Source organism: Loxodonta africana, chromosome 25 (genome assembly GCF_030014295.1).
Source record: "Loxodonta africana isolate mLoxAfr1 chromosome 25, mLoxAfr1.hap2, whole genome shotgun sequence".
In the NCBI taxonomy this organism is placed as follows: domain Eukaryota; kingdom Metazoa; phylum Chordata; class Mammalia; order Proboscidea; family Elephantidae; genus Loxodonta; species Loxodonta africana.
In genome coordinates, this window is record NC_087366.1 from 55,561,099 (window position 1) to 55,849,456 (window position 288,358).

General features: G+C 41.1%; 1 protein-coding gene across 3 annotated transcripts; it reads right to left on the bottom strand.

Annotated features, from left to right (window-relative positions):
• Positions 1–16,052: 16,052 nt before the first annotated feature.
• Positions 16,053–166,216, bottom strand: MARK1 (microtubule affinity regulating kinase 1). Of its 3 annotated transcripts, none has more exons than XM_023538704.2 (18): positions 166,119–166,216; positions 97,745–97,948; positions 96,495–96,548; positions 80,057–80,105; positions 78,847–78,912; positions 73,989–74,059; positions 69,087–69,143; positions 57,128–57,364; positions 56,917–57,036; positions 45,441–45,540; positions 44,280–44,392; positions 40,528–40,681; positions 40,044–40,237; positions 31,917–32,017; positions 30,471–30,635; positions 28,130–28,381; positions 20,777–20,821; positions 16,053–16,500 (listed from the first exon to the last, which is right to left on the bottom strand). In XM_023538704.2, the coding sequence occupies exons 1-18, from the start codon at positions 166,167–166,169 to the stop codon at positions 16,146–16,148; spliced, it is 2,388 nt and encodes a 795-aa protein (XP_023394472.2). In that variant the 5' UTR covers positions 166,170–166,216; the 3' UTR covers positions 16,053–16,145. The 3 variants fall into 3 exon arrangements, with proteins under 3 accessions (XP_023394472.2, XP_010597723.3, XP_023394474.2); XM_010599421.3 differs by having other exon boundaries at positions 28,130–28,384; XM_023538706.2 differs by lacking the exon at positions 20,777–20,821.
• Positions 166,217–288,358: the final 122,142 nt, after the last annotated feature.

A 288,358-nucleotide genomic window follows, 5' to 3' on the forward strand; every position in this document is an offset into this window, starting at 1 on the left:
TTAGCACACATATTGTTTTATGACATTGGTTAACAACCCCAGGACATGTCAACACTCTCCCTTCTCAGCCTTGGATTCCCTGTTGCCCACTTTACTGCCCCCTCCTGCCTTCTCATCCCTGCCCCTGGGCTGGTGCGCCCCTTTAGTCTCATTTTGTTTATGGGCCTGTCCAATCTTTGGCTGAAGGGTGAACCTCAGGAGTGGCCTCATTACTGAGCTGAAAGGGTGTCTGAGGGCCATACTTGCAGGGTTTCTCCAGCCTCTGTCAGGCCAGCAAGTCTGGTCTTTCTTTTTGAGTTAGAATTTTGTTCTGCACTTTTCTCCAGCTCTGTCCGGGACCCTCCATCGTGACCCCCGTCAGCAGCTGAACTCTTAACCTCTACGTCACCAGGGTTTCCTTCTTAGGATGCAGGCAAGTGCAAATCAATCTTGAACTTGTTTAATAGCTTTATTATTAGTATTAATACTGGTGTCACTATTTTGGACCCATTTCTCGTATTGGCAAGTAAAATTAATAAGTACTTATGTCAGCTTTAGAAACCCTGGTGGCGAAGTGGTTAAGCACTACGGCTGCTAGACAAAGGGTCGGCAGTTCAAATCCGCCAGGTGCTCCCTGGAAACTCTATGGGGCAGTTCTACTCTGTCCTATAGGGTCGCTATGAGTCGGAATTGACTCGGTGGCACTGGGTTTGGTTTTTGTTTGGTATGTCAGCTTTGTTACGAATCAAGCACTTCAGAGTGATAATTATATGACTCACGTATTAGGAAAGAAGGCACAATTGTAGTTTCAGTGTAGAGATAAGAATCTCAACATTGTGGCTGTGGAATAATGGGATTAAATTGAAAATGGCTTTGAACTCTTTATATCTATGGGTGTGTGTGTTCCCCATCTCTGCCCACTAACCCAAAAACAAAACAAAACCGATTGCTGTTGAGTCGATACCAACTCATAGCGACCCTATAGGACAGAGCAGAACTGCCCCATAGGGTTTCTAAGGAGCGGCTGGTAGATTCAAACTGCTGACCTTTTGGTTAGCAGTTGAGCTCTTAACCATTGTGCCACCTGGGCTGGCCTAGAAGTCATGTCTTCCCGTCAACACAAAGCCAGACAAGCACCCCTTGTGCTTATAGTTTGGTCTCTAGTATCCATCTCCACTGAATGGAATTGGGGCTTAGAAGCTGGCGGGCTGCATGTCTGAAACAGGAAGGTTCAGGATAGGCCTGGGACACCTCGTGCCAGAAAGTAAAGAACGTTTTAAAACTTCATGTATTTTTGTTGAAAGGCTACACAGGCCGGTTAAAGGGTTTTTTTTTTTTTTTTTTGGCTAAATTGTGGCAATTTAATCACCAAGAAGAGACTAATGACAGCAAGTAATTGAAACAAACTGAATCCATGAAAAGCCACTGGTTCATCAGAATGCTCTAAGAGATGAAAGTATATGGTATAAAAAGAATCTGGCTATAAGAGATGGGGTTAATTTTGGATGTCATTTAACATCTCTGGGTGTTTGGACCCTGCCAGACTCACACAATATGAAAAGACTGCAGAATTCTATCAAGTACTAAACATTATGAAGGCATTACACTGGCACATGCGGGATCCATGATATGGAATTAAGGTGTCTTTGTAGTCAGATGGAAAGATGTTTAAAAAACCTGAGCAAATGAAAAATCTGCAAAATCCAACCATGTCAGTGAAGGACATTAGCCTCTAATTCGTGAGCAGGCAGAAGAAACAAGACATGCTATTAGTTAAATCTAGGGAATATAGGCCATGGACAGGCCCATAGGGTTCCAACCACTGTGAATGGTAGAGACTCAATCACTGTATCCTAGACAGGGTGGTTCTCTGACACCTAGTGGTCATCGCTGGTAGTAAAGGACTAACAGTTCCAATGTGTCAAAAAATTTAAAAGAAAGGGGCATGGTGTCTGTGTGCTTTTGCCTGGGATTGTACCCATTTGGCATGGTAGCATGGATTATTTGACACTGGCCAGAATCGTTGATTGATAAATGAATTACCACTTAAATGCTGCGTGACAGAGCAAATCTTTCTAAAATTGAAATGTAGCAGGGGTCGTTGGTGATCATCATGTTGGAAAGTACCAGCAGCACGCTGACTGAGATTCCGGAAGCCAGGGTGCCAGACTTTGCTGGGCAAGGCTTTGAACCAAAACACTGACAACATCTGTGAACTCAGTTTCCTCATCAGAGAAGTGAGAGCATGGATGAGATGATTTCTCAGGCCACATCCGCCCCTGATAACCTGAGAATGCAAAGTACAGAAGAGTTAAAAAATCTGAACCATCTTCTCAAACCAGATGCATTGCCCTCCAGAGTTGAGTAGAACCACTTCGACAGGAGCATACTTTTAAGAGAAGCACGTTAAAGAAAACATCACTGCTCAAGTTGTGGGTCTCGGTTTGTATATGACGTCTGAAGCTAAATTACTTGGATTAGCCCATCTTTTCCATTCCCTTTACAAACAGTTGAGGGAAGAAAAAAAAAAAGTCTTATGCCTGATATTGGACTACTTTGAGGCCATTTAATTTTTAAATAATAATAAGAATGCATTTTTATGAGAAAAAAATCAAATTTTTTAAAACCTATATTAAATGATCATCATTTGGGGGAAACAAGGGCTGTGAGGCAGATATGGGAAAGTGAGAGCACTGTCTTTTTAAGGAGAAAACAGGCCACAGTGATTCTGGGGAAACAAAAACGCCATCGGGGAAGAATCTCGACCATCCTGTTAAACTACTTCTCCTTTCCCAACTAAAAAAACCACCCAGTGCCATCGAGTGGATTCCAACTCGTGCGACCCTAAGGACAGATTCCCAAATTAGTCCACTCTAAATGGAGGACAAGAGGAGATATTGAGACAGAAAGTCAGCAAAAAACATACAAATTTGGAGTCAGCACTCCTGAAAAGAGGACATCGGAAAAGGCCCACTAAATGAAGCTGCACGGACTGAATTGTATCTGCTAACTTGAGAAAACAACAATAACTCTTAAGAATATGTGTCTGACGAGGGTGAGGGCTGGGGCAGTGAAGGTTCAGTGGTAGGAGTCTCTCCTTCCAGGGGGGAGACCCAGGTGCAATTCCCAGGCATTGCACCTCAAGCACAGCCACCACCTGTCTGTCAGTGGAAACTTGGGGTTGCTATGATGCCGAACAGGTTTCAATGGAGATTTCAGATTAAGAGAGATTAGGAAGAAAGGCCTGGAGATCTACTTTGAAAATCAGCCAGTAAAAACCCTATGGGTCACAAGAACTTTTATTCTCAACCAATCCTGGGGATGGTGCAGGACCAGGCAGCATTTCTTCTGTTTTGCACAGGGTCACCATGAGTTGGGAGCCTGACTCCTAAGTGAGGGCATGGCTCCTAAAAGCTGGGGTTATTTCTGCCCTTCGTTTTAGCCACATGTGAAAACAACAGATTTGCTTTTGGTAAAGGCTGCTGAGGAAGCTTCTGGAGGGAACGGTAAGTAGAAAACCACAAAGAGGATCAGGCAGGCCTATGACAGTGGTTCCAAAGCCATACATGGGCAGGTTTCTGGGTGATGTTGTTTAGGATTGTTTGTATTTCGTCTGATCGAGGAGGACTCCTTCTCCACCCTCTCTCTTTCCCCGCCCCTTAAGAACCCCAGATGAGGTGGAGGCATTCTCTCCATTGGGGGACTTGCCAGGCATGGGGACATGAACAGCCTCTAGCCAGAGGGGGCTGCACTAGAAGTGCTGTACCTGGGAAGAGGCAGGTTAAAGTTGGGAAGTGGAGGAAAAGCACTGTACCAAGATGAGATGGAGGGTACTCAGCTTTGAGTGGGTTTCCAGAGCACTGGAGAAAGGACTGGAATGAGGTAGAATGTTCAGAGGATGAGTCTGCAGGACACAAGGCACAGAGCACTATTGGGCCAAAAGAAGTGCAGAGAGTGGGCCTGATGAAGATCAATGCCTGAACTGAGACATAATTTTCAAAGTGCAAGCGCCAACAAGGGAGCTTTAAGTTTACGTTCAAACTACGTTGTTGGGTGCCGTCGTGTCAGCTTTCCACTCATAGCAATCCCATGTGACAGAGCAGGCCTATCCCATCGGGTTTTCTAGGCTATAATGTTTATAGGAGCAAATCATCAGGTCTTTGTCTCACAGAGCTGCTGGGTGGGTGCAAACCACCAACATTTAACTGGGCTCCTGTTCAGACCATCAAAAACCAAAACTAAACTCATTGCCCTCAAGTCGATTCCAACTCATAGCCACCCTAAAGGACAGAGTAGAACTACCCCATAAGGTTTCTGAGGCTGTAAATCTTCATGGGAGCAGACTGCCACATCTTTATCCAGTGGAGTGGCTGGTGGTTTCAAACCGGCTACCTTTAGGTTGGTTGCAGAGTGCTTATACACTGCACCACCGGGACTCTGTGTTCAGTCCATAAAGAACAACAAAAAGATATCTGCTACGAACCAGGTTGCCTTTATGTTGTAATATGACTGTGTTCATATCAGGAGGGATCAGTCTCTGGAGAAGGACATCATGCTTGGTAGACGGGCAGTGAAACAGATGAAGACCCTCAACGAGATGGATTGACCCAGTGGCTACAACAATGGGCTCAAACATAGTGAGGGTTGTGAGGATGGCGCAGGACCAGGCGATGTCTCGTTCTGTTGTGCATGGGGTTGCTGTGAGCCAGAACTAACTATGATGGCACCTAACAACAACTGGTACTGTTTTCCTGATTGCCGTTTTGAAAGTTTCTTTGTTGGAGTATAGGAATCCAACTGATTTTTGTATGCTGATCTTGTATCCTGCTACTCTATTAGTTTTTTGCTATTAGTTCCAGTAGTTTTCTCATGGAATCTGTGGGGTTCTCTACGTATAGGATCATATCATCTGTGAATAGGGATAGTTTCACTTCCTCCTTTCCAATTTTCTTTTTTTTTGTCTTACTGCTCTAGCTAGGACTTCCAGCACAATGTTAAATAAGAGTGGTGATAAAGGGCATCCTTATCTTGTTCCCAGTCTCAGGGGGAATGCTTTCAGCCTCTCTCCATTGGGAATGATGTTGGCTGTTGGTTTTGTACAAATGCCCTTTATCATGTTGAGTAATTTCCCTTCTAGTCCTATTTTACTGAGTTTTTATCAAGAATGGGTGTTGAATTTTATGGACTGCCTTTTCTGCATTGATTGAGCTGATCATAGGATTCTTTTGTTCTGTTTTTACATGGTGGATCATGTTGATTGATTTTCCATGTTGAACCATCCTTGCATACCTGGTATTAATCCTACTTGGTTGTGTTGTATTACTTTTTTTTATATGATGCTGAATTGCATTGCCTAGAACTTTGTTTAGAATTTCTGCACCTATATTCACGAGAGAGCTTGGTCTGTAATTTTCTTTTTTTTGTGGTGTCTGCCTGGCTTTGGTATCAGGGTGATACTGGCTTCATAGAATGAATTCTGGAGTATTCCTTCCTTTTCTATGCCCTGGAATAGTTTGAGTAGTTGGGTGTAATCTTTACAGAAGCAGATTGCTAGGTCTTTTTTCCCATGGAGCCACTGGGAGGGTTTGAACCGCCAGCCTTCCTGTTAGCACCACCGGGGATTCATTTTCTTCCCTTGGCTTTTCTAAACTTCCCTTTAACAAGTGTCATTTTTATAAGAAAAAAAAAATTTAGTATTTTTTTATACAAAAGGATAGAATATAGGGTTATTTTTATTGCTATTCAGAATTATTTTAATTCTGGCTGTAAAGGTAAAGGTAAGATTCAAAGTCACTGAAAGAGATCAAAGGTGATATTTTTAAATTGCTCTCAGTGTCCTCCGAGAAAATGAAAAAACAGAAGAGGCACTAAGATATTACAAAAGCAGGTAAATGCTGTTCTTTAAAAAAATCTTCGAGTAGCTTACAAAGTGAGTGTCTATGAAGGAAAATACAAGATAATTCTTAGGATTCAGATGGCTTTACTAAAAAAAAATCATGCCAGACAACCTCTTCCTCTCCTCCTCCCTCTTCTTCCTTTTCCTTCATCCTCCTCCTTGTCATTGTCTTCTTCTTGTTAGTAATAAGAACATTATAAAATTATCATAAAAGTATTTCTAGATTTCACCTAAACATTTGCCAAATTCAAGATGTGGAAGAGTGATGCACGATAACCGTCTTAGTTACCTACTGCTGCTATAATAGAAATACCACAAGGGAATGGCTTTAACAAACAGAAGTTTATTCTCTCCCAGTTTAGGAGGCCAAAAGTCTGAACTCAAGATGCCAGCTCCAGGGAAGGCTTTCTCTCTCTGCTGGCTCTGGGGGAAGGTCCTTGTCATCAATCTTCCCCTGGTCTAGGAGCTGCTCAGTGTAGGGACCCCAGGTCCAAAGGATGTGCTCCGCTCCTGGTTCTTCATTCTTGGTGCCATGAGGTCCCTCTCCTCTCTGCTCTTTCTCTCTATACCTCAAAAGAGATTGACTCAAGATACAACCTAATCCTGTAGATTGTCCTGCCTCATTAACACAACTGCCTCTAATCCTGCCTCATTAACATCATAGAGGTTAGAATTTACAACATATAGGATAATCACATCAGATCACAAAGTGAAGGACAACCACACAATACTGGGAATCATGGCCTAGCCAAGTTGACATATATTTTGGGGAGGCACAATTCAATTCATAACTATAACAGACTCAGTAAGGCTCACAGCTGGTTAAATAAATGCAGATTAATAGACTGTACTTCAGGCCACTCCCAATGAAGGATGCAACTGGAAGGACTGCGGCTAGCCGAGAAAGGGTATGTGCTTTGGGCAAACGGCCTCCTTTGTACTCTTGCTCTGGTCTTGCTAATATTTGAGAGACAGCCTCTAGTAGATTAATCCATTTTAAAGGCCCATTCAATTGATGGTATTTTGATTCTTAGACTTAGTTTATTTTCAGCATCGCACTTCCTGGGCACACTTGAGCCATAAAATACTTTACTCAACTTTCCAGCGAGCACTTTATAAAAGATCTCAGCAGGGAGGTGACTAACGCAAGCAGGCCAAAGCAACCCCATGTTCCATGGAGCACATCACACACACGGTACATATCACTACCATGGCCCAGAAGTGTATAAAAGATGTCACTGGGAAGGTGAGCACTTTATTAAAGGTCTCAGCAGGGAGGTGACTAATGCAAGCAGGCCACATCCATGAAGCACATCACACGTGTGGCACATATCAGTACTATGGCCCAGGAAGTGCATCACAAACTGTTTTCACCCCCAGAATAACTCATTTACTTGCATATTTCTGAATGCTGGTAACCATACCTTCCCAATAACACAAAGGAAATAGTAAATATACTTGCAAGCCTTATCTTGCTTTACAGAAGCCAAGACACAAAAGTTTCACACAGTCATTCCTCTGGGAAGTGTCCCCTCATATGCACGGCTGTCAACACTCAAATGTGGTGCAGATCAACTTCTTTGTCTTTTAGGCTGTTGCACCAGTATCCGCTATGACACCAGAATGCACTAAAGTGGTCCGAATGCCTATCAATAAACCCCAGGGGCGTAAAATGTAACTGGGGTATATATTTCCCAGTGCACATGAAAGGTTCCTAGACATGAATAATAATAATCTATGGAAACCCTGGTGGGGTAATGGTTAAGCTCATGCTGCTAACCAATGGGTTGGCAGTTTGAATCCACCAGGTGCTCCTTGGAAACTCTATGGGGCAGTTCTACCCAGTTATAGGGTCGCTATAAGTCAGAATGGACGCAACGGCACTGGGTTTGGTTTTGTTTTTTGTATATAAACTACCACTGCAATTGAAACATTTTTCCAAATTTGGTATAGTGGTATTGAACTTCAGAATACCTCATGCACAGAAGGAAACAGAATGTGTGGAAAGGGAAAATGTTAATATTATATACTCCTAAAATAAATCAAGAGAATTCATTTTAAATTTTTCTAAAGCTACAGACACAGGATATACAATTTTTACATTTAAAAACATCTATACTAATGATTGAAGACCAGATGAGTTGTGGAAGGACATCATACATGAAGAAAGCAAAAGGTCATTAAAAAGACAGGAAACAAAGAGCAAAATGGATGTCAGAAAAGACTCTTAAACTTTCTTTCGAACGTAGAGTAGCTACAGTGAAAGGAAGAAATGATGAAATAAAAGAGCTGAGCAGAAGATTTCAAAGGGTGGCTCAGGAAGACAAAGTAAGGTATTATAGTGACATGTGCAAAGACTTGGAGATAGAAAACCAAAACTGAAGAACACAAGCTGAAAGAACTGAAGAAAAAATTCAAGCCTCGAGATGCAATAATGAAGGATTCTATGGGGAAAATATTGAACAACACAGGAAACATCAAAAGAAGATGGAAGGAATACACAGTCACTGTACCAAAAAGAATTGGCTGACGTTCAACCATTCCAGGAGGTAGCATATGATCAAGAAACAACGGCACTGAAGCCAGAAGCCCAAGCTGCACTGAAGGGAATGCTGGGGAAAAAAGGCCCCAGGGACTGAAGGAATATCAGCTGAGACCTTCCAACAGATGCAGCGCTGGAGGTGCTCACCCATCTATGGGAAGACATTTGGAAGACGGCTACCTGGCCAACTGACTGGAAGAGATCCATATTTGTGCCCATTCCAAAGAAAGGTGATCCAACAGAATGAGGAAATTATTGAACAGTCTCATTAATACCACACACAAGTAAAATTCTGCTGAAGATCATTCAAAAGTGGCTGCAGTAGTGCATTGACAGGGAACTGCCAGAAATTCAAGCCAGATTCAGAAGAGGACGTGGAATAAGGGATACGATTGCTGATGTCAGATGGATCTTGGCTGAAAGATGTTTACCTGTGTTTTACTGACTATGCAAAGACATTCGACTGTGCAAATAATAACAAATTTATGGATAATATTGCAAAAAATGGGAATTCCAGGACACTTAACTGTGCTCATGTGGAACCTGTACATAGACCAAGAACCAGTCACTTGAACTGAACAAGGGGATACTGCGTGGTTTAACATCGGGAAAGGTGTGTGTCAGGGTGGTATCCTTTCACCATAATTATTCAGTCTGTATGCTGAGCAAACAATCCAAGAAGCTGGACTAGATGAAGAAGAACACGGCATCAGGATTGGAGGAAGACTCGTTAACAACCTGCCTTATGCAGATGATACAACCTCGCTTGCTGAATGTGAAGAGGACTTGAAGCATTTACTGATGAAGATCAAAGGCTACGGCTTTCAGTGTGGATTGCACCTCAACAAAAAGAAAACAAAAATCCTCAGAGCTGGACCAATAAGCAACATCATGATAAACAGAGAAGATTGAGGTTGTTAAGGATTTCATTTTATTTGGATCCACAGTCAATGCCCATGGAAGCAGCAGTCAAGACATCAAACTACATATCACATTGGGCAAATCTGCTGCAAAAGACCTCTTACAAGTGTCAAAAAGGCAAAGATGTCACTTTCAGGACTAAGATGCACCTTACCCAAGCCAAGATATTTTCAGTCACCTCATATGCACATGAAAGCTGGACAATGAATAAGGAAGACCAAAGAGGAATTGATGCCTTTCAATTATGGTGTTGGCAAAGAATATTGAATATGCCACGGACTGCCAAAAGAATGGATAAATCTGTCCTGGAAGAAGTATGACCAGAATGCTCCTTAGAAGCAAGGATGGCAAGACTTTGTCTCATGTACTTTGGACATGTTATCAAGAGGGGCCAGTCCTTGGAGTAGGACATCGTGCTTGGTAAAGTAGATGGTCAGCGAAAAAGAGGAAGACCCTCAATGAGATGGACTGACACAGCGGCTGCAACAATGGGCTTGAACACAGGCACAATTGTGAGGATGGTGCAGGGCTGAGCAGTGTTTTGTTCTGTTGTACACAGGGTCACTATGACTTGGAACCAACTCAGTGGCACCTAACAACAGCAACGTACATTTACTTGTTATCCCCCAAGCCTCAATTGTTGGACCATGACTATGTATGATCTCAGTTACTGTGTCCTGCTTCTAGAATCATCGTCTTTGCTGATAAAATCCAAATCTGCCTTCGGATCCCACTTCTCTTCCAGGTTCCAGTTCATAATCTCCTGCCGACAGGGTGTCTCCATCTAGATGTCCCTTGTCACGTGCAAGTCACTGCACTGGGCTGCAATGAATTCATCTGTAGAATACAGAGGTTAAGCTTAAAGATCTTGAAGGTATGGTTTTAGATTTTAAGGGTGAAAGAAAACATTTTTTTTACCTCTAAACCAGGCAGCTCACCATTCATTCTTTTGTTTTTATTTCTAACTTATTTGTGTCTTTATATTTAAAGTGGGTTTCTTGTCCAATCTGACAATCTCAGCCTTTTAGTTGGAGCTCTTAGACTATTTACATTTAATGTGATTATTGATATGGTTGGGCTTAAAAATGCCACCTGTTTTCTATTTTCCCATCTGTTCTTTGCTCCTCTTTTTTCTGCCTTCTTTGGGTTATCTTTTAAATTCCACTGTATCTCCTTCGTTGTCTCCTTAGTGTAACTGCTGTGTATTTTGTTGTAGCCCTTTAGGGTTTTTCAGTGTATATCTCTACTATATCACGGTCTGTCTTCCAGTGATGGTATACCACTACTCAGATGGTCCAAAAGCCTTACGAGGGTACACCTGCATTCTCTACACCCGCCCTTCGTGCTAACTTGTCCTAAGGTTTATGTTATATATTCTACATTGTTATTATTTTTGCTTTAAACATAGTTATTTCTGGTGCTCTTTATTCTTTTCTGTAGATCAATTCCCACCCAGTATAGCTTTCCTTCTGCTTGAAGAACCTCCTTTAATATTGCTTGTAGTGTAGCTCTGCTGGACATAAATTTTCAGCTTTTGTCTGAAAGTCTTTGTTTCATGTTTGTTTTTGAAAGATGTTTTATCTGAGTATAGAATTCTAGGTTGACTTTTTTTTCTTCAGTACTTTTAAGATGTTGTTCCCAGGTCTTTTGGCTTGTGTTCTAACACAAAGTCTGTTGTCATTTTTATCTTTGTTCCTCTGTATATGTCTTTTGTCACTGAATGCTTTTAAGATTTTATCAGTGGCTTTAAATAATCTGTTTATTACATGCCTGGGTATAATTTTCTCAGCCTTGGGATTAAACTACTTAGATCTGTGAGTTTATGGTTTTCATCAAATTTGAAAAAGTTTTGGCCACTTTTATCTTACAATTTTCTCTTCCCTTCTTTTATTTATTGGGATTCTGATTACACGGTACACTTGAAATTGCCCCACAGCTCACTGATGCACTGTTCGTATTTTTTCGGCTGTTTTTCCTCCCTGTTTCATCTTGGATAGTTTCTTTGGTGATGTCTTCCAAGTCTTTTCTTCCCCAAGGTCTAATCTGGTAGTAATCCCATTCAGTATTTCACCTCGGAAATTTTAATTTCCAGAAGATTGAATTATGCCTTCTTTATACATTCCATGTCTCTAGTTAATATCAGCTTTCTCTTGAAAATATGGAATACGGTTATAACAACTGTTTTAATGTCATTGTCTACTAATTCTATCATCTCTGCCATATCTGGGCCATTATAATTGATTATTTTCCTCCTTGATGGGTTGTATTTTCCGGCAGGATAATTTTTTATTGTGAATTTTACCTTGTTGGGTGATACATACTTTGTAGTGCTATAAATGTTCTTGAGTTTTGTCCCATGATTTGTTAAATTACCTGGAAACAGTTGTTCTTTTGGGTTTGCTTTTTTCAGCTTTGTTACGTAGGGCCAGGGCAGTATTAGTTTAGGGCTAATTAGTTCCCACTATGGACTGCTGAGTATCCTGCCCAGTGTACCAGGTTTTCTGCTCTGGCTGGTTGGAACAGGCATCGCTCCAGTACGAGGTTCGGCGATTGTTCCTTCTAACAGTTTCAGGAGGCCTCCGGTAGTTTCCTCACATGCACGTGTTGATCACTGCAGGTCAACGGAGCTCCTTCTGTACCAGTTATCCCCTCTCCAGGACTGGGCTACAAACTCTGCCGTCTTAGCCTCGCTGGCCTCCCAGCTCTGCCTTTTCAACCAGGGGAAATACTAGCTCTACTTGGGTTCCTATTCCCTGTGCCATGACCTGCAAATTCTCTTAAGGCAGAAATCACGGGGCTCATTTCATTTGTTTTCTCTCAGAGATTACTGTCCTTCCTTGACTGACATCCAATGCCTTGTCCCTGCTACTCCATTTTAGATGGAGTCAAAGTCTTGATATGTAAGCTGGAAACTTGAATCATGACAGGAAGCTCCCCCTCTCCCTGTATGTCCTATATAGTCCATATAGTCTACTTATGAAATGATGTGGATACAGCTTTGGAAATGCCTCTCAAACATGTCCATTTTCACCTTTTCCCACCCTGTGTTAACCACCCCTAGCTGGGCTCTCTATTTCACACTTAATAGCTAAGGTTGCTAACCAAAAGGTCGGCAGTTCAAATCCACCAGCTGCTCCTTGGAAACCTTATGGGGCAGCTCTACCCTGTACTATAGGGTCACTATGAATCAGAATTAACTCTACAGCAACGGGTCTGTTGGTATTGCTAACAGGCTCTGTAAAGATCTTCCTGGCTCTAGTCTTCAATCTAGCCCATAAATTTTTATTCAATATAGATTTTCTTTCACTGCTTTTCCCTCAGCACCTAAAACCTGGTGAAGTCCCCGGTGGCACAAACAGTTAATGTGCTTGGCTGCTAATCTGAAAGGTCGGCGGTTCGAGTCCACCCAGAGGTGCCTCGGAAGAAAGGCCTGGTGATCTCCTTCTGAAAACTCAGCCACTGAACGTCCTCAGCAGACGGTCCTGCTCTCACACACACGGGGTTGCCGTGAGTCAGCAGTGACCAAACGGCAGCTGGCTTGGTTTCTGGTTTTAAAACCTGACGTACACCGGCATTCAACACATTTGTTAACGCCTAAGTGTTCCTTAGTCATGGGTACCTGGGTGGCACAAACGGCTTGTGCTTAACTACTGACCGAAAGGTTGGTGGTTCAAACGCACCCAGTAGCACTGCAGAAGACCTGGGGATCTGCTTCTGTGAACATTACTGCCAAGAAAACCCTACAGAGCTCAGTTTCACTCTGTTGACACACGCGTTGCCGTTACGTCAGGATTAACTCGATGGCCACTGGTTGTTTTTTTTTTTAAACCACAGATTTAAGTTTAACCTGACGTTGCCAGTCACTGCTCTCCACAACCCACTATCGATCCGCCTGTGCAAACCCTCACGCTTCCTAGAATAAGTGGCCTGTTTCCAACACGTGTCTCACAGCTACTACTAACTTCACCCTCTCTCGTGTTTCTCCCGTCTGGAGGGTCCCTTCCATTCCGCCTCTGAAATCGCATCTGTCCGTCAAACTCCTCAGAAGGCCTCCCCGTCTCCTGTCCGTGCCGAGCTGACCGGCTCTGAATTAGCATCTACCATCTGCGTTTATTTCAGCACTTTTACTGCTTCCTATTTTGGTGCATTTTTCTTATTTTGGTTGTATGTGTGCTGACATTTTGTCTCCCCAAATGAACAAAATCTTGGAGCAGTAACCGTCTCTGACAATCTCTTTATATGTCTTAAGACATAGTAGATGCCTTAACAGATACTTCAGAGGTGAAGGCAGAGACCACCTCCACTAATACACGCGGGCCGAGGGACTCGCTCAAACCATCAACCGGCGCCTCCCTATCACGTGCCGTTGCTGTTGTCCAGGCTGTGAAATAGCACCGCTGGTGAAAACCACTTCAGAAGGAGGCCTTCTGAGTTTTATATGAAATTCTGCTTTACAGAACATTGTTGGATAAGATTCTGGAGGATATTTCTTCTTATTTTATTTATCAAATAGAATACTGCACCCCAATCACTACAAAATAATTATTTTTAATATAAGGGATAGCATATCCAATAATATTTAAACAGAAACCAAGGAAACCTTGGCATCACATAGCCAGTCAAGATAAACTGTTATTATTTATGCAAACACACTGTAAAATTACTCTAAATCTTCAAAAAAGATTTTAGGTTGTCATGAACATATAAAATGGGAAAAACCTAAAGTGAATATCAAGATTTCATTTTTTAGTTCACAAAATTATTAAAATAAAGTTCCCTTCCATAAACACAGAAGAATTGGCCAGAGTAAGAAAATGGGAAATTAAACATCAGTTTCTACCTTCGGAAAGACATGATCGATCTTTTTTTTTTTTTAAGTATTTCAATGACAGGAATTTCTCTAAAGGGATTAAACTTTTCTTGTCTAATGACATCTTGAAAACCTATAATGGTTTATCGCTTGCCAACTAAATTTGGAACGCATGAAATAAACTCCCCGTGCAAAATACTTTTATACCAGAAAACAGGTAATGCATATTTTGATAGAGAGCAAAAGACAAGTGCTTTATTACGAGAACCGTTCAAGTCGAAGTTCAGTGTGCACCAGTGGGAGGGAGGGAAGGTTTGCATCAACTGTTTGGAATGAAGACTAGGTTAAAAGGGGGGCTACGCAGCTGCTTGTTTTTTTTCCAAACACTACCTTTTGCTAAGGCAAAAATACATTTCATTTGAGAACAGAACCGTTACAGAAGAAAGCTACATCACAGTACAGTACAGAGGGTAAAATTCATCCTAGTCTGGAAGCCATCAGGGAATGACATGTCACCTACACTCGGAACTTCCTAACGTAGGTCAGAATTACAGTATTTATCACAGCTTTATTTCCCTTGAAACTGATAAAATCTAAATACGCTTTCTATGTCTCGGGAGTGTGCGGGTGGGGCCCATATGTTGATATTACAGTAATTACAACATTAAATAACATTGCACAGTCAACCGCCACTCCAAGGCTAATTCAGTATAAAAAAACAAGTAGTAAAATGTACCTTTACTAGTGGTTTTACATTGCATATATCACTAATGACGAAAGAAAAGTAGGCAAATGCCCAGTTACACGGCCGCACATTATAGGCTAACGATGTGGAAGCAATACAAGGAATGTGGCAAAATCTTAAAAACAAACAGGTTACATGGGAACAAAGTGAACAGCCACGTAAGCGTAAATCAACAGTATCACTGTTATATAAATAGTATGTTTTGCTCAAAAGTCTCATTAAGTACTTACAGATATTACCGTGGCAGGGGGCATATGAAGACAATGGGAAGAAGAAGAGGCAAACGTTCCCAATGCCAGTTAATTCCTGAGGTGGCATTATTTCTTAACTGCTGCATTGATCAACGCTGGAAAAATGGGCATGTGCAATGAAGGAGTCCCAATATAATCATATTTCCGCAATTACGCTGTGGTATTCTGAAGGCAGCAAACCTAAGTGACAGTTTACATCGTAACAGTCCGAGGAAGTATTTATTCTTCTTAATTTTGCTGCTACAGTTAGCAGTGGGCCAGAAAACACTTAGACGTTCCAAAGAAATTTGATCTAGGTTTAACTTTTTCCCCCAGTACTTCTTAGTTAGCTCAAGGCAAAGCTATTATTTATTTTCATGTACTAAGTGCCAACACTGTAAACATTTTGTACCTTTTCAACTAAACCTTGTTAGATAACAAGGATAAGAGCAAAGAATAAGCAGGAATAATCTATGTATAATAAAAGCCGACCTATTCATCAGCTTTTGGCTTAAATTTATGTATGATTTTAAAACAATTTTTAAAAGTCCATGCTATAGGTGTAAAGACTATTTTTGGGTACTTTTAAGTCTGGACACAATTTTCAAAACTACGTGATGGAGGTAAGAATTTAAAAAACCCACCAAAATGTAAATAACAGGGAAGAACGTTTTTCCAACTCAAAGCATCAAACATACATTTGAGTGCAGAAATCTAGACGACTATACAAGGTTTTAAGCAATCATCTGTTTTATTATACAATTCTATGAACAGAAAATGAACAGAAATACACAATATACTTACCTGTACATGTGAACCTACGCTTTTTAGCTACAGATATTTATTAGAGTTCACACTGACTTTAATTTTACAGTTCATAACTATGTATAACCTTATTGCATTGAGGGCAAATTCTACAGAGGGAGTTTCACAGGCCAAGCCCATTTGGCATTACCAGTACATTCAAAAACTGTACCTCATATATGGACGCATCTTCCCTGATCCTGTACATCTGGGTTGCTTTACAGCTTAAGCTCATTTGCAATTTTGGATGCAATGTTCTTAAAGGCAATAGAGGTCCCCGATATTCGTTTGAAGCGGACCCCGTTAAGCGACAGCCGCGGCAGCTTGCAGACTTCCATCTCCCACTGCACGAGGCTATCCTGCCTGGCGTCTCCGTGGACACAGAAAAGCAAAAACCTCTCCTTTTGTTCGTAATCACAGTTATTAGCATCTAACACTTTGCGGATTTCTCGCATCATGTCATTGGGGTCCATGGAACTAGTGGTCTTCATGCTCCACGTGAACCGCAGAGAACGCGGCTTGGAGTCTTTGGCCTCTTCTTTGTCTCTTTCTTTCGGTTCCCCTGATGTGCTTCTGGGAGGAGAGGGCAAAGGGGGAGAATGAAGAAAAGTACATCCAGCAAAGACATTAAAACGCACATAAAATCTGAGTTCAGTGCCTAGTAAAACCACCCGCTTTGCAGACTACCTTCGGGCAGACAGAAAGATGCAGGTTACCCTGCTGTTTCAAAAACAGACTCCGGGAGGCCATCTGTTTTGACTTTTATTAATATCTTCACTTTAAACCAGCATACCTTCTTAAATATGTTTGTTTGTGGAAAACAAATTTGTAGCCGAAAGGGAAGAATTTTGTACTTCTTTCAGTTCCTTACATGTCTGCTTAATTGTGTAAATGCTGATTCTCTGTGTTCTATACATATGTATAAAACAAGGACCACTAACATCCCCCTGGTAAATACATATTTTTGAAATATGAAGAAAAGTATCCTTTTTCCTGCCTTTTTTGGGGGTAAAAGGAAGACTGGAGACAATGACTACAGAGGGGAAAATTATTTATAACTGATAATGTTGAGAAAGAATAAACCAGCCAACCAACCTAGTGTCATCAAGTCAATTCCGACTCATAGCAACCCTACAGGACAGAGTAGAACTGCCCCACAGTGTGTCCAAGGAGCGCCTGGTGGATTTGAACTGCCAACCTTTTGGTTAGCAGCTGTAGCTCTTAATCACTATGCCACCAGGGCTTCCTGAGAAAGAATGTTGTATGGCAACTATGTAAAAATGTCAGGTCATGGCACTCTTCTTGATATCCTCCAATGGTCTCCCATTTCACTCATTAAAAACAACAACAACAACAACAAAAACTAAACCCCTTGCTGTTGAGTTGATTCCGACTCATAGCAACCCAACAGGACAGTGTACAACTGTCCCCTAGGGTTTCCAAGGAGTGGCTGGGGGATTCAAACTGCTGACCTTTTGGTTAGCAGCCATAGCTCTTAAGCCATAGTCTACAAGGCCCCACATGACCTAGGCTCCAACTCCTACCCCCGCCCCACATCTCCTGCTATTTTCCTCCACAATGGTCTCCGTGCTGTCGCTTAAACACACCGGTGTGTGCTGGCCTTCTGAGGGCTTTCCCACAGGTTCTTCTCCCTGCCAGGAATACCTCCCCCCCAGATAGCTGCCTGGCTAATGCCTTCACTCACTTCTCTCAAATCTCTGCTCTCTCTCTCCCCGAGTCCTACCCTGTCCACCCTATCGCACCCCCCAGTCCCACCCTGGCATGGCTGACCCCCTGACCCTACTTATTTCTTGTCTATGGCACTTCGCACATTCTCGCATATGACTTAATACATCTATTTTTAGGTTTGCAATTTATTGTCTGACTCTGTCACTAGATTATAAATTCCAGGAGGGCAAAGCTCTGTTTTGTTTGCTGGTGTGTCTGAGGCATCTAGAGCTGTGCTGGGTGCCCGGTAAAATGCTCAACACATGTTTGTGATGTGAATTAGCCTCACTGAATTGTGCTTATTATATATCTTCCATAAATAATGTAAAACCAGAAAAACTGTTTCAAATAATCACAGAAAAGGTAAAATTAATAGATTATTAATCAGAAGATCCAGTAATTACATTTGTTGAGTCATTATCCAAATATGGATGGATGTTTCTATTTTAACTTGTTAACCTATCTCACTTCATGTATTTAAGAAATGATACACTGCATGATATTAAGATACATACATGTCACATCAATATATGTTAATGTATACATGGAGCCCTGGTGGCGCAGTGGTTAAGAACTTGGCTGCTAACCAAAAGGTCAGCAGTTCAAGTCCACCAGCCACTCCCTGGAAACCCTATGGGGCAGTTCTACTCTCTCCTAAAGGGTTGCTATGAGTCTGAACTGACTTGAGGGCATCTAACAACAACAACGTATACATTTATATGTGTGCATGCGTATCCCCCTTATTTCTAGGTGGTATCTCAGCTCCTAAGGCTCTGCAAATTGTGCAAGCTTCAGAAAATAAACTTCCAAAGACTGTTACATAAGTATGGAAAGTATTTACTTCAATATCTTCTGTATTATTCTTTCTTTGCTCAATGAACCTAAGTATTGCATCAGAGGTCTTTTGGGGCTTGTAAACTCAACAACAGTCATTTATCAGGACCACATATGTCACTAGATTATGGAATCAATGTGTCAGAGCTGGAAGGGACTTTAGAGATTACATGACTAAACACTCTTGAACTGAGATCCAGAAAGCTCAGATGACTTTTCTAAGGTCACAGAGCTAATGAGCTGAAAAGTGAAGACAAGAAATCAGGTCCCCTGATTCCAAGACTAGTTTTCCTTCCACTGCACCAAGGAAACCCTGTGACCTTAACAAAACAGGCATAGGCAAGATGATTTTTTCTGCGTATATCTCAATTGCACTACCATTGGGAATGTTAATTGGAGAAAGCTCCTGGAAATACGGACACTAATAGTAACCGCCAACATTTACTGAGCACTTACTAGGAGCCAGGAGCTATTCTAAGTGCCTAAGTGCATCATTTCTTTATTTACCCCTCCCGACAATGCTATGAGGCAGGTGGAATGAAGAAATGCAGGCACAGAGAGTTCAAATCCCAGAGCTAGCTGAGTGATAGGACACAGCCTGTCTCTTAACCATCCTGTCACGCCATCTATCTGAAACGAGAGATCCTCATTATAACTGGCTCCATCCCACCTATGCTCCTTACTCTTTCTTCATCTCTAAAATGGATACTTTTCATCCGGGCGTTGTGAGGATCAAATGGCCAGCACAGTACCTTATGGAGAATAAGAATTCAATAGGTCTTCGTTCAAAAGCAAAAAAGAAAACAAAACCTCAACCAAAGGGAATGCAAAAAATGCTTTGTACATATTTGTCAAAGATCAGTTATTCAATCCTTATAACGTTAATAAAATTGCCTCATCATATTAGATGGATGAAAATGTAGGTAGGCTAACTGCAACATTAGCCGCTACTCATGGTACCATGGCACTGTTGGAGGTTTAGAGGAAATACAGGGGGAGAAAGGGGCTCAAAACAAAAGTTCTCCAAGTTTATGGGATAAAAAACAAAACCCAGTGCCGTCGAGTCGGTTCCGACTCATAGTGACCCTACAGGGCAGAGTAGAACTGCCCCATAGAGTTTCCAAGGAGCGCCTGGCGGACTTGAACTGCCGACCTTTTGGTTCACAGCCATAGCGCTTAACCACTATGCCAGTTTATGAATAGGCAGAAAAAAAGTTACAAACGTTTTTCCTGCATCCCTTGGGCTTCCACCAGGTGACTCAGGTACGTTAACTCAGTAAAGAATCGTTTCAACTGTAACGACTAAACGCTAACATGGCATGGTTTTTAAAAAAGGGCTACATGGGAATGCTGACTGAAGTTTCTGCAAAGCCCACCATGTTTTACATTTCAAAAGGTGAAAAAAGGAGAAATGAAATCTGAGATACGTGTTCAGCTGCTCCAAAAGACTTCCTGAATGATAAGCAAGGGCGTCTGTCCTACTGAGGAGCTACCTGTCAAGGTCTGAGGTTTGTATTTTATCTCTTAATGCTTATGTGTGCTCAAAATAATTTAGTACATCATTTCTGAAACCTCCCATTCATAAAACAGGAACACAAGTACCAACAGGTCCCTAACGGGGCTCCCAGACCAGCAGCACCAACATCATCTGGGAGCATGCTGGAAGTACAAACCTCAGCGCTCACCACAGAGGGCTGAGTCAGAACCTCTGCGGGTGGGCCCAGCAGTCTGTTTTAGCAAGTCTTGTAGGTGACTTTGATCACGCTCAAGTTAGAGACCCATAGTCAGGGAGAATCCACAGCTAGTATTAAATGTCAGTAAGCCACAAAAGCACTGTAGGTAGAAAGTTCGAGATGTGCTCCGTGACTGCGTACTCACCTAAAATACATTACTGAAATCAAATCGTCTTACAAATTTGCTTACCTCTGTGTTAAGAAATTCTGGGCTATTCGACTTAGGGTAATTTTAGTCATATTATCTTAATGAGAAAAGGGTCGGTACATTGTAATCTATTAATTTTACTTCTGCAGGACATTATAGAACAGAATGGCTACTTCTTTACAAAGAATACAATTCATAATGTTTGGAAAACACAAAGTTAATTAACTTAAACTTAATTACATGCTAGGCAACGTTAGGAAACCTACCCCGATATAAAATTTAAAAAATACCCATCTTATCTAGCTATTATTTCTCTTCATGTTTACTAAGTGCTGTAGGTATTTCAGAAGCAGGTGTTCACACACACACAGGGACCTGCAGCGAAGGATTGATAGTGGCTCCTCACCTGGAGGGGTCGGTTCTGCCACTGGCTTCGCCTTCACTTGGATCCCTCAAAACAAAGTGAAGGTTGAGATTTAATGATAAAAGTGAAAAATATATCAAGAAAGCCTACATCTAAAATGACTTTTCACATTAACTTGCTGAGCAAACGTCTAGTTTTTCTACTACTGAGCAGCCGCCCACTCTGCCTCATGTTTGTATCAGAACTATACAGAAGGATCATTTATTGAGCGTCTACCGGGTGCGATCACAGATGAGATACTAGGTAAAAGTTCTGGATTTTTTTAAAAAACGTTATCTCCAATTTCTCAACCACGACATTTATTAAGGTCATAACTTATCTTTTGGTTTAGTTTAGTTCGACCCAAAGTTAAAACTATTTAGTAATTGTCAGCAGCAAGATTTGGCTTCATATTTGTCGTTAAATATAATTCTAGTAGTCGCTCAATTTAGGAAATAAATGAATTAAACTTGTAGTTAGAAATAAAGCTCAATACGTCTATAAGTCTTTCTAAAAGCAAATAACAGTTTGAAAATCAGCAATTACTTTATTCCAGAAGCTCTGTGAACAATTCATGCACATGATAAAATATTACAGCAAATCAACAGCTTACCAACAGACAGTTCTAAAAACACGGATTCAATCTTAAACAGAAACAGCCGTCTTACCTGGATATTCACCTGCGAAATACACAGCAAAAGCCCAGAAAAACTCTACTAATTGTCCTTGTGCTGAATGTCATTCATATTTTTGAAGTGTAACAAAATTTTAACCGTTTTTGTGATTTTTGTGTAATTAAGCATACACACAAAAAAGTTACAGTAAGTTTAAATATATTAAGAGATGGCTTGTGACAGAAAAAGAAAATCTTAAGAATCTGGGACAATCACCAACTTCAACCCTTAAGTTAACGTTTTTTAACATTTTAACCATTCCAGAAACGTTTATATTATTTCGGTAAAATAAATGCAACAGAAGCAAAATCAGAGCCACTCCTCTTCCTTCAAACCAATAAACCACATCCCCAAACCAAGCTCTAAAACCACCACTCACTGTTGCTAAAAATATGAATTCCTCACGTCTCTTGGAACCTTTATAGGTTCTTTTTGCTAAACATAATGTGTAAAAACCACTTTCCAATCTGAATTCAAAAGGATAAAATATATTCTCACATTCAAATGGGATTTCTTAAATTTCTATTTTTTTTATAACTGGCATTTTCACTGGGAAGTATAATAAAAACTCAATCCCACCTAAACCAATCTATTTTTCTTATAGCACACTGAAACAAACAACACACTTTGGAGCAGGCTCAAAGTGAAAACGCATATTCTCAGTTACATGAAGATATACGGATATATGCCGAGGGCAGCACACCAACTTGGCGGGAAAAGCAGTAATGCTGTTGACTCCGCTGCTTAGATAAGTAAATAGTTTAACAGGAAGGGGCATTAAGTCTCACGGGACTTCCCTGTGTTACTCACACTTTGCCCAATAAATCAGTGTTAGCAGACACCTATTCCACTGTCGTTGAACTTCAGCCATTAGGCATGGAATGACCCGAGACCCCACTTAACCTGCTATACTTCTTGAAATTGCATCTGACTCATCGACCTTGTTTCCCATACTCTGTTCCTCCCTTCCTGGATGCCACTAGGAAGACCGGCTGGAAGGATTTCCGCTACTTGGCAATTGCTGTTTCAACCAGCCCAGCATCTCTGCTCTAACCGGCTGCGGTGGCAGGCAGGAGGGGACGCGTACAGAAGGCACAGCTGCTGTAACACCACGTACGGTGCAGCAGGACGCGACAACGTTTAAAGCTTTTAGAAAGTCAGACACCTTATACATAAACTCACTGCTGTCGAGCTGATTCCAACTCATAGCAACCCTATAGGACAGAGTAGACCTGGCCCATAGGGTTTCCGAGAAGCGGCTGGTGGATTCAAACACCTCACTTTCTTGGGTTACCAGCCACGCTCTTAACCACCGCACCACCAGGACTCTGCCTTGTAGATATTAAAAAAAATGCCGTCGAGTCGATTCCGACTCATAGCGACTCTATAGGACAGAGTAGAACTGCCCCAATAGGGTTTCCAAGGGGTGCCTGGTGGACTCGAACTGCTGACCTTTTGGTTAGCAGCCATAGCTATTTACCACTACACCACCAGGGATACCACCTTATATACAGCAATATGTAATTGGCTGAACTGATTAGATTATTCTCCATATAACAGTGAAGCTATTGTCAGAAAATCACAAAGCTTGATGTAATCTCCACTTTATACAGCAGAGACCGTATACACTTGATACAAAACCTATCCAAAGCAAATGGTTCTAAATGTTATTGAAAACATTTTTGAGATGGTTAAGTCTATATCCTCCCTTTATAAATGTTTCCAGTGTAAACACTTCGTGACATTCTTTCCTAAACCAGAAAACAACAGTCTTCTGTAGTCATTTCGGGCACACAGTCTCTGTACTAGCCCAGGAGACTACTAACTGGTGTTCTCTTTGCAATAATGGCTTCCAAATACATACACGATTAACCTGATTTATTCTTTATCCTCCCCTTCAAAAAACTTAAAAATCCAAATTATTTTATTTTTTCCTTATAAGATCCTATTCTTTTCCTTTAGTGGCATACAACCTAGTTGGTCCCCAAAGTCTGTGAAGAGCTTTGGCTTCCAAGTGTCACAGCCAGCCCTGGCCCAGTTCTGGTGCAGGTCACACGGGTTTCGTGGTGTGGGTTCCGTCCCTGCAGGCTCTGGGGCACAGCCGAGGGAGGAAGGAAAGGCAGGATGTGAACCCAGGATGGGCGTAAGGAGGACAGACACATGGGAAGAACTGATAACCTGAGCAGTGAGTTGAGAACATTAAATAATAAGGCTGGCGTATCTCCTAAACACTGAGAAATTCTGTAGTTCATCACCAGCCCTCCCAGAATTTGAATTCGCTGCAAATGCAGAAAGATCAGCTGCAATCCCCGCCCGTAAGCTACTGAAGAACTCAGCAGGCTCATTCCCGGTGCTGAGACCAATGCTCTGCCTGCCTCCCTGCACTGCCTCATCCGTGGCACCTTACACAGCCCACCCTCAGGCTCCCGAAGGCCACGTCAGGGAATACCTTCTGCACTGTGGTAAACACGAACGTATCTGTAAAACCAGAGCTGTTCACTTGGTGACAAGTGGCTCTGGAGAACTGGGGATTTTTCTCTTCCTGGTCTAAATCCAGAATTAATCAAAACCAATCCCCACTACCATCGAGTCGATTCCAACTCACAGCGACCCCACAGGGTTTCCAAGGCTGTAATTCTCTATGGAAGCAGGCTGCACAGCTTTCTCCCTCGGAGCTGCTGGTGGTTTTGAATTGCCAACTTTTCAGTTAGCAGTCAATTGCTGTAACCACTGCGCCACCAGGACCCCTTGAATTAATTAAAATACCTATAAAACCACATTAAAAAACTCTACCAAATTGTTGACAAAGGATAGCAAACCAATCAGCCACCCCCTGCAAAAAAAAAGCCCCGTAACTACTAAATATGATTCTTGTTAAAAATTTAATAAGCACATCTTAGAACTTTAGAAACTTCTGGCTCTCCTCAAAGGTTGCCTCTGAACAATCTTATTCTCCATCTAAGGACCTGCTTCCTTCACGGAACGTACCAGAATTTGCTATGACCTTGGTGGGTTGCTCACTTTTTAAACTGCCTTCCCCGTTATTCACCTGTTCACTCAATAAATGTTCACTGAGGGTCTACTATGCATCAGGCACTGTTCGAGAACTTGGGGACCCAGCAGTAAACAAGACAAAAAAGTCCCTGCTCCCATGGAGCTTATTTGCTAGTTGGGAGACAGTCTACAAATAAGTGAAGTGTATGTAGCATGTCACTGAGTGTTAAGTGCTATGGAGAAAAATAAAGCTGGGAGAGGGGACAGAGAGTGTGTGTGTGTGTGTGGCGGTAGGGTGGGAATGTGATTTTAAACACGGTGACTGGGGAAGGAATCTCTTGAAAAAGTGGTATTTCAGCAAAGACCCGAGGAGGTGAAGAAGCAGCGATTCATGCAGACACACAGGGAGGAGCATTCCAGACAGAAGGAGGAGGAACACAAAACCCCGAAGCAGGGGTGTGCCTGGTGTGCTGGAGGAGCAGGAACACAAAACCCCAGGGCAAGGGTCTGGCTGGTGTGCTGGAGGAGCAGGAACACAAAACCCTGGAGCAGAGGTCTGCCTGGTGTGCTGCAGGAGCAGGAACACAAAACCTGGAGCAGGGGTCTGACCGGTGTGCTGGAGGAGCAGGAACACAAAACCCTGGGGCAGGGGTCTGCCTGGTGTGCTGGAGGAGGAGGAACACAAAACCCCAGGAGCAGGGGTCTGACCGGTGTGGTGGAGGAGCAGGAACACAAAACCCTGGGGCAGGGGTCTGCCTGGTGTGCTGGAGGAGCAGGAACACAAAACCCTGGGGCAGGGGTCTGCCTGGTGTGCTGGAGGAGCAGGAACACAAAACCCTGGCGTAGGGTCTGCCTGGTGTGCTGGAGGAGCAGGAACACTAAACCCTGGAGCAGAGGTCTGCCTGGTGAGCTAGAGGAGCAGGAACACAAAACCCTGGCGTAGAGGTCTGCCTGGTGTGCTGGAGGAGCAGGAACACAAAACCCTGCAGCAGAGGTCTGCCTGGTGTGCTGGAGGAGCAGGAACACAAAACCCCGGGGCAGGGGTCTGCCTGGTGTGCTGGAGGAGCATTAGTGCCCCCTCTGGCTGGGGCAGTATCACAAAGGGGAAAAGTGGTAAGAGACGGGGTCAGGGCACAAATAGATAGCGAGACCATGGAGGGTCTTGTAGGCCACAGTGAGGGCTTTGAATTGTATTCTGAACACAGTGAAAGCTATTCGAGGGTATTCAACTGAGGAGTGACAAGATTAGACTTCCACTGTTGAGAACAGCCTAGGAGGACAAGATGCAGAAGCTAGGAGACCTGTCGGGAGGTGGAAGACTGACAGTGCTTTAGGCTGTGATGGTAGCAGGGCAAGTGGGGGACGCAGGCAGATTCTAACAACACTGTGACAGTAGAGCCCACACAACGGGCTGGTGGATTTCACGTGTGGTGTGTGCAAGAATGACTCCAAGATGTATGGCCTGAGAAACTGAAAGGATGGTGTTACCTCAAGTGGTGAAGGATGAGGGAGGGACAGGTTTGGGGTAGAGGCCCGGGAGTTCGGTCTTCGAAACACGGAGAGGCTGAGTAAGCATTTGGATAACATGAGTTTTCAGTTCAGAGGAGAGACAGGGCTAAAGGTATACATTTGGGAGTTAACATAAAGAAGGAATCGAACGTCCTGAGCCTAAATGAGCTCACCAAGACAGTGAAGACAGCCAGAGAAGAAAATGTGCCTAAAATGGTGCCCTGGGGCATTCTGCTATTTAAAGGTCAGGGAGAAACTGCAAGAGAGCATGAAAAGGACCAGCAAAGTGGCCCAAGAAGGGATGGCTAGTTTGTGAGGTAGGAGGAAAACCAGGAGCCAAGTGTCGAAAGTGATTCAACTGTGTGGAGATTCCAAGTTACGCACAGAAGGCCAGGGCCACATCACGACCCCACAAAGTGCCTAGCACATAGTAGGTCTCCACATATTTGCTGAATGGCTACACAGAGATCCTTTATTCTCACCTCCCAACAGACAATCCCTAAGGGACTTTCTTGCTCTGGTATTCTGTCTCCTTCCTTGTGGCCTCGTGCTCTTTCCCTATGTTTCCTCTAGAGTCTACACTTTTATAGCCAGAGGTAAAGAAGAATTTTGCACAATGCTTAACCACAATTAGTATTCAAGCTTTAAATTTCAAATTCCCACCTCCCCTCTAGTGTTAAAATTAATCCTTCTTTAACCATGAGAAGGTACTAGCTTTTAAAAATGGCCTTACGGAGTCAATTCAATTCCACAAGCAGAAGCTAGGATAATTTGAGGAGAACCCTACGGGCAGGAACTCTGTGGCCTGAGTGACTTGGGTTAGGTCTTTCTTTCTCAAGGGGCCATATTGTATGGTAATTGTTGATACAAAATCATGGATTGATACAGTGAAAAAAAATCACACTGCATTTTAAGATTTAAAGTCTTAAATTCAGCTGTGTGATCCTGGGCAAACTGACTCATAGAACAGCTCCATGACAAGACCAGGGCCTAAAACAGCTTCTTCTCTTTTCTATATCCATGCTTTAAAATCCTAGGGACACTAAGAAAATTGAGAATTAAGTATTTAATTAATATGATTAAAGCAAATATAATAATTTCTTACCATCACTTAAGGCTCAGCTCAAATAAGCTATACGGTGTGGCGTCCTAACTTTCTCCCTTGTCAGAAACCACCATGCCTTCCTCTGGGTTCCTGGCACAGTGCTGGTGCTTCTTCTTGGTAGACATTTTTCTATTTTCTACTACAGTTAGTTGTTGACATGTCAGCTCCTTTAAAGAGTGTAAGAATCTTGAGGGCACAGGTGCTGCCTTATCCATCTTTTTAGCCTGATCTACACCTAGCACAGTGCTTTGTATATAATAGGATTTAGTAGGCATTTAATACCCACTGCTGTTGAGTCAATTCTGACTCATAGCAACCCTACAGGACAGAGTAGAACTGCCCCATAGGGTTTCCAAGGTGGTTTTGAACTGCTGACCTTTTGGTTGGCAGCCAAGCTCTTAACTACTGCACCACCAGGGCTCCAGGCATTCAGTAGGATATAATAATAGGTCAGATTTATATCAGCTTGGGCTGGGTTCAGCAACTTGTATAATCCATGTGTACTTTACATTCATGCTTGTTTTATAGAAAAGAATATGATTTTACCATTTTATTAGAAGTTACGTACTTTATTTTGCTTTAACTGTTAGGATGTTAAGATGTTATGAAGTAAAATCACGTATGTCGTCTGTGAGTGGAGTAGGTAGTGTTCTTATACAAAGAAGGAAAGGGTAAACAATGTATTAGTGATGAATTACAAAGTATTGTTAAGGGCTATTAAACAGAAGCTCATATTTGATTCTTTTTTCTAAATTGAGGGAATTTTAAATAGGATATCATCTTTTTTTTTTTTAAACACACATTTCAATGTCAATCTTTTTTTTTTTTTTAGTTCTACTTTACAGAATTTTAAAATTCTCATGCTGTCTAGTTTCTCCCTGCCCCTCCCCCTCTCTCTTAAAGAAAAAGACTTTGTACCTTCCTGTATGTTTTCTTCCTCCTGCTGAGAAGATCTATTCTAATGAAATGACATGAAACCATTTTTGAAAATCAATATAAAGATTAAAGAAAAAAGAATGCATGTCCTTCACAGGCCCCAGGGGAAGGAAAACCCGACGGCCCACTGGTACTGACCTGCGAACGAATCTGGACGTGATTTTGCTGATGATGCCAGTTGACGTCCCCCTTCTGGCGTGTGGAAAGGCGCCCGTTTCGTGGGAAGGTGAAGCAGGTGGCTCGGTGTGAGCAGCGCTGCGTCGTTCCCGGAGCTGTTCCCCGTGGAAGGTGCTTCGGCTGGAGCTCCCTCGGGGAAAGCGGGTCCGGTCTGGGGTGGTGGCGCTAATACTGTGAGCAGATGGGGAGGGGGCAGGTGCCCTCTGGGTTGCACTGCTGCGACAGATTAAGATACATTACTTGGAACACGGACGGCGAAAGCTTTCACTCATGCTATTTAAAAAAAGAAAAAAAATTGTCCACCCTATTTTCCTTGTTCACATTAAGGATGTGATGTGTGGGTTAACTACAGAAATGTTCAGAGAGGGACACCATTTCAGTTTAAAATTAAATGTCTTTTATAAAAATTTGGTAACTAAAGACTAAGAAATGACTGAACCAGAGGCAGTCTCGGGGATGCCAACCCTGGGCAGCTGTGTACAGTCTCACTATTCTCCCTCTCTTTCTCTACACATGATACTGTTTATTTGATGAGCCAGTCTGCTATTCAGCTAAAAGATGATCTCATGGAATAATTTCAGCTCAAGGTTTAAAGAGTATCTCAGGGCGATAGTCTTGGGGAGTCCTCCAGTCTCGACTGGTCCAGTAAGTCTAGGCTTTTTAAGAATTTGAGCTCTGTTCCACATTTTGCTCCCATGTATTATGTTTCTGATCAGAACTGTCAGTAGTGGTAGCCGAGCACCATCTAGTTCTTCCAGTCTCAGGGTAGATGAGGCTGTGGCTGGTGTAGACTATTAGTCTTGTAGATTAGCTTCTTCTTTGAGTCTTGGTTTCCTTCTTTCTCTTTTATTCTGGATGCATAGATACCAATGGCTGTATCTTAGATGACTGCCCACAAGCTTTTAAAACCCCAGATGCTACTCACCAAACTAGGATGCAGAACATAACTTTATGTACTATATCATGACGACTGACTGAGTTGTCCCACAAGACTATGGCCCTAAACCTTCAACTCCAGAAAACCTATCCTGTGAAGCGTTTGGTTAAGTTTAAGACGTATCTGGGTTTGTGCCCTCTATGTGCTTTATTGAGGAGCCCTGGTGTTGCAATGGTTAAATACTCAGCTGCTAACCGAAAGGTCAGTGGTTCAAACCCACCAGCCGCTCTGCAAAAGAAAAGATGTAGCAGTGTGCTTCCATAAAGATTATAGCCTTGGAAACCCTACAGGGTGGTTCTGCCCTGTCCTACAGGGTTGCTATAAGTCAGAATCGACTTGATGGCAACAGGTTTTTATGTGCTTTATTGTATATATGAATATATATGGATGCATACACTTATATATATGCCTACATACATACATCTACACATGCCCACACATACACACACCTATATGCTTGTATGCATACATACACATACGTAGCCACACTTGCTTGTTAGTTGTTGCTGCCACACGCTCTCTATTAACTTACATTGCTCAGCAATGTCCAACAGGAATTTTGTCGTTTATCAAAAAGCTTTTAACAGAATAATTTTCCATGTGTAATTTAGGGCTCAGTGACAGCATAACACATGACACTACCAGTATGAGTAACGAACCTAACTATCAAAGGATTAGAATGTTCAGATGTCCCTAAATTTGAAAAAACCTAAAAGAGATGAATAATAGAAAAGCAGTCATATAATTTTATACCTGGAAGGGCTCTCTGAGGCCATGTTTTACTGATAGACTGGCGGCCTAAAGCTCAGTTTTATTTAAAACAAGTAGCTGGTGGGAGCCAGGACGATTACGCTGGTATCTCAATTCCGGGACTAGTGTTTTTGTTTTTACTGTTTATTTTAAATCATAAAAATCTTAATTTACCTAAATGATAAATTAGGCAGCAGTACTTAACCTTTCAGATGGATTTAAAATAAGATCCTCAGAGAGAATTCCTCTAGTTTAGCCTTTAAGCAACATTTTTGATAAGAGACAAAGCATGTTGTTAGCTAATGTTGTTATTGCTAGGTGCTGTCGAGTTGGTTCCGACTCATAGTGACCTTATGTACAACAGAACGAAACACTGCCAAGTCCTGCACCATCCTCACAGTTGTTATTATGCTTGAGCTCATTGTTGCAGCCACTGTGTCAACCCTTCTTGAGGGTCCTCCTCTCAATGTTAAAATCCCGCTTTTCCCCTGCCACAAACACCCAATCTTTTAAGAAAGCGCTTCACGTGATGGTGACTATTACTGGTCTTCATACGGTGTTGTATTTTTAAAAACAATGAACAACAAACAAAATGAAATGCAGCCAGCACGTTACCTAGGTCGGTAAGCTTCGGAGCTGTCTTTAATGGTGGGCAGTGTAACTTTAACAGGGTGGCCGGAAGCGGACATGGACTTCTGGTGGCGAGGTCGTGCCGAGGGCACAGCGGAAGCCACAGCAGACCCTGCAGAGGACATGCTGCTGGCAGACATCTCAGTAAGGCTTTCAGCGTGAACCACGGAGAAGACCACAGAAACAGAGAAGAAGAAAAACGATGGTTTACTCAACTTTAAGAACCCGATTTTTAAAAATACAAACTGAGTGACACCTCTCATGACTGAAACATGTGAAAGAAATGGGCAGCTATTAACGACCAATGAAACAACTAATGTCCAAAGTGTAAACTTTTAACCTTCAACCCTGCTACCATTTATCACCACCTTCCATGGAAAACATTTCATACACATTTGCTCTAAGTACGTCAGTCTGAGAAGGTATGAGATTATTTCTGTGGCTATCTGATAGTTCTAGTGAAAACGATTATGACTGAAGGCATTTTCCACTTCCCAAAAACCACAGTTGGGAGTGAGGTATTCACTGTCCATTATTCATACAAGAGTTCATAATCATAATAATAATACTATCTCTGGAAACGCCATACGAACATTCTTAGCTCATATTGTCAATCAATAGGTTAACTAGTGTAGACGAAAGGAACTGAAGACTAGAATTTAGTATAGGAAAACTAAGTAGGAAATCAATTCCCAACTCTCTTTCCAGCCTAAGGTGTCTTATGTCCAAGAAAGACACAACGGTTACCTTCCTAGGCCTTATGGTAACACTTACCTTACACGCCTGTTACCTCTAATCAATGAAGAGAAAACAAAGTGAGAATGGTCTGTCCACTCTCCCGAAGTGACTAGGGATACAACTGAGGACAGAGTTTTATTAGACTAGGCTTCCTTTCCTTTTCTCCTATACCGATGAGTAGTCCTTACAACTCGAGATGAAAACAATTCGATTTTTTTAAATAATAAAGGTAAATATGGCTCATTATGATATAAAAGAAAACACCTTGAGAGTCGTGTGGTTCTGCATGACCAGGTGATATGGCCACACTTCTGGATGCAATGGTGACTCGCTGGGAGGGGAAGCAGGGAAGAAGGTAGCAGCAGGCTCGTGAGAGAGTTAAGATTCACACTGTGAAGATCCGGTCAGGCTGGCACGATGTGCTATGTTGCAGGGAAGCATTTACTGCCAGGCTTCATTCAGAAGCTCACAGGTTAAGAGCTTTACCTCCTGCTTTTCCTAAGTATTCTCCCATCCCTCCATGCTGGTAAAGAAGGGGCGACTGCTCAGTAAGAAGGGTTGGCTGCAATCTTACTATCTTGGACTTCTGTCCTCTTGACGCTTCAGTGGCAGGAGCTGCAGCCAGACGCTGACGTAGAACACTCACGCCCCTACTGCTCCCCGGCACTGCTCCCCAGCACTCTGGCCTTTTACCTGCTGTCTTTCCCATTCTGCATTGCTGTGTATCGATCTGTGGTCCTTTCGCAGACGTAGGTGTTCCTTCTCGCCATGCTACCTCCAGAATACACATTGTTCTTTAAGAAGGAAAAAACAAACGTTAAAATGCTAATCGTATTTATACAAAGTCAGAGAAACGTATTTATGCTGCAAATGACTTTGAAAAAAATCCATGGTGGAATTCTAATTGATCAGAATCTTAGGTTCAACAAAGTCTATCTCCCGCCTTTCTCTCTTAGATTGTAGGAGAAAATGGCAAAGCATAACAAAACAAAACAACTCATTCCAGTTGTCGCTCACTCTCCTACAGCAGCATCTGTCATTCGGATGCAGCCAGAAAGCTGGGCTTTCATTGCTGTTCGTGCCTTTCTAAGCCAATGGTGGGGGGAAGGACAGAGGGGTTGTCTAGACAGCTTCATGGGACTAGAGGCGAGGCTCAACTCCACATCAAATACCATCACAAACAGGAAACCTGTGCAAGGGAGATGGCGGGCCCACCCTGAGGCCCACAGGTTGCCTTTCTACAGCTGATTTAGAAACCCCACAGCCAATGAGGACGTTAAGGAGACGTAGGCTCCAGGGTTGAAAGCAAGCCGACTGAGGCCACCACCTGAGGTGTGCCCAGTGCTGCTCTGAGAACATCTCCTCTATACTCAGGACTTAGCCAGGAGGCAAGCCAAGGCCAAGGACTCTGGGGAAAAGAGAAGGAACCTCCAAAACAGGTAGGCGGGTGGGTAGACTCTCTTTACCATGCACACAGCCATTGATCTACAACCCCTTTGTTGTGCCAGCCAAAATCTTTACTAGCTCCTCGTCTTAAAATGTGTAGGAATGGGTTTCACGGGGGATAAAATACTCTTCTGTGTAATTCTTACTTTGCTAGAAAAAATTTCCCTATTTTAGGCTACTTAAGGTTTTGGTATTCTTTAAAATACATCATTCACCTAAACTTTGTTTAATCACGATGACTACAAAGCTAATAGGCACATGCTTGAATTAAATCTGGAGAAAATAAGAAAGTATCATATATAACTGGGAACACCTAAAAATTAAATACTTGTGCTCATCAAAAGACTTTATCAAAGAGTAAAAAGACAACCAACAGGCTGGGGAAAGAATCTTCGAGAACAACATACCTGATAAGGGTCTAATCTCTAAAATACATACAAAACTTTAACTCAATAACAAAAAAAAACCAAACCCAGCGTCACTGAGTTGATTCTGACTCATAGCGACCCTATAGGACAGAGTAGAACTGCCCCATAGAGTTTCCAAGGAGCGCCTGGCAATAACAAAAAGACAAACCAATTAAAAAATGGAGAGAGGACATTAACAGACACTTCAACAAAGAGGTCAAGCAGCCAACAAACACATGAAGAGAAGCCTGCAGTCATTAGCCATTAGAGAGACGCAAATCAAAACTACAGTGAGATATCACCTCACCACTCCAAAAATGGCACTAAAAAAAAAAAAATACAAAACAATAAATGCAGATGAGGATGTGGGGAAACTAGAATCCTTATTCACTGCTGGTGGGACTGTAAACTGGTTACAATTACTTTGAAAAATGATTTGGCGATTCCTCAAAAAACTAGAGACAGAAATACCCTATGATTCAGCAATCCCACTCCTAGTTATACACCCTAGAGATCTAATAAAAAAGAGACACGGACAGACATATGCACACCTATGTTCATTGCGGTAGTATTCACAATAGTGAAAAGATGGAAACAACCTAAATGCCCATCAATGCATGACTGGATAAACAACATGTGGTACATACATACGATGGAATACTATGCAGCCACAAAGAATAGTGATGAGTCTTCAAAACATCTTACAACATGCATGAATCTGCAGGACATTACGCTGAGTGAAGTAAGTCAATCACAAAAGGAAAAACACTGTATGATCTCACTTTTATAAGGCAAGAATAGATATATTTATATATAGAGAGACCAACATGCATTGGTTGTTACCAGGGATGGGTGTGGAGCGAGGCGGGGAAGTACTCTCGAGATAGTAGACATAATTTTTGGTGATGCAAGAGGTAGCATCAAATGTGGGTGAAATGCACACAGCTTGAGAAAGTAAATGATGTCACTAAGAAGTTCACAAGAGAAAAAGATGTTTTTGGCAAAGGATATTGGCAAACGTAACTGTGCAACAGTATCAATAACAACCAAAAAATACCTGTGTGGTTACATGAATACGCATACAGGAAATTACGTGCACGGGTATGAGTGTGCGGGTGTATATGTGTGCACAACAGATGTATCAGTAGGCATATGTACATACAGGTATGTCTGCATGTGCATGTATATCCATATATATGATAAACCACATAAGGGACACAGTTATGGATACTTCTTAGATATAACCAAACACTATGCGAGACTGGTTTTCCTCCTTTGAAGGCTTAGGACCGTCATCTTGTGGGAGAACTCAGTTAACTGGTACAAATAAAGTGTATGTTCTACATCCCAGTGTGGTGAGTAGTGTCTGGTGTCTTAAAAGCTTGCGAGCAGCCATCTAAGATACAACTATTGGTCTCTCCTCGTCCAAACGGAAGAGAAAGAAGAAAACCAAAGACTCAGAGAAGAAACTAATCTACAGGACTAATAGTCTACACAAACCACAGCCTCATCTACTCTGAGACCAGAAGAACTAGATGGTGCACAACTACCACTAGCAATCATTCTGATCAGGGCTACAACAGGTGGATTCTGACAGAACAGGAGAAAAATGTGGAAGAGAACTCAAATTCTTAAAAAGTCCAGGTTTACTGGACTGGCTGGGACTAGAGGACTCCCTGGGACTACTGCTCTGAGATACTCTTTAAACCTTAAACTATAATTACCCCTTGAGGTTACTTTTCAGCTAAATAACAGATTGGCTCATAAAATAAAGAATATGACCCAAAAGTAATGAGCTTCTTTAAAATTTTTGACTAAATGGTCAAAAATTACTCTAAAGCAAAGATGTGAAGGTAAGGGGGCAGGGAAACTAGTGTACTGGAAATGGTACAACCAGAAAGGAATGAATGAAAATGATGATACACTGTGAAAAATGTAACCGAGTGAACTGCTCCCATTAAGACCACAGCCTAGGAAACCCTACAGAGCAGTTCTACTCCGTCACATAGGGTTGCTATGAGTCAGAATCGACTTGATGGCACACAACAGCAAAAACATTTTTGGTCATTTTCTGTAAGCTTTTCCTTCTCAAAAGAGTAGAGGGTGAACTGAGTTTCTCATGCTTTCTGGATTTGTGATCCTCACACACTACCTCCCTTGCCTCTTCCCTCTGATGGCAGTGACCCTTGGGTGCCAGCAGCAGCCAGCCTAAAGTACCCAAGCTGCACTGCCCAGGGAAGCAAAGATACAATGACACAAAAGTTAAGTTATGGAAATACAGCTTCACTTCTCCCATTTGGTATAGGCTCATCCATAAAACTATTGTTTGTATTACTTACAGCTCAAATAAGCAAGCGCTGCAATTACTAAACAAGCAATGTTCTTCCTGTTTAGAATTTGAGGACCAGTTAGAAATTAGCCTTTCAGATCCCTGAACTCTAGCTTGGCAACTTCTCTGAAGTAGATATAGAAAATTTTCAGCATTTCCCGAGCAACCGACCCTGTGGACAACTCCTCTAGGCCTGTTTTACAGTAAAGTGACTATATAAATACTGCTGTTGTTAGGTACCACGGAGTCTGTTTCGACTCATAGTGACCCCACGTACAAGAGAACGCAACGCGGCCTGGCCCTGTACTATCCTCACTGTGTCACTCCATCTCATTGAGGGTCTTCCTCTTTTTCACTGACCCTCTACCAAACATGATGTCTTTCTCCAGGGACTGGTCCCTCCTGATAACATGTCTAAAGTACGTGAGATGAAGTCTAGCCATTTTCACTTCTAAGGAGCGTTCTGACTGTGCTTCTTCCAAGACAGATTTGTTCCTCGGCAGGAGTCCATGGTAGATTAAATCTTCCTTATTCGTTGCTCAGCTTTCCCATGCATATAGAGCGACTGAAAATATCATGACTTGAGTCAGGTGCACCTTAGCCCTCAAAGTGACATCTTTGCTTTCTAACAAGGTCATTGGCAGCAGATTTACCCAATGCAATACATCGTTCGATTTCTTGACTGCTGCTTCCATGGGCGTTGATTGTGGATCCAAGTAAAATGAAATCCTTGATAATTTCAATATTTTCTCCATTTATCATGATGCTGCTTATTGGTCCAATTGTATGGATTTTTGTTTTCTTTAGGTTGAGTGCAATTCATACTGAAGGCTGTAGTCTTTGATCTTCATCAGTGTTTCAAGTCCTCTTCACTTTCAGCAAGCAAGGTTGTGTCATCTGCATAATGCAGGTTGTTAACGAGTCTTCCTGCAATCCTGATGCCACACTCTTCTTCATACAGTCCAGCTTCTCAGATTATTTGCTCAACATACAGACTGAATAAGTACAGTGAAAGAATACAACCCTGATGCACACCTTTCCTGATTTTAAACCATGCAGCATCCCCTTGTTCTGTCTGAACGACTGCCTCTTGGTCTATGTACAGGTTAAGTCTTCCAGAATTGCCATCCTTTGTAAAGTTATCCAGAATTTACTATAATCTTCACAATCAAATGGACACAATCAAATGCCTCTGTATAGTCAATAAAACACAGGAAAACATCTTACTGGTATTCTCTGCTTTCGGCCATGATTCATCTGATATCAGCAATGACAGCCCTCATTCCACGTCCTCTTTTGAATCCAGCTTGAATTTCTGGCAGCTCCCTGTCAAGGTAATGCAACTGTTTTTGAACTATCTTCAGCAAAGTTTTACTTGCATGTAATATTAATGATACTGTTCAATACTTTCTGCATTCTGTTGAATCACCTTTCTTTGGAATGGGTACAAATATGGATCTCTTCCAGTCGGTTGGCCAGGTAGCTGTCTTCCAGATTTCTTGGCACAGACAAGTGAGCACTTCAGCACTGCATCCATTTGTTGAAACACCTCACGTGGTGTTCCATCAATTCCTGGAGCCTTGTTTTCTGCCGATGCCTTCGGTGTAACTTGGACCTCTTCCTTCAGTACCACTGGTTCCTGATCACGTGCCACCTCCTAAAACGGCTGAACACTGACCAATCGTCTTGGTACAGTGACTGCATATTCCTGCCGTCTTCTTTCGATGCTTCCTCTGTTGTTCACTATTTTGCCCATAGGCTCCTTCAAAAGTGCAACTTGAGGCTTGAGGTTTTTTCTTCAGTTTTTCAGCTTGAGAAAAGCCAAATGTTTTCTTCTCTTTTGGTTTTGTACTTCCAAGTTTTTGCACATTGCATTGTAATACTTTGTCTTCTTAAGCCACCCTTTGAAATCTTCTATTCAGCACTTTTACTTCATTATTTCTTCCTTTAGCTTTAGCTACTCTATGTTCATGAGCAAGTTTCAGAGTCTCTTCTGACATCATTTTAGTCTTTTCTCTCTTTCCTGTCTTTTTAATGACATTTCGCTTCCTTCATGTATGATGTCCTTGCTTGATGGCATTCCAAACCTCGCCTGGTCTTCGGTCACTGGTGTTCAATGCATCAAATCTATTTCTGAGATGGTCTCTAAATTCAGGTAGGATATACTCAAGGTCAGACTTTGGCTCTCCTGGACTTGTTTTAATTTTCTTCAGTTTCAACTTGAACTTGCATATGAGCAGGCAACCATACCATAATATTAATACCAAGTATTTCATAATCATTATAGCATTCTTAACCTTTCTGAGTCTCCCAAAAAGAAATAATTTTTCCTTTTCATTTTGCAAAGAAGCTAATTAATACTTTTCTTAGAAGACACATTTTACATTTTGTATTATTTATGTATATGATAAACAATGTAGAAAATACATTTATGAGTTTTACTGTCTTCTTGATTAAAAAATAGGATAATATATTTATATCCTCAAAACTCAGTAACACTTTGGCTTCCAAGTTTCCAGGCTAGTCCAAGGTTTACCACTGACTACCACATGTAATTACTAGATGGATATTTCTAGAAGGAAAATATTAAATTTGTTTCTCTTGCAATTTACCTTAGAAATCCTCCTATGTTTTGCTACAAATGTAACACTCATACCATTTACAGTCTGTAATGGTTGTGGGCAATGAACAATAAAATAGATAATTCAGATAACTAGCTGACAAATTCTACCAACCGTTAATCTATTTATCTACTTAAGTCAATACTCTTCCCACTGCTATCTACCAACTGGTCAATTTTCAGTCATATAATTTAGATATTATCTGCCAATATCAACCTTAAGACAATATATTAGACTAATTAATATCACAGAATGCTGTTAAGAGACTCATACTCACAAATAAAGGCTTTTACTATTGGTTACAAAAAGAAGGCTTCTGATTTTATAAACATTAAAAAACATTAAACTATCATCTACTAAATTACCTATGCATGTTATAGGTAGTATTTCTTTTTTCATCAGAAAATAAGGAGCCAGGTCACGGTGAGCGGGTTGCCAACCCTAATCCATCTGAATGGGTAAGATATTTTCCATTATGCTTCATTTTACTGATGGCTAATGGAATCACTGGTCAAAATGTGCATTTGTACAGACAGTCAATGTTTTACAATTATTACAGAGTTTGGATTGTAAACCTTCAAGTTCCTTCTACCCAGGAAATTACCTCAAAGAAAAGGTGTTAATGCTGCATATTTTCGCTTTAAAGTGGGGGTCCACAAACTTCTTCTGTAAAGAGCCAGACGGTAACCATTTTAGCCTCTGTGGGTCACATGGTCAATGCCAAGAGTAGTCAGAGAAATGCAAATTAAAAACAAAAAGTATATCTTTTTTTGCCTCTCAGTTTGGCAAAAATTTTAAAGACTGATAATATTCAGTTGTTGATGAGTTTGTGGAGAAATAGTTACTTTCCAAATTATCCCAACCATTTGGCAAACAATCTTGGTGGCATTAATTAAAAAGCAAATGTGCACATTCCAGGGTTACGCATACAGCCAAGGACATAATTAAAACACAGTGGAGCTGGTGCTTTAGGCGAGGGGCACGGATACGCGCGGAATAACGTGCGGTTATTAACAAGGCTGTGGTCGGTCTGCATGCTCTCATCTAGAAGGACTCTACACCGTTTTTTGGCAGAAAATAACTTCGTTATTGTTTATTTAGGGATATATATATATATAAATATATATATATAGGTGGCATCAAACACAAATATTCCCACAAGCTGGAGACAAACTATAAACAACAACCGTGTATATTTCTTTGCTTACCATTCTACAGCCCCCAACTTAATTTTATTTCCCCCGAACAGTCGCTCATAACCTACTCACAAGCATTTCTTTTTTGTCTCAAAAGTCTGCTCCCTCAGCTGTGCCAAAATCCCAGGCATAAAGGACCAGGCTAGTCATACTTGCCCACGTTTACCAGATCAGGACCCTTGATACATCGGCTTCACTTGGAAGCTTGTTAGAAATGAAGGCTCTTAAGGTCCATGCCTTGTAGGAGGATACCTCGGTCTATCTTGTAAGCTCCCACTGTATGATTTCTATGGTGTTCCTTTTTAAGTAATGTGAGCTAACCTAATAAATTATTAACGAAATCTGCTTTCATTTAATAAGTTATTTTCGAATTTAAGATTAAATGCACCAATATAACAGCAAGTAAGTATTACAGACAAGAAAAATGAAGTACCATTTTACAGTGAGTTTAAGTTAAGATTTTCAGAATTCGTGTTTTATTTTTCATTCTTAAATTGCATTTATGGAACACAGTAACCACAACAGGAAATAATGAGAATGTTTACGTATTGTGAAGAATGTAACCGATGTCACTGAAAAATCTGTGCAGAAATTGTTTGAACGAAAACCTAACTGCTGCGTAAACCTTCTCCGAAAACACAATACGATTATTATTTAAAACAAAATTGCATTTATGAGATGTTTGGCCCCTTTTCCACGTTCTCTACATGTATGATTCACTTCAAAATTCTGGAACATTTTAATAAATGAAAGATGAATATTTTCAAAGGTTTTACAACAAGTTCTAACAGCACATGGAGTATGACAGGGCATTTACTCACACTTGGAATAGTCGAAGATTTTTTTCTTTCTGGCCCTACCAGAGGGCTTGCAGTCATCTCACTTCTGGATCCAACTGTTGTGCTGCCAAGTTTCCGAGCCATGTCTTTGTCCCACTCCTCTTTCTGGTCACTCTCCACGCTGTTCGCCTGTGGCCTCTTGGTGTATGACACAGCAGGAGGAACAGATGGGCCCGCTACAGCAAAAACACAGCACAATGAGCTGAAAAACGACGACATACTTTCTTCTCACGTACAAAAACTGCATTAAAAGTATCTATATTTGCACATTTTACACTCTGCACTAGCAGTAAACTGTTTGATGACTAAAATTCAGTCTGTCCCTGTAAAAAGCGTTTACATCATTCACTCAGCAACATAAACCTGTGACAGCTGGCGCCGGGCACAAATACGCAAGCACAGAGAGATGGGACCCTGTAACGCCTGAAAAATCCAAGTTATTCCCGTCTTTGGATTTTCTCCGCACCGTGGTCGCTGAAACGCCGTTGCTTCTGATTCGCTGATATGCTTCGCTGGACCTTCAGGTGAGCTGGGGATTGAAGGGTGCTGTTGTTCAAGTCGCTGCTGGGCCGTGATCTCTGACACAGGCTTCCACTGGGTAAGGATTCTCCTCCTTCAAACTATTAAGACAGACCACCAGGATTTTAAAACAAAAAACGTTTACGTAAACAACGTGCATTCTTGGTTCTCTAATCTATTCCAAGCTACACAAGTAATAATCAAAACTAAAACAATACATAGCTTTGGATACAAACGTCACGCTGGCGAGCAGGAAGGGAGGGAGCTGGATATATTTCACGCTATCTTGTACAGATGGCACTGGATGCTTAGTTTAGTGGAAACGCCAGAAAAAGCTACCAATTACTGAATGATTATTATTTACTAGGCACCGGGCTAGGTTCCTGACACGTTAGTTTGCTGAATCATTATAACCAGCCTCTTACGTATTAAACTGCACTTTACAGATGGAAAACCGAGGTGGAAAGAGCCAAGTGACACTGTTGGGGCTCACGCTCAGGCACGGCTGGGATTCAAACTTAGGAAAAAATCTAAAATTTTATATTTTTAATGATAAATATTTGTTTTCTCCAGGATATTTACAAAAAAAAAAAAATTGATTTATTGGCTGACCGAGAAACTGTATTAACTTAGAATTAAGTGTGTAGAACGGGGGCCGACACACCACCCCTCCCTCTCCATAATCCTAAAGCAGTGTGCTACCAGCAAACTTTTCACTGAATCACTACCAACCCACTAGAAAATTTAAATCCATATATAAACCTGCTGCTGTCCAGCTGATTCTGACTCACAGTGACCCTGTATCACAGAGCAGAACTGCCCCATAGGGTTTCCATAAAGGCTGTAGTCTTTATGCAAGCAGATTGCCACATCTTTATCCCATGGAGTGCCTGGTGAGTTTGAATGGCCTTTCGGTTAGCAGCCGAGCGCTTAACCACCGTGCCACCAGGGCTCCTTAGAAATTCATGCATAAGTGTTACTAAAGATACATGGCAGAGTAACGCTGGTAACAATAATTCTAATAGCTAATAGCAAGCACAGAGCATGCGGTAATTACCTGTGCCAGTAATATTCTCAGGACTTTTACAAGCCCGGATTCATGTAATCCTCTCAGAGACATTCTGACAGGTAGGTACTATTATTATCCACATTTCTGAGGTGAGGAAATTGAGGTGCAGAGAAGTTATGTAAGTGCCTAAGTCACACAGTTAGTGACTGCACTGGGGTGGGGGTGCAAGGTTCCAACCAAGATAACTGGGCCCCGAAGTTCAGGCTCTAAACTATACTACAAATATACTAACACTATGAGGCTTCACTAGTTTACATTCCATACAATTCAAATTTCATTATAGTTCACACGTGGGCTGGGCTGTATAACTTGTAAAATTAGTGCTTCCTTTAGACTCTAGAAATTACCATTTGTACTATTTTACCACGTCTTAAGATTCTCTTGACTAGGCTGCTTTGACATTATTTCCTAGGCTGTTAGTGTCCCCATTGAAGATTCCTCTCCCACACTATCATCCTAGCACCCACCTCATGGGACCAATGAGAAAGTTAAACCAATCAACACACAGAAAGTCCTCAGACCAGTTCCAGGCACTTTACAACGTGCTGTGTGCTCCTCTGATGGCGATTCCCAAATCTTGTTCAAGTCCAGACCTTCGTATCCTAAGGTCTATCAGACAGCTCCACCCAGCAGGCACCTCATGTTTGACCCAAAACCAAACCAAACCCAGTGCCCTCGAGTCGATTCCAACTCATAGCGACCCTATAGGACAGAGTAGAACAGCCCCATAGAGTTTCCAAGAAGTGCCTGGTGGATTTGAACTGCTGACCTTTTGGTTAGCAGCTGTAGCACTTAACCACTACGCCACCAGGGTTTCCCATGTTTGACCCAGCCAAGTTAAAATGCCACCTTCCTGCTGAAATCCACTCCTTTCCTATCTTGGCAGATGCACATTACATGAGCCACCCTCACTAGAAATCTGAAGGTCTCTCATTTCTAATCTCATTTCTAACAGGTCAGCAGGTACTGTTCTGCCTCTTCCCTATCACCCCTGCCCTTGACCTGGTTTGTTGTAGGTGCTCCCTGTGCAACCCCTAATCAGAGCATATATCAAACTGTACCATATAGCTGGGTGCCTACCTCTCCACCAGACCGAGGGCTCCTCGAAGGCAGGATTCTCTCATCCTTCTTCTCACAGTACTTAGCATATTCCCAGTGCACAGTAAAGCCAAACCCACTGCCGCTGGGTAGACTGCGACTCATGGCAACCCCATGTGTGTCAGAGCAAAATGTGCTCCATACGGTTTTCAGTGGCTCAAGTTTTGGAAGTAGTTCACTAGGGCTTTTTTCTAAAGTGCTTCTGGGTAGACTCAAACCTCCAACCTTTTGGTTAGCAGCCAAGCACATTAACCATTTGCACACCTCAGAGACTCAAATGTCAGCTCAATGTACTACTTCACTAATTAAAAACAAACAAAAACACCAACCCTGTTCCCGTTGATCCCAACTCATAGCAACCCTACAGGACAGAGCAGAACTGTCTCACGGGATTTCCAAGGAGCGCCTGGTGGATTTGAACTGCTGAACTTTTGGTCAGCAGCCATGCTCTTAGCCACTATGCCACCAGGGCTCCGCTTAACTCATAAAAAAAAAAAAAAATTTTTTTTTTTTTTTAGTTACTTTTAATTATAGATAATCTCAGCCTAGTCTATAAAATGTCTCCTAATTATCAACAAACTGCCAATGGCTCTGTTCTTGAATCCAAAGTTAAACCCATTATCTTGCTTCCCCAAAGAACCATCTGCTCTTATGGTTCGATCACTGTTTGTATATAGTTATTCCCCGAATCCCTGTAACAGAGCCTTATTATAGAATCTTGGAGTCCCTGAGTCATGTAAACAGTTACCATTTGGCTGCTAACCAAAAGGCTGGCTGTTTTGAGTCCACTCAGAGACTCCTCAGAAGAAAGGCCCGGAGATTTGCTTCTGAAAAATCAGACACTGAAAACCCTGTGGAGCGCGGTTCTGCTCCGGCACTCCTGCGGTCCTGCTCCGGCACTCCTGCGGTTGCTGTGAGTCAGAGGCAACTCGATGGCAACTGGCTCCTTACAGGCCCTTATTATAGATCTCTCCTAGCCTCAAGAATTCCAAACCAGATGTACCAATACCACCTGACTCTGCCAGGTGAAATATCACCAAATAACCTTTTCCTGGGTTTCCACCTTGATAAGTCATTTTAAACATACTTTTTATTGCAAATGTAGTCGTTCTCCTTATTTCAGTCACTGTCTTTTCTGTGCACACAGAATAAACAGATTACCTTTGGCAGGGCTGTTGCATCTGGGTGCACAGGTTGTGTACTGCACAACTCCAGGGGATGCACTGTTGAGGATGAGAGTGTGAAAGGCAATCCTTGGCGCTAAGCAAGGCAATAGGTCTTCCACAATAAAATAAATATTATTATAAGAAATTTAAACATCTTGGGATCTAACTTCTTTTGGTACGCAGAAAATGAAATCAGTTCATAATTAACTTCGTGATTTTTGAATTCCAATAAAAAGAATGTTGGGGTCTTGACGTTATTTTTGATACTACAAAGAACAGAATATATTTGCTAACATTATATCTATACTTAGTGGTCACTCAGCACAATAAGAAATTTACATCAATTTAAAAAGAAGAAAAACTTACTTCAGGTGGTTTTCTACCGAGAAGAATATAAGTAGCCATGACTTCATCGTATTTTTGGTTTATTAAGGCATCATTTATCTCATCTCGTACAAAACCCATGGTGATCATGATGTCTAGAAAAAAAAACAAAACAAATTTTTCTGAAGATGGGTTTTATTTTAATAAACAAACCAACAAAACGGGCATGTCTGCAAACACTAGCTATGAAAACTCAGTCCTGAAAAGATAATTCTAATTCTAAAAACTTCTGGGTTATTAAGATACAGATACTGCATAGTCACCGTATGTTCACAGTTTCTCATGCAGAGATCATCTGCACTGCGTGTTCCACACTCATGGACCCATCCCATCTCTATGACCTAGCATGTCCCTGAGCTGGCTTCTTTGTCCAGCCAGAGCCACGGTACATGTTTATCAGTGACACACACAAAATCTCTCTCTTTCTTGTAATGCACCCTCAGCCACTCATTGAGTGGCTCCTTTCTTAATTCTGCTTTCTGATCTGCAGGCAAGCTGTTTCTCCTTTGGAAGGCTTAAATTCCACAGTTGTTTTTTCTGATCAGGTTTATAACACCCTAAAATATTCCTCGCCTTCCACTCTGCCCTCAAGCCAGACAGGGGAACAGTTGAGACGACTCAGAGCTGTGAGCTTCTGATGGCTTTGGGAGGGGTTAGATAAATGAAGAGAAAGGGTTGGAAGCAGAGGGCTGGCTGGACAGGGGCAGGAGCAGAACTAGCTGGGCAAGGAGGGTGGAACCTGTTAAGACAGTGGAGATAGCAAGGAAGGCCAAAGGGTTCCTCACTTTTAATTTTTAACTCAGTTCTTCTAAGTTTCCTATTAAAATCGTGCTCCTTCGCTGGTGCTTCTATCAGTGATATTCTCCTGTGAGGGATCACTGAAAGGAAAGCATACAGTCTACCCACAGAATTCTACTTTTTATATCACTGCTGCCAACAACTCAATTAGTTAGACGTTTGAGGACAAATTAAGGAACATGAAATTTGTAATGTTTAATGCATATTCTGGAAAAGATGGCAATGCAAGTATTTTTCAAATAAAAATCACTTTCTATTTATATTTCTAAAAGCTATTTTGGTAGACTAAAGGACTCTTACTTGCAGCCTAGGGACAGCCACCATTCACAGTATTTAAATACTTACCTATTCTTTTTGTGTCATTGAAATCTGGTTCAGGCTCAGAATATGGTTTTAGTTCTTCCTCTTCATGACCAACATTCATCCATCGATCTTTCATTATTTGCTAGGAAATAAACTCTACATTATGTTTGGTCAATCAGAACATTCAACCACTTACTTTTGCTCTAGTTTAGGAAATGTGAAATGTATTGGTTTGCTCAACAAGAAATCTTGTGACATTTTCAAACTGAAGTTACTGTTTCAGTTTGATTAGCAGGCCAAAAAGAGATGTTGTGCACACTTGGGTATCTTATGACAACTCCTATTGTTAGTCCACTAAAAAAAAAGCCAAACCCGTTGCCATCGAGTTGATCCCAACTCATAGCGACCCTACAGGACAGAGTAGAACTGCCCCCATAGAGTTTCCAAGGAGCGCCTGGTGGATCTGAACTGCCGACTTTTTGCTTAGCAGCCATAGCACTTAACCACTACGCACGCCACCAGGGTATCCTTATTAGTCCACATACTCCCTAAATAAAAATAGTCTGTCTCTCCCGTTCCTTTAAGCAGCATTTTCAAATTTGAAAACCTACTGATTTGAACCTCTGGTTCCATCATATCTTTAAATTTAAGATTAATGAAGAGATTATCCTTTTTTCCTGGTCTGCTACCAAATACATGCCTATTTTTTTAAAAAAAATCACCCCTTACTAAAATATCAGGAAAGGAGAACACAGGGGATGGAAAGCAGGGTTAGTGTGTCAGTAAAGTGGCTCAGAGAACACTGGGGGAGGTGTCAGAACTTAAGCTCGGGCTAGGATAGGTAGGAGGCAGGGTGGAAGTAGGGTGACAGGAATTTACCAGATGCAAGCTGAGGCTGTAGAACAGTCAATTCTGGGATGTTTACAGGCAGCCTACTGGGGGAACTTTAATACACTCATGGTCAGAAAAGCAGAGAACTGAGGACCAGGGACCTTCAGATCTAAGGATAAAATTATGTGTATGACAGAGAACCTGAACTTTTAATATTTAAAGAGAAACATATTTGAATAATGCTGTATGAATTTAGAAAGACTGCTAATTTTCCTTGAACTATGGAATCCCAGGCTTTCAGCTTAAGTACACTCTAGGTGCAGATATATTAGTTCTCTTTTTCCAGATTCTGAGTATTTTTCCATCTCTAAACTTTATTCTCCAATTCTATGAATTAGAAAAATAATTTTCCAGGTACAGATCTTTATGACGCTAACTCTCAACCATCCCGATTACCTTATCCCGATTACTTTCTCCCTCATTACCAATCACTAAAAGACAACAACTCCAGAGCAGATTTCTAACAACGTCTGTAAGAATACTGCTGAGTTGGCTGGGAGGATTTTTCCAAAGGTATCTGTCACATGATACATATTGTAGTTAAAAAAATGCTTATAAATATAATTATGTAGATATTTAGCTCTTAAAAAAAAGATTACTATTAACTGTATTTCTTATAGCCACTTTGAGCAATGGTAATTTAAGTCACATTATCCGGCTAATTTAAATAAAAGTAGACCCAGTAGAAAGAAAACATAATAATGCCACCACGAAGTCCTTAGTGATTATTCATCAATACGGAAAAAGTGCTGGGCACGGTGCACACTAGGAAAAAAAAAGGACAAAGCAGAGCTGCCCTATGATTTTCCCAAAATATTAAGTCCGTTCCTGTTCCTCACCTGACCCCCATCAAAGAGACTGTCTGACAGAAGCCAAGACAAGGATCAGAACACCAGTGTTTGTAGCAGTAAAATCTTATTGGCTGGCAAAATTTCCAAGGATAGAAGGTGAAAACATAAAAATCCTCAGAGAAGATACTGAACCTTAGAGACAGTTAGGCAGTACAGACATCGACATCGATGCCTTACCTGGCTCTAATCCAGCCCACCTGCCCCCTGACATCTTTCCTTATTCATTGCCACAGCTGGATACACAAGCATGGTCACTTAGGCTAACGTGGAGGTAGTGGCTCAGTTAATGCTTGACAAGAAGTGAAAGCCTTTAAACATATATGAAACAACTTCATATCAACCCCCCCACAACACACACCAATACAAACAAGGAATCTAATTACCCTTTTTATCATCACCTATAAACATTACCTTTAAGTGAGAGCTATTTGGATGTTTGCTGCTATTATTGTGACGAACAAGGCTAAGCAAAGAAGAAAAACAACAGATGTAAGACCGACACAAATCCAAGACCAGACAGGCTCTGCCTCTTCAAAGTAACCCAAATGGAGTCCTTAGTACTGCTTTTGAATTTAAGATTACAAGTTTATGAGTGTGAAAATAATGACTAATGGAATGAGATATATGTGCAGTGGAAACCTCAGTGAGCGAAAGGTTAGATTCAGGAAGAGTAACTAAGGGTTGACCAAGCAGAGGAACTGGGAGGATGAGCTAGCCAGGCAGATGGGGCGGCAGGTGTACAGAGCCCCAGGGGCAGAAACGGCAGGGCGTGTTCAGGGACCACAGAGCTCAGTCTGACCGGAGTGCAGGGTCTAAGATGGCAAGTGGAGCAAGGGGAGGCTGGAAAGTGACTAGGGAAAAAATCATGACGTTTCTCTGCATCATGCTACGGGCTATCTCTGAAGGCTGTGATTACGAAAAACACCTCTGAACAGTGTGTGAAGAGTGGGCTGAAGGAGCTCAAGACTGGAGGTAGAGGAACCAATCCAGAGGCTTTAGCTAGAATCTAAGAGAGAGATGATACCTGAATTAAAGCAGTGACAATGGCAATGGAAAAACGAGACACTGGCAACACGTGGCAGTTAAAAATCAACAAGACTTGGTGACTGGGTATGGGAGAAGCGGTGAAAACAGGGAGAAATTGAAGAGGGCTCCCAGGCTTCTGGTTTAGACAACTGAATGGAGGCTGGTACATTCACCAAGACACCAAACTCAGGATGAGAAGTAAGACTGGGTTGGGAAAACAGAGCTCAGCTTTTGAAAGACTGAGTCTCAGGTGCTACTGGATATCTAAAAGGACATGCTTAGTAAACCCTCTGATACCTTATTCTGAAGCTTAAGAGAAATCTGGGCTGGAGATCGAGATTTGGGAACCATCAGCCTACAGAAGATGACAGAAGATGGGAGTGGATGGGGCTCTCCAGGAAGGATGAACAGAACGAGAAGAGAAGAGGGTCCAGAGGAGAGCCTCAAGGAATGCCACTTTTAAGGGTTAGAAAGGGAAGTAATTCAAAAACGAAATGAAGGAGAAAAATCTAGATTCTATGACACGGAAGACAAGGCAAGAGTTTTCCAAAGAGGAGGAAGTGGTCTCCCGTCAAATACTGCCAAAGGCTTAAATAAGATGGCAACAAAAAAAAATAACCCACTGGGTTTAGCAAAAAAGTTGAGGTGACCCTCCTGAGGGCAGCTGCATGGAGTGGTGGTAATGGGAGCCAGAGGTCAAAGCAGGCAGTGAAATGAGAAGGTGAGGAACTGGTGATGGTAAGTCGTGACGACTGTCAAGACGCTTGGCTGGAAAGGAGGGAGTGAGAAGACAGTACCGGAAGGGGATTGTGGGGTTGAAGGATGCTTTTTTTTTTAATGGAAGATATTTAAGTATGTGTAAAGCTGAGGGAAAGGAGTCAGTAGAGAGGAGAGATGAAGACCACAACAGAGAGAAAGCTCAGCCAAGGGGTGAGGTGCTGGGAAGGTGGGCAGGTACTACATCCAGGGCAGGAATGAATGGGTAAGTTTCCTACAACAGAGAAGACACTTGTTGGCTGTGACAAGGGGAAGCAGGAAGAGAAGGGCAGGGTCCACGCAGGGATTTTACGGGTAGAGGAGTGGGAAGTAAAGAGAGTTCCTGACCATTGGTTTCTGTTTCCTCAATGTTTCCCCAGTGGAGGATCTGTCTGGAATGTTTCCCCCCATTTTTTCTACCTATAGGGTCACTATGACGTGGAATCAATGACAATGGGTTTGGTTTGTTTTTGGTTTACATTTCTTTTTATCTGATAAAGACCACAGAAATCTGTTCCCCTAGTGCTATGCTCCTTAGAAGCAAGGATGGCAAGACTACGTCTCACATACTTTGGACATGTTATCAGAAGGGACCAATCCCTGGAGGAAGGCATCATACTTGGTAGAGAGTCAGCGAAAAAGAGGAAGACCCTCAACAAGATGAACTTACACAGTGGCTGCAACAATGGGCTCAAGCGTAACAACAATTGTGAGGATGGCACAGGACCAGGCAGTCTTTCGTTCTGTGGTACGCAGGGTCACAAACAGCACCTAACAACAGTGCTATTCTCTTTCATGGCACCCTGATATTTGCTTACAATGCAACTTATTATTATGTAATTATTTCGTGTTTGCTTGCTAATTATCTATTTCCACTACTAGATCACAAACACCAACAGAGAAGATTCATGTCTGATTTTTCGACATTACATATACAGCACCCAAAGTATCCAAAACACAGGTGCTCAACACATATTTGTAGACGAATGAATACAACCTCTCGTCTGAATCACTCAGTCTGTCCTCCGTTCCCAGGGAATTCTGTTTACGTCCTATTATCACTGGTATCATGCTCTGCTTTTTTATAGCTAGTTGCATCTGGGTCTACTTCCTCCACTGTACTTAAAATCCCGAGGACAAGGACTATGCTCGCACTATCTCTCAGCACAAATGCTTATTGTTTTTGAACGCAGCAGTGTTTTAGAACAAGGCTGCTACAGGAGGCCTGGGTAAGCGAGGGTGCAGAGAACAGACTGGCAGCAAGAAGATACCTTAGGAAGTTGTTGAAAGTATCCAGGACACAGATAACACAGGGCTGAACTAAGCTAACATGGAAGAAAGAAAAACTACAGAAGCCGATTCTACAGCACCTGATGACAAAATTCACTTTCAGAGTGAAGGAAAGGATGGATCCCAAGAGAGTCCTGAGGATTTTAACTCAGAGGCCTGGCAGAGTGGGGTTTCTAAGAGTTAAGTAAGACGCATAGGAGTAATAGCAGCCCTGGTGACACAGTGGGTAAGAGCTCGGCTGCTAACCAAAAGGTCTGCAGTTTGAATCCACCAGATGCTCACTGGGGCGGTTCTCCTCTGTCCTGTAGGGTTGTTACGAGTCAGAATTGACTCGATGGCAATGGGTTTAATAGCAGATTTGATAGTTGAAAGATAAGCAAAAGTAAAATAATTCAAATTTTCTCCTGTTTCTCAATTAAATTGTGTTTATTTGGGGGTAATTTCCTATCGATGCTGTATCTATCCATATCAAGATAAAAATTAGTGTGTGCGCACACGCGTGCACATAGCAAGCCCTTAAGAGGTCAATTATTTAGGGGAAATAAGATTTACTCATGCAACCTACGAATGGAACACACAATAACGTGAACTATCCAAAACCGTGCTACTGACAGTGAGCGATGGCAAAGACAAAAAGAATAACTTGTGGTGTGTCTGGGGTTTTCAGGGAAGAAATCATAAGGAAGTAGGATCTGAACTAACCCTTGAAAGGTCAGTGCTATTTAAAAAAAAAAAAAATGTTTTTTTTTTTTTTTTTTTTTGTGTGGAAAAACCAGGGTAGATGGATGTGAGGAGGGATTCGTGAAGAAGCTCTCTTCTTTGATTTGGAACAAAGATAACATGCAATGAAGAATGGAAGGTGTCTTCATAGGGTGAACTTCATCTGCCAGGCAATGGAGAAGAGCCATATTTTATTAAACAAGAAAGATAAGCAATATTTTAAAAACAGCACTGGGAAAGAAACAATACAAGGACACATAGAAGGACACTCACTTTGCTAGTCCTTGCACGAACTTAGTTTTGAGGCAAGGCTGAGCCGGGGAGGGCGGAGAAAGGCAGCGATAAGGGAAGGCAACGGGGCTTTACCTAGAGAATGAACTCACGCTTACTTTCCCTTTCTATTATCCTCACCATTAAAAATCAGGGCTCCTTGACATTAATCTTACATCTGCCAACCACCAAGAAGTGTCTACTTAACAAAGTCTGTTTCACAACAGTTGAATTTCAAAACAGAATAAAAATACTGTGAAGAAAGTTTGACTAAAGGAAAATATTTCTTCTCAGAATGGAAGGTAAAGGTTAAAAGGAAGATGATCTGCTTAACACTGGGAATAATACACTTTATACTTAGGTGCTAGGAGTCAGAATTCACTTGATGGCAATGGGTTTGATTTGGTTTATACCCAGGTGCACATTAAAAAATCAACTTTAGGAAAGACAGATACAAAGAAACTTTTCTTACATGATTTCAACCTTTGTAAAGTATACCAAATACTCCTGAATCTGTACCTAGAAATTTCTCATTTAAAAAAAGCTATTATGACAAGAGATAAGTGGTAACTCTGGTGAAGGGTAAGACCGTACTCGATACTGGGGAACCCAGAACAACTTGTACAAGGCAAGGGCACGGAAGCTCCGCAGACACGTCCGAACTCCCTGAGGGACCAAACTGCTGGGCTGAGGGCTGTAGGGACCATGGTTTCCAGGAACATCCAGCTCAATTGGCATAACATGGTTTATAAAGAAAACGTTCTACATTCTGCTTAGGTGAGTAGCATCTGGGGTCAACTAACATACTCCACTAGTCTCATCCCTTCGGGGAGCAAGGGAGAACGAAGAAAACTAATGATACAAAGGAAAGATTACTCCAAAGGACTAATGAACCACATCTACCATGGTCTCCACCAGACTGAGTTCAGTACAACTAGATGGTGCCCGGATACCACCACTGACTGCTCTGACAGGGATCACAACAGAGGGTCCTGGACAGAGCTAGAGAAAAATGTAGAACAAAATCCTAATTCACAAGAAAAAGACCTGACTTACTGGCCTGACAGAGACTGGAGAAATCCTGAGAGTATGGCCCCCGGACACCCTTTTAGCTCAGTAATGAAGTCACTCCTGAGGTTCCCTCTTCATCCAAAGATTAGACAGGCCCATAAAACAAAACAAAACTAAAGGGGCAAACCAAACTTGCTGCCGTTGAGTGGATTCTGACTATAGCAACCGTACAGGACAGAGTAGAACTGCCCCATAGAGTTTCCAAGGAGTGCCTGGTGGATTCGACTTGAAAAGAATTATATAACTGCTTGTTTAAATCTACAAACATATGACAAGCAAGTAAACTGTGAAACTAATTTCATTAATTTTATTTTCATGAGGGAGGATAAATAAGGCATTTACCTCACAAGGCTTCAAGAAACACTTATGTACATAAAACACACAGTCCTATTTGAAAAGCAACAGGAAGGTGTAGAAGTTAAATAAAAAGTTTAGTATGACAACAAGCCCACACACGAGATTCTCAAAATCAATTTTCAGTATTAACAAATATATGGAAAAGAAAGATCAGCAATTTTTGCTGGTCCTCATCAGCAATTTTTGATTCTCAAGTAACAGTGAAAACGAATACAGAGTTCCATTTTTTTTTAAGAGGGGAAATATTTCCTATGAAAATCTACAAAGCTGATTCAAATCTATAATGTTACTAATAGACTCGTTTAAACAAGTAGTTAAACAAAGTTCATAAATGAATGACACAGTTAACCTTTAAAAATGATCAGCTTGACTGCTAATAAAAGAAACAAATTAAAACAACTGCAGTAAGTTGTATTACAACCATAAAGGTATCAGATACTAAAAATTATTAGAGCCAACACTGAATCAAGCTGCAGAGAATAGGGACATTCAAACACCTTAGGTCACACACAATCTTTTGGCAGTGAAAGAAAGAAGCTTTAAGGTTCTTAATAGCCACTGACCCAGTGATTCCACTCTGGAAAATTTATCCATGCACATATATTCCAAAGAGAAAAAAAAAAGTATGCCACGTTGTTTTCAGTAAAAATTATGGGAACAACTCAAATGTGTGATAAACATGGAATTGTTAATTATGACACATAACCTAATAGCTACGAAAAACTTTTAAGAAAAAAAAAGAATAAAAAATATGAAAACATTACTGCTGTAGAAAAATTTATGCTTACACCCTTATGGGGTAAAGAATCTAGTTTTACCCCAAGTAAGGAGACCTTTGTCTTTGGCTCTGGAGAAACCACCCTTGGGTAACTGGGGTGTCTTGGTCTGGGACTTCCAGGCCACACTAGAGGGTCTGTGCTGGCAAGTGGAGGCTGGCCAGATCGGGAAAGACTGACCTGGGATGCCAATATCACCTAGTGTCAGGAAACATGATTTAGTCTCTTATGCAGTACTGGCTGATAAAAAGCCCAGAACACGAAGGATCAGAGGGCTTCCTGGTTAGCAAGAACTTCTGCTCTTGAAAGGGCAGTGGATTCCTTGATACACGGAAGCTTCGGGTTGGAAATCTTCCAGACCACGCACTATGAGTCTCTTTGCTTCTATCCTTTCTAGCTATAATAAGTCTGTAGTCTTAACTGTGGTTTACTCTTGTGAACTCTGAGTCGTCCAAGCGAATGAGTGAACCTAAAGGGGTAGTAGGAGCCAACAGGTCAGGCCAGAAAGTAAGGGTGTCCGTGTGCACTCCTGAGCTTGCGGCTGGCATCCTGAGAAGGTGGCGGGAAACCAGCCCCTAATTTGTAGCTCGCAGGTCAAAAGGTTGGGGTGCCGTGTGGCTTCCCCCAACACTCAGCTGGTGTCTGCCTATTTGGCAGTCAAAAGGATGGTGTCCTTTTCACCTGAGACCTCTGACCTAGGTCTGGGTGGCTAAGGTCAGAAAGAGAAAGAGAGAGAGTGCCTCGGGGGCAGGTGGAGACAAGGACAGAGAGTGGGATTGTGAGGACTGGATTCGTGTTGATTCATACTGTGCAACCCTGAAGATGAGTTTTTTTGAAAATAGTAGGATACTTTGCTATAGAGCTGATAATAAAGATGAAGTTGGTATGAAAAATAAAAAAGAAGACTATGTAATATAATTTTCAAAGTCACTGCTATTTTAAGGGGAGTTTCCTAAGGTTGGAGCCCTACGGGGGCAGTGGTTAAGAGCTTCGCTGCTAACCAAAGGTGGGCAGTCTGAATCCACCAGCCACTCCTTGTACACCTTATGGGCAGCTCTACTCTGTCCTATAGAGTCGCTGTGAGTTGGAATCAACTGGACGACAATGGATTTGTTTTTTTGTTGTTTTTTTTTCTCCCCTATGGTTTAGCTTAAGAAATCTTTTTTTATGTATCAGGTTTCTCTGAAAAGTTACTTTTGGGAACTGTGAAGTAGACCAGCCTTTGTAGAATGACACCTGCAATATCAGAATATTTACAACATGAACTCATGGTTCCACAGATGACAAACTAAGTTTAGCTAATGTGAACAGGAGGTTTGAGATTATATTCAAATACATCAAGATGAGCTTCTGATGACCAAATGTCTTCATAGTAATAACCTGGGTTTTAAATTCAACTCAAAGAACTAACTCAATGCTAAGGATGAAAGACTTAAGTATCTGGTTACTATAAATTAATCACCTTTAAGACACTAAGTATGTCTTATTGATTGCCCAAAGAGATTGGTAACACTTATTCCCCAAAATAATTTTTGTTTCTTCTTTTTACTCTGCTCATTTGCTTAGCTGATGCTTCAACTCTTGGCATTTTATTAAGTGACATCACGTAAGGTGGGTTCCTATGATAAAAGTGGGTCATGAAGTAGGATTAAGAGAGACTTATGTCCCCATAAAATTTCAGAAGTGACAGGGGAGTCAACAGTTGAACTTTTTAGCTATTTCACATCATGTTCTATGAATGATGGTTGAAAGAAAGCGTAGAAAAGCCATGATGTGGAAGTAGGTTTGTCCACTGCACAAGTTCTCCATGAAAACACTAACATCCCTTCCCCACCTCCCCCGCCAAAGAAAAAACACAAAAGTCAGAGGAAGGAATTAATCACGCTTAAATTAAGTCTCTCTAACAAAAAAGTCGAATAATTGATCCACTAACATAAAGCTCGTAAAATAATTTCCCAGTGGAAGTCACCATCCCTTAACTTCCATCAAACATACTTTATCTTTTTGTGAGAAATACGTTTGTGGACATAAAACTACAAAGCCCCACCTAACCTGAGAGCTCTGCACACAGGGATGGTTCCCTATGAGGCTGTCTCCTAGCCAGCCTAGAGTCAGTGCCAGAAAGCCCCACTGCTACACTATAAAACGACAGTCTAACTGAGGTTAGTTCTCTGCATTTTCTACCCTTCTACTGAGGCAAATAAAGAAAGACAAACAAGCACTACTGAACAACACATGCTGAATTTCTGAAATTATTTTACTACGTACTAAGATACCATTCTCAAAGACAGATGAACCACATACAAGGAATAAGCTGTTCTAACTTTAGAGTCAGAAGGGAAAACGAATAGACATTTGGGCTCTGTGACCCTCTAATCAAATGTGGCTGTAAGCTACCTGGTACATCTGCGACGGTCTCTACTATTAAAAATAACCACATAAATGAAATGTCTGGAGGCAACACGACAGCGTGTGAAGAAGTGAAAGGTCTGTTTCCAACATTTTCTATTTAAATATCTGTAAATATTCTGTACTGGTGTGGAGAGGTTTCTATTTGTTTTTTAAATACTGGTTACTAATTTCAGACACAGACATTAAGTATTCATTGGATTAGAATTTTCACTCTCTTCCATTATCCTTGAAATATTTATTGAGTATCTACTAAGCACAAAGTTTCCATTTTGGGCCAAAGGATTTCTGAGAGAGGTTAAGTTTTCCTCCTTTTCCAACCAAAAGTCAATTTTATCTCTATTTTTATGTCGTTGTTTTATGTTCAATACTTCACTGCAGGACCAAGAAGAAACAATAGTCTTTAGAGGAACCTGTGGCAATTTCTGAGTAATGACTCAGGCCATTTTCCCGAGCTCTAAACAAAAGAGGAATCAGGTGATTTAATAGTTTTCCTAAAAATCACTGGGGAAAAAAATATTAGAAATGCTCTTCAGTTCCTGGAATGTTTTAATGGTTAAATATGCTGGAGTACAAAAAATTACTTACTTCCCTACCACCACCAACTGCTCTGACGTGGATCACAATAGAGGGTCCCGGACAGAGCGGGAGAAAAATGTAGAACAAAATCCAAATTCACAAAAAAAGACCAGACTTACTGGTCTGACAGAGACTGGAGGGGTCCCCAAGACTATGGCCCCCAGATACCTGCTAACTCAGAACTGTACCCCTTCCCCAAGTCCACATTTCAGCCCAAAATTAGACAGGCCTATAAAACAAACCATAACACACTTGAGGAACCTGGTTCTTAGTGCAATCAAGTATACGAGACCAAATGGGCAACACCTGCCCAAAAGTAAAGACGAGAAGGCAGGAAGGGACAAGAAAACTGGACACGGGGATCCCAGGGTGGAAAGACAGAGGGGGAGAGGGCTGACACCTTGTCAGGAATTGCAAGCAATGTTACAAAACGGTTTGTGTATAAATTTTTGAATGAAAAACTAATTTGCACTGTAAACTTTCACCTAAAGCACAATAAAATTAAAAAAAAAACAAACTTACTTCCAAGCTGCCTCTCTTTATTGGATTCAATACTAATAACTTCTTCAGAAGATTTTCGCAGTCTGTGGACATATAGAAGGGAATACGGTATTTCCCTCGTAAGACTCGCTCCCGCAGTTCCTTACAAAAGCAGAACAAAGCACTTACAACTGGCTTTTCCAATGATCACGTTTGAGGATAAAAACAAAATAACATAGAATTTAGCTGATACCTTTAAATTCTGGCCATCAAATGGCAAGGAGCCACTGACCAGTGTATAGAGAATGACTCCGAGGCTCCACACATCCACCTCAGGCCCGTCGTACTTCTTGCCTTGGAAAAGCTCCGGAGCAGCATAGGGCGGGCTTCCACAAAACGTGTCCAATTTGTTCCCAACTGTAAATTCATTACTAAAACCAAAGTCAGCAATTTTAATATTCATATCAGCATCAAGGAGAAGGTTTTCAGCCTAAGAGGAAAATCACAAAAAGGACAATGTAAAAAGCCTACGTACAATAAAAATTCTCGTTTAATTATTTCAGATCACAAACATATGTTTCTTCCCTCTCATTTAAAAACATGGTATCAAATTTCAGAAGCCCAGCACGGTACTGCACCGTGTAACTGCAAAGAATTACATCTACAAAAGACTGAATTTTAAAGCTAAAAAGGGAAGATTCTCATTTACATAAACATATGTATCTGTTTAAGTCAGGTTATTTAAAATTCTCCACCCCCCCAAGGTTATTTCAAACCCATTTCCCCCCATGGTAAGAAACACCCTGGAACGGTACTTTAATGTGACCTATTCTGAAGACTTAAGTCACCATAACACTGATCCATCTTGGACTTAAACCAAGAAGTTTACCAAAAAAGTTCTATTTTAATAAGGGATCATCGGTGAATACAAGGTTCAAGAGTATATCTATAATAACTGCCATTCAGGTGGTCTACCGCTACTGAATTCATTTCTTTGTCCTCCCTTGTAGAATGCCACCTCAACAGAGTACTGTTCTCTCAGTAAAACAAAACGATACAGGTTCCACTTGATTTACTGTCTATTTTAAATTTCCTTTTGTTATTCTAAAACTAGACTCTTTCCTAGAAGTACGATACGGTATAAAGCAGTGATTTTTTTCCCAACACATTTTCAGATGCTGGTTTTCCTAAATCTTAAGAGTCGCTCAAAGAAAAAAATTTAAATGTGCCTTTTGAAAATGTAAGTGATTCAACAAAGGATTTGTTTTTGCATGTTTTATTTCAAATTCTATGTCGTAAGCCATAGATAAAAGTTACAGGTTACTTTGTAGATGTTTTATCAGGTCCTCTAAAAATAATAAAAGTTGCCTAAAATGAAAGTCTGAGCTCTACATCATTAAAGGGTCCACAGCAGGCATCAGAGCCAGGCACTCTGCCCACATCCACTCCCTCCTCTTTTTCTTTTTAAAGATATACTAGCTTGGAATCCCCCTACATGCATGCAAAAACTGTACAATGAATAAGGAAGACGGAAGAAGAACTGACGCCTTTGAATTACAGTGTTGGCGAAGAATATTGAATATACCACGGAATGCCAGAAGAATGAACAAATCTGTCTTGGAATAAGTACAGCCGGAATGCTCCTTAGGAGCAAGGATGGCAAGGCTTCATCTCACATACTTTGGACATGTTATCAGGAGGGACCGGTCCCTGGAGAAGGACATCATGCTTGGGAAAGTAGAGGGTCAGTGAAAAAGAAGACCCTCAATAAGAGGGATGGACACAGCAGCTGAAACAATGGGCTCAAGCATAACAACGAACATGAGGATGGCACAGAGCCAGGCTGTGTTTCACTCTGTCGTATAAAGAGTCTCTATGAGTCGGAACTGACCTGATGGCAGCTAACAACAATAACAAGCTTGGAATATTTGTTTTTGTTGCATTTGGAAAATGGAGACACACCTGGCACCCAAGAATATGCAATCGAGAATGTGTTATCATTTATGACATATTCTAAAAATAAATCAATTTCAGAGATTTATTTAGATCGGAACATTTATGGACTGTCTGACAAAATCGGGTTATTCTGATGTTCTGATTTAAAGGTCCAGTCATTGTAAATTTCCAAGTCCATCTGTGGGCAAGATGAACTTTTCTCAGTCTATCTAAAGAAATCTGGATGGTTATTATAATAGCTGGCTGCCTCAGAAGAGGAGAGACAGAGGAGGTTTCGAGGTCTCCTTTCAGGGGTGTACAGAAAAACTCCCTCCTCTGGACTGGAGGAAAAACACAGGGTGGTGAACGTGATCTTCTGCCATGTTCATTTCCATGGCATTACATGATTGCTTTTCCCTGTAAGAAATGAGATGATAAACTGGGAGTCAAGCATACAGGCAAGGGAACCGCCCTCTTCTTTCTGAGTGAAAAAACTGAGAAACAGGAAATTTGGAGCAGTAGAAAATCTGTAAACTCAGAAAGAGACAAAATATAAGACTAGACTTCTGACAACACCACTGGCAAGGTTTCCCCAGGTAAGCCAGGGTGGTCTAACACCAGAAAACCTGTTGCTGAAGGTCAGCAAGTCAACAAATTAAAAGAGAAAAACCATTATGATAATTTCAGGAAATGCAGAAAAGAATCTGATGAAGTTTCTGCACTCAATCAAGATTAAAAAAAAAAAAGAAAAACTCTTAGTAACCCAGGAATAGAAGGGTAATTCTTCAGTCTGATAAAGAGTAATTACCCAATCTTACACTAAACATTATGCCCAACAGAAAACTCTCTTTAAACCAGGAATATAGGAAGGATGCTTGCTAACATGAATTCTTGTCACTTGGAGGTCCTAAAAAGCATAGGATGATAGAAAAGACAAAAGCGTAAGGAACAGAAATGAAGAAACAAAACTATCCATACTGAAAAAATGTACTAGAACTAAAAGGAGATCAACAAGGTTACTAGATATAAAATAATTATACGAAAACAATTACGTTACTAGACAACACAGCCAACAAAGAATACATTTAAAATAATACCATTTTCATGATGGAATACTACGTAACTCATTCTATGAAGCCACCATATCCCTGATACCAAAACCAGGTAAAGACACCACAAAAAAAGAAAACTACAGACCTATATCCCTCATGAACATAGATGCAAAAATCCTCAACAAAGTTCTAGCCAATAGAATTCAACAACATATCAAAAAAATAATCCACCACGACCAAGTGGGATTTATACCAGGTATGCGAGGCTGGTTTAATTTTAGAAAAACCATTAATGTAATCCACCATATAAATAAAACAAAAGACAAAAACCACATGATCTTATCAATTGATGCAGAAAAGGCATTTGACAAAGTCCAACACCCATTTATGATAAAAACTCTCACCAAAATAGGAATTGAAGGAAAATTCCTCAACATAACAAAGGGCATCTACACAAAGCCAACAGCCAACATCACCCTAAATGGAGTGAGCCTGAAAGCATTTCCCTTGAGAACGGGAACCAGACAAGGATGCCCTTTATCATCACTCTTATTCAACATTGTGCTAGAGGTCCTAGCCAGAGCAATTAGGCTAGACAAAGAAATAAAGGGCATCCAGATTGGCAGGAGGAAGTCAAATTATCTCTATTTGCAGATGACATGATCTTATACACAGAAAACCCTAAGGAATCCTCCAGAAAACTACTGAAACTAATAGAAGAGTTTGGCAGAGTCTCAGGTTATAAGATAAACATACAAAAATCACTTGGATTCCTCTACATCAACAAAAAGAACACCAAAGAGGAAATCACCAAATCAATACCATTCACAGTAGCCACCAAGAAGATAAAATACTTAGGAATAATTCTTACCAAAGATGTAAAAGGCCTATATAAAGAAAACTACAAAGTACTACTACAAGAAACTAAAAAGGACCTACATAAGTGGAAAAACATACCTTGCTCATGGATAGGAAGACTTAACATAGTAAAAATGTCTATTCTACCAAAAGCCATCTATACATACAATGCACTTCTGATCCAAATTCCAATGACATTTTTTAATGTGATGGAGAAACAAATCACCAACTTCATATGGAAGGGAAAGAAGCCCCGGATAAGTGAAGCATTACTGAAAAAGAAGAAGGAAATGGGAGGCCTCACTCTACCTGATTTTAGAACATATTATACAGCCACAGTAGTCAAAACAGCCTGGTACTGGTACAACAACAGGCACATAGACCAATGGAACAGAATAGAGAACCCAGATATAAATCCATCCACATATGAGCAGCTGATATTTGACAAAGGCCCAGTGTCAGTTAATTGGGGAAAAGATAGTCTTTTTAACAAATGGTGCTGGCATAACTGGATATCCATTTGCAAAAAAATGAAACAGGACCCATACCTCACACCATGCACAAAAACTAACTCCAAGTGGATCAAAGACCTAAACATAAAGACTAAAACGATAAAGATCATGGAAGAAAAAACAGGGACAACGTTAGGAGCCCTAATACAAGGCATAAACAGAATACAAAACATTACCAAAAATGACAAAGAGAAACCAGATAACTGGGAGCTCCTAAAAATCAAATACCTATGCTCATCTAAAGATTTCACCAAAAGAGTAAAAAGACCACCTACAGATTGGGAAAGAATTTTCAGCTATGACATCTCCGACCAGCACCTGATCTCTAAAATCTATATGATTCTGTTAAAACTCAACCACAAAAAGACAAACGAGCCAATCAAAAAGTGGGCAAAGGATATGAACATGCACTTCACTAAAGAAGATATTCAGGCAGCTAACAGATACATGAGAAAATGCTCTCTATCATTAGCCATTAGAGAAATGCAAATTAAAACTACAATGAGATTCCATCTCACTCCAACAAGGCTGGCATTAATCCAAAAAACACAAAATAATATATGTTGGAGAGGCTGAAGAACACCAAGGTCACATGATAACTATGACCCCAAGAGACAGAAAGGGCCCCATGAACCAGAGACTTACATCATCCTGAGACCAAAAGAACTAGATGGTGCCCGGCCACAACCGATGACTGCCCTGGCAGGAAGCACAACAGAGAACCCCTGAGGGAGCAGGAGAACGGTGGGATGCAGACCCCAAATTCTCATAAAAAGACCAGACTTAATGGTCTGACTGATACTAGAAGAATCATGGCGGTCATGGTCCCCAAACCTTCTGTTGGCCCAGGACAGGAACCATTCCTGAAGACAACTCATCAGACATGGAAGGGACTGGACAATGGGTTGGAGAGAGATGCTGAAGAAGAGTGAGCTACTTGTATCAGGTGGACACTTGAGACTGTGTTGGTATCTCCCGTCTGGAGGGGAGATAGGAGGGTAGAGAGGGTTAGAAACTGGCAAAATTGTCACGAAAGGAGAGACTGGAAGGAGGGAGTGGGCTGACTCATTAGGGGGAGAGTAAGTGGGAGTATGGAGTAAGGTGTATATAAGCTTCTATGTGACAGACTGACTTGATTTGTAAACTTTCACTTAAAGCACAATAAAAATTATTTAAAAAAAATACCATTTTCAATCACAACAAAAATCTAAAAATATCCAAGAACAAATCTAATTAACAATGTCTGAGCTTGACAGAATAATACAAAACATCACTGAAAGAAACAAAAGGCCTAAATCAATAGAAAGATATACCATGTTTATAGATGGTGTGACTCAATATCACAAAGAAGGTAATTTCCTCTAGTTAACTCATAATTCAATGTATTTCAAAATGAAATTCCAACAGGGTGTCTTACAGAAATTGACCACCTAATAATAAAACCCACATTGAAGTATAAAGAATCAAGAATAGTCAAAATCTATTTGAACAATAATAATAACGAGGGAAGAATCATCACATAAGATATAAAAACTTAATGGACAGCTACTGTTGGAATGACAAAAAGATCAATGGGAAAAAAGGAAGTTTGGAAAGAGACCCAGATATTCATGGGAGCTTTGTATGTGAAAGTGACGGCAGTTAGAGCCACCAGAGAAAGGATGGTTCAATAAATGCTCTTGGGACAATTAGCTACCTGTATGCAAAAGGATTAACTATAAACAAAAATACATCTGTATTATTATAAATGCCATGATGATATACGCTACTTGCAAAAAAAAAAATCAAATCTCACAGAAGTATGTAAAGTAAGATGCGAAAGTTCTCCCCACTCCATTGTCAGATGTCTCTGCGGGAATCACTTTTTTCTATGCATATAAAACAGACATGCCCATTTACATATATATAAGCTCACTTAAAATGCCACTATATAATATACACTATTCTGTATTTTTTTTTTTTTTTGCAATAAAATATCATAGATGTCTTTCCACATCACTACATGTACATATTACTCCTTTTTAGGGAAGCTCTAGTATCCCTTAGTATAAATATTCAATAATGTACCTAAACCTCTACTGATGGACCTTTAAGTTTTTCACATCTTTTTCTTGGGCTGACACTCAGGCTCACTGCAAGGCTGGCTAATTGTTGAAGGAGGGCCCTGATACAAAACCAATTTACAAAGATTTGAAGAGGTTCCCCTCACCCCAATATTCAAGGAAATTTCTGGCAAAACACTAGGTGAACACAAGGTAAGGAATGGCAACTCCAATGTCCACAAACATCCAGGAAAGTCCCATTTCCATCAAGTCATTTCCAAATCATAGTGACCTCACAGGATGGAGCAGAACTGCCCCACAGGGTTTTCAAGGAGTGGCTGATGGATTCGAACTACTAATCTTTTGGTTAGCAGCTGAGCTCTTAACCACTGCACCACTAGGGTTCCAAACATTTGACTAACTGACACTAAATAAGAACCGTATGTATCTGGTCCAACATACTGATCACTGGAGTCCCAGGAGAGAGAAAAGCACAGATAGAATATTCAAAGAAATGATGGCCAAAAACTCCTAATTTTATGAAAGACACGAATCTATACATCCAAGAAGCTAAATGAACTCAAAGCAGAAAAAACTGAAAGAGATCCATGCCAAGACACATAATAACCAAACTCTCAAAAACCAAACATAAAAAGAAAATCTTGAAAGCAGCAAGAGAGAAACAAATCGTCATGTACAAGAGAGCCTCAATAAGATTAAACACTGACTTCTCCTCAGAAACTATGGAGGCCAGAAAGCAGTGGGATAGACATATGTAAAGTGAGTGCTGAAAGAACACAACCACCAACCAAGTAATGTATATCTGGGAAAACTGTCCTTTAAAAATAAGGGTAAAAATAGGACATTCCCAGAAAATCAAAAGGTGGGAGACTTAGTTACCACAAGACCTGCCCTACAGGTAATGCTAAAGGGAGTCCTTCAGGTTAAAAATGAAAGAACACTAGACAATAACTTGAAGTCTTATAAAGAAAATAAGATCTTCAGTAAAGGTAATTTCATCGGTAAACATAAAGGTCAGTGATACAGTATTTTTGGTTTGTAACTCTACTTTTTATGGTCTACATGACTTAGAAGACAAGTGCACAAAAATAAGTATAAATCTGGTTACTGGGCACACGATGCATAAAGATGTAATCTGTGACAACAACATAAAGGTAGGAAGAGTGGTATAGGAACAGTGTTAGCATCCTATTGAGAAGATAAGTTGCTATCAATTAAAGTCAGTTGTTATAAATATGTTAAATGTAACCCCCATGATAACAACAAAGAAAATATCTAAAACATATAAACAAAAGGAATCAAAATGGATGACTCGGAAAAAAATCAACAAAACGCAGAAGTAGGCAGTATTGGAGGAAATGTAGAACAAAAATGTTATAAGTTACACAGAGAACAGCAAAATGGCAGAAGGAAGTCCCTCCTTAGTGATAATTACTTTAAATGTATTAAACTTTCTTTAAAAAAAAAAAACAGAGATTGGCAGAATGAAAAGGAAACATAATCCAACTATATGCTATACATAAGAGACCCACTTTAGATCCAAAGACACAAACAGGTTGAGAGTGAAACGATGGGAAAAAATATTCCATGAAAATAGGAACCAGAAGTGAGTGCGAGTGCCTATGTTAGCATTAAGAAATAGATGTTAAGCCAAAATCCGTGACAAGACTGAGAAGGACATTATGGAACGATTAAAACAGTCAATTCATCAAGAAGATATAACCATTATAAATATATACGTGCACCTAACAACAGAGCACAAAATGTATGAATGTAAACACTGACAGAATCAAATGACTTGAGTAACTTCATAAATGAACAATATCATTAATATCACATGCAAGAAAATCTTTGTTGAAGATAATTCAAAAATGGTTGAAGCAGTACATCGACAGGGAACTGCCAGAAATTCAAGCTGGATTCAGAAGAGGACGTGGAATGAGGGGTATCACTGCTGATGGCAGATGGATCGTGGCTGAAAGCAAAGAATACTAAAAAGATGTTTAAACGCACTGCCATCCACTCGATTCTGACTCACAGTGACCCCGCAGGGTTTCCAAGGCTGTAAATCTCTACACAAGCAGCCTGACACATCTTTCTCCTGAGGAGCTGCTGGTTAGGAGTTGAACACTGCACCACCAGGGTTCTGAGAAAGATGTTTACTTGACTATACAAAGGCATTCAATTGTGTGGATCACAACAAATTAAGGATAACATTGTGAAGAATGGGAATTCTAGAACACTTTTTTGTGCTCATGTGGAACCTGTACATAGATCAAAGGCATCCTCAGAACAGAGTAAAGGAATACTAAGTGATTTAAAATCAGAAAAGGTGTGGTTTAGGGTTGTATCCTTTCACCATATACCTATTCAATCTGTATGTTGAGCAAATAATCCGAGAAGGTGGACTACATGAAGAATGGGGCATCAGGATTGGAGGAAGACTCATTAACAACCTGAATTACGCAGATGGTACAACCTTGCTTGCTGAAAGTGAAGAGGAGTTGAAGCACTTACTGATGAAGATCAAAGACTACAGCCTTCATTATGAATTGCACCTCAATGTAAAGAAAATAAAAATCCTCATTAAGTGGACCAATAAGCAGCACCATGATAAACAGAGAAACGAATGAAGTTATCAAGGATCTCATTTTACTTAGCTCCACAATCAATGCCCATGGAAGCAGCAGTCAAGAAATCAAACAACATATTACATTGGGTAAATCTGCTGCAAAAGACCTCTTTCAAGGGTTAAAAAATAAAGATGTCACTTTGAGAACTAAGGTGCATCCAAGCCAAGCCATTGTATCTTCAATCTTGCTGTGTGCATGCAAAAGCCGGGCAATTTATAAGGAAGGCCGAAGAACTGATGTCTTCGAGTTGTGGCGTTAGTGAAGAATAGTGAATCTACCGTGGACTGCCAGAAGAAGGAACAAATTTGCCTTGGAAGAGGTATAACCAGAATGCTCCTTAGAAGTGAGGATGGCGAGACTTTGGACATGCTACCAGGAGGGACCAGTCCCTGGAAAAGGACATCATGCTTGGTAAAGTAGAGGGTCAGCAAAAAAGAGGAAGACCCTCAGTGAGACGGACTGACACAGTGGCTGCAACGATGGGCTCAAACACCAGTGACTGTGAGGATGGCGCAGGACCAGGCAGCGTTCTGTTCTGCTGTACAGAGGGCCAGACTTGGACTGACTTGATGGCACCAAACAACAACAACACAAACCAGGTCGGCCTAACAAATCTATAGAACACTCTAGCCAACAACAACAGAACGCACGTTCTTCCCAAGTGCAAATGGATCATGGTCTAGGACAGATCATATTTTAGGTCACAGAACAAGTAAGACATTTTAGAAGCCTGAAATCATGCCAACTATATTCTCTGACTAAAATGGAATGAAAACAGAAATAAGCAATAGAAGGAAAACTGGAAATTTCACAAACATGTGAAAATTAAACAACGTACTATTAAACAACCCATGGGTCAAAGAGAAATCCCAAAGGAAATTAGAAAATACTTTGAAATGAATGAAAATGAAAGCACAACATACCAAAACCTATGGAATGCTGCAAAGGAAATGCTCAGAGGGAAAGTTTTAGCTGTAATTGCTACTTTAAAAATGAAGAAATATTTCAAATCAATAACCTTGAGGAATTGGAAAAAGAAGAACAGACTAGGCTCAAAGCTAAAAGGAGGGAAGAAAAGATTAGAGTGGAGATAAATGAAATAGAGAACAGAAAAACAATAGGATCAACAAAACAAAAAGTTGGTTCTTTGAAAGATCAACAAAATCAACACCTTTAGCCAGACTGAAAAGGAAAGAAAGAGAAGATGCAAATAGCTAAAATAAGAAACAAAAGTGAGGACATCACTACCAATCATATAGATAAAAAAACAATTTAAAAAGAATTCTTAGTTATCTAGAGCTGTTACAACAAAAATACCACAAGCGGGTGGCTTTAACAAACTTATTTTCTCACAGTTAGGTGGCTGGAAGTGGGAATTAGGGTGCCTGCCCTAAGGGAAGGCTTTCTCTCCCCATTAGCTCTATAGGAAGGTCCTTATCTCTTTTCAGCTTCTGTTCCTTAGAGATCTTCATGAGACTTGGCATCTATCTCCCTCCATCTCTGCTTGCTTCTTTGTGCCTATCTGCTCCTTGTATATCTCAAAGGTGACTGACTTAAGACCCAGACTACACTGCTATGTCCTCATTAACATAAACAAAACTCAATCTCAAGTGGGATTATAATTATAGGTACAAGGGTTAGGATTCACAACACATATCTTTGGGGGACACAATTCAATCCACAACAAACACTATGAACAACTGTACACAAACAAATTAGATAACCTAGATGAAACGGGAAAATTTATAGAAATACACAAAGTACATAACTCTACTCAAAGGAGTAACAGAAAATGCCAACAGGCCAAGTAAAAGTGAAAAGACTGAATCAGTAATCAAAACCCTTTCAACAAGGAAAAATCTAGGACCAGATGGCTTCACTGGTGAATTCTACCAAACATTTAAAGAAGAACTAACACAATCCTCAAACTCTTCCAAAAAAAGAAGAGGGAACACTTCTAACTTATTCTATGAGGCCAACATGACCCTGGTACCAAGGCCAGATAAAGACACCACAAGGTAACAAAACTGTAGGCCAATATAGATGCAAAAATCCTCAACAAATACTAGCAAACCAAATCCAGCAGCATATTAAATAGATTATATACCATGACAAAGTGGGTGGCTCAACATAAGAAAATCAATCAATGTAATACATCACATCAACAGAACAAAGGCCAAGAACCACATGATCATCTCAATTGGCACAGAAGAGAAATCTGACAAAATCCAACACCTTTTCATGATAAAAATGCTTAGTGAACTAGGAATAGAAGGGAAATTCCTCAATATGATAAAGGGTATTTATGAAAAACACAAACTAACATCATACTCAATGGTAAAAAACTGAAATCTTGCCCTCTAGGATCAGGAACAAGACCAAGACACCCACTTTCACCACTACTACTCATCACTGTACTGGACGTCCCAATCAGAGCAATTCTGCAAGAAAAAGAAAGAAAAGGCATCCAAGTGGGAAAGGAAGAAGTAAAACTATTTCTATTCCCAGAAGACATAATCCTATTGCAGAAAATCCCAGGAATCTATAAGAAACTTACAAGAGCTAATGAATTCTGTAAAGTTGCAGGATACAAGAGGAACACTAAAAAATCACTTGTGCTTTTATATAGCAGCAACGAGTAATTCAAAAAGGAAATTAAGAAAAGAATCCCATTTACAACAGCATCTAAAGGAATAAAATACTTACGAATAAATTTAACCAGAGGTGAAAGACGTGTAAACTGAACACTATAAAACACTGCTGAAAGAAATTAACCCAGAATACCTTAATAAACGAAGGAGCCCTGGTGGTGCAGTGGTTAAGAGCTACAGCTGCTAACCAAAAAGTCAGTGGTTCGAATCCACCAGCTGCTCCTTGGAAACCCTATGGGGCAGTTCTACTCTGTCCTATAGAATCGCTGTGAGTCGGAATCAACTCAGTGGCAATGGGGTTTTGGGTGGTTATACAACACGGTGAATATAATTAGTGTCACTAAATCGTACACTGAAAATGATTAAGATGGCCTTTTTTATATTTATGTTTTACCAAAATAAAATTATTAACAACTAATTACCTTGTACTGTACCTGATACACTTAAGCAACCAAAAGGGACAGCATCTGTTAGTAAGAATGCTTTTGGAACAAAACCAGCTGCTTACCTTAAGATCCCGGTGAACAATGTACTTCTGATGACAATACTGTACAGCAGATACAATCTGAAATAAATTTGGATAAAAATTCAAATTGATTTTATGTTATAAGCATCCAATTTTTCCTCAACATGATCTCCAATTAGATAGTTAACAAATTGTAAGGTGATAATTTCTCTATTCCTTTAATTCAGAAAACTATACCTATAACAGGTAAAGTGAATAAAAACTTGCGCTCTTCAATGCAGAAAATGTAGAAAAGTAATATTCTCTTGCAAAAAGAGGCTAAACTATGTCCTTGTCAGAGTTTGTGTGGACTTTTTACGTGTTGCTATTGTATTTCTCTGCTTACATGATCAAATGGTATAATCTGTAGCTTTGGTCAAATGATTTAGTCCAGGGTTAGAATAAAAGCTTTGGCACCCATGAATCAGTATTTCAAGATAGCTGGCTTGAGTTCTAAAATTAAAACTCTATTCTAGGAATTACATCCGCCAAGTTCAAAGCATGCTGCTTTGGTGAAGCCAATTTACACAGAACTTCTCAACATCCTGTATCTGCTCACACTAAACAGACAAAAGAGAAGAATTTTTTTGAGCCTTAAAAAGAAAAGAGGGACTAATGAAATTTAATCTGACACCTGCTTGGGCAAAGTATTTCACTTCTATTAAGTAGATTTTGTATGTGGCCACATTTTCTAACCATTACCTAGGGCTCTTTGGAGACACGGGCCAAAGAGGGAGGGAACTAGCAATTTAAGGGCCAGAAATACAAATGAGAAATAGACATAAGCAAATCTCTAATAGTTATGTTCTTAACAATGAGGAGTCATTCTGTACATTTAAATTGTGACAGCAATCAATTAAGAGTTATTTTGTGCATATAATATCCGATATATAGGAGGCCAGCCCTTTTAATGCACAGCAGAACGTTCAGTTCTGTGGATTCAGTTAAACATAAACACAGTTTGAATGCTGAATGTTGGTTAGGCATTTACAAATGGAAACAGAAATGAGATTTTTTTAAAGTCTAGGGGTGATGTAAAAGTATGACCATGTAACAGGAATATGGATTAAAAAGAAAAGAACTTCAAAGTGGTAAAAGTAAAACTGGTATTTCGGTATTATAAAATTATTCAAACGTGTATCAAAAATGGTTCAAAGACAGGAGACATGAATTCAAAACAAAATCATCGCACAATGAGTAATACGTAATTTAATTAAATATTCATTTCAACTTGCTAAGTGCAAGAAAATGTGCTCGTTGTGGGGGAATACGAAGATAAACACTATATGGACTTTGCCCGCAAGGAGCTACAATCTAATTAGGAAGAGAAAACACGACTGTAGTGAACTATAAAACAAGCAGAATGACAGAGGCAGAGGTACACCGTAGTAAGGAATCATAAAAAATAAAGAATAATTTCACTTGGAAATGTTTCCTGGAGTAGGAGCTATTTCATCTGAACTATCCTTGAAGGACACCAGAAAAACCAAACCCACTGAATCCGACTCATAGTGACCCTACAGGACAGAATACAACTGCCCATAGGGTTTCCAAGGCTGTAAATCTGTATGGAAGCAGACTGCCACATCTTTCTCTCATGGAGCGACTGGTGGGTTTGAACTGCTGACCTTTTGGCTAGTGGCCAAGTGCTTAAACACTGTGCCACCAGGGCTCCTTCCCTTGATGGATAGTAATCTTTTAAAACGTGAAAATTTGGGGCTAGGAGGTGAGGGTAAGGTGGTGAAATGCATTAACAATGACGGAACACAGTATATTCGAGGAACAGTGGCAATGTAGGTGGGAAAATGATGGTAGGGGAGTTAAACCTCAATAAAGAGATTGGTGAAAGACAAACCAAGCAGGTACTGCCGAACCACTAAACATTTTTAGCCAGGTGATTGCGAACGATTATGATCAATGTGAAGCGTGAGTCTCCAACATACAGCTGAAGCTAATGAATATCTGTAGTACTGGTTTTCTTGAACTAAGTGTTTCGAAATTCTAAAATACAATTTTGGTTAAACACATTAAAATATGCTCGTTAGCCAAGTGTTACATAAATTTTTATGTACATATTAATATATTTTACTAAGCAAACAATAAAAAAGTTGCCGTCGAGTCCATTTTGACTCATAGGGACCCTACAGGACAGAGCAGAACTGCCCCACAGCGTTTCCAAGGAGCGGCTGGTGGATTTGTAGCAGGTGCAGGTCTTAACCACTGTACCACTGGGGCTCCAACACGGGTTATGTTCACATTACAAGGGTATCTTTGTATCATGGATGGCAGAAATTTGCTGGTTATGATAGTACCTTTTACAAGTCACTTGCCTGGAGTGACACAGTGAAGGTATATGATCACCAGAGGTCATCATCTTACATCAGACAGAATGTCCTCTAGGAGACCAGTTCTACAGGTACTTCTGCAATCACCAATGTCCTCAGCCAAAGCTTTAAGACCGGAAAGGCGGTTCAAGAGAACCCTCTGTATTCAGCACGCATTCTCTTCAAACTCCGTGACCTCTGAGCTAGTGGCCAAAAGCGGTGGTTTACACTACTCCTCCACTTGCCTAGCAGTGCACAATTTTCTGCCACGAAAGAGAAGTTCTGGCATATTTTGCTTCTCACCCACTGCAGGAATCCCCATTCACAAGCCCAAATGTTACTGCGTCATTGTATGGCCAGACGCTCCCGGCTCTAAACATTCTGTACCTCCGTAAATGGGAATTGGGAACATTCTCTAATCCGTTACAGATTTTGAAAAGTGATTTACCACCAGCCCTGCAGTGAACTGAAGACCACAAGGTCACTGTTTTGCTGTAAGGTGCAGCTGTTGGGGCTACTCTGTAATTCCTTAGAAATCCTCATGTTTTAAACAGTAGCCCTGACACTGGAAGAATGAATCGATACTATGATTTTCTTGTAGGCCCTCAAATCATACGAATACAGAGACAGTGTACACGGGAGGCTATTAAAGAGGTCATAAACTGTCCCGGAGTTTTTGGCACATCTAACAGGGGGGTCAAGGACAGATATATGTACATCCTTGCTAGTATAATACATTCTTTCACTATGAAAATAAAAATTTCATCAAGCACAAAATAAAAGAAAATGTGCATTTATTCTTTACAAGTTTTAGTTAAATTCATAAAGGATAATAGAGATCCTTAAACATAAATTTAATAACAAATATAGCTTTTAATTAGACAGCTATAGAACATGGCAAGTTCTTTAAAATAGGAATTTTCAACTTCTCTAATTCCATAGCACACAGCACACTTTTCTACACATGTATTTTTTTAATAAATACAACAAGCTAATTAAAAAGAACAAAAAGATAAAAACAAAGGTAAGTAGCAACAGTATTTAATATAAAAGTATCATCCCAACAGGAAAATGTCAACTGGAGTTTTCTTGCTGGCCTACTAGTAAAACTACTGTGACTGACTGATATTTAAAGGACAGTAATATTCAGAATGCTGACTGCAGTACTTTACTCATGCTTGGGTCCCCATCCCAGGACAGGAAAGGACTGAGCAGTGTGTAGCTGAACATGATTTAGTTTTTCCATGTTGCTTCCTTCTTACCAGTTGTCTTTAGATTCATCTATTTTAAGATGAATGCTTCCAGGGCTCTGTCCTTTATAAGAGGACTATGTATGTCTTTGGTATATAGCAATTCCCAAGCAGTGTTCCTAGAAGTAATAATTCTGTGAGATATAATAGAGGTTTTAAAAACAAACTTACCCCATGGTCAAATAATTTGGGAAAGCTACGTTTGGTTTTGGAGCTCTGGTGGCACAGCAGTTAAGAGCTACAGCTGTTAACCAAAAGTTCAGCAGTTCAAATCTACTAAGTGCTCCTTGGAAACCCTACAGGGCCACTCTACTCTGTCCTATACAGTTGCTATAAGCCAGAATCGACTCGACGGCAATGGGTTATATCTGGTTTTACGTCAAAAAAAAGAAAAAAAAATTTTTTGGAAACAGGTTTTTCCCTCCTCTCCCCCCTTCAGGACTTTCCAAGATTTTTAAAATATGGTAACTTACATGTAAATTCTTAGAGGAGGATCTTATATCATTATTTGTTATTTCTCAAACTTTTTGATTACAGGGTCCCTTAATTGTGGAGTTCATACTTAGAGATGAGGTACTGAGCCATTTTTAAATGCAAGATTTTAAAGTTGCTGAGGTGAAGTTTTGGGTACAGTTAAACTTGCTGCTGAAACTTTACTTTAGGAAATTTTATGAACAATTTACTAATTTGTCATTTTTATAGTGATGTGCAAAATGTTTATTTTAATCACTTCATTCCTAAAAAAAAAAAAAATTCTAGATGAATTTAACTTACTTTTTCTTATTTTATAATTTGTTACCAAGTCTTGTTCACGTTGAACTGGAAATGTAAACGTCTTACCGTATTTGCCTGCTACATCTGCAAGGTTCCATGCTTACTTGGCTAAATAAAATTGATCACATCCTTTAAATCTACAAATATGAGTCCTAATATCAACACATCTTAAATTATAAAACAAAATGATACACAGTCTCTTTGAGTGGTACACACATACGCTGTATACATAAAGCTAAACACACTTGATAAAAACTTCTTTCTGTCCTATCTCAATCTAATGGGTATTTCCAAGATACTCAAAGAACTAATAAGGTGAGTCCCACTTGTAAACATGTCACTATTTAAGACCATCTAAAAATAACCATCTGCAACTATTTTAAACTTAAGGAAGAACAGATTTCTTTTTCAGGAGTTTTCCACTCTTAAAAAGTGTTTAAGAAAGCAGGAATTTTTCTTTTTAAAATACCATATACTCTGAATTCCCGTCTGTGATACTGTCAATTGTTTATCAGTAAAAACACCATAAAAACAAAGGGGGAAACTACTTTCCATACCTGCCTGAATTTTGCACGGGCCTCTTTTTCTTTCATTCTTCCGTGGGCAACTAAGTAATCAAATACTTCACCTGAATCGGAAAGGTAAAGCAGGTAGTAAAATATACATAGATTTTCAATTTACAATACACACAATTTCAAGTTTTTGCTTTGTTTTTTAAAAAAACTTTTGGCCCACCATTCTCTGCTAGGTCTATGTAAGTCACAAATTAATACACTGAGTAGAAAAAAGGAAAAAAAATACATACAGAATTGAGTATCTACAGCAGCTTCTGTCTTAGCAAAACTCCTTAAAAAAAAGTCATAAAAACATAACCAAGAAAACTTCCTTTCTGCTTTCAAGAATTACATAAAAACACAGTCAACTCTTTATTATCCATTCTAATAAAGGGCCAACATGGGCAATCAAAAATTACATGTGGCTCTGTATTTGGGGCCTACATTTCGAACAAAGTAATGAAGCCATATTATGTACGATCTCTCTCTTGAATTCTACCATCATATAGTGTTAGTTAAATTCCATCTCACTGCTTCCGGCCACATTGGTTTCTTTCTTTTCCTTCCTAGACGGTGATTATGCTTATTCTCTCTAACTCATTTCACATACTTTGGTACTTAACTATAAATTATACAGGATTACATCATTCCTGTGTGTGCCTCCTATTACTTCAGATGAGCCATACATTCCTTAAACACTATCATGACAGACATACTTAATTTGCTCCCTCATGCCCACGACAGAACACAAAGTGGATAAACAATAAATATTTGTTGAAACAATTTAAAAATAACCTGAAATGGAGACATTTTCTATTGGATCCACTATGTGTTTTCTGCAAAAGCCTATAAGTTGTTGTTGTGTTTTTCTTTTTTTCATTTTTCTCTAGTCAATAATATTGAAAAAGCAAATTACATTTAGATATAAAATTAAAATATTAACTCTAGTGCCAGAAGAGTTAAAAAAAATTATGTCCTTATAATTACAGCTTGCAATATATATGGAAATACATGATTATTAAGAACTCACAAAATGGCTTAAAGGGCACTCATGAAGTACAGCGGAGTGGTTAAAAACTCAGGGTTTAGAATCAGAAAAGTTGAGGTCTGAAACCTGGGTTAGCCGCCAAGCAGCTGCTGGGTGGCGACGTTAGGAAAACTCCTCAACTTCATTAAGACCAAGTTTCTACCTCTGCCTGCTACCTCACACGGCTGTTGTGAGGATTAAATGAAATGATGCATGTGTTGGCATACGGTAAACACTCAATAAATGACACATATGGATATGTTACATATACACATATGCAATATCAATCCTCGGATTAAGTAAAACATTCAAAATCAAATGTGAGGTGGATGTGTATCGGATGAAGCTAATATGCCTCCAGTGTTAGACAGCTTGTTACATCGAGCAGAGTTAGGTGATGAAATGGGGCGATGACAACAGAGGGGTGGACGGAATGCTCCAGTCCACCTGCCACAGTAGCTAATCACAGTTTGCTCCTGGACATGTGAGTTGAGGCTGGGAAACACTTATCAAAGGTTCGAAAATTTGGATCTGCTCTTAAGTTCTGCCTGGGAAGGGACTTTGTCTTTGATCACCGTGGTGTTCTTAGCATCCAGAATGTTAACTAGTACACGGTAAGCATGTAATAAATCTTGTTTACGTGAATGAAGGAAGGGATGAAGACACCATTCCAGAGTAGCCCCGACATCTACTTAAAAATTTTTTTTTTACTGTACTTTAGATGAAGGTTTACAGAGCAAACAAGTTTCTCATTAAACAATACACATATTGTTTTGTGACATTGGATGCCACCTGCACAATGTGTCAACACTCTCTCCTTCTTGACCTTAGGCTCCCTATTACCAGCTTTCCTGTCCCCTCCTGCCTTCTTGTCCTTGCCCCTGGACTGGTGTGCCCCTTTAGTCTCATTTTGTTTTATGGGCCTGTCTAATCTTTGGCTGAAGGGTGAGCCTCAGGAGTGACTTCATTACTCAGCTATAAGGGTGTCTGGGGGCCATGCTCTCAGGGTTTCTCCAGTCTCTGTCAGACCAGTAAGTCTGGTCTTCCTAACACCTTCCTTTAATGGGCTCCTCTGGACTAAAGATGGTGCAAAGTCATAAAGAAACTGCCTACTCTCATAATCACTGTATCTTCCACCTCATTAGTGAACCAAAATCGATTGATCTATTCCTGGCAAAGAGGCAGTCTGTCTGATTAGACTTTTGTGTGCATGTCAGGTTCAATCTTAAAACGTCTTGAAATTTTGGAGGAAAAATACTGTTTTTATTTTCCAGAGTCGCCTTGCCATTATTTACAGATTAAAAAGGCAAGAAAATGCTTCTACATTTCTTGCCACTGAACCATTCTGCTTTTCTTACAAGATCACTGACTGGCAAGCCCCAATGCTAAAGAAAATTTATCACCAGGAATCAGAACTGAATGAGGGTCCAGCTGGTTTGGACTGAATCCAGTACCATCTCTCCACAGTACTCCACGTGGCCCCTCCTAACTATGCTGCCGAAGGAGCACAGTGATAACCCCGTGCTCTGTGTTATTCTAGCCATTGCTCCCCTTTAGTAGCACCAATAGAGAGTTGACTGTACTTATCATTAATCATTAAAACAGTACGCCAAAAAACAAAACCAAACTCATTCCCAATGACTTGATTCCAATGCATTGTGACCCTATAGGACAGAGTACAATTGCCCCATAGAGTTTCCAAGGAGCACCTCGTGGAATCAAACTGCTGACCTTTTGGTTAGCAGCTGTAGCTCTTAACCACTATGCCACCAGGGTTTCCCTTTAAAATAGTATACATATTAACACAGCCTTGTGGACCTTTATAAAAACAGAAAAGAGTCCACAAATTTTTGTTGTTGTTGTTGTGTGCTGTTAAGTTGATTCCAACTCATAGTGGCCCTATCAGGACAGAGTAGTACTCTTCCATAGGGTTTCCTAGGCTGTAATCTTACAGGAGAGCCCTGATAGAGCAGTGGTTAAGCACCTGGCTGCTAACCAAGAGGTCTGCAGTTCAAATCCAACAGCCGCTCCTGGGAAACCCTACGGGGTAGTTCTGCCCTGTCCTATAGGATCGATATCAACTCGACAGCAACAGATTTTTCTGGATTTTTAATCTTTACAGGAGATCTCCAGGTCTTTTCTCCCTTACAGCGGCTAGTAGGTACAAACCTCCGACCTTTGGGTTAGCAGCTAAGCACGTGACTCTTGTGCCATTTAGGGCACAAATTTTTAGCAGTCTGTAACTTCTCATGTAAAAAAAAAATTCATTGCCAACTCACAGTGACCCTATAAGACAGAGGAGAACTGCCCCACAGGGTTTCCAAGGAGCAACTGGTGGATTAGAACTGCTGATCTTTTAGTTAGCCGCAGAGTTCTTAACCACTGCACCACCAGGGCTCCTCTGGTATCAAGGCATATCTAAGCCCCATTTCCCTAAACTTTAGATCATGGGAAAAGGAAAAAAGGAGTTTAATAGAACTAAAAATAATACCGGGGTTCCCAATGCTGTAGATTGTTATAGAAATCTAATTAAAGGGTAGCAAAAAAATAGAAAATGGTTCATTATGTGGCAATTGTAGATTTATTAAATTAAAAATACAATATGTATTTTTAAAATCCTGTAATAATAAACATTCCTGACATAGGTCGTCAGGTTAAACAATGTCAGAGAACCTACACTGAAATATTTTCAAGATGAAAAAGCCTTGCAAGAAACAAATCCACTCAATCACCCAATCTGCACAGGCAACTAAAACAATTAAAACAGACCATGTTTGTAATAAAAAATTTTAGAAATCTATATATAAAAATACATAGTTCAGATGCTTAGAATAAATCCTCTTTAGTTGATATAAAAACTAAAGTATTATAAAAATCTATAACCTTTATTAGCTAAAAGAGCTCAATACTCAGTTTCTCTATTGACTAGCACATCACTGAATATCAACTAGTCAGTCAACCAGAGCAGTTTACATCATTTCAGTTCCCCTCCCTCTTCGGCAATTGTTTCAATTCTCCGAGCCTTTAATACCTCCCTTCAAGTACTGTTTTTTACTTAGTAAATGGTTTAACTCTATATAAATCTTAGAACCAGTTTCTGAGAAAGTTAAGTCCTATGCCTAAGAGAACGGCAATTTTGAGCCAATATCTCTCATTCGACAGAAAGTGAAGGACAAGAAAGTGATTTCCCATTACACACCAATGTTTCAAAACCATTCTATTTTTTGACACTACAGTTGTCAAAATTTACATTATATTCTATGACAAATGGCATCTTGCTATCTTCCTGTCAACTTAGTCTTCTACCTTATAAAATCATGCAGATCAAAACTTATTTAAATTGCACCTTATGGATTATCTTGAAAATTTATGTTTATTGAGTATCTGTCATACGTGAACCACCAGTGAAATAAGCATCTGACCTAGGACTTGCTTCTACTATAAACTTTACTAAACACCATCTGTGTTGGAGATTTTACTTCTTATAACCAGAAGCTTGTAATTATAACAGCATTATGATAAATTACTATAATATAATCATACATAGACAAGAGAACCAAAACATTCATAGATGACAATGAAAAGTCAGAGTTTTGGAAGATGTCCTTAAGTAATTTTAAGTAAGTTCAAAATTCAATAATTAAATATAAGTATTCAAAGCAAACATTGAATTTTCCTTAAGATATACTTCAAAGGCACTTTAATAAAACTATAGATCTATTAACAGTAACAAGAACATCAATGTTATAACGAACCATTAAAAAAAAAAACTTTAGGCACTGATAATTATACACGGCTCATCAAAGATAACTTTTCAATCCCCCTCATCCTTACCCCCACTGGCGTATTCCATGACTAAATAGAGGGTCTTCTCTGTTTCAATAACTTCAAATAATTTTACTGAAAAAAGAAATTAGAGATATAACTCTATATAACTGTTAGCATAGTCTGAACGTGCTTTAAGAAAATTTAAAGTAACACTAAACCAACAGAAAATTTTAGAGGATTTAAAAAAATTATTAATTACAGTTTTAAATTTAAAAAATTTCCCAAGGGTTATTAGTCCTATGGGAAAAAAGAAAAAAAAAAAAAAAAAACTACTCACCACTAAGTGATTTGGAAACAACTGCTGATTCAAAAGAGAGTTATATTTCTGGGATGAAAAAAAAATTGCTTTTTTCTAATTAAAATAAGGCAGTGCAAAGGAGATTCTTAAAATCAGAATAATAATAAAAAAGTTTAAAGCTTACAAGAAACTATGTAATTTAATGTTAAATAGTCTTTGGTACAGGAAGAAAAAGATTTTAAAAGTTTTCATATTTATGTGATGGTAGTTTTTTTAATAAAAGTGTATGGTTAAAAAATACTAAATTATCAGAATTATACAGCTGAAAATATTCACAAATAGTCACAATAATACCTTTGATAAAGACAGGATTTTTAAATGTGCAAAAAAAAAAAAACTGTTCAAAAATAAACAGATTAAAAGAATTGTTTTTCAACTATTACAATCAAATGATTTCATATAATAAATAACATACCTGATCAATAAATTTATTTGTACAGATAGGGAAAAATTTTGAACTTCCAGAAATAAATTTACTAAAATTGAAATAAACTTTTAACTTTAAAAAAAATGCAAGTTAGTTTTTTGCCTATAAACTATGATCAATCCAAATGAACATTATCAAATTATATGAAATTCATTTTTTATAAATACCTAAATGGTATGCACTATTTAGAGAGATTTAGTAAGAAGACAAAAAATAAAACAAAACCACATTTTTATGTATTAACTTTAATTCCAAGTCATGTGTCTAACTTTAGTGGAGAGCAGAAGACAGAAAGATGGTAGAAAACAGCAATTTATAACCTTCAGTTAGCTTTATTACTTATATTTACCCAAAGTATCACTTTTTTAGTCTATCACTCAGATTATCACTTTTATTCTATTTATACAAAACATCCTTAAAGTCGTATTTTTTCAAACACCCTCAAATGAAAGAAAATACATTATTATCAATTGTATACATAAATTTCTTACCTATATTAGGATGATTCAGTATCTTCATGATTCGTACTTCTCGAAACAACTGTTAAAGAAAACAGGTAGACACGCTTCTGTTAAAAAAGAACACTCAAGCAGCGAGCCAATCAAAACATCCATCTGAAGAAATTCATCTGCTTACAAGACACTACAGGATGCTTGTAATGAATTGAGAAACCAGAGATTTCTTTCTGCTTCTCAGTTCCAACTCTACACAAGCTATGTAACCAGATGGAAATGCTAACTCTGCTGAGATGTAGTTTCCAAGAGAATTTTAACTACATGAAATTAGTCTCCTTACAGTTCTAGAATCCTACGGTTCCATGTGTGACTGGATACGTTACACACAATAAAACTTACGTTTCATTCAACTACTCTTCGTTCCCAGGAATAAAAGAAATATAATGTGGAAGCAAAACTGAATGGTCTTACACATGATCTTTACCCAAAAACAACCTTCCTTGGGTGTCCGTCTCTTCAAGTTATCTCTACTGGTCAGTCAGGCATTTCATGAAGGATTAAAAGACACAAACCTATACTTAAATTAAAAATTGACAAGACAGCAAGCTAGTTTCGATACCATTTTTAGGGAGGCATACACAACAATATTAAAGAATGATAAAAATATCTACCACTTTACATAAAACCAATACAAAATGACAAATCACTGGAAATGTGAATGTTAGTACTTCTCTCTTATCTTACTTCATGATAAATATAAGGCCAATTTTTCAAAAGCATGATTGGGCATTTTTTCCCTTTATGTTGTTGTTGTTAGGTGCTGTCGAGTCAGTTCAGACTCATAGCAACCCTATGTACAATAGAATGAAACACTGCCTGGTCCTGCGACATCCTTACAATCATTGCTATTTTTGAGCCCATTGTTGTAGCCACTCTGTCAATCCATCTCGTTGAGGGTCTTCCTATTTTTTGCTGACCCTCTACTTTACCAGGCATGTTATCCTTCTCCAGCGACTGGTCCCTCCTGATGACATGTCCAAAGTACATGAGACAAGCTCTCACCATCCTTGCTTATAAGGAGCATTCCTTCTGGCTGTACTTCTTCCAGAACAGATTTGTTCATTCTTCTGGCAGGCCACAGTATATTCAATATTCTTCGCCAACACATCATTCAAAGGCATCAATTCTTCTTCAGTCTTCCTTATTCATTGTCCAACTTTCATATGCATAGGAGGCAGGTGAAAATACCATGGCTTGAATCAGCCACACCTTAGTCCTCAGAGTGACATATTTGCTTATTAACACTTTAAAGGGGTCTTTTGCAGCAGATTTGCCCAATGCAACACGTTGTTCAATTTCTTGACTGCTGCTTCCATGCGCATTGATTACGTTACCTTATATTTTATTACTGAACAACAACCAGTCGAGTATCTGGCCAAACCACTGATAATCATAGCCTAGCTTAGTTGCCCCATCAATTAACCATCATACTCCCTAAATTTCTATATCAGATTCATCACCAAGATCTGTTGATTCTACCTCCAAAGTATATCTCAAATCTATCAACTTCTATCCAACCACACTGCTACTACTGTCTTAGTGGATTCTTTCTGCAATCTCCAATCTGTCTTCCCACCTTGCAATCCATTAACCACACAGCATTCTACTGCATAAAACTACTGATGGGTTCCCAATGCTCTTGGAACAAAATCCAGTCGCTGACAGGAGCCTCTAGCCCCTGGCAATCAGGGTTCCGTTTACTTCTCTAGCCCAATCTCATGACATTCTTTCTCCCAGACTGACCGTACTCAAACCATCAACATTAAAATTTTTTTTTTTTTTTTTTTTATGAGACGGAATCGACTCGACGGCACTGGGTTCGGTTTTTGGTTTTGGAAGATCGACGGAATCGACTCGACGGCACTGGGTTTGGTTTTTGGTTTTGGAAGATCCTTCCCTAGGATTTTACCAACTTTTGCAGTCTTAAATTGATCAAACATGCAATCAAGATGCACTGATAACTACTGGTAATGGGAATGCAAAAGTTGAAAACGGAGAAGAAGAAGATCAGTAGTTGGAAAATATGGTCTTGGTAACAGAAATGATGCCGGAGGCTGCATTATTGAATTTTGTAAGACCAGTGACTTCTTATTGCAAATATCTTTTTTCAACAATATAAATGGCGGCTATACACGTGGACCTTGCCGGATGGAATACAGAATCAAATAGACTACATCTGTGAACACAGATTATAGAAAAGCTCAGTATCATCAGTCAGAACAAGGCCAGGGGCCGACTGTGGTACAGACCATTAATTGCTCATATTCAAGTTCAAGCTGAAGCTGAAGAAAATTAGAACAAGTCCACGACAGCCAAAGTACACCCTTGAGCATACTTCATCTGAATTTAAAGACAAAATTTTACACATTGAACACTAAGGACCACAGACCAGACAAGTTGTGGAATGACATCAAGGATGTCATACATGAAGAAAGTCAGAGGTCACTAAAAAGACAGGAAAGAGAGAAAAGACCTAAATGGATGCCAGAAGAGACCCTAAAGCTTGCTCTTGAAGGTCAAATAGCTAAAGTGAAAGGAACAAATGATGAAGTAAAAGAGCTGAACATAAGGTTTCAAAGGGCGGCTTGAGAAGACAAAGTATTATAATGACATGAGCAAAGACCTGGAATTAGAAAAGGGAAGAATATGCTCACCATTTCTCAAGCTGAAAGAACCTAAGAAAAAATTCAAGCCATGGGTTGCAACACTGAAGAATTCTACGGGGAAAATAGTGAATGATGCAGGAAGCATCAAAAGAAAATGGAAGGAAAACGGAGTCACCGTACCAAAAAGAATTGGTCGATGTTCAATCATTTCAGGAGGTAGTATATGACCAAGAGCCAATGCTACTGAAGGAAGAAGTCCAAGCTACACTGGAGGCATTGGCGAAAAACAAGGCCCCAGGATGTTGAGATGTTTCAACAAGTGGATACAGCTGGAAGTGCTTACTCCTCTACTCCAAGAAATATGGAAGACAGCTACCTGGCCAATTGACTGGAAGAGATCTGTATTTATGCCATTTCCCAAGAAAGCTGATCCAACCAAATGCGAAAATTATCAAACAATATCATTAATATCACATGCAAGCAAAATTTTGCTGAAATCATTCAAAAGCGGCTGCAGCAGTATACTGACAGGGAACTGCCAGAAATTCAGGCCAGATTCAGAAGAGGATGTGGAACCAGGGATATTACTGCTGATGTCAGATGGATCCTGGCTGAAAGCAGAGAATATCAGAAAGATGTTTACCTGTGTTTTATTGACTACGCAATGGCATTCAACTGTGTGGATCATACCAAATTATGGATAACATTGCAAAGAATGGGAATTCCAGAACACTTAATTGTGCTCATGAGGAACCTGCACATAGATCAAGGGGCAGTTGTTGGGACAGAACAAGGGCATACTGAGTGGTTTAAAGTGTCAGGAAAGGTGTGTGTCAGGGCTGTATCCTTTTACCATACCTATTCCATCTGTATGCTGAGTAAACAATCCGAGAAGCTGGACTATATGAAGAAATCAGGATCAGGATCTGAGCAAGACTAATTAACCTGCATTATACAGATGACACAACCTTGCTTGTTAAAAGTGAAGGGGACCTGAAGCACTTACTGATGAAGATCAAAGACTACCACCTTCAGTACGGATTACACCTTAACATAAGCAAAAATCCTCACAACTGGACAATAAGCAACATCATGATAAACAGAGAAAAGACTGAAGTTGTCAAGGATCTCATGTTACTTGGATCCACAATCAACACCCATGGAAGCAGCAGTCAAGAAATCACACGATGGGCCGCAACCGGCAAATCTGCTGCAAAGGGTCTCTTTCACGTGTTACAAAGTAAAGATGTCACTTTGAGGACTAAGGTGTGACTGACCCAATTCATGGTGTGTTCAGTCGCCTCATATGCACGTGAAAGCTGGACGATGAATAAGGAAGACTGAAGCAGAACTGACACCTTTGAGTTGTGGTATTGGTGAAGAATATTGAATACACCATGGACTGCCAAAAGAAGGAACAAATCTTGTCTTGAAGAAGCACGACCAGAATGCTCCTTAGAAGCAAGGATGGAGAGACTTTATCTCTCATACTTTAGATTTGTTATCAGGAGGGACCAGTCCCTGGAGAAGGACATCATGCTTAGTAAAGTGGAGGGTCAGTGAAAAATAGGAAGACCCTCAACAAGATGGACTGACACAGTGGCTGCAACAGTGGGCTCAAGCACAGCAACAATTGTGAGGACTGCACAGGACCGGGCAGTGTTGCTCGTTCTGTTGTACACAGGGTCGCTACGAGTCAGAATCACCTTGATGGCACCTAACAACAACGACAACAAGATCCTTTCCTACTCAGGACCTTTACATCAGCTGTCCCTCTTTGTCTGTAATGAGTGCTCTTCTCCCCACTTTTTCTTAGAATTATGAAACAGTTCAGATTTGTTCAAAAGCACAGAAATCATTATAGCACCTCTGTATCTTACCATCAAAATTAAACAACTGATGTTAATATTCAGCCACATTTACACTAGGTTTTTTTATTTATAAGAAAAAATACGAATTTTTAAATCAGTAATTTTATTTTACAGAGTTTTTATTTTAATAAAGTACTGCTAAAAAATAAATCATTACTTACCGTCACAGTAAGGGCTCACCCCATCTTTCTTTTTCCCTTTCTACCCTACAGATAACCATTAGCTTAAGGTTGGTAGCTCGGCTACTAACCAAAAGGTTGGAGGTTCAAGTCCACCCAGAGGTACTTTGAAAAAAATGCCCACTGACCTACTGCTGAAAAATCAGCCATTGGAAACCCTGCGATGCACAGTGCTGCTCTGACACACGTGGGGTCACCAGGGGTTGAATTAGGTTGATGGCAGCTGGTGAAAACAACAACAAAAACATGGCTACCCTTTTCGAAAAGCAGCTATTGGCTTGCTACTGGGCTCTTATCAAAACTGCACACCTGGCCCATGGATGGACCGCTGCATTCATTATTCGAACTGCCTTACTGAAGTATGTGAACCAGGAGGAGGAGACGGAAGTAGCATCAGCAGTCTTTCTGAGCCAGTTTTTTTAGGAGGCCATTCCAACGCTCAACAATACAAGATACCTGTGGAACACGGAGTGCTCATCAAACACCTTGACTAACAAACAAAAACTGGAAATGGTAGTAAATGCATGTGAGCTTCTGAGTGTGGTTTCTGCAAGGTAAAGCAGAGTGCCAACCAGCAGACCCAAATTCCTGTAAACAACCTTGACCTACATCAAAAGACTGGTCAATGGCTGTACATTTATGTGCTCAATTTAAATGTAAAATGTTAAGTGTTTATATCATTTTTATCATGGTACGTACATGTATCATTTTAAAATAATTCCTTGCTTTAAGTTTTCAGTTAAGAGCTCCTGATTACACCACAGAAAAGCACTGACATTACTTCTCAGCTGGCTTAAGTATTAACCAAGTACCAGGAAGGGAGGCCCATCCAGCTGCAGCACAAACATGCCAGGTTGGCTGCTTAATTCTAACTCTTCTCTCTCTTCTGCCGCAAGAAAGCACGTCGAATTGCCAAAATGAACAACACTGTCATTAGGGCAGGCTTGAATTTACTCTAATTTTTTAAATTAAATTATTGGCAAATTTGGTAGTTTACTCTTAGAAGCAAACTGGTTGGGGAATATAGCTAGAGTATATTCTAAGTACAGTATACTCAGCATGACTAAATAAAACACAATGATGTCTCCTGGCAGCTCCGTGTTTGAGAATCGCTGATCTAAAAGAATAGATTAGCTGCATGTCCCTCAACCATTCCTGCATAAATACTGTTTCTGTTTTGCTTATTTGGTTGCTTTTTAAGCTGGGCTTTTGAGTGGCACTGGGTTCACAATTATAGTCCCCAGCCAGCACCTGGAGTGTAGGTATTCTGTTCTACCAAAAACAGAGCTGAGGATAGGATCAAAACCATCTTGTAAAAATTGGGGCACCTAACAAAAATAGTACCTGAACAGAAGGCCACTCCACTTCCATCTGGAGATGAAGTCAGGGAAATGGCTACAGGAAGGGCTGAAGTTCTCATCAGAAAGTAATTCCAGTTATAATAGTAATACTCAGCCATCGGATTCCTACATTCCAAAGATGTTTTGAATATACTGTTCTATCCTTAGTTTCCTTGGCTTCAGCAGTTTTTGACAAGGAGAGAGAAAAACCCACAACCAACGAGAGCAAGAAGCATGATGGGTTGGGTGTGTGATGGCTACAGAAGATGGGCAGCTGTGAAAGGGGAAGGAGTGGGTGCTGCTGGAAGGAGTGATCAGGCTGTGTTAAGGGGTGTGACGACTAAGGATAACGAAATGCCAGAATCCTGCTCCATCAATCACCATTCCTCCCAAAGAAACACCCAACCATCAGCCAGATTTGGGTCATCAACTCTGCAAATCTAGAGAATTGCAGCAAATTGAGTAGCAGCGCTGGACTTCAGTAAAGGTCTTAAATGTCTCTTCGTCTCCACCCCCCTACCCCACCCTAAAACTCTTACATATTTTCCTGCACAAAAGAAAGAGACTGGAGATACAGTGAGAGTCGTCTGCACCAGCTGTATGGGTCAAAGGGAGAAGAAACAGAGCACATCACACACAGCCCAGGGTGGACCCCTACCGGAAAGGGTGTCAATCTTAGGAGAGCTTACTCCTCCCTTAGGAAAGGTGAGGAGAGTTGAGGTGAGGTGCTGAGGGTATATTTAGACCACATTTTTTTTTTTAAGGAGTGGAGGAAAAAATTTTTTTTTCTTTTTTTTTAAGAAGTCTACCCTGAGAAGAATTATTGCTATAAAAGTCAATTGCTGTGTGTACCATATGCTCCAGGTACAAGTAAGAAAAACAGAGCTGGTTTTATAGCTCCACATTACTATTTGAGCTTCTGATTCTAATTTTTAGTTTTTTCTTTTTCACTTTCAAGCTGTGACATCTTGATGTTTCTAACATAAACTTAGCAAAAGACCTCTGAAGTTACTAATTCCCTTCGAACTTAACGTTATGGGTTTGCTGTGGGCTGGAAATTAGGGCCAAGAGTTGTTAAAATTGTATGCTGCATTAGTGAAATAGGCACCGAATGAGAGCTTGAGGTGGGCCTTCTATGACTAAAAGGGTCTTCACTCTCTGGACTTTGTAAAAGCTACTCTAGCTGTTCAGAGGTCATCACTTCCTTCTTGGTTCTTGACCTTGTTCCCAATAATTGAAATTAGTAAATAATCCTTGAGTCTATGGCAACATGTTTACTTTTCAATTCAGTCCTTCCTGGTTAGGGCTTAAGTCAGGATTAGTGAAACTCCATCAGTGTCCTGTCATCAATACTTGCCTCAATTATGAACATTTTCCTTCTTTCTTCTCTATTACTCCTTGTTCCTTCATATGTCTTCCATCCCTTCTGCCTATTACTTTTTTTTTGATAATTGGAAAATCCGTTATATTTAGAACTAGCCCACTGGATATGGTTTAGACAATCCCCTTCTATTTACACTCAAAGCATCATAGTCAGGGGTCGTCAAATGCAAGCTGTCTTCTTTCCATCAGACCTGTTCACTGTGTTGTCCTTGGCCTCGTCAGTGCCATAGGGCTTCTTCACCACTGGCTTAATCTTGAGGCTTAGAGAGGAGAATTCTGTGGCCATGGGAACCTGATAAAGGTGGTAGTGGTCAGGCCTCTTCCTGCAGGGACAGCTCTGCCAGGCCACCTTCAGAGTCAGTAAATGGGGCGTGTAGAAGGGGGAGGACATGCACAGCTTCCGTGTTCTTCAGCATACCCTTCTTAGCCTTTTGCTTTGATTTGGATTTTGTGAGGACTCTTCTTTGCCTTCATTGCAATCTTTACAGAAAATTGTATCTGTATATTTGACAGCAGTTTACTGGCCTACTAATGTGAAGTGTGGACACTGCCTTACCCTGAAGGTGACATTCAGTTCTAAGAGACTGCTAGGTCCTCGTCTAGGCTCTCTGAGATGCACCATTTGTTGAGGGATTGTATGTATGATTTAGGAGCCCTGATGGCACAGTGATTAAGTGCTTGGCTGCTAAACAAAGGGTCAGTGGTTCAAATCCCTCAGCTGCTCTGCAGAAGAAAGACATGGCAGTCTGCTTCCATAAAGATTACAGCCTTGGGAATCCAATGGGGCAGTTCTACTCTGTCCTATAGGGTCACTATGAGTCAGAATTCTCGATGGCATGCAACAACAAAAACATGTGATTTGCCCATATTAACAGGAAGGGTTTATTATAAACTTTCAGCTTCTTAAATTTCTGGAATCAACCTGTCCTCCCTTTTTTAGCTTCCAGACATCTTACTGGGACATGAACTATTTTATAAAATTATTGCCAGTAGCACTATAACAACGTAGGTCAACTCCTTCCCATGAAACAGTAGTGTAGAAAAGGAGATCTAGATATAATTAAATGAATATATATTAGATAATTTCTAATTAAAAAAAATATGATCAGCACTATTTCCCAAATTTGACAAGCCGTCGTCAACTATTCATTAAAAAGTAATGGTAGGGTGTCCTACTTTCCCAAAGTTTTGTTTTCCCAGGTAAATCGTTAAGATTCTTCATTTCTTGTGAACTGGTACCAATTTTATATTGCTTGAGTCTCTCCAAGGGCACTGAACAACTTTGGGTACAAAGTTGGTACTTAATAAATATAAACTGTAAGAGATAAATAATTCCAGAGGGAAGACAGTAAACATAAAAATAGATTCAATTTGAAAAGACAGACAATCTCACTAGCAATCATGGAAATTACAATTAAAACCAGGTACAATTTTGCATCCATGAGGCTGACATAAATTAAGAGATCTGACCACAAAAAGTGCTGGAAAGAATGAGGAGCAACAGTAAATCTTACACAACGTTCAAAGAAGTTTAAATCGGTGTGGCCACTTCGGAGAGCAATTTGACATTATCTGAATAAGCTGGGGATATATGTACAACCTTCAACCCAGCAATCTACCTGGGGAAGAGATATCCTTCTACACATGTGCACATACAGATATACATAATAAGGATCACTGCAACGTTGTAGTAGCAAAAAAAGAAAAAAATCATATAAAACAAACTGTGTCCACGGACCTTAAAACCAGGGTGCCTGGCATAGGCTAAGGTGGCTGACCCAGATCTAAATTAAATTCCACTTTTGAATCAAATTGCAGTCTGAACCACAAGCTTCTGCTTTTTCTGAAAAGACAATTCAGTCTCTCATACAAGCTTAACTGTAACACAAAGGAGCAAGATTTTACTCTGTGCTAGGAATTGTTTGTTAAAAGACGTTTGTCAATGTTTACGAAGCTTGTTCTAGGGAGAATACTTTTAGTCAACATTGTCCCAGGAGGTTAGGAAATAGAATTGATAACATTAAGTAAAGATGAAGCCCCGCAATTGTCTCATAACTCTGTAACCAAGATGAGGTAAACATCAAACAACTAAGTCTTGGTTCTAATTTATTGGCTCCCTCAATATTTTTTTTTTTCAAATCAGACTTCATTCACTCACTGAGACTTTCACTCTGTTTCTGCTGACTCTTTATAAATCTGTAAAGGTATACAGCTTGTTACCGTAAGAAAGAGGGAGAGGCAAACAAGCAGAAAGTCTACTCAATTGTTCCCCAGGGTGTTAACAGACTTGCTGATGTTAAGAAGAGCATCTTGGTCAAACATGTTCCAGGGGGTCAGAGATTAACGTTAAAAAAGTTTGCAGTTTGACAAACCCCTTGTACCTTTTGCTGTGTACCCCCCACCCCACACTCCCATGCACACAGACCTTTGTTTCACCTGATAAAAACCTCTCTTTCTTCTACAATTTGGAACACACTACTCTGCTTGGATGCAAGTGTGTATCTCCCAGATTCTCGAATGTCTCTGTACTTTGCTACAACAAAACAAACAAACAAAAAACTACCACCAGTAACAACTGAAATATCCATCAACAGAATGGAAAAATCATAGAGTATTTATCAAGAGGAAACGGGTAAGCTGTGGTATATTCATACAATGGAATACAACAGCAGTGAAAATAAAGAACTAGATTATGCAGATAACATAAATAAAACTGTGTGACAATGTTAAACGACAAAATCAAGCAGGAGAAGAAGAGGAGATTTAAAAGTAAATAATACATAGTATTTTATATACGGATACACCCATGATAAAAGGTTAAAAAACAAGAGAAAAAAAAACGAACCATAAATAGGAATAAGAAATTCAGGACAGTAGTTACTTATAGGTAGGAGAGACAGGCATGAGACCAAGAAATGGCACATAGTGGTTTCAACTTATCCATGAGGTTTTATTTCTTAAAATAAATAAACTTTAGTGTAATAAATAAATATCATGAGAAAGCAATTTTTTCAAACAGCAAAGACATTTTGAAGTTCCCATCCAAAAATTAAAAATAAACTAGTTTACTGTGTCAACAAACTGCAGATGCCCAACTAGGAAAAAATGGAAATACAACTCTTAAAATAAATAAAAGAGAATATGACTTTTAGAACAACCAGATGGTTAACCTAAAACTCACAGATGATTTTAAGATTACTAGACTCCTTCATTTTCCCCTAGAGAAAAATTTTCCATAGCAATTTCAGTAAATTTTAAGAAGTTTCTGAAGAATGTATGTCAGAAACGATGTACGATTTACAGCCAATAAAAGCCAAGCGATGAGAACTGAGGTTTTAAGGGACAGAGGCAGAAAACAGTTATCAAAAACAAACAAAACTACCACCAAAGCCAAAACAACAATAACTAAAGCACACATACTTATGAATAATCCTTGGTTATGACTTCTTTTAAAGGGAATTTAACTTCGTTGCAGAGAAAAGGAAAGGTTTCCCCGAAGAAGTGTCTCTAAGGCTGAAAAGTACAAGATGAGTAAGAATTAAGTGAATGGGGAAGGGCCCTAGGCAGATGGTGGGCTGTAAAGGTGAAAACGCCTGGAGGCTGGAAGAAACTGAACAGGAGCAGATGGAAGAAAGTCACTGCAGCTAAAGAGCGGGATGAGGCGAGGGGGGAGAAACTGTGGGGAGCTGAAAGTCACTGCAGCTAAAGAGCGGGATGAGGCGAGGGGGGAGAAACTGTGGGGAGCTGGTGGTCCATGCGGGGGGAGAGTAGTTACCAAAAAATGGGACACTATCTCCAAGTTTAAACAGGCATGACACAACCAGAGTTGTATCTTACATCCTTGACTTTTTAAACTGTGTATATGTGTGTGTGAACATATGCCCATAATACCCGTTGCTGTAGAGCCAATATTGACTCATAGCGACCCCACAAGACGGAGCAGAACTGCCCCTCTGCATTTCCAGGGAGCGGCTGGTGGTTAGAACTGCTGACCTCTTGGTTAGCAGCTGTAGCTTGCCGTAGCTCTTAACCACTGTGCCTCCAGGGCTCCGTGTGAATATACAGAAGGATGCAAAGTAGATGCAGAAAGACCAGTTAGAAGGCTATTGGGGTAGTTCAAGGGAGAGACAGTAGTTTCGTCTAGAGTGGTCATGAAGGAGGAAGAGAAAAGCAGACATTCTCAAGAAATAGGCAAGAAATAAAATCAGCAAGAGCCAAGGTGGTGAGACTGAGGCAGGAGGAGTCCACGTGATTCTGAGGCTTCTGGCTCGTACGCCTGGGGGACAGTGCCACTCACTGAGGACGCCAGAAGAGAGCCAGGTGAGCTGGGCATGGAGCTGGTGGGGTAGAGATCACGAGTTCAGTTTTGGACATAATGAGTTCAGGGGTGTCTTTAAGAAAACCCAGGGAAGATACAAGCTGACTTAGGGGAGGTATGGGTTGAATATATAAATTTGTGAGTTTACCTTCAGGTGATAATTTAAACCACATTTACATCTGAGTCAGGAAAAGAATGTAGAAAGAGATGTCCTAAGACAAGTCTCATAAAGCTCCAACACTGAATGGCCAGCTAGAAGACAATGTCCCTACCTAAAGGAAACAGAGAAGGAGGAGCCAAAAAGACAGAGGAAAACATCAGGTGAAATATAATCGCCTTTCAATAGATATTTGTTGGAGTAATGAATTAATTAATGAACACATATATCTGGCTCAGTAACACATAGCCTGAACAATAAAACAGGTTCCATTTCTAGTTGTTTCCTTTGTCTTGCTTTTTATTTCTACTACATTAAAAAATCCTAGCTCACAACCACTGACCGATGAGGGAAAGGAACAAGCACTAGGTGATGTGTCAGGTTATTTTAGCAGCATTCAGACTGATTCCTGTACCCAAACCTACAGAGGTATGTCCACCTGAGCATGATTTATGGCTCTCAGACTCTGGGCTGATGAGCTGTCTCACTCTAAGGTTGGAAGACTGGACGTTTCCATCTGAGAAATACCAGCAAATGGATTCTTAACATACTCTTTGGATATACTGGCTTATATGGATGCAGCATTTTGTGTACTAGACATGTTCAATAATACGTCACTGAGCCCTTTTTTCAGTAACTAAAAAAGGACCATCAAGGCTTACAAAAGTGAATAGTGGGCCCTCAGCTACTTGAAACACAATTTGGTCTTCTCAGAAAATACAGTTTATCTTACCCTCAACATTTAAATTGTTGATTTTTCACAACAATGTTAGATGTTAGCATTACCGGTATCACCTTAAAAAAAAAAAACTTGAACACCTTTTCCCTCAAAATCCATCATATTTCGGCATGAAAATTATACTTCCCACCAATTCTTCACACTGCATGTTAATGAGACATACCTCTCAATAGCTAAGATTTGACTATAATTCCTGTTTTTAGTATTTCCTTCAATATCAAATCAAGATCAGAGGCATGCTGCTGACCACCAACTGCATGGAATATGAAATAGTGGGTGGCTGGGCATTCTGGTATAATTTCATTTATTCACATGGTAGTATCATTCGTTGAAGGAAAAAAAAAAAAAAAAACCCCATGGTGGTGTTTCATCATTACTGATTCAAAAACAACTCTTCCAGTCTACAACCCAGCTCACAAAAACACTAAGTCTAATTGTTTAGGCTTTCAGTGACCCACACGAGAAAAAGTGGTCAAGGCTTCATATGATCTACGCATATATAACAAGAGCTATATGCAAGGAGTGCTCAGCACCTAAGTAATTTTGTTCAACTGTAAAGTGAAATACGATGTGAACCACACGTTATGTGAGAATAACTGATATTTCAACAGGAGATGCCTAATAGAGCCATTTATTAAAGGAAAATCACCAAAGGGGTTCTTCTGTTCTCTCCTTGATCAAAATATTCATCGATAATCATGTAACTGGTAATTTGCTAAAAGAAATTTAATTCTGAATACTGCTCCCATGGTTCTGCTCTCCTTTCTCTACCTTTAGTTACCAAATTCACCGACGTGACAAAGACTCTTCAACACGTGTTCTGGGAAACATAACCAGAGAGGGTCCTAGGCTTTATGTGAAAACTCACAAAAGTTTATACGGTTTTATCACATTTGACATTTTATACAGCACACTAGACTCTGGCAGTAAATGAACAATTCATTCAGTAAAGTCTCCCTTCAGACGTCCATTACTGAAATTACTTTCCCTCCTTGTGCAAAATCACTGTTGTACCAGGGTCACGTTCTACGCCGCTTTTATCTAGCAGTCCTCTTTTATTTAATGACATTTAAAAATGTTATCCTGAGCTGTAGTAGTCTTGTTTCTATTTCATTACGGGTTTTACTATTCAAGAAACTAGTGGGCCATATTCGTGAATTGGGAATATAAAACAACATAGTAAAGCAACAGAAAATGCAAATTAACAAACAATGCACACAAAACGTTAAAATGCTAGCAGAGATAAACTGCACCGTGGTGACTCTTGAGCTCAGACAGACTAACACACACTTTGTCATCTGTGCGTAAACCACTGCATCCAATTTTCAAAACACTGTGGAATTTCTGCAAAAATCATACTTAAGCATACATTTCAAATTTGTGAACCGTGAACAAGATTGCTTCATTGTTTTGCTTTTCCTCCAACACTCCTAGGCTGCTTGACAGGCTCCCGAGAACCATTAGCATGGCTCATGGACCATACTCCAGAAAACACTAACGTATCAGGTGGACTCGGCTTTGGAGAGGAAGAAGTATATGTGGCATTTACCTCAAATATTTTTAAACTATAAAAGCTCATTAAATTAAAACAAAAAAAATCCAAAATATGCAATGCAAATAATATGAACATATTATATGCAAAATGTCAAAGCCAAAGATGCTTAAGAAGCCCAAAGAACAAATTAGTTTTCAGGACTTTATATTTTGGAAATTTTTGAAATATTGGGATAGCTAATAAATCTATCATTGATGTCGTCAAAGGAAGGAAATATTTCCTTGAAATACATTACACACAGAAGAGGAAAACGTGATGGGATCAGCTTAAATTCAGATACAAATCCAGAACGACATTTAACCTAACATTTCTGGAGGTAAGATTCTGCATACTTTAGGGGATTAAAATGAATACCTTATTAATGAGTTATTAATGAGCATTCCTAAGCCATGGAGGACATGTTTTGCTATTTTTTACATAGAAGACTGGACTGCCAATGCTAAGGAAAACAAATGGATCATTGGTCATTCCACTATTTACTTTTTAGATATGACTGACTGGGAGATGCTCCTGGCAGGTAACAAGTAAGGCCAAATGTTCAATGTTCTATAATATCAGCATGAGAACTAATCAAGCCTTGATCCTTTGTTGTTGTTGTTGTACAAAACTTTTAATACAAAGCAAGTTTGTGAACACAAATGTGAATTATATAAAAAAACAAAAGCATACACACTGGGTACTGGTGACATTTAGTAAATTTTAATTTTTCCTTTCCTTTTTATTTTCACAGACTAGAGAAAACAAAATTGCCGTTTTTTTTTATATGATTGGAAAAGCAACGCTTCATTTTATCACCAGTATTAGCAGAATTTGTAACAGAAATTACACATTGCCAACAACTACATATTATTTTATTTTACATATTTTAGTTATTCAGATAAATAAAGCAACATTCAGTGTCATGTTCACGTATGGTTATACAGTTCTCTCTGGGCCCCAGGGGAAAAACAGAGTGGAGGGGCCATATTACCGTGTATCCTAGCCAGCACAACAGGCCTGGAGTAGTTCTAAATGCCACTTGAAACCGTTCAATTTAATCCATGACTTAATCAGAGAAAAGTGGAAAAGTTAGGTGAGTCACAGACAGGGCCACTGGGTACAATTTGTGGATTTTAAAAGGTTCCCGGCAGGAGAGGCCAAAACCTATCCCTACCATGGAAGGCTCCAGTTAGTAAAAAAACAGCATCTCCGGGTGACTCATCTGTTGAGGGAAAGCGCCTTTTTGTAACGCACACAAATGCATCATGGGTAGCTGAAAGACTGGTGCTAGGAGAGATTTTCTCCCAGGGAGACTCATTCGGTAAGAGAAGAGTCCAGCGAACTCCATTCACGGTCTCATTGGTAAGAAGTATCAGTGCTATGGAAAGTTATAAAAAAAAATACTGGCTGTCAAACTGAAAAGGAATCTCCCTAAAATGGAAAGACAACCCCTGAAGTAGAAATGCACAAAAGAAACTGAGTAAGTGGCACTGAGTGAAGTAGGAAGACCTGACACCACAAATTGAAATTTTTAATCTAATTTTAGAATCAAAGCAGGTATAGTTAAACATACTGTACTAAAAATTTCTTAGGATAAGAGTCTCTTTTAGGAATTCAAAGCTATTTATGTCATATTTACGTGTGACTACAATACCGTTATACTGTATAAAAACAACAACGCGGATTTTCTCAATATATACAAATTTAGCATATTTGGCATCAACATTAAAACGTTTGTTTCAATTCTCAAGTACTAAAAATGTGTATCTGAGAAGGTCGCATTCAAGTTCTGAAGCCAGAAGAAACAGCTCTGGTTTACCAGGCCAGTCACCACCCTAATGCTTCCTCCTCTCTCTCTGCTGGTGTATACCTTCAAGCTCTAAAGAAACACCGTACCTTTTAACTGTTAGCTCAAAGACTAGTTTTTAGGAAGAAGAAAGAGTGAAACAACAAAACGAAACTCATCTGTGGGCAACAGTAACTCTTAACTAGACTTTTAACTAAGTAGAATCCTGAATGAGACACTGGGTACAAAGTTTTATTCTACTGAATTCAAAGAGACAAATAATTCTGATACACTGCACGCATTTGAATAGTAAATATTTTTCAAACAACTACTTGATAAAGCATAAACATTATGTTTTATATCGTATGTCTTTTCTTCACATAACTTATGAAATGTAGTACTGGACCTAAGAGGAAATTTAGGATAACTGAGTTTATAGAGTAGCACTTAGAACTGAGTACTAAAAACTCACATTTAATTACTATTAAAATAATTAAATACCTTTTGTAGACTGGTAGGATTTAGCTGAGTTTTGTCTATTATTTTCACAGCGACCTACAAAAGAGAATCATTAAACTATATTGGAGAATACATATTTTTAATGAATAAACACAAAGAAAATGTCTTTTGTTTCATTCCTAACTAGATGTAATTTTGCTACATTTGGCACTCACATCAGTAAATGGTAAAGTTTTGATAACTTGGCAGCCTTAGAATATATTCTGTTGACTCAGATCTTTAACCTGTTTGATCCTGAAATCAATAAAACTAAGCCTTTGTTATTTCTTCCACGCATGCCCCTTTAAATGAAAAATCATCCCGAATCTTAATATTTTACTCATGATCTTGCTAAGCACCAATCATCTAGGGGGTGGGAGACAGAAGTTTGAAGTAAGATAAGTGTTACATGAATAAAACGGTTACATAGACGGAGTGCTGGGACATGCAAGCTGACTTAGAGCAGAGAAACAAAATGGACCGGAATGTCCTCTAAGCCTCTGCCTACCGCAGCTTGTGTCAGGACAGCTCCAGAGTTAGAACAGACAGAACGGGCTAAATTCAATGGGAAATGAGAATGTTATTAGGTACACAGCAAAGTGACAACTAAAAACATTTTATGATTGAGGTTTTTTAATAATGTTCTAATCTGATCCAGTAAACATTATGGAATAGAGGATGTTAGATGTTAAACTATTTAAAATGCAGCCTTTGACCCCAATATACAGACATAAATATGCAATACACATATATGCAAATATAAAAATTCTTTACTATATAAATACATATAATTTAAAACACATTAGATTTGAGAAATCCAGTTATCCTATCACCTAAGAAAAACACCTGTATGACAACACTTATTCAATGTGCCCTCTAAATGGATATAAATTAGTAGGCAACTTTCTGTATACTTAACATCAAGTTTACCTTAAACTGCGGTTAATAAGAAAGCCTCGTCCTAGCTCTGTTACTGGGGCTGGGTGGCAATGGCAATGAGAAATATTCACCAGGAACCACAGAATGAAAGAAGCCTGAGGAAGACTCACCTGCAGCAGCCTGATTTACCAGGAATGCTAACATGAGTGTTTCCTAAATCAACTTTTATGCCACAACACAGCTGTATCTACTGATGTTCCGTTCACAAATAGTCCAACTGTGGTCTGTTCCCCAACATCAGTTACATAGGAAAGCTTTTTAATGAGGCCCTCGAGACGACCAAGGAAAGAGTAAAAGGCACCATGAAAACTTACCTCTCTACCAGTCAGAACATGTCTTGCCAACTTCACTTTGGCAAAATTTCCTTTGCCTATTGTTTTCTGTAAACGGTAATTCCCAATGTGAGGCTGGTCATCGGCGGCTGACGTGATGGAGTTTCTGCACCGGGGAATGTTCTGTCTGCTGCTCGATTTGGTCGGTTGGATGAGTGGTTCAGTGTATCCATCCACAGACATATTCTAAGAAAAAAGTCGCCAGATTTCATGGTTAATTAAATTATACCACAAAAGGAGAATTAAAAAGCCTATCAAGAATTTCAGCAACAGTTCATCCTCAATGAAAATACACTGCACTGCGTGACTGTAAAGTCTGAGTCCTCTATTTGTAATTTCTACTTGACTTCAGCTCCATCTTGTGGGGGGCGGTAATTATTCTAAATGAAAGGGTCTATATTACACGCTTTTTAAGTATATACTTTTCATTAAAAAATACGAGTGGACAAATGGCTAGAATTCCCACAGACCATGACCCCTCGTTAGGTGGAGATGACCACATCGTCCAAGGTTGCTTCACTGAAAGGACAGAGATGTGTTTACTGCCAACACAAACAGCCGCAACAGCGTAATTCTGTGTTTTCTCTAAACCAGCCCAGCTACTTGTCAAGTTCACTCTTCATTTGCTGGGCATATAACTTGTCCTCCTGACAAAGCGGCTGTGTGCTTCAGGTGCACCTCAGATCAGTTCCTGCCCTACCCCCTCACCCAGCTTCCCTGCCCGAAGAAGGCTGCACACACCCCTGCCCAGGGCTCAACTTCACTGCACTCTTCTTCAGTGCTGTTCTGAGGCAAAGACCTGGCTTTGTCTCATAGTCTCACACTAGCCTACAATTGCAATAAATATGAATAGCTGATCCTGTTCACCTCTGGGCTCCGTGCCTACATTCCCAGCTGCCTGACCAACTGTTCCTCTCACTAGCCCCCAATCGACATACATAAAATTTCAACCAGTTTTTACAGAAAAGTAGAATCACAATAAACATATCTGCTTACTAGTCATGGAACGCATGATTCAAGGTTATTTTTCTATTCGCTCCTAATTTCCGATTTTTTACGTTGTTTTTAAAACTCACCTCAGGATTCAACCCCTAGTGGGGTTTTCTCTGGGTCTTACATACACCTGCAGCCTCTGGCCTCCTGAGCTGGATGCCCCTTTGGGTTGTTCTCACAGCAACCTGTACTTCCATGCATCCCAGCGTCCACCACACTGTACTATCATTATACATTCGCTCATGTGTCTCCGCCACCCTGCCACGAACAATTTGAGGACGGGGGTGATTTCTTTCCGTCTTTATATACTTAAGACATTGCAGAGTGCCAGACATATCGGAAACTGTCGATAAATCAATGGTTCTCCAGGTGTGGTCCCTGGACCAGTGCCATCAACATCACCTGGAAACTTGTTAGAAATGGCAATTCTCAGGGCTTGTCCCAGATCTACTGAGTTGGAAAATCTAGGGTTAGGGCTCAGCAATCTGTGTTTTAACAAGCCCTATGGGTGATTCTGTTGCATGCCAAAGTTTGAGAACTACTACAATAAATAATGTAAGAAGGAGGTAAATACAGAGTTATTCACTGACTTAGAGATTTTTCTATCCTTTGAGATTTAATCTGTATCTCTCCTTCTCAAAACTTTGTATCTTTCCATGAGGCAGAGTTGATTACCCTTCTCTTCTGCCACTATCTTTACATCCAGTAAAAACTTGTATACTGGACTTAATCACACCATCGTCTAAGAATCTGTTCACTGTTTTCACTGTAAGCCTTAAGTTCCTAAAACACCATAGCTTAATACAGTGTTAGGCACAAAGTAGGCACTCAATACATACCACCTAAATTGGAGGAGCCTGGTGGCACTCCAATCTACCAGCCACTCCTTGGAAACCCTATGGGGCGGTTTTACTCTGTCCTAGAGGGTCACTGTGAGCCAGAATCGACTTCATGGCAACTGGTTTTTTGTTTTTTTTATTTTATGGTGCTCCTGGTAACCACAAAGAAAGACTTCCTTGTAATGATTCCTCACTATCCTAATAGTATTGACATTTCCCAAATCTTTGATGTCTACCACAGCAGTATGAGTTGTAACCCAGCTCTCTATGGAGGTGGCAGAATACCTACCAACACTGAACCAAACTGTGACAGACTACATCATTAGCTCACAACTGTCACACCCTTTGCCATGTAACTTTCCAGGGCCTTCCCACTGAAGGTGCAACATACTTGCCCAGCTCTTTGTGTTGCGTCATGTGATTTGCTTTGGCCAATAGAATGAGTCAGAGACATCAGTATGCAAGCTCCGAGGTCTTCTTCAAGAGGCCTGCATGTTTCAACTTGCTCTCTCAAGCCTCTACCACCACCAAGAGAAGGAATTGCCCAGCTGATCCCAAGAGCAGGATGAGAAATACATGGACTAGAGCCACTCCCAGATGAGTCCAGATTAAACCAACTGAGCCAGCTGACCCTCTGACTCATGAGAAATAATAAATGGTTGTTGTTTTAAGACGCTGAACGTTGGGGTGATTTGTTACACAGCAATGTTGGCTGATACACAAAGCTATCACTATTTTTAAATTAAGGGGTAAACGCAAGCAAAAACACTCATGAAAAATTGGAGGATTCATAACACATTCAAATTCCAGTAGAGTCTAAAAACTGTAAATGGGGCTACACAACCAATTCCCTAAGGAGAAACCTCTGATTGTGTGGTGCACGGGGTAGAACCTTGTCTATTTTGTATCTCCAGTACCAGGTACAATGCAACATAGGCATAAGCAAACTTTCTGTAAAAAGCCAGACACTACATATTTTAATCTTTGCAGGCCACACACTGTCTCTGCTGTGTATTCTTTTTTTTTGGAATAGTGCTTTAGAAAACATAGAAAGCATTCTTAGTTTAGAGCCATACAAAAACAGATCACAGGCCCACTTCTGGCCCATGTGCTGTAGCTGGCCAACCATGTGTAAAATCCCATTTTGAGGCTACAGGATTGGTTAATCCTACCTACAGGGCAGAAGAGCCTAGGGCAGCATGGATATGGATAGTTGTGTTTGTACCTGGAGAACACAGGAGATGACAGACAGCTCTTCTAACGTTATTTCTTCTTGCTCCTCTTCTCCCGAATTGGGAAGAGTGGTAATATTCTCCAAAAACAATTTTTTTTAAAGCTCTCTGAACTCTCAATATTAAGTACGATTATTCCATGAGTTATCCCATTTATACAGAATACATCTATATGTCGTAAATAAAACCATATACAGCATATACTTTATATGACAGATTTCTCATTACATTATAAAGTGTGCACCCAAACAAATACAGGTAGCCCTCAACTTATGACAGGGTTCCATTCTGATGACTGCCATAAATCGGTTCTGACGTAAGTCAAGTACCTCTGTTTTAGTTTTCATTAATATTGTCTTTTATTATCAGTATCTTTATAAATCCTATCTTGGAACACCTGCTAGTGAACATCTGAGAATGCTAACATCAGCAAATTACGCACCGTGACAACATACGTAGTACATATTACTAACGGCAAGATGGACAAAACCAAAACCAGATGGCTGTAACTCAAATACGTTGTAACTTGAGGACTACGTGTACTCTGAAAACAGTCACACCTTTCCCTAGGATTGATACAACACCATCTTTCCTTGAGGGGGCTCTTTGAGGAATAGTTTGGGATAATCTTGGTCCTTCCTGATCAATAGCTTAACTCTCAATAAGAAACCTACCAAGAATACAAATTCAGCTCATGCTTGATAAAACCCCAGTTTAATTTAGAGCTATCTCAGCCCCAAGGTTGTTAGATATAAGAAATCACATTAGCACAATCACAGAATATCGATGGGCTTTAGTCCCAGCCTTTAGCTGAAAATACAAACTCAAATCTTGTCATTTTCTTTCTTTACGTTGTCCACTCAATCCAGTAGACCCTGAATTCCTTCATTCTTTCTTTAGCAGTGGCAACATGACCTGAAAGCATACCTTAATGTGAACCACGTTCAAGGTAACCAAAGGTGATAGTTTCATTAGCTCTACAACTTTACATGCCTCGGATTACCAGCCTTCAGTTCCTGCATAATAATAGATTTTTCCTTGCCTTCAATACCAAATAAAATGAAACTCTTCTACACGTTAGCTATACACCCACAGGCAAGTTATTTAAGCTTTCTGTGCCTGTTTCCGTATCTGTGAAACGGAGTTAAGAATAATGTCTAACCTCATGGATGTTCTGAAGACTAGATAAAATAACGTATGTGGAGGTGCTCAGAACAATACATAGTACGCACTACAGGTATTTGTCAATTGGAACCACAAAAACGAAGAAATAAAAACAATCCACCTCCTAGGCCAGTAAACCAACCCCAAATTTCTGTCATTTCTCTGAGTGTCTGTTGCCTGCAACCACTTCTGGTACATTTCTGTATCAGTCAGGTTTCTTGTCCGCAAGCAACAGAAACTAACTCAGGCTAGCTAAGTAGAAGAAGAATTTGAGCCCTGGTGGCACAGGGGTTAAATGTTAGGCTGCTAACCAAAAGGTTGACAGTTGGAACCCACCAGTCACTCCTTGGAAACCCTATGGGGCAGTTCTACTCTGTCCTATAGGGTCGCTATGAGTCAGAATTGACTCGATGGCAACAGGTTTGGTTTTGGTGTACAGCTAGCTGAAGAAATCCTGTGCTTACGTTCAAGTGAAAGAAGACAGGGAATGTGTAAGCAGCCGAGATATAGTAAGATAATCATACTTGGTAACAAGGGATGAAGAAATAAGATGATGCAACATGTGACTAGGGTGAGTGAGTGCTACTTTAGAGAGAACAGTTGGCATAGGAATATCTGAATGCAGTATTTTTACGCAAATGATGCGCACATTGTATGTTTTTCGCAAACCACGCAACCCCCCCGTGCATTATTTTCATAAGCGCACTATACCAATTTTTTCTTTTGTATGTTGCTGACTCCAATTTCATTTTTTTTTTTTTGTCCAACAGATTTAATATGGCTAGGATAAAACTGATCTCATGAAATTTCACTTAAAGTAGGTATTTTCCTAAACCAAGTGCAACCAATGATGAACCAAATGGGCTCGTGATGGAAATGGGACACCATGTTGAAACCAAACAGTATGAATAAATGAAGAGGTATAAAACTAAGTAAGAAATTATCCTAAGCCTAAAACTATAAGAACAAGATGTTGTTTATATTTTACCATTCTCAAAAATCTTAAACTGAAACATAATTTTTGATAATCAATGTCTTTGAAATCAACAAATAAAAGTCACCAGAAGCAATTGTGCTTTCATCTTGAAAGACGGCATTTTAGTTTATTTATTCATTATCATCATCAGTGGTTCTCATTCTCACGGTAAGGCCATTCCTTTTCATGAATTTAGAAATCCAGGTGAAATCTGCCATGAAATCTGGGATTCTTCTTTCATCTGCCACAAGCTTTGCTCTGATCTGAATTGCAACAGAAGCAACAGCTTGATTTTTTTCCCCTCAAGAAATAATCCACTCTTTCAAGCCTTTCTCCAACCCAGGCCATTTCGCTTTGGGCCCACAATGTGCACGTTTTTCTGGGTTCATTTTCTCCAGCTCCTTTTTTTCCTTTCTCCATTCGTGAATGGCCAACTCTCCAACCCGAACTCTCTCGCTGCCGCTCTGTTGCTTGTTTCTTCCACCTAGCACTGACTTTCAGTTTGAAGTTGGTGATGTAGGACTTGTGTTTAATTCCTGCCATGATTCTAAAGGGTTCTAAGATTTAGATTTATAAACTGAAAAAAGTGCACAATATAACCAACAATTGGCTGGTTCCAGTAAAAAAAAAAAAAAAAAAAATTATTTTTATTTATTTATGTATTTATTTTTTTGTAAAGGGACTACAAAATTCAAATGTCAGGGAGTACAGGAATCAAGAGTCCTTTACACGCTCACAAGCCTATGACTAAGGTGGCTTACGATCACTATCAAAAACACTGGTGCCCATAAGACAGACCACGAAATAAGTAGACCTAACACAGCTCAACCATTTCGCTTAAGATGATCTGACAAGCTTTCACATTCAGTTGTTGAGCCAAGAGCGATCGTGTATCAGTCTTCTTTCTTTACTCCTCCAATTAAAAGCCAGAGTCGGAAGATAACTGATAATTACGCCAATGTAAACTGAACTGACATTCTTATGATAGCTACTCGATGCCATTTATGTGCAGGCTTCGCTTTGCTTACGCTTCCAACTGATAGCACCTGGTTTATAGGTAGGCGTCAGTAGATTCAAGGTTCCGATTGATGACTCAAAAGTGACAAGGATATGATTATCAACTAAAATTAGTAAAAACAAACGCACAGTTTCAACCTTTTATTTTCCGATTACCAGGGTGCTACCAAACTTGATTCGTGGCTTCTTGACCATGGCTTATACCTTTATTATACAAAAATAATCAAAAGTGACATTTTCGGACTATTGAATATGGGCAAAGGAGGCTGAAATCCGCTTCTGAAAATGTCAGGAGACACGAGCAGGACACGCGTGGGGTGCTATGCCAGAACTTCCTTACATCGTTTCGTCACTTCTGTGTGTTGTATGTGTGTGATAGGTTGTTTACGTATCATTACGTGTGTCATGTTATTTACATGGGTGCACTGTTTAGAGTCGGACCTAAAAGATGATGAGAAGCCAGGTAAGCAAAGAAATAGCATAGCAGGTAGTGAAATGAACAGATGGAAAAATCCTGAGGTGAGAACAAGCTTTGTGAGCTCAATGAAGAAAAATACGTGAGAAAATATTCAGTTAAACTGGGTATTTTTTTTCAAAGGCCTACGTCTTGAAAATTCAGTGGTCCAAAAGGAAAAACTACAACTGGTCTCATTTATACTATCTGCATTCAAATGGTTTAAATCACAAATACAAACTCCTGCACACGTGGTGATGCCAAACTAGATTTACAAGGCAAAGGCAGGCTAACAGATAGGCAGTAAATGAACGTTTGCACGAATCCATTAACGAACAAAACTTAAGGAAAAAAATGTATTAAAGGTAAGCCACATCTCCATCTTACATGCAAATTTCATCCTGGGTAGTTCCTCCCTTTCCCCCGAAAACAATTTTTTAAATCAAGAGAAAATCAGGCTGGGATTAGGGTTTCTGCTTTCGTGTTTTTTTCCTTTGTCAGCTCTGTGGTGGCACGGCAGTTTCTTAGTTATCCAGAAGTGAAAGCGATCATAAAAGCCTCATTTATTGAAGTCTCATTACCTGCTAGGAGATGGCTGTACAAAATGCTTGACGTGCCTTATTTCTTTTCATCTTCATAACAAGCCTATTAAGAAGTGTACAAGATGACCCCTATTTTACAGATTAGGAAAATATGGCTCAGAGAAGGTATAGATCATTAAATTCTGACTCTTCTGATGTTAATTCCAGGTTCTATGTAATTATCAAAGTGCCTTTGTGTGTACGTTAGGGTGGGTTATGGTATCTATGGCATTTATACCTCCAAGTCCTTTCACCTGGATATAAAACCTCAAAAGCAAAAAGAAGGGCAAACAAACATCAATAATAAAACAAAAACAAAAAGACAATGGAGCTAACCATATGCTATTTCTGGAAAAGATGAATAGTGTAATGGTCATCCAGAAAGCCACCTACTCCTGTACGTAATATTGGTCTCCAAAAGCCACACTAGTAACATATCAAAAAGAAAATTGGCACTCATTTTAGTTAGACTTATCGGAAGTGGAGTTAGCCAAAGAAATGGCCGTCCTAGTTTTAAATATGGGGTGGACTACACTCTCAGTTCAGGTAAAAGGACTTCACTGGGTGCTTTATTTTGGCTGGAGCTTTTGATGGAACTCTAAGTGGATCATTTCTGACTTTCTTGTTAACAAAGTCAGAAAGCAGCCTGAGAACTACAACGTTCAGGGCAACTGAACGTGGCTGATAAAATCAAAGAAAACAGGTACCTAAGAAGTCAATCAGGATCTAAGCTTCTACAGTTTTGTTCGCTGTGCGTATGCCATAGATAAAGATATCTCAAAATTAGGCCTCGATTTTAATCACTAAACTCAGGTCCTCCCACAAGGATGTATCATGCTTAGTTTTTTCCTAGGCAAGACTTTCTTCCACAGGTTGCCTCACTAACTTGGCTAAGGTTTATTCATTTCTATTATTTTCATTACCCATGAATTGCTGTTGAACCAGATATAAAAAGGACGAGCAGTATATCTTCCCATACACAGAATTAGAACAGCTGAGTAGGAAGGCTTCTCCCACACTGTACTCAATGGAATTAAGAAATCCACAGTAAGAGAAAGTCACGAAAGTAATCCTAAAACCTCTCGCGTCATCTTTCTTTTTTAAACTCCATCTCCCCATTCAGTGATTCATTCACTCACTCATTCAGTCAACAAAAATTGACTTTGACCTACTGTGTGCAAGGCCCAATTATACATGCTAGAGAAACGAGAGAGAACTAGAGCAGAAAAAGTCTTTGTCTTCATGAAAGTGACGTTTTGGTAGAGGAAGGCAGAATAGGAAGGAAAGGGTGATAAATACATTAACCGGTAAAAAAGATACAATGTCAATTAGTGGTTCACAGTGTGAAAAGAAACATCAGGCAGGGTAAGGAACTGGAAAGTGAAGGCTGTCAAAGATGGTCTGTGATGAGGTGACACCTGAGAAGAGGCCTGAATAAAACGAAGGAGCCAGAATTAGCAGGCTAGAGATCAGGGGAGACGCCTGGGCTAAAAAAAAAAGAAAGCTGGAGACGTTAATTTGGGAATCACCAGGATAAAGAGAGCTGTGAAAGTCTAAAGACTCCATGAGATCACCTAGGGTGTGAGTGCCAAAGAAAACATACTCCAAAACTGAGCTCTGGGACACTACCACATTTAGGTGAGGAAAAATGAGGAAGAATCAAGAAGAAACTAAGACTAAATAGAGCCAGGAAGGCAAGAGAAAAAGTAGGGGAGTATGTGCCTCAGAAGTGAGACGAAGGTGGCATTTCAAGGAAGAAAGAGTGAGGAACTATGTAAAATCCTGCTGAGACAATGATGACTGAGAAATGATTGCTGTCTTCAGCAATGAGCTCGATAAGAAAAATTTCAATGTACTGACAGGGGTGAACAACTGTGTGGAGTATATTCAAGACAGACTCGAAGGAGAGAAATTAAGAAGAGCGAGTATTGACAATTCTTTGAAGAAGTTCTGTTGTTAAAGGAAAGAAAAAATCAGATGCTAACTGGAGAACGAAGTAGGGGATTCTAGAATTAGTAACTCTAGATTACTTTTATGTTAAAAATGATCTGAAGATGAGGTAAAATACATGTTGCAAGAGAGAGATTGCTTTGAATGTGAAGTATTTTTAATATTTAAATGTAAATAATTCCATGTCTTTCTCTTTGAAACATCTAAGTTGTATGTATTGTCTCCTCTCAGGTACACATGTATACATACACACACACGCACACACATACATACACTCATACACTCACAACGAACTTACTGACACTGTTCCCTCTAACACGTTTTCAAGTTGGGGATAACTATTACCTAACTGTGAGAAAGGATCACACATGTACCAGAGGTCAAGGAAGTGTGTTAATCCTCAAAATGGATTTGGATATTCTCTTTTGTCAATGTCCTCTGGCCACACTTGAAAAGATGATACCAGCTGAAAGAGGCTCTAAGGAGAGAAGACTGCAGCTCTCTAAATTACCTAACAACGAATAGATACGACTTAGTATTTTCTGCTATGGTTAGTCCTACGACGCCACTGACAGGGAACCCTGTCAAGCTGCTAAAATTGACGTCAAAAGTGAAGCGCGATCTTCTAAGGCAACTACTGAATCTGCCTAGTGACTGCAGATAAAAGAGTTCCTGAGGAGTCAGAACCTGTACTAGACCTGAACGGCTGGCACGGTTCTCTTCCCAGAACTCTAGCTTCCGCTACGTTTAGACACAAACCACTTTTGGGTCAGCTGATATCAGCATCAAGATGAACCATGGTAATGTAGAAACAATAGCTAAACTTCTATTTCCCTACGTTATTTTACTAAACAAGTAAGGTAATTTCCACTTCCAGTAATGGATGAATAGCCTGTATCTGACTAAACCTACCAGCAGAGAAAAATATAATTTCTAGACAAAATATTAAAAATAACTGGTTGACGACCCTGAAGAGCCACAAAAAGCAGGCAAAAACTGGAGAGAGGAGTTGATCCTTGTAAAAAGGGAACCATCCAGGGTAAAACTGCATTTGTATAGCCAAGGGCAAGCCCTGGTTTGCCTAGCTCCAAGGGACTGAAATTCAGGCGGAAAGCAACAGTCTTCTACGCTAAAGGAGTCAGAGGATGGAGATGTGAGTTAAGGGAATGGCTGCAGGATTAAAGGAGGAAACTTTGCAAGGATAGAGTCACAAAGAAAGAACTGTGAAATGTGTATACAAACCACAGATACTTCGCTGAGCTCTGAACCAAGTAGGAACAAAGGAAGTTACAAGGAACATGCCAGAAGAAGGCAGTTGGAAGAGTCAAAAAAAAAAAAGTAAAGATTTGGGCTGCTGCCAACCATAAGAAAGACTAAATTTGACATTTGAGTCAAACCAATTTAACTGTCTGCTAAGGCAATAAATCAACACTTTTCAGAGGAAGATAACACAATTCATAGTCTCTACAGAGTATGAAAGAAAGAAATTAATAACATACATCTTACCTAACATACTTAAGAGTTTGTTTGCTTGCTTTCTTACCTGTGAGACCAAAACTTATCTGGGGGTGGGGGGAGAAGCCTGGCCCAACCTGTAAAAGCACTGTCTTTTGTTGTTGTTGTTGTTACCCACCGCGAGTTGCTCTGCAGCACTGTAAATTTGTCTTTTCTGGCTAGAAAAAGGTAATCAGTAATGAACTCATTACATTGTGATTTAATGAAAAAGACAGTGGGCCTTCTTAATTTAAATTTCAAGAGGTTTCATTGCTGCAGGTGGGTGGGTCAAATTTTCAGGGACTGCTTTTTAATGTTAACTCAGTAACCATTAAATATTTCATTATCATGGAAACATGTATTCATTAAGAAAAAAATTATTTAAGCATCTATAAATTCTTCAAACCTTGAGAATGTTACTTTTTCATTTTTCCTTCATGCATGAGAGACTCAAGAACTTCCTCAATTTGTAAATTGTTTAATAAATTACAAAGCAATCAACTATTATTGTTTTAAGCTAATTCAAAGGTTTATTTTTTACAATTGTAACTAGCCTACTTTGAGTCACTTGTATTTAGAAACAAAATGATCTCCCCGCATGCATAAAGAACAACTGCTCAGAATAAACCTTATGTTTTCATTTCTTTGTTTCATTATTATTTTTTAATGAGAACATCATCGACACTGTTCAGTATAAAATCAAAACTTACAAGATAAATGAAGGAACAGGCAAATGTGACCACTGTCAAGAGAAAAAGCAGTCAATAGAAACAGACCAAAAGATAACCCAGAAGTTGGGATTACAAGGCAAGGACTTTAAAGCAGTTACTTATTAAAAATATGTTTAAAAAATGAAAGAAAAATATGATCAGAAAGAATGAACAGATGGGGAATATCAGCAGAAAAATGTAAACTATAAAGAGACAAGGGGAAACTTCGAAACTGTAAAGTACCATATCTAAATAGAAAAATATCACTGAGTGGGCTTATGGTAGGTTACAAATGAAAAAGGGGTCAATGAATTTGAAGATAGGTGAATAACAACCAGTTGGAAGAACTGAGAGAAAACAAGATTGAAAAAAAAAAGCAGAATAGCAGCTCTATGACCAAACCCAAACCCACTGCCGTCGAGTCAATTCCAATGCGTAGCGACCCTGAAGGACAGAGCAGAACTGCCCCGTTGAGTTCCCAAGGAGTGCCTGGAGGATTCGAAATGCCGACCTTTTCGGTTAGCAGCCGTAGCACTTAACCACTACGCCACCAGGGTTTCTGCTCTATGACCAGTGGGTCAAAATCACACAGACTATAATATATGCGTAAATGCAGCCCCCCCCACAAAAAATAGAAAGGAAATGGGGAAGAAAAAATAAATGAAGTAATGGCTGTAAAATTCCCCCAAACAGTGAAGTCCAAGCAGGATAATTACAAGGACAACCAAAAGTAGGCGCACGATGGTCAAACTGCTGAAAACCACACAAGAAGAAAAAATCTTAAAAGGAGTCGGAGAAAACAAAGCACGCTACATACACAGGAGTAACAATAAAAATGTCAGCTAACGTCTCATCAGAAATAAAGGAGGTCAGAAGACTATGGAACAACATCTTTGAAGTGATACAGAGAAAACAAATGCAACTCAAAATTCTTTTAAAAAAATATTTATTAATTCATTTAAAAATAACAATAATATGCCCCTATATTTTTTTATATACTAACTTAAGTAACATTTTTAAGACATGTTCACCATGTTGTTCAACCATTACCATTATCTGTTTCCAAATTTCCTCATCCAAGATTCTTTATCCAGCAAAAATATTCTTCAAGAAGAAAGCAAAATAAAGACATTTTGGGTAAACAAAAACTGAAAGAATTAGTTGCCAGCAGGCACATGCTATTAGAAATGCTAAAGAAAGTTTTTTAGGCTGAAGGGCAATGACCCCAGATGGCAACTTAAATCTACACCAAGGAATAGAGCTCTGAAAAGAGTAAACATGTGGGTAAATATAGAATATATATTTTTATCTCTCAACTTCTTTGAAAGATATTTGACTGTTTAAGGAAAAACTAAAACACTGCATTGTGTAGTTTATCACATATGCAGATGTAAATATATGCAAAAACAAAAGTACACGCAACAGGAACGCAAAGATTCTTGCAAGCTTCTTATATTTTATCGGAACTCGTACAATATGAACTCTCTATAGACTACAGTTTGATATGGATGCATTCTGTAATCTCCAGAGCAATCACTGAAGAAATGCAAACAGGTATAGGTAATAAACCAATAGTTGTCTGCTGCTGTGTGCCGCTGAGTCAATTCCGACTCATAGTTACCCTACGGGACAGAGCAGAACTGCCCCATTGGGTTTCCAAGGAATGGCTGGTGGATTCAAACTGCCAACCGTTTGGTTAGCAGCCTGAGCTCATAACCACTGCGCCACCAGGACTGCAAGCCAATAAAATTAAAATAAAATACTAAAAAATATTTAATTAATTCAAAGAAAAAGAATATACAGGGAAAAGTTATATTTGTATCATATTTCTGCAGTGGGCATAAATATATATAACATGCAAGTAAATCAATAAAAGATCAACAAAATATCCATTACAAGTGCTACTTGAGTTCAACAAAGTTGCTAAGATAAGAAAAGATTCTTAATAATCAATCAATTACATTCTAAGGGAATCATGTGGTTAGCTCTTATTCATCCTTTCAATCTAGGCATAGCCTTCCAGGAAAAGCTGTGCCTCCTATCAGAGACTCCACTCCCCCTTCAACTAAAAAAAACCTAGGTTCAAATGCCCATTTTTCACTTTTCTATTGTTATCTCAGGCACTGCACTGCTCAAATTTTTAAATTAATTCTTATTAAGATGATATGAGCATATGGCTAGAAATGTCTAGTAACTCTGTTACGGTATTAACAAAATATATCTGTTCTCTGTAGCACCCTTCCAGACTTCACGCCAGCTACACACAGCTTTCTTTTCCTTTATCTTTTTCTTGTATGTGCTTAGGTATTTCTAAAGAAAATGCTCGCATTGCCAACTCTTGGCTCATCAGTTTTAGACATTCTCTTTATTTCCTATCAGGGTTGATTAGGATTAAGATCTTCTGGCTACTCTTCTCCTTCTCTTATCCTCCTAGTACAATAGAATCAAATTTTGAGTTAGCAAGCATTCTGTGCTTATATTATTATGACTGTAAATATTATTGACTGGTAGCCAAGTAATATATTATGTTTCTTCTTATTAAACTTTCTTTTGGTCCGCTTAATTACAGTATAATCTACATACAGTAAAATTCACCAAATTTACGTATATAATTAGATACCCAAAAACCCGTTGCTGTCGAGTCAATTTTGGCTCATAGCAATCCTATAGGATAGAGCAGACCTGCCCCCATAGAGTTTCCAAGGAGCGCCTGGTAGATTCGAACTGCCAACATTTTGTTAGCAGTCATAGCTCTTAACCACTAGCCACCAGGGTTTCCACAATTAGGTAAGACATGACAAATGTATACAGTCACGAAAACACTACAATTAAGACGTAAAACATTTTCATAACCTAAAAATATTGCCTTGGGTTCCTTTGCTGTCAATACCGTCCTCCCGTGATCTGCTTTCTGTTACTATACTTTTCCCCTTCCTAGAAAGTTATATAAATGGATCCTACCATGTATTGTATATCTGGCTTCTGTTAACAAATGTTTTAAGATTCTATCCATGTTGTTGCACATACCAGCGGTTGGTTCCCGTTTTTATTACTGGATAGTATTCCACTGTACGGAAATACCACAATTTGTTTATCTGTTCCCCCACTGGACGGACATTTAGATTTTTCTAGTTTTTACTATTATGAATAAAGCTTTCATGAACAGTTGTGTACAAGTCTGTGTGTAGACATGAACTTTTATTTAATCTTGGGTAAATATAATCCCAGTGCCATCGAGTCGACTCCAACTCATAGTGACCCTATATGACCGAGTAGAACTGCCCCATAGAGTTTCCAAGGAGCGCCTGGCAGATCCGAACTGCCAACCCTTTGGTTAGCAGCCACAGCACTTAACCACTATGCCACAGGGTTTCCTGGGTAAGAGGTGTGGAATTGCTGAATCATATGGTAAATATATTCTTCTTGGTAATTTTTTTCTTTTCTCCTGGAACTAATATTGCTTTAATTTTATTTTATTTGCTTAGTTTTCTCTATACCTACAGCAAAAGTTTCACTCTGAGACATCCACTTTCCCTTTTCCCTCTACTGGATCTTAGGCTTTCTGTGGTTATGCATGGCTAGACGGCTGAGTTTTGACCCTTGGAATCTAAGCTTAAGTATTGCGTGAGCTTCCATATACCCTACTTAAGGGTCAGCTGACACACAGCTTCTCCACTGCACATCTCTTTTTTGTTACTTCTCTCTGAGATATGATTTACAGTTATAGAATATGTCATCCAACAATAGCAGAATACATATTCTTCTCAAGGCATCTGGAATATTCACCAAGATAGGCCACATCCAGGCCATTAAACATACTTTAACAAATTTAAAAGATTAGAGATTATGTAAAATATGTTTTCAGACCACAATGGGATTAAACTAGAAATCAATAACAGAAAGATAGCTGGAAATATCCTAAAATATTTGGATATTAAGCAGTACACTTCTAAATATACACACAAGTCAAATAAGAAGCCTCAAAAGAAATTTAAAAATATATTTAACTAAATGAAAATACAGCTTACCAAATGTGTTGGATGAAGCAAAAACTGTGCTTAGAGGAAAATTTATAGCACTGAATGTATATAATAGAAAAGAAGACTGAAAATCAGAAATTTAAACTTTCACCTGAGGAAACTAGAAAAAGAAAAGTGAATTAAATTCAAAGTGAACAACAAAAATAATAAAAATTAGAGCAGAAATCACTGAAATTGAAAACAGGAAAATAATAGAGAACAATCAATGAAACCAAAAGCTGGTTATTTGAAAGATCAATAAAATCAGTAAACATCTAGCCAGGCTACCCAAGAACAAAAGAGAGAACACACAAATTATTAATATTAGAAATAAAAGAGGGGCCCTCACTACTGATCCCACTGATATAAAAATAATAATAATGGAATATTACTAACCCTGCGGTCACATATTTGATAACTTACATAACATGAACCAATTCCTTGGAGGACACAAATTACCAAAACTCACGTAAGTAGAAAAAGACACTCTGAATAGGCCTGTATGTATAAAAGAATTGAATCAGTAATTAATTTAACCTTCCAAAACAAAAAGCACCATGCCCGGATGGTTTCACTGGTCAATTTTACCAAACATTTAAGGAAGAAATGATTCTAATGACAGAAGCAGAGGGAACACTGCCTAACTCATTCTATGAAACCAATATCACCCTAAGGCCCAAACCTGACAAAGACATCACAAGAAAGGAAAACTACGGACCAGTATCTCTCATGAACATAGAGGCAAAAGTCCTCAACAAAATATTAAGTGGGTAAAAAATCTGAACAGATACCTCACCAAAGACACACAAATGTCACACAAGCATATGAAAAGGTGCTCAACACCATGTCAGTAGGGAACTGCAAATTCAAACAACAATGTAATACCATTACACACCTATGGTTGTTGTTGTTAGGTGCCAGGGACTAGATTTCAACTCACTGCGACCCTATATGACAGAATACAACTGCCCCATAATGTTTCCTAAGCTGTAATCTTTACAGAGGGGCCCTGGTGGTGCAGTGGTAACCAAAAGGTCGATAGTTCGAATCCACCAGCTGCTCCTTGGAAATCCTATGGGGCAGTTCTACTCTGTCCTACAGAGTTGCTATGAGTCAGAATCGGCTTGGTGGCAACAGGTTTGGTTTTGGGTTTTAATCTTTACAGAAGCAGATCACCAGGTCTTTTCTCCCAGAGCCGCTGGTGGCCGGGTTCGAACTGCCCATTCATCGGTTAGCAGCTGAGCACTTAACCATTGTACCACCAGGACTCCACACACCTGTTCGTATGGGGAAATTCTAAAACACTGACAACACCACATGCTGGTGAGGTATAGGGCAACGGGAGCTCTCATTCACCCCTGGGGGGAACGCAAAATGGTACAGAAACTTTGCAAAACAGCTTGCCACCTTCTTACAAAGCAAAACCTAGTCTGACCATATGATCCATCACCACACTCCTAGTTATTTATCTAAATGGGCTGAAAATCTATGTCCACACAAAAACGTGCACATAAATGTTTAAAGCCAGTGCCGTCACCCCCATAAATGTTTAGAGCAGCTTTATTCATCATCAGCAACAACTGAAAGCAACCAAGACGTCCTTCAACCGGCGAATAAACAAACTATGGTACATCCGTACAATGGAGCATTACACAGCAATAAAAAAAGAGCGGTCAAGCCATGAAAAGACATGGCAGAACCTTAAACGCATATTGCTGAGTGAAGGAAGCCAGTCTGGAAAGGCTACACCATACGATACCAATCATGATGTTCTGGAAAGGCAGGGCTATAGAGACAGTGGTTACCAGGGACTCAGGGCGGGGTGAAAAGGTGGACCAGAGGAGAATTTTCAGGCAGTGAAGCTATTCTGTGTGATACGGTAACGATGAATCCATGGCATTATGCGTTTGTCAAAACATAGAGAACTACAGGACACAAAGAGGGAACCTTAATGAACTGTAACAAATGTACCACATCGATGCGAGGTGTTAATAATGGGGGAGCCTGGAGGGCAGGGAGGTGTATGGGAACTCTCTGCACTTTCTGTGCAATTTTTCTATAAACGTAAATGCGCCAAAAAATAGTCTATCATTAAGTATGTGCATGTATCTATACGTATATATATATGTGTATACACACACACACATCCAAATGCTGTTTAAAAATGATATCCACACAGAAGACTGACAGTAAATGCTAGGAAATATTCTACAGAAAAATGGGCAAGAGATATAAACAGAGAGTTTATACAAAAAAGGAGGAAATATAAATGGCTCTTTATAGACATAAAGAAAACAGAAAAGATTATACAAACTAAGATAAATACAATGAGAAATCATTTTTTTACCTATAAGATCATCAAGGATGAGAAAGTTTTAAAAAATACTATGGTGGTAAGGGTGTTTTTCAGGTAAACAAGATGCATAACAAAAATAGACAATAGATACTAATGATGAACAGAAATGGGCAATAAACATTTTGGAATATGTTAAACCTTGCTAGTAATCAGAGAATGTAAACTCAAATTGATAAAACCTTTGCCCCATCACATTAACTAAAAATTTAAAAAGTATGACAATATTAAACATTGTAGTAACTCAGAACCCAGTGCCGTCGAGTCGACATTGTAGCACAAATTTGAAAAATATAGTATTCCGTTATATTGCTAGTGGGTGTGTTCATTCATATAGCTGCTTTGTGAAGCTAATTTATATAGCTACTTTCTAAAGTAATTACCCAGTGAAACTGAAAATGTACACCCCCCGAGACTCAGGAATTTTCTCTTCTGGAGATACATGTAACATGTACAGGGATATCCAGTACATATAATTTGTAAGACCTACCTAACTTTTGGATACAACCTCAAAGTCCACCAACAAGAGAACAGATAAATAAAACATGGTATATTCATATGATGGAATATTATACAGTATTTCAACTGAATAAATTAAAGATTCATTTACGAACATAATTAGGTCTCAAAAATGCTGAGTGAAAAAAGCACAATACAGAACAATATATGTTGACTACATAACTATGTGAATCTACTCGACGGCAATGGGTTTGGTTTGGTTTTGGATGTAGTTATTTTTTTTTTTTAATACATTTGACATGGATCCACTAGTACATAAAAGTATAAGGAAGGCTTGAGGGAGGCCCACCAATTAAATGACAGTAGATGCCAATGACAGGTAGGTGGTGAGGAAATGAGAAGAACAGAGCTGGCTAAATTAGATTTCAAAATCTGTACTATGTTGTTTCTTAAAGCAAATGAAAAGAGAGGGTTTTTTTTTTTCTTTTTTTTAAGATGGAATATATCAAAGCTGTGTTTTTCAAACTTTGACTCATTAATGGATTGTAAAATCAATTTAGTGGGCCATTATGGATTTTTTTTAATGGAATCTGTGCAGAAGGCAGTTAATGCAGCAGACATGAGATGGCAATCTTGGAAAGTCCTGTTTGCAAGTTGGGCCACTGGATGGCATATGAGAACTTGACTGGTAAACATTTCCTTACACTGATATAAAACTCTCCTTAAATGGTTAACAGTGGCTCACCGTGACTAAAGTGTGTATGCAAATGATATGGTTTATGCTGAATACCCGCCTTTCTTCTGGGAGTATGGAAGTGTGACAACTGCTAAACAAACAGTGCCTATGTGACTGCCCTGAATAAAAACGTCAGACTCTGCATCCCCAGTGAGTTCCCCTGGTGGACGACATGTCACACGTGTCATCCATTGCTGGAGGATTTAAGTGCATCCTGTGTGCCTCCACTCTGCAAGAGTATTACCAGAAGCTTGTGCCTGGTTTCCTCTGGGCTTCGCCCTATGCACCTTTCCCCTTTCTCTGTAATGAATCTTAGCTGTGAGCATAACTGTATGTGAGTCCTTCTAGTAAATCGCTGAACCATGCGGTAATCTTAAAATCTTAAGAACCCCCAAAATAGAACTGAACAGATTACTGGAAACCATCATACATGTTACTGTTGTTGTTAGGAGCCATCGAGTCAGTTCCAACTCACAGCAAGCTAACGTACAACAGAACGAAAACACTGCCCGCTGCTCCATCATCCTCCGAATAGTTATGCTTAAGCCCATTGTTGCAGCCACTTTGTCAATCTATCTCATTTGGAGGTCTTCCTCTTTTTCACCAATCCTCTACTTTACCAAGCATGATGTCCTTCTCCAGGGACTGATCCCTCCTGATAACATGTCCAAAGTATGTGAGACATAGCCTAGCCATCCTCGGTTCTAAGAAGCATTCCATCTGTACTTCTTTCAAGACAGATCTGTTCCCTCTTCTGGCAGTCCATGATATATTCAGTATTCTTCGCCAGCACCATAATTCAAAGGTGTCAATTCTTCTTTGGTCTTCCTTATTCATTGTCCAGCTTTCACATGCATATGAGGCTATTGAAAACACCATGGCTTGGGTAAGCAACACCTTAGTCCTTAAAGTGACTTATTTGCTTTTTAACACTTTAAAGAGGTCTCTTGCAGATTTGCCTGATGCAATGCGTCTTTTGATTTCATGACTATTGCTCCCATGGGTGTTGATTGCGGATCCAAGTAAAATGAAATCTTGGACCTCAATCTTTTCTCCGTTTATCATGATGTTGCTCACTGGTCCAGTTGTGAGGATTTTTGTTTTATGTTGAGGTGTAATCCATACTGAAGGCTGTGGTCTTTGATCTTCATAAGGAAGTACTTCAAGTTCTCTTCACTTTCAGCAAGCAAGGCTGTGTTATCTGCATAACGCACGTTGTTAATGAGTCTTCCTCCAGTCCTGATGCCCCATTCTTCTTCATATAGTCCAGCTTCTTGGATTATCTGCTCAGCATACAGATTGAAGAGGTATGGTGAAAGGATACAACCCTGATACACACCCTTCCTGACATTAAACCAATCAGTATCTCTGTATTCTGTTGGAACAGCTGCCTCTTGATCTATGTACAGATTCCTCATGAGCCCAATTAAGTGTTCTGGAATTCTCGTTCTTTGCAATGTTACCCATAATTTGTTAGGATTCACAAAGTCAAATGCCTTTGCATAGTCAATAAAACACAAGTAAACAGCTTTCTGGTATTCTCTGCTTTCAGCCAGGATCCATCTGACATCAGCAATCATATCCCTGGTTCTATGCCCTCTTCTGACTGAATAACCAGGTTATTGAAATGATGGATCATAATATCTAAGCTGGTTAGAGACAGAAGTAAAAAAAAGAAAAAGAAAAGAGCTGATGTGTAGGGTGAAGTAGGGGCCAATATACTGGAGGGCTCAATGAGATCAAAGAATATTTATAGTAAGACTAGCAGAAGAAGCCACGAGAAAGCCAGATACCTGTAGTCAGAGATCTGAGTGGCCGGATTATTGATACAGCAAGTTAGAATGTTTTATTAATATCACCAAGAGTTGGTCTGGATTTTGTTTTTAAAGGTTTTTTTTAAACACATGCCTATTCTATTTCACACATTTTTGAAGAACTGCATTAAACTTCATAGTGACATATTAAAAATCATTTTAATTATAGTTTTTATTTGGTTACATTATTTACCATAGCTTTTTATATTCTTTTTTTTCCCCTTCTTATATTCACTTTTTCTGGTTTGTCCAGAAGGATGATTTTTTTAAGGTCATGACTTATAGATAACCAGAAAAAATCATTAAAATTAACATCGTGGCCCATGAACGACACAACAGTAGAAGAGAAGAGGCAACAGAATTTCTATGTGACAAAGCTTTTACAAAAGTATGTCTAAGGAGCAGACTCAAATACAAAGGAGAATTAGCGGCATTTTACGTCAATGTTGGCATTTCACACCAAAAGGGAAATAATAAATTATTCAACAGATAGTACTGGAACAACTGGAACAAAAAATTAAGCTGGATCTCCAGTTACCTCATTCCTCCTACCAAAATAAACTGCCAATGGACTAATGAGGTAAATGTAAAAGGAAAAGAAAAAAAAAAAAAGATGAAGCAATCATAGAAATGAATACTAGAAAAAAACTACAGAACAGGAACTGTGTTTATAATCTCAACATGGGCAATGCTTTTCTAAGTAAGATACCGAACAGAAGCCATTAAAAATGTTTAATAAATTTGACACCATAAAAAAAAATGTTTTTAAGAAAATCTCCTGCAAGTAAAAAGATAAATAATAAACTGAGGAAAAAAATGCTTGTAACATATGGCAAGCAAATTATTAACTTTTAAATAACAAAACCTTCAACAAGTCAATAAAAAATTCAACAGGAAAATAGCAAAAGACACGTACAGATTAAAAAAAAAAAAAAACACCAAACTCTCTGCTGTCAAGCAGATTCCACTGACTCATAGCGCCCCTACAGGACAGAGTAGAAATGCTCTGTAGGGTTTCCAAGGAGGTTTCAAAGTGCTGACTTTCGGTTAACAGACAAGTTCTTAACCACTATACCACCGGGGTTCCATGTATAGACAGTTCACAGAAAAAGATATATATGTGGCTTTATACATATGAAAAGGCATTCTTAATTATAACAGTGATCCATGGGTGGCACGAACAGTTAAGTGCTGAACTACTAGCTGAATGGTTGGTGGTTCAAACTCACCCAGAGGCCTCAGAAGACAGCCTTGAAAGCCCTACGCAACAGTTCTACTCTGTGGAGATGGGGTGGCCTTGAGTTGGAATCAACTCCACAGCAAGGATTGATTATACTCATAACAACAATTGTTGCTGGTGTTGTTAGGTGCCGTCGAGTCAGTTCCAACTCATAGCGACCCTATGCACAACAGAACTAAACACTGCCTGGTCCTGAGCCATCCTTACAATCGTTGTTATGCTTGAGCCCATTGTTGCAGCCACTGTGTCAATCCACCTTGTTGAGAGTCTTCCTCTTTTCTGCTGACCCTGTACTTTGCCAAGCATGAGGTACTTCTCCAGGGACTGATCCCTCCTGACAACATGTCCAAAGTATGTAGGATGGAGTCTCGCCATCCTTGCTTCTAAGGAGCGTTCTGGTTGTACTTCTTCCAAGACAGATTTATTTGTTCTTCTGGCAGTCCATGGTATATTCAATATTCTTCGCCAACACAATTCAAAGGCATCAATTCTTCTTCAGTCTTCCTTACTCACTGTCCAGCTTTCACATGCATATGATGCGACTGAAAATACCATGGCTTGGGTCAGGCACACTTTAGTCTTCAAGGTGACATCTTTGCTCTTCAACTCTTTAAAGAGGTCCTTTGCAGCAGAGGAAACGCTGGTGGCATAGAGGTTAAGTGCTACGGCTGCTAACCAAAAGGCTGGCAGTTTGAATCCACCAGGCGCTCCTTGGAAACTCTATGGGGAAGTTCTACTCTGTCCTACAGGGTCACTATGAGTCGGAATCAACTCGATGGCAGTGGGTTTTGGTTTGGTTTGCAGCAGATTTACCCAAGGCAATGCGCCTTTTGATTTCTTGACTGCTGCTTCCATGGCTCTTGATTGGGGATCCAAGTAAAATTAAATCCTTGACAACGTCAATCTTTTCTCCATTTATCGTGATGTTGCTCATTGGTCCAGCTGTGAGGATTGTTTTCTTTATGTTAAGGTGCAATCCATACTGAAGGCTGTAGTCTTTGATCTTCATTAGGAAGTGCTTCAAGTCCTCTTCATGTTCAGCAAGCAAGGTTGTGTCATCTGCATAACGCAGGTTGTTAATGAGTCTTCCTCCAGTCCTGATGCCCCGGTTCTTCTTCATATAGTCCAGCTTCTCAGATTATTTGCTCAGCATACAGATTGAATAGGTATGGTGAAAGGATACAACCCTGTCACAAACCCTTCCTGACTTTAAACCAATTGGTATCCCCTTGTTCTGTATGAACAACTGCCTCTTGATCTATGTACAGGTTCCTCATGAGCACAATTAAGTGTTCTGGAAGTCCCATTCTTCGCAACGTTGTCCATAATTTGTTATGATCCACAGAGTTGAATGCCTTTGCATAGTCAATAAAACATAGGTAAACATCCTTCTGGTATTCTCTGCTTTCAGCCAGCATCCATCTGACATCAGCAATGATATCCCTCGTTCCACGTCCTCTTCTGAAACCGGCCTGAATTTCTGGCAGTTCCCTGTCAATATACTGCTGCAGCTGTTTTTGAATGATCTTCAGCAAAATTGTGCTTGCTTGTGAAATTAATAATATTGTTCTATAATTTCCACATTTGGTTGGATCACCTTTCTTGGGAATAAGTATAAATATGGATCTCTTCTAGTCAGTTGGCCAGGAAGCTGTCTTCCGTACTTCTTGGCATAGATGAGTGCACACCTCCAGCGCTGCATCTGTTTGGTGAAGCATCTCAAATGATATTCCATCAATTCCTGGAGCCTTGTTTTTTGCCAATGCCTTCAGAGCAGCCTGGACTTCTTCCTTCAGTACCATCGGTTCCTGATCATATGCTACCTCTTGCGTGTTGTTGTGATGCTGGAAGCTATGCCACCGGCATTCAGATACAGCAGGGTCACCCATGGAGGACAGGTTTCAGCTGAGCTTCCAGACTAAGACAAACTAGGAAGAAGGACCTGGCAGTCTACTTCTGAAAAGTATTAGCCAGTGAAAACCTTATGAATAACAACAACTATAATAAGTGAAATACAAACTAAGGCTACAGTGAAATACTATCCTTCACCTACCATATTGGCAAAGATGAGAGCTTGGTTGCATTAGTTAGTGAAAATAGTAAACTAGGCACACTCATACAGCACTGAGTAAAAATTGATAGAAACTATGCATAAAGCAGCTTGTGATATCTATCAAAAAAACTCCTATAATCTTTGAACTAGAAATGACTTGTAGTCACTTATTCTACAGAGGCAGTCACCATGAGTGCAAAAATAATGTACCCAAAGGTCATGCATTGCAGCGTTGTCTGTAACAGCAGAAGACGAAAACAAGCATGAATGTCCTTCAACAGGGAACTGGTTATGTGTGTACATTACACTCTTTGTAAATGTGTGTGTGTGTGTGTGTGCGCGCGCGCATATCCACACGCTTCAATAAGTATAGAACATTTCCACAAGGTTACACAAGGGACTAGCGTAGCAGTTATCTCTCGGGAGGAGAACTAGGGGGCTGGGAAACAAGGACACAGGTATAAAGGGAACATTTTCTTTTCCCAATGCATCTTTTTCAGTACTTGGAAGGTTGTACCATATATACATATTCTAACTTCAATATAATGAAACAATTTTTTTTTTTTTTTAAATCTGCCTAAGAGAATATGCAAAGGGAAGAGGGAGCTGGCACTTACTGAATGTCTACTACTGTGTCAGACTGGTTGAATAACTTACGAAAGCTCAATCCAGTGCTACTCATTATTGAGATTTAAACTCAGATATTTATGGCTATAAATTAAATAGCTGGAGGCATGGTTTTAAACATTAAAATTGTAAGGGAGGCGCTGATGGGAAACGGTAGACTGACAGCACATTTGCGTAATCCCTTCTTTAGCACCTGCCAAACTTAATAAAGTCGGAAAGAAGTGAGCTGTGGTATAATAAGAATACAGCCACTCCACACTCCTCAGACTTCAAATTAAATAAATTTGAAGAAAAGGTAAGTGAATGGTTTGGGAGAGGTCTTACTAAGACCTCTAAGTAGGAGAGATGATGACTGAGTCCACAGGCAGACTACAGAAGAATGGCAAGCAGGCTACCTGGCATCTGAAAGAAAAGCCATGTAGTTTCTAACTATGGGGTTATCCTTCTCTGACCCAGCTTCCTAACTAGTAAAAAAGAATGGCAAATCTGTCCATTCTAGGAAGAAAGAACAAAATCCGAGGAACATTACACTATGGGCTGGATGTGACCCAAAGATCTTTCATATTCTGTGAACCGTTCTAAGAAAATACAACTTAGCTGGGGCTACCAGATGCCTTCCATCCCACCCCCACCACAGTCTCTATCCCTTACTTCCCTCAAGCTGCTGAGTAACGGAAAAGAGGCTATGAACTACTTATACCCCAGCTGTCAGCTCAAGTTCTATTTCCACTTAATGAGGAGGTAAATCAAGGAGAATCCACCTACCTCATTTTTGAGCAAATAACACATCTAGATAAAATTTCTCGTTCAAGGGATGAGCTATATGCAAAAGATTCCAACACGGTACCAATGCATATACATTAGGTGGGGTAGGTGGATTAGAAGGAGGACCAGATGAAGAAATACCTACGGAAGAAGAATTACTCCAGGACACAGGAACAAAAACTTCAGAAAAATCTTCTCTAAAACATATATACACATTTGCTTAATAAATGCAAAAAGGAATAGGATTGAGAAGCCAGGGAGGGAAGCAAGATTTCTCTGAACACAACCTGATACACAGTTTCGATTTGGAAATCATATGTTTTAACATTCAAAAATAAAATCGAAATTAAAAGAGTAATCTTTAAATATTTAAAACAAATGAACTTAACTTCATTTGCTGATATAGTGAGAAAAAAATCATTTTAAGTGACTTCAGAACCATTATTTTGACTGCATATCCTTATTAGAATATATTCTTAGGCAAAGAACTCTTAAATATCATTCAGTAATCTTGTTAATAATGATATCATTTTGAGACTATATTTTATATATGTACATAATTAATAAGAAAAAGCAAATAAGTAATTCTATGTTAATGTTATGAAAAATATTTCAGGATAAAATCAAAGTAAAAATCCTGTAATATTAAATTTGAGATAGAAGTATCAGTCAGTATTCCAGTGCGATGGATGGCATTTATATGGCCTTTCTTGCCACGGTCTTGTAACTCTCACTGAATGACTGGGTTGGGCTATGCAAATGAGGTGCTGGTGGCCCACCAAGGGGATTGGATAGCTTGCTAATAATGCAAATAAGGTGCACAACACGCTTGTGGGGGGTGGAACCATGCAAATAAGGTGCATAGAACCCTAATGAGGGCACTGGTCAGTTCTGTCAGCCTGCTAGGCTTAAAACAAGTTATCCCAGAGGCAAACGGGGGGACCTCACTACCACCAAGAAATAGAGATGGGAGTAGGGCGCCTCTTTTGGACCCAGAGTTCCTGCACTGAGAACCTTCTAGACCCAGGAGACAGACAGTGCGAGCTGTAACACCAGAGATGGCACAAAATGGCAAGCAGTAGTGGCAGCAGAAGGAGAAGACTGGCATGTTACAAGTATTTTTACAGTTAGTGCCTTTTTTTTTTTTTTTACAGTTATCAAGTGCTGCTATAACAGAAGTATCACAAATATCACAAAAATTTATTTTCTCAAGATTTAGGGGGCTGGAAATCTAAATTCAAGGTGCTGGCTCTAGGGGAAGGCTTTCTCTCTCTGTCGGTTCTGAAGGAATGGCCTTGTATCTTCAGCTTCTGTTTCCTGGTTCACTGGAGATCCATGTGGTTTGGCATCTATCTTCCCCCCATCTCTGCTTCCTTAATGTGCTCCCTTTATACCTTGTGGAAACCCTGGAGACCTAGTGGTTAAGAGCTATGGCTGCTAATCAAAAGGTCAGGAGTTCGAATTCACCAGGTGCTCCTTGGAGCTCTATGGGGCAATTTTACTCTGTCCTATAGGGTCACTATAAGTTGGAATCGACTCAACAGCAATGAGTTTGGTTTTATACCTTGTAAGAAATTGACTCAAGACACACCCTACACTAATCCTGCCTCATTAACATAACAAAGACAAATCCATTCCTAAATGGAATTACATCCTTAGGCATAGAGGTTATGATTTACAACATATTTTGGCGGGACACAATTCAATCCATAACATTTTACCCTTTCGCTCCCCAAAATTCAGGTCCCTCCTACATGCAAAACACGTTCACCCCATCACATCATCCCAAAAGTCTTAAATCAACTCCAAAATCTCATCTTCTGAAGCATCTAAATCAAATATGGGTGAGATTTTAGGCGTATTCCATCCTGGGGCAAATCCCTCTCTATCTGTGAAATCTAAAATACATGTTATCTGCTTCCAAACTACAATGGTGGAAGAGGCACAAGGCAGACATTTCTACTACAGACGGGGGAAACTGGAGGGAAAGAAGGGATAACACCCAGCATCGTGGATTGAATTATGTCCCCCCAAAAATGTGTGTATCAACTTGGTTAGGCCATGATTCCCAGTATTGTATGGTTGTCCTCCATTTCATGATTGTAATTCTATATGGAGAGGATTAGGGTGGGATTGTAACACCATCCTTACTCAGGTCACCTCCCTGAACCAAGGTAAAGAGAGTTTCCCTGGGGTGTGACCTGCACCACCTTTTATCTCTCAAGACATAAAAGGAAAGGGAAGCAAGCAGAGAGTTGGGGAACTCATACCACCAAGAAAGCAGCATCAGGAGCTGAGCGTGTCCTTTGGACCCGGGATCCCTGTGCCTGAGAAGTTCCTCTACCACGGGATGACTGAGGACAAGGACCTTCTTCCAGAGCTGATGCCTTGAATTTGGTCTTTTAGCCTACTTTACTGTGAGGAAATAAATTTCTCTTTGTTAAAGCCGTCCACTTGTGGTATTTCTGTTAGGGCTGCACTAGATGACTAAGACACCCAGTAAGTCCAAAACCCAGCAAAATAATTTACATTAGCTCTCAAGGCTTGAAAATAATCCTCTGTTCTCTGAGACCATCTATGCAAGGGCCCCACCTTCCAGACTCTGGGTGTTGGCCACACTGTCTGGATTCTTGGTGGAAGCCCCTCAGCCCTTGGTTTCAGCTCTGCCTTCCAGGCCCACTGAGATGGCAACGCTGCTCCCTTGGCTTTGGATGATCCCATTCTCCTAGTCCATCTGAGTGGCAATCCCACCCCCTCAGCTCTGGCAGACTCTGTTCTCCTGCCCCTTGGCATGGCAGCTCTGCCCCTAAGTTTTGGGTAGCTACCCCATCTTCAGACACACATGAACGGCAGCCCCACACCCCAGAACTGAGTTGGTGAAGATCTGTCTCTTTGAAACCCAGTAGGCCATGATTTCACCCTTTGAAACTGAGGCAGCTCTGCTTCCCACACTCCTTCCAACAGTTCTGCTGGTCTCCGAGTTGCTTCAGGGATAGTCTTTTTCTTTTCTTGGAGGATAACAAATGTACCTCCTCAGGCCCATTTCCTGACTGTAGAATTCCAAGAGGCACACAGCAATCTTTTCCTTCATTCTTTCTCTATTCCCTCAGGCTAGGCTGACAGATTTTCTGCTGTGGTAGTTGATTAGATTCAACAGCCACAGGCTTAATCTCCTTAAGAAAAGATTGTGTAGCCATATCCTTGGTGAAAATTCTACGACACGTGTCCATAGCTTGTACAATAGAATTTTCCAAATCATTTAAGTATTGTTTTCATTTTGCACCATAAGCAGCAAGAGGAAACGACATGGCCCCTTTAAGATCTTGCTTAGACATTTTCTCAGCCAGATATCCAACTTCATCACTTACAAGTTCTACCTTCTACCAAACATTTGAACATAATTCAGACAAGCTCTTTCCCATTGCATTAAAACCACAGCCCTTTCTTCGCTGTCCAATTATACCTTCCTCATTTCCTTTTAAAGCCTCACCAGAAGCATATTTAATGTACACATGTCTAGCAACATTCTGCTGATGGTGCCAGATGTATTCTCTAAGGTGTTTCAGACTTTCTCTGCAGTTCTCACTTCTTTCTGAGCCCTCACCAGAACTGCCTTTGACATCCATAATTCTACCAAAGTCTCTGCAAGGCAATCTAGGTTTTTACTATTAGCAACTTAAAACTCTTCCAGCCGCCACCCATTAACCAATTCCTAAACCACTTCAACCCTTTAGATATTTGTTAGAGCAGAGCTCCACTTCTATTACCAAATTCTGTCTTAGTTATCAAGTGCTGTTATAACAGAAATACCAGAAGTAGGTGGCTTCAACAAACGGAAACTTATTTTCTCAAGATTTAGAATGCTAGAAGTCCATGTTCAGGGCATCTGCTCTAGAGGAAGGCTCGCTCTCTGTGGGCTTTGGAGGAAGGTCCTTGTCTCTTCAGCTTCTGTCCCCTGCTTCCTTGGAGATCTCCACGTAGTTTGGCATCCATCTTCCCGCCATATCTGCTTCCTTAATCTGCTCTTTTTATATAAGAGATTGACTCAAAACACATCCTATACTAATCCTGCCTCATTAACATAACAAAGACAAGCCAGTCTCAGATGGGATTATAACCAGGGGCATAGTGGTTAGGATTTACAACACATTCTGGGGAGACACAATTCAATCCATAACAGATTCTAGGTTTTCCTCCTGCCTGACTGCACTTTCTCAATCCTTGTTGTTTGCTTCCCTTCTCCCTCATTTCCTAATAATAAGAGCCCCAGGAATTCAGACCCTGGTTTCCTTGTCTTCTCTGTCACTCAGACGTTGGTATCCTTGTCTTCTCTTGTCACTGAGACCTTGATATTCTTGTCTCCTCTGTCTACACTGTCCTAACTCCTTTGGTGATGTTATTCAGTCTCATAACTTTAAATGACATGTATACGCAGACAGCTCCCAAATTTCTATCTACACCCTTCTCTCCAGACCTTCAGACTGTTATATCCAGCTGCCACCTTGACATCTCTACTTGGATGTCTGTAGATTTTGCAACCTCAACATTTCTCAAACTGAACTCTTGATCTCCACCCCCAAGGCCTGGAAAATCTACTCCATCAAGCCTTCTCCATCTCAGCTGACGGAAAATCCATCCTTACAGGTGCTCAAACAAAAAAATCTGAATCCATTGCCATCAAGTTGATCCTGACGCACAGTGACCCCACAGGACAGAGCAGAACTGCCTCCCCCCGCTCCCCGCCCAGGGTTTCCAAGGAGTGACTGGTGAATTCGAACCACTGACCTTTTGGTTAGCAGCTGAGCTCTTAACCACTGCGTCACCAGGTCTCCAAAAACTCTGAAGTCATCCTTAATTCCCACCTGTCCAGCCCTCTCTCTCTCGCTCTTCTTCTCTAATCCACATTCAGTCAGGAAATTCTACTGATTTAACCTTAAAAATATATCTAGAATCCAGCGCTCTCACTGTCCCTACTACTACCACCCTAGTCTGAGCTGCCTGGATTACTGCATTAGCCTAACAGCATTCCCTACTTCTAACCTTGCCCCTTCTCACCTCCCTCTCCTCGGTCTCTTCTTAACACTGCAGAGTATTCCTTTTACATGTCATGTCACGACACTCTCTTGTTAACAATCCTGCAACAGCTCCTCATTTCACTCAGAGTGAAAATCAAAGTCCTTACAGTGGCCGACTAGGTTAGCCCAACAAAATCTGGCTCTCTGTTACCTCTCTGACTCATCTTTTATCTTGCTCCAGCCACATCTGTTATTCAGGGATGCCTGGCACATTCTTATACCAGAGCCTTTGCTCTAGCTGCTGCTTCTGCCTGGGATGCTCTACTCCTAGATAGCTGTTTGCCCAACTTCCTCGGCCCCTTCAACTCTTTCCTCAAATCTCATCTTCACAGTGAGGCTTACTCTGTCTTTTTTGATACTTCACTCCCCCCGTACTTGCTTTTTTATTCATTTAATTGTTGTCTATTAAATTTCTCGTCCCACCTCCACCCCCACAAGAACAGAGATTTTTGTCAATTTGGTTTACTATTGTATCCCAAGTGTCTGAGAAAGTGCAAACATTAAGAAGTATTAAAAAGGTTCAAGTAAAATAACTTAAACAAAACTAAACAAGCCTATCATATTACTAAGCATAATCTGGTTAAGCATATTTATTCAAAAGAAAGAGTTTGGGGAAATACTTTGGGACTTAATAGTTAACAGTGGATTCTTAGATACGACATCAAAAACACGTGCCCCAAAAGACAAGGTCGATAAACAGGGCTTCGCCAAAATTTAAAACTTTTGTTCATCGAAGAACTTTATCAACAAAGTGAAGACACCACCTGCAGAATGAGGGGGGCAAAAACTACACAATTGATTTTTGACAAGAGTGCCAAGTTCATTCGATGGGAAAAGAACAGTTTCTTCAAGAAATGGTGCTGGGCCAACTGGGTTTCCATGTGCAGAAGAATGAAGTTGACTGATCTCACACCCTATGTGAAAACTAACTCAATATGGATTAATGATCTAATGTCAGAGCTAAAATCACAAAACTCTTAGAAGAAAACAGGAGTAGACCATCAGGACCTTGTATTTGGTAATGAATTTTTAGATCCAATACAAAAAGCATAAGCAACAAAAAATACATAAATTAGGCTTCATCAAAATTAAATTTTGCACATTAAAGGACATTATCAAGAAAGTAAACAGATAATGTACAGAACGAGAGAATGTACTTGGAAATCATATATCCGCTATAAATTTAACATTTAGACTATATTTGGAACTCCTACAACTCAAAAAAAAAAAAAAAACCAAAAATAAAAAAATGAGCAAAGGACTTCAACAGACTTTTTTCCGAAGATGTACGAACAGCCAATAACCACATGAAAAGATGCTCAACATCATTAGTCATCAGCAAAATGTAAATCAAACCTGTAATGAGATATCACTTCATCCCCACTCAGATGGCTATGATTAAAATAAAACTGAAAATGACAGGTGCTGGTTAAGATGTGGAAAAACTGTAACCTTCACCCATTGCTGGTGGGACTGTAGAATGGTACAGCTGCTGTGGAAAACAGTTCAGAGGTTCCTCAAAAAGAATTAAACACAGAATTAGCATACAATTCAGCAATTCTACTCCTAGGTATATACCCAAAAGAACTGAAAGCAGAAACACAGACAGACACATGTATACCAACGCTGTCTGCAATACTACTCGCAGCAGCCAAATGATGGAAACAACCTAAAAGTCCATCAACAGATAGATAGAGAAACCAAATGTGGTACATACATGCAACGAAGTCCTGATACATGGTACAATATGGAAGAACTTTGAAAATATTAAAAAAAAAAAAAATATTACGCTGAGTAAAATAAGAAAGTCACACAAATATGGTATGATCCCACTTACATGAAATATCTAGAACAAACGCATAGAGACAGAAGGTAGATTAGTGGTTATGTTACTGTGAGGTTGGGGGAGGAGGAAATGGGGAGTTACGTGTAACAGGAACAGAGTTTCTGTTTGGGGTGATGAAAAAATTTGGGGAACTGTGGTAATGGTTGCAAAACGCTGTGAGTTTAATTAATGCCACTGGATTGTACTCTCAAAAATGGCTACAATGGCAAGTTTTATGTTGTATATGTTTTACCACAATAACAACAATCCTTGTTAATAGTTTGCTCTCAGGAAACCTGTTTGGCCAATAATAACGTCAAGAGCAAATATGTTTGCTTCAACAGATAAAGACCCAAAGTAGAAAATTCTAGCATTTAAAGCTATGGTAAAATAGCTTTACTCGGTATGACCCACTAATAGATCAATCAAGATTAAATAGCATATGCTATGTCTTAAATGGTGATTCTCTCATCTGCTGCTCCTCCCCCATTTCGTTCAGACCCTTACTAATAGCAGAACATATCGACAACGACTCATAATTCCTGAAAAGAGGAACAGTGTCGTCATCAGACCAGCAATTACAGCAACCATCATTTACTCAGTAACGACAATACCCTCTGTGTTAAGGGCTTCTGTTAGATATGACTTCACTTAATCCTCACTGTAAGCTTGTGAAGCTGATAACATTACCCATTTTAGAGATGAGAAATCAGAAGCTTGGAAAGTAAAACAAACTGCCAGGGATCACACAGCTGCTAAATGGCAGTTCCAGAAATCAAAACCAGGTTTGTCTTACCCCAAAGCCTATGCTCTTCACTAGGATGCTAAGTTATCTCCCCAAACGTTCCTCATCTCCCAACATCAACAGTCTCTGCAGATACCAAGTAGGCCTTTGGAGCTGAGTGTCCACTGAGACCACACTTCCTTATTAGCTTTCAGCCACATCCTAAGTTTTGCAGGGAAGACTCTGTCCCTGCTGCCAGAGGCCTGTGGTTGTCCGACCTGGCTAATAACTAAAGCTAAGATGGTGAGAAGAAGAGATCAGAGATCTGATGAGATTCTTACGAACATGAACAAGGAGAAATGCCACTGGTATTTCACAGCGGCAACCGTGGCAGAACATTCCCTCCAGCAGGATCCGCAGTTCGAGCTTTTAGGCTGGAGTGGCCCTTGCCTCCTCCCCGCTCCTGGTTATACTTTGTCCCACTCTGCAGTAGTTCTAAGACCGGGGGCTTACCAAGGAGCCAACCATCACAGAATAGTGTGAGTTCCAGCACACTGTCATCTTCCAACAATGCAAGTTCAAGCACACTATCATTTTTCAATAGTTTAAGTTTAAGCACACTAGCATCCTTTCAGCATTTTCTTGTCCCTCCACAAGATCGTGGACCGTTTTACCAAGGTGAGGTTTAAAGCAGTATTCTCTGGACGTTAGAGATACTGGTGGCTCCCAGAAAGGCCTCGATAAGAGGCTGTCAGCTGACTAGTGATATACACAGGCTCCAAGTAGTGGTTGCTGTTGGGAAAGCTGATCATGTTACAGTTTAAATGCTCACTGAGAAGGAAATGAAAAAATACCTGATGCATCTCATTTAAAAAAAAAAAAGATGCATCTCATTAAGATACAGTAATTTTCCCCTAAATTCTACTCATTTTCACATTTACTATTCCATTCTTAACGAAAGAGCTGCTACGAAAAATGCCTTACTGAGATATGAAAGCAGGAAGGGACACCCTTTTGATTTTGTATCCTTTTGCATAAAATAGGTTGCTCTGTATTGTTCTACATTACAACATCAGTAGGGTTTTCCTCCCTTAAAAAAGGGAATGAGAAAAAAGGAGGAAAACATAATCTTCTAAAGGAGAGACTGTGAATAGAGAGGGACTTAGACTGGAAATTTTCTTCTTTGATATCTGAATAAACTGTCTTAAAGGTAGAAAAAAATAGCATCACTTTAGGAAGAAAATGAAGCCCCTACACTTCAATATCACATTGTTTAATTACTTGATGGAGGACCCCCAGTTGCCAAAGGGATGAATAAACATGACTGTAAGAAATGGTTCAAAATATTAAAGGTTGGTAGGGAAAACAAAAACAGTTTCAATGTGATATGGTAATTAATAGGTATTTTTCCATCAGCTAGGGTTGTATCCCAACAAACTGTTATTCTCAGCCCCTGAGGTGTAATTCAGTAGGTCTTCTTTAACCACCTTATATAGAAGGAGCCCTGGTGGTGCAGTGGTTAAGCGGTCGGCTGCTAACCCAAAGGTCTGTGGTTTGAACCTACCAGCCGCTTCAAGAGAGAAAGGTGTGGCAGTCTGCTTCCATAAAGGCTGCTGTTGTTATCAGGTGCCATCGAGTCAGTTCCAACCCATAGCGACCCTATGTACTACAGAATGAAACACTGCCTGGTCCTGCACCAACTTCACAATCGTCGTTTTGCTTGAGCCCAGTGTTGCAGCCACTTGCCAATCCATCTCATTGAGGGTTTTCTTCTTTTTTTGCTCACCCTCTACTTTACCAAGCATGATGTCCTTCTCCAGGAACTGACACCTCCTGATAACATGTCCAAAGTATGTGAGACATAGTCTTGCCATCCTTGCTTCTAAGGAGCATCCTGGCTGTACGTTTTCCAACACAGATTTGTTCACTTTTTGGCAATTCAAAGGTGTCAATTCTTCTTCAGCCTTCCTTACTCACTGCCCAGCTTTCTCATGCATACCATGCAACTGAAAATACCACGGCTTGGGTCAGGCACACCTTAGTCTTCAAGGGGACATCTTTGCTTTTCGACACTTTTGCAGCAGATTCGCCCAACGCAAGGCATCTTTTGATTTCTTGACTGCTGCTTCCACGGGTGTTGATTGTGGATCCAAGTAAAATGGAATCCTTGATAAATTCAATACTTTCTCCACTTATCATGTTTTTATTGGTCCAGTTGTAAGGATTTTTGTTTTATGTTGAGGTGTAATCCACACTGAAGGCTGAGGTCTTTGATCTTTATCAGGAAGTGCTTCAGGTCCTTTTCACTCTCAACAAGCAAGGTTGTGTCATCTGCGTAAGGAAGGTTGTTAATGAGCCTTCCTCCAATCCTGATTCCCTGTTCTTATAGAGTCCAGCTTCTTGGATTATTTGCTCAGCCTACAGATTGAATAGGTATGGTGAAAGGATACAACCCTGACGCACACCTTTCCTGACTTTAAACCATGTGGTATCCCCCCTTGTTCTATCTGAATAACTGCCTCTGTATCTACATACAGGTTCCTCATGAGCACAATTAAGTGTTCTGGAATTCCCATTCTTCGCAATGTTATCCATACTTTGTTATGATCCACACAGCCGAATGCCTTTGCATAGTCAACAAAACACAGGTAAACATCTTTGTGGTATTCTCTGCTTTCAGCTAGGATCCATCTAACATCAGCAATGACATCCCTGGTTTCATGTCCTCTTCTGAATCTGGCCTGAATTTCTGACAGTTCCCTGTTCATATACTGCTGCAGTCACTTTTGAAATTTATAAAGATTACAGCCTTGGAAACCCTATGGGGCACTTTTACTCTGTTCTGTAAGGTCGCTATGAGTTGGAATCGACTTAACGGCAATGGGTTTGATTTGGGTTTATACCACATAGGGCCTATTTGGACATTACACATAGGCAACAATTTGCATATACAGGTATGCATCACTTAACATCCATTAGGTCAACACCTGACAGCATATGTATCTGTAGTCCCATAAGGTTATAACAGAGTTCAGAAATCCCGATCAGAGGATGGGACATAAGGGACCTACTTTGCTAAGTATGGAGGTCTGACCTGTCTCTTACTAGACCTCTGGGTCCTGTGTCCGCCCTGGCCCTAGGATGGCAGGGAGAGGGGCATCGCACAGTGGTGGCCGCCTAGTAGTCCAGGCTGAGGTGGTGGCGGGAGGAGGAGCAGAATAGGTGGCGGAGGAGGGGGAAGAGGTGGAAGAAAGGTGGGCGGGGCTGGAAAAGTTTAAAGCCCATTATGGCAGAGCAGGGAAGGCAGGCAGGAGGGAAGAAGGGAAGGGAGCTGGTAGCTGTGGGCTAGGAGGCGCCCAGCTAGATGGTGAGGACAGGTTGTGGCGAGCAAGCAGGAAACAGATGCAGCTCTCAGAGACTGGGCAGTGACCACAGGACCGATGGCAGTGGGTTCGAAGTTTTCTGCAGTTCCTCAGCATGGCAGCGCGGGCCCTGGGTCCACCCAGAGACTGTCCTGCACACCTCTCTCCTGTATATAACACGGTGTTCACACGACGTCCAAATCACACACCATCCTGTTTCATAGACTGTATTGTGGGCATTAAACATCTTCTGGTCCTTTACTTTTGTAGCAATTATCGCTCATTAAATAACTGTATGTCTCCAGAGGGCAGAAAAAGTGCTGACTCATTTGTCTCACACCAAGTAAACAAACAAGCGACATGGCCTACAACAGGCTTACATGTGTGAAATAAATGACTGAACAACCAAAAACGTATATGACTACGACTGGGCTTCTTCGATGCAGCATCTTATACTCATTAGATTACACGCAGCCTTTAGCAAGTAAACATTTTCAATCCAAGACACAAAGAGAAGTTATAGACAAAATCACATCAATGAAAAAACTTCCATTATGTATTAAATGAAGGGCATAGAGAATAGGAAGAAATTAAATCCAGAGGCTACTTAAAAGCCATTTAATGGTTTCTACTCTGTCCCTCACCAAACTAATGTCTTTAATAAACATGCATGTAACCCTTTTCAGCTTGGCAACCCCTCTCTTTCCTGCGGCTCTGTTCTAACTGAAGTGCTGATTTACAACGAAATGGCCAAAAGGAAGACAGCACAACAAAGACAGAGAGCTCTAGGTCTGCACAAACTGAACCATCAGTTCTTTTAAAGCCCAAAATGGCTAGGTTCAAATAAAATATTTCCTTTAAAAAGATGTTTTCACTGTTCATTTCCACAGGCTTTAGTACAGTGGTTAAGAGAAATAGCTCTAGAGTCAGATGGCCTGGTTTGAATCCAGGTGCTACAACTTATTACCTACGCGACCTGGGGCAAAATTATTTCACTGGGTATGCCTAGGTTATCACAAGCAGAAAATGGGCAACAACAGCACCTACTTCAAAGGGCTATGCTCGATGGTCACCCCACCTACACACAAGGGCCTCCTCTAAGCACCATTTGTCACTTTACAGCATAGAGACAGTTTTTATTACTTATTATTAGTTTTTACACAGGTTCAGAAACTTTCTTTCAACAGGCAAGTTTAATCCTCTTATATTTATTTTGTGATTATTTTACCTTTCTCTCCCCTCTTTTCTGCCTCCTAATTGGACTGAGTTTTCGTTAGCCTTCCTCCCCACCCCAAACCGGTATAAAGTTATACATTCTATCTTGTATTATTTCAGATAAATTTTTAACTGCATCATTTGCCTTAAATTTAAAATCAATCCATTTTCTATCTTCATCCCTAATAACTCAATCCTCAGAATTTTTAACTTTATGTTATCTGGCATTTTTGTTTCACCTTATTTTTTCAACACCCTAAAAACAAGCAAAATTGCTTTTTTTGGTTAGTTTCATAGCTAATGTTTGTATTTATCAACATGCAATTTCTTTACGTCTCATCACTTTCTATTTCCTTCTCTTCCTATTTCCTCCTTTACTTTTTATATCCTTCTTCCTGAACTAAATTTTTTGGGGATTAAAGAAGTAAGGGCACGCACATAGAAAAATCTTAATCTTGTCTGAAAACATCTTATTCTCAAAGGGTCGTTTAGTTAAGAGAATTGGAGGTTGGTAATTGTTTTCTCTCACATTATTTAAAGATTATTCTGTTTTTAAAAAATATTTATTATTGCTGATGAGAACTCTGTTGTTACCTTGGAAAGCATACCTGTTTTCTCTCTGTTTTTGACTTTCTTTTTGTTCATTTTCGTTTGTTTGTTTTGCACGTGTAGTTCCAATACATCATGTCTGGGTATGAATTTTATTTTATTCTATCAACTATGCAGTACGCATCAATGTGAAGACATGTTAACTGCCACTGAGGTGACCTGTGACTCATGCAACCCCACGCTCAATGGACCCCACTGAGGTGACCTGTGACTCATGCGACCCCACACTCAAGGGACCCACACTGAGGTGACCTGTGACTCATGCAACCCCACACTCAATGGACCCCACTGAGGTGACCTGTGACTCACGTGACCCCACACTCAAGGGACCCCACTGAGGTGACCTGTGACTCATGCGACCCCACGCTCAATGGGCCCTGCACCATCCATGACCAGCTGGAAGGTCTGTGAGATCAGACAGGCGCCATCCGTAAGATTATCACTGGCTGATTTTCAGAAGTAGATCGCCATCTCTTTCTTCCTAGCCTGTCTTGGTCTGGAAGCTTCGCTAAAATCTGTTCAGCACCATAGCAACACAGAAGCCTCCACTTGACAGATGGGTGGTAGCTGCGCATGAGATGTGCTAGCTGGGAATCGAACCCAGGTCTCCCACACGTAAGATGTAAATTCTACCACTGAAACACCAATGCCTTTTTGAAAACATAAGCCTCTCCAATTTTGGAAAGTTCTCAACCACTATCTTTTAAAATATTGCCTCTTAGCCCTTTCTAGAATGTCTATTAGATGGATCTGGCACTTTCTCATTTGGTTTCTTAACCAGTCTTTAATATTCTCCATGTCTATTTTTCTGATTCATTCCAAATAATTTTTGCATATCTATATTGCAGTCCATTAAGTCCATGATGGGCTAAGTATAATGTGCTGCTTGACCATTTACTGAGTTTTCAATTTCAATGATGATTTTATGTCTAGAATTCCAATTTAGTTTTCTTTCTACTCAGCTTATTTCCTTTAACTTCTCCTTTTACTATGGTTATTCATTCCTGCTTTGTGAAAAAAAAAATTACGTTAAACTTACTTTCTGATTTGTTTCAGATGGTTCTGTTTCATGGGGTGGTATTTATCTGCTTTGAGCATTTGTTAACTCTCCCTGAAGGTGGTTACTTCCCTCATGTAATTTGTTTTTTTCTGAGACAGACCCATGAGCCGCAAGATTTTGAAAGTAATTCTACAAAGCATTCTTTCATTTGTTTCTACCAGTCTATTTTAGTCATGAACCCATTTTTTTTGGTTGATTGATTTCTTAGTTTGAGGTTTCCACTCCACAACGGCATAGGCTTGGAGATTTTATTTCTTTAGAGTGACCTTCCTCCCTGCCCCCTTAACCTTAAGGCCTTAGACAGTGTGATGGTTAAGGTTGTGTGTCAACTTGGCTAGACCATGATGCTCAGTGGTTTGGCAGTTAGGTAATGATGCAGTTAGGCAGTTATGCGATGATGTAATTTAGCAGTTACATAATGATGTAGTCAATCTCCTTGATGTGATCTGATACGACTATATAATCAGTTGTAAGGAAAGTATCCATAGAGGTAGGGACAGCATCCAACATATATATGGACATTTTGACAAAGCTCCCTGGCTTGCTCTGGATCCTGCATCCAGTTTGTCATAATTTCAACTCTAGTTCTTGGGACTTGAGCCAGGGGCCTGCCATGCTGCCTGCCACTCTTAGATTCATCAGGCTCCGCAGCCCATGAGACAGTGACCTGCCATCTGATCTGTCAATCTTGGGTTCATCAGCTCCTGCAGCTATGTGAGTCAGAAGTCTGCAACCTGACACTTGACCCACGGACTTGGAACTCGCCACTCTCTACAACCACCGGAGACCAATGAAGAACTGACGCCTTTGAATTTTGGTGCTGGCGAAGAATATTGAATACAGCAGGGACCACCAAAAGAATTAACAAAACAAGACAACCAGAATGCTCCTTAGAAGCAAGGATGGTGATATTACATCTCATATACTTTGGACATGTTATCAAGAGGTGTCAGTTCCTGGAGAAGGACATCATGCTTGGTAAAGTAAAAGGTCAGCAAAAGAGGAAGACCCTCAATGTGACGGATTGACACAGTGGCTGCAACAATGGGCTCAGGCAAAATGACGACTGTTAGGTTGGCGCAGGACCGGGCAGCATTTCGTTCTGTAGTACACAGAGTCACTACGAATCAGAACTGACTCAATGGCATGTAATAACAACCACATGAGCCATTTCCTTGAGATTAATCTCTCTTGTACACGCACATGTGCTATGCTAATCCATGGCGTAAGGTGGCAATACTAATATGCAAAATATCAGATTGAGTGAGTATTGGTGAGAAGGCTCTGGGTAGCCACATATTTTATATTTTTCTACAATTTTATCAGAATCAGAAGTATAGAGAAGCTGGTTGGTTGGTCCTACTTTCACTAGACAAAGTGGTAAAAGCAAGAGATGAGATCAAGGCTTCAGAGTCACAACTCAAATGCTGCATGCAGGCCTCAAAGTTAACACTTGTGCCATGAAAGAAAGCCTTTATTTCTTGTAATAAAAAAGCTGATACTGCCAAAAACCAAACCCAGAGTCTTACCATAAGAGTGGCTGAATTACAATGTCATGTGAATTCCTAACCTCAAATGGTGTCTGAAGCTAAAATGAGGGCATTGATTGCAAAGAAATGGGATCCTGAAAGTTGGGATGGGGACATACGGGCAGATAATCAGGAAGCTGGAGACACTGAGCCTGGTATTCCATTGACTCGCTCCTGCCAACAGAACCAGCCCGCTGGCTCCCATCTGAAGAGATTATTCCATCTTTGTCTGCTGAGCCACCCTTCCCAGTAAAACCATTAGCCCCTCTATCCCCATGTGATGAGATTAGCCCAGCTGTGTCTGAAGGGCCTTTGTCTGAGTCATCCCCTGGGGTGGCATCTGAGTCACTGCCTGGGGTATCACCTGAGGCAGATGTCTTACAAGACGTTGTTATATGTTCCCAGGACCCATACCCACCACACATTCTTGCTTCTAGACCTATAACTAGACTTGAGTCCCAGCAAGGATTTTAATAATCCAGTAAACAGGATGATGCATTCTGTGGAAACCAGCCAGCCTCTTTCCTCAGCCACTCCAGTCATTGCCCAATGGGCTCACGAACAAAATGGTCATGGTGGCATGGATGGCGATTATGCATGGGCTCAACAACATGGACTTCCAAGCACCAAGGCCGACTTGGCTACAGTCACTGCTGAATGCCCCATCTGCCAACAGCAAGGACCGACACTGAGTCCCTGATATGGTGCCATTTCTCGAGGCAATCAGCCAGCAACCTGGTGCCAGGTTGATTACACAGGACCACTTCTATCATGCAAAGGGCAGTGTTTTGTTCTTACTGGGATAGACCCTTACTTGGATATGGATTTGTCTTCCCTGTGTTACCAACTGCCAATCTGACACAAAGGGTCCTTGTCTTTTCCCGAGTAAGAATACATGAGAAAGACAAACTTTATCTTCAGCAAACTTTATTTTGCTTGAGTCAAGCAAAAGGAGTTGGGGGGATCTAAGCCTCTCCAAAGGACTGACTTAAAAAGGGAAGCAAGGCTAGAGCTTATACGGGTTCAGTGGAGACAACAGAGTAATGACTATTTAGCGGGCTTCAAAGAGCAGGTACTTCTCAGAATGATGGTGCATGTTAATTCCGTTAGGAGCGCATCTGGAATCTAAGATGGAACCGGCTAATATTCAAGATGGAGTCCTCTTGGCAGTCCTTGGCATCACTTATTATGGGATAAAGCACACGTGCACGCGCACTTGATCTTCGGCACTACATCATCATCTTTGGAGGGCTAAGGAAGGTCAAAGAGCAGTCACACTCGGCTCCTCTGCACAAATGAAGCCTGCAAAGGAGGAGGGGGCTAGAAAGACATTAGGAAGGAGATACGTGCCACCCCAATCCTATCTCATGTTGACAGGGTGGGTTCCTGTTTACCCAACTTCTAGACAGTAATCTTTTTAAAAGCTCTTTTGTTCTACCAGCACAGTTAACCCTATCTGTCTCACCTGCATGCAATGCCTCTGCCAAAACTACCATCTGTAGACTCACAGAAATGCCTTATCTACCATCATGGTATTCCACACAGCATTGCCTCGGATCACGAGATTCACTTCACAGCAAACAAAGTCTAGTAATGCGCTCAAGCTCATGGAATTCACTGGTCTTACCACGTTTCCCATCTTCCTGAAACAGCTGGCTTGAATGATGGAATGACCTTCTAAAGATACAATTATGGCACCAGCTAGGTGGCAACACTTTGCAAGCTCCGGGCAATGTTCTCCAGAAGGCTGTATATGCTCTAAACCAGTGTCCAATATATGGTACAGTTTCTCCCACTGCCAGGATTCACAGTTCCAGGAACCAAGCGGTGGAAATGGGAGTGGCACCTCTCATTATTACCCCTAGCAATCTGCTAGCAAAACTTTTACTTCCTGTTTCCCCGACCTTATGTTCTGTGGGTCTATAGGTCTAAGTTCCAAAGGGAGGAATGCTTCCACCTGGAAACACAACATGGATTCCACTGAATTGGAAGTTAAGAATGCCATCCAGCCACTTCAGGCTCCTTACGCCTCTGGATCAAAAGACGAAGAAGGGAGTTACCATCTTGGCTAGTGCGACTGGCCCTGCCTACCAAGGGGCAATCAAATTTATGTCGCATAATGGAGGTAAAAAAAAAAAAAAGTATGCCGGGAATACAGGAGATCCCTTAGGGCATCTCTTAGTACTACCATACCCTGTGATTAAAGTCAATGGAAAACTACAACAACCCAATTCTGACATGACTACTTACGGCCCAGAACCTTCAGGAATAAAGGTCTGAGTCACTCCACCAGGCAAAGAACCATGACCAGCTGAGGTGCTTATTGAGGGAAAGGGGAATACAGTATGAGTGGAGCAAGAAGGTAGTTCTACGACCACATGACCAGTTGCAGAAATTAGGACTGTAACTGTTATGAGTATTTTAACTTGCATATGTGCATCAAATACTGTTGTTTTCTTCACTTATAAAATTTAAGATGTAAATGGAGGTAGTGCATTTTCAGTTGTACATATTAGTTGTATCACGTTAAACGCAACTATGACTTTGTAATTGTCTTTCTTAGAGATTATGTATGGTTTACGAAGATGTGTAGAGGTCCCAAGTTGACAGGGATGGACTACGAAGGTTAAGGTTGTGTGTCAACCTGGCTGGACCATGATTTTCAGTGGTTTGGCAGTTATGTAACAATGTAACTTGGCAGTTATGTAATGATGTTAGTCATCCTCCATGCTGTGATCTGATATGATCAGACAATCAGGAGTCAGGGAAGTTTCCTCAGTGGTGTGGCCTGCATCCAGTATATATATGGACATTCCTGGCAAAGCTCGCTCACTTGCTCTGGATCCTGCATCTGGTTTGTCATCATCTGACCTCTGGTTCTTGGGACTTGAGCCAGCAGCCTGCCGCACTGCCTGCCAATCCTGGGATTTATCAGCTTCTGCAACCCATGAGCCAGCAGCCTTCTATCTAATCTGTCAATCTTGGGTTCATCAGTCTCTGCTGCCTGTGAGCCAGCAGCCTACCACCTGACCTGCTGACCTTAGGTTTGTCAGCCCTTCCAGCTATGTGAGTCAGGAGAAGCCTCCACTCTGATGCCTGAACCACAGACTTGGGACTTGCCAGCCTCTACAACCATGTGAGCCATTTCCTTGGGTGTGTGTGTCTGTCTGTCTGTCTCTGTGTGTGTGCGTGTGTGTGTGTGTGTGTGTGTGTGTACGTACACAAGTGCACGCACGTCACTGGTTTTGCTTAAGACAGATGGTGAGGCTTCCTTGTCAACTCCCCCAAATAAGGGGCAGAGATCTTTGTGATTCTCTTTGCGTGGAGACACAGTTATCAAGGCTTTAAGCTTTATTCAGCAGGCTCATTTCCAGTTCCCCTAGCACTGGTGGTGTTGATGCCACATCTAGTGTCCTCACAAGGGTGCTGGAACCACATCTCCCAATGCTTCCACTGGATCCAAAACCCCTAAGGACTGCCATGCTGTCAGCTTGTGCTCACTATTCTGGTTTCAAGTTCTCTTCATTCTTGTCTCCTTTAAAGATCAGTTACATAGTTAACATATTTTTTTGATTATATTTTAAACCTATCTATCTGTTTGGAGCAAGAAAGAAGGGAGTCATGCCAATGGAGTCCACCATATTATTGGTACCCCCCACCCCTTTTTTTCCTGGCTACACATTTCCACTCAATGAATTTACTAATTCATAAGACTATTAATATTATCTTACCACGTAACTCCGAAATCTTTATCTCCAACTGTGACCCTTCTTTAAATTTAAGACTTGCATTGTCACCTTCCTACTTGACATCTCTATTTGGATGTCTAATAAGCAGCACAACTTTATCACAGCCAGAGAGAACTCTTAATTTCCAACCCCAAATTTGCTCCTCTGGCAGCAGTGCTCATCTCATTAAATGGTTCAACCACCTAAAAATCTCTAAGTTATTCTTCCTTCCTTTCTTCCTTCTCTTTCCTTCTTTACTTCCTCCTCATTCCTTCTTTCTTTCTCTACCTCATATCAAATCCCCTATACAACTAAAAAACATATCACAAGTGCATTCACTTCTCTACCTCCTTACCTTCACTACCCTGGACCAAGTCACCATCATCTCTTGTTTCAACAGACCAACAACCTCCCAACAACTTTCCCTGTTTTCCACTTTTGTGTTCTTCTTACCCTCCAGAAATTTATTCTGTCCGCAGCAGCTAGAGTGATCTTTCTGAAACATAAATTAGATCATGTGTGAGTGTCCCCATCCCAATTAAATATCTCTAATGTCTTTCTACTGCACTTAAAAAAAAAAAAAGTGAAACTCTTTACCCTGGCTTTTAAAAAGCCCAATAGGTTCTAAGCCCTGCTTGCCTTCCTGTCTGACCTCATTTCTTATTGCTCTCTCTCCATTTTACCCATTTTGCTGTAGACAAAATTTTTTTCTATTTCTCAAACATGATGCTATTACTTTGATCTTCATATAGATGGCTCCTTCTTATCATTCAACTTGAAAATTAACGTAAAAGTATCTTTATTAAAAAACTTTGAAGTTTAAAAAGTAGCCACTTATATATTCCGAAAGCCAGTGCACTAATGAGCACACCAGCCCAAAAGCAAAGATGAGAAGGCAGGAAGGGACAGGGAAACTAGACACATGGAAACAGGGGAGCCAGGGCAGAGAGGGGGAGAGTGTTGACACATCACAGGGTTGGCAACCAATGTCACAAAAGAATTTTTGTATTAACTGTTTAATGAGAAACTTATTTGCTCTGTAAACTTTCACCTAAAGCACAATAAATAATACTACCCTCCAAAAAAAAAACCAAAGAAAATGAAAAGGTAAGCCATATTTATTTTGGGAGAATATGTTCACAACATGCATATATGACAACAGACTTATATCCAGAATACATAAAGAATTCCTACAAATTAATAAAGACAACCACCCAACTTCTAAAACAGGCAAAAAAAAGCCTCTAACCTACAAAATAATATACACAATGGCTAAGAACATACAAAATTAGTCAACAGGAAATATAAACATGAAAATCACAGTAAGATTCCACTGCATTTCCACTAGAATGCCTAAAATAAGGGAAGACTGACAATACGAAACGTAGCTGGAGAGGTGAAACAGTCAGAATTCTGATATGCTGCTGGTGGGAATGTGAAATGATACAACCACTTTGAATAATATTTTGGCAATTTCTTATTACCACATTTTTACGCAAACAATGTGCACCTCCTACATTTGTTTGTGAGGTATTTTTGTAAGTGCCGGTGTGCCAACTTTTTTTTAGATGTTGCCATGAAAAAATAAATTAGGACAGTGCGCTTACACAAATACCTCACGGGTGTGAGAGGAAGGGCGTAGTTTGCAAACAAATGTAGACGGTACGTGCTGTTTTCATAAAAATACGGTAAAATGAACTTTCTCTGTGATCCAACAACACCACTCACATGTTTCCGTGAAATAAATGAAAATATAAGTCCACCAAAAGATTTGTACAAGAATGTTAATAACAGCTGTATTTACATTAGTCCAAAACTGGAAACAATAGAATGAACAAATTTTGGTCATCCATTTTGCCTAAAAAGAGAGATAGTGTAAAGTATGGAACTATACAGATTCACAGACTGGTACTGATAGCTTGGCTAAAAGTAACAGGATTTGAAAGTTAACGACAAAGCGGAAGTATGTGGATAGACCTCCCTGAACGAGCACAGCATGTTGTGTCCCATACGAATGCTCACTAGAGATGACTCATGCTGTAGACATCAGTCAGCCTCTTTCCTCAGTCACCCCTGTTTTTGACCAATGACTCAAAAACAAAGAGGCCATGATGGCAGGGATGAAGATTATGTATGGGCCAAGCAAGGACTAACAGTCACCGAGGCTAATCTGCCAAGTGCATAAAAACAATGCTGAGTTGCCAAAATGACGCCATACCTGAAGCGGGGGTGAGGGGAGGAGGAAGGTCGGCCACTTAGTAGGTTGTCTGTATTAGAACGGGCAGTGTAGTGATCTCACTGGAATAGATACTTGCCGTAGATATGGATTTGCCTTCCCTGTCCAAATCCTCCACTGATGGACTTATAGAACACATTTTTCACCATCATGATATTTTACAAAGTATGATTTCTGAGCAAGGAACTCATTTTATAATAAATAAAGCATGGTGATGGGCTCATGCCTGGATAATTCACTGGTCTTACTGTCTTACCTAATACCATGAGGCAGCTGGCTTGATAAAACAGTGGAATGGCCTTTTGAAGATTCAGTTACGATGCTGGGTCGCTGACAACACCTTGCAGAGCTGGAGTAACACCTTCCAGGACACTGTGTGTACTCTAAATCAGCTATAAGGAAGAATATGTTTAAAATGCAGGAAATCCACTGGGGCACCTCTAATTACTCCAATGGCCTGAGATAAGTCAATGGAAAATTATAATAACCCAATACTAGCACGACTTCAAATGGCTCAGGCCCTTCAGAAATGAAGGTTTGGGTTATCTCACCAGACAAAAACCCACAATCAGCTGAAGTGTTTGTTGATGGTAAAGTAAATATAGAATTAGTAGTGGAAGAAGCATTTATAAATACTATCTCTAACCACAAGACCAGTGGCAGAAATAAGGACTATAATGGTTAAGAGTACTTCTTCCTTATTTTGGTATAAATGTATTTGTGTACATATTAACCAATTTTTTTTTCACTCTTATCTCCCTTCCCCATGTCCCTGCCAACAGTAGAGTGCTAGCATTAGTTAATTTTTATATTAAAGTTACAGGGTATAAAACAAAGAATGTGACTCAAAAGAGAAACGCACATCACTCAAAGATGGATAAAGGGACTTTATATCACCTTTTCAGGAGAGAGGTAGCATGTTCTTGGTATACCTGAGATAGCTGCATCATGTTAGGCAAAAGCATAATTTTGCTATTATCTTAATTTGGGAGTTAAGAATGTTTACGAGAAGACTGGCCACACCCCATACTTAAAAGAGATGGCCAAGTTGACAAAAGATGGACTATGATGGCTTCTAGTATCTTAGCGAAGCTGGAACCACAGTTCTGAGTCCCCTTTCTTCTACAGTTCTGACTTAACAGCAGCCACAAGAGAAATCTGTACGAGACTTAGAAGGCAGGAAGGCAACAGCAGCCACTCATATATTCCAAAGGCCAGTGCAGGACCAGACAGAGTTAACGCTCATGCCTGGCAGCGGACCTACCCGTACGTCTTGGGGGCGCGGGGCAGCAGCAGGGCTTCCTAGCTCCTTTAGCTCCCTCTGGATCACGTGCTTCATCTGCTCTGACTCCTGGGCCAGGTGCACGTGCAGCTCCCTGTGAAGGGCATCTGCTTACCCTGCACGTCACCACCTCAGAGGCTAGAAAGCAGTGAGAGAGACAGGAGTTCCAGTTTGTCCTCGCAGGTTTCCATCTGCACTGTTCTCCCCGCTGCACGTTCACTTTCCTCCTGACTCCCTGCCCTGTCCATTTCAGCCTCGCAAACCCAGACTCAGAAGCAGCAGCTGTACACTGAAGGCTGAACCAGTCCCTGCAACTACGTAAATTTATCCAAGCTCTGCCTGCCTGATAAAATGCTAACTGCTTCAACAATATAGGTAAAACTGCAATGCTCTTATTTTTAAAAGATAGCTGAACATAGGACTGTATTTCTAATTTAAGTAAGTCATTATTATGTAAACTTGACTGCAGTGAAGTTAATTCCTCCGAGTAGGAATTATAAAAGCAATCACGTGACCAAGAACTGCAATAGTTCTGAGTATTTATTCCTTATTTTGGTATGAACTTATCTGTGTATATTTTATCCAATTAATGTTATCAAGCATTATTTTTAGAAAAAATGAAATGTTTTTCCCTAAAGAGAAGGACAAATACAGCATTAGAAGAACGTCTCATAACTCCATCAAAATCTTCTTCCTCAATCATTATTATCTATAATGTTGAGGGTGCAAAAATACAAGCATTATGATTCAGAAAAGACAACAGGAGGGGAACGTTCTATTCCAGCATACGCTATGACTCTATCAAAATCACCTTCAACCTGTAAATAGTGAACTTAAGGCTTGCCTTTACGTTTGGATTCAGTAAAATCAGTGCAGTCTCAAGAGGGAGAGTCCACTAGCATGTCTAAAAAAAAAGCAGTAATCAATTCAAGTATATTCGTACTGGGTCTGGAGAATGAATGTATTAACAGGAAGAAAATGGTAAGCATGGAACAAGGGAAGCCCAGCTCGCATGAATTTAGTCCTGTATTTTCATCACTGTGGGGCTGGGGAAAGAGGTGTCCTGATCAGCAGCTGTGGATCTTCTCGTCACTTTGGTTTTCCTTGTTTCTTTGGTATCGTCACTGAGCAGCTGGTACTGCAACGTAACATACACTTAATAACTGAAAGCTGACAACCATCAAAACAGGTAAGTATTATCTTCGTTTTACAGGTGAGGGAACATGCCCGATGCTACACACCTGGCAGATGGCCCAGCTGGGATTAAACCCGAGGGACGCCTTTTCTACAAAGTCTGTGCTCTTCAACATTGCACGGGACCACAGGTGCATGTTTCCCACCCAGGAGACAGGTGTCACCAGACAACTACCCTCCTCTGCTCCCTGCTCGGGTTCCCTGTTCATAAAGGTACCTGCAGGAATTCAGGTTTCTGCTTCGCCTTCTCACACTTTATATAATCATCCCAGTATACCAGAAAATTTGTCTCCTACATTGTAAATTTTAGATTTATTCTTGGTTTATACAGAAATTAAAAAAAATTAAAGTCAGCATAATCCCTCAGATAAGCACTTAAAACTCTTGCAAATTTACTTCTTCCAACTTTTATCTGAAATGCAGTAACAACAAGAAGAACGACAGGGTAATAGCAGCTAATCCTTACATAGCGTCTACTAGGTGCCAGGCCTGTTTTAAAGGCGTCATATGTGTTATATCACTTGAGCCCCAACAACCCGTACGGTAGGCACTACCCTTACACCATTTTACAGACAGAGAGCCTGAGGCATTCTTTCATTTCTTTCAGTAATGGTGTATACTCTTCTGTATGTAAGTCTTTCACTTCTTTGGTTAAATCTATTCCTAGGTATTTGATTCTTTAGACGCTACTGTAAATGGAATTGTTTCCTTAATTTCCTTTTCAGAATGCCCATTGCTGATGTACGGAAACCCACCTGATTTTTGTGTGCTGACCTTGTATCCTGTCAATTTGCTGAATTTATTAGCTCTAGTAGCTTCTTGTGGATTCTTTGGGGTTTTCTACATATAGGATCATGTCATCAGTGAAAAGAGATAGTTTTACTTCTTCCTTTCCAATTTGTGGATCTTTTATTCCTTTTTCTGACTAGGGCTTCTAGTATTATATTGAATAGAGGTGGTGAGAGAAGACATTCCATGTTCGCGGACTGCAAGACTTAACATTGCTAAAATGTCAATATTACCCAAAAAATACCCAAAGCTATCTATATATTCAACAGAATCCCCACTAAGATTCCAACATCCTTGTTTGCAGAAATGGAGAAGTCAATCTTCAAATCTATATGGAACTGCTAGGGGCCCCAAAAAGACACAGCAACACTGAAAAAGGACTCATACTTCCCGATCTCAAAACATACTATAAAGCAGCAGTCATCAGAAAAGTCTGGTACTGCTATAAAACCAAATAAACCAAACCCACTGCCACTGAGTTGATTCCAACTCACAGCGACCCTACAGGACAGAGTAGAACTGCCCCACGAGGTTTCCAAGGAGCGCCTGGTGGATTCAAACTGCTGACCTTTTGGCTACCAGCCATAGCTCTTAACCACTATGCCACCAGGGTTTCTAGTACTGGTACAGTGACAGACATACTGACCAACAAAATTGAATTGAGAGTCCAGAAATAAACTCTCACATCTAAGGTCAAGTGATTTTCAGCAAGGGTGTTAAGACCATTCGATGGGGAAAGAATAGTTTAATAAATGGTGCTGGGACAACTGGATTTCCACAAGCAAAAAAAAATAAGGCTGGATGCACACCTCACATCAGATACAAAAATCAACTCAAATGGACCAAGAACCTAAATGTAAGAGCTAAAACTATAAAACCCTTTGAAGGAAAACATGCAGGTGATGCTTCGGGACTTAGTATTTAGTAACAGATTCTTAGATATAGCACCAAAAGCACAAGCAACAAAAGATAGATAAGTGGGACTCCACCAAAATTAAATACTTTTGTGCACCAAAGGACTTTAACAACTAAGTGAACTGACAATCGACCTACAGAATGGAAAACATTTTAGGAATCATATATCTGATAAGTGTTTAATATCCAAAGTATATAAAGAACTCCTACAGCTTAAGCAATAGAAAGACAAACAACCCAATTAGAAAATACAAGGAAGACCTGAACAGGCATTTCACCAAAGAAGAAATACAAATGGCCAACAAGGACATGAAAAGACCCTCGACATCATTAGCCATTAGGGAAACACACGACAAAACCACAATGAGATATCCCTTCGCTCCCACTAAGATGGCTAAGATGGAAACCCTAGTGGCGTAGTGGTTAAGAGCTATGGCTGCTAACCAAAGGGTTGGGAGTTCGAATCCACCAGGTGCTGCTTGGAAACTCTATGGGGCAGTTCTACTCTGTCCTATAGGGTCGCTATGAGCCAGAATTGACTTGATGGCAATGGCTTTTTTTTTTTTAAGATGGCTATGGAAACCCTGGTGGTGTAGCAGTTAAGAGCTACGGCTGCTAACCAAAAGGTCAGCAGTTCGAATCCACCAGTGTGCTCCTTGGAAACTCTATGGGGCAGTTCTACTCTGCCCTATAAGGTTGCTATGAGTCTGAATCAACTCAACTGCAACGGGTTTGGTTTTTGGTTTTTTTTTTTTTTTTTGATCTAAGAAGCCTTGGGGGTACAGTGGTTAGCGGCTTGGCTGCTAACCAAAAGGTTGGCAGTTGAAACCCACCAGCCATTCCATGGAATAAAGATGTGGCAGTCTGCTTCCATAAAGATTTATAGCCTTGGAAACGGAAATCCTATGAGGCAGTTCTACTCTGTCCTACAGGGTCGCTATGAATTGGAGTCGACTTGATGGCAGTGGGATTTTTGGTTTTTAAGATGCTATGATCAAAAACAAACAAAAATAGCAAACAAGAGATGTTGGTGAAGATATGGAAAAATTGGAACCCTCATCCATTGCTGGTGGGACTGTGAAATGGTTCAGCCGCTGTGGAAAACAATTCGGAGGTTCCTCAAAAAGTTAAAGATATAATAGGATCCAGCAATTCCACTCCTAAATTTATACCCAAAAGACTTGAAAGAACACAAACAGGTAGTTAAACACCAATGTTCACAGAAGCACTATTCACAATGGCCAAAAGCTGGAAACAACCTAAATGTCCATCAACAGATGAATGGATACACAAAACGTGGGCATACATACAACAGAGTATTACTCTACCATAAAACAGATGGAGTCCTGACACATTTGGTGACATGGATGAACCTTGAAAACATGCTGAGTAAAATAAAACCATCACAGAAGGACAAATATTGCATGGTTCCACTTAATACGAAACATCTGAAACAAGCAAAGGTAGAGACCAAACTCTAGCGGTTACCAGGAGAGGGAATCATTGCTTTGGGGGGGTGGGTGGCACTGAGCTTCTGTTAAGGGTGATGGCGAAATCTGGAAATAGACACGGTGGTGTTTGCACAACATGATGAAAGTAATTAATATCACTGAATTACACATGTAAAAAAATGCTGAAATGGCAAATTATTTTGTTTTATATATACACACACACACGCGCACGCACACGCACACATACTCACCACAATAAATAAATAAATATATAAAGGAACCTGAGGCATAAAGAAGTTTAATGGCTTCCTCAGGTCACAGAACTAATAAATGTCGGAGCTGGGATTTGAACCCAGAGAGTCTGGCTTCAGAGTATGTGCTCTCAAACAAATTATACTGTCTCTATATAGGAATCTGGGTACATTTTAGACACAATTTTACGCTCGTTTTAGCATTGTAAGATTTTTCCTCGTCACTAAACACAGATCATGCGGAACTCCTTTCAATCAGCACTATCTTAACAATGTTTTCTGTTTTTTAAATGCAAAACTATCTTTCCTTTTAAGATTAGTCCAAAGGACTAATGGACCACAACTACCACAGCCTCCACCAGACTGAGTCCAGCACAACTAGATGGTGCCTGGCTACCGCCACTGACTGCTCTGACAGGGATCACAAAAGACAGAGCTGGGAAAAAATGTAGAACAAAATTCTAACTCACAAAAAAAAGACCAGACTTACTGGCCTGACAAAGACTGGAGAAATCCCAAGAGTATGGCCCCTGGACACCCTTTTAGCTAAGTAATAAAGTCACCCCTGAGGTTCACCCTTCAGGCAAAAATTAGACAGGCCCATAAAACAAAACGAGACTAAATGGACACACCAGCCCAGGAACGAGGACAAAAGGTAGGAGGAGACAGGAAAGCTGGTAATGAGGAACTCAAAAAGCGAGAGTGCTGACATGTCATGAGATTGTTAACCAACGTTATAAAACAATATACTGTTTTAATGAGAAGTTAGTTTGTTCCGTCAACCTACATCTAAAGTACAATAATAAATATATATATATGTATCTACCTTCTCTTTTTGAAACATGATATATTATTATAAATTTGTAAACTAGCATTAGGGTTTAAACTTTAGGTCTGAATGAATTGGTTTAATACTTCAAATAGTGGCCCTGGAGGTTTACTTGTCATTATTTCACATTTCATTCATGGCTTCCAGTTGTTCTCAACTGGGGTATCATTCCCTAGAGGGTACCTTTTTCGTGGCGGTTTTTTCAGTTGAACCAAAATTGGCGAGGCTACTTACATTTAGTAAGTGGGAGCCTAGGAGCCCAGATAGCCTATAACACATAAAGAGCTCTCATGAAGGATTACCCTACATCCACATGACTTTTAAATATTCCACAGAATATTTATGCAAGAAAAAAAATGTCCAGAATTACCTGGCCCTGTATTTTAACTTGGTTTTGCACGTAAGAGAAACACAAAGCATTTCTCATGGCTTTAATACATCCTGAATTTTCCTGGAATGCAACTGCCGTGAAAATCGAGAGACTTCCTCGTTTCGCGTTAGGAATTTTAAGTGGAGTTCTTCACCATTTCAGAAAGCCACCCCTAGCGGCAACAACGCTGGTGGCACCGGAGTCGCCAGTACCACACGCCGTGCAATGTGCAGTGGTAGCTGCTGGGTAATCTGTGATTCTACACACAGGTGTCAGCATCTAAGGCATTACCAGGCCTGACGCGCTCGAGCATTTACGTATCAACATGTTTATTTTTTCAATATAAACTACTTAGTTTCTCAATTATAAAGGGAAAGTTACAAAATATTTGTTATAAGCAAGGGACAATGAGTCTGTAAGTTTGAGAACTACGGTCCAGAGTCCAGTCACAACAGAGGGTGACCACCCCTCTTCCCGCAGGAACGCAGCCTGGGGGCAGACAGAGGGTGACCACCCCTCTTCCCGCAGGAACGCAGCCTGGGGGCAGACAGAGGGTGACCACCCCTCTTCCCGCAGGAACGCAGCCTGGGGGCAGACAGAGGGTGACCACCCCTCTTCCCGCAGGAACGCAGCCTGGGGGCAGATGAAGGAGGTAGAGGCGGAGAGCCTGAACCTTCGTTTTCGTTCTAGAGGCACTCCTCCCTAAGACACTCCCCTAAGCCTGACCCACAACATCCCACCACCTTCAAACAGATTCTGACTACATAGCAACCCTGTAAGACCGAGCAGTGCTCCCGAGGCTGAAATCTTTATGGGAGCAGACTGCCACATCTTTCTCCCGCAGATCGGCTGGTGGGTTCAGACCTCCGACCTTTCGGTTAGCAGGCAAGCGCTTAACCACTCCACTATCAGCGTTCCTCAGATACTCCCTTAAGCCCCCAAAAAACTACTTTGGGACGGCTTTCGGCCCTGCTTGTCAGAAAACACTGAAAGCCAAAGCAGCTGAGTCCCCAGGGAATAAAAGAAAACATCTGCCTAAACTATATCTAAAAATATGATATTCAATATTTTTTGAAACTTCCTAGCTCTTTTACACCCACAAGTACAAAACCCTGTAGCAAACTCATGCCAGAAATTACAATAGATGTTTGTTCTTTAAATCATTAGGTTTAACACTAAAGTAGTCAAAGCTTTATTCCAAGACCACTGGTTCAATCATACTTTGAAAATCCAACAAAATCCAGCAATTACTCCCTATACACTCTAATAAGCCTATCAACTTAAATGTCAATACACTTTGAGTATATTTTTAAAGTACAGTGAAATTTTAACGAGACTAAATGGGTACACCAGTCCAGGGGCAAGGATGAGGACAGGAGGGGACAAGAAAGCTGGCAATGGAAATCCCAAGGTTGAGAAGGGAGACTGCTGACATGTCATGGGGTTGGCAACCAATGTCATAAAACCATATGTGTATTAATTGTTTAACAAGAAACTAATTCGCTCTATAAACCCTCACCAAAACCACAATAAAAAATAAAGTACACCAGCATAATGAGGAAAAAATTCTCAGAAGTTCCTAAGAAATGACCAAAATTCGAAATGAAAATATTACATCTACACAGCACCACTCCAATCCTTGGAGTACAGGAATGTCGCCCAGAGGATGAGTGAATGTTAATTATATATATTTACTAAACATCTACTGAGCAGCTACTGTGTGCACAGCACTGGACTCAAGTACTTTTGTAAGGGATACTTTTTGTAGTGTTCTAGGGTTTTAGGGTAAAAACATCACAAAGTTTAGTAAAGCAAAAAGAAAGTTTTTATTCGGCATATATTCAAAAAGGCAAAAGTGGGAAGCAGACAACCACGCTGCCAGGGCCACATCTGTCTGAGTCCCAGGAATATCACAGAATAAGCAAGAATGGGAAAACGGACAACCATGCTGCCAGGGCCAAGTCTGCAGGAGTGGAGTCCAAGGAACATGATAGAGCCCTCAGTGTATATTAACATAACAAATGGGCAAAACCATCGAAAGCTTCACCTTTCCAGACTGGCTGGAAACTGCTACATCACTGTGATTCTACACTTTGAAGTGTCTTTCTTAATAGTCACTGGCCTAAATCAGCAGGGAGAGCTGCCGTACCCTCGCTGTTTCCAATCCAACACAGCAGCAATTCTGCAAACTTCTGAAGGCCAATTATGCCAGGCTGATAAAGAAATCAGTAATGGGGTTCTTGGCCTCAAGGAGCTTGCAGCGTGACATGTAGCAGAGTACAGTCCGAAAGCAAACCTGCACAAGTAGAACCAGGAAAGTGATAAATAGTCACTTCTGGCAGAATGGGGGTAGAGCCTCCCCCTGGACACACTTGGCCCTCTCTCATTTTTGTCTTCCTTCCTGGCAAGCCAAGTGGAAGGAAAAGGTAGACATGATCAACCAAGCTTGTGGAACCTTCTCTACCTAAGGCTTTCCTCCTTAGCATGTTCTTCGGGCCCTGGTAGATAAGAATTCACTAGAAACCCAATTTCTCAGATTTAAATAAGTGGCCTCTAGTATAAAAGTTGTTCTTTGTCTTTGGCTTACAGTATTCTAGCAGTAAAGAGAAAGAATCTAGAGTGGCCACAAAGATTAGTGGCATGATTTCAGAGTGCTAAAATAAATCAAGGAAACCCTGGGGGAGCAGTGGTCTAGAATTCGGCTGCTGAACAAAAGGTAGCCAGTTCAAATCCACCAGGCGCTCCTTGGAAACCCTATGAGGCAGTTCTCCTCTGTCCTAGACGGTCAGTATGAGTCGAAATCAACTCAAAGGCGGTAAGTTTATAATAATACAGAATGTCTTGGGGGAAAAGTACACACACGTGACAGTTGACAAGTAAGTACTGAATGAGACGTAGCGGAAGTGCCATGAGGAAGAAAGGTTAAGTGACCTCCCCAGATGAACTAACTAGAGACTCATCAGCACCTGGGCTTCCTGATTCCTATCCCTGGGCTCTTTCCATTATTACAAACAGGTTGGAGGCTTTCTTTAAAACACAATAATACCCTTCTTAAAGTAACTGAATTCTTCTCCCCTAAGTTTTTTTTTAAGTCTAGAGAGGCTCTACTTCCTGGTCTCCTAAGTGATTTTCTTATGGTTAGGATGGGCTTCTCTAACCTCACTCCTAACTACCGCCGTGATAGATGTACGGGATTTCATTATGAAATGTGAATCTTTTCCTAACTGGCACTGACATTTTCCCTTTATCAAACCTTCTCCCAACATACCAAATAAAGTTTTCAGAAATACTATATTAAAAGTTCTTTCATGGACCATGGGAAAGCAGCCCACTAAATTTAAAAACTAGAATGTTTCTAAAACATGCACACACATAAAACCCAAAAACCAAACCCATTGCCCTCAGGTCGGTTCTGAGTCATAGTGACCCTAGAGAACACAGTAGAGCCACCTCATTAGGGTTGCTAAGGCTGTAACCCTTACGGAAACAGCCTGCCACATCTTTCTCCCACGGAGTGGCTGGTGGGCTCGAACCACTGGCCTTTTGGTTAGCAGCCAGCGCTTAATTACTGCACCACCAGGGCTCCTCCACGCACAGGCAAGCAGAATACCAATCTAATCACATTGCCTTCTACTTAAATCCCCAAGGGCTACCACTGCCTACAGGCCCAGTTCTTGCTAAGGTATGCTAAACCCTGCTACTTTCCTCCACTAAAAACTGCTCTGCCCCAGGCTACAGCTCCCTGTCTCTTAACACGCAATAACCTTCCACCCAATAGCCTCCTCCTCCCACCAACTCAGCTTTCCAGAGCCACTTGGCAAAGGACGACTGACCTCTCAAGCCTCAATTCAGAGGCTATGAACCTTTCTCGAGTACCCCTCTCCCCTCCTTTTTTCTGTGATCTGATCACTGGATAACAAGGGCTGTGACGTCCTCCTTCGCTCATCTGTCTCCAGTCTACCTCCCCTTCAGGCTGAGTCCCTCCAGGACGGGAACAGGCTTCCTTCTCCTCTGTCTGCCTATGGTCTTCAACTGAGATGAAACCAACAGAAAAGAATAGCAAATCCTCTTTTCAAATTGTGAAAGCGGTACTGTTGATCCCAAGGAAAGGTTGCCCTGCTTTAAAGGCTTAAAATAAACTTGTTACCATATCATTTAAAGAGCCCTGGTGGCACAGTAGTTAAGCCTGGCTGAAAGGTTGTGAGTCTGAACCCACCATCTGCTCCGCGGGAGAAAGATGTGGCTGTCTGCTTCCATAAAGATCTACAACCTTGGAAACCCTGTGGGGGCAGCTCTACTCTGTCCTATGGGGCTGCTATGAGTCCAAATCGACTAGCCAGCGACGGGTTTGGTTCGGCTGTGGACCATATCCTTTATAGGTAATTCGTTAACACTTTGGAGTTTCTCAGCTTGTGATCTGTTTACTAGGATCTGAACTTTACTGACACAGTAGTCAAAACTGCAGGAAATAATACTTTCTTGGAAGAAAGACTCAGCCCATAACCAAAGGCACCATATGGTAAACTCCTTTTTTTTTTTTTTTTGCTGCCACTCTCCCCTTCCCCCATACAGTTAACCACATAAAACTGGGGGAAGGCAAGTGCAATTCCTCTTGTTATACCCTTCTTCTAGCTTACACCCCCACACAAACATGTACCTCACACCTCCAAGCCAGACAAGTCCCTGGTATTTTCTGCTACTGCTATCACCTACTAAAAGGGTTGATTCATCGCTTCTCTCACACCACTTTCTACAACATAACCATCGGCTATAATTCTCTTTTCATTTTAATCTAAATATGAGATTTATTACAATGTAATCGTCATTATCATCACATACATCAGGGTTTTCAAAGCCTCGTCAGGGGATAACTTGCATCGCAATTACCTACGGGTTTGTGGAAACAGATTCCTGGGCCACACCATCAAGAAACTAAATAGGGATATGGGGCAGGAGGAGCAGGGGTGAGAAACCACTTGGGGGACCACCTCTCCAGGTGGTTTATAAACACAGTATCTTTATGGGATGAATGAGTAAAATATACCTTCATTTATTAAATTGCTGTGTGCCAAAAAACGATGCCCAATGTTATGCTATGTAACACAGGATGTACAGAAGTGGTGTTGGAAGTACTCCCTGGCCTCAAAGTACTTTCAGTTTAGTTAGGGAGAGAAAGCTGACACACAGAGCAAGCAGGGAACAACGCTAAACTCTACTGTATAGAATGGTCTCCAAACTTTAGATCAAGTGCCCCATCGTTAACATTTTTAAGTACGGACCCCAATAGGAACACTGACTTATAAATTACACATACAGTACTTTACTAATAGATTACGCACATGAAAATACACATAAAAATATGAACATCTTTAGAAATACGTTCAATTTTTAATAGTACACACATTCCAGCGATAAGTAAAAGATGATTCACATTACGCAAATGTAAACGAATGCTTCTTGATTTTCTAAACCTCGGCTTAGCCATTTGTGATACAGAGATCTGATGTACTCATCCTAAGTTCAGTTTACACGGATACTCGGTTACAGTGACGGTTGTGGCTAACGCAAGTATCTCACGCAAAGGAAAGGTGCATCGTTGCATCACTGGTTGTGCTTATTAATTATGAGGCTCACATTTTAATCCACCCACCAATTATGTGAGAACTGGGTGTAAAAGTTCTGTTGGTAGATTTCCACCTGCCCTGGTGACAATATAACTGTTCCTGAATATTAATCATTTTAATAAGCCTAACAAATGGTTTCAAAAATCTAGTGAAGTTTTTTATCTGGAAGATTAATAAACAGGTTAGAAAATTACGCATATTTTTAAGTGTGCAGACAGGAGAACTTCAGAAATGACACATATGGTGTAGGGTCATAAAGCCACGTAACAATGGAAACATTTCTAAACATTCATTTTCAAAAAAACCTACTCTAGGCTTTCTGTAGGAGAATGGACAAGATGGAGAGGGTTATCCCTTCTGTAGCAGAACAGACAAGACAGGAAAGGTCATCCTTTCTGCAGCAGAATGGGCAAGACAGAACGGGCATCCTTTCCACAGAAGAATGGACAAGATACAGAGGGTCATCCTTTCTGTAGTAGAACGGACAAGATAGGAAGGGCTCTACGGAATAAAACATACTTTTTTTTTTTAATGCATTGCTGAACTCAAAGAAAGCAAGAGAAATATCCAAAGGCAAAGCAAAACAAACTGAGACACCAGCTGAAAGTTACCATAAAAGCCAGGTTGCCCTGGGGTCCAACACCAAGCATTGGATCCAGTTGACAGTGAGAGAGCTGAACCTACAACTCCCTCACTGAACCAGGATCTGTAAAGGAGACAGATCAGTGTGAGTTTCCAGCAGGGGCAAACACAAACCCTCTCTGGAGGAAATCACCCTCAATACAGAACCCCAGGTGTCACCCAGAAAATACGAGATCATCATCAAAGGCCAGCAAACACAAAAAGAAACAAGCCACAGTGAATGAGAATCAGCAGACACAAGCAACAAACTTAACCCCCAGGAACTTCAGGCAATGAAATTACCAGATATGGGATGTAAATAACCAAAAATTAAGTGTTTAAGGAAACAATGAAATTACCAAAATAAACAAGGACCAAGAGACTATAAAAAAGGCCAGGTTGGTCTGAGTAAAAACTTTAGCACTTTTAGAAATAAAAAACTGAATTGATGAAATTAAAAATTCAACAGATGGATTAACAGCAATTCCAACTACAAGATAGAGCTAAACAAATTACAGAGAGTAACTGGTACGTGTTGTAGTACGGTGGGACAATGAAATAGGAGAAAAATGAATGAGAGGTTAAGGCATATAGAGGAAAGAACGAAAAAGACTAACAGCATACCAAATCAGAGTACCAGAAAGAAACACCAGAGAGAAGGAAGTCAATATTCAAAGAGATAATGGTTAAGTTTCCTGAGCTGATGAAAGATATGAATCCACACAAGACAGAGCTAAACAAACTGCACGGCTTGTCGGACAGAGAGACAATGAGATGGGGAGGAAAATGAACGAGAAGTTAAGGCTTTAGGGGAGTTAACAATTTCATGGATGAATTATTAATTTTTTTGGCATTTTTTGGTGATGCGATTTTTTTTCACTAATGGAATGGATGCTGAATCATTATTTGTTGGCAGTTTTTTTATTATTTGAAAAAAATGGGATGCCAATTGCCAGCAAGACGTATCAGTCCCACATTCCATGAGGCACATCACACACGCGGGATGTATCGGTCTGATGGTGCGTCACACCTCCTGGATACACTTGAGCCATAAAATATCTTACTCTCAAAAATATCTTACTCAGCTTTCCAAAAATACACAAAAATACTAAATAATCATTGCGCTTGCCGCATATAATTGTTACCAGTTTGATTTAGAGTGGGCCATATTGGTACCATGCTCTAGAAGCACCCCATGCACCGATATGTCCCATGGCCCAAGAAGTGCATCACAAACTGTTTTCACCCCAAAATAACTCATTTACTTGAATATTTTCAAACGCTGATAACCGTACCTTCCCAGTTACACATAGGAAATAGTAAACACACTTGCAAACCTTATCTCAGTGTACAGAAGCCAAAAGACATAAAAATTTCACACACTCACTCCTCTGGGAAGCATCCCCTCATATGGATGGCTCTCAACACTCAAATGTGGCGCACAGATTTCTTGTTGTTTAGGCAGTTGCACCAGAATCCGCCATGACGGCAGAAGGTACTGAAGTGGCTCAGCTAACTACCAATAAACCTCCGGGGGCAGAAACTGTAACACAGGCACGTATACCCCGTGGTCCACGAAAAGGTTAAGGTCAAACATAAGCCAATCGAATTACAAAAGGAAACACTAGCGAGGGCAGAAATTAGGCAATATTCAAAGGGGAAATAGTTGACACGTGTCCAGAACTGATGAAAAATATGAGTTCACAGGCATCGGAAGCAAACAAGATTTAAAAAAATCCATACCTCAATACACTGTAGTGGAACTACAGACACCAAAGGCAAAGAAAGAATCTTGAGACAGACAGAAAAGATCACCTTCCAACTAACGGATGACCTCTGACTGGAAAAAACGGAAGTCAGTAGACAGTGGGATACTGTCTTCTGCTGAATGAAAGAAAATAACCACCTACCTAGAATTTCAGAATGAGCGAAACTATTTTTCAAAAATAAGGACAAAACACAACCTACTTAGAGCAAAGAAGGATGAAGAACACCAAAGACATAAGGAAAATATTGGCCCAAGAGACAAAATGGCCACATAAACCAGAGACTCCATCAGCCTGAGACCAGAAGAACTAGATGGTGCCCAGCTACCACCAATGACCACCCTGACAGGGAACACAATAGACAGTCATTGACAGAGCAGGAGAAAAGTGGGGTGCAGAACTCAAATTCACATAAAAAGACCAGACTTAATGATCTGAGACTAGAGGGGCCCCCGAAGACATGGCCCCTGGACTCTCTGTTAACCCAGAACTAAAACCATTCCTCAAGCCAACTTTTCAGACAAAGATTAGACTGGACTATTAAACATAAAATAATACTCATAAAGAGCGTGCTTCTTTGCTCAAGTAGACACATGAGACTATGTGGGCAGCTCCTGTCTGGAGTCAAGATGAGAAGGCAGAAAGGACATGAGCTAATTGAATGGACACAGGAAATTCGATGTGGAAAGGAGTGTGCCGTCACATGATAGGGATTGCAACTAGGGTCACATAACAATATGCATACAAATTTTTGAGAAATTAACTTGAGCTGTAAACTTTCACCTAAAGCACAATTAAAACAAAACAAACAAAAAAAGAATAAGGTCAAAGCAAAGGTATTTTCCAATTCAAAGAAAAAAAAAGTTTGCCTGACAACCCGTCTCCAAAATAATTTCTAAAGATATTCATCAGAAAAAGGGAAAATGACCCTCAAAGGAAAGGTTGAAATGCAAGAAGTAATCAAATAAAATTAAAAAAATCATGCGGCGAAATCTAAACAACCTGGGCTTTTAAAAAACAGAAGACTAAATATCAGCATATGTGTCAGAAGAAAACTAAAAAACCTGTTGCCACTGAGTCAATTCCAGCTCATAGCAACCCTACAGCACAGAGCAGAACTGCCCCACAGGGTTTCCAAGGAGCACCCGGTGGATTCGAACTGCCGACCTTTTGGTTAGCAGCTGCGCCACTTAATAAAAGTGCTAAAAGTTGGAGATGTTTTTCTACCAGTGGACTGTCCTCCACATTCACTTTGGAGACCACTGGTGTGGACAGGTAGTAAACACAGGTGTTCAGCTACAACAAACAGCAATGCTAGCTGCAATCATGTCAGAAGTCTTCTAAAACTCATGAGTTAAGCTTAAAGGATTTCAAAGTATGGGATAAGGGAAAAAGAGCAGGCATTCCAGACACAGCAAAAGTACGGAAGTAAAGGTGAAGACAGCATCCTTGTTCTTCCTCTAACAAAGCATCTCAGATCATTTTGTAAGCTCTCTTCAAATTTCAGACACAAAAACAAACAAAAAATCACCTTCAAAAACCAAGAGCATAAGAAGAGCAACAGTGGAAGAACACTGGAGGTTCATTATAACCCTGGCCAGGTGGCTTCACTGTCTCTCTGAAGGCTGCAGTCTCTCAGGTTGTTATATGTGATCTCTACTCTTCCCAACGTCACTAGCTTACTTTGAGGATAAATTCAAAAGGAGAATGTTACAGCATTCATCTCCTACAGTTACCGTGCTGGGTGCTGGTGATATAGGCTGAAAGAGAGACCAGCCCTCGGAACTCAGCCTCATAGGAGACAAAGTCAGTTGCCAATTCGATTGCGACGTGATAGGAAGACGGGGGCAAGCATGGGCTACTGTCTAAACCTAAGCTGGGGCAAAGGCAAGCTTCCTCTTGTCTTTTCCTGTGATTAACAATAATTTCCATAGTGCAAACTACTGATGTCCACCTTAGTTACATTAAATATTTGTTAGTTTCACACTGAATTTTTAGATCAATCAAGCAAATTATCAACAAGAGTTCTTGTTAGATGTCATCAGGTCAGCTCAGCTCCAACTCATAGCAACCCTATGTATAACAGATTGAAACACTGCCCGGTCCTGGGCCACGCTCACAATCATCGTTATGCTTGAGTCCATCGTTGTAGCCGCTGTGTCAATCCATCTCATTGAGGGTCTTCCTCTTTTTTCGCTGACCCCCTACTTTACCAAGCATGATGTCCTTCTCCAGAGAATGATTCCTCCTGGTAATATGTCTAAAGTACATGAGACAGTCTCGCCATCCTCACTTCTAAGGAGGATTCTTAAAGGTTTCAAATTAAATTTAACCAAATTTAATTGTAAAACATCCCAGGAAGTAGCCAAGTTTTTTTCATACTGACCAAAAGGTCATTTCAGAAAGCTTGTTGGTGTTGTCAGTTGCCGTCACCTGGATTCTGACTCATGGCGACCCCATGCATGCACAGCAGACATGTTCCCTAAGGTGTTCAAGGTTGTGATCTTGTGGAAGCACGTCATCAGGCCTTACTTCCGAGGCGCCTCTAGGTGGCTTACGAACCACCAACCGTTCAGCTACTAGTCAAGTGCTTAACTGTTTGCACCACCCAGAGACTCCTTACAGAAAGCTAGCATGGGCATTTTGGATCCATTTGTTATATTGAACACTAAAAAAAAATTTTTTTTTTTGCTTCGTAGAAAAGCATCAAAGAGTTAATAGTAATATATTACCTATATCCAAGCTGGAATTATCCAAGTATTAACTAACAAAAGGAAAAGAGATATATTACAAAGATGCATTCCTTTTCTAGACTTAACTCTTCATGACCTAAAGTCGTATATTATTCTGCATAAATTATTTCTGTTATCTGAAATGTGTCTTTCTTACTTCACTATGAACGAAGCATTTATTGCCTTCAAAATTCATCATTGGCTGTTTTGTTGGATTGAACCATCTGAAGCCTATTAACAACGCACACACAAATCCTTCACCTCAGAAAATACTCCTGAAAAAGTACATGCAGAATGTTCCCAAAGAAAATCAATAACTCTCCATGCACTATATATTAGTGGTAGTACATAAGAGATCAGTGCTGTAACATTCTCCTTTTGAATGTTTTTAATTTATCCTCAATATATATTAGTGACTTCAGGGAGGACTGTTGCTGCTAGCTGCCTTCAAGTTGGCCCCTGACTCATGGGGACCCCATGCACAACAGAAGGAACCAGTGCCCGGTTTCTGCACCATCCCCATGATCTGCTGCAGATCTGACAACTGGGATCCACAGAGTTTTTACTGACTGCTTTTTGGAAATAGCTTGCCAGGCCTTTCTTCCTAGTCTTAGTCTGAAAGCTCCACTGAAACCTTGGGAAGCATGGACACCACATATTCCCAAGCATGCAAAATCCAAAATATTACATGTATGCTAAAAAAATTTTACATGAACTGCAAATGACAATAAAATACCAAGACGGTTTGTTAGATTACCAAATTTTTTTAATCTCTAAATATTGTTTGTAGTCACTGTCTTCGATACTGCAAAAGAATGAAAAGCCTTTAACAGTCGTACAAATGTAAAATTTTCACAACTATTTTTTAAATACATCAATTAAAAATGACTGCAAAAATGTACATTTTGACTGCCATACTGGCATTAATATTGCAGCTAACAAGCAGGTTTGATAATTTGTTTCATAAACGAGAGGTAACTAAGCATGGCTGACAGTACCACCAACTAGGGAAGAAAGAGGCACGAAGAGTGATTCAACAGCCATCACTCGTGGTCCGTTCAATAAACACCTACAACTTATAAACCAAGTTAGCCCTAGTACAGAGTGTCTTCTACTGTATGCTATATTTGGGATTACATTTCTCTCTCCTGTACTCTCCTGGAAGGCACAGGCCTTGTTTTAAATACTTCTTCTGTATCCCTTCCAGCTGAAGTGCAGAGCTGACTGCATACCTATTGATTAATTAACAGCTATAGTTTTTTTTCTTCATAGTATAATAGATATTTGCCACGGCAAAGAAGAGAAAATGATGATGTGGGTAAAGTAAGTTACATGGAGGTGTATTTAAGTATAGGTAGTCCTCAGATTATGAACGAGTTCCATTCCTAAATCTGTCTTTAAGTCGGATTTGAATGTAAACTGGAACAGTTAGGTACAGTTCGTATCTGAGTTAGACAAATTGTTTGTCTTAGTATATAATGTGCCTTTCTATGCATAAAAAATGTTAAAAAAAACTTTCGGATATACTAAAATACCTTTGACATAATAATACACTAGTAATAATTATAGTGTTTTGATCAAGTAGCACATTTTTGTTATTACGAATCACTGCATGTACCTCCAATTTTTAATATACTAGGCTTTATGGGGGCTGGTTTGTAACTATGGGTCGTGAGTCTAAATCCGATGTTGGTAACCCTGGGACTGCCCTACAACGCAATGACAACTAGAGAAGAGACCGTAATAGCGACTTGGAAATAACATGTTCAGGAACAGAGCAAATGAGTTTATACAACATAACCATTTTCAGGAGGCACTCACACAAAAAAATTATCCCACTATTACTGCTTAGATCAAAACCCCATTTTCTGGTCTTACATTCAATGCTTCATTTTGTATTATTATTTGATGCATATTCCTATATTGCTATCTCATGTCAGCATAATGTCCCTTATTCACACAAAAAGAGCTATGTTATTCAAGATCCAAAAGAAAAGAAAACACAAAAACCATGCATTTTCCCACCCCTCCTAGGCTGACACACAGTAATTTGCTAATAAACACAAAGGTCATCATCTTACTTTTCATCCACACTCCTAAATGACAGAAATGAATTTTTTGAGAGCTCCTGTTAGAAAAATTCTGAACCAACTTGGCTTTACAATCAACTTCAACCAAATTTTTCATCTTTTCCCTCACCTTCTTCAATCTCTCAATTGAAATTATCGATTATATTTTTAAAGACAACAGTCATGAGGCAAATTAAATCATAATTTGAGGGCAGCCTTACACTATCTTTTACCATTTTAAATGCCTGACACTAGAGATGACAAAACCATTCTGTGAAACATCTTATGAGGTATTCCTACAACGATCTCATGCTGAAATTAATTCTCCCTTCCTACAATTATACTAACGTTTCTGTTCGCCCCTACTCCCCAAGATTAAATATTTGTTTATACCCCCTCTACTTCCAAAGTGAGCTTGTGTCTCTTCTCTCTCACACCTTTTGTCTAAGAATGCCAAGCCACTCATTATTCTATTTTACTAACCATATTGGTACATCAAGTGCTGAAGGGCTGATGAGTTAACCAGACAACCTGAGAGCTCTGAAGAGCCGAACAAAACTTAGTACCCATCTAGCTCCTTAAAGCCAGTCAGAAAATCAGCAAAGGCCCTATTTACACGTCATGAGGACTTTGTTTTGTTTGTTTTGTTTCGTTTAGAAGAATGAGAGAGAAAAAAAAAATCTTTCCCCCAAAGGAACTCACACACACATACAATCATACTTTTCAAAAGGTGGAAATACACCTGACCTCCTTCTCTGGGTTTTCAAGTGTTTAAACACCGGGGACATCTGCATCTTGATTAAAAAGTCCTGAGGGCTTTGTGATCAAAGACACAGAAAATCCTTCCTTCAAAGAAATGTACCTTGTGACAGACACTCCAAGAAGGAGAGATATTTAAAGTAAAACCTGCCCTGAATGATCACCACTGACTTGAGGGTGAGGAGAAAAAGCCGTTGGCTTCATAGGGCTTTTAAACATTTTGCTGGAACCTCAAGGCCACAGAAGGTGTTCTTTGAAATTCTCCTGCTCGTACCCCCTGGAGTATCAGAGCAGCATAAACTCACACACACAAACACACACGTATTCTTCTGGCACTCCCGTCCCTTCCATTCCCCACCTTCCCTCTCGGGTGCCCACGACCCAACATGTGGGCACAACGTTACAAACAGCAAAGTCACGGGGCAATGCGGGGGGTGGGGGTGCCCAGAACTGAAAGATCCAGAAAAGCAAGGCCGGGAAGAGGTAGGGGGCTGGCTCGTCCGTTCGGGTACAACAATTACTCGGGTGGGGACACAGAATGCGGGGGTAGAAGGAGAGCAGTCCGACTGCCCACTCTGCCATCTCCTCTGCCTCGCCGCCTCATCACCCCATCCTCGGCCGGAGGACCACTCCGAGGGGGAGGGCGCCACTTACAGTGCCCCCGCCCTCCCCCTTCAGGGGAAAGCAGCCAAACGGGGCTGGGACGAGGAGCGGGGGCTGCGCAGGGGGCGAGGGCTGCGCCGGGCTCAGGTGGAGACCCTGCCTCGGTGGCCGCGCTGGGGGCGGGGAGCGGCCGGGCCGAGGGCGAAGCGGGGGTCGGCGGAGGGCTTCGGCCGGCCGCTCCCGGGAGGCTCCGGTTACTCACATTCTCCGTGTCCCGCTCGTTCACCGTTGGCAATGGCGTCCGGGCCGACATCTTGTGCGGGCGGCGGGTCGGGCCGGGGTCTCGCCGGCAGGCTGGGTGCGGGGCCCGGGGACGAGGGGAAGGGGTGCAGACGCGAGCTCGAGGCCGGCGCCGGGCCGGGCGAGCGGCTCCCGCAGGCCGCGGGCGCTGCAACCAGCGGCCCCGGCGGCGGAGAGCGGAGAGAGGACGCGGAGGGAGAGGAGGGGAGCCGCTTCCCGCGGCGGCGGCGCCGGGGGACGCGGGCCGGAGCGAGGGCGGGCTCCGGACGAGGGCGGGCGCCGGCGCGGGCCGGCGGGATGCGGCGCCGAGGCCGGGGGCGGGCAGCGGAGCCGGGGGGCGGTGTCCGGGCCCCGCTAGGCTCCCCGGGCCATGGCCGAGGGGGAGCCGGCGCCTCCAATCACTGCCGGGCTCGTCCCGGAGCCGCGGCCCTGACAGCGCCGCCCGCGCCGCGCTCCCTGCTCCGCGCCCGCTCAGGTGTGCAGCGCCGCCGGCCGAGCCGCAGCCACGCGCGCGGGGCCCACGGCGGCGGCGCCCCCGCTCCCGGAGCCCGCGCCCCGGCCGCCCGTCCCGCCGCGCTCCGCGCTCCCCGCCGCCGCGCCTCTGCCGGGAGGAGCGGCCGAGCCGGCTGCGCGCGGAGCGGCGGGCGCGGCACGCAGCGTCCAGAGGCACTTGGCGGCCGCCGCCGGGTGGGCGGGCGCCAGCCGAGGGGGCCTCTCCATTCATTCCCTCATTAGGGATGCGGGGCCGCCTCCCTCCTCCGCCCGCGTCTGCGGCCCGCGCGTCCCAGTGTTTATTTTTGCTTCTCGCCCCACCCGCGGGGCTTACGGGCGCCTCAGCCTCTGGTGGTTTTATTTTTAAACGTGTTTGGTTTTTGCGGGGTTTGGGTGAGAGGGAGCTGATGCAGAGAAGCGGCTTTTTGTCGGTTCCACCGGGGAAGAACTGGGTATAATCCTACTGGATCCTACACCTCCTATATCCTACCTCGGGACTTTTCCCATTCTGAAATTCTCCTCCATCCGGGTTCGCACGCTGTCTCAGTCCCTGTCCTGTCTACGCCCTTTCTCCGTCCCCTTCTCCAGGGAGCCGTGGGGTTCAGGGTCACACTAACAGCTGGGCAAAGGGTGCTGCCAGCAGCCACGGAGGGGTGCTCAGCCCAGGCAGCTCGCCGAGGCGCCCCGGACGGCATAGCCTCCTTGGGAAGGTGGCCAGCGGAAGAGGTCGCACGGCTGGCCCTACAGCACCCCCAGAGAGGGTGAGACCCGGGAGTCACAAAGGCTACATTGGCTGGTCGTCACTTCCTGGGACACAAGGAAGTGTCACTGAGGCGAGCTTGTGTAGGGAGGGAGGAGAGCTGTCCCTGATTTGGGCCCTGTGCTACCTCCTCCAGGTGCCTTGCTCGCCTTTCCTGCAGCTCATTGTAGTGCACGGTCTACGGTCCATTAGCTCCTTAGGGCTATGGTGTTCCTTTCTGTCTTACTTGAGAGCTTAGATTTTGCACGCTCTTACCCTCCAGGACAAAAACCTTCCCATCTCACTAGTCCAGTATTTCTTTTTCGCTTCCTTTCATGGGTAGGCAGGAAGATGAAAGGAACAATAGATAGAAGGATGTAGATCCAATTTTGGAGCTACTTCCGTAAGCCTCCGATGGGAACCTTAAGACGATGGGAAATTCCTCCTCTCCCCTGAAGTTCCTCCATGTCAGGGAGGAATCTCTGTACCAGATGGTTTTTATTCTGAATCATTAAACGTTGTTTCTGAAAAGTTAACACTTGACCCTTAAAACATGTCCCAAAAGACCTAAAAAAAGCAAATACAAATATCCTCTGACGGGAAAAAAAACTCACTCAGCATATATTCCTTTCTAGAAGTAGCACAATAGTTAAAGCGCTGGGCTGCTAATGGCAAGGTTGGCAGTTCGAACCCCCTAGCCGCTCCCCAGCAGAAAGATGTGGCAGTTAGCTTCTGGAAGGATTTACAGCCTTGTAGATCCTATGCGGCAGTTCTACCCTGTCCTATAGGGTCCTTATGAGTCGGGATTGCATCTACTCCAGGGCAGTGGGTTTGGGTTTTTTGTTTTTTTAGAACACCGTCTATGTATTTACTTATTTAGCATTTTATCTCGTAAACATTTCTCAGCTTCACAAAGCAAATAAAAATCACAAGACCCCTTGGGTGTTCATCACCACTCCTCAAACAGAATTCAGGCTTTGGAAGAGTAAGGCTGCATCCTGAGTTACGGTGTGCAACTGGGAATACCAAGCTTTTACACTCCCTCTGTGGAGGTCCTGATTCAACAAGATGTACGGAAGCTGCCAGGGCAGAGGCTGCGCTTTAACGGCCCTGATCAACTAGAGCCACGGCTGCCCATAGGGGCTACTGGCGCAGTGTCAGCCCCACCACTCACTGCTGCAGCCACGCAAGAGTACCTTGTGTTACAACAGTACCTGTGTTGACCTGGGAATAGACAAGTACCTGTAAAAGGAGGCTCGGCCCCATTGGCATATAAATCATTCCTTAACTGCTCACTTGAACTTTGCCTTTCAAAGCACGCTCACCTATTATAATGTTACCCTTAGGGTGACCCTCACAGGCATATTTATTTCCACTGTACAAAATCCCACTCAACTGACTTACTCAAGATCACAAATGCATCAGGTTACTGAAGAAGAGAGCAGGAATATGTGGCACTGTTCAATCGTGCACCAGGCACAAGACCCAAAGGTTCACCCCTGTAAGGTACAATGGCCAATTAGAGACAGAGCTTGAAGGAGAGACCGGGATTCTAGCCCAGTGGCTTCTGCAGACTGTCAAGTGTACATGAGAAATCCTGGGCAAATCTCTTAGCTATATTGGCCACACCGGGCCTTCGCATATTGAAACTTATGGAATATTAGGTAATAAACAATGAGGGATACTTATTTTAAAAAATCAACACACTTGGGAAAAAAGCAATTTGGAATAAGGAAAATTCTATAATAATGGAATTGCATTCAAAGATAGTCGTTACTGGGAAACTCAAATCCGTAATTCTAGCTAGCAAAGTATACTAGAAACAACTCCATCTGTCCAAAAATGGTGTTCAAATAATCCCTTTTCATACCCATAGCTTTAGGCTCGGTGTATAATGAAACAAAATGAAAATGCGCTTTGTATAGGTTAAAAAAAAAAAAGCCGTTGGGGTTTTTTGAGGAGTTATTGAATGCTTGCCCATGTGTGAGCTCCCTTCCGCTCAAATCGACATGAAGCAGTACTATGATCGCATTAAAACTGCTTAGCCACAGACCTTAGTAATATGAACGCTCACGAGCAAAATTGCCTTGTTACTGTATAATGCTCCGTGTGTCTGTGACTGTGAAGAAATGGCAAAAGAAATATTCTGAATTATTTTCCTCAGTATTGTTAACTAATGTGGCATATTCAACTCAGAGGCTTCTAACTGGGTGTCGCTAATAGTTTGTGCTGGGCTACTAACCAAAAGGTTGGTGGTACAAACTCACCCAGTGGCACTGCAGAAGAAAGGCCGGGTGATCTACTTCTGTAAAGATTGCAGCCACCGAAAACCCTATGGAGCACAGTCCTACTCTGAAACATGTGGGCTAGACATGAGTTGGAACCCACTCAGTGGCAATAGTTTCAGTTTGGTTTGGTTAACTGGGTGGTGCAAAAGGTTAATGCCGTGGGCTGCTAACTGAAGGGTTAGAGGTTCCAGTCCACCCAGAGGCACGTCGGAAGAAAGGCCTGGTAATCTGCTTGTGAAAAATCAGTCACTGCAACCTCATGGAGCACAGTTCTGCTCTGACACGCATGGGGCCGCCATGAGTTGGAGTCAACTGGACAACTGGTTTGGTTTTTGTTTGTTTTAATTTAAGGTGTTAGGGTAATAAAAGTTTCAGAAGAAAATCGAAGTACTGAGACAATAAAAGAGAAATCAAGACTACAAGGTGCTAAACATACACACTGAAACGTGCTAAAAGAGCTTTGCTCCCGTCAGCCGTCCAGACCTGCACGAGCCAATACAGTAGGCACTAGCCGTATGTGGCTAGTGAGCACTTGACGTGGAGCTAACCAAGGGACTGAAGTTTTCATTTTATTTTTTTAAAAATTCAAATTTTAAAACTGACATTTGATTCAGTTATTGGAAAAATTTTAAGTATATTTGAAAAAGCTTTTCAATCTAAATTTTCTAAAATCTTAATAAAACCAAAAAAAACCTGCTGCCGTTGAGTCAATTCTGACTCATAGCGACCCTATAAGACAGAGTATAACTGCCCCATAGGGTTTCCAAGAAGTGGTGGTGGATTCAAACTGCTGACCTTTTGGTTAGCAGCCGCAGCTCTTAACTGCTATGCCACCAGGGCTACGATATTGAGTATTTCCGATGAAAATTTAGCATCTGAGTTGCGATGTGCTACAAGTATGAAATACACACCAGATTACATGTTGAAATGCTAATATTTTTGGATATATTTGGTTAAATAAAATATTAAAATTAATTTCAACTATTCTTACTTTTTCAAATGTTGCTACTGAAAAACATAAAATTATGTATGTGGCTTATATTATATCTTTGTTGGACAGCATTTCTTTATAAGGTCAACATTTATAATGAAGAGGTTTAACTACTGAAGGAAACCCTGGTAGCCTAGTGATTAAGGGCTACAGCTGCTAACCAAAAGGTCGGCAGTTCAAATCCACCAGGTGCTCCTTGGAAATTCTGTGGGGCAGTTCTACTCTGTCCCACAGGGTTGCTATGAGTCGGAATCTATAGATGGCTTTAGCTACTGAAGAATCAAGGGCCTTTATTATTATTGTTGTTGTCAGGTGCCCATTGAGTTGATGTGGACTCATAGCAACCCCATAAGTAGAACTGCTCCATAGGATTTTCTAGGCTGTAATCTTTATGGGGAAACCCTGGTGGTGTAGTGGTTAAGTGCTGTGGTTGCTAACCAAAAGGTCAGCAGTTCGAATCAATCAGGCACTCCTTGGAAACCCTATGGGGCAGTTCTACCCTGTCCTGTAGGGTTGTTGTGAGTGGGAATCAACTTGAGAGCAGTGGGGTTTTTTGTTTTTGTTTTAATCTTTATGGGAGCAAATTGCCCAGTCTTTTCTCCTGCAGAGCCACTGGGTGAGTTCGAACGGCCAACCTTTTGGTTGGTAGCCAAGCAATTAATCATAATAACTGGTGCTTTGACTCAACAAACATTTATTTTGAGTGCTAGTCTACCGCGTACCACGCACTGTGTCTTCAGAGGGAATATGCATTACCTAAGAGTAAACAGTTAGCATTATAATACTCTTTTTAAAGGGCTAAATGAAAAACATGTTAAATTCATACGAATGAGTGTTAACAGATTGCAGTCATTTGTAAACAAAGAATTTATCAAATATGACAGATTCACCAGAGTTTATGAGTAAGCTTACAAAACTGCTCGTTTCCTACCTCACGGGCTTTAAGTAGACCCAGCCAGCCTATGACCATTCATCGAGGGCATGCTTTGTTTCAGGCGGTGTACAAGGTTGTTGCAATCTTTCGGTTAACACACACAAGAAATCCACAAGACGGGCAGTTCCTTTTGGTAACAAAGAGCTGTCCCAGCTAAAGAGAAACATGGCTAATATCCATCAGGAAAGAACTATCTCTTCTTTTCATGGAAGAACCTGGATCCTGATTGTACTTCTGTCAGTAACAAGGTAAGTTTTTATTGTGTGTCAACCCTCACCACTTCAAATGTCCCATCACTCAAATGGAAAAAAGGCCTCAAGAGAGACGTACTTTACCTTAAGAACTATGTAAGGCTGCTGCCATTTACATATTATGTATGAACGTAGAAGTGAAAAGCCCTTGTGATTACATAAACTATGCTTGTGTGCATAGCCATCAGCATGTACATAGAAGTGACACAGTCCTTCTTTGAGCCTAAGAGCCAGCCTAGTCATTTGTTGGGGCTGAGCCACTTCATGCCTCACCAGCACAATCTACATCGGAGTGATATTCAGCCTCCTTCCAGCCCCCACAAGCACTCTGGGTTCAGCAATGCTGGCCCGCTTGGAATCCCCCAAACACAACATACTGCCTGGCTCCCCTGTGCCTTGTGTCATCTGTTCTGTCTTCCCGGAATGTCCTCCTGTCTTTTCTGCCTGATGGACTCGTGGTCGATCTTTAAAAACCTTCTCTTGGAAGTCTTCCCGGATGCCTGCGCTCCTGCCCATGCCCACGGAGTTAATTAATCACCCTTTTTATTCTGTATTGTCCCTGCACCTTGGACATTCTTCTGTTCTTGCCTCCACCACACTGTGTACGCGCAGCCCCCCAGCTGACCGTGGGCTGGAGAAGGGAAGGGAGTGTGGCGTATTTAACTCTTCTTCCCTGGGGCCTAGAACAACACGTAGCAAAGCCCAATTTCCTAAATGACCTTTGCTGATTCACCCCATATTGTAAATTCTCCTGTACTTCCACATTGTTTCTGAATTTCTAAAAGGCATTGCACAGGGGTAGAATACATATCCTAGGAAACTAATTAAAGCTTATGACCTGGAGCTATAGGAGTAGATAAGAGTTCATACATGATGTAAAACATCTTCCTGTAAATGCTATTGACTGGATAGCAAAGTGACTCTGTTCTGTCTCCTTATAGGCTTAACATAAACCAAAAACCAAACCCATTGTCACAGAGTCGATTCTGACTCATAGCAATTCTATAGGACAGGGTAGAACTGCCCTGTAGGGTTTTCAAGGTAATAAATCTTTACCGAAACAGACTACCACATCTTCATCCCATGGTGCACTGGTGAGTTCCAACCGCCAACCTTTCAGTTAGCAGCCAAGTGCTTTAACCAGTGGGCCACCAGGACTCCTCCAGAGGTATCACAGGGTTGCTAATTTTACCTAACCACCATACCACTGGGGTTTCCTTTTATAAATGTTACTGGGAGCCCTGGTGATGTAGTGGTTAAAGCATCTGGCTGCTAACCGAAAGGTCGAAGGTTCGAACCCACCAGTGCACTGTGGGAAAAAAATGTGGCAGCCTGCTTCTGGAAAGATTTATTGCCTTGAAAACCCTATAAGGCAGTTCTACTCTGTCCTACGGGGTTACTATGAGTCAGAATGGATAGTAGGTACTGTAGTCATTAATTTTTATCAACACATAGGAGTTGCTGGTTACTGATATTTCAATACAACAATCTTTTGAACAAGTGTATGCATAAACCAAGCTGTATTGGCAAATACTTGGTCAGGAGGAAGGACATTTAAGGTAGGTTGAAAATTAAAAAAAAAAAAGAATAACATGTTCATGGAGTGCTGGGAAGCAATAGAGCTAACAGGTCAACCCAGGGCCAGTCATGAGATATTGGGTGGGTCTTCCTAAGCAAAAGCTTTTCAGCAGATTGAGCACCACATCACTTCACACGGGGCAACACACCAAAGGACAAGACACACACATGGGCCTCACCATCGGTAGCGAGTTATGCACTGGTCTTTCCTGCAACATTCAAAACAATGCAGAGGAAAGTCAATACTGATAGCATCATCTTCAAATACACGTAATCCCCGACTTACGACACATTTGGGTTATGACAAACTGCGCTTAAGACCGTCTGTTTCTTTTTTTTTGTTTTTGTTTTTAACATCTTATTGTTAGTAATACGTACTACACATAATGTTGCAGTGTGTAATTTGCTGATGTTCTCATCCTCAGATATTCACTCGAAGATGTTCAAAGATTGGATTTATAAAGATACTGATAATAAAAAACAATAATAATGAAAATTAAAAAAAGAGAGATATTTGACTTATGCTGGAACTGACTTAGGGTGGAGGCGTCAGAACCCCGTCAGAAGATGGGGACTACCTGTGAAGGAACAGTGGCTGAACGTGGACTCCTAAATGGATAGACGTGGATACACCCACGCTATTGTACCTTCCAAACTGCAGTTCTGTAACGTCACATAGAAAGCAAAGCAATCCTTTGAAAGCCTTATGGTAACCGCCCTAAAGTGGGAGTTTGGTTACCTTTCAAATTGAACATAATGTAATTCCACACCCTTTGAAACAGCTTTGCAATCTGATTATCTGATTTCACCAGTTGGGCTGTTTCCTTAGGTCTTTATACTTCTTTTGTTAGGATAAAAATACTGGTTTGGGAATTTCTTTCCATAAACTCAGTTTAATATATTTAATCTCTTCAAGTTATTTTTTCTGTGTTACATGCTGATAATTTTCTTCCTTTCCTACATAAGTTTTGACATCATTTGTTATTTTGCTTTTCATTCATTCACTTAAAAGTGAATGCTAATGCGAACGCAGGCGGTGTTCCAAGCTCTAGAGACAAAAATCCCACCCTACGTGAAGTTTACATTTTGGTAGACATGTTCAGTGTTCAGACAGTTCAAAACTGGAGGCTCCAATAATTTAAATAATATGTTATGCATTGATTACTTTTCTCTTCTAACAAACACAGCATCCAGTTTAAATTGTTTTTTAATCAACAAATTTCAGCACTTAGAATCCTGTCTCCAATCTAAAGGTAATTGCTTTCTCCCTTTAATATTTTGGGCTTTCTCCAGCAAACTTTTGCATAAACGGCTTCAACTGGTTCGGCAAGTAGCTTGGGTAGGCCCTTTAAAGCCGCAGTAAAGGTGCCTTCCAGACCTGGTGACTTGTATTGGATCTACATTTTGTAATATCACCCAGCTTTATTGTATTGACACCAGCGAACTACTACATTTCATCATCATGAACTGCTTGACTTTCAGTTGCTGGTGGTTTTCTTTCCCTTTCCATTAGTCCCAGATAGATAAATGGCCAATATTTCAGTAGTTCAGCAAGATTCTTAAAATAAACAGGAACCTACACTTATAACCATTTTTACCAGTACTTTCTTTCAGATAAAGAAACTGTTTCAGAAAGTTCTTCTTTGTCCCTTCTATAAAAATTAAGACCCCCTTTACTCACTTTATTAATGTATTTCACTTTTCCTTCATGCCAGTTGCCATCAAGTCAGTTATAGCTCTTGTAACGATGGTTAACAGAAGGACACTGGAAACGTTCTCTCTAGTACGCTCTCTCCAGTACCTAGCACAGAGCCCAGAACTGGGGAGTTATTCAACTAACACTGACTGAAGTAATAGATACCTCCCCAACGAAAGCAAACTCGTTACCTTTGAGTCAATTCCGACTCATGGTGACCCCATGTGTTACGGAGTAGAAGTGCTCCGTGGGATTTTCTTGGTGATAAGCTTTACGGAAGCAGGAAACGGATAACAGATTTAATAATTTCTCTGAATTTGAACATATGTTCTCAGATTCCACATTCCTTTCATGCAGCCTTAATATATTGCTACTCATAAGTGAAGAATCCAGTTTAAACAAACGTGCCTTAATCTTTCCCAACTGCTCTCCAAATTCACATGGAAGAAGTGCCTTGGGCACTTGCTACCCGTTGCTTAATAGCTCAATTGCCAAGGCTCCCAGATTAACTTTTTCCGCTGTGTGCCAATATGTTTTTCCTCTAGTTCTGAAACAAGTATCCAAATTCCTAAAGTTAAAATTCTTCTTTAAAATCATTAAAATCATGGAATGTGTATCTCAGAAGATACATGGCTAAAATCTAGGCTTAGGCATATGTTAAAAAATGTACTCCCTTCATAATATTTTTAACATTCTTTTGCGATCTACTTATGTCAAACTCTTCCTTAACTTCACCTTAACACTAAGCCACACATCAATTACAAACTATTGAACACCTACTATGTGCTCAGCACTATTCTAAGGGGAAGCTGGGTACAGGTATAACGGGGTGTGACTGACTTTTACTTAAATACACCAAGACTTATATAGCAAAACGTAAGCTGAACCTTCAGTGTGGTCACCCTGGGAGAGTATATTGTCAACGAAGTGATTCTCCTGTTATATGTTAGGAGCCCCTCCTTTGGAATTGCCCCTGAAGCTTGTGGCATGCACGACCTTTCGTGTATTCTTTGTCTTTTGAGGGCATATTTTTAATTAAGAACCATTTGGAAACAACTTTGATGAATAGCATGGATGATTAAATTGGATAATCCCGTATTTGACCAAACATCAGAAATATAATACTTAAAACAATAATGTTTTCTTGTACCCGTCAAACCGGATCAGGTCTTTAAGAAGCATTTAAAACGTCGAAGGTTGGTAGCTTCTTTGGAATAAGCATAAAATCTTGAAAGGGACTACTTAAAGAGATGTAAGTGGTTAAGAGCTTGGCTGCTAACCAAAGGGTCAGCAGTTCAAATCTGCCAGCTGCTCCTTGGAAACTCTATGGGGCAGTTCTACTCTGTACTATAGGGTTGCTGTGAGTCAGAATCGACTCGACAGCAATGCGTTTGGGTTTTTTTTTGGTACTCTTTGTTATAAAATCGCCTCTATACACAGTCGTGTGGTTCACGCAGTTAAGGACATGAAGACACGAAGTCTTAATGGAAAGATACGAGAAGTTAACAAATAGAGTGTTAACTGCTAAGCGTCCAAAGGATACTTACTAGAGACAAACGAAGGTGAAGAAGACACTTCACGTAGGCGCATCAGGCCACATCATCATCATCTTCATTAAGAGCTAACATTTATGTATGTTTTCTAAAGCCTTTTGTTTCCATTATCTGCTATAATCCACACTAAAGTCCTGTGATCCTGTGAGTAGGCAAGATTCATAGCCCACTCCCCAAGGAAGAAATTGAGAGTCAAAAGATTAAATGATTTGCCTAGTAGTATACAGGGGGTGTTCATGGGTGGTTCAGTGGTAGAATTCCTGCCTTCCGTGCAAGAGACCCAGGTTCGATTCCCAGCAAATGCACTTCATGTACAGCTACCACCTGTCTGTCATCGGAGGCTTGTGTGCTACTCTAATGCTGAACATGTTTCAGCAGAACTTCTAGGCTAAAACAGACTAGGAAGAAAGGCCCGGTAGTCTACTTCCAAAAACTGGCCAGTGAAAACCCTAGGGATCACAACACTATGGGCGTGGCAGGACCAAGGAGCGGCTCATTCCATCGTGCCTGGGGTTGCCAGGAGTTGGGGGCTGCCTCCCCAACAGCTACCAACATATATTTCATGACAAACCGATCTGGAAGTCCAGGTCCTCCAGCTCCGAACCTAAGCCTCTTTTCGTTCATTTCTGAGTCTCTAGCATGTACCTGTCTGTACCTGCATGATGCCCACTGTTGTGAACTTCTCTGCTATAAACATGAAATAAAATCAGGCCTGGGCCTAGAGGCAGGATCCAGGCCAAACTGCATTCTGTAGCTTGTGTGGTGTTTTTATATGGATAAAATCGGTTTAGAATTAAAACCAAGAGGAAGCTACAATTACCAAAAACCAAACCAAATCCATTGCCAATGAGTCGATTCCAACTCATAGCGAGCCTATAGGACAGAGTAGAACTGCCCCATAGGATTTCCCAGGAGCACCTGGTGGCTTCAAACTGCCAACCGTTTTGGTTGGCAGCCATAGCTCTTAACCACTATGCCACCAGGGTTTCCGAACTAGAATTAGGAAAGAAATAATGAAAAGGTGTAGCTCACAGCCTGGAGGGTGTGTGTTTGTGTATAGTGGTGGAGATAGTAAGAACACCTAGGCACAGAAATGGAGAGAAACTTTGCTTGAGTGGTGGTTGGGGGGAGCTTGTAGACTATTCATTGTGCCGTTAAAAGCATTAGGTCTTTTGGTGTGGGGAGGTCAAACTGGTTAAGAAACTGTCATGGTAAAAATGATTCTAAGTGTATTGAATTGATAAATGAATAAATGTGGGCCATTTCTATTAAGCAATCATAACAGCAACAAAAATAAGCAGCAATCAGGAAATAAGAGCCTACGTACTAACCGTTGTACTCGAATCACAAAAAAATTGGAGGTACCTATTATTTAACACCTACTGAGTGCCCTGTAGGAGCCCTGGTGGCCAGCGCCTAAGTGTTTGGCTGTTAGCCAAAAGGTCAGCAGTTCGAATTCACCATCTACTCCTTGGAAACCTAATGGGGCAGTTCTGCTCTGTCCTATAAGGTCTCTATGAGTAAGAATCGACTAGACGGCAATGGGTATATGTATGTGTATGAGTGCTGGGTAGCTCACATTTGTCATATTGTGGTGCGATGGTATTGCCCAAGGTCAGACTTAGGAAATACGTCTGACCGCAGCATACCATGATGCCACCAGAGTGTATTGTCTCTACTCTTAAGAAGCTCACAGTCTAATCAGATCAGACTTCTACCCCCCATATTCCACTACTCTACCACCACACCTAGAGTATGCACACACAGAACAAAGCCGAAAGCACTTAAAAAGCAACACGCTGCTGTTGCTATTAGTTGCTGTCGAGTCAGTTCCAGCTCGTGGGATCCCATGTATAAACTGAACAATATGTTGCCCAATCCTGCATCATCTTCACCATCATTGGCATGTTCAAGTCCATTGTTTCGGCACTGTCTATTTTGAGTCCTTCCAACCTAGGGGGCTCTTCTTCAAACTCTGTATCGGACAATATTCTGTTGTGACTTGTAAGGTTGTCGTTGGCTAATTTTCAGAGTTAGATCAGCAGCCCTTTCTTCCTCGTCTGTTTTAGGCTGGAAGGTCCGCGGATACCTGTCCACTGTGGGTGACCCTGCTGGTATTTGAAACACTAGTGGCATAGTTTCCAGCATCATAGTAACACGCAAGCCACCAGTAAGACAAACTGATAGGCGGGGGTGGTAAAAGCAAAACAATTGCTTAGAAATATAGTGTAAGATGCATCTATTTGGCCCACAGGGAAACAATTGAGTGGGTCAGAGTTACATGGAGTTAATTAGAAAAGAATTTCTAGGGGAGCGAAGTTTTAAGCTGAGCTTTAAAAGACAAAAAAGCAGAAATATAAGGAAAGAGTTGTGAATCAGGCATTCTCTGAAGAGAATGTCATGGGCAAAGGCATGGAGGCAAGAACGAGCACGTTGTGTAGGGGAGATGACAAGAAGTTTTGCTTCACTGGAACAAAGTTTTAAGTAGACCAGAAGAACCATTCATGCGGAAAAATGTTTAAGGACTCAGCTATGTGTGCTTATATGTGAAAGTATCCTATCCCTGAGTAGATCTTCTCTGCTGTCTACTGGGAGGGCTTTAAAATAATGGTGGGAACCATTGCTGGCTCTTTTCAATTCCTTAACAGTCGTCCTCCGCTCCCCCCACCATGGGACCATTTCATTCTCCTGGCCTTTGAACTGCTTTGAACTCTAGCAGTGCTCAATCCCTTGGGTCTATAGACCTTAGTTCCAAAAAAATTATAAAACTTTCTGTTTCTGTAGTACAGGATGCAATCTTTATTTATAGTTTAAAAACGCATTAGTGTGCATTTTCTGACTTTTTTCCCCAAATAAGACCACAAATATTTACAGTAAAAGAATATTTTACGTTTTAACATGTGGAAATTTCTTTTTGTAAAACACTTTAATGCATTACTCAGGAAATACATTTGCTTTGCTTTGCTGTTATTTTTACAGACTATTTATTTGTGATAGCAAGAGTTTTAAACAATAAACTAACACAATCCCAAACTCCACCCCTGAATCTCCTCTGGGCAGGAAGTGTGGTCTGGATGTTAAGTCATACCAGATGGGTAGAATGATAGGAACTCTGGGCCTGATTCCTGGTTTCAACATGTCTAGATTGTCTATTCCTTGTGCCTCAGTTTCTTTACCTATTAAATGGTGGTAACCACTCTTGCGTCACAGCAAATGCTTATAAAATATATTCCAAATTGCAGCACAGTACAAATGTAAGCTTGAAAGCACTTACTTCTATTTATAGTAAAGGTACAAAATTATGTTCCTTAATAAGAGAAATTACCAGAATAAGGCATTGGTCATTCACCTCAGCCCTCTCAGATGGTGAACAAAATGCCACTGAAACATTGAGTTAATTTAGATGTGGCCCAGGTCCGAGGGAGGAGTTTATAGCTCTGGTCTTTGAATTGCTCTCCTAGGCATCTGAGCGGTACATTGCTCTAGAGCGGTGCTCCTCAAACTGTTGTTAGGTGCTGTCAAGTCAATTCCAACTCATAGCAACCCTACGTACAACAGAACTAAACACTGCCCAGTCCTGCGCCATCCTCACAATCACTGTTACGCTTGAGCCCATTGTTGCAGCCACTGTGTCAATCCATCTCATTGAGCGTCTTCCTCTTTTCCCCTTACCCTCTACTTTACCAAGCATGATGGCCGTCTCTAGGGGCTGGTCCCTCCTGATAACATGTCCAAAGTATGTGAGATGAAGTCTCGCCATCCTTCCTTCTAAGGGAACATTCTGGCTGTACTTCTTCCAACACAGACTTGTTCGTTCTTTCGGCAGCCCATAGTATATTCAATACTCTTTGCCAACACCATCATTCAAAGGCATCAATTCTTCTTTGGTCTTCTTCATTCATTGTCCAGCTTCCCCAACCATATAAGGCTATTCAAAACACTGTAGCTTGAGCCAGGGTCACTTTAGTCCTTAAGGTGGTATCTTTGCCTTTTAATACTTTATTAAGGGGTCTTTTGCAGCAGATTTGCCCAATGCAATGTGCCCTTTGATTTCTTGTCTGCTACTTCCATGGGCATTGATTGTGGATCCAAGTAAAATGAAATCCTTCACAACTTCAATATTTTCTTCATTTATCGTGATGTTGCTTATTGGTCCAGTTGTGAGGATTTTTGTTTTCTTTATGCTGAGGTGTGTCATGGATTGAATTGTGTCCCCCCAAAATATTTATCAACTTGGCTAGCCATGATTCTCAGTATTGCGTGATTGTCCACCATTTTGTCATCTGATGTGATTATCCTACGTGCTGTATGTCCTACCTCTATGACTTTAATGAGGCAGAATCAGAGGCTGTTACATTAATGAGGCAGGACTCAACCTACAAGATTAGGTTGTGTCTTAAACCATTCTCTTCTGAGATATAGAAGAGAGAAGTGAGCAGAGAGACAGAGGGACCTCATACCACCAAGAAACAGTACCAGGAGCAGAGTGTGTCCTTTGGACCCCAGGCTCTCTGTGCCCGAGAAGCTCCTAGACCAGGGGAAGATTGTTGGCAAGGACCTTCCTCCAGAGCCAACAGAGAACGTCTTCCCCTGGAGTTGGCATCGTGAATTCAGACTTCTAGCCTACTAGACTGTGAGACAATAAAGTTGTTTGTTAAAGCCATACATTTGTTTTTCTATTATGGCAGCACTAGATAACTAAGACAAGGTGTAATCCATATTGAAGGCTGTGGTCTTTGATCTTCATCAGTAAGTGCTTCAAGTCCTCTTCACTTTCAGCAAGCAAGGTTGTGTCATCTACAGAACGCAGGTTGTTAATGAATCTTCCTCCAATCCTGATACTGAATTCTTCTTTGATTATTTGCTCAGCATACTGCCTATGCTAAAAGGCCAGTTCTTTCCCCTCAATTTCTAATCTGTCAATGACTGATACTTTTGTAAAATATAATAAAAGTTAATCAAAAAATAAAAATACTAAAACATAGATACACAAAATAAAAGCTCATATTTATTATTAGATTCAACAAACATAAAATTATCCTGTCCAATTACCATACTCTTCTAAATACTAAAAAAATAGCTACTCTCAATTTGCACTTTGCTCATCTCCAAACGACGGACAATCCACAGTTGCACACTGGCCTGTGGACCATATTTTGAGTAGCTCTGCTGTAATGCACCTTCCCCAGGCTCTCTTCCCATCACTTCTCCGTGTCCTCCCCAAAAATGTTCTTCACACTGATAAGGTATGACACCCATAGAGGTGTTTCTGGGACTGGGGCATGGTTGGTGCTGTGAGGCTTACAGAAAGCATCTTTTCAGCTTTTGTTTCCTCATTTTATGTCCAGAGATGAATCTGAATCGTTCCTTAATCTCTGAGAATGGGCATGCCCTCCTTGTAAAGAAAGCTGAAGATTCTAGGCTTGCCCAAACAGCTTCAAAGTTGCACGCTACTCCTGGGCTACCTTGGGAAGAGATGTAACGTAGCTGCTGCTTAGTCAGAGTCTAACATACCCGAGTGGAATGCTAGGTCCCCCATGTCCCAGTTCTTGACCGAGAGATGACAGAGCCCAGTGGAGTCTGGGCACTTACCCTCCTTCCCAGCTTTTGTTATTAGTGACCTCTGCCTCCTATAAAGATGCTTCCAGGTGGCTATCCTTATGCTTTGGCAACAATTTTCTCTATTGACTGCATTCTGGTGATATCAGATGGATACAAAAGAAAGAAGAACAGCCAGTGGGTATCAGTTTTGATGACTTCAAGGCTGAAAGGGAATAAATTCCTGGAACTTTATGCCACCCAATGATGTAATATGTAATTATGTAATTGTACTCACTTTTGACTCCTGTTTTTATATACAGCTACAATTAAATTAAGGATTATTCACCTGGGGTCTAAGAGATTGGGAGATCCAGAAAGCCTTGCAAACATATGAAATACTCCATGTATAAGTGATTTTTTTTTTTTTTTTTTTTGTCAAATGAGGCCTTGGTTTTAATCAGATTTTCTAAAAGAGCTCTGTTAAAAAAAAAAAAAAAAAAGTTAAAAACCTGTAAAACAAGCAATCCTAAATGGAAGAGTAGCTCTCTTTCCGTATTCTTTTCCTAGGTCTCCCAAAGTGTTAGACTCAAGTCCTATTTAATACGTCCTCCCTGTTTAAAAGAGCCCTGGTGGCACAGTGGTTAAGAGCTATGCTGCTGACCAAAAAGGACAGTGGTTTGAATCCACCAGCAGCTCTTTTGAACTACTAGGAGACAGTTCCACTCCTTTCTATAGGATCGCTATGAGTTGGATCAACTTGATGGGCTTGGTTTTTTTGATTTCCCCATCTACCCAAACGCTGTTTTTCAGGTTGCAACTCATGATCTGTACCGTGAATCACTGTAAGTGTTACGAACACAAATTGGAATAGAATCAAATAATCACCAGTGTCTCACACGTAGCAAGACTAAATACTAGTGCATGATACTTCCATCGCGTGTGTGCTGGGTCTTGATGTGAAATGTGTCTCTTACATGGGCTGGGGCCACCACGGGCTGAAAGCCACTGATGGAGAGCTTTCATTTTCAGACTTGGGTGGGTACAAGAGTCACTTGGGCAATGAATTAAAATGCAAATTCCCAGGTCCCGCCCACAGAGCCTGCTAATTAGAAACCTCCACCTTCACAAGCTCCCTAGGTGAACCTGATGCAGGTACACGGTGAGCACACTTGGAAAACTCAGATCTGCAAGCACAGGTGGAAAGTATCAGCTTAACAGTAGCAGAGGCCACAGTGGAAAGATCAGCTCGAGCACATTCACGCCCTGGACAAATCACTCCTTAAGCCCTCGTCTCCTTATCTGTAAAATCGAACTAATGTCATACCTCATAGAGTAGTAGCTCTAAGGATTGCAGAACACGGTGTGTGTAGAGAACCGGCTACAGAATATTCAGGGCCCAGTGTGACTCAGAATTTCAAGACAGAATATTAAACCAAGCACAAAGCCCTTTTGATCCCAGGGCCCCTATGCAACGGCACAGGTTCTACACCCACGAAGCTGGCCTTGTGTTTTGAAAGCATCTGTTTCAGGGCCAAGGAGCCCCTGGTGGTGCAATGGCTAAGCGGTCGTCTGCTAAATGAAAGGTTGGTGGTTTGAACCCACTCAGCAGCTTCATGAGAGAAAGACCTAGCAATGATCCCACGAAGGTTACAGCCTAGAAAACTCCATTGGGGTAGTTCTACTCTGTCACATGGGATCGCTGTGAGTTGTAATTGACCCAGCAGTACCTAACATCAACAATAATTTAGTGTCTAGCATATAACAAAAAGAAAATGGTTGCCATTGAGTATATTCCAACTCACGGCGACTCCATGTATGTTAGAGTAGAACTGTGCTCCATAGGGTTTTCAAGTCTGTGACCTTTCAGAAGCCAGGCCTTTCTTCTGACACACCTCTGGATGGAGTGGAACCTCCAATCTTTTGATTAGCAGCCCAGCGGTTAACCATTTACACCATCCAGGGACTCCACGTAGTATGTAGAAAGCATTTAAAAAACAGGCAGCTCTATATAACTAAATCATATGTAAGTATAAATAAATACGAGGCAATTTATGTAAAACACTTTAAATGTAAGCACTCGGCTTTAAATAGACCAAGGTATTATTAATAAGGTCTAAGCTAGCTATTATGATGCTGATATGAGCTGATCTGAATTTTCTTAATTAGGTCCAGGGATGCTTTGTTCTACGGTTTGATTGTTGAGTGAAGAAGAACCATTGTGCAGTTATAACTACCAGACTGGTTCCAGCATGTCCCAGGAACGCCCCATGCCACCCTTGCCTTTCAGCAGGGGGTTACGGTTAGACAGGGATCATCACCATTCCGCAGCAACGCCCCTGAGTGTGGGGGGAAAACAACTTCCTGCTCCCTCCCTCCTCTTCTAAAGCCTCATAGGAACTTCCCAGCAACCTGATGAAATCCCACTTGCTTTATTCATCAGTACAAGTTAAATCAGGAGGGGCCAGTCCCCGGAGAAGGACACCATGCTGGGAAAAGTAGAGGGTCAGGGAAAAAGAGGAAGACCCTAGATGAGATGGGTTGACAGAGTGACTGCAACAATGGGGTCAAGCATAACATCGATTGTGAGAATGGCGTAGGACCGGGCAGTGCTGCTTTCTGTTGTATGTAGAGTTGCTATGAGTCGGAACTGACCTGGCGGCACCTAACAACAACAAGTTAAATAAAATGCTTTTATGATCTAAGAATAATTCCCAGAACATCACGTGAAGTGGAAATTAGTTTAGAGATGAAAAAATAACATGAAGAAAACTCACACCCTCCGGGTGACTTATCTACATGCTTTAACTATTACCTCTTATGGTCTCAACTACCCAAGTTACATTCCCAACCAAAAACCGAAACCAAACCCAACCCACTGCCTTCGAGTTGATTCCAACTCATAGCGACCCTATACGGTTTCCAAGGCTGTAAATCTTTATGGAAGCAGACTGCCACATCTTTTTCCTCCAGAGCGGCTGGTGGGTTCGAACCACCGACCTTTGGGTAAGCAGCTGAGCACTTAACCACTGCTCCACCAGGGCTCCTTTGACCAAAAACAGTCATTTCTAATTTTTCTTATGTCACCGACTTGATTTTGACTCATGGCAACCCCATACGTGTCAGTTAAAACTATGCCTGATAGGGTTTTCCATGGCTGATTTTTTTCAGGTAGATCACCAGGCCTTTGGGTGGACTTGAACTTACAACCTTGCAGTTAGCACCTGAGTGTGTTTACCATTTATACCACCCAGGGACTTTGTTTCTAGCCTACCCCCATTGAAATTAAATACATTTCTACTTGAATGCCTTGACCTCAGATTGACTCAAAACCATATTCAACATCTTTCTTCTCACAACAGCTTCTCTTCCTGACAGTCCCCTTTTTTTTTTTTTTCCAGTATCCCAGACCGAGACCTTGGCATTCTCTGTAGCCTATCCTTGTCATCCACTGAGGCCATTAGCATATCGTATTCCACCTAACAGATAGTGTTTTGTACTGTTGTTTTTTGTGCACTCCTCTGCTTTTTCCTACTGGACTTATGTGCCTAGAGGGCAGGAACTATGTTTCGTTCTTTTATGTACTCCTTGTCAGCAACTGGAGCCCTGGTGGCACAGTGATTAAGAGCTACGGCTACTAATTGAAAGGACAGCAGCAGTTCAAATCCATCAGCTGGTCCTTGGAAACCCTATGGAACAGTTCTATTCTGTTCTATAGAGTCACTGTGAGTTGGCATTGACTCGACAGCAAGAGGTAACAGGTAGGTGTCAGCAACTAGACCCGTCCTTTCCCCCATTTCCTTAGTGATGGAGAGTGGGGAGTGGTGGTTCAGTGGTAGAATTCTCGCCTTCCATGTGGAGACCCGGGTTCCATTCCCGGCCAATGCACCTCATGCACAACGTCACTCATCCGTCAGTGCAGGCTTACTTGTTGCCATGGTGCTGAAGAGGTTTCAGCGATGCTTCCAAGCTAAGACAGACCAGGAAGAAAGGCCTGGTGATCTAATTCCAAAAATCTGCCAATGAAAACCCTTTGGATTCCAAAAGTCTGATCCGGTAGTAGATGGGCTGACTTGATGGCAACAACAACAGAGGGTGGAGAAGAGCTTGTACCCCTTCTTACTCCATTTCAGTACCAGTTGGCGTTTCTGCTTCTCTCACAGAAGCTATAGTGCAGCTGTAGTCCTATGGTGGCTGCAATGTCAAATGACCCCCAATACTTAGAACCCATGACTAATGTCACAATTTGCAATTGTGGTTCCCTTTTAGAAATATTTACCTGGGCTGGGTTGAGGTGTATTGGACTTAAAATTATTCTATCAGGTAACAAAGTAACACTTAATTTGGAAGCACATAAATTTAAGTGCTTTAACTCATTCTCATATAACTTTTATTTGATGTTTTAATTTTCATACCCAGGGCTACTTCTCCGATTTGACAATCAATCAACAGGTTTATGCATAGTATGTCAATCAAATACGCTAGGTTAGGTTCAGATGCACTGTTACAAGGCATAATTCTTGACTTCAAACATCTTAAAACTGAGTTGAGGAAACTGTTTACAAAATTAGAAACAAATCAGAGTACCAATGCTATATAACTTGGCTATAAATTTCAGAGATATTTATAAAGCAGTAAGATTAATGGGAGCATGAATGGCTAAAAAAAAAAAAAGAGAGAAGGCTTCAGGAAATGGGCCTGGGGTTGATCTTTGAAGGATGAGAAGGGTTTGGATGAGCAGAAGATAGACAAGGGAGGGTGGCTGAGGGAACTGCTGTAAGTAAGAGGTGAGCATGGTCTTAGCAAGTTGTGAAGATGGGGCAGAGTCACACTCTGCTGTCTAACTTCAGGGGGAGGTAATCTACATCAGCATCAGCCCAAAGTAATGAGATGGAGGCCAGGTATACCTCCTCTCTCCAACCTCTTTACCATGTCTGACACCAGCCATCCCTCCCATGGCACTCTCTACTTCTCGGTTGGGTTTGATAATCCATTGCAATGGCCACGCAGAACTCACAGACCATACTCAGGATTACGGGATTTATTAGGGAAGCAACAGGTTACAATCCAGGATCAGGATCAACTTGGAAATAACAGGAACAACTCAGGATACAGTTCTTTGATCAGGATGGCTTCTTCTTGGCTGCTTTTTGGGCCCTCTCTCTCAACCTGAGCCCTTGCTCCTGGCGGGGGCCCTCTGCCCTGCTCTGGCAAGTGCTACAAAGCTCTTTAGCTCTGCTGATAAGTGCCCAGAGGCACCCCACTCTGTCAGCAAGTCCCTGCCTAAAGGCACTCAGATCTCCCCCTCCATGGGTCAGCAAGCCCACAGTAGCCACCTTGCCACATGGGCTGGGAAGCCCACCGTGCTGTCTCCTGCCATCTCCATTTTACAGCTACGTGGTGTTATAGCTGTGTGTTTCCTGGGTCTAGGAGGTTCTTGGTGCAGGGACACTGGGTCCAAAAGACATGGTCCACTCCTGGATCTTCTTGATGGTAGAGATATCTCCCTCCAACCTCTGAGATTGGCTCCCTTTCAGCCTAGTGAGATGGCAAAACTGACCAATTGCTACAATGGTTCCAAGTACCTTATCTGCATAATCCCACTCCCACAAGTGTTCTGTGCACCTTATTTGCATTAGCAGACTTCCAATCCCCTTGGTGTGCCACACCTTATTTCCATAGTCCCACCCAATCTTTTTGTGGGAGTTACAAAGGCTGTGCCTAGAAGTGCCATATAATAGCAATTTACTGCACCACACACATCTAGGCGATTAGTCAGGAAATAGCCTATTTAGGAATAGGAGTTTATATATGGAAATAGCAGGTACCTGAGTTTGTATATTTAGAGAGCTGTGGTGGCTCAACAGTGAAGTGCTTGGCTGCTAACTGAAAGGCTGGAGGTTCAAACCCACCCTGCCACTTCAAGGGAGAAAGACCTGGCAACTGTCCCTTTGAAGATTACAACCTAGAAAGCTCTATGGGGCAGTTCTACTCTGTCACATGGGGCCACTAAGAGCCAAAAGGAGACTCAAAGGTACCTAACTACAACAACGATGATGACAACAATAACAACATCGGAACATTAAACTCTTGGAATGATGAAAGCACTTTGAACTAATCTGATAAAAAAAAAAATCAATAGAAAACATTTACAAACTCTTTTCCAAGTGAGAGGAAGAGTTTGGGTATGTGAATATATCATTGGTGCTTATGATTTGGGAGGATGGGAATTGTGGAGGAGAGATGGAGATGGAGGTTTTGCCATAATGCATATGAGAGATGATGAGAGGCTGGACAGCAGTAGAGATAATTGAGTGGAGAAATTAAGAAAGAAGATGGAATCTGAGACTTGCTGAAAAGATTTAATTTAATCCACAAGTATTCACCGGGTGCCTAGTAAATGCAAGAGACTCTCTATGCCCCAGAAAATCAATAGCAAACAAGACAAATATGGGTCTTAACTCTCCCAGAGTTTACCTTCTATGAGGGGAGGCAGGCAGCTAAAGACACAGGTGATCACATTACAATGTGATAGGTATTCTGATAGGAAAAGTGGGGTGTATTCTCCATGGACGTATATAGAGTGACACTGACCCCTTTGGGGCACAGAGTCAGGGAAGATATCCAAACAAATTGACATCTGATATAAGAAGATAGGGCCCCCCCAAAAAATTATTCCAGGCATAGGAAAGTGTGCATTAAAATGAAAAAGAAAAATTACACACACCAACACAATACACACAAAAACCACAACATACCATGGGAGCAGCTTTCATCTTCAAATCATTTCTCCTTGGGAAATGACAGAGTCTTGGCATTTAGTCTTCTTTTTGAAAGTGAAGACAATGGAAACTTATCAGGTTTTCCTTCCTACCTTTTTTTTTTCCTGGAAATACATAGTCTTCAATTACAGGAGGAAGGATCAAGATCCTTGCTCTAGGCAGCTGCCCTCGGAAACAATAGCATGATATACTTCAAGATACGTGCAGAAACAAGCAAGAGTTTGGGGAGCAATATATGCCTTTATTTTATATTTGCAGTGATACTTGCCATCATCTGCTTAAGGCTGGCTATCCCTGTTACTTCTCTAGCTACAAAATCCTATTTCCAAGGACAAGGGAAGGATGAATGAGCCATCCTGTGTACTCACGAGGATGGTGATGGAGGGGCAAGTAAAGCAAATGAAGCAAGCTTTATGGACCACTAGAACTGACAATGGCCTTCTTTAATAGAAGAAAGAAAGGTAGAGCAACAGGTTGGGGGAAAGACACAAGGTTAGTTGTTAACCCGATGTGTCTCAGGTGCCTATGGAACATGCAGATGGAAATATTCAATATCTTTGTGGGTAGGTAAATTTGGAGCTCAGAGAAGAGGTCAAGAGACCCTGTATAAAGAATAATTTCTTGGAAAAAAAAAAAGTCTGAAGCAAATATGGGAAAACGTTGGCATCTGTTGAATTTTATTAGTGGAGCTATAGGTGTTTGAATCACTTGCAGAGCTATTTTCTAGAACTAATAATTTTGCAGAATTGTCTTTTGATTAAATGAAATATTCCAAGAGTAAAGAAACATTAGTGGAATCATTTAACAAACATACCTGTCAATCAAGTGCAGCCCTGAGACTTCAAATCAATTTATCCAGAAATCACAAAGACCAGCAGAAGAAAAATCTACTCATCCTCTCCTCTCTAGTATCTCACCTCCTTCTCTTCTCCCTCATCTCCTGTTCTCCTCCTTCCCATTTTTCTCATGCTATTCTCTCTCTCTTACCTTCCCTTTTCTCTAGAACATTTTTTATCATCTCTGTCTGGTATGGACTTTACAAGACGTTACCTTTCCTGTCCCTAGGATTAAGCTTACCACATCTTCCTCTGTAACATTCAGCTTTCCACAAACCATCATATGGCCTGAGAAAAAGATTGTGAATGATCTCCATAGAGCTCACCTACCCAGATATTTCCTCCTTCCCACCCTAAAGAGGATCCAACCTTCAAAAACAATATATGAATGCCAACCAAGCATCCAAGAAAAAATACCACACTCCAGACCAAGCAAGTGTCATTCTGTAGCTCTCTTACTGTGTTCTTCATGCTGGCCTTGCTCTGGTACATTTGCTTACCTGCCAGTTGCCTCCCCTTAGCTTCACATCTGCATTTGAAGCTAATTCAGTGGTCGGAAGAGGCCAAACATTATTGTCAATGTCAAATTCCTCAACATCTAAAACTCTGGGATAAATATTTTAATTCCCCTTAGCCAGTAACAATGTGACCGAACACCCAATTTGGACGTCTATGTTTTAATCTCTGTTCAACATTTCAGTCATTTTTTATGACTTTCCATCCTAACTAACCTTAACTACCTAACTTCTTCCTGAAATCTTGTCTGGCTGTTGTAACTCACTTTATCATTTCCTTTTCCTCAATGACTCTAGCATAGCATCACTGCCAATCCACCATACTAGGAATTAATCTAATCAACTACTTACTTGTGTTGTGATTAAATTATTTCACCAACGAGACTTTTGCATCCCTTCCAGGATCTCGCATAGCGCTAGTCAAATTTTAGTTTGATAGAAATAAGTAGTAATCCATGCTCATTTCTAGGTTGATCATGAAGAGAGGAAAGGTCAGGTATGACAAAAGCCAGCTAGAATGCCAGCATGTTTTTTTCTGCTGTTATGGATTGAATTATATCCCCCCAAAATATGTGTGGGATTCTAACCCCTGAATTTGTAACTATAACCCTTTTAGAAATAGAGGATTTTCTTTTGTTATGTTGATGATGTCATACCTCTGTAGGGTGGGTGAAAAACCTAATCATTTCTGAATTATAATAAGACCAGAATGGATGCAGAGACACACACACAGGGGGAAGACAGATGCCAAGGAATGCCAAGGAGTGTTGTTATGGATTGAGTTATGGCCCCCCAAAATGTGTGTTAACTTGGCTAGGCTGTGATTCCCAGTATTATGTGGTTATCCTCCATTTTGTGATCTGAGATAATTATCCTATGTGTTGTAAATCCTAACCTTTATGATGTTAATGAGGCAGGATTAGAAGCAGTTATGTTAATGAGGCAGGACACAAACTACAGAATTAGGTTGTACCTTGAGTCAATCTCTTTTGAGGTATAAAACAGAGAATTGAGCAGAAAGAGGAGGGACCACACTACCACCAAGCAAAAAGAGCCAGGAGCAGAGCACGTCCTTTGGACCTGGGGTCCCTGACCTAAAAAGCTCCTAGGCCAAGGGGAGATTGATAACAAGGACCTTCCCACAGAGTTGATAGAGAGAGAAAGTCTTCCCCTGGAGCTAGCACCCTGAATTTGGACTTCTAGCCTCCTAAGCTGTGAGAGAATAAATTTTTGTTTGTTAAAATCACCCACTTGTGGTATTTCTGTTACAGCAACACCAGATGATTAAGACAAATGTCAAGGACTGGCAGCGGGCAACAGAAAGTAGGACAGAGGCCTGTAGAAAGAATTGACACAACCAAAACCCTGATTTGCACTTTAGTCTCCAGAACTGTGAGAAAATAACTTTCTGTTCTTTAACCTTTGGTGACCTGTGGACATAGAGCATCTCAATCATTTTTATGCCTCTGGAGTTCTTTGGGAGTACACTTTCCCACTGAAAGTATTTGCTGTCCTTCAGAGGGGACTGGCATAACAGCGAAAGGCAAAAGAAACATTAGCTGAAGCAGAATGCCCAAAGTATGAGACTTACAATTAAGGTAGTGCAACCAGGAAGTGTGATTGGGTAAAAACGTTGCTCTTTTTGCTTTTGTGTCCCCTGATAAGCCTTGCAAGCATACTTATGGTTTCCTACGTCATAGCTACGGAGGCTTGGTGGGCTTGGCTTGTTTTTTTTTGCATTAAATTTAGAAAACCAGAGGTTCGCCATGTAACCTTATGGAAGGTGCCCCACCATATTTTCAGCAACTAAGATTCATTGGGACGGACATCACCCATCAATCTCTAGGTTTGAGAATGCAAAAAGTTCAGTGGTAACCATGTAGTCCCAGATAATATTTCTCAAAATCCATATTACCAACCAAAAATTTAAACATACCCCATGACTCAGCATACTTCCATTAATGAAAACACATAATATAAAAATGTATATACATATATATTCAAAGCAGAAAATAGTAAGATCACCAAAGGGTTAAAGCCACCCACTTGTGTTATGGCTGTACTAGGTAACTAAGACATGTGTGTGTTAGGGAGTGACAGGACGCTTGCTATGTCCTCACCAGCCTGCCTGGGCACTCATTGCCATTACCTACCTTGGAGTATCAGTGATATGTATACCCTGGGTCATTTAGTCTTTGGAATGGATGTGTGCTGTGTCTTAGTCATCTAGTGCTGCTATAACAAAAATACCACACGTGGGTGGCTTTAACAAAGAGAAATTTATTCTCCCACAGTCTAGTAGGCGACAAGTCCAAATTTAGGACATCAGCTCCAGGCGAAGGCTTTCTTTCTCTGTGGCTCTGGAGGAAGGTCCTCCCTGTCAATTTTCCGCTGGTTGAGGAGCTTCTCTGTGAAGGAACCCTGCGTCCAAAGGATGCGCTCTGCTCTCGGTGCTTCTTTCTTGGTGGTATGAGGTCCCGAACTCTCTGCTTGCTTCCCTTTCCTTTCATCTCTTGTAAGATAAAAGGTGGTGCAGACCATACTCCAGGGAAACTCCCTTTACATTGGATCAGAGATGTGACCTTAGTAAGGGTGTTATAATCCCACCCTAATCCTCTTGAACATAAAATTACAATCACAAACTGGAGGACGACCACATAATACTGGGAATCATGGCCCAGGCAAATTGATACACACATTTTTGGGGGAACATAATTCAATCCATGACACACTGGAACACAGGAAGGGCAGAGCAGAGCCACCATGCTCATCCACCCAACAGCTTCTTCATAAGTTTAACTTACCCAGTTTTACAATATACCTCCCTAGAGGTACTCATTCCTCAGAGCATAAAGTATCATACAGTCTGCAGGTCACCGTATCTTTTTCCTAATGACATTTATTTTTATGGTTTCCCTGAGGCTTTATGATGACTGCAGTGAGAGTGGGTACAAATTCACGTGTACGCAGAGGAACTGCAGGTGGTCCAGCTGCCTACTTAGGATGGGGCCAGAGGTGGGCTGATGTAAACGAGATGTGTAATTTATAGACTGATGATAGATACAGACGATACAGATATGGACCTGGCCATAGGTATAGATACGATATGTGTGTATCATGTATTGAGCATTTACTCTGTACGAGGTTCTGTGTTAAATCCCATGAGGGAGCTACTCTTACTCTCCCTATTTTAGAGATGATGAAACTGAGGATAACAGAAGTTAAGTAATTTATTTACCCAAAGTCAACACTGAGAAAGTGGTCGTGCCAGGGTTTGATGTTAGGTAGTCGGGTCCCAGAGCCCACATTCTTAACTCTTAATGCTTAATATCCTCCTGAATATAAAGAGAAATTCAAACTTACCCAACTCTTTCTGTAATTTAACTCTATCATCACTAAAATACCTGAGAATACCTGAAAAGTTCTTTCTTAAAGATATTGCATAGAAAATTTGGGCTCTGAAGGGGACTGTGAATAAATGATCCTTCTCGTCCATCTTCCCCTGGACTAGGAGCTGCTCTAAGCAGGAACCCCTGGTCGGAAGGACACGTTCTGCTCCCAGTGCTTCTTTCTTGGTGGTATGAGGTCCCTCACTCTCTGCTTGCTTCCCTTTCCTTTTATCTCTTGTAAGATAAAAGGTGGCACGGGCCTCACCCCAGGGAAACTCCTCCAACTGTCAGGTTATCCTGAAAACTGACTGTGTGAGGAGACTAAGGCTCATTACCAATTAGCTTTAAAGCTGACAGAGATAGACACCACCCCTCTGGGGTTATTTTTTAAGTGTGAAATAGGTAGAATTGTATTCAAAGCATTTAAAGAAATGACACAGCCGAATCCTCCTGTGTTCGGAAGACTCTTAACCGTATCCCTTCCCACCCACCCTCAACACACCCACCCTCAACACACATACGCTCAGATTCATCCAGTTAGTTCCACTTTCATCTTCAAAATCTCTGCTGAAGAATTGTTGGCTCCAGGACCCCCCTCTGACCTCTCCCAGCCCTGTAGACCCTCGCCCACACCCATTCAGGATATGCCTTTTTCAGAGGACTTATCATCATGCTCTCCTGTAACCACTGAATTTCCTGTTAGTCTTACTTTCTGAACTGCACACACCTTAGGGATTATGATCATGTCATCTCTGTTCAGAAGTTTCTAGTACAGTGCGTGTGCTGGAAATATGCTAATAGTGAATTAATAAATGATAACAATATATAGCCTCTGAGTCTGAGGGAAAGACCCTGACCTTTGCTGTAGGTGACTACCGGCTGAAGCAAGCTCAAGACACCAAAATTCCCAAAAGTGTGAGCAGCAATAGCCTGTGCAAGAGTCCAGGGAAATCTGAGAAATCCCATCTGCAAGCTCATATGGTTTCCAGGGGAGAAGACCTCAGAGAGCAACTGTTCTCACTTGTCATGTCAAATACAAAAACCTCACCAGATTCCCAAGGGCCACTGCTGTTGACAAGCGCCATGGCAAATTTCCTCTGGGAGTCTTCTCCCATGAAGGTCTGAGGATAGAAGCATTCGAGAAATGAACCCGGCCTTGCTCTTCTCTGTGCTCTTGCATGTTTTTCCTGCCACTTTTTTTTTTTTTTTTTTTACATATATAGAGAGATTTTCTAATCCAAGGTCATGCAAATAACATGCTGGATGTGGAACTCAGATTTCCTGCCTCCCAGGTTTCCTTCCCACCAGCAACGCCAGACAAAATGAGCTCAAGCTTCACCTCCACCCGCAAGTCTTCACTGAGCCATTTCAAAAAAACCAAACCCATTGCCATCAAATCCATTCCAACTCATAGTGATCCTATAGGACAGAGTAGAACTGCCCCATAGCTTCCAAGGAGTACCTGGTGGATTCAAACTGCCAACCTATTGGTTAGCAGTTGTAGCTCTTAATCACTGTGCCATCAGGGCTCCACTCCTAGTTGCATTTAAATGTCCTCCTCTGTGGTGTCCACAGAGCCCTGGTGGCTTAGTGATTAAGAGCTCAGCTGCTAATCAAAAGGTTAGCAGTTCATAACCCACCAACCACAACTTGGAAATCCGATGGGGCAGTTCTACTCGGTCCTGTAGAGTCGCTATGGGTCAGAATTGACTCGACGGCAGTTTTTTTTTTGTGTGTGTTCTCCACGCCTTCTGCATGTTTTCTGTTATAGCACTTATTACCCTGATGAGAAGGGGCTGATTAACTCACCTGTTTGCCTCTATCCGCTGGCAGCTGTAGGGGCGAGAACCATGTCCCATGTCCCGGCGCCTAACACTGTGCCTCACCTTGCGTCACCTGCCTTCCTGTTTCCTCCAGTAGTAGGGGAGTAAATATTCCTGGGGTCCCTCCCCTTTCTAATGGTCTGTGCTCTGAGTCAGGTGAGTGTTTGCATGTCCCTCTGCTTCGGGCATCAGGTAGAAAGACTTTTATTGTCCCTTAATACATCTAAGATAACAAGTGACAATGAACATAGCCTAAATGAACTCCAAGATCCTTTCCAGTTTCAAAAATCTAAAATGCAATTTCACAAGCCCTTCTCCCTGCCAGTGTACGTCAGAGGAAACGGGATAGTGCAGAACTGAGCAGCCATCTGAAGGCTGGTGTTACAAACACTTCCAGGGATTTTACAGCAATTGGGAAGGCTGAACTCTGTCGATTGAAAGACCAGTCCAGCTGCTACCCTGGGTTGAAGGATTACAGGGAGAAGGTGCTGAAACGACGTTTATAGATTTTACTGGGAGTAGCTTTCCACGGACTGGAATCCAAAGGATAATTGGTGAAGACGTCTTAGAGGTTACCAGTGAGCAGGGAAAAGCTTTCTGTAACAGCTGCCTCTGCCTGAGCTGGCTAATGACCTTTAGTACAGTAGCCTGAAAGATGAATTCACAGGGAGCAAGTCTAGAACGCCTCTAAATAACAGCTTACGGCCTTTCAGAAACAAGTGCTGTGGCGACAGTGAACTGTTTCTCTCTAAGAGACTCTTGGCCACAGACTTAGCTTGCTAAATAACTGCACCCTTGTTTTGTCAGAAAATCAACCCCCTAAATTAACAAATAAGCAGAAGTTCTTAACTTATGCTTTTGGTAATGAATGTGTTTCTTAGCGGGGCGGGGAGACGATAGAGATGTTACCTTCTTCTTGGCTACACACACACACACTCAGTGCTGTCAAGTCGATTCCGACTCATAGCGACCCTATAAATGACATTAAAAGACACCGATTAATAATAAATGTCCATTAACCAGTCTTGAAATGATTGCATTTAAGCCAATTCTATGATCATGTAGAGCTGAACCACATTTTACATCACGGTGCAGTAAAAGTGTTTCATACTGCAGATATCAGTCAACGGCAGAGGCATTCCTGTGGGAAGGAATACCTTTCAGGGTGTCAAAGGATCCCCCTCCCCGCCAAAAAACCCACTGCTGTCCAGTTGATTCTGACTCATAGCAACCCTATAGAGTAGAACTGCCCCATACTGTTTCCAAGGAGCACCAGGTGGATTCGAACTGTTGACCTTTCAACTAACAGCTGTAGCTCTTAACCACTATACCACCAGGGTTTCTAAGGAATCTCCAGTGTCCCCCCAAAAAGGCCTCACCAAAATGTGATGTCAAGCTCCTCTTCTCCCATCAAGAGATGAACTAAGAAACAGATCAGAAAGGTGAGAAAGCTGCTTCCAAAATGTTTCTTTCAAAAGTCAAATATGGAACTTGACCAAAGGAGAGGCCCTTTATCTAGCCTCCACCACAAATACAGGTACGTTTTTCCAATTTGTTAATTGTCACCTTAGAAGGCAGAGGAAATACACTAACATTTATTGGCATCCTACAGTGATGAAAGAAACGAGCTATAGATATACAGGCTACCATCTCGTGATGGGTGGTTCTGTCGGCGCGTCTCTTTGCATGTCATCTACAATGTTTATCATTATCATTATCTGAACTTTTTGATTGTAGTAAAACATACATAACAAAAAATGGCCATTTTAACCATTTTTAAGTGTACGATTCAATGACATTAATTACATTCACCATGTTGTACAATTATGACCACTATCCATTTTCAAAAGCTTTTCATCACCCCAAAAGGAAACTCAGTATTTCTTGAGCAATAACTCCCCTTACCCCCTGCTGCAGCCTCTGGGAACCACCAATAAACTTTGGCCTCTGTATTTGCTATTCCAGATACTTCAGGTAAGTGGACTTATACAATATTTGTCCTTTCGTATCTGATTTATCTCACACAACATAACATTTACGAGGTTCAGCCACGTGGTGTTATATATCAGAACTTCATCTTTCTTTATGGCCGAGTAATATTCCTTTGCACATCACATTTGTCTATCCACTCTTCTGTTGATGGGCATGGGTTCTTTCTACCTGTTGAGCATTGTGAATAATGCAGTAATCACTGGTATACAAGTACCCGTTTGAGTCCCTGCTTTCAGTTCTTTGGGGTGTATATCTAGGAGTGGAATTGCTGAGTCATGTGATACTTCTATACAGATTTATTTAGCTTTTTGTGGAAATGCCAAACTGTTTCCACAGCAGCTACATCATTTTACACTACCATCAGCAATGGATGAGGGTTCCAATTTCTCCACTTCCTTGCCAAGAGTTATTATTTTCCATTTTCCTGATAGTAGCTGTCCTTGTGGGTGTGAGGTGGTATCTCATTGTGGTTTTGATTTGCGTTTCCCTAAAGGTGGGAGGTTTGAACCCACTGGTGACTCTATGGGAGAAAAGACATGGCAATCTGCTCCTGTAAAGATTACAGACTAGGAAACCCTATGGGGCAGTTCTACTCTGTCCTATAGGGTTGCTGTCTTAGTTATCTAGTGCTGCTATAACAGAAATACCACAAGGGGATGGGTTTAACAAAGAGAAATTTATTCTTTCACTGTCTAGGAGGCTAGAAGTCTGAATGCAGGGTGCCAGCTCCAGGCTTTCTCTCTCCGTCTGCTCTGGGGGAAGGTCCTTGTCATCAATCTTCCCCTGGTGTAAGAGCTTCTCAGCACAGGGACTCCAGGTCCAATGGATGCACTATTCTTCTGTCTCATGTTTCTCGATGGTATGAAGTTCCAATGTCTCTCTGCTCGCTTCTCTCTTTTATATCTCAAAAGAGATGGATTTAAGACACTATCTAATCTTGAAGATTGAGTCCTGCCTCATTAATATCATAGAAGTAGGATTGACAACACATAGAAAAATCACATCAGGTGACAACATGCTGGACAATCACACAATGCTGGGAATCATGGACTAGCCAAGTTGACGGATATTTTGGGAGGACGGAACTCAATCCATGACAGTTGCTATGAGTCAAAATCAACTCGATAACATTCAGTTTTTTTTTTTTTTTTGGATGAGTTAGAATCGACTCCACAGCACACAACAACACAAAGACTAATGATGCTGAGCATGGTCTTGTGTGCTTACTAGACATTTGTATATCTTCTGTAAAGAAATGTCTATTCAAATTTTGTGGGTTTATTTCTTATATTTAGGTCATTGGACCATTTTGAGTTAATTTTCATGTGTGGTGTGAGGTAAGGATTCAACTTCATTCTTTTGTATGTGGTGATCAGTTATCCCAGCACGATTTATTGAAAAACAAAAAACTATTTTTTCCCCGTAGAATAGACTTAGCACCATTGCAAAAAATCAATTGGCCGTAAATATATGGCTTTATTTCTGGACTTTCAATTCTATCTCATTGTCTATATGTCTGCTCTTACACCAGTACCACACTGTTTCAATTACTGTAGCTTTTAGTATGTTTTGAAACTGGGAAGTATGAGTCCTTCTACTTTGTTCTTCTTTTTCAAGGTTATTTTGACTATTCAGGATTTCATATGAATTTCAGGATAAGTTTCTCCATTAATGCAAAGAAGGCTTTTAGAATCTTGATAGGATTTTTTTTTTCAATTTATAGTTTGTTTTGGACAGTACTGACATCTTAACAACATTTAGTCTTCCAATTCATAGACACAGAATGTCTTCCACGTTTATTTATGTGTTCTTTAATTTCTTTCAGCAGTATTTTATAGTTTTTAGTGTATATTCTTTCACTTACCTGATTAAATTTATTCCTAGTTATTTTAATACCTTAGATACTATTGTAAATGGTATTATTTTCTTAATTTCCTTTTCAGATTGCTCAGTAATGGCGTATAGAAACTCAACTTATTTTTGTGTGTTGATTTTGTACCTTATGACTTTACTGAATTCATTTATTGGCACAGTGGTTAAGAGCTACAGCTGCTAACCAAAAGATTGGCAGCTAGAATCCAACAGCTACTCCTTGGAAAACCTAAGGGACAGTTCTATTTCGTCCTATAGGGTCGCTATGAGTTGGAATCAACACGACATCAACGGGTTTGGTTTGGGTTTACTAGCTTTCTTGTGGATTCTTTGGGAGTTTTTATATATAGGAGCATGTCATCTGTGAAAAGAGATAGTTTTACTTCTTCCTTTCCAATTTGGATGCCTTTAATTTCTTTTTCTTACCTAATTGCTCTGGCTAAAACTTCCAGTACAAGGTTGAATTGTAGTGGTGAAAGCAGGATCCCTGTATTGTTCCAGATTTTAAAGGAATGCTTTCACCATTTAGCTGTGGGGTTTTCATAAATGCCCTTTATTATGTCAAGAAATTTCCCTTCAATTATTAGCTTCTGGGTGGGGGGGTCTTATCATAAAAGGGCATTAGATTTTTTTCAAATACCTTTTCTGCATCAATTTAGGTTATCACGTGATTCTTTTCCTTTGTTCTGTTAATGTGGTGTATTATATTGATTGGTTTTCTTATGTTGAGCCATCTTTGCATTCCTGGAATAAACCCCACTTAGTTGTGATGTATAATCATTTTAATATGCTGCTGGATGCAGTCTGCTAGTATTTTGTTGAGGATTTTAAAATCTGTTTTCATAAGGGATATTGATTTGTATATTTATTTTCTTGTGATGTCTTTAGTATCAGGATAATATGGCTCATAGAATGAGTTAAGATGTGTTCCCTTCTCTTCTGTTTTTTGGAAGACTTTGAAAAGGATTGGTGTTAATTATTCTTCACATGTTTCGTAGAATTACCCAGCCCTCTGGTCCTGGTCTTTTCCTTGTGGAGAGGTTTTTGATTACTAATTCAATCTCTTCACTCGTTACAGGTTTATTGAGATTTTCTTATTCTTCTTGGGTCAATAAGTTTGTATGTTTCTAGAAATTTGTCTATTACAGGTATGCTATCTAATTCATTGGTGTACAGTTGTTCATAGAATTCTTTTATAATCACTTATGATTATAATTATGTATATAATATATATATATATATTATAATTAATGTCCCCATGATCAGGGTCAGATTATAGTACTTGAGGACCCTAAGCACTGATGATCTGTGGTGTTCTCTCCTATGCTTACTCACACATTTGAATGGGGTACGTGAATTATATATATACATGTATATGTGTTGTGTGTTTTAGCTATCCACGATGTAACTTCTTCTTAAACGCAACTATAATATTAGCAATTAAACGCAAAATTGGTGCATGCCATTTCAGCAGAATGAGATGAACTGGATTATAACATTTTTAGTGGATGTGGGTACCAAGATTTTTACTATATACCAGATTTTCTACAAAAAGAATATCCCACATATTCTACAAAAAAGAAAATGAGTCGGTGAACCTAGTTGTTTCCACAATCAATATAAGATTCTGTTGATCTCCCACAACAAAAAATTGACTTTCTCCATTTTTGCTTTAAAAAGCTCGTCTTAGGAAAAAAATCTGATCACCAAAAAAATCTGGGTTTTTCTCTTTTTCTGACAGATGCCACACAATTATCTCTTTATGGTGACAGAGAGCAGATAAGTGGCTGCCTCTCATTGCAATGGTTGACTTATTGGAGTTCCCTCTCTTTTGCAAGTCATCTAGGATGGAGTTCCCATTGGTTGTTGACCAGGACGTGTGCAAGAGCACACCCTTGTGTTTGTATCCTGGTGAAGAGCATTGCTGGCCCTCCTGGCTGGAGTTGCTGGATTAGCAGACATGGGTGTACAAGATGGTTCTCTCAAAATGGATCAGAGAACCATTATCTATTAATATAATTTGTCCTTGCCCAGTAACTGCTCATGTTTTGTCCAGTTGCACACAGGGTGAATGTAGCAAGAGTCGACAGTCTACTGCACCTCTTATTTATTAGAAAGAAATAGTATACTCCCAGGAGACCCATCAAGATGAGGAGCTTCAATTACATGGGAGGGGGCCATAGGAGACAGATGATTATTCAGGTATTGAAGTGGTAGGGGTCTCATAGCTTAACCTTTTCATTACCAAATTTTTATCTTTTTTTTAAAAAGAATGTTTTGATGGCATGTGCTTTTCAGTATTGGAATGTGTGCTTATTAATTGAGTGTGTTTAAATTTTTGGTTGGTAATATAGATTTTGAGAAATATGATCTGGTAATACAAGCCACCAATAAGACGAGTGGCAGTCTGGTACCACTGATCTATGGTATGACAATATACCCATAAGAACTAAATACAGGGTTTATTGCAAATGCCTTCCCATTAGGTTACATAGGGAACCTCTGGTTTTCCAAGTTTGACACAGAAAAACCAAAACAAACCCACCTGGGCTCCCTAACTGTCACAAAGGAAAGCCATAGTTATGTTTGCAAGCCTTACCTCATAGAAATAAAAGGAAAAAGAGGCAAAAAATTTATAAAACTAACACATTCAGGAAGCATAACCTAATAGAATGTTCAACCTACACAATAAATCAGCTCCAACTCTGTTCTGCTGGGCTTCACGAATTTCCAAAGTTACCCACCTTGATGCTAAATGCATTAAAACCAGAATAACGTATTATCTACAAGGTCCAGAGGCATAAAAATTGGCTGGTACACCATTAAACCAATAGTTAGATCTAGCTGGTTTATGTCGTTGTTGTTGTTGTTGTTAGGTGCTGTTGAGTCAGTTCTGACTCATATCGACCGCATGTACAACGGAATGAAACACAGCTGGGTTCTGTGCCATTCTCCCAATCATTGCCATATTTGAGCTCATTGTTGCAGCCACTGTGTCAATCCATCTCGTTGAGGGTCTTCCTCTTTCTCACTGACCCTCCACTTTACCAAGCATGATGTCCTTCTCCAGGGACTGGTCCCTCCTGATAACATGTCTAAAGTATGTGAGACATAGTCTTGCCATCCTTGCTTCTAAGGAGCATTCTGGTTGTACTTCTTCCAAGACAGATTTTTTCATTCTTCTGCCAGTCCTGGCTGGTTTATAGTGTTTTTTTGTTGTTTAAGTCCTTTATATTCTTTTTATTCTATCTATGTATTGTATCCATTACTGAAAGTGAAGTACTGAAATCTCCAGCTATTATTGTAGGACTGTCTGCCTCTTGGTTCAGTTCTGTAAATGTTCACTTCATGTATTTCAGGAGCTCTGTTGCCACGTGTATATATATTTATAATAATTGCTAATTAATGGAATACGCAGGAATCAAATTGACTACATTTATGGAAAGAGATGATGGAAAAGCCCAATATCAACAGTCAGAATAAGGCCAGGGGCTGACTATGAAACAGACCATAAATTGCTTATATACGAGTTCAAGTTGAAACTGCAGAAAATTAGAACAAGTCCACGAGAGCCAAAGTATGACCTTGAGTATATCCCACCTGAATTTAGAACCATCTCAAGAATAGATTTGACATGTTGAACACTGATGACTAAAGACCAGACGAGTTGTGGAATGACATCAAGGACATCATCCATGAAGAAAGCAAAAGGTCATTTAAAAGACAAGAAAGAAAGAAAAGACCAAAATGGATGTCAGAAGAGTCTCTGAAACTTGCTCTTGAATGTCGAGTAGCTAAAGCAAAAGGAAGAAATGAAGAAGTAAAAGAACTGAACAGAAGATTTCAAAGGGCGGCTCCAGAAGACAAAGTATTATAATGGCATGTGCGAAGAGCTGGAGATAGAAAACCAAAAGGGAAGAATACGTTCGACATTTCTCAAGCTGAAAGAACTGAAGAAAAAATTCAAGCCTCGAGTTGCAATAGTGAAGGATTCCATGGGGAAAATATTAAACAATGCAGGAAGCATCAAAAGAAAATGGAAAGAATACACACAGTCACTATATCAAAAAGAATTGGTCGACATTCAACCCTTTCAGGAGGTAACATGATCAGGAACTGACGGTGCTGAAGGAAGAAGTCCAAGCTGCACTGAAGGCATTGGGGAAAAACAAGGCTCCAGGAATTGATGGAATATCAATTGAGATGTTTCAACAAATGGATGCAGATCCATATTTATGCCTATTCGCAAGAAAGATGATCCAACTGAATGTGGAAATTATCAAACAATATCATTAATATCACACACAAGTAAAATTTTGCTGAAGATCATTCAAAAGCAGCTGCAGCAGCACATCAACAGATAAAGCTGCCAGAAATTCAGGCCGGATTCAGAAGAGGATGTGGAACCAGGGATATCATTGCTGATGTCAAACGGATCCTGGCTGAGAGTGGAGAATACCAGAAAGATGTTCACCCGTGTTTTATTGATTGTGCAAAGGCATTCAACTGTGTGGATCATAACAAATTACGGATAACATTGCAAAGACTGGGAATTCCAGAACACTTGATTGTGCTCATGAGGAACCTGTAAGTAGATGAAGAGGCAGCTGTTCGAACAGAATAAGGGGATACTGCATGGTTTAAAGTCAGGAAAGGTGTGTGTCAGGCTCATATCGTTTTACCATACCTGTTCAATCTGTGTGATGAGCCGATGATCCAACAGGCTGGATTGTATGAAGAAGAATGGGGCATCAGGATTGGAGGAAGACTCATTAACAACCTGTGTTTTGCAGATGACACAACCTTACTTGCTTAAAGTGAAGAGGACTTGAAGCACTTACTGATGAAGATCAAAGACCACAACCTTCAATATGGATTACACCTCAACATAAAGAAAACAAAAATTCTCACAGCTGGACCAGTGAGCAACATCATGATAAACAGAGAACAGATTGAAGTGGTCAAGGATTTCATTTTACTTTGATCCACAATCAACAGCCTTGGAAGCAGCAGTCGAGAAATCAAGAGACACATTGCGTTGGGCAAATCTGCTGCAAGGAACCTCTTTAAATTGTTGAAAGCAAAGATGTCACCTTGAAAACTAAGGTGAGCCTGACCCAAGCCATGGTATTTTCAATCATATCTTATGCATGCGAAAGCTGGACAATGAATAAGGAAGACCGAAGAAGAGTTGACGCCTTTGAATTGTGGTGTTGGTGAAGAATATTGAATATACCATGGACTGCCAAAAGAACGAACAAGTCTGTCTTGGAAGAAATACAATGAGAATGCTCCTTAGAAACAAGGATGACGTGACTACGTCTTACATACTTTGGGCATGTTATCAGGAGGGATCAGTCCCTGGAGAAGGACATCATGCTTGATAGAGTACAGGGTCAGTGAAAAAGAGGAAGACCCTCAATGAGATGGACTGACACAGTGGCTGCAACAATGGGCTTACACATTACAACTATTGTGAGCATGGTGCAGAACTGGGCAGTGTTTCATTCTGTACTACATAGGGTCACCATGAGTTGGAACTGACTTGACGGCACCTAACAACAAACGACAATAACATATATTCTTGAGGAATTGGCCATTTTATCATTATGTAATTTCCTTCTTTATCTCTTGTAACAGATTTTTAAAGTCTATTTTGTCTAAAATTAATATAGCCACATTGGCTTTCTTTTGGTTGTTATTGGCATGGAATATTTTTCCCCATCCTTTCACTTTCAATTTATTTTTGTCTTTAGATCTAAAGTGGGTCTCTTTAGACAGCCTTTGGGCATTACCAGCTGCCCTGTGCCCTGCACGAGCTCCATAACAGGCCACACTGAGGTGAGCGCCTGGCTTCAGTCCTTCACGCGGCCCCCAGGCAGGTTGGAGTAGACACATACCATGATTTGTAAATAATGTCTACTCCACTCTGTCTAGAGCCAGAGATCAGGCTCCTTGTCTGGGAGTGTGGGCTGCCAGCCCTTTAAGATGGCCACGTTAGCTGCTGAGGGGCTGGGATGCAGGCTGATAGAAAACCAAGGCTTTTCTAGCATTTTTATGCATTGCCTTTTTCTTGATTAGGCATTCATTTAGTTGCTGTAACCCTTTGACTGTTTTTCAGAATTCTGACAGTATTGATTCTGCCTTTTTTTTTTTTTCTTGCGACTTTGTGGGCGGACAGGGGCATGTAGCTACTTTTGGGGCCATCTTGCTCCAGACTCCATTATCTGTATTTTATGTTTAATGAGATATTTAAATCAAGGTGTTCTAATACAGTAAGGGTCTTTAGGATTAAGAATTAGGTAAAGGAGACTGCCTTATATGTTAAGAGAAAAAAGGTGTGTGAAAGAGAGTAAGAGAGAGGTTTTCTCCTTAAAATGAAAATTTCTAATGCATGCACTGGTATTCTGTGATACAGTTTTATACTTCTCAGGAAAACAGGACAAAAAATCTTTAGGGAGATGCCTAGTATGTCATGATACCATAAGCAGTCCTACAAAGAGTTCAAAGTCAAGAACTGGTGGCAGGTATAGCCACACAAGATTATAATTTTAAATATCTCAGTTGCCTTGGTAATAGGTCAGGTGGTTATGGAGTGTGCCTGCCCCATGTGATGCTCTACCTTAATGGACCAGCACTAGGGCATGTGTTCCCTTATGCATCCTATTATGCCACATGAGATAAAGGTACACTATACGCAAAGAGTAGAAACTTTTTGGTAGAGAATATTTTTCTTGCTTGAATGAGGATGGCCTCCCTTACCTTGATCAACAACTCTAAACCCTCTGATGTGGTCAGGGAAGATGGGATGATCAATCAATGGTCAAGCCAAGAAAATCGAATCCATTGGTAGCTTTTCTTTTCCCATTTTCTGGACGCCCTCAATCCACCCTACATATTTACAGGAGTCCAGAAAAATTTGTGCACTTGAACTCCTTAATACTTAATATAATTTAAAGGAAGAAGCTCCCAAGAATCACAGTGAAACACTAATAAACTGATAACCTAACCAACTCATCCAGCACTTGTAAGGTGACAACATGAATGAGTGGGATTTAAATCATGTCTACACAGCACCTGAGTTGATGAGGGAAAAGAATGGAAATGCTCCTTCCACTCCCCTGTGGTGTGCCTCTCAGTACCTACCCACCAAGTCAGGCATAAATGGAAAGGATGGAGCAAGCTTCACCTGCTCAGAAGCACTGAGCCCCCCAGATCAGCGGAAGTCCCCACGCTAGTGTTAGTCTATGCTGGAAGTAGCTAAAATGCTTGTGGCTACTCAGCAGATCAGCCTGCTCTATTTATACAGTGTTTAACTTGAGAAGTCTGTGAGGTGTCCTCGGTTCTCATTTTATGACCCTCACCTCTCTGCTTTGGTTGAAATCTATGCAGTTGTGGTTGCTGGGTATGTAGACAGCCTTGAACTTCTGATTCCAAGTCCATTTCTCATATCTATTGGACAAGAGTTTCTTTGGATGCATATTAAATTTAACTAGGAGATTTGTCAAAATACAGTTTCCTAGGCCTCTTCTCTGCATAAATTCTGATTCGGTGTATTTTGAAAAAGTAAATCTAAGGGATTTTGATATACACCTCAGGTTAGGAATCACCTAGCCTCCAAGCAGTATCCAGGAAGATAAGCCTTGAGTCAGGAGTGAGCCAGCCAGGACTATGAGTGACCCAATGTCTGTGGGAGCTGATAGCATGGCTGGAGCCGAGGGCAGGCCAGGGCAAGGAGCAGCAGCTCTCATAAACGACGAGCATCTTGAGGACAGAGCTGACGTCAGAGGCTGTAAAGTTGGAATACAGCGCAGAGTATGGGCAAGATTTATAATCCCAGAAGTGGTGGCCTTTGGAGATCTCTTCCTGGCAGGATCTGAGATTTACTTTGAAATATGAATAGAAGAAAGAGGAATCCTGCCTGACTTGGACTCCTATAGCTTGAGAATCCCTTCCTTCAACTTTCCAAAGTACAGCCAATCAAACAATGGTTACCAGGGAGTTTGCAAGAGTGAGGGCCCACTTTTTTATTTATTTTCCCTGGAACAAAACCTGCTCCATTGTTCAACAACAAACAACCAAATCCCTTTATTAGAATACAAAAAAAAAAAAAAAATGCAGTCCAGTAAACCTCAAGTTCACCTACCTTTCTCCAGGCAGCACAAAGCGGCGAAAGGCCTGGATTTTTCTTGGGTCCAAAGGCTGGCTCTGCTAGTTTCCAGCTTAACTGTTTGACCTTGGGAAAGTGCTTAAAGTCTGTGACATGAAGATCGTTACAGTGCCTACCTCCTGGGGTTGCGATGAGCATTGAATGAACCGATCCATATAAAGCACATAGAACAGTGCCTGGCACTAGTATATTCTCGGTAAACATCAGCTGTTGTTGCCTTGGTTTGGATGTGGAGCTTCCTAAGTGGAAACCGGAGAATGCAGCAAAGCTGTGTGTGTGGGACCAGCCCCAACGGGGCCGGAAAAGTGCAGAGGAAACATGGTTTCTAGCACCTTTGAAAGTCTAGAAAAGAGCTGGCTGGACATTCTTCTTTGGCTAATCTTAGAGGATTAAAAAAAAAAAAAAAACTTTGCCATCAAATAGATTCCAACTCATTAATGATTAATATTTAATAATGCATTTTTAAAGGGTCAACCTAAAGCATGTAACAATCCATGGCTTATCAGTTATATCACCCAAGGAAACCAGCATTTTCCCAAAGAGAAAAGGAAAATACCTTCCCTGTAATTCAGATTTTACCTGGAAGCCTCTGGCTTCATGAACGTTCTTAATAAAAACGGCAGATTTCTCAGCACTAAATAAACTGACAGCTCAGGTTAGGGCGGTGTCTTTGTTATCTGTTGCCGCGTAAGGAATTACCACAAACTCAGGGGCTAAAAACGACGCCCATTTGGTATATTATGGTTTTAGCGAGTTGGGAATCCATGCACAGCTTACCTGGATCCTCTGCTTCAGGGTCTCTCACACGCTGTAATTAAGGTGCCTGCCAGAGCTGGGGTCTCATAAGAAGGCTTGACTGGGGAAGGATCCAGATTCACATGGTTGTTGGCAGAATTCAACTCCTTGTTGACTTTGGCTGGAGGCCACTCTCAGTTCCTTGCCTTTGGCTCCTCTTCAACATGGCAGCTTGCTTCATTAAAGCCGGCAAGGAAGAGAGTCTGCCAGGAAGATAGCAAAAACCAAACCAAATCAGTTGGCGTCGTGTTGATTCCGACTCACGGTGACCCTATGTGTGTCAGGGTAGAATGGCTCCATAGTGTTTCAAGGTTGTGATCTTTCAAAGTAGATTGTCAGATCTTTCTTCTGAGGAACGTCTGGGTGAATTCAAAGTGCCAGACTCTCAGTTAGCGGCTGAGTGCTTAACCATTTGCTCCACCTGGGGACTCCTTAGGAAGATGCAAGTCACTGCCTTATGTAACCTAATCACACATGTTACATCTCATAACCTTTGCTGTTCTAATTGGTTACAAGGAAGTCATAAGTCGCCCCCACACCCAAAGGGAGGCATGAGTACCAGGAAGCAGAGAACAGTGAGTGCCAACTGAGAGTTCCCTTGCCACAGGCAGCGTTTCCCAAACTGGGTTCCCTGAAACACTGTGCCTCAGACATGAACCGATGCTCTGGAAAACCAAGTCAATCAAACCAATACTAGCAATTGTTTTTCATCCAGGCGTTCTTAGAAAGAAAAATGCAAAATAAACTTTGTATAATGACCCCAAATATTATGTGACAATCTGCCACACCCAGAAAGCCTTTCCTTGAAAGATTATTACTTGCTATAAGAATGCAAAGCGCTCGTCCTGCACACTGATGTAAAGCAGCATAGATTTCAGGTTGATCCGTCTTGTTCGTTCAGTGGCTGCTACTGCGTGTTATGTATCTTGTCTTACAATTTCAACATAAATTAATATTTCATGTTTCTTTTATATTAAATATTTATACTATGCAAACTCGTTCTCCAAAGATCTATGGCTAAAAGGAGAAAGTTTTTAAACAAAAAGAAGTCTTGGGATTATCAAACCAGGTCATTGTCAAATAAGCAAAAATTGAAATACTTCAAGATGAAGGTTAAAACTTTGCTTTCTAAAAATGCTTGGGAGTAAACAGTCCAAAATGAAGCCATGAATTATTCTGGAATAATCTACATCAATAGGACCAAGATTTTGCAAATCACGTAGTTTGGGCTCTACCTTTTCCTACGATACACCTGTATAAAAGTGGGAGTTTTCATATTACTTTGCAATAAAAGGAAAACTTGGAATAAATTTGATGCTGCACTTCACATTTGGATTGTGACTCAAAAATATCATTCCTTATATTAAGATTTAAAGCAAAAACTCAATAAAGACACAAAAACAATTTTCATTGGAAGTGTTTGCATTTTTTGATGCCACATTTTATGTTAAAATACAAAGTAAGATTTTTATGTATTTTTTCTTATAAATATTCTATTTTTCTAATTTTTGTTGTGAGAAACTTATGTCAGGAACAACAAATATTACAACTTAAATATTATATTCTTTGCTCTGTCATACCTTCTAAAGAATATTCTATGTTCTATGTTTTTTTTTTATGTTTAGCTCCTTGTGCTTTTTTTGGGCTAATGGGATAAGAAGTGGATTAAGATTGGGAGAATCTGTGAGGAGGTCCACAGAAAAAGGTTCTGAAGAAAAGAATGACACAGAAATTTAGAGACAGAAAGAGAGGCCATCAGAGTTTTGGAAAGACAGAAAAGGGAGCTGGAAGCAGCAGCTGTGAAGAAAGGTTCCTTTTCTATCGAGAACGATGGGACGAAATTTCCTAGTTTTCCCTCTGCGCTTTGCGTATAATTCTCACCTTTGCCACCCCCTCAAGATAACCTTCAATAATAATAACTGTTCGTCTGTAAGGCTTTTGAAGTCAGATTTGTGTTCCTTTTAGAGGTGTCACTGTGCTGGGTGAGGTGGGTTTCCGGTGGGGACTCGGAGTGTTGCCTGTCTCCACAGCTTCCTCCATTTGTCCTGTGCTGTTACTGACAGCTCTTCTACCAATTTCCATAACAGAAAATCCACTCCACAAGGTTTTAGCATGTGAAGGGTTTACTGAAGATTTCATGGGGGAGACAGAGGGCTTTTTTCTTCACATCGTGGATAACGTCACTACAAAATTTCCCATGAGACTTCACTCCCCAAGATTCTCTTGTAGCCTCCCAGCTGCCAGGTCTGCTTGTCTGTTTCTCTGCCTGCTTTCCGCCCCCCATCCCCACTGGTGCGCCCCTCCAGCTCTCCAACTCCTCCAGACCTGTGTGTCCACATCCAAACCCATCGCCCTGCCTAAAACAAAATACTCTCCTTAGAAATCCATGTCCACTGCCTGTATGTTGGTTTGTCGTACTGTGGTGGCTTCCATGTTGCTGTGTCAGGGGTGGTTTATGCAATAGGCAAGGTAAGCACGGTGCTTGCCATGCTTGCCAGATCATTTGTAGTGAACAATTTTACATTTTTTCACCACATCAAAGACTCTGCTTCTAGGTATGGCTGGCATCTGTCTCTCTCCCAACCCCACAGCACCTTCCTACAGAATCAAAGCCTCTTTTCAAATCAAAAATCCCTGACAGGGGTGGATAGCCCAGTAAGCAAGGTAAGCACAGGCTTACTTGTGCCTACTTACTAACCTGTACTGAACAATTTCACAGAATGGGGTAAAACTCAGGTGAAGTCATTCACTACAGATGATCCGGTAAGGACGATGTGGTGAAACTCATGTGAAATTGTTCACTACAGGTTATCTGGTAAGCAGGGTAAGCACTGTTCTCACCTGGCTCACTGGATTGAATAATTCACCCCTGGCTGTGATGCTGGAAGCTATGCCACCAGTATTTCAAATACCAGCAGGGTCACCCATGGTAGACAGGTTTCCATGGACCTTCCAGACTAAGACAGACTAGGAAGGAAGGCCTGGCTATCTACGTCTGAAAATTAGCCAATGAAAACCCTATGGATCACAGCAGAACATTGTCCCATATAGCACTGGGAGATGGGCCGCCTAGCAGCAATGATGGACTCGAGTATGTCAGCTATCAGGAATATGGCACAGGACCTGGCAACGTTTCATTCTATTCTACGTATGTTGCCATGAGTCGAAGTCAACTCGACAGCTACTAACAGCAAGAGAAATTCATGTCGGATCATGTACAGTTGGTTTTTTCACTGTCACATAAAGTTCAAAAAATAAAAGGAAATTGGTTAAATTTTCATCATTTATTGTAGCAATTGTTTTGTCTGTCATTTTTCTAGTGTGAATGTAAACCACTTCCCCATTACATCTCTTGACCTCCTGTCAATGTTGTCAGTACATTCTAATTTTAAAGAGGTTTTCATGTCAAATGGCTGGGGGTCATGTCCCTAAATCCAAATTAGACAAGAGGATACATACAAAACTTAGGAAAGTAGTCACTTCAGAAATGTAAGCTGTAAGTAGAGAGAAAAGCTGGAAGTTCACTCACTAAACTTTTGGTGTGCACGTACACCGAGCTGGGTATCGGAGGTACAGTAGGGAACAAGATGGACATGGTCCCTGCCCTCAGGAAGCCCATGGTCTGGTGGGGAGATGAGTAATTAAACAGCAACTGAAATATAATGTGGTAAGTGGCAGAGGAAGTACCAAGGCAAATGAAGGAATATCCTACCATCTCCAGCAGGAAGGGGATCAAAATCAGTTGTCGTAAAGTCGATTCTGACTCATGGAGACCCCGCGCACGTCGGGTAGACTGCGTGCCATAGGGTTTTCAATGGCTGATTTTTCAGAAGTACCCTGCCAGGCCTTTCTTCAGAGGCACCTCTGGGTGGATTTGAACCTCCAATGTTTGGTTTACAGCCAAGCGAGCATGCTAACCATTTGCACTATACAGGGAAAGGGAGAGGAAGGGCCCTCTGAGCAGAGTAACCGCAGGTGCAGAGGGAGAGAAAGCCTGGGCAACTTGAGGTGATGTCCAGAAAGGAGCTTACTGGGGCTGGGGCATGGGGTGCTCATGGGGCAGAGTCGAGAAGAGGCTGGAGAGGAAATATCTGTCAGAAATGCCCACAGTCCAGGAAACACGTAAAGGAACATTGTATAGTCACGTGATGACGGGAGACGTAAATGTATTATGAGAACCAATCCCAGAGCCATCCGATTCGACGCATGAAGTTAAAACGGTGGGCAAGGCTCACTGAGGAGGTGACAGTTCATATCAGGGAGAACTCTTTCTCTTTGAACTTTCCCCTTTTCCCCTATTGCCTGATTATTGCTATTCACCCAGGCTTTCTGGGACCACTTTCCTGATTACCACACCAGTGTATTTAGGTAAAAAGATCATGTAACTAAAATATCCTGGATATAGAAAGCTTAAGTTCAAAGGAAAGTAAACCAGGTAAAATCAGTTGCCGTGGAGTTGATTCTACTCATAGAGACCTCATGTGTGTCAGTGTAGACCCGTGCTCCACAGGGTTTTCATTGGCTGATTTTTCAGAAGTAGGTCACTAGGGCTTTCTTCCAAGGTGCCTCTTAGCAGCTGAGCTCATTCACCTATTGCACCATTCAGGGACTCCTTAAAGACTGAAGGTGGGCATAAAAATAAAGCAGGACAAACAGAGGGATACGGATATTTAAGGATAGGCTATTGACGTTCAAGATTGCAGATACGGAGCACTGTAGGGTAATGCCAGTTTCCAGCTGGTGTGCTAAAGTGGAGGGCAGGCCATTTCAGTAGAGAAGATCAAAGCCACCTGCAACGCTCTGGCGTTGATTCATTCTTGTGGATCCTGAAGCTGTGTAGGACAGTGGCAAGAGTAACCGTGGTAGGCAAGAACCAGACGCCGACGACCTCAGCAGAGCACTGTCAGAGAGCGCTGTCAGAGAGCACTGTTAGAGCACTGTCAGAGCACTCTCAGAGAGCACTGTCAGAGAAGGGAGCACAGCATCAGAGAGGGGTGGCCCAGATGGGATGAGCCTCAAGGTGAGTCTTAGCCTGGGTTCTCCCAGAAAAGACAGCCTTGCATGCAGCTGGTTGAATTTCAGGAGCGATTCTAGGAAACGGAGAAGTAGGGGAATGGGGAGGGTGAAACAGGGAGGGAGGGAAAGCTATTGCAAGGGGATGCCCTTGAGTGATCACCACTGTCGGTGGGTAGGAGCCCTGGTGGTGTAGTGGTTAAAGCGCTTGGCTGCTAATGAAAACATCTGCAGTTGGAACCCTTCAGCTGCAGAAAAGACCTGGCGCTCTGCTCCTGTAAAGATTACAGCCTTGGAAACCATCTGGGGCAGCTCGCCTCTGTCCCATAGAGTCGGTGTGAGTTGGAATTGACTTGGCAGCAACAATTTTTTTGTAGGGCTTGATCCTGCCAGGAACGTCTGAGAAGCCAAGTAGAATAAGCCTCAGAATGTATCTCTGGCTCATTTCCCCATGAGTCAAGGGCTGCCTTGTGGACTTGAACCCCGTCTCACCCTGGCTGCACCAGCGTGAGTGCCAGGCGGGTTTCTGCAGGTATCCTACTCTAAGATATCAGAGAAGCCCCAGGTAAACTCAAAAGGTAACAAAGTGCAGCTGAGGTAACATGCCACCAGGTTTATACCTGCCTGAAGCTGGTTGTCACAGTGGCAGCGGGAGTAAAAGCTGGGCACAGAGAATGTGAGCTGGAACAGGAGTGGTGTCTGTTACAGTGGGTGAAGGACGCATTGTCTGTAAGCTGCAGCTGGGACCAAACGGGAAGCCAGGGCAGGCATTGGCACCAGGGTACTGGAGACAGATGGCATCAGCGACCACGGTTCATCAGCCCTTGGCAGCGTTGGCCCAGGACTCCATACAAATGTGGAAGAAAAGTTATCTTGTGCCTGAGCAAGGCTCAGTGCAGCTTCCCAGATGGAAGATCCATGCTCACCTGGGCTTCCAGACGTCTACCAGGACCAAGCAGGTTTAGCAAGGTCTGGAATCTAATCAAGGCAAGGCTGATTTTGAAAGCGAGCTCTGGCCTTGTAAATGATATCAACATATCAGGAGAAGCAATGTTTGAGCTCACAGAAATGGGTTAATCTAGATGTGGAAATTTTTAATATGTGTGTGTTTATCTGTTTATATATATATGTGTGTATGTATGCCTACATATTCATATGTACACACACATACACACACATATATGTGCACACATATTCACCAATTGTCTGCCAGTTTGTCGTACTGTGGTGGTTTGTGTGTTACTGTGATGCTGGAAGCTATGCCACTGTTATTTCAAATACCAGCAGGGTCACCCATGGTGGACAGATTTCAGCAGCATTTCCAGACCAAAACTAGGAAGAAAGGCCTGGCGATACACTTCCAAAAATTAGCCAATGAAAACCTTATGGGTCATAACAGAATACTGTCCAATAAAGTGCTGGATGGTGAGCCCCCAGGTTGCCAGAAACTCAATATGTGCAGTGGTCACAACAATGGACTTGAGGTCACCAGTGATCATGGAGGTGGCACAGGACTGGGCAGTGTTTCTTTCTCTAGTAAGTAGGGTCGCCACGAGTTGAACCCAACTCAATAACAACTAACAACAACATATATATGATTGTGTGTGTATATACATACGTATTTTTTTTTCTTTTTTTGAGATTTTTACAGGGAGAAGAGAAAAAGGTCTTGAGCTGAGCCTTGAAAAACTTCAGTTTATAAAGGTATAATTTGTCTAATCACTTGGCAGTTTTATTTCTCACAGTAGATTAACAAATTAGCATTCTGATTTAGATATAATCCCCTTGAGAGTTTGTTTAATCAATTTTTGAAGCACCTCTGAGGCTGAACAGCTCTGGGCTTACTAACAAATGAAGTCTGTGGACCTTCCAAGCAGAGGCTCACACCTGGACCTCCGTGATCACGACAGAGAACAGATGCCCTTTGAGGTCTTGTCTTAGTGTCTAGCTCCCCTCCTTCTCTGATATTTTGAAATTACTTTTCGGACTTCAACGCACTACTTCTGTGACATGTTATTGAACAGAAGTAAAATTGTCTATGTGTGTTAGTTATCTGTTGTTGTTGTTGTTAGGTGCCATCGAGTCTGTTCTGACTCATAGCGACCCTATGCACAACAGAAACACTGCTCCATCCTGTGCTACCCTTATAGTCATTGTTATGCTGGAGATCTTCGTTGCAGCCACCGTGTCAGTCCACCTCGTTGAGGGTCTTCCTCTTTTCTGTTGACCTTGTACTCTGCCAAGCATTAGGTCCTTCTCCAGGGGCTGATCCCTCCTGACAACATGTCCACAGTATGTAAGATGCAGTCTCGCCATCCTTGCTTCTAAGGAGCATTCTGGTCGTACTTCTTCTAAGACAGACTCGTTCGTTCTTTTGGCAGTCCACAGTATATTCAATATTCTTCGCCAACACCGCAATTCAAAGGCATCAATTCTTCTTCGGTCTTCCTTATTTATCGCCCAGCTTTCACATGCATATGATGCGATTGAAAATACCAAGGCTTGGGTCAGGTGCACCTTAGTCTTCAAGGTGACATCTTTGTTTTTCAACACTTTAAAGAAGTCCTTTGCAGCAGATTTACCCAAAGCAATGCGTTGTTCGATTTCTTGGCTGCATAAAAAATTACCCCCAAACAACTCACACTTATTGTCTCACAGTTTGTGTGGGTCAGGGAGTGGGCATGGCTTAGCCAGGGCCTGTAACTCAGGGTTTTTCAAAACTGCAATCAAGGTATCAGCTGGGCAGAAGTCATGGTGAGGCTTAGCTGGGTAAGGATGTGTTTCCAAGTAGGATTCAATTCCTTTCAGGGTTTGGACTGAGGGTGTCAGTTCCTTGCTGGCTGTTGGCCAGAGCCCACCTTTGACTCCATGACACCTGGTCCTCCCCAAAATGGCAGCTTGCTTCACCAAAGCCAATAAAGGAGAGAGTCTTCCAACAAGAAGGAAGTTAGAATCTTTTCTAACTTAATCACAGGAGTGACATGCCACTACCTTTGCCATGTTCTATTTGTTAGACGCAGATTGCTGGGCAAACCTACACTCAGTGGGAAGTGCTTACACACAGGTGTGCTTACAAGGAAGAAAGGATCATTGAGGACCACCTTAAAGGCTACCTAACACACCATGAATCATCATAAAGAAGACTGTGGCTCAATTAGGGTACCAGCAAGGTGCTGTAAAAAAGACATCCTAACACAAGTGTAGTTCTGTCTTCTCATAAAAGATCAGAGTTCAGCAAGCAGTCCAGGGTGGGGAGATGGCCGTGCTTAGTGAGATTATCTGGGGATCTGGGTTCCTAGTCTCCTGCTGCTCCGTCCTTCTCCCAGGTGTTTTCCTAGCCTCTATGGTCAAAACTGATTTACCACTTCATCTTCATTCTCACCCCTAGGAAGAAAAAGAAGGGAATCAGAAGTTAAGCAAATTTATTTTAAGGGTGTGATGCACTAGTGAAGTCGCACAAATGTCTTCTGCTTACAGCTCATTGGTGGGAGCTGGGGCACATGGCTACAGAGAGATAGGAGGAGCCATGTGCACGTCAAACCGTGGCAGGGGTGGTGGTTCCTATTAAAGGAAATGGACAGGACGGGTACTGAGGAACAATAAGGGGCCTCGACCACAGTGAACAAGGCTGATTGGAAAGTTGAACATTTAATTCGTTACTTCTAGGTCATGCACCAGATGTTTATTTGATCCAGCTCTGACGTTCTCTTTATGAAAACGATGGTCACCTAGCAAACACTTTATGCTGCCAGGCATGGCTGCCAGTCCTAGACGAGCAATTTTCTGTGTGATCAAAATACTAATTCCACTCCAAGTGAGGGTCGGTTCAAGTGACTTGTTTTTCCAAACTAGAAGAAAAATTAAGCACATTACAGATTACATCAACATTATCTAACTATATTTTGCTTTCTTCTTATTAAAACATCTTAAGGTAAATCCAAACTTACAAAATATTCAAATTACTGGCTAGTTTCTAAGATAATAGAAGGGTTCTTAATTTTTTGTTACAGATTTCATCACCAGAGTCTATTAAATCAAGAGGTCTTTAATTTTAAAAGATTAATTTATTTTAAAAGAGAAACTCTACATTCCCCTATGGACACAAAACAAATTGGCACTGGTGAATTCTGTTAGCTACACAGACCTACGAAGAGACTACAGCACTGACCGGGGCCTTGATCGCCACGCTGTCACTGTCCAGAGGCATTTCCAGACACTGGGACGGGACTCATCCCTGCAGACTGAAGGAGACCCAGAGTAATGCTCAGTTTTTCTGTGTTATCTGTCAGCAACATACTTACTTAACACTGTTCAACTTCTTCTCTGCTGTGAATAGAAAAGACTCCAGGCTTTTCCGGGAAGTTTTATGGACATGATTTCATTTAAAATCTCCCTATATTACATTATTGGAAAACCTGGTGGCATAGTGGTTAAGAAGTATGGCCCCTAACCAAAAGTTCTGCAGTTTGAATCTACCAGGCCCTCCTTGGAAACTCTATGGGGCAGTTCTGCTCTGTCCTGTAGAGTTGCTATGAGTCGCAATCGACTCGACAGCAGTGGGTTTGGCTTTGGGTTATATTACATTATTGGATAGTGCCAACTTTGGTAACTTTACGGCTAAAGAATTCCAATTGACTTTATCCATCTTGAAAACTCTTAGGAGAACCACTGACCAGAGTGCTACTGAGGAGCAAATAAGATCCGTCCAAGAGTTAGGATGAGTCCTTGGATTGAATTTTCCAATCTTATCAACCCTTTCCTTTAAATAGTTATTCTAGTCTGATGGCAATATGTCAGAGATATTAAGAAATTCAATTGCATTGATGGTCTTTCATCTAGATAGTGACGTTGTATAATTACATTTCAGATCTCTTAAAAATAAAGATCAAAATATTAGTTTAATGGTATGTTTTCCTTTCTTCTTCCAATTTCTGGCATAAGGAGTGCGATGGTTAAAACTGCGTGTCAGCTAATGGACCACATCTACCATGGCCTCCACCAGACTGAGTACAGAACAACTAGATGGTGCCAGCTACCACCACTGACTGCTCTGACAGGGATCACGATAGAGGGTCCAGGACAGAGCTGGAGGAAAATGTAGAACAAAATTATAACTCAAAAAGAAAGACCAGACTTGCTGGCCTGACACAGACTGGAGAAACCCTGAGAGTATGGCCCCCGGACATGCTTTCAGCTCAGTAATGAAGTCCATCCTGTGATTCACCCTTCAGCCAAAGATTGGACCGGCCCATAAAACAAAATGAGACTAAAGGGGCACACCAGTCCAGTGGCAAGACCAGAAGACAGAAGGGAACAGGAAAGCTGGTAATAGGGAACCCAAGGTTGAGAAGAGAGAGCGTTGACATGTCATGGGGTTGTTAACCAATGTCATAAAACAATATGTATACTAACTGTTTAATGAGAAACTAGTTTGTTCTGTAAACCTTCATCTAAAGTACAATAAAATAAATAAATTAAAAAAAAAAAAAAAGATTGTGTGTCGCCTTGGCTGGGCCATGATTCTCCGTGTTTATATGTGATCACTCCCATGATGTGATCTGCTGTAAGTAGACAATCAGTTGAAAGGGAGTTTCCTTGGGTGTGCAGACTACATCCAAATATAAGTGGACGTTCTGGCTTTTGCCTGCTCTGGATTCTGCAGCTGGCTCCTGTTTGTCGACCTCTGGTTCTTGGGACTTGAGCTGGCAGCTTATCTGAGATCTTGGGATTCCTAGATCTTCACAACCCGTGAGCAAAAGCCCTGCTCTCTGACCTGCTGCTCTTGGGTTCCCCAGCCCCTGCAGCTACATGAATCAGGAGAAACCACAGACTTAGCACGTTCCAGCCTCTACAATCATGCGAGCCATTTCCTTGATATAAATCTCTCTCTCTCTATATATATATATTTATATGCTTTACTGGTTTTGCTTCTCTGGAGAACCCAGCCTCAAACAAAGAGTTTCAACATGAGTTCCATGGAACTGTTTGGGGAATTCCTTACACTCCTGAAATTATATATAAAATCATGTGCATATGTGTTCAGATTCTTAAAAGCGTCCTTCATACTAAAAAGGTTAATAACAATTATTCCAGTGAATTGATGACACAGTAGCAGAATAAAAGCTAAAAATAATAGAAATAATAATAACTCATTAATAATCAGTTCCTATGTGTCAGGTATCATGCTAAATCTCTACCTCAATGATATCATTTCATCCTCACAACAACCCTGTGATGTATGTAAGAGTATCTCCATTTACAGGAAGAGAAAGAAGACGTGTTATGTGTCTTAATCATCTAGTGCTGCCATAACAGAAATACCACAAGTGGATGGCTTTAACAAAGAGAAATTTATTTCCTCACAGTAAAGTAGGCTAAAAGTCGAAATTCAAGGCGTCAGCTCCAGGGGAAGGCTTTCTCTCTATCGGCTCTGGAAGAAGGCCCTTGTCCTCAATCTTCCCACGGTCGAGGAGCTTTTCAGGCACAGGGACCCTGGGTCCAAAGGACGCTCTCTGCTCCTGGTGCTGCTTTTTGGTGGTATGAGGTCCCCAACTCTCTGCTTGCTTCACTTACCTTTTATCTCTTGAGAGATAAATGGTGGTGCAGGTCACACCCCAGGGGAACTCCTTTTACCTTGATCAGGGAGGTGGCCTGAGTGAGGGTGGTGTTAAAATCCCACCCTAATCCTTTTAACATAAAATTACAATCACAAAATGGAGGACAACCACTTAATACTGGGAATCATGGCCTATCCAAGTTGATACACACATTTTGGGGGGGACATAATTCAATCCATGACATCATATTTTGGGAGCATCACATAAATAAGGAGTCGGGCTGCACAGACGGGTTGGAGAGGAGTAAGATTATAAGGCTGCAAGTAGGTTAGAAGAAAACAGAAGCTCATATAGATTCAAGGTCACGTGACAAATAAATGGCAGTAGCCTCATTTGAACACAGGGTGGTCTCCTTCCAAAGCTGTGCTCCTGGTTCCAATGAGTTCTAGCCTATGGTTACATTAATGGGCACAAGCAGAACCTGCTGGATATCGATAAGTAATATCCAAACCAAAAAGAAAATTTAAAAACAGGGGGAAAGGTTTTGAGTTTATTTAGGTTTTGAATCTGTGATTTGTTTACTCATATATGCGTATAAATTATATATATATATATATGGAAACCCTGGTAGCATAGCAGTTAACTGTTATGGCTGCTAACCAAAAGGTGGGCAGTTTGAATCCACCAGGCTCTCCTTGGAAACTCTATGGGGCAGATCTACTCTGTCCTATAGGGTCACTGTGAGTTGTAATGGACTCGACAGCAACGGGTTTTACATATACATGACCAGAGACTGCAGCCTTCAGTATGGATCACATCTCAACATAAAGAAAACAAAAATCCTCACAACTGGACCAATAAACAACATCATGATAAACAGAGAAAAGATTGAAGTGGTCAAGGATTTCATTTGGATCCACAATCAATGCCCATGGAAGCAGCAGTCAAGAAATCAAGCAATGCATGGTATTGGACAAATCTGCTGCAAAAGACTTCTTTAAAATGTTAAAAACCAAAGATGTCACTTTGAGGGCTAAGGTGTGCCTGACCCAAGCCGTGGTGTTTTCAATTGCCTCATATGCATGCAAAAGCTAGACAATGAATAAAGAAGACGGAAGAATTGGCAACTTCGAGTTGTGGTATTGTCAAAGAATATTGAATATACCACGGACTGCCAGAAGAATAAACAAATCTGTTTTGGGAGAAGTACAACCAGCATGCTCCTTAGAAGCAAGGACAGCGAGACTTCTCTCACATACTTTGGACATGTTGTCAGGAGGGATCAGTCCCTGGAAAAGGATATCATGCTTGGTAAAGCAGAGGGTCAGCGAAAAAGAGGAAGACCCTTAATGAGATGTATTGACACAGTGGCTGCAGCAATGTGCTCAAACATAACAATGATTGTGAGGATGGCGCAGAGCCGGGTGGCGTTTCGTTCTGCTGTACCTGAGGTCTCTATGAATCAGAACCAACTCGATGACACCTAACAACAACAGCAGTTTGATGGCAGTTTGTCAGACACACACACACACACACACGTGTGTGTGTATACAGAGACAGAGAGAAACCTGGTGGTGCAAATGGTTTAAGACTCGGCTGCTAACTGAAAGTTTTCTTCAGAGGTGCCTCAGAAGAAAGGTCTAGAGATCTCCTTCTGAAAAGCAGCCAATGAAAAAACCCTATCCATCACAATGGTCTGATCTGCAACTGATCATGGGGTGGTGCAGAACTGGGCAGCGTTGGGTTCCATTGTGCATGGGGTCACCATAAGCTGGGGCCAACTTGATGGCAACTAACAATGACAATAGTATACTATGGGTATGAAGGGCCTTTTATACCAGGCTACCAAGATGATAAGGCACTACTGACATTATCTGCGCAGCAGAGTGACATGGTTTGAATTTTGCGTTAAAAGGTCACTCCAGCAGCCCTGGGGAGGAAGGACTGAGGAGGACTGAGACTAGAGGCTGATATACCTTCTAGGAAGCTAGGGAACAATCCAGGCGACCAGATGAAATTGGCCTGAACTGAGACAGTGACGGCGAGGATGGATTCAACAAATAGTTGGGGAGTAGACTCAATAGGCCTTGGTGGTTGATGATATGTGGGGGATGAGGGTGAGGAGAAAGCCAAGGATGACTCCCAAGTGTCTAGCTTGTACAATGGGTAAATGTTGATGACATTCACTGGCTGAGAATACAGAGAGAGAAACAGATTTAATAAGAGGAGCAACTGAGTTCAGATGTGGACATTTTGTGCGTGAGGTGCCTGTGAGACACCCCAGGGAGGGCGTCCAGAATGAACTTGCCTCCTGTCCCACAAAAACCTGAGGCCTCAGGCTGCCTCCCCTTCACAGTGGTTTGTGGTGAGCTCAGGGAGAAAGGCCTTCCCCTCTATTCTGTTTCCTACTTTCCACCCAGGTGACCAGAACAGCACTGCTTTTTCTCTGAGTCTCAGAGCCTCATGAGAATTAACTCCTTCAATGTTTGGTTCTTTCTAATCCCTTTTTCTCACAGTGGTTCAAAACCATTTAATGGGACCCAGTAGAGCATTATCCATGCCACACTCACCATTATCCTCATTTCTTTCTCCAAAGTTTCCATGTGCAATCCCTTCCTTCCTCCTTCATTCTGAATGCTAAATCCCTGTGCATATGGATATCAATACAGACAAATGTATGTCTGGTGAGGGTGAGGAGATGTCCACATTCCTAATCTCCATTTAGGGACTTCCCATCTCTGCTATCCCTGCTACATACATACGGAATGAAGTCTAGGATATGAGGGAAAATTTTGACAGTAGTTATCTCTCTGTAGTAAAATGATGGATGGTTTTTTCTTTCTTCTTACCTAAATTTATTTTAAAAGTTTTCTGTTTGTGTAACAATAAAAATTGTTAAGCTTGGGTCCTAACCAAGCCGTGGTCTTTTCAATCACCTTATATGCAAGCAAAAGCTAGACAATGAAAAGAGAAGACCAAAGAAAAATTGACACATTCGAATTGTGGTGTTAGTGAAAAATACTGAATATACACCATGGACTACCAGAAGAATGAACAAATCCGTCTTGGAGGAAGTACAGAGAGAATGCTCCTTAGAAGCAAGGATGGTGAGAATTCGTCTTAATTGGACATGTTATCAGGGAGATCAATTGCTGGAGAGAGACATTATGCTTGGTAAAGTGGCAGGTCAGTGATAAAGAGGGGGACTCTCAGTGAGATGGATTGACACAGAAGCTGCAAAAATGGGCTCAAACATAGCAACAACTGTGAGAATGGCACAGGACCGAGCAACGTTTCATTCTGCCGTACACAGGGTCGCCATGAGTCAGAAATGACTCAATGACACCTAGTAACAACAACATCAACAAAAGTAGTTTAAGATGCAGAATTTGTCATCTCCTGTCAGCACTTCTCACTGTGTGTGTCTGAGACTACGTGATAATGAACTGAACCTGCCCCTGGGTGCCCAGCATTGATCTTGCACACATTGATCTACCAGTTTTCATTTCTGCCCGGCTCCTGCTCTGGGGCCGACTGGAAATCACAGGTCCAGTGAAAGGCAGAACCCATGAGGCAGAGAAATGATTGCTTTGAGCAGTAGCCGTGTCGTCGAGAGTGTGAAAAGGGAACTGTAGCAGGGCTGGAGTCAGAGTAAAAAGGAAGCTCTATTCCTAACCAGCCGTGACATCATCACACAGCCAATGGAAATCATGGCAATAAGTTAATAATGTGAAACAATAGTCACATGAATGACACAACTTAGAGGAGAATAGAGCAATGAAAAGGTAGCTAGAAGGAATGGCGTCACCAAGACAAGTTTGAAACACAGGATCCTGGTGTAATTAAAACTGAGCCCTGTGGGGACATGGAGACAGTTACAATGGTGCCACCACTGAGGGCATTACTTACCTGGTGACCTGCCAGATGACACCCCAGCCTAAATGGGACTATCGTCCGACAGCACAGAAATGCAATCCTCTGACTCAGGACTCAACGGGGAAGTTAAACATTAACAGTGGTATTTACAGCCCCCCACGTACACCTTCGGAAACTCTGGGGGCCTAGTGGCTAAGTGCTGTGGCTGCTAACCAAGAGGTCAGCAGTTTGAATCCACCAGGAGCTCCTTGGAAACCCTACAGGGTAGTTCTACTCTGTCCGATATGATTGCTATGAGTCTGAATCGATTCGACGTCGGTGGGTTTGGTTTTTGGACGTATACCTTCAGACTCAGGAATGTCTCCTGGAGGAGGTCTCTCTGGCCTGCTAGCACTGCAACCTCTGTGCGCTGGTTTTTTATTGTTTCACAGAAAACAGCAGCACAATTTCTGAACGGTGACTGATCCTACAGAAAGGCCTACCAGGGAGCCGTGGCTGCTTTGCCCAGTATCACGGGCTCTGGGGTGCTGGCACAGTCCTGGGAAGCGGGCAGCCCTTCAGTGACCTGATCTTTCTGAAATTTACCTCAGCTGGTCTCCAGATTCCCAGAGCCCCTTCTACCAAGGGCTTGCTTCCTTGGAGCTATTTTCACTTCTAGATGAAAGCCCTGTGTGCCTGGATTTGAGGTGCATCAGGAAAGTCCAAGGCTCTAAATACTTCTGCTGTGGACCGACTCAGGCCTAAAATGCCATAATTACAGCCATTCCTGTCCTTTGACCTTAATTAAAATTAAAAAGGCGAGTGAAGGCACCTATGCCCTCCTCTTCTTAATCCAGTTCCTCCGTGTTCTGGCTCTTGTGTGGGGTCCCCTCAGATCTCTTAGCCCACCACGCAGCCTTTGTCCCACTTTGGAATTTGTATGGTGCCTATCTTTGTGCACCAACACCCTAGTGTCTATGATACCCCATACTGTATTCTTCTTTAGTCCAGTGATTCACAAGTTGGAGTAGTTATACCCCCCAGGGGACATTTGGCAATGTCTGGTGACATTTTGGGTTGTCACAAGTTGGGGTTACTACTGGTAACTCACGAGTAGAGGCCAGGGATGTTGCCCAGAACAACCTCCGACAACAAAGAATGATCCAGCCTAAAATGTCAGAAGTGCCAAGGTGAGAAACCCTGCTCTAGCCAGTGGATATCACCCCTACGTTTTCAGCAACATTAACACCATTTCGAAGAAAAAAATTAGTCCTAAAATGGGAGTATTTAGCTTTGCCCAGTATTTGCAATATAGTGTGAGTGACAGCAGTGGATTTTTGTGTGTGTGTGTGTGTGAGCAGTTTTAATGGACAGAAGGTGGACTGTTTGGATACTGGCAGTTCTGCTCTGTCCTATAGGATTGCTGTGAGTATGCACGTAACAAGACCAGTCGTAAGGGACGCACAGTTCTACTTATGGGTTGCCATGGTTTTTTTGTTTTTTGGTGCTAAGGGATAGTGAGAGTGCTAAGGGATAGTGAGAGTGGGTGGAACAAATTCAAAATGAAAACTCCAGAGTTAAATTTCACCTTCCCTGAGGCAGGTGCTGAATGAAGCTTCACTCTCTGATAATTTGGTCTCTTCTTCTAATGCAGTTCATTCATCCAGCAGAATGTCCATCAAGATCGCTTGCAGAGCTTTTTTGAAATAATGTGCTCAGGTCCCATCCCTGAGATATGTTTGGGGTTGGGCCTGGGCATGTGTTATGGATTGAATTGTATTCCCCCAAAATAAATGTGGGACTCTTAACCCCTGCGCCTGTGAGCATAATCCCACTTGGGAATAGGGTTTTCTATGTCATGTAATGGGGCCATATCAGTGTAGGGTGTGTCCGAGACCTAATCACTTCTGACTTATAAAAAAAGCAGCTTAGACATAGAAGGAAGAACAAATGGGATGGGGGAGGGGATAAATGCCATATGAATATCACCAAGGAACCCGGGACACCAGGGCTACAGAAGCCAAAAGAGACAAGGACCTTCCCCCAGAGCCCACAGAGAGAGAGCCTTCCCCTACAGCTGGAGCCCTGAATTTGGACTTTTAGCCTCCTGAACTGAGAGAAAATAATTTTCTGTTCTTTAAAGCCACCCCCTTGCGGTATTTCTGTTACAGCAGCACTAAGAGACTAAGTGTGCCATTTCAAAGAACCCCTCAGGAGACTCAGGTATGGGCTTCATACCTGTATGTTAACAACCATTAGCCAGTGTGGCGACTACGCTACACCTTCCTTCACAAATACGGAGTTCTCACTTTAAAAGAACTAACCATGATCTTTCCAGTTTATGGCCCCTGTAAATTAATTTAGGAAAGATTTTCCTGCCTGGGCTTGAATCCTTTGTCTTGAGAGACAACAACCCCTCAAGGCTATTTCTGATCAAAGCTTCCCTTGAGAAGCCCTGCAGCGGAGGTGGTGTTACCAGAAATACAACTTCTACTTTGGTCACTTTCTGGATTCTGATGACTGGACAGGCGTGAGAGGAAGAACAGCGACACCGGGCTCTGGGTAGCTTTTTCATTATGTAAGTAAACAGAATTTCCGAACAACTCACTCGCCCTTTAAAAAGTGTATTCTTTTATTTATTTGCTCACTCATTCCATCAGTCAGCCAACAGCCATATTTGAGACTGTTTTTTTACTCTGTCCCTAAAATCATGTCATGTGTGCTTGAGATGGCGATATTACAGAAATAGTGTCCTTGGGGAGCTGACAGTCTATTAGGAGCACAAGACAAATCAAAAGCCATGTAAAGAATACAAAACAAACAAAATAAAGAAGAAAATACTTTGCATCCTATCCAACAGGTCTTCTATCTCCTTTTGGTTCCAGTTTCCTTGTTTTTATGACAAGAAGGTTGGATTAAATTGTTGTCAAAACCCCTTCCAACTTTCAAATTCTCTAAGTCTATAATGTTGTAAGAGTCCCTGGATGATGTAAATGGTTAACGCATTCAGCTATTAACCAAAATCTTGGAGGTTTGAGTCCACCGAGAGGTGCCTTGGAAGAAAGGCCTGGAGATCTGTTTCTGAAAAGTCAGCCATTGAAAACCCTATGGAGCACTGTTCTACTCTGACACACATGGGGTTGCCATGAGTTGGCATTGACGGCAACTGGTAGTATAATATTGTAAGTGTATCACCTGAGCATGTATGCTCCGTGATAGAACCATAGTCCCAGAGACGATGTCAAATCAAGGAGTGAAACCCCATTTAAGGAAATCACCTCCCAGGCTCAGCTGTGGGGATCAATCTCTGTCAGGTCTTTGGGATGGGGTTATGGGTGTCCTTCCTTTAACCCAAGGCTTCGTTCCTTGAAGTCGCTGAGTCAGTCATGATATGGACAGGACCTAGTCCTTCAACCTCAGCCCACCCACTCATGAGGTTTGGAATTAATTGGTTCTGCTGCCTCAGACTCATGGGCTATTATTATCCTAAGCACCTGCACACCTACCAAACCCTGGCCTGCCTGCCCGGCCTCTACTGGCTCAGTATGAACGGCTTGGCTTTTGCTTTGTTTTCTTCCATTTGTTCGTTCAGTGGTGTATGTTCATATCAGGCACTGTCCTTGGCACCCGGAAACAGACACAGGCAAAAGAAACGTGGTTCCTGCCTCACAGAGCTCACGGTCCAGCCCTACCTGGCCCCCAGCTCGAGCCCCGCCCAAAGTCCGTTTTGTTGGCTGTGGTTCTGACATCGTTGCATACTCTCCTTTAACCTGTAGCCCATACCCGGGACTGCTGGTTGGGATCCTGCTGTGAAGGAAATGAACGCCCGGAATCTCATGGCCTGGGCTCTGGCTGCCTCCCCTCGTCTGTGAAGTAGACCTCTGTTGATATGGACGCCTGCCCCTGTCTCACGCCAGTTTGTACTTCTCTTCTGGACCCTCTGCATGACCATCCCCATCTCCATGTAACGTGATGGGCTCTCCCCGCACTGGGCTCTCCCTGATCCTAGCTTCCTCCACCAACTTACCACTCTTGAGGAGCCAGCTGTGGCCAGTTCCACCTGAATAATGGTGGGGGCGTGGTGGTTCGGTGGTAGAATTCTTTTGGGTATTCGATTCCAGCCATTACACCATCTGTCAGTGAGGACTTGTGATAGTAAAGTTTCCAGTGGAGGTTCCAGACTAAGACAGACTAGGAAGAAAGGCCTGGCAATCTACCTCTGCAAAATTAGCCTGTGAAAACCCTATGGATCAAAACGATCTGCTCTGCAGCCAATCATGGGATGGCGGAGGGCCAGGCAGCATTTCATTCCATTGTCCTTGGGGTCACCAACTGCACGGCGACTAACGACATAACAATTCCAGAATGAATGGATCAAGTCACCCCGTGGCCCCAGTCATAAGCAGAAACATTTGTATTCAATATTCTTTTTTTTTTTTCTTAAGGATGGTAGTAATGAAAATGGAGATTAGTATACAGATCTGAGATGTATTTTGGGGCAATATGCAGCTATCAGTATGTAGGCATGGAATGATGCCAAACTGCAATGGATAAGATTCTCCAGACACAAATTAAAAGGAAAATACTAAAGATATTAAAAAAGAAAAATCGCTTGAGGAGTATGCCTAACAGACAAAGTCAGAATATATGAGTTCACACCTTAACCCTGTCATTTGTGATCTTAAGCCAACCAGTCATTTACCCTCTTTGAATCAATTTTCTCATCTAAAAAAATGAAGTTAATAAAATGTGACACTCCTGGTACCAAGTAAATGTTATTTAGTTTTTTTTTTTTTATTAACTTTTATTAGGCTTCAAGTGAACGTTTACAAATCCAATCAGTCTGTCACATATATGTTTACATACATCTCACTCCCTACTCCCACTTGCTCTCCCCCTCTTGAGTCAGCCCTTCCAGTCTCTCCTTTCTTGACAATTTTGCCGGCTTCTCTCTCTCTCTCTATCCTCCCATCCCCTCTCCAGACAAGAGTTGCCAACACACTCTCAAGTGTCCACCTGATATAATTAGCTCAATCTTCATCAGCATCTCTCTCCCACCCGCTGACCAGTCCCTTTCATGTCTGATGAGTTGTCTTCGGGGATGGTTCCTGTCCTGTGCCAACAGAAGGTCTGGGGACCATGGCCGCCGGGATTCCTCTAGTCTCAGTCAGACCATTAAGCATGGTCTTTTTGTGAGAATTTGGGGTCTGCATCCCACTGATCTCCTGCTCCCTCAGGGGTTCTCTGTTGTGCTCCCTGACAGGGCAGTCATCGATTGTGGCCGGGCACCAACTGGTTCTTCTGGTCTCAGGATGATGTAGGTCTCTGGTTCATGTGGCCCTTTCTGTCTCTTGGGCTCTTAGTTGTCGTGTGGCCTTGGTGTTCTTCATTTTCCTTTGCTCCAGGTGGGTTGAGACCAATTGATGCATCTTAGATGGCCGCTTGTTAGCATTTAAGATCCCAGACGCCACATTTCAAAGTGGGATGCAGAATGATTTCATAATAGAATTATTTTGCCAATTGACTTAGAAGTCCCCGCAAACCATGTTCCCCAGACCCCCGCCCCTGCTCCGCTGACCTTTGAAGCATTCATTTTATCCTGGAAGCTTCTTTGCTTTTGGTCCAGTCCAATTGAGCTGACCTTCCATGTATTGAGTGTTGTCCTTCCCTTCACCTAAAGCAGTTCTTATCTACTGATTAATCAATAAAAAACCCTCTCCCACCCTCCCTCCCTCCCCCCCTCGTAACCCCAAAAGTATGTGTTCTTCTCAGGTTTACTATTACTCAAGATCTTATAATAGTGGTCTTATACAATATTTGTCCTTTTGCCTCTGACTAATTTCGCTCAGCATAATGTCTTCCGGGTTCCTCCATGTTATGAAATGTTTCACAGATTCGTCACTGTTCTTTATCGATGCGTAGTGTTCCATTGTGTGAATATACCACAATTTATTTACCCATTCATCCGTTGATGGACACCTTGGTTGCTTCCAACTTTTTGCTATTGTAAACAGAGCTGCAATAAACATGGGTGTGCATATATCTGTTTGTATGAAGGCTCTTGTATCTCTATTCCCAGGAGTGGGATTTCTGGGTTGTATGGTAGTTCTATTTCTGTTTAAGATAACGCCAGATAGATTTCCAAAGTGGTTGTACCATTTTACATTCCCACCAGCAGTGTATAAGAGTTCCAATCTCTCCGCAGCCTCTCCAACATTTATTATTTTGTGTTTTTTGGATTAATGCCAGCCTTGCTGGCGTGAGATGGAATCTCATCGTAGTTTTAATTTGCATTTCTCTAATGGCTAATGATGGAGAGCATTTTCTCATGTATCTGTTGGCTGCCTGAATATCTTCTTTAGTGAAATGTGTGTTCATATCCTTTGCCCACTTTTTGATTGGGTTGTTTGTCTTTTTGTGGTTGAGTTTTGACAGAATCATGTAGATTTTAGAGATCAGGCGCTGGTCTGAGATGTCATAGCTGAAAATTCTTTCCCAGTCTGTAGGTGGTCTTTTTACTCTTTTGGTGAAGTCTTTAGATGAGCATAGGTGTTTGATTTTTAGGAGCTCCCAGTTATCTGGTTTCTCTTCATCATTTTTGGTAATGTTTTGTATTCTGTTTATGCCTTGTATTAGGGCTCCTAGGGTTGTCCCAATTTTTTCTTTCATGATCTTTATCGTTTTAGTCTTTATGTTTAGGTCTTTGATCCACTTGGAGTTAGTTTTTGTGCATGGTGTAAGGTATGGGTCCTGTTTCATTTTTTTGCAAATGAATATCCAGTTATGCCAGCATCACTTGTTAAAAAGGCTTTCTTTTCCCCAATTAATTGACACTGGTCCTTTGTCAAATATCAGCTGCTCATACGTGGATGGATCTATGTCTGGGTTCTCAATTCTGTTCCATTGGTCTGTGTGCCTGTTGTTGTACCAGTACCAGGCTGTTTTGACTACTGTGGCTGTATAATAGGTTCTGAAATCAGGTAAAGTGAGGCCTCCCACTTTCTTCTTCTTTTTCAGTAGTGCTTTGCTTATCCGGGGCGTATTCAATATTCTTTTAAAGCATCTTGCTTGAGGTGTGTCAAAATTAAGATCAGGAGCCTTTTCAATGGAGGGCTGCGCGGTTAATACAGTAATGGTGCTTTAACGGCGCTGAAGTGGTAGCTAAGAGAGTTTCTCACCAAGCATAGCGTCTAGAGCCATATTTTGCAAAAACTGAGTAACGGGAAGCCTTTTGCCAAGACTCGTCAGTTTGCTCTTTCTCTGCAGTCATGCTGCCGGTGCAGAACTGTGGCTGGTGACAGGCACAGCCAGCTTTCCTTGGAAACATCAACCCAAAAGTTCCTTTCATCTCCCCTCGGCTTTCCCCTCCCCCACACCACCCCATCCTAGCAGGAGTGTAAACTCGGAGCTGTGCAAGGCATACTTGCTTCCCTTTGGCTGGGCTGGGACTTTCTTTGGAACCTGTAAGGCTGCCTTGCAAACATATGGGCAAATCGTGCCTCTTGAGCCTCCTCTAAGCCCAGAACCCCTCACAGCGCTGAAGGGGTCAGGCATCACAAGTCCCCGCCGCAGTATGGAGATGTTTACCCAGTGTCGGCGCCCGAGCAGTCACCCCAACCCTCCAAACACAGTCAGCAAAAGGTCAGTATCTGTTTTCTTTAAGCAACGAGACTTTGAAGCTGCTGTTTCCCAACCCGAGGAATTCCAGAGGAAAGTTGCAATGGAAATTGCTGTGACAGGCGCAGAGGAATATAAATAACATTTTAAGGCATGGAACGTGTCGTCACCTGCTCTCACGCTTTCTGTCCCTGTGTTCCCGCCCCCTGCCAGATGGTTAGGATCTAAACCCGGGGGCTGATAACCGAGGTTCCCCCGCCACTGAGGGTTCCTGCAAACACACAAGGAACTGTTAAAGAGACTTTTCGTCATCACCTTCCTCCAGCTCCCAAAGTGTATTCCAAATTCAAAAGTCATGGCTGGGTATCCCAGATGGTGAGGAAAGCAAGCTGTAATTTTAGTGAAGTAGCTAGCTTTCTAAATAACCTGTAGTCAACCACGACTCTTTTTCTTTGTGGCCCAGATGAGGATAATACTTTACCTGACTGTTGCAGCTGACATTTGAGAACTGCTTTGAGGTCGCTGGAGTCCTGGGTGGTGCACTCAGATGCTAACCAAAAGGTTGGAGCTTTCAGTCCACCCAGAGGTGCCTTGGGAGAAAGGCTTGGCAACCTGCTTCAAAAAAATCAGCCATTAAAATCTCAAGGAAGCACGGTTCTACTGACACACATGAGGTCGCCATGAGCCAGGGTGGACCCAATACCCGTTGCCTTGGAGTTGATTTCAACTCATACATAGCTAGCTACCCTATACGTTAGAGTACAACTGCCTCATTGGGTTTCCAAGGGGCGACTGGTAGATTTGAACTGCTGGCCTTTTGGTTAGCAGGAAGCTCTTAACCACTGTGCCACCCGGGCTCTGTGGACTCAGCGGCAGCTGGTTTTTTGAGATCCAGAGATGGGTGGGAGCGAACGCTTACTGAGCCTCCCATGGTTATTCAGCTGCCAGTCTTTACAGGCCAGACACCTTGCCCACACGATCTTCTATTCCTCATACCTGCCTTGTAACTTAGATATCACTACCATTTTTCCAATGAGGAAAGTGAATTTCAAACAGCCTAAGAACCCAAATCACACAATCTCAGCTAAACTGGGATTCTAACCCAGAACTGTGTGGCTTGAAAGCCCATAAGCTGAAACAGTTTAAGTCTTCCTAAAGACTGAATATGTGTTTTCATAAATTTACTTGTTTCATAAATATTTCTTGAGCGCCTACTAAGTGGCTGGTGTCTGGGATAAATCAGTGAACACACTAAACAAGATTTCTGGGCCTGATGGAGCTTACAGTCTAGTTGGAGGGGGGGTATTTCTACAGAAGATATTTCAGACTACTTTTTGCCTGAAACTCCAAAATGTGCATTGCTACTGAAAATACTAAGATACCAAGAAAAAATGCATGAAAAATACAATATTCTTGAATGAAGCTGAATTGATTATGACGATCAAAACCTGAAAATACAGTTGTTAAGAAAGCAAAGAAATATGATTTGATATGAGCAAAGACATGGATTTCCATTCCTGAAGGGAATAGCTGGCGTTTGCTGAAATTTTGTATAATCAGTCAGCTGTGTAATTCTATGGATAGAAACCAAAAAACCAAGCCCGTTGCCATCGAGTCAATTCTGACTCATAACAACACTATAGGACAAAACAGAACTGCCCCATAGGGTTTTCAGGCCTAATCTTTATGGAAGCATTTGAACTGCCGACTTTTCTTTCAATCAGCAGCTGAGTGCTTAACCACTGGCCTTACAGGACACCTAAACACTTGGGGTATTAAAAGGAATAGGTATCTGTAGTTGATGAGTTTTTGCCATAACATTCAAAGGTCTGCATTTCTACACAAATTTCATAGATAAGGAAACTGAGTCACTGGGGAATGAGTTGCTCAAAGACACTAAAAGATCCTACCTATATTGGCAAAGTGGAGACTTGAGTAGAAAATTAAACAATTTACCAGCCGAGATGTGAGAGAAATTTGATGAATGGTACAAGACATGCTCTTAACCTTCTATGTTTTGAGTAATAAAGAGTTAGCATTGGTGTCATCTGTATGAAGGTCCTGGAGAAATTAGATCTTCTTATAGCTATGACTTCCCCACTAGAAAGGATGCTTCTGTTGGTTGGATTCTTAGAAGACAGCTCACCTAGTGTTTCTCCATTGCTCAGCACAGAAAAGAAAAATGACTCAGCACCTAGAGTATGACATTCTGGCTACACGTGTGGGGTGAAATGAAGCACTGGCCCCACCGCCTGGACCACGTAGCTTTACCCTACCAGAGTACATAAATCAAAAACCCATTGCCGTTGAGTTGATTCCGACTCATAGAAACCCTATAGGACAGAGTAGAACTGCCCCGTAGGGTTTCTGAGGAGCAGCTGGTGGATTCGAACTGTTAACCCTTTGGTTAGCAGCCGAAGTCTTAGCCACTGCGCCACCAGGGCTTCACCAGAGTATGCAGGGGTCCTGAGATGTTAGGTGACTGTTTTGAGCATCACTTTATTTGGGGGCTGTCGAAATTAGTGTTTAGGGAGAAGTGGTACCACTAGTGGTTCAAATCCCAGCTCTGCCACTTACCAGCTGTGTGATTTTGGATAATTTACTTCTGTGTGTCTCAGTTTCCCCATCGGTGCTGTGGGAATAGAAATAGCACCTGCCTCAGAGGGTCATCGGAAGGGTTCCCAAGTGAATACATGTAAGAGCACCGAGCTGGTTCAGGCCTGGCACCAGAGTAAGCACTCCATAAGGAGACACCCTCATTGTTTGGGATTGTGTGCCCGTATGGAGTAAGGGGCCACCACCCTGGCACGGCCCGCTTGCTCTAACAGCTCTTGGAATCTGCTTTCTTAGACGGTGGCTGTTTTAGAAACAACTTCCTGCCATGTCTGAAAGATCATGACATAACTGACGAAACATTTTTTGTCTATCTCAACAAAATCTAAATCAAACTACCACAGAGTCTGTCAGGCTTCCAGTCACACAGTCGTTCACTGAGATGACCGAACATGGGATTTACCTTGGCTGGTTTGAGTGCTCTGTCTAGACCTGACCTAAGAGAGGCCGGCGTCTAATCATGGCTCACACCAGCCAGCCGTGGATCCTCAAAAGGCAGGAGAGAACTAAATGTTGATGAGAGGAGCTCTATAACAACGTAAAAACAACCCTCCTGTTAAAACCCTTTTCTATTAACGTACAGGGTAAACTTCCTGCCAGAGGTTAAGAAAGGACCTTGTACCAAATTGTCATGATCCAGAATTTCAGTTTGGGAGGAAGGCAGTGATAGGAAACATTTCTTTCCTCAAGGGAGATTGGTGTATCTGGCAGCCATCTGAGTGATTTGTCAAAATGGAACACAAACCAAAAGATGAATCCAGTGAGATTTCGTGGTTGTTACAAATGGGGCGAGTTATAAATCGCGAGGCTGACTGTGGTGTTTTCACGTGATTTGAGTACTAACATGGGTTTCGTCAGAGCAAAGAAGGAATAGATCGTGGTTGTGGAAGGAATATCTCTGTTTTTTATGGCACAGCCTGGGTTCCATGCCCCTGCCACAAAGAGGAGATGAATCTCTCCAGTGTCTTCACCTTAAACATTCAGCTCCGGAACAAAATCTTTATTTGCCTCTGAGAAAGTACTTCTCTTTCCACCTGGAAGTCCATGAGGGCAACTAGCTAACCAAGATCCTTTCTAGTAGCCTTGGTTATTTATTTATTTATTTATTATGTCATAGGATTGGAATATTACAGGGAAAAGAGCTAGTTGCCCCACAGCTTCCCTCCATCAGGGAAAGGAAAGTAAAAATTTCCTCCCCAGGTCATCAATGAATGAACGTCTCCAAGAAGTTATGAGACTTAGCTCCTTGTTGGAAGACTGGGTGAAACGTCTAGTAGTAAAATGGAGCCAGACAGTAGAAGGTTATATATATGCTGTTATGTAGATTTAAAATGGAAACAACCTCTTCATTTCAGCAAAATGAATGTGTAGTTTTTTTCTTAGGCATCAGGATATTTCAGTTTGAAATATTTTAGGGTCCACGTTGTCCATAAAAATATCCTTAACTAGCATCACCAATGTGCTGGGAGCTTCGTTTTAAAGTGGATAGTAAACTTCTTAGATTTATTTTACATTTTTGCTGTGTGTTTTCCCACGACTTACTTGGACACTAAAGAAACTTCAGTGTCCTTTGAGGCCTTTGGGTTAATTTAACAATCAAAAGACACCTACAGATTTTACTAGAAGTTGATTTGAGATGATACTCCCTGGCTATAGTTTTTTAAATACAGGCAGTCTGAGCATAACAATTGGAATTATTATTATTACAACCAATAGTAATATCGCTAGCCGAAGTAAGGCGTAGATTGACAAACACTGTCTCAGGAAGTATCTGCTTTTTACTGGGAGGACAGGTCAGTTCAGTTGGTTTGATCAACTCGCCAGTTCATTTAGAATAAAAATGTCAAGTTGGTTGTTTGAATTCATAAATTAGTTCATCAAAAATGAAAGAAGCTATGTTGTTGTTGTTGGGTACCACTGAGCTGATTCTGACTCATGGTGACCCCGTGTGACAGTGTAGAACTGCCCCGCAGGGTTTTCTTCGCCGTCATCCTTACCAGAGCACATAGCCAAGTCTTTCTCCCATGGAGCCGCGGGGTGAGTTCGAACCACTGAGCAATTAATGTTTGCGCCAGTAGGGCTCCCAAAGAAACTATAACCTCTGTAAGTTGTTATAAATAAGATTTAGGCCTGCCAATCTGGGTAAAAGTGCCATAAAATTTATTTGGAAAGTATTGAAGCATATTCAAATGTCAGATATTATTACCGTATTATACTATTTTTCCCTCATCTTGATTATTGAATTCACTTATTGTTAGGATCGAGTTTCCAATTTGGGCATGAAAACTAAATTACTGTTTTCTAGGAAATGCATATTTGGTACCCACATTGAATTTTTTTTTAGTACGCAGAGTAAAATCATATTAATTGCCCTTGTTGGCAGTCATGTATTTCTTAGGACCCTGTATCTGCAACTAAGCTAATTGACCTTGAATCCATTCTATCAACGTTTTAATTATTCACTAGTTAATAATTCTTAAAAACAACTTCAACATTAAAATGTCTCTAAGAGCATGTACTGAGCTATTCAATCCCATGTAATTTCATACAATATTCATATCAACCTAAAATTTCTCTGAGGTCTTTATAAATTTGTATAACATATTTTTTATAGTCCGACAATAGCTTTAACATTCTGATGACTGTGTATAACATCCTTTCCATGATAAATATGCACATTTTTCTTTTTTTTCCCAGTCGTTTGGATCTGTAGCCCTGGTGGTGCAGTGGCTAAGAGCTCAGCTGTTAAAAGGTCAGCAGTTCGAATCCATAAGCCGCTCCTTGGAAACCCTATGGGGCGGTTCTGCTCTGTCTTATAGGGTTGCTATAAGTCGGAATCAACTTGATGGCAACGGGTTTGTTAATTTTTTTTTGTTTTTGGCTAGTCCGAATCTGCATATATTAGGAAACCGAATAGATAGAAAATAAATATGTTCCTGAATGAGAAAACTCACTATTATGATGTCAATTTCCCAAATTGAATATGAATATGAATTTTTTAGAATACGAATCCAAAGCTTTATAAATATCATTGTCACCTAGTGCTGCTATAACAGAAATACCACAAGGGGATGGCCTTAAAAAAGAGATATTTATTTCCTCACAGCAAAGTAGGCTAGAAGTCCAAATTCTGGGCATCGGCTCCAGGGGAAGGCTTTCTCTGTCTATTGGACTTCTCATCAATCTTCCCCTGACTAGGAGCTTCCCATCACAGGGACCATAGGTCCAAAGGACACACTCTGCTCCTGGCACAGCTTTCTTGGTGGTATGAGGCCCCCGACTCTCTGCTTGCTTCCCTTTCCTTTTATCTCTTGTAACATAAAAGGCGGTGCAGGCCACACCCCAGGGAAACTCCCTTTACATTGGGTCAGGGATGTGACCTGAGCAAGGGTGTCACATCCCACCCTAATCCTCTTTAACCACAGGCAGAGATTATGACTTATAACCCATAGGAAAATCACAAAATGGAGGACAACCACAGAATACTGAGAATTGTGGCCTAGCCAAGTTGAGATAGTTTTGGGGGGACAGAATTCAATCCATGACAATAAAGAAAATAAAATTCTGTAAATATGGCAAGAAAATTATGGGAAAAAATACAGGGAGGTTTTCTCTTCTAAATAACAAAGTATAATATAAAATCTAAGGTAATTTAAATAGTGTGGTATTTGTGCAAGAATAGTCAAATAAATTTATAAACTAGAGTCCAGGTACAGACTCAATTATATATAAAAAACTTAGTTTTGGATAAAAGTGACATTTTAAATCAGTTGGGAAGATGGATAATTTACCAAATTGCGTCGGCAGAAATAACTATTAATATAATTGGAAAAAATTAAACCTGATACCTAACACCATCCACTGAAATAAACTTCAAATAAATTTTAAAGTCATTCCTAAAATGTATGTCAGAAGAAAACATAGTAGAGTATTTCTCTAACTTTGGTATGAGTAAATAATTTTTAAATAAAGCCGCAAACAGCCATAAAGAAAGATAGTGGCAGATTGGACCGTATTGAAAAAAAAAAAATTAAAACAACAAAAGACAGCATACAAGAATTTAGGGTTATGTGACAGAGAGGAAACACTTGGCAATACATTTAACAGACTAAGAATTACTCTCTAACATACCTCGAATACATACATATTAATAAAAAAAATAAAGAAAAGGCAAATAACCTATTAGAAAAAAGAGCCAAAAGTAGAGAAGAATATTTACAGAAGAAAAATTATAAATAAATGATAAAAGGATACTGAACTTCAGTATCATCTACAAAGTACAAATTACGATAATAGCGTGCCGATTTTTGCCTAAGAGACAGGCAAAAAATTACAACAGCTGAAAACACCGAATGTTTGAACAGGACCTGAGGGGTATGGAAGATTTCGGAGGGAGTGGATCTGAAAACATTGATTAAAAAAAAGCACATATTTTTTGACTCACAATCTCACCATTCTAGAGAAATAGTTATATATGTTCATACATGTTATATGTGTTCACAAAGATGAATATTCAAGTATGTTCACTGTTGTTCATCTAGGGAAGTGGTAAAACATACATATTATGTCCACATGATGAAATACCAGAAGTCACTGTGAGAAGGAGATAGAGCCGCAGGCAGTGGTGTGGAAAGCGCTACAAGAACTATTGTTTAGTGAGAAGCAAGACCAAGAACTCTCTGTATGTTATGATCACGTGTGTGTAAAGCAAATACCAAACAAAACCACGCGTGTCTGTGCGCGCGTGTGTGTGCACATGTTTAAATGCATTTGAAAAAAGACTGAAAAGATGCTCAAAAACATGCTGACATTCGCTCCTCTAGGTACATGAATCAGAGTGGGAAGAAGAAAATATTCACATTTTCTTCCACATGTTTTTTGTATTTTGTATTATTTGAACCCTTTACTGTAAGAATATATTGGCATATTACCCACATCTCTTTTTTTTTTTTTTAAGGCAGTATATGTAAAAAATAGAATGCAACCCATGGTGTGGACGTGCCAACAGATTACTGATCCTCTACCCCCAACCCCTCCTCCACGCAGCTGACAAAAGAGGATGCGAACATTTTTTTTAATTAAAAAAACAAAAATAGGGGCAGGTGTGGTGAGGACTGATTACAGGTGACCTGTTTTCACTCAGTCACGAGACACTGCCATATTTCAGTGAGATATTTTGCGGCACAGAACAGACCCTTCAATAAGAACTAAATAGATTTAAATTCTTCCTGTCTGTTTCTATCTCACATACATGTACACCAAGACACATACTAATTTATTCCCCAAGTGTTTGTTGACTACGGGCCTAATTATAATGCTGTCGTAAGTGTGAAATGGCGACACTTTCTCATCACTCTGTAGAGGTAAAAATATGCATTTTCTCAAACTTTCTGGGTCACCATGCCAGCTTTGAGGTCAGCCTTGGTCTGCTGCTATTGGTGATGATGGATGATTCCAGGAAATTTAAAACAAGCTGTCCCTCCCCACTCAGCACCCACCTGAACCTTCCACTGTTTAGTCAGAGCTGAAGGAAGAGGCGCTGGGCAAGGGGGAGTTCAGGAGCTACCTTCACAAAGCTGTGTGTAGCATACCATTCCATATTCCATTTCACTATAAAAAAAACTAGCCTGGATAAATATTTATGTTTCATAAATATTCATGTGTTTGGGAGGGAAATGGTTTGTCACAAGAGAGGAGCACAATATGGGACCAATGGATTCATTTAGGGATGTTTGTAAGTTGTAGAAAGAAGACAGTGGAGGCAACACTAGAATAGAAGGAAAAGATAGAGTGGATCAAGGAAAGGAGGATCTGGGGTTACAGCTGCAGGGTTAGGCCAACTGCTTCTAGTGGAAGGAAAGAGGCAGGAAATCCAGGTGTATTGTCCAGAGAAAAGATAATAAACCACTCGGGGTATTGGGGTCACAGTCAAACAGTGTTTTTGCAGGAGCTGTTGTTGTTTGGTGCCGGCGACTCAGTTCCTACTCACAGCGACCCCATGTACCACAGAACAAAACACTGCCCAGTCATGTGCCATCCTCACAATCATTGTTATACTTAAGCCCATTGTCGCAACCACTGTGTCAGTCCATCCCGTTGAGGGTCTTCCTCTTTCCTGATGACCCTCTACTTTACCAAGCGTGATGTCCTTCTCCAGGGATTGGTTCCTTCTGACAACATGTACAAAGTATGTGAGACACAGTCTCACCATCCTTGCGTCTAAGGAGCATTCTGGCTGTACTTCAGCCAAGACAGATTTGTTCATTCTTTTGGTAGCCCACTGTATATTCAACATTCTTCACCAAAACCATAATTCAAAGGCATCAATTCTTCTTTGGTCCTTCTATTCATCATCCAGCTTTCATATGCATATGAGGCAATTGAAAGCACCATGGCTTGGGTCAGTGCACTTTAGTCTTCAAGGTGATATCTTTGCTTTTCAATGCTTTAAAGAGGTCTTTTGCAGCAGGTTTGACCAAAGCACTGTGTTTTTTGATTTCTTGACTGCTATTTCCATGGGTGTTGATTGTGGATCCAAGTAAAATGAAATCCTTGACTACTTCAATCTTTTCCCCATTTATCATGATGTTGCTTATTGGTCCAGTTGTGATGAGTTTTGTTTTCTTTATGTTGAGGTGTAATCCATACTGAAGGCTGTGGTCTTTGATCTTCATCAGTTAGTGCTTCAAGTCCCCTTCACTTTCAGCAAGCAAGGTTGTGTCATCTGCATAACACAGGTTGTTAATGAGTCTCCCTCCAATCCTAATGCCCCATTCTTCTTCATATAGCCCAACTTCTCAGATTATTTGGTCAGCATACAGATTGAACAGGCATGATGAAATGATACAGCCCTGACACACACCTTTCTTGACTTTAAAACATGCAGTATCCCCTTGTTCCATTTAAATGGCTGCCTCTTGGTCTATGTACAGGCCCTCATGAGCACAATTAAGTGTTCTGGAATTCCCATTCTTTGCAATGTTATCCATAATTTGTTATGATCCACACAGGTAAACATCTTTCTGGTATTCTCTGCTTTCAGCCAGGATCCATCTGACATCAGCAATGATATCCCTGGTTCCACTTCCGCTTCTGAATTTGGCTTGAATTTCTGACAGTTCACTGTCAATTTACTGCTGAAGCCCCTTTTGAATAATCTTCAGCAAAATTTTACTTGCATGTAATATTAATGATATTGTTTGATAAATTCCACTTTTGGTTGGATCACCTTTTTTGGGAATAGACATAAATATGGATCTCTTGCAGTCAGTTGGCCAGATAGCTGCGTTCCAAATTTCTTGGCATAGATGAGTGAGCACTTCCAGCGCTGCATCCATTTGTTGAAACACCTCAATTCACAGTCCGTCAATTCCTGCAGCCTTGTTTTTCGCCAATGCTTTCAGCGCAGCTTGGACTTCTTCCTTCAGTGTCATCGGTTCCTGATCATATGCTACCTCCTGAAATGGCTGAACATTGACCAATTCTATTTGGTATCGTGACTCTGTGTATTCCTTCCATCTTCTTTTGATGTTTCCTGAATCGTTTAATATTTTCCCTGTAGAATCCTTCAATATTGCTTGAATTTTTTTCTTCAGTTCTTTCAGCTTAAGAAATGCTGAGCATGTTCTACCCTTTAGGTTTTGTATCTCCAGGTCTTTGCACATGCCACCCTTTGAAATCTTCTGTTCGGCTCTTTTAGTTCATCATTTTTTCCTTTTACTTTAGCTACTCAACGTTCAAGAGCAAGTCTCAGAGTCTCTTCTGACATCCATTTTGGTCTTTTCTTTCTTTCTTGTCTTTTTAATGACCTCTTGCTTTCTTCATGTATGATGTCCTTGATGTCATTCCACAACTCCTCTGGTCTTCAATCATCTTGAGATGGTCTCTACATTCAGGTGGGATGTACTCAAGGTCATACTTTGGCTCTTGTGGACTTGTTCTAATTTTTTTCAGTTTCCACTTGAACTTGCATATGAGGAATTGATGGTCTGTTCTAAAGTCAGCCCGTGCCTTATTCTGACTGATGGTATTGAGTTTTTCCATTGTCTCTTTCCACAGACGTGGTCGATTTAATTCCTGTGTATTCTACCTGACGAGGTCCATATGTATAGTCACCATTTATGTTGTTGAAAAAAGGTATATGCAATGAAGAAGTTGTTGGTCTTGCAAAATTCTGTCATGTGATCTCTGGCATCATTTCTATCACCAAGGCCGTATTTTCCAAATACTGATCCTTCTTCTTTGTTTCCAACTTTTCCATTCCAATTGCCATTAAGAATCAATGCATCCTGATTGCATGTTCGATCAATTTCAGACTGCAGAAATTGGTAAAAACCTTCTATTTCTTTCTCTTTGGCCTTAGTGGTTGGTGAATAAATTCAAATAATAGTTGTATTAACTGATCTTCCTTGTAGGCAAATGGATATTATCCTACCACTGACAGCATTGTACTTCTGGATAGATCTTGAAATGTTCTTTTTTGACAGTGAGTGCAATGCCACTCCTCTTCAAGTTGTCATTCCCGGCATAGTAGACTATATTATAGACTGATTCAAAATGGCCAATATCAGTCCATTTCAAATCACTAATGCTTAGATGTTATGCATCCCATTTCATTTTGACAATTCCCAGTTTTCGTACTTCGTACATTCCAGGTTCCAATTATTAATGGGTGTTTGCAGCTGTTTTTTCTCATTTTGAGTTGTGCCACCTCCCGAAAGCTTGACTCCATCCACATCATTAAGGTTGACTCTACTTTGAGGAGGCAGCTCTTCCACAGTCGTATTTTCAGTGACTTCCAACCTGAGGGGTTCATCTTCCCACACATTTGCAGGACTTATGCACTGGAAAAGATTATGGAGTGCTCCAACATTCCTCCTCCCTTAGTAACTCCAAGTAAACACAATGCCAAACTATAAAATAAGTAAATATAGGAATTAGCAAGTGTCTTCAAAAATTTTTGAAAATACTTTGCCTCATCTTTGCTGGTGCACCAAGCATGTTCTTGGGCTACCTCTTGGGTCATCTTTCAGATTAGCTTCAACCCTGAGGCTTGAGCTGGGTACCAGCCTAAAAAAACTCTTGTCATCAGAAACAAGAGGACTCGGACAGCCCACCTCTTGATATTGAAAGAAAGGAACTTAGGCTCTCCTGATGCAAAATTCTACTAGGCCACATGAAGTAGGGTGGGGTAGGTATTGGGATAGGAAGGAAGAATGACTGTGAAGAAGCAGAGAGGGCAGTGGTAAGGATCATTCCATTCACAAATGGAAATGCAAGATAGCGACACTCAAATGGAAGTTCAGCTCTGGTGTGCCATGAAAAGTGCTTTAGGTTGCCTCCTTCTAATTGTGAAAACCGCCACCTGTCAGTGTGTTGTACTGTGGTGGCTTGCATGTTGCTGGAAGCTATGCCACTGGTATTTCAAATACCAGCAGGGTCACCCATGGTGGACAAGTTTGAGTGGAGTTTCCAAAGACAGACTAGGAAGAAGGGCCTGACAATCTACTTCAGGAAATTAGCCAGTGAAAACTTTATGAATCACAACAGAATATTGTCTGGTATAGTGCTGGAAGATGAGCCCTGTAGGTTGGAAGGCACTCAAAATACACGTGGTTATAACAGTGAATTCAACCATGCCAACAATTGTGATGACGGCCCAGGACTGGGCAATGTTTCATTCTGTTGTACGTAGAGTTGCTATTACTTGGAGCTGACTCTATGGCAACTAGTGACAACAATTGCCAAAGAAGAGTTGGATTGCCTCCAACCAATTGTTGAACAAGTTGCCTCTAGTTAGGGGTGTCATCCGGTTCTGACACCTGTACTTCATGTCTCTGTCTACCTCTACTTGCTTTCTTCTGTGGGTCTTCAGGAGGCTAGAAAGCAGTGATCATGTAAGCGGAAGGGATCATAGGCTCAAAAAGCTGCACCCCTGTGTTAGGAAGCTCAGCATGAGCCTCACACCAAATGGCCTTCCAAGAGTTGCTGCCCTAACCTCAGGGCCTCTGCCCAGCACAAATCAGGGGGCACCCAGAATGGCACCCCCGATGTAATGCAACGTGGACACTAACACCTCCTTGTGCCTATTCACTTCCCGTTTTTCAGATGTAGAGTCTCAAAATGCCTCCACTGACTCTGTTATGGATTGAATGTGTCCCCCAAAAATATGTGTATCAGCTTGGCTAGTCCATGATTCCCAGTATTGTGTGACTGTCCATCATTTTGTCATCTGATGTGATTTTCCTATGTGTTGTAAAACCTACCTCTATGTTGTTAAGGAGGTGGAGTTAGCAGCAGTTATATTAATGAGGCAGGACTCAGTCTACAAGATTAGGTCATGTCTTAAGCCAGTCTCTTTTGAGATGTAAAAAAAAGAGGCGAGCAGAGAGACAAGAGGACCTCATACCAAGAAATAAGCACTGGGAGAATAGCACATACTTTTGACCTGCAGTCCCTGCCCTGAGAAGCTCCTCAGCCAGGGGAAGATTGATGACAAGGACCTTCCTCCAAAGCCAACAGACAGAGAAAGCCTTCCCCTGGAGCTGGCCCTCTGAATTCGGACTTCTAGCTTCCCAGACTGTGAGAAAATAAATTTCCTTTTGTCAAAGCCATCCACTCATGGTATCTCTGTTATAGCAGCACTAGATGATGAAGACAGACCCCAAGTTTTCTGACCCCCTTGCAACATGCCTGTCTTTCTTGGTAACAGCCCACCCTTTAGATACAGCATCCTGTTTAGCATCATGGCAACATACAAGCCTCCACTGACAGACAGATCATGACTGTGCATCAAGGAATTGAACCCGGTTATTCAGCAAGAAAGGCAGGCAAGAATTCTACCACTGAACTACCACTGCCTCCATTTGAGAGCTACTGTTTTGCCAGAAAGAAACCCAATAAGACACACTATATAGGACAACCCAGAGTTCAGAAGCTGTAAATGGGTCATTAAGGCAGACAAGTCCTAACATTATATTGTAATTTAGGGGCTGCAGATGATTGAGTTATTTATACTCTTCAGTTCATAGCACATTATCATCAGTGGTCTGTGAAGCCTTTTCTCTTTAAACTTCATTTCATCCAACAAATATTTATAACGTACATGTCCCTCAGGTGCCAGATGCTATTCTAGGCAGTAGTGCTACAACAATGAACAAAGCTAAGCTTCTTTCTCACGTAGGGTTTGCATTCTAGCAGGGTTAGACAAACAGTAAATCGTAAAATAAATAAGTGAGTTATATAGCATGGTAGACAGTGATATGTCCTACAGAAATCCTAAAAAAGTGCTTCTCAAATAAGATGCCAACAAATGCAGATTCTAAAGTCAGAATGCTGAAAAGCCAGGAAGTACATCTTTCAAGTGGAACCAGACAAGTGGCTACATAAGAAAGTCGCTTCATTCTAAGGCCTCAGGCAAAAGAAAATAAAAGAACAAGTGAGGACAAAGGTAGGAGCTTGGAAAGACGTGCGTGCTCTGTTTCAGCAATTCTTAGAGTTCCAAAATACTTTAACAGTACACCTAAACCACGTCTTGTGTAATCTTAGACGGGTGTTGCTGAATCGTTGACTGAAGTTGCTATCCTCTGTGTTGTTTTGTGCCGTTGAGTCGATTCTGATTCATGGTGACTCTGAGTGTTACAGAGCGGAGCTGAGCTCCACAGGGCTTTCTTGGCTGTCATCTTTACAGAAGCAGATTGCCAGACCGTTTCTTCTGCAGTGGGTTTGAACTGCCAACCTTTTGGTTACCAGCTGAGCGCAAACCATTTGGGCCCCTGGAGGCTCACTGTCTTCGGTACCATAATTAATTTTTTTTCTCTTCAATATGAAAGTGGGACAGCTTTAACCAGATCCTAAATTTAAATTCGAAACCACCTCTGCCAGCCATGAAAAAGGCCCGTTTCAGCCACTGTTAAATGCAATGCTGGCGGAAATGCAGAAAGGGAAGCCTTTCCTGATGCCCAGCAAGCCTTCTATTAATGTTCTCTCCACGGCCCTAGGTGCCTGGTGACCAGCCCCACCACATGGCTCCATCTTATCTGTCACCCCCACTGACTGTGAGATCCTTGAAAGCAGGAACTGTGTTTTGCATATTTTTGAATTCCTGGAATCCAGCTCAGTGCCTAGTATATAATAATCAGTTTAAAAATATTGAAAGAATGAATAAATGTATGTTCTGTATGCAATAAATGTAATATGCTGCTAGAACCACATTCATTCTATAAGTGATATAATTGAGGGGGTGATAAAAATTCGGACTATCTCATTTAAACAGATCACCTCTCCAGCCTCCACGAAGCAAGTAACCCAAACTCTGGTTTTTAAAGGTGATTTTTCTTTTTCTGAATGTGCTTTCTGGAGTCTCTTCCTTTCTTGTCGCTCCTGCTTAGCTGCAGACATGAAAACCCCTCGTCCTCCACGTCTGGCCTTAGCTACATGTTGACTCAAATCCAGAGCTCTGTCTTCATCAGTGTGCATGTCTGTGTTTTGAGGCGAATAGACTGGGGTGAGGTGGAGGTGTAAACGGAAGATGTGGGGTTTTTTTTTCTCTCCTCTGAAATGACTGTGGTGACCTAAGGGTTTCTCTCCAACTACCAAGATATAGCCTGCCCAGCTAATAAAAGCAAACTTCTGCTGTAAAGTCTGTAGTGGGTGCTATGGTCTGCTGCTCAGATCCTCCATTCAGGGAGCTGCCTTGCCAAGGTTACACCCTTCGTTTGGGGGTATCCTATGTCCAAGAGATGATCAATGTGGGGGCTAAAAATCTAACCCTCTTACCTCAATTTGAGACATCTTTGAATGACCACCCAAGTTTCAGGGGCTCCCTATAGGACTGGATGAAGCCTCTGTATCAACTACACCGTGACTTACGTTCTCCCTCTGCTGAATTGTGTTTCTCTCACGTCCTCACAGGTCTTGTTCCCAAGCAGGAAAGGAGGAACCAAAAAACACCAGTCACTACTGAATCAATCGACTCTGACTCATGGTGACCCCAATGTGTGTCAGAGTAAAACTGTGCTTCACGGGGTTTTTTTTTTGGCTGATTTTTCTGAAGTAGATCACCAGGTTTTTTTTACAAGGTACCTCTGGGTAGACTCGAATCACCAAACTTTCAGTTAGCAGCCAAGTAAGTGAACTGTTTGCACCACCCAGGGATTCCAAGAGCACCCCTGAATTAACTCACTGGATGCAAATCTTCATCTCAGTCCGTTTCCTGGGAAACTAAGCCCATGAGCAATGTTACTTACACCTCTACCTCCACCTCTGTCCAGTGCTTTGCTTCAAATCTTAGCTGGCTTGGCTGGTGATCAGAACCCCTGTGAACACATTACCTGTTTCTTCCCACAAGTACTTGGATCCTACTCCCCGTGCCCTTAGCAGGTTGACCAATAGACTATTTTAAAAAATGACAGCATTACCTGTAAAGTTTTGAAGATCCCACTTGCCAAAAATTCTACCACTAGATCCCATTTAGTAAAAGAATTGACCAAGCAAGCCCTTTGGACACTGTGATTTGATCTTCTGGCTACCAGTTTGGGGTTTGATCAGCATTATGGATTAAAACAAATTATAACTGAATCACAAATTCACAAAAAAAGACCAGACTACTGGTCTGATGGTAACTGGAGGAACTCCCAAGACTACAGCCCTCAGACACCCTGCTAACTCAGAACTGAAGCCACTCCCAAAATCCACCTTTCAGCCAAAGATTAGACAGGCCTATAAAACACTCAATAACATGAGGAACGTGCTCCTTAAATCAACCAAGTATACAAGACCAAATGAGCAACACCTGCCCAAAAGCAAAGACGAGAAGGCAGGAAAGGACAGGAAAACTGGATGAACGGACACTGAGAACCCAGGGTGGAAAGGGAGAGAGTGCTGATACATTGCGGGGATAGTAACCAATGTCACAAAATAATTTGTGTATAAAATTTTGGAATGAAAAACTAATTTGCACAGTATGTTTTCATCAAAACACAATAAAATTTAAAAAATTATAACTGCATCAATATCCATTACTTGGTTATTCCAATATTTTCCCCATTTTCCTAATGACTACGTACGTATTCCTTGGATGAGCCCACAAGGGTTGTAACATTCAACTTCCTCTATTACATTGCATTAGCACCCATTCATACGTATGTAATTCATATATAGGGTTTTGATATAACGCAATGCCTCTAATCTCCTCTCATCATGCCCTCTGCAGAAAAGATCTGGGGAGTTCTCACTCCATCATATAGAATGTGAAGTATGTATTTTGGCATAGCTAAATATATAATAATAGAGTTCTAAAACGTCTGAGTTTTCACATATACAAATTCTGCTTTGCAAGTAAAATGTCAGATTAAGTTCTTTGAATCAATTCTAATTTTAGGCGCTTATGGAACCAAGGCACAAAACTAATATGGACAATAATATTTATCACTACATTGTTTTATGTCAATTGCATATAAAAAAACAAAGGAAATAACTTATAGAGGAATGATTAATAAAATGTTGGTTAAATAAATTAAGGTACATTGATAAAAGTATGCAGTCATAAAAATGATGGTGTAAAAGTAAATTGATTAACATGGAAAGAAGCTCACATCATAAAGTCAAATTTAAAAAAAATCAGGTTACCGACCAACATGAGTGATACCATTCACTTATATAAAACATATTTGGCATAGACAAAACGAGATAACTTGAAGGAAGATGACTGTCTTAGTCATCTCGTTCTGCTATAACAAATACCACAAGTGGACGGCTTTAACAAAGGGAAATTTATTCTCTCACTGCCTAATAGGCTATAAGTCCAAATTCAGGGTGTCAGCTCCAGGAGGAGGCCCCTCTCTGTCAGCTCTGGAGGAAAGTCTTGTCATCAGTCTTCCCCTGTTCTGGGAGCATCTCAGCACAGGAACTTCAGGTCTAGAGGATGCGCCCTGCTCCTGGTACTTCTTTCTTGATGGTATGAGGTCTCCAACTCTCTGCTTGCTTCCCTTTCCTTTTATCTCTTGTAAGATAAAAAGTGGTACAGGCCACACCCCAGGGAAGCTCCCTTTACATTGGATCAGGAATGTGGCCTGAGCGAGGGCATTACATCCCATCCTAATCCCTTTAACCACAGGCAGAGATTATGATTCATAACACATAGGAAAATCACAAAATGGAGGACAACCACACATGGCCTAACCAAGCTGACACATATTTTGGGGGGACACAATTCAATCCATTACAATGACCAACATGTTACCAGCGATTTTCTCCAAGTGGCGGAATGTGAACTGACTCATGTTTTGCAGGGTTGCTTGAATTTTTATGACATATCTTCAAGTAAAACAAAACTATTTTATTTTAAACTTTTCCTCCCAAAAATCCCTCTACTCTCCTGCCATTTCTCCATTCTTCGTGCTCCTTTCTTTCATCCACTCAAATGAAGAGGGTCCAGGTTTTTCCATTTACATCCCACTGGAGAATCCAGAGACATTTGGAGTGTCATTATTTCTGGGGGGAGCGGGGAAGGGGTATGGTAATCTGATCTTCTCTGCCTCACAGGGGAAACATGCTATGGCATTCTTCTCAGTTCCCAGACGAGGCAGGGACAAGGATGGCTTAGTTACGTGTGGGAAGAGCAGGGGAGACAGTAGGGAAGAGAGCAAAAAGGCCAAAATCAATGCAGGAAAATAAAATGTGATGTGAATTCACCCACACGGGATCATTGTCCCCGGTATTTCTCTCTGTACAGGTAGAGGAAGTGCAGATAGCTCTCATCCACAAAAGATAGAGGATGATAGCTCAGAAGTAGACTCCTTTATAAACCCTGTCGTAATCATCATTCCCCACTTTGGTTTAATGCAGAATGATGGCCAAACCCAACCACTTTACATCTACTCTGTGAAGATTGTCATGATGTTGGCAATGTCCTTGGGGTTTAGACCCAATTGGGCAAGTCTTGCATTTAAGGAGAAAGATGGACAACATGGACCATCTTTGTGGCAAAGGAAGAGGATTCAAACATTGGGCCCAAAGATTAAAAAATTCACTACTTGGTTCTAGATGCCAGCATGCCTGCAGAAAGCATTGGCAGCAAAGAAAGTGGCATAAACAAAGCCTGATCCTCTAGTAATGTCTTGTGGGTGCTGAGCAGAGGTCACACCACTGAAGTGCCATGTATCTTTTGCAGAAAATCATCCAAATGACTCTTCTGGGTCTTCTTCCCTTCTGCTGCTTCCAAAGCAAAAACCTGCTCTGATCCTCAGGGACAATTTGGACTCGCCGACCTTGAATGAGTCTAGTTTCCCCAGACAGTTAGCGCTTCCTGTTGGCTGGGCAAGGGGTGAGAATGATTACGCAGTTTTGCCGTTCCCCATGTGATCAGCACACCATGCTGCGATGCCATGTGTCTTTACAGCAGAGGAGACCACAAGTGTAAACAAAGAGTGTTTAGAGGTATAAAGAAGGGTGTCATTTTCTAAGGACAGCTGTCGTTTGCTCAGGGTACAGTGTTATTGCAGGACAAGACATTTGAAGTTTGATACCATAATTAAGCTAAACGGTAGTTTAGCTTAATTAGAAAAGTATATCTACCTTGAGCATTGTACCCTTTTAAAGAATTATCTATGTGAGATCAAATTGACAACAGCAATTTGAAATGTTAGATAAGAAGCTTAGGGGGCAGTGAGTTTATGTTAATGGTGGTAAAATTATTTGAAAAAAGATAGCAAGAATTATTGTACAACTTGAAGAATGTAATCAAAGGCTGAATTATACATGCAGAATTTTTGAAATGGTTTATCTTTTGCTATGTATATTTTCACACACATGCACACAAATTCCTTTCCTTTGATTTTAAGTAGGGGTAAGAGCCCCCTAAAAGGGGATTTGGGATAGGTCTAACTAGAAAGCCCCTGCCATTATATCTTAGTTCTCTGAAAGTTTGAGCAAATTCTATGCGGTCAATAAAACTTAGCTAATATATTTCACTACAGACCTTACATCCTAGACAGAAGCAGATATTTACACCACCTCTGAACAAACTGGAAAATTCAGGATTAAATTTAAATTAATATGTAAGAACTGCCAAGTGGAGAAAATTGACAAAACAATTATGCAAAGTTTCTAAACGTTTGTTTTACTCACTTACTTCTACTAAGTTATCGATGTCCTTCCTACAAAATTTTGCCTCAGACTCTGCTTCCTGATGGCACGAATATGTGACTCGTAGAAGAATTTGGCAGTTCAGTTGCGGCTCACATTCTCTTTTTCTTAAAAATAAAATCCCTCACTTGCCTTTTCCAAATCTGACTGAGGTGAATATTTCTCTCATAAAAAAAAAAAAAAAAAAAAATGTGATCTGGGGATCTGTTATTCCAACTGGCTGCCAATTCTGTTCATTGTTACCTGTTTCTATCAACATCTTATTTTTTCAGATGCAAATCCCCATCAGTCTAAAGAGAGCAGTTAGTTTCATTTTGAGTAGACTCACATATTCCCACAGAGAAAGGCTGCCAGGTCCAGGCACTGTTGGAGAGGCTGAAGGCGAGGGTTTCTTGTCCTTGGGGGTGCATACCCAAGGCAGAGAATGATAAGGGTCATGAAGGCATTGGAGAAAGAGATCACAACTATTACATACATAAAAGCAAACCCATTGTCGTCGAGTCGATTCTGACCCATAGCGACCCTAAAGGACAGAGTTGAACTGCCCATAGGGTTTCCAAAGAGCACCTAGTGGATTCAAACTGACAGCCTTTTGGTTAGCAGCTGCAGCTCTTAACCACTGCACCACCAGGGTTTCCTACAACCATTATAAGGAATCAGAAAAGGCTTAAGGCAGGATGTGACACTGAAGGTAAGTCTGCAAGGGTGGGTAGGGTTCCACAAGCAGAGATGGCAGGACGGGCTTTTGGACTGCAGAAAAGTATGAGCAAAAAAGAGCAGGTGGAAATCAGAGGTGTATGGGAAGAGCAAATTGTTTAGTCTGGCCAGGGAATCAGCTGGAGAAACGGCAGGAAAGGTAGGTTCAGGTCACCAGTAACCAGTTGCAGTTGAGTGGATTCCAAACCATAGTGACCCCCTGCGTGTTAGAGTAAAATTGTGCTACATAAGGTTTTGAGTGGCTGATTTTTTTGGAAATAGATTACCAGGCCTTTCTTCCAAGGTACCTCTGGGCTGTCTTGAACTTCCAACCTTTCTGTTAGCAGTTCAGTACACTAAGAGCACCACCCAGGGACTCAGGTTCAGGCCACAGATTCCCTATCAATGGGTTCTGAATAGCCTGAGATTCTCAGCCCCCAAGGTGATTAAACAGTCATCTCAGGAAGGGAACGCTGAAATGTCAAACTTAAGCCTTTGCTTACACCATGTTTACAAAAAGATGGGGCAAGAGAAAAGTGGCAGTCAGCAATTAGCCCCTCCCATCCAAGCAGGGGAACCCTGGTGGCGTAGTGGTTAAGTGCTATAGCTGCTAACCAAAGGGTCGGCAGTTCAAATCCTCCAGGCTCTCCTTGGAAACTCTATGGGGCAGTTGTACTCTGGTCACTATGAGTCAGAATCAACTCGACGGCACTGGGTTTGGTTTTTGGTTTTGGTATCCAAGCAGAGGTGAGAATGGCTCTTCCAGCTGGTGCAAGGACCTGTTGACCTGAGATGCATGCCTCTACTCTGGGATAGAGCCCCAGGCTACTAATCTCACTCATAAAACCGTTACCCCTTGTTCTGACTCCATGCTCACTAAGCAATCTTATCATGCCACTTTTACAATGTTTACTCATTGCCTGTAGATTAAAATGCAAACTCAGTAGCAAGGCCTATGAAGCCATGCACACAGATCCAAGTCCTACTTACCTGTCCACTTCTAACTCTGTCTAATCTCCACCTGCAGTAAACCACTAACAGAGATGGAGAAGGCTGGAATTCAGACCTGCCCTGGGCTCTGTGTTTTAGGCTGTGGTACTCCTGCTAGAATGGGGCTGATCAGAGGACTGCAGAGCAGAGGGCCAAGGGAGTGCCCAAAGACAGCACAAGAAGGAAAGTCAGAATCTAAATCCAACCAGCATGTCCATCCACAGGGCTGAGCAGAGAGGCAGAAGCCAGGTAATGCAATGGTTGCTGGAGGTACCCCAGCACACAAGCATATTTAATATTGAGGACAAGAGGCAAAACCCAGACAAATGCCAAGGTTCTAGAGCATTGTCCTAAGGGCTTCCTTATATGGAGTATGGGAGGTTCAGGGATTATAATATGTCAAAATAGCTCATAGGGATGTTCTGAAGCTCTAATGATTAAGGTGATATCACCTATGGATGGGGAGGAAACTATTAATAAACAGTGCCCTTCCAAACACCTCTACCTTTGCTGTTCTATCTCCCTAACATGCATTTCCTCTCCCCTCACCTAACTTTGGAAACTCTTTGGTGGCATAGTGGTTAAGAGCTACGGCTGCTAACCAAAAGGTCAGGAGTTCAAATCCATCAGGCGGCCCTTGGAAGCACTATGGGGCAGTTCTACTCTGTCCTGTAGGGTCACTATGAGTCAGAATCGACTCGACAGCAATGGGTTAGGTTCACCTCCCTTTACCTTTCCAGACAAAGTTTAAATGTAAAGTCCTCCCTGAAGCCTTGCCTGACTCTCCCTGGGAAAACTGGATGCTTCTGCCCCTGTGTTTCCAAAGCATTTGGTACATAACCTTATGTACCAAGGCAACCATCTCTTCCAAACTAGAAACTGGGCCTATGTTTTGACGCGTATGGAAGTCAGAGTATTTTAAATGGATGCTGTTTAGAAAAATCTGGTTCCAGGACTCACCATATTTATAACATTTGGAAACTAGGTATAGCATTCAGTACAAACTAGGAAATGGAATAATATGCTTCTTTTCCTTTGGAAAAACTGATGGGTAGTTTGGTCTGTAAATATTTGTCAGTCAAGAAGCTGTCATCTGTTGAGCATGTTGCTAACGTGGGAACAGCTACAAAGAGTGATGAGACACAGATTCTGCTCTTCAGAAGCACGGAGCTGAGTCAGGGAGGAAGACATGAAACCAAGATACATCCTACCCGAAGGACAATGAGAAGGAAAAGAGAGCCTATGCTCCTTTTGACTATATTGGGTGGTGCAGTGATTAAGTTTTTGGCTGCTGACCAAAAGGTTGGAGGTCTGAATCCACCTAGCAGTGCCTTGGAAGTAAAGTCTGGTGAGCTACTTCCAAAAAACCGGCCATAGAAAACCCTATGCAGTACAGTTCTACTCTGACACACATGGAGTTGCTATGAGTAGGAATTGACTAGATGGCAATTTTTTAAAAAATGCTCCTTTTATTTTAAGTTGCATACATCACTTCAAGGGAAGCTAGGAAATTTGGTCTTTGGCTAAATGGCCACAGAAAGTGAGAACAGACGATAGGACTTGGTGTCTGTCATAGAGACCTTTGGGCTGTCTGCCGTATCCCTGGTGTATCTAATATTACAGTGTTTTGCCCAGAGCTAAAAGCACTTAGAGGGTGAGTAGAGAGGGCAGGGTGGGTGGAAGTCTGCCCCATCTGGGGCTGAGTGCTTCTGAAAGTGTATACTATGGACCACAAATAAAGAGAAGCCAGTAAATTTGAGAAAAGGCTGGATTAAACAAAGTAAGAAAGACTGCTTCATCACACAGCTTCTTAATCATTTAAAGTCCTGTTGGACTTTATAAACCTCCAAGAGGGATAATATTAACCTCAGAACCATTTTTGCTATAGGCCAATTCTTACTAAAAACCTTCTCATGAGAGTGGTGTTCCGCAGAACATATAGATACACACAGCTCTGATTATTAAACCAGTGCCCCCTCTCCTGTCCTCTCTTTTTCTGGGGCCCGAGCCTTGTTTCTGCTTTTTACCATGTTTACTTTCAGAACAGTTTTCCAGCCTTTTGCACACACTCAGCATCTCTGCTTCTTGCTGTGGCCAACTCACCCCGGCCCTTCTCTCCCCTGGCTCACTCCTTCCCGTACTCCACCAGTTGCCATCAAGGTGGTTGGACTCATGGTGACGGCACATGTTTCAGAGTAGAACTGTCCTCCAAAGGGTTTGAATGGCCATGACCTTTTGGAAGCAGGTAGTCAGGGCTTCCTTCTGAAGCTCCTCTATGTGGATTCGAACTGCCAACTTTTTGGTTAGTAGCTGAGTGCTTCACCACGTTGCTTAGAAATACGGAAGCAAATACCAGAAGAAACACTTGAGAGAGTCAAAAGTGTCTAGGGAGTGGGGTGACAAGGAAGGAATGGCAGAGGACTGTCGTTCCTATAAACCTTTTAGAATTATTAAGATCTAAACTACATTGTACTTCGCACTATATAAAAACTATATACTTTGATTTAAATAGTAAAGCTGTTTGGTTCTAGGCTTCGTGTTCCTGAATATGAAAAAGGGCTTAGGCAGTCACGATTCTATGTCTCCAGAATGAAGGCAGCTCCTGTGGGAGGGCAGAACAGGGAAGGTGATAAGCTAACTTCTTCAGAGGGGCTTACCTGATAAAGGAAGCACAATTCTCAGGCCAGATCAACTGGAAAGAAATAGCCTACCATCAACCCTGAGAAGCTCTGTGGTCTCTCCCAAAACTAAAGTAGATCCTCCTTCTATAATGCTGCCATAGGACCTGTACCTATTGTGTTACAGCGCTTGTCACCGTGTGTTATAATTGCGTGTATGTCTGTTTCCCTCACCAGACGGTAAGTGTTTTAGGACCAGGAAGCTCACCTGTCTAGTTCTTTGCCATGGGCCCAATGCTTAGCATCATACCTAACATATAAGGAAATGCCTAATAATTTTTTGTTGAATAAATTAATGTTATCCCAGCCTCTACAAATTCTTCAGGATAGCCTGACTACCAAGAAATACAATTACTCTAGAGTAAAGGGTACCTAAATCTTTGAAAGCATCATCCTCCTTTCCAATTCAAGATGGCAGACTCAACACACATAATTGTTTCCCATCTGTGATGGTTAAGGTTGTGTCAACTTAGCTCGGCCTTGATTCTCAGTGGTTTGATGTGATCACGTCCGTGATGAGATTTGATATTATGTGATCACCTCCCTGATGGGATCTGCTTTGAGTAGCCAATCAGTTGAAAGGGAGTTTCCTTGGGCGTGTGGCCTGCATTGAATATAAGTGGATATTTTGGCAAGGATTGTGGGCTTTTGCTCATCCTTTGTCCTGCAGCTGGCTCCCGTTCATCTGACCTCTGGTTCTTGGGACTTGAGATAGCAGCTTACCTGCAGTCTTGCCTGCCAATCTTGGGAATCATCGATCTTCATAGCCTGTGAGCAAGAGCTCCGCTCTCTGGCCAGCTGATCTTGGATTCATCAGCTCCTGTGGCTATGTGCATCAGGAGAAGCCTCTATCCTGACCCACAGACTTGGGGCATTCCAACCTCTACAATTGTGTGAGCCATTTCCTTGATATAAATCTCTGTATGTACTTATAAGCTTTACTGGTTTTGCTTTTCTAGAGAACCCAGCCTAAGACACCGTCCTTCCCAAGAACTCACTGAAAAAAAATCTTGGAAGTCTAAGAAGGAATAAACTCATAACAGAGAAGACAGGAACATAAAGGGATGGGCAAAAGAGGTGTTTTTAACAGAAGATAAATTTCAACTAATTTCTAGAAGATAGAAAGCAGATGAGGGACAGATGAAAGAGGAGAAAAACTACTGAGAATATACTGTGAGAGGGTTTCAGAAAGGTAGGAGCCTATCTTTCTAGCAGACCTCTGGGGAAGGGTCTGGCCACAGGGTCAGCCTGTCTGTAGAGGACAGAGAGAGAAGTAAACTCATAAACAAGGGAATAAATGGACATCCAATACTCATAACTAGGCATAACACTGCACCGCAAAGGAGAGTTTAGCTAAGCTTCTAGAATGGGAGTCAGCAGAATGAACTAGGAGTTTGGGTTGGGGATGGAGTTTGCAGCTTTATTGTCAAGTTTGCTCCTATTTGTTCTAAAATAAAGCCTTCTATTCTTCAAGTCTTCTCTTTCTGCCCCACCCTATTCGGAGCTCCAAATCTCAATACCCACAATTTCATTTTAATATCAGATAAAACAGACTTTAAGCCAAAATCAGTTTTAAGAGACAAAGAAGGGTTTTATATAATGATAAAAGAGTTAATTCATCAAGAAGATATAACGATTATGAATATAAACACACCTAACATGAGAATTCCAAAATGTATCAATTAAACACTGATCAAATAAAGGCAGAAGTATGCAGCTATACCATAATAGTTGGAGACATTAGTATACCACTTTAAATAATAGAACATCTAGAAAGAAAATCAATAAGAAAACAGAGAATTTGAAAAATGGTGTAAACCAATTCGACCTAACAGTTATATGTAGAATACTCTAATCTACAACAGCATAATGCACATTCTTTTCAAGTGTGCACGGATCATTCTTCAGGAGAGACTATATCTTAGGTCACAGAACAAGTCTCAATTAATTGAAAGATTGGTATCATACTAAATATCCTCTCTGAGCACAATGGAATGAAACAAGAAATTAATAATGGAAAGAAAACTGTAAAATATACAAATATGTGGGAACCGAACAATACACTATTAAACAACCATCAGGTCAAGGAAAAAATCAAGAGACAAATCAGAAAATATTTAGAGTTGAATGAAAATGAAAGCACAATATACCAAAACATGGGACGCAGCAAAGGCAATGCTCAAAGGGAAATTCGGAGCAATGAATCCCTATATTAAAAAAAAAAAAAAAGAAAGAAAAATCTGAAATCAATAGCTTAACTCTGCAACTTGAAGAACTAGAAAAAGAAGAGCAAACTAAGCCTAAAGCTACCAGAAGAAAGAAAATAACAAAGATCAAAGTAGAAATAAATGAAATAGAGACTAGAAAAACAATAGAGAGAATGAATAAAACCAGAAGTTGGTCCTTTGAAAAGATCAATCATATTGACAAAACTCTAGCTAGAGTGACAAAGAAAAAAAGAGAAGAAATCCAAGTACCTAAAAACAGGAATGAAAATGGGAACATTATAACCAACCCTAGAGAAATTTTAACCTTAGGACCGTAAGAAAAAACTATGAGCAATTTTATGCCAACAAATTGGATAATTCAGAGGAAATGTACAAATTCCTGGTAACACATGAGCTAACTGAATTGACTCAAGAAGAAACATAAAATCTCAACGAACCCAAAACAAATAAAGAAATCAAATCAGTGATCAAAAACTTCCCGACAACAAAAAAAAATTCCTAAATAGATGACTTCATTGAGTATTTCTACCAGATATTTAAAGGATTATCACCAATTCTTCTTAAACGCTTCTAAAAAGTAGAAGAGAAAGGAAAACTTCCTAACGCATTCTATGAAGCCAGCATTACCCTGATATGAAAATCAGATAAAGACATCATAAGAAAACTACAGACCAATATTTCTTACAAATATAGACACAAAAATCCTCAACAAAATATTAGCAAACCAAATCCAACAGCACATTAGAAAGATTTTACATCATAGCCCAGTAGGGTTTATTCCAAGAATGCAAGGGTGGTTCAATACTAGAAAATCAATCAGTGTAAAAAACCACATTAAGAGAAAAAAAAAAAAAAGCACATGATCATCTCAATCAACACAGAAAAGGCATTTGACAAAATCCAGCACCATTTAGGATAAAAATACTCAATAAACTGTGAATAGAAGAAAAATTCTTCAATATGGAAAAAAGCATTTATGAAAAACCCAAAGCTAACATCGTCCTCAATGGTGAAAGACTGAAAACTATGTCCCTCAAGATCAGAAACAAGACAGAGGTGATGCTCATTCTCACCGTTGCTATTCATTATTGTACTGGAAGTCTTAGAGAGAGCAACTAACTAGGCAAGAAAAAGAAATAAAAGGTATCCAAACCAGAAAGGAAGAAATAAAACGTCTTTTTTTACAGATGACATAATCCTATATATAAAATACATATATGTATATATATATATATAGAATACCCCAAATAATTCACAAGAGAGCTACTAGAGCTGATAAATGAATTCAGCAAAGTTGCAGGTACAAGGTCAACACACAAAAATCACTTCGTTTTCTATACACCAGCAATAAGCAATCTGAAAAGGAAATTAGGAATACCTGGGATAAATTTAACAAAGGAGGTGGGAAGACTTGTGCACTGAAAACTGTAAAATATTGCCGAAATAAATGGAAGACCTATATAAATAGAAAGATATTTTGTGTTCATGCATAGGAAAACTTAATATTGTAAAGAAGTCAATACTGCCCAAAACAATCTATAGATTGAGTACAATCCCTATCAATTTCCAATGATTTTCTTTGTAGAAAAAGAAAAGCTAATCCTCAAATCTATATGGAATTGAAAGGGGCCCCAAACAGCCAAAATAATCTTGAAAAACAGCAAGTAGGAGTAATCACACTTCCCGATTACTAAAAGTACTATAAAGCTGCAATAATCAAACCAGTCAAGTACTAGCAAAGATAGACATACAGACCAACTGAATAGAACCAAGAGTCCAGAAATAAACCCATATATCTATGGTCAGTTGATTTTTGACAAGGGTACTGAGTCTATTCAATGGGGAAAGAATAGTCTCTGTCTTAGTTATTTAGTGCTCCCATAACAGAAATACCACAAGTGGATGGTTTTAACAAAGAGAAATCTATTTTCTCACCGTCTAGTAGGCTAAAAAAAAGAAGTTCAGATTTAGGGCATCAACTCCAGGGGAAGACTATCTCTCTCTGTCGGCTCTGGAGAAAGTCCTTCTCGTCAATCTTCCCCTGGACTAGGAGCTTCTCTGCACAGGAACCCTGGGTCTAAGGACATGCTCTGCTCCCAGTGCTTCTTTCTTGGTGGTATGAGGTCCCCAACTCTCTGCTTGTCTCCCTTTCCTTTTATCTCTTGAGAGATAAAAGGTGGTGCAGGCCACACCCCAAGGAAATTCCCTTTACATTGGGTCAGGAATGTGGCCTCGTAAGGGTGTGACAATCCCACCCTAATCCTCTTTAACATAAAATTACAATCACAAAATGGAGGACAACCGCAGAATACTTGGAATCATGGCCTAATGAAGTTAATACACACATTTTTGGGGGGACATAATTCAATCCACGACAGTCTCTTCAATAACTGGTGCTGGAACAACTGGATCTCTACCTGCAAAAGAATGAAGTTGGACCCTTGCCTCACACCATACATGAAAGTTAACTCAAACTGGATCAATGACTTAAATATAAGAAGTAAAACAATAAAGCTTTTAGAAGAAAACAAGGGGTAATTCTTTGGGACCTAGTTTTTGACAATAGATTCTTTCATATAAGATCAAAAGTGTAAGCAACAAAAGACAAAATAGATTCATTGGACTTCATCAAAATTAAACACTTGTGTTTATCAAAGGTCTCTCAACAAAGTAAAGAGATAACCTACAGAATAGGATCAAATATTTGATAAACACATATCTGATAAGGGTTTAATACCCAGAATATATAAAGAACTCGTACAACTCAACTACAAAAAGACAAGCAACCCAATCAAACAATGGACAAAGTACTTGAACAGACATTTCTCTAAAGAAGATACACAAATAGCCAATAAGCGCATGAAAACAGGATCAAGTTAGTCATTAGGGAAACCACAAATCAAAACCATGGTGAGCTACGACTTCACACCCACTAGGACAGCTATTATCAGATAAATGGAAAATAACAAGAGCTGGTGAGGGTGCGGGGAAATTGAAACCCTTGGTTATTTCTGACAGGAGCGTAAAATGGTGTGGAAAACCGTTTGGCAGTTCCTCAAAAAGTTAAACACAGATTTACCATATGCCCTAGCAATTCCACACCTAGGTATATACCTCCAAAGACTTGAAAGCAGAGACTCAAACAGATACATGCACACCAATGTCCGTTGCAGCATTATTTACAACAGCCAAAAGATGGAAACAACCCAGGTGTCCTTCAATAGTTGAATGGATAAACAAAATGTACATGAATTATCCTTAAAAACATTATACTGAATAAAATGTCAGACACAAAAGGATAAATATAGCATGATCCCACTGATATGAAATATATAGAATAGGCAAATGCATACAGACCAAAGTTTACTACCAGGGGTGGGTGGAAGGGGGAAATGGGCACCTAGTGCTTAAGGAGTACTCCGTTCCTTTAATGGTGATGAAAACGTTTGGAAATGGATAGTGATGATGGCTGCACAACGTTGAACATAATTAATGTCACTAAATTGTACATGTAAAGATAGTTTGAAATGGCAAATGTTTTGTTGTATCTATTCAGGAAAAAAAAAAAAAAAAAAAAAACCTATCTTGAATGAAGATGGCCAAAATGTACAAACACAAAAATAGGCCCTGGAAATAGCACAGATAATTCATGGGACAGAAAAAAAAAAAAAAAAAATTAAAACAACGATAACAACAAACCTTCCACTTAATATATTTAGAAATTTGAAAATATAAAATAGCTATAAAATAATAGGAAAACAGGAGAATATATACATATTTCAATATAAGAGCTGGGAATAAGATCAAGAAAATCTTTCAGAACAAATAGCAAAACAACAGCATAAGAGCATTAGACTAACATGAATCCCAGGAAAATAAAGACAGAGAAAACGGAAGGTAGGAAATCATTATAGAAGCTATAAAGTACAATTCTCTGAAGTTGAAGAAAGACATGATTCTTTACAGGGAAAGGACCCAATGAGTGCCAGCTCAGTTAATGAGAAAAATAACATCCTCCAGCCTCAAGCCATTCAGATGAAATTTCAGGACACCAGAGACAAAAGAGAGATATTAAAAGCTTTCAGAGAAAGTAGAATAAGTCACCTAGAAAAGGATGAGAATTCGTTTTTCATCAAGTTTCTCTACCAACACGGGATGCTCGAGTGTGTCTTCCAAATCTTTTTGAACCTAGAGTTCTATATACAGTCACATTGCCAGGTAAGTGATGGCCGAATAAAGTATTTTCAAATGTACAAAACTTGATTCTTTCTTAGGAAATTACTTCTTAGGAGATACAGCAAATAGGGAGTAAACCAAGAAAGAGATGACATAGAATCCAGAAGATGCAACTCAGGAAGGCAGAGAGGAGAATTCCCAGATGTGAGTTGTGAAGGTAGCCTGAATTGGACCAAGGACTCCAAGAGGCAGAGAGCATGAACAAGAGATTGGAAAAACCTGAAGATATGATAAATTACGAGAAACAGGAACAGAAAATTAGCAACTCCAGGAAAAACAAAAAACTGTCCAAGACAGACATAGATCAAATATTAAGCAAACAAAAACATCTTGAAATTTTAAGTAACTGATGCAATGTAGAAAAGAAAATCCATCTGACCATGAAGCTAGGAACATTTTATTTTAATTAGCCTATGAATCTTCCTACTGGTTTTCCAGAAAAGCATACAATATTAGCCTGGAGCACAGCATTGAACAATCAAAATAATGTAAACCATGTACTGATCTTTAGCTTTTAGAGTCAATCACTGACTTAGCATAGAAGACTTGGTTATTTGTGCACAAGCAAATATGAACTTTAACAATTTTGACACAATGTAAAAGTAGACAGATTTGACTAGACTGCGAGATGAAATGAGAGAAAAAAAAGCAGAGAGATAGAGAAAAAAATACCCTCACTTCATGAAATGGAGTCAAGTGATCCTGTATAAAGCTGACACAAGACAGAGGTTTCAAGGTAACAGGAGAATTAAAAATAACAAAACAATGGAACATGAGAGGAAGAGAGCGGAATAGTGACAGTAAGTTAAATCTTCAATTTTTCATATAGAAGAGTCAACAGATATACAGATAAATCAAAAAATAGAAGTATAAGTAAACACATTGTTCAGATGTCTGCATGTGCTAAACAATGAAAAACATAAACAACTAAAATAGCTTGCTTCTAAAGAGTGGGATTGGAGCCCTGGTGGCATAGCAGTTTAGAGCCCAGCTGCTAACCAAAAAGTCTGCGGTTCAAATCCACTAGCCCCTCCTTGGAAACTCTATGGGGCAGATCTCTGTCATAGGGTCGCTGTGAGTCATAACCAACTCGACAGCACCTAACAGCAACAGCAATGAGTGGAATTACAAGTGAGGGGCAAGAGGGAGGGGACAATCGCTTTTCACCAGAAGCTCTTCTGTTCGTTTTTTTAAAACCGTGTAAAAGACTAGTCCTGGTCCACAAAAACCTCCTCTGAGGGCCTTGCACCATTGTGCAGGACATCTCTGGCTGCAGATGCTTTCCAGGCATTCCCTGAGACTTGTAGCATTCCAATTAACCCACCTGTCAGATGGCGCAGTGAAATGCTGCCCTTTGGAAATGAATGCGGAATGGACAACAAAGGAGAGGGGTATGACAATCTAAAGCAAGCACTGTCATCACCCTGTCTCAGGCACCAGATTCTGTTTCTTCCAAACTAACCTACACTTCAGCTTTTCTTTTGATTAAAGTTCTAGCGCCATTCCTCTTTATTGCGTGTCATTAAAAACAGCTGTTTTCTCAAGCATTTGACCTTGATACATTTTCCTGGAATGTGCCCACCCAAATTGCTTGGGCCCGTAAGCCCTGCCTCTTAGTAGCAAACAACCCTGCTCTATCACCCACCCTCAACATAGACACACTAGCACCTTCTCAGCAACACAGGCCTTCTTCTGCAGCGGATAAAAGAAAATTCCAAGCAATATTTGGGTTTCGTTTTTAGGGTATATCACAGCTCCCACTAGAGGCCTTTCCCCCCTTATCTCACTTGGTAGCCGGGTTGTTATCTATGAGCTTACCTCTACCAATTGCAGTTGATTCCGACTTATGGTACCCCCACGTGTTGCAGAGTAGAATTGCTTTCCAGAGGGTTTTCAAGGCTGTGGCCTTTTGGAAGCAAATCGCCAGGTCTTTCTTCCAAGGTACCTCTGAGGGGGTTTGAACCATCAACCTTTTGGTTAGTAGTCAAGCACTCAACCATTTGCACCACCTAGGTGTACGTCAGGGTTGTATTCTTTCACCATACGTATTCAATCTGTATGCTCAGCAAATAATCCAAGAAGCTGGACTGTATGAAGAAGAGCCAGGCATCAGGATTGAAGGAAGACTCATTAATAACCTGTGTTAGTTATGCAGCTGACACAGCCTTCCATGCTGAAAGTGAAGAGGACTTGAAGCCCTTACTGATGAAGATCAAAGACCACAGCCTTCAGTACGGATTATGCCTCAACATAAAGAAAACAAAAATCCTTACAACTGGACCAATAAGCAACATCATGATAAACAGAGAAAAGACTGAAGTTGTAAAGGATTTCATTTTACTTGGATCCAAGGTCAACACTTATGGAAGCAGCAGTCAAGAAATCAAAAGACACATTGCGTTGGGCTAGTCTGCTGTGAAAGACCTCTTTAAAGTGTTGAAAAACAAAGATGTCACCTTGAAGACTAAGGTGCACCTAACCGAAGCCGTGGTATTTTCAACCCCATCATATGCATGCGAAAGCTGGACAATGAATAAGAAAGATGGAAGAATTGATGCCTTTAAATTGTAGTGTTGACAAAAAATATTGAATATACCATGGACTGCCAAAAGAATGAATAAATCTGTCTTGGAAGTAGCACAACCAGAATGCTCCTTAGAAGCAAGGATGGTGAGACTGCATCTTAGACACTTTGCACATGTTATCAGAAGGGATTAGCCCCTGGTGAAGGACATAATGTTTGGTAAAATAGAGGGTCAGCGAGAAAGAGGAAGACTCTCAACGAGATGGACTGACACAGTGGCTGCAACAATGGGCTCAAGCATAACAACGATTGTGAGGATGGCTCAGGACCAGGCAGCGTTTCATTCTGTAGTACATAGGGTCGCTATGAGTCGGAGCCGACTCGATGGCACCTACCAACAGCAACAAAGGGCTTCTTCTATGAGCTTATGCTATAGCTTTTCTGGTGCCTGCCTGACTGCCTTGTGCATACTGTGCCTTCCAGAAGCTCTGTGAATTCTCTTCCTTTTTGCTTTCTCTTTCTTGTATCCTGAGTCCAGGTGTAACTCCACTCTCCCACAGATAGATTCTCTGCCTACTAATTACCTTTTCTGCTTCTCCCTGGGCCTGGATACCCCCTCTCTTTCCCCTACTGGCTGTCCCATTGCAGGTCTCTATTCCTGCCTGGTTCTTAAGCATAAACACAACAAAAAGATGCAAATACCACTTGGGCAAAGAGACATCACAAGCTAGACAGGGTTAATTGCAGCAGTATCTTACAAATGATAACTGCCATCAGAGTTCAAAGGAGGCGCAGCATGAGCATGCTAGTGGCCCATTTCTTTTTCTCACCAACAATTCTCTCCCTTGTCTATTGTCTCTTACATCCTCACAGTTTTCTCAAACGGTGGTCCCTGGACCAGCAGCATCAGCATCTCCTTGACAGAATTCATTAGTATTGCAAACGTTCAGGTTTCACTCCCCTCCCTTCAAAAAAAAAAAAAAAACCATTGCTTTGGAGTCCTTTCCGACGTATAGGGACCCTGGGGAACAGAGTAGAACTGCCTTGTAGGGTTTCCAAGGCTATAATCTTTACAGAAGCAGACGGCCACATCCACCGCGACACCAGGGCTCCTCAGGTTCCACCCCAGACCTACAAAAATTAGAAGCTCTGGCAGTGAGGCCCAACAGTCTGGGCGTTTAACAAGCCCTCCATGGGATTCAAATAAACCCTAAAGCCTGAAAAACACTGGTCAAGGATGAAAACTTTAAACTCCTATGGCAAGTAGTGGCTTGCATCAAAAGAAGTTGCAATGATTTCTGTGAGGTAAAAAAGTGCAATAAATCATTTAATATCTCATAGCTTAGGCATGTTTATCCCTTATCTATCATAACTCATCTTGCCACTCAAAACTTGCCACTTCCCAAAGGCCTAAACTTAGTCTATTTCCCTTCTCTTGCTACTTTCTATGGGGAATTCCTTTCCTCTTACTTTAAATGTTTTAAGACAAAATCTCACCCCATGTCAGACCTTAAAGACAATGAACACCCAAGGCAGAGCCGGGTCTCCATCCTCTCCCTGAAACCTCCCATTATTTCAATCCTCAAGGAGAATGACAACAGCACCAGAGGATTTAGAGGTGGCTTGACCTTCTAAGAACCGTACCCCTGACTTTACGTAGATCCTTATTGAATCCTCATGACTACCCTATAAGGTAGATGCTATTATCCTTCATCATTCACAGGAAGAAACAGGCTCAGGCTGGTTGAGTAATTTTCCCAAGGTCACACAGCTCAAAAGTGGCAGATAGAGGGACAGCTTGACTATAAAGCTGGTGCGCTCAGCAGTGGATAAACTGGTAGTTTGTTCTGACTGATTTAGGTAGACGTTGCTTGGAACTGTTCATTCCTTCCAGTACATGGAGCTTTTGTCTGTCTTCAAACAGCTTTTAGACAAATCAAAAGCAAAGCACGCATCACTCTCCGTTTTTGGTTCTCCCCATCCCCATGGCTCCTGTACTTTTCATTAAATGTTTGAGAAACAAGGATGTGGAGGGGGCAGGACTTGTGTTCCCTCTACCATTCTCTCCCACTATCCCATGGGACTGGAGACGGGTCAGTGGGGGTCATTTGTGTTTTCTGAGGTCGTCTGTGAGTAGTCATCCAACCCAACCCTGGGACATCATCTGCAGACCCAGGTGACCGCCTCCCTAGGGCTTACTCCTTCAACAACTTCTGCGTGCTCATATTAGGGATTCCCTGGAAATGAATGGAAGCTGCACTTATTTCTCATGATCGAAGCTCACCCTTATACCCTGATTTATTGATCCTGTTGTAATTCTATGTTTTTCTTCTCACACATTCTGCCTTGGGGATATGGGATGAAAGCCATTGGATGCACACTGGATTCACTGACTGGGTTAGGTAACATCCAAGCTTGGGCTGGAATAAGAAGAAAGCAAGTCTGATGAGTAGGATCAATAGCTGCTTCATCTGGAAAGCCTGCGCCTTTCTTGTTCATTTTTTACCTCATTGTCTAATAGGGTTCCTAGCACGTAAAACCAGTTGCTGTGGAGTAGATTCCAACTCATGGTGACTCCGTGTATGTCCGGGTAAAACTGTGCTCCGTAGGTTTTTCAATGACTGGTTTTTTGGCAGTAGGTCACCAGGCTTTTCTTCTGAGGTGCCTCTGGGTGATCTTGTACCTCAGCAAGTGAGAAATAAATACTGTTTGAATGAATGAAAAAAATATTAGTCCAAAAATGAATGAAAGCTTCCTGACATCTAACAGAGACAAGTGCTTTTAATGTTTGTTCATTCCTTGAATCAGACATTGTCCAAGGAACAGTCTCTAGACCTGAAACTCACTCAGATTTCAGTAAACTCTAGTGAAACCTGGAGAAACGAATGCAAAAGCTTAAGTGGTTTGTTTCATTTTGCTCTTTGCAAAATGGAGGCAAGAAGTTTTCCTACCCTTCTGTTCCTTTGTGGACAATCAAGTGCTGTGATCCAGAACTGAGCTCCAGTTGGTAATTTGGGGAAGATAGTCACATCCCATTATGCACAGCAGTGACCTCTTCTTCCTGTTGAAGACAGCAACCTGTTAGTTTCAGAGAGACATTAATAGATTGATAGATTGACTGGGCATTCCTCTATCCAGGTCAAACAATAGTATTTGATAGCCAATCAGCCTCAGAACCAGGGAAAGCTCATTCCTAGAGCCCTGTTGCTTAAAGTCAGTCTCAAAAATGGTGTTTAAAAATCACCTGGGAAGTCTATTAAAAGCACAGACTTCTAGGGTAAACCTGGGGTGAGGGTCAGGAATCTGCATTTTTACTAAGCTACCCCAGGAGACACTGATACACCATGTGTAAGGGAAACACACACACACAGACAGACACAAAGACACATGCAGAGACACACACGGACATACACAGAGACACACACACAGACACACACACCTGACTTACTTAAAGCAAAACGCTAGTTCACTTCTTTTTTAAGTATCAACTTAATTCACAAAGAAAATGTTCACATATCCTGGAAAACTTGTTATTACATGATATTATATGTACCTTCTACTTTATTGTTCATATTATTAACAATAATATATTTCATTTCAATGGGCTTTACTGTTTATGAAGCACGACTATTTATATTATTATCCTGTTCGACCCTCCCAATCACTGTCTATGAAGTAGGCAGAGTAAGGTATAATTATCCCCATTTGACTGATGAGAAGCTGAGATTTAGAGATATTAAGGTGGCACTAAATGGCTCAGTCATATGGTATACTAAGCTGGGAATGACAACTTGAAGAGGAATGACGTTGCATTCATTGTCCAAAGAACATTCAAGATCTATCCTGAAGTACAACACTGTCCGTGGTAGGATAATATCCACACACTTGCAGGAAGACCAATTAATACGACTATAATTCAAATTTACCCACCAATCACTAAGGCCAAAGACGAAGAAATTGAAGATTTTTACTAACTTCTGCAGTCTAAAATTGATCAAACATGCAATCAGAATGCATTGATAATTACTGGTGATTACAATGAAACAGTTGGAAGCAAAGAGGAATTGGTAGTTTGAAAATACCGCCTTGGTGATAGAAATGATGCCAGAGGTCACATGATAGAATTTTGCAAGACCAACAACTTCTTCATTGCACATAACTTTTTACAACAACATAAACAGCAACTATACGTATGGAACTTGCCACATGGAATACACAGGAATCAAATCAACTACATCTGTGGAAAGAGACAATGGAAAAGCTCAATATTATCAGTCAAAACAAGGCCAGGTGCTGACTGTGGAACAGACCATTAATGGTTCGTCTACAAGCTCAAGTTAAAACTGAAGAAAATTAGAACAAGTCCACAAGAGCCAAAGTACAACCTTGAGTATATCCCACCTAAATTTACAGGCAATCTCAAGAATACATTTGATGCATTGAACGCTAATGACAGAAGACCAGACAAGCTGTAGAATGACATCAAGGACATCATAAATGAAGAAAGCAAGAGGTCATTGAAAGGACAGGAGATAAAAAGACCAAAATGGATGTCAGAAGAGGCTCTGAAACTTGCTCTTGAATGTTGAGTAGCTAAAGCAAATGGAAGAAATGATGAAGTAAAACAGCTGAACAGAAAATTTCAAAGGGCGGCTCAAAAAGACAAAGTATCATAATGACAGGTGCAAAGACCTGGAGATGGAAAACCAAAAGGAAAGAACACACTTGGCATTTCTCAAGCTGAAAGAACTGAAGAAAAAATTCAAACCTTGAGTTGCAATACTGAGGGATTCTATGGGGAAAATATTAAATGACCCAGGAAGCATCAAAAAAAGATGGAAGAAATACACAGAGTTACAGTACCAAAAAGAACTGGTCGATGTTCAACCTTCACAATGAACCAAAGGCAAAAAACAAGCCTCCAGGAATTGACGGAATACCAATTGAGATGCTTCAACAAACTGACGTAGCACTGGAAGTCCTCACTCATCTATGCCAAGAAATTTGGAAGACAGCAACCTGGCCAACCAACTAGAAGAGATCCATATTTAGGCCTACGTCAAAGACAGGTGATTCAATCAAATGTGAAAATTATCAAACAATATCAGTAATACCACAAACAAGTAAAATTTTGCTGAAGATCATTCAAAAGCAGCTGTAGCAATACCTCAACAGGGAACTGCCAGAAATTCAAGCCAGATTCAGAAGAGGATGTGGAACCAGGGATATCACTGCTGATGTCAGACGGATCCTGACTGAAAGCAGAGAATACCAGAAAGATGCTTACCTGTGTTTTTTTGACTATTCAAAGGCATTTGACTGTGAATCATCACAAATTATGGATAACATTGTGAAGAATGGGAATTCGAGAATACTTAATTGTGCTCATGAGGAACCTGTGCTCAGATTAAAAGGCAGCTGTTCCAACAGAACAAGGGATACTGCGTGGTTTAAAGTCAGGAAAGTGTGCGTCAGGGTTGCATCCTTTCACCATACTTATTCAATCTTGTATGCTGAGCAAATAATCAGAGAAGCTAGACTATATGAAGAAGAACAGGACATCAAGGTTGAAGGAAGACTCACTAACAACCTCATTATATAAATGACACAACCTTGCTTGCTGAAAATGAAGAGGACTAGAAGAACTTACTGATGAAGATCAAAGATTACATGGATATATCAGTATAGATTCCACCCCAACATAAAGAAAACAAAAATCCTCACAACTGGACCAATAAGCAACATCATGATAAACAGAAAAACATATTGAAATTGTCAAGGATTTCATTTTACTGGGATCCACAATCAACACCCATGGAAGCAGCAGTCAAGAAATCAAATGACACATTTCTTTGGGCAAATCTATAACAAAAGACCTCTTTATAGTGTTAAAAAGCAAAGATGTCACTTTAAAGACTAAGGTGCACCTGACCCAAGTTTTTAATTGTTTTTAATTGCCTTATATGAATGTGAAAGCTGGACGGTGAATAAAGAAGACTTTGAATTATTGTGTTGGCGAAGAATATTGAATATACCATGGAGTGATAAAAGAACGAACAAATCTGTCTTGGAAGAAGTACAGCGAGAATGCCCCTTAAAAGTAAAAATGGTTACAAATTATAAAAAATTACTCTAAAGCAAAGATGAGAAGGTAAGGGGGCAGGGAACCTAGAGTGCTGGAAATGGTACAACCAAAATGGAATGAATGAGGATGATGACACATTGTGAAAAGTGTAACCAATATCGCTGAATAATTTGTCTGGAAATTGTTCAATTGAAACCTAATTTGCTGTGTGAACTTTCACCTTAAACACAGTAAAATGTTAAAAAAAAAAAAAAAAAAAAACCTATGGAGCCCAGCTCTACTCTGACACACATGGTGTCGCCATGAGTCAGAATCCATTGCATGACAATTGGTTATCAATTAAGGTGGCTCAGCTATAAGTGAATGAATGACGACAAATCGAGAAAAGAAAAATCGTTTTTTGTGATACCAAGGGTCAAGCTCTGGTACTTTCCTTTCAGGCTCATTTAGAATCCATTGCACAGTGTGAGTGGTACCAGTTCTGGCAGCCTTCAAAAGGAGAACCTGGAACAAAAAACCCTTGCTTGGAAATTAGTCAGGACTGCTCCACTCCCAGCGCAGTCTGAATCCTGGTTCCGCACTTTGCCTGCTTCTTTGCTTCTCCTGATTTCAGTCAGGATTGATCCCACCATTTTCTGCTGCCTGCATTTGCTCTTTAAACCTTTGGTGGTACCTGTGTGACCGGTTACAGATACACTGGTCTTACTTCTCCAACTCCATGAGACGCTTTAGTTTTGTTACCCTAAGCATCTGGTGCTGCCTGTCGGTACTTCCCTCCAGAATTCAGCTTTGCCTGTAGCTTGAAGGCCATCTTTGTCCTACCCAGATGGCAGATAGTACGCTCTAGAAAAATTTTAAATCTGCTAACAGGAAATAGCATTTGTAATTAGCAGAGAAGATTCAATGATTTTGTTCTATTTGGATCAACAATTAACGTCTATGGAAGCAGCAGTTAAGAAATCGAACAACGTATTGCATCAGGCAAATCTACTGCAAAAGGCCTCTTTAAAGTGTTAAAAAAGCAAAGATGTCACTCTGGTGACTAAGGAGCATCTGATCCAAGCCAGGATCTTTCAATTGCCTCATGTATGTGAATGCTGGACAACGGAAAATAAAGACAGAAGAATTGATACACTCAAATTGTGGTGTTGGTGAGGAATATTAAGCATACTGTATACTGCCAGAAGAATGAACCAATCAGTCTTAGAAGAAGTACAACCAGAACGGTCCTTAGAATTGAGCATGGTGAGACTGGCTCACTTGCCTTGGGTATGGCATCAGGAAAAACCAATTATTAGAAAAGGACATCATGTTTGGTAAAGTAGAGGGTTAGTGAAAATGAGGGGCAATCTCAATTAGATGGATGGATACAATAGGCACAGCAACGGACTCAAACATGCCAACAATCACGAAAATGACACAGGACCAGGCAACACTTTGTTCTATTATACGTAAGGCTGCCATGAGTAAGAGTCAACTCCACCCCAACTGACAACACCGTGGGTAGAGAAAAGAGCTATTGCTTCTTTGCTCTCATATGTAGGGGGTTCATATATGCCAATTTGCCTGGGAAATTCCTGTTTTATGCCTGGTTTCCCAGAGTAACTATTAATAGCTCCCCCCTTTGCTCTTAAAACTGTCTCAGATTGGACAGCAAATTATATGACCATCCTACTCTTTTGGCATCTACAGGAACTTGGCTATATGTTTTAGAATAACTGTTAGCATCTGGTGCATCTCAACATTGGTTAGGCAGCAGAACTACCCAGGGAACTTGCTAAAAATAGATGTAAAGCTTCTTTCCACCTCCTTCCCCCAAAACTATAGAAAGTATTTTTGGACTAGAGCTGAGGAATCTGTATTTTGAGAAAATTCCCAAGTGATTCTGATCCTGTTCTTACACAGACCCAAATTTGGGGCCTACTCCTCAACAGTGTTTCTGCTCTACCGCTTAGTAGCTGTGTGGGCAGATTACTCAATCTCTCTAAATCTATTTCCATTTGTGAGGGTAGGCAAAATGCTATAAAAAGCAACCCGCAGGTTCTTCAAAACGTTAAACAAGAATTACCATGTTGTCGTTGTTAGGTGCCACTGAGTCAGTTCCAACTCACAGCAACCTTATGTATAGCAGAATGAAACACTGCCCAGTCTTGAGCCACCCTTACAATCGTTATGCTTGAGCCCACTGTTGCAGCCACTGTGTCAGTCTATCTCATTGACGGTCTTCCTCTTTTCCGCTGACCCTCTACTTTTCCAAGCATGCTGGCCTTCTCCAGGGACTGGACTCTCCTGATAACAAGTCCAAAGTGAGACAGTCTTGCCATCATCACTTCTAAGGAGTATTCTTGCTATACTTCTTCCAAGACAGGTTTGTTCGTTCTTTTGTCAGTCCACGGTATATTCAATATTCTTCAACACCATAATTCAAAGGCATCAATTTTTCTTCAGTCTTCCTTATTCATTGTTCAGCTTTTGCATGCATATGTGGCGACTGAAAATATCATGCTTGGGTCAGGGGCACCTTAGTCCTCAAAGTGATGGCTTTGCTTTTCAATACTTTAAAGAGGTCTTTTGCAGCAGATTTGCCAAATACAATACGTTGTTTGATTTCTTGCCTGTTTCTTTCATGGCCATTGATTGTAGATCCAACTAAAATGAAATCCTTGATAACTTCAGTATTTTCTCCATTTATCATGATGTTTTTATTAGTCCAGTTGTGAGGATTTTTGTTTTCTTTATGTTGAGGTATAATCTGTACTGAAGGCTGTGGTCTTTGATCTTCATCAGTAAGTGCTTCAAGTTCTCTTCACTTTCAGCAAGCAAGGTTGTGTCATCTGCATAAAGCAGGTTGTTAATAAGTCTTTGTCCAGTCCTGATGCCACATTCTTCCTCATACGGCCAAGCTTCTTAGGTTATTTGCTCAGCATACAGATTGAATAGATATGGTAAAAGGATACAACCATGTCACGCACCTTTCCTGATTTTAAACCATGCAGTATTCCTTTGCTCTGTTTGAACAACTACTTCTTGGCATATGTACAGGTTCCACACGAGCACAACTAAGTGTCCTGGAATTCTCATTCTCCGCAATGTTATCCATAATTTATTATGATCCACACAGTCAAATACCTTTGCATAGTCAATAAAACACAGGTAAACATCCTTCTGGTATTCTCTGCTTTCAGCCGGGATCCACCTGACATCAGCAATGATATCCCTGGTTTCACATCCTCTTCTGAATCTGGCTTGAATTTCTGGCAGTTCCCTGTCTACGTCCCACTGAAAGCACTTTTGAATGATCTTGAGCAAAGTTTTACTTGCATGTGATATTAATGATATTATTAGATAATTTCTACATTCTATTGGATCACCTTTCTTTTGGATGGGCACAAATATGGATTTCTTCTGTTCGGTTGGCAGGTAGCTATCTTCCAAATTTCTTGGCATAGATGAGTGAGCACTTCCAGCATTGCATCAGTTTGTTGAAACATCTCACTTGGTATTCCGTAAACTCCTGGAGCCTTCATTTTCGCCAGTGCCTTCAAGGCAGCATGGACCTCTTCCTTCAGTGCTATCAGTTTCTGTTCATGTGCTACCTCCTGAAATGGTTGAGCCAATTGTTTTTGATACAGTGACTCTGTATTCCTTCCATCTTCTTTTGATGCTCTCTGTGTCATTCAATATTTTGCCCATAAAATCTTCCAGTATTGCAACTTGAGGCTTGGATTTTTTTCTTCAGTTCTTTCAGCTTGAGAAATGCTGAGTGTGTTCTTCACTTTCAGTTTTCTAACTCCAGGTCTTTGCACATTTCATTATAATACTTTACCTTGTCTTGTCGAGCTGCCCTTTGAAATCTTCTGTTCAGCTCTTTTACTTCATCATTTCTTCCGTTCCTTTTAGCTATTCTACGTTCAAGAGCAAGTTTCAGAGTCTCTTCTGGCATCCGTTTTGGTCTCTTCTTCCTTTTCTGTCTTTTTAGTGACCGTTTGCTTTCTTCATTTATGATGAACTTGATGTCATCTCACAACTTATCTACTCTTGAGATGGTCACTAAATTCATGTAGGAAATACCCAAGGTTGTACTTTGGCTATTGTGGACTTGTTTTAATTTTCTTCAGCTTCATCTTGAACTTGCATATGACCAGTTGGTGGTCTGTTCCGCAGTTGGCTCCTGGCCTTGTACTGACTGAAGATATTGAGCTTCTCCATAATCTTTTTCCACAGATGTAGTCAATTTGATTCCTGTGTTTTCCATCTGGCGAGGTCCATGTGTATGGTTGTCATTTATGTTATTGAAAAAAGGTATTTCCAACGAATAGGTCATAGGCCTTGCAAAATTCTATCACGTGATCTCTGGCACTGTTTCTATTACCAAGACCATATTTTCCAACTACTGATCCTTCTTCTTTGTTTCCAACTTTCACATTGTAATCAACAGTACTTATCAATGCATCCTTATTGAATGTCTGATGAATTTCAGACTGCAGAAGTTGGTAAAAATCTTCAGTTTCTTCATCTTTAGTATTAGTGGTTGGTGTGTAAATTTGAATAGTAGTCGTATTACCTGGTCTTCCTGTAAGCATGTGGATATTATCCTACCACTGACAACACTGTAATTCAGGATAGATCTTGAAATGTTCTTTTCAACAATAAATGCATTGTCATTCCTCTTCAATTTGTCATTCCTGACATAGTAGACAATATGATTGTCTGATTCAAAATGGCCTTTACCAGTCCATTTTAGCTCACTAAGGCCTAGAATATCTATCTTCAAGCATTCCGTTTCATTTTTGACAACTTCCAATTTTTTTAGATTCATGCTTCGTGCATTCCACATTCTGATTATTAATGGATATTTGCAGCTATTTCTTCTCATTAAGAGTCATGCCACTTCAGCAAATGAAGGTCCTCAAAGCATTACTCCATCTACGTCATTAAGGTCAACTCTACTTTGAGGAGGCATCTCTTACTTGAATTTTGAATGTCTTCCAACCTGAGGGGCTGATCTTCTGGCACTATATCAGACACTGTTCTGCTGCTGTTCATGAGGTTTCTGCTGGCCAATTTTTTTAAGAAGTAGACTTCCAGGTCCTTCTTCCTAGTCTGTGTTAGCCTGACATCTCTGCTGAAACCTGTCCACCATGGGAGACTCTGCTCTTATTTGGAATACCAGTGGTATAACTTCCAGTATCACAGCAACATGCAAGCCACCACAGCACAACTAACTGACATACCAGTGGTGGAGAATTACCATATGACCCACCAATTCCACTCCCAGAAATATACCCAAAAGAATTAAATGCAGAGACTGAAACAAACACTTGTACACCAATGCTCATTACAGCATTATTCACAATAGCCAAAAGATGGAAATAACCCAAATGTCCACCAACAGATGAATGGATTAAAAAAAAAAAGTTGTGTATACATACAACGGAATATTATTCAGCTAATATTTTTTTTAATATAGAGAAACGAAGTTCTGATACATGCCATGAAATGGATGAACCTTAAAAACATTATGTTGAATGAAATGTCAGACACAAAAGGATACAAAAGGGCTAAAAAAAAAAAAAAATGAGATATCTAGAATAGGCAAATGCATAGAGACAAAAATTTATTAGTGTTTACCAGGAGTTGGAAAGTGGAGGGAAAGGGGAGTTATTGCTTAGGGCGTACTGAGTTTCTGTTGGGGTGATGAAAAACTTGGAAACAAATAGTGGTGATGATTACACAACATGGTGAATGTAATTAATGTCACTGAATTGTCCATTTAAAAATGGTTAAAATGGCATTTTTTTTTTTTTTTTTTTGGTTTTAAATGTTCTACCAATTTTTTTAAAAGACAGTCTGCAAATCTCTGTGACTTTACACAATGCAGGTTTATTTCTCACTCATGTCACCATACAGTGCAGGTTGGCAAGGGGGTTTTCCCTCACACAGGCATTCAGGTTCTAGGCTCCTCCCCTCAGGCTGCATTAGCCCCTCAGAGTTCTCTGCTAGATTCTCCAAACCAAGCTGGCAAATGAGGGAAAGGGAGAGCAGGAAGGATTATGTAGGAGGTTTCTATGGGTCAGGCCTGAAACAGCATACATGACATCCATCCACAGTCTACTTGATAAAACTCAGTGATGTGTTGTCTTAGGCTGGGTTCTCTAGAGAAGCAAAACCAGTAAAGTGTATGAATATATATATATATAGATTTATATCGAAGAAATGACTCACATGATTGTAGAGGCTGGAATGTCCCAAGTCTGTGGTGGATCAGGACAGAGGCTTCTCCTGATTCACACAGCTGCAGGGGCTCGCAAACCCAAGATCGGCAGGTCAGAGAGCCGGGCTCTTGCTCACAGGCTGTGAAGATCGACACAACCTAAGATCGGCAGGTAAGCTGCTAGCTCAAGTCCAAAGAACTGGAGATTGGATGAACAGGTGGCAGTTGCAGGATCCAGAGCAGTCAAAAGAGAGAATGTCCACTTATATTCGAATGCAGGCCACCCACCCAAGGAAACTCCCTTTCAACTGATTGGCTACTCACAGCAGATCCCATCATGGGGGCGACCACATATAAACACTGAGAATCATGGCCCAGCCAAGGTGATACACAGTCTTAATCATCACACATGCTTATCCCTAACTACAACAATGGGGGACAGGAAATGTGGTCCAACCATGCTCATAGGAGGAAAATGGGTGAGGAACAATTTTTCAATCTCTGCCATAGGGCTCCCCCCACATTTTAGTCATCAAACACTTGTTTGAGTCTTGCTCCTTCACCTCGGCAATCCACAGGCGACAACCCAAAGCTCCGTCCAATCTCTGCACCCAGCTTAAGTCTAAGATCTCCATGTGATGCACAGTCCTCTCTATCAAGTCCAGATGTGGTCCTTTCTAGTCCAGTGGTCTGTGACTTTGGATTAAAAAGTTAAAAAGACAATTTACCTGCCCCCAACCAATACACACCCAATGTACAATGACAGGTTAGGGGAAGGGTGTTCTCAATAGGAACTCCCACTAGAAAGGGGTAGAAGGGAGACACACAGTAACATTGGCTCATGACTGGACAGGCATTAAGAAAGCTTCCTTCCCTGGGGCAGGAGAAGTGCTTTAATTAGACCCAATTTTGCGCTCCTTTGTGCATCATTCTCTGTGGCTCCTGACTCTGCCCTTTGTGGGTTCCCCAACCCCAGTCAATAATCTCTCTGTCCACCTCTGAAGGGATGACTGGGGGGATGTCTTCCTTGGTGGTTTTATAGCTTTTCTGGTCCACTTCCTACCGAAGCAAGTTTGGGAGCCCAGTGGTTATTTTATCTCTTGTAAAGTCCAGGCTCATGATTTCTTTGGCAATGTAATTCTCTCAAATCTTTCATAGGTTTCCGGTGTTCTTGTTGCCAGTCAGGTCTATGTGCCAGTCGCCACACCCAAAGTTCTTTCCTAGACGTTAATTCTCAAGCCTGATTCTTTGCACCTTTGCTTCTATGCTTTCTTTTCTCTTTTTTTCCTCTCTCCTGTTCTTACTCCTTCTATCACTATATCTCTCTCCTTAATGTTAGCTACCTCAAAGTTATCTGAAACAATATGGAAGAAGGACACACATTTAATCTGATTTTTGTCACAGGGCTGAGCCTCTTCATTCCATTGAAAAGTGTTACTAGATTTTTATTTAACATCTTACTTCTTGGGATTAAGAAGCAGTTAATTTTTCAAAACCTGATGCCCAGAATTTTTGAAATGCTTCTATTCTCTTTCTTTGCTGCTTGTAAACTGGTCAGTTCACTCCTGAGCTTATCTTTTTTTTTTTTTTTTGTCATATCTTGTTTAAGATAGCCAGTAATAGTCACACTCATTAACATTCTCTTTTTCTAACAACTTCTTCTGGAGCCACAGTTTTAGTACATATGCAGACTTCCTTCTGAATTATGGGAGGTGGCAGTCTTATCAAATATTTCACCGCTGCATAACATGGGTTGCCATCTTTCCAGCATTTGATATCAGTTTCCTTCCTTCTTGTTACTCAACTGCTAAGCCAATGCCACATATTTTGGGCTTTTGTTTTGACCAACTATCACTTCAAGGCACTAAAAATAAGTATGCTATCTGTTATAACAAAACAATTATAATAAAGATTTCTCCCAGTGTTCTCTGCTCCGCACACTCATTCAGGAACCCACGCTCTGTCTACCTAGTGGTTTCACCATTCCCATAGTGCCTTAGAGTTCTCTGCTGGATCCTTTGCATCTATTCAGCAGATAAGGGAAGAAGGACAGGCTAGAGGACTGGGTGAGAGGTTAGTCATCACACACTTGTTTGAGTCTTACTCCTTCACCTAGGCAATCCACAGGAGACAACCCAAAGCTCCGTCCAGTCTCTGCACCCAGCTTAAGACTAAGATCTCCATGTGATGCACAGTCCTCTCTATTAAGTCCGGATGTGGCCCTTTCTAGTCCAGTGGTCTGTGACTTTGGATTAAAAAGTTAAAAAGACAATTTACCTGCCCACAACCAATACACACTCAAGAACTTCAAAGTACTTTCTTCTTTTTGAAACAGTGTACACCACCTATGTCCACATGCCTCTAGCCATACCTAAGTATAAGATAGTCTGGGATATATAGTCTAGCTGTATGCTCAGAAAGATAAGTGAAATCGTTTGATAAGTAACTATCCAGTCTTTACATACCTTACCTATGAAATGGGGATAATAATAGTATCTGCTTAACAGGATTATTGTGTGGATTACATGAAATAATAAAAAAAACTTGTTGCTGTCGAGTCAATTCCAACTCATAGTGACCCTATATGGCAAAGTAGAACTGCCCCACAGGGTTTTCAAGGAGCCGTTGGTGGATTTGAACTGCTGACCTTTTGGTTAGCAGCTGAGCTCTTAACAACTGTACCACCAGGGCTCCTACATAAAATAATGTACATAAAAATCTTACTCTAGCTCAAGCTCAGAGTAAATGATCAATACATACTATTATTTTTTTATTCTTATTGTGCACATTTCCAGTGTTGGCTGAAAAAATTCTCCATAAGATGCTTCTAACTTGCAAGGTTGAGCTCTCAAGTATTAAACTTGCTCCGTGATGAGAGAAGACCCACCAAATGTGATCAAGGTCTCAGAGATCATCCCTTTTGGGGTCTTTAAAGATCTCAGACATTAAGATCTTCTGGCAGAAGGGTCACATTGGTGAGGGCAGTCTTAGGAGATCATTCTGCCAGAGAAGCCAGACAACAAGAAGTGGGCTCACTGTGGTCAAAGGTAAGGGGACAGATGTCAGGAGAACAGGTGCAAACTGCTGAAATTCTGAGCTACCAATCACCCTTCAGAGAAAAGATGAGTCTGTAAGTGCCTAAGTCTTGAACCCCCACCGTATGTCCCGAATGTGACCGTGGAGGCATGAGAGAAGAACAGGATGTTACTACGTACGAAGGGCCCAGGACCCAGACCACTCATTTGTGAATTATTGTTTGGAAGGTATTTTTCCAGAGGAAAATAATAGTTTCCCTAGACTCACCCCCAAAAGCTATTTTGCCCAACAAATGGTTAATTTAGAAGGGTTCTAATAAATGTAAGGGTAAGAGTCTATAGCTCTGGCCTTCAGTTTTAATTCTTCCACCTTCCAGCTATATATTTGAAAAATCACTTAACTATCAGATTCTAACATTTACATCCTCTTATATGGAATAATACTACAGTGTATTTGAATTGTGTCAATTTACCTAAACTGGAATTATGTTTCCCACACCTCCCTTCCCTGCATAGTTCTGGATTAGCTTGTCCTTGTGGGTTCTAGTTTATCTTTGTTTTCTTCCACTTCATATGCATCTTTTCTTCCTGCAGTAGTTATCTATTGCTGCATAACAAATGAGCCCAAATCAGGAGCTTAAAAACAACAAAATGCATTATCTCACACTGTTTCTGAGAGGAATCTGGGAGGAGCTTAGCTGGATGATTCCAAGTCAGGGTCTCTCACAAGGTTGCATTCAAGTCGTTGGACATGGCTACAGGCTTGCCTAAGCCTGGAGAATTCACTTCCAAGCTCATTCATGTGTTTGTTGGCTGGACTTAGTTCCTCACTGGCTGTTGGTCAGAGGCTTCAGTTCCTTGATACATGGTGTTATGAATTGAACTGTGTTCCCCAAAAATGTGTGCCAACTTGGTTATGCCATGATTTTCAGTATTGTGTGATTCTCCATCATTTTGTCAACTAATGTGATTTTCTTATGTGTTGTAAATCCTATCTCTACGATATTAGTAAGGCAGGACTCAATCTACAAGATTAGGTTGTGTCTTGAATGAGTCTCTTTTGAGATATAAAAGAGACGTGAGCAGAGAGACAGGAGGGACCTCCTACCGCCAAGAATGAAGAACCAGGAGGGCTTCGAATCAGTTTGTTTGGGTTCAAACCCCTGCTGAGAACTTGCATTTCTACCCCCAGATATACTGAATCATAATCTACATTTTAACAATATCATCGGGTGATTCTTATGTATAATAAATTTTTGAGAATCGCTGCTCTACTAGTGGTTCTCAGAATTGGTCCTTTACCAGCAGCATTAGTATCGCCTGGGAACTTGTTAGAAATGCAAATTCTCAGTAAGGGTTCAAACCAGACCTAACAGGTTTGAAGCCCTGATACACACACACACACACACATCCCTGCAGTATCTTTTCCAAGGTTTTTTTCACCATAATTACTGATTTTCAGTCCTTAATTTAACTTCTGGCACACCAACATTCTATGAGAAGTCGTTGTTTTATTTTATAACCTTGTCCCAAATCTTCGTTTTAGACTTTGAACCTCAAAGTGCTTTCTTCTTTTTGAAAACATTCTTGACTAATTTATTAAAATTAGCATTTACAATGGATCTTCAAAGCATTCACTTTTCAACGGAAAATATTACTAAATGTTAATATTAAAAATAAAAGGAATTGTGTGTGTGTGCGTGCATGCATTTGTGTGTGTGAATGAAGCTGACTCATGTGTCGGGGTCTCTGCCAAGTTCAGTCTTTAATATCTCGAAAATCTGATCTAAGTTGATAGACCTCCTTCCATGTGGGGTCGTTTCAAACCCTGTGACATTTTCAACTTCCTAGCTGACAGAGTCATCCCATCCTAGGAGGATGACTTTCTCTACTCTCCTCTTCATAACATGAATCTGTGATTCCCATTACTCTGTTCCACAAAATTGATGGTTGCCATTATCAAAGTTCTCACCCTCTCTGTGTGGTCATATACTAGACGGGATCCAATGAGCTTTGATTAATGGGAACAACAGCTTAAAGAAGGTCATGGGTGTTTGTAGATTTCATTTAACCAAACTTTTTTTATTCTTCCCTAACTTTGAAGAATAAGCTTTGACTGTTTATACCCCAGTGGACACAATCCTTTCATCATCTCCAACATTTCTCTTTATTTGTGATCAATTCTATTTAAATTTATATAGGTGTAACCCTTTGTACATTTTGAGTCTTTTGTTTTCTTTTTCTGTAGATTGGGTCCACAGATAAGCTCTTGAGGGGTGGTCCCTTTGGGAACGAGATGAGTCTCTTTACTCATGATCCCCAGGAGCAAAGTTGGGAATGCGTTACACACAGTGATCCACACATCACAAGGGGGTAGAAGCAATTGTTCTGGAAGGATGCAAGAGAGTTCTGTCAGGAGGATTTACTGTGAAGCTACTGAAACTTACAGTTCAGGACCCTCCATTGCATTGGCTTCTTCCAAAGCTCCGAGAGAGAGCCTAGCATTTTTTGTTTGTCAATTTGTATCCTTTTTCTTAAAGAAAACCCCCCAAATGTTAGAAGCTTTATCCCTGCTGAAACCCCAAAGTCTGTATCCATTCTTCAGTACTGCATGTACACGAAAGAGAAAATAGGCTTTCCCTTAGAGAGGGAACTATGCTAAGAAAGTGCTATCAGAGCCCTGAATCAATGAGGTAGGAGGTAGGACTGAGGTGTGTTATCCCAGGAGAACACAAGCCTGGTATGGGAGGACAAACCACACCTGAGGAAGTGTATGACCCTCTGTGTGGACAGACAGTCATACTAGATGACACCCTCTTAACAGAATATTATTGAAGGCCCTGCTAGGAGAACAGAGCTCCTGGGTGGGGCAAATGGTTAGCACACTTGGCTGCTAACCAAAAGGTTGGAGGTTCTAGTCCACCCAGACGTGCCTTGGAAGAAAGGCTTGGTGATCTATGTCCAAAAACTGAACCATCGAAAACCCTGTGGAGCACAGTTCTACTCTGACACACATGGGGTCGCCATAAGCCAGAGTTGAATCAACGGCAACTGGTTGCATGAAGGACAGTTTTCAGCTGACTTGAGGCAGAAAAATACCCTAACAAGAATCGGAGAGCAGAGCCTGTCCCAGAGTCAGGACCAAATCCTGTGGGCGCAGGAGAAAAATCTCCTCACACTCACCCTTTGACTCAAAGTCATCATGTCCGGTGGAGCCCTAAATTCCCATAAGTGCTTAAGGTCGGAGAGGCTGTATGGCAGGTGCTCTGTCCCCACCTTTTTGCCTGAAAAGCACTGCTTTTATCTGTCCTCTATATTGGGGTTCTAAAGAAACTTTGTTATGAAAAAAAAAGAGTTGTATTTCTTTAAAATTAAGTCTAAAAATCATTGATGGCAGGATAATACTTCTAAGAGAGACTGTGGAACAAAGGAGTGTATTGTAGAACTCAGGTCTATGATGCAATTTTCTCTTTATTACTTCTCTTTCCTCTAACATTACGTTGAGAATTCTTGCTATGGAGAAGGACACAATTATTCTGTAGAGTATATTTTTTCAGATTTCTATGTCATGCGAAAACCTCCATCATGTAGCTAGGAGACTCTTCAACACATAGATTACATATAATTGATACATACCTAATGAAACTCAAGGCAATAAGGAAAGAGATAATGCTGACTAAGAAAATTTGTTTCAGTCAGGGTTCTCCAGAAAATGGAACCAATAGGATATAGATATAGGTTTACTTTAAGCAATTGGCTAATGAGATTGTGGGGGCTGGCCAGTCTGAAATTTGTAGGGCAGGTCAGCAGACTGGAAACTCAGGCAAGGAGTTGATGTTACAGTGCTGAGGCAGAATTTGTTCTTCTCCCGGAAAGCTTCGTTTTTACTCTTGAGGCCCATCCACATTGCCAAGAGAGGGTAATCTCCTTTATTTAAAGTGAGCTGATTGTAGATGTTAACCACATCTACAAAATATCTTTATAACAACGCCTAGATCAGTGCTTGATTAAATATTTGGGCACTATAGCCTAGCCAACCTAAATCCTGAGTGGTGCAAACAGTTAAGCAGTTGACTACTAGCTGAAAGGTTGGCGGTTCAAACTCACCCCGAGGCACCTCAAAAGACAGTCCTGATGATCTGCTTCTGAAAAAAGGCTACCACCTTCAAAACCCTATAGTGCAGTTCTACTTGCACACACGGGGTCACCATGAGTTGGAATCAACCAGTGGCAACTAACAATAGCCTAACCAAGTGGCCAAATAAGACTAACCATTGATAATGGCATCTGAAATTATTTTCCTCTCACCATTGTCTTTCCTTCTCCCCACAACATCTCCAAAAGAACAGAAACCACTTATTTTACATCTTCCTCCCTGACAAAAAAAAAAAATTTTTTTTTTTTTCCCTGACATCTCCACAGATTTGCAGCTTTCTCAGTTTTATGTGAATGACTACAAGGTTATCGTACTGTGCTATTATTTTTCTCAAACAACCGCCAATAAGCTGATCAATTTAGTCTCTATCAAAGGGGCCGGGGTTTTCTTTTTCAATCTGTCTCTAACTAGGCTTCATTTTGTTTGTCTTCTAGTCTCTGGAAACAATTCTTGAGAAATAAATAAACAAACAGTAGAACACGCTCAGTAGAAGTAATAAGGAAAATATGTTAACAAAAACGCGAGTGCATCTTGGAAGTTGAGGCTGTGTTTAAATATAGCCTGCTGATTAAGTTTTAGTTCCTTGAGCTGTTTGGACAGACACTTGCTAGTAACACAGGCGTGCCAAAAGGCTTCTCAAGTAAATATTGACTCCAATTGACAAAGCCTGACATTTCCCCCAGGTTCTCTGCCACTCGTAAAGCACTAGCTTCATAGTATGAGCAGGAAAGTGGGAGGGTAAACCAGCAAGCAGCTGGCTGTGGGCTGTGCAGGAGGAACAGGAAGTAGCCCACAGGACGGCACTTCCCCCAACAGAGTAGCCCCCAAACCTGGGCAGAATTTAGAAAATACAGATTCCTGGCCAGACTCTGATATGGAAAGTTTGGAGGATTGCCCAGGAATTGGTAGATTTTAAAAGTCCCCAGATGATTTTGATAAATGACCAGGTTTGGAGAATTATATTTATAAAGGCTCCTAGCACAAGTACAACTGTGGCCCACCTCCTGGGTCAACAGGGCTTATGGAGGCCGAGATGGAATAAGCTGTGAAGGACACGTTGACCTTATGTTCTACCAAGGAGGTTCTTCAAGGTTAGGTGGAAGCCCATGGCCACTGTGTTCATTCCTTCCATAAATAGTGGAATTTATCCTGCAGGCTGCTAATCTGACACCTATTTGGAGCATTAAATTCACTTAACAAATCAGAAAGAAAGGATGCTTTTTAAAAACACTGTACCAGTTAAGGTAATCTTCATCTAACAGTACCCACATTTCTTCTTCTTTTTTTTTTGTTTGTTTGTGCTTTAAGTGAAAGTTTGCAATTCAAGTTAGTTTCTCATACAAAAACCTATACACACATTGTTATGTGACCTTAGTTGCTCTTCCTACAATGTGACAGCATACTCTTTCTCTCCACCCTGTATTTCCCATGTCCATTCAACCAGCTCCTGTCCCCCTCTGCCTTCTCATCTCGTCTCCAGACAGGAGCTGCCCACTTAGTCTCGGGTGTCTACTTGAGCTAAGAAACATACTCCTCACCAGTAACATTTTATGTCTTATAGTGCAGTCTAATCTTGTCTGAAGAGTTGGCTTCAGGAATGATTTTAGTTTTGGGCTAACAGAGAGTCTGGGGGCCATGACTTCTGGTGTCCCTCTAGTCTCAGTCAGACCATTAAGTCTGGTCTCTTTACTAGAATTTAAGGTCTGCATCCCACTTTTCTCCTGCTCCATCAGGGATCGTCTGTTGTATTCCCTGTCAGGGCAGCTATTGGTGGTAGCCAGGCACCATCTAATTCTTCCAGTCTCAGGCTGATGGAGTCTCTGGCTTATGTAGCCCTTTCTGTCTCTTGGGCTCATATTTTCCCGGTATCTTTGGTGTTCTTCATTCTCCTTTCCTCCAGGAGTACCCACAGTTCTTGCTTATAGACATCTATGATTGCTTAAACACTAACAATATGACAAAACTACACTTTGTCCTTGCATTGTCAAAACTTAAGAGTTCTTTTTAAAATTAATTAGTCAGTCATACTGAGGAAATGCTAACCTTAGGGAAAATCATAGATAAATCACTGGAGTTAGTCATACATGGGTTTGAACACAGGTTCTACCTCTTACTAGTGATGATCATGGGCATGACTCATTAGTCTCTGTTCTCCAGAACACTGCTCTGTGAAATGGAGGTAACGATAGTACTTACCACATAGGATCATCATGAGGTTGTAATAACATAATACAGGAAAAGGTCCTAGGCACATAGTAAGCACTCAAAAGTGGTAACTATTAGAACTGTTCTTATTGTTAATATTATATCTGACACCAATCCAGTACTTGATACATCATGATGATGACTGAAGTGGATGGTGGGGTCCACCGAGATTATTCTTACAACCTACTATTTCTACCACCACCCTTGAGGATTTAGGTGAGGCGATTGGACCTGGTGCTCTTTGGAGTCAAATTTATAGAAGATGGTTTGTGAAATCACTCAGGACAGAGAGATGGCAATCAATTATACTTTAGCATAATAAGGCTGACAGAAGTATGTCATGAAAGAGTCACAGTTATGTCCATCAGAGGAATAACAATTTCTCCTACAGAACAAAAGATGGGGATTTTGGGAAGAAATTGATCTTTACGGTGGAGTTTGATTTCCAATCCACTGGCAGAAACTAGCCACAGCCTGGGGGGAAGCCCTCTACAGTTTCCACCTCCTCATATATGGGATTAGGTCCTAAGGATGGCAGCCCTCCTCCACCACCCAGTGATGAGGCTGTGAAATTTACAAGGCTGAGAGAACCATCCTGATTTCTGCAGGGAAGAAGTTCTGAGTAACCATCATGTGGAGACATGGAAGTGGGGAGAGATGGAAAGGGTAACGGCTCTTAGAAGAGGGAGTAAATAGAGAGTTTTGGAACAAGAGAAGATTGTGAGGTGCTCTCAGACCACCTGGGAAACATGAAGGTGAGCCTCCACTGGCAGCCAAGGCAGTGAGGCCTGTGTGACCCACAGGTGCCAAGGGACTAACCAGCAGAGAACGCCAATTTTTCCTCCATCCTCCTCCCCTCTCTACACAACTTTGGAATGACCATCTCAAGCCCTTCATTAAAAATGATTCGTGGAATGTGGGGCCAAGCTGGCAGAGTAGTCAGATGCTTCCGGTGAACGCTCTTATAACAAAGGCCCCAAAAAACAAGTGAAACAATTATATTTATGACAAGCTAGGAGCCCTGAACATCAAAGGCAAAGTTAGAAAATGGACTGAGCAGCAGGGGGAGGGAGAGACAGTTCAAAAGCAGAGAGGAGTTGCTGCACCTGAATTGCCAGGAACCCTCAGACACCATTCCTGGAGCGAGAGTGGCAGGCTAGTGGTAGCATTCAGCCACAGTTTTCTCAGGGAGACACAGCCAGCTGCACAGCCTACTCACACCTCTGGAACCAGAGAAGAATGGCACTCTCGGCAAAAGCTAAGTGCTTGTGTATATTTTACCGTGCCCCAGCCCCCAAGCCAGCTTCAGTGGCTGTCGATTTCCCTGGGCCTGAAATAGGTCTTGCTGATCATCCTGAGCCATTCTCCCAGCCTTGCAGAAGGAATAAATTCACAATTGGGGGAAAAATAATCTGCCAACTCCATTAACCTGGGAAGCTCAGGACAGAAGTGGCTCCTGTCCAGGCATAAATGATCCATGGACTTTGAATACCTTTTCCCCCTGTATGGACCTGTGTGGGCCTATTTCAGGAGAATAAGCCCTTGTTGGCAGACTGCAACTGTTTCAGCTGTGTGGTGGAGAAGTGGGTGTTTGATGTTTGACACTGCTTTGCCTATGAAACAGGGTCCTCACCTACCCACATTAGGGGCCTAAGGACTGGTGGCTCCACTCAGGTCACTCAGGCACCCACGACAGGGGTCCAAGGACAACTGGTACCTCCCAGTCCTTACAACCAAAAGCATTGGGTACCCATGGTCTGTCTGTTTAACCCACACACCTGTGCACTCTAGGGAACAGGGACAAGCTTTCCTCACAGACACCTGGACAGTTGTCAGCCCCCTGCCTTGTTCAGAGTGTGGCCCCCTGCTGCAACCAGATACCAGTACCTACACCAATCACTCCTGCCTCTCCAAGACTGTAGAACAGATCCTGTACCACACACTTGATGACCAACTACCTGGACGCCTGAGCTGAATCTGTACAAGAAAGGTGAATGGACTCCTTGGCTGATATACCTGATAACAGCTCTTGCCATCTGGTGACAGGATGTTAGAGCTTCAAAGGCAAAAATAATCAAGCTAGCTCACTCAAGCAACCTATTTAGGCATATCAAAACAAAA

Excerpts from the sequence above, each read along its gene's own strand:
- MARK1 (XM_010599421.3), bottom strand. The coding sequence starts at position 166,169 with ATGTCGGCCCGGACGCCATTGCCAACGGTGAACGAGCGGGACACGGAG. Across the intron at positions 80,106-96,494 it reads ATCCTACCAGTCTACAAAAG|TTGTTTCGAGAAGTACGAAT; the intron begins GTATTTAATTAT and ends TTTCTTTAACAG. Across the intron at positions 20,822-28,129 it reads ACGTCCAGATTCGTTCGCAG|GGATCCAAGTGAAGGCGAAG; the intron begins GTCAGTACCAGT and ends CTTTGTTTTGAG.